A 288358-nucleotide genomic window follows, 5' to 3' on the forward strand; every position below is an offset into this window, starting at 1 on the left:
AGCCGCACATCCATGTAGTGTGGGGCGTGGTCTGATATCACAATTGCGGAGTATTCCACCTTGTCTATCTCTGGAAGCACCGTTTTCCCCACCACAAAGAAGTCAATTCTGGTGTACACGTTGTGTACTGGGGAGAAGAAAGAGAATTCTTTCTCCCCCGGGTGGGCGAATCTCCAGGGGTCTACTGCTCCCATCTGCTCCATATAGTGACTGAGTTCCCTTGCCATGTTTGAGGTTTTCCCCGTTCTGGGGTTTGATCTGTCCGTCGTTGGGTCCTGTACACAGTTGAAGTCCCCCCCCATGATTAGTCGGTGCGTCGCTATGTCCGGGATTTCTGCCATGGTCTTTTGGATGAAGCTCGTGTCGTCCCAGTTGGGCGCATACACGTTAACTAGGACTACCGGCGCCCCATCCAGGGCCCCGCTGACCATGACATACCGTCCCCCTGGGTCCGTAACCGTCTTTGTCGCCCTAAACATTGTCCTCTTGCCAATCAGGATCGCCACCCCCCCTGGCCCTTGCCCCATAACAGGAATGATAGGTTTGTCCCACCCAGCCCTTTCTTACCCGCAGTTGGTCCTGCTCCCTCAAGTGCGTCTCTTGGAGGAAGACTATGTCGGCCCTCATGTTTCTAAGGTGGGTGAGGACTCTAGATCTCTTCACTGGGCCATTAAGTCCCCTTACGTTCCAGGTGACTATTCTGGTGGGGGGCTTCTGCCCCCTTGCTCCTGTGGGGTTAACCATATTTGTCCGGTGGACGCGCCCCTGCCCTCTGGGGTTTCCCTTTGTTAGGGGGCCGTCCAGGATGTCCACTATCACTGCTCTCCCCATGCGGTCGGGTCCCTGCGCTCCGGGGTTCCCCCTTGTCCCGGGGACACCCGCCATGGCCGTCCACTGTGTGTCCGCCACGCGGGTAGCCCCCTGCACTCCGGGGGGCCCCTTCACCCACAGACCGTACTGGGTGGGTGTTTGCAGCAGTTCCCTGTTTCGAGCCCTTGTCTGTGGCACTTTGTGGCCCTATTCCCTTTCTGGCCTCTTTTGTCCCTTCGTCCCTGCATTTCCCCTCCCTGGTCTCTCGCCCCCCGAGTGCCCCCCCCCCCCCGCTCTATCCCTTTCGGGGATACCCCTGTGTACCCCTCCATTGCCCCTCTCTCCCCCATTCCTGTCCCCATTTGCTCTCCCACCTTTGATGGGTGATCCCCCCCCTCCCCTGCCTGGCGCCTTCCCCCCTGTTGGGGGTGCGCTGCGGCCCTGCTCTGTTGCGCGCCCCCTTCGCTAGCTTTCCTGCTAGCACGGTGGCTCCCCGCTCGGAGGTTGCTGTCCCCCTTCCCCTCTCCCCTCTCCAGTACTCCCGTTCCCTCGTGCCGGGGCCTGGCCTCCCACCTGGAGCGGGCCCTTGGGCATTGGGTTGTTTTTCCTGGGTGCTCCTGCCAGGGGGGAGGGGGCTGGCTTTGCCTCGCCCCTCCCCACCCCCCCGTCGGCATGACGTATCTCCTTGCCATGGGCCCCTCGTCCCTACTTCCCATGGCGTTTTTCCAGCCCGTGCTCCTCAACGAATCTATTCGCCTCGGCAGGGGCTGTAAAGAAATATTCCTTGTGTGGTATGTGACCCAGAGTTTTGCTGGGTACAGCATACCAAAACGTACTTTGTTCTTATAGAGAGCTGCTTTCGCTCTGTTGAACTCCGCCCGTCTCTTAGCTATGTCCGCTCCAAAATCCTCGTAGATTCTGATGGCGTGCCCGTCCCAATTGCAGGCTCTATTCTCCTTGGCCCAGCGCAGGATTGTCTCCCTATCCCGGTACCGGTGCAGTCTGGCTATAACTGCTCTCGGTTTTTCCCCTTCCTTGGGCTTCGGGCGCAGTGACCGATGAGCTCTGTCCATTTCCGGTGGGGTGGGAAAAGTTTCCCGCCCCACTAAGGAGCCCAGCATCGCAGCCACGAATGTTGTGGGATTTCTACCCTCTATCCCCTCTGGCAGGCCCACTATCTTAATGTTTTGCCTTCTCGAGTTGATCTCCTGGTCGTCTACCCTGCCCTTCAGGCTCCCCTGTGTTGCACTCAGTTTCGCCATTTCCCTCTCCAGGGACATAACCCGGTCGCTCACGTCAGTCGCTGCCTTCTCCAGCTCTTTAATGGTTGCCCCGTGGGCTTCCAGTATCTTCCCTTGGGCTTCCAGTATCTTCCCTTGGGCATCCACTTTCTCCTCTATTCTGGTCAGAGCCTGCTGCACCCCTGACATGGCCCTGGTCATTGCTGCCTGTGCTGCGGCCTCTGTGTCTGCTTTTAACTCTGCCTTGATTGCCTGCAGCTGCTCCCTCACCACCTCTGCAATGGCTTCCTTCCAATTCACGCCCCCCTCTAACCCCAGGGGAGAGGTTGCCCGCCCGTCCAGCCCTTTTGGATGCGGCGATACATTCTTCCCGCTGCTTCGCGTGTTGACTCGTTCGCCCAAGCTGGTTTGCCCTTTGCCCCGTCCACCTCCGGTGCCCCCTTTCTCTTGGGTCCCTTCTGGCATTTTTTTCTCCCCCTTCCCCTTCATCGTTTCTTCTCTCCTTGTTCTTCTTTTCCCCCTTTTCCGCACCCTATTTTACTTTTATTTATATATATATAAAAATATATGTATATATTTTTTTTTTTTTAAATGAAAAATTTATTTCCCCCCTTCTTTCCTTTACCCCTTTATTTCACCCCTTTTCTCTTTACCAGTTTTCTTTTGGGTTTTTATTTTAAAAAAAAGAACAGAAATATAAGTCTCTTTTTTCTTTTGTTTTCTCTCTCCACTCGCCCAGGAGAGAGAGAGAGAGAGTCCCCCTTTGTCCTTGCCACGTGGTGGTCACTGCAGTTGGGGGGAGGGGGAGGGGCGAGTGGGGCTGCTGGTTGGGGGGTTGGGGTTTGTGTCCCCGCTGCTGGTTGGGGGGGGGGGGGGGGGGGTTGGTGTCCTCGCTGCTGGTTGGGGGGGGGGGGGGGGGGTTGGTGTCCTCGCTGCTGGTTGGGGGGGGGGGGGGTTGGTGTCCTCGCTGCTGGTTGGGGGGGGGGGGGGTTGGTGTCCTCGCTGCTGGTTGGGGGGGGGGGAGTTGGTGTCCCCGCTGCTGATTGGGGGGGGGAAGGTGGTGTCCCGCTGCTGGTTTGGGGGGGGAAGAGGGCCCGCCGCTACCGCACCGTTCCCGGCCCGCGTCGTGGGGGGGGGGGGGGGGGGGGGGAGAGAGGGGTTGGACCTGCCGCTGCTGGGCCTCCCTGTCGCCGTCGCTCCTCGCCTCCGCCTTCCGCCGCCGCCCGCTCCTCCTCAGCTGCCGCCCGCTCCTCCTCCGCTTCTCCTCCGCTGCCGCCCGCCGCTGCCGCCCGCCGCTGCCGCCCGCCGCTCCTCCGTTGTCGCCCCGCTCCTCCGCCGTTGCCGCCCGCTCCTCCTCTGCCGTTGCCGCCCGCTCCTCCTCCGCCGTCCGGCCTGTCGGGGGGGTTCCTTCCTGGCGCTTGCGGGAGCCCCTCTCCCTGCGACCTCCTCCGGATTATTCATTTAAAATAAATTGATGATATATTATTTTCACCATATTGAATGCAATCTGTTTCATGTACCTATTTACTGACAAAAAACAATTGTAATTGAGGAATATTTCAATTCCTCAGGAAAAGATTTAAACGACTGCGCCCATTTAGGGAATGAGAATATTCCTCTGAAATATCCGCAGCATAGTCCAAAATGCAAGTTTACATTTTTTTGCGGTAAATGTTGCAATCAAAAGCATTCTCTTTTTTTTTTTAAATAATTTTTATTGAAAGAGTTTTTCCATACAGACATTTACCCCTACTAATTTTTAAATTATTTACAACACAATCCCTCTAGGCAAATGTCCCTCCCTCGCCCGCCCTCTCGCGCGCACCAGTCCTCCCCCCCCCCCCCCCCCAGGCAACCTTAACAAACAAGGCAGCCTACAGTTTCAGACATGAGCAGCGAGCAGACTTGCCCGCGTTACAGTCGTGCATGTCCCCCCACGACCCTTGCTGCCCCCCTCCCCCCCCCCCTCCCCCCCCCCCCTCCCCCCCCCCCCCCGGGTTGCTGCTGCCACGACCCCGAACGTCTATCTCTGATCTAAAAAGTCAAGGAAAGGTTGCCACCGCCTGGCGAATCCCTGTACCGACCCTCTCAGGGCAAATTTGATCCTTTCTAGCTGAATATAGCTAGCCATATCGTTAATCCAAGTTTCAACGCTTGGAGGCCTCGCGTCCTTCCATTGAATTAATATCCTTCGTCGAGCCACTAGGGACGCAAAGGCCAGTATTCCGGCCTCCCTAGCCTCCTGTACCCCCGGTTCTACCCCGACCCCAAAGATCGCAAGCCCCCATCCTGGTTTGACCCTGGACCCCACCACCTTCGACACCGTCCTTGCCACCCCCTTCCAGAACCCTTCCAGCGCCGGACATGCCCAGAACATATGCACATGGTTCGCTGGGCTTCCCAGACATCTGACACACCTGTCCTCACCCCCAAAGAACCGGCTCATCCTTGTCCCCGTCATGTGAGCTCTATGCAGCACCTTAAATTGAATGAGGCTCAGTCTCGCACACGAGGAGGAAGAGTTGACCTTCTCCAGTGCATCCGCCCACGTCCCGTCTTCTATCTGCTCTCCCAGCTCCCCTTCCCACTTGGCTTTCAGCTCCTCCCCTGATGCTGCTTCCGCCTCCTGCATTATCTTGTAGATGTCTGATATCTTCCCCCCTCCGACCCAGACCCCCGAGAGCACCCTATCACTCGCCCCCTTACTGGGGAGCAGGGGAAACCCCTCCACCTGCCGCCTAGCAAATGCCTTCACTTGTAAATATCTGAACATGTTTCCCGGGGGGAGCTCAAACTTCTCCTCCAGCCCTCCCAGGCTCGCAAACCTCCCCTCTATAAACAGGTCCTTCAGCTGCCGTATGCCCACCCTGTACCAGCTCTGAAATCCCCCGTCGATGTTCCCCGGGATGAATCTATGGTTCCCTCTTATTGGCGCCGCCAACAGACCTCCCATTTCCCCCCTATGTCGCCTCCACTGCCCCCATATCTTGAGGGTGGCCGCCACCACCGGGCTCGTGGTGTACCTCGTGGGGGGGAGCGGCCATGGTGCCGTTACTAGGGCCCCCAGGCTTGTGTTGCCACAGGACGCCCTCTCCATTCGTTTCCAAGCTGCCCCCTCCCCTTCCATCATCCACTTGCGCACCATTGACACATTTGCCGCCCAGTAGTACCCCGAGAGATTGGGCAGTGCCAGCCCTCCACTGTCCCTACTCCGCTCCAAAAAGACCCTCCTCACCCTTGGGGTGCCATGCGCCCACACGTAGCTCATGATGCTACTCGTCACCTTTTTGAAGAAGGCCCTAGGGAGGAAGATGGGCAAGCACTGAAATAAAAACAAGAACCTTGGGAGGACCGTCATTTTGATTGACTGCACCCTCCCCGCCAGCGACAACGGTACCATGTCCCACCTCTTAAATTCCTCCTCCATCTGTTCCACCAGCCTGGAAAAGTTCAACTTATGGAGGGTCCCCCAGTTCCTTGCCACCTGCACCCCTAAGTACCTAAAGCTCTTTCCTGCTCGCTTGAAGGGGAGTCTCCCAATACCCTCTCCCTGGTCCCCCGGGTGTATCACAAAAACCTCGCTTTTGCCCAAATTTAGTTTGTACCCCGAAAAGTCCCCAAACTCTGCTAATAGTTCCATTATCTCCGGCATTCCCCCTTCTGGGTCTGCCACGTACAGCAGTAGATCATCCGCATACAGCGATACTCGATGTTCCTCCCCTACCCTAGTCAGTCCTCTCCACCCCCCTGAACCCCTCAGTGCCATCGCCAACGGTTCAATCGCCAGTGCGAAAAGTAGGGGGGATAGGGGACATCCCTGCCTGGTCCCTCGGTGGAGCCCGAAATACTCCGACCTCCTCCCGTTTGTCACTACACTCGCCGTCGGGGCCGAGTAGAGCAACTTCACCCACTTAATAAACCCTTCCCCAAACCCAAACCGTTCCAACGTCTCCCACAGGTACTCCCACTCCACCCTATCGAATGCCTTCTCCGCGTCCAGCGCTACCACTATCTCAGCCTCCCCCTCCACTGCCGGCATCATAATTACATTCAGCAATCTCCGCACGTTCGTGTTGAGCTGCCGCCCCTTCACGAACCCCGTCTGGTCCTCATGGATTACCCCTGGCACACAATCCTCTATTCTAGCTGCCAGGATCTTTGCCAGCAACTTGGCATCCACGTTCAGAAGCGAGATAGGCCTGTAGGACCCGCACTGCACGGGGTCTTTATCCCGCTTCAATATCAGGGAGATCAGAGCCTGCGACATTGTCGGGGGCAGAACCCCCCCCTCTCGCGCCTCATTAAAGGCTCGTACCAGTACCGGTCCCACCAAGTCCACATTTTTCTTATAGAATTCCACCGGGAACCCATCTGGCCCCGGCGCCTTCCCCGCTTGCATCTGACCTATTCCCTTGACTAGCTCCTCTAGCCCTATTGGCGCCCCCAGCCCTTCTACCAGCCCCTCCTGGACCCTTGGGAACCTCAATTTGTTTAGGAAGTCCTCCATTCCCCCTCTCCTCGTCGGTGGCTCAGACCGATACAACTCCTTGTAAAAATCCCTGAAGACCCCGTTCACTTCTTGCCCCTTCTGCACTACCTTCCCGCCCCTCTCCTTCACTCCCCCAATCTCCCTAGCCGCATCTCGTTTGCGAAGCTGGTGTGCCAGCATCCTGCTCGCCTTTTCCCCATACTCATAGACCGCGCCCTGTGCCCTTCTCCACTGCGTCTCTGCCTTCCTGGTGGTCAGCAGGTCGAACTTGACCTGCAGGCTGCGCCGTTCTCCCAGCAGCCCCTCCTCTGGTGCCTCCGCATATCTCCTATCCACTTCCAATAGCTCCCCCACCAGCCTCTCCCTCTCCTGCCTCTCCTTTATTTCTCTGTGCGCCCTTATGGAGATCAGCTCTCCCCTGATCACTGCCTTCAGGGCCTCCCAGACCATCCCCACCTGCACCTCACCCGTGTCATTCAAGTCCAGATAGCTCTCAATGCTCTTCCGGACCCTTTTACACACCTCGTCGTCCGCTAACAGCCCCACATCCAGCCGCCACAGCGGGCGCTGGTCCCGCGCCTCCCCCATTTCCACATCCACCCAATGCGGTGCATGATCAGAGATCGCAATGGCCGAGTACTCAGCTTCCCGTACCCTCGGGATCAGCCCCCTGCTCAACACGAAGAAATCGATTCTGGAGTACCCTCTATGGACGTGGGAGAAAAAGGAATACTCCCTCGCCCTCGGCCTACCAAACCTCCATGGGTCTACTCCTCCCATCTGCTCCATGTACCCCCTCAGCACTTCTGCCGCTGCCGGCCTCCTATTGGTCCTTGACCTCGATCTGTCTAGCCCGGGGTCCAGCACTGTGTTAAAGTCCCCCCCCATGATCAAGCCCCCTGCCTCCAGTCCCGGAATGAGGCCCAATAGGCGCCTCATAAAACCCGCGTCATCCCAGTTCGGGGCATATACGTTGACCATCACCACTTTCTCCCCCTGCAGCTTACCCTTCACCATCACATACCTACCCTCCTTATCCGCCACCACCTCCTCCGCCACGAATGACACCCTCTTTCCCACCAGAATCGCCACCCCCCCGGTTCTTTGCGTCCAATCCAGAGTGGAACACCTGTCCCACCCACCCCCTTCTCAGGCGAACCTGGTCCACTACCTTCAAATGGGTCTCCTGTAACATTGCTACATCAGCCTTCAGTCCCTTCAGGTGTGAGAATACCCTTGATCTCTTGACCGGCCCATTCAACCCCCTCACGTTCCAAGTGATCAGCCGGGTCGCGGGACGACCCGCCCCCTTCCCCTGCCGATTAGCCATGCCCTGTTCCCTGCTCGCCCCGGGTCGACCCTCCCCTCCTGACCCGCTCCCCATGGCGATGTCCCCCTCCCCCCACCTCTCCAGTCCTCCACTTCCCGTTTCTGGTCTTTTCAGCAGCAACCCGGTGTCCCTCCCTAACCCCCCTCCCCCCCCCCAGGCTAGGACCCCTCCTAGCCGCGATGTACCCTCCATCGTACTCCCGTAAGTCAGCTGGTTCACGCTGACCCGGCTGCTCCTGCCACACTCCGACTCCCCCCGGCTCGGGGGGGGGAGCCTCCCCCCCCTTGCCACTCCTCCCTGGCCCCGCTCCAGCGCGGGAAAGGTCGCCATTGCTAGCCACGCCCCGCACTCCTCCCCTCCCCCCTCCTCTGCCCCACGCGCGGGAAAACAGAGGAAAGCCCGCGCTTTCGCCCTGCCACACCCCACCCCGCCATCTTCAGCTCCACCCCCGTCCCCGTCCATGCCTGTAAAAGAACCCCCCCTAGGGGCCCATATCCCCGATCTGCTCTCACCCCCCCGTCCCACCTCCCCAACCTAACATTATAAATAACAGATAAATAACAAATAACGATGTACTTAACAGTCGCCCTCTACCAAACAGCATAAATAACCATAAATAACCATGAATAACCACAATAACAATAACTAAGGGAAGTTGGCAAAGGGGGAAAAAACATCAGAAGAAAAACCACAGCAAGAGTTCAAAATCCAAACAGAGAATTCAGCTGAAAGTACCCGAGCGGCTACGGCCGCCAAGTATCCCCTGGGTCTAATTCGAGTCCAGTTTCTCTTCCTGTACAAAGGCCCACGCCTCCTCTGGGGACTCAAAATAGTGGTGTTGGTTCCTGTAGGTGACCCACAAGCGCGCTGGCTGCAGCATTCCGAACCTGATCCGTTTTGCATGTAGCACCGCCTTCGTCCGGTTGTACCGGGCCCGCCGCTTTGCCACCTCCGCACTCCAGTCCTGGTAGACCCTCACCGTCGAATTCTCCCACTTGCTGCTCCTTTCCCTCTTGGCCCACTCCAGCACTCTCTCACGGTCGCTGAGTCGCTGGAACCGCACCAGCACCGCCCTCGGGGGCTCATTTGCTCTTGGCCTCCTAGCCATGACCCTGTAGGCCTCTTCCAGCTCCAGGGGCGAGGGGACGGCCCCTGCCCCCATCAGGGAGCTCAGCATTTCTGCTACATATCCCGGGAGGTCTGACCCCTCCAGGCCTTCTGCCAGGCCCAGGATCCTCAGGTTCTTCCGCCTCATTCGGGTATCCAGCTCCTCAAAACGGCTCTGCCATTTCAGGTGGAGTGCCTCGTGCACCTCTACCTTTCCCACGAGGACCGTGGCCTCCTCCTCCCTCACAGTCATCTCCTGTTGCAGCTCCCGAATCGATGCCTCTTGGGTCGCCTGGGCTCCCATCAGCCTGGTGGTCGTCGCATTCATTGACTCCAAGAGCTCCATTTTCAGCTCCGTAAAGAAGCGCAGGAGAGCGGCCTGCTGCTCCTCCGCCCATTTCCTCCATTCCTCGGGTGCGCCACCGGCCGCCATTTTGGTCTTCTTCCCCCGCTTTTTTTTGGGAGCTGCTGTTGCTTTCTTTACCACCCCACTCCGGGTACCGACCATAAAGTTGGTCTGGTTCTCTTCAGGGAGCCTTCCCCCACCGGGATTTGTCCTTACAGCGCCGTTGGGGCCCTCCAATCGGCCCGAAAACACCTTTGTAGCAGGAGCAGCCAAACGTGCGACTTAGCTGGTCATAGCCGCAACCGGAAGTCATCAAAAGCATTCTCATTAGCACCATGCAGTGCCACTGTCTTTAGTCAAAGGTCAGTTAGTCTTTGAAAAGGGCAACCGGTGAGCTGGTTGGATAGGGTGCAAATTATGGTCCAGGCAGACTCCAAGTGTATCAAGTTGACTTTCCAGCCTTATAGCCAGGCTACCTGTTAATGTTAATGGACAGCAGCGCTTAGAGGTTGGGGTGTGTGGAAAAGTGGAAGATGTATACATCAGCCCCAAAATCAATGTGACGCTTCTGTTCAATGTTTTGCAGTTAAGGAAATAAGAGCACATCATAATGCTTTTTGGTGGCACAGTGGCTAGTTAGCACTGCTGCCTCAAAGCACCAAGGAAGTGGGTTTGATTCGGCTTTGAGTGACAGTCGTTAGCACAGTTGCCTCACAGCTCCAGTGTCCCAGGTTCGATTCCCAGCTTGGGTTACTGTCTGTGCGGAGTCTATACGTTCTCCCCATGTCTGTGTGGGTTTCCTCCAGGTGCTCCCGTTTCCTCACACAGTTCAAAGATGTGCAGGTTGGGTGGATTGGCCATGATAAAATTGCCCCTTATTTTCCAAAGATGCGCAGGTTAAATGGACATGCAGGGTTACGGGATGGGGCGCAGGAGTGCACCTAGTTGGGATGCTCTTCCGGAGGGCCAGTGCAGATTCAATGGGCCATATGGCCTCCTTCTGCACTGTAGGGATTCTATGGATCCTATGGATATTGTTTAGCGTGGAGACAACAAAAGAATCAAATAAAACACATAAACTGCTCAAAGCCCCTTGTCAAACATACATCCACGGAATTGATAACATATAAGATTCTAACCATTTGATACTGTCTCTGCTATATTCAGGTGCTGGACCTATGCTTCACTGTGTGAAGGGAGCCGGATCCAACATAGGTTCCATGGGGCTGTTTAGCACAGGGCTAAATCGCTGGCTTTGAAAGCAGACCAAAGCAGGTCAGCAGCACCGTTCAATTCCCATACCAGCCTCCCCGAACAGGCGCCGGAATGTGGCGACTAGGGGCTTTTCACAGTAACTTCATTTGAAGCCTACTTGTGACAATAAGCGATTTTCAATTTCCATTTCCATGTTGGAGACCATTACAGGCTGGAGCGGTCTTGTACTATTCTGCCGAAGTTGGTAGCATGGAGTGCCTGAGTCATTATCCAGACACTTTACAAATCAGTCCTAGTCAGAAACGGTGCAGACTTTGCATGCAGAAGAAAATGAGGTCAAGAAAAGCAAACATCAGCATTTCTCATTTCTAGTTCATAGTCACTTGATCCTTTCAATATTAAAATGAGATTGGCTAATTAGAAAGATTCACCTACAAACAGGTGATCAACAAAATGGATACGAAGTAAAGACTAAATCGATACATACCAGGAAAAAGGGGTGCAAGAGAGATTGATAGAGATGGACATAGGGAGAGATGGACACTGGAAGAGACAAATATTGGGAGATATGTACACTGTGAGAGATGGAAATAGAAAGAGAAGCATCCTGAGAGAGATGGACACTGGGAGAGATGGACACAAAGAGTTATGGACACTGGGAGAGATGGACACAGGAGAAAAGTTCACTGAGAAATAAGCACACTGGGAGAGACGGACACTGAGAGAAATGGACACAAAGAGTTATGGACACTGGGAGAGATGGACACTGGAGAAATCACACTGAGAAATAAGCACACTGGGAGAGATGGACACTGGGAGAGATTGACACTAAACGAGTTGCCTCTGGGAGAAATACATGCTAAGAGTGATGGGCGCCGGGAGAGATGGACACTGGGGAAGATGGGCACTGGGAGAGATGGACACTGGGGAAGATGGGCACTGGGAGAGATGGACACTGGGAGAGATTGACAGTGAGAGTAATGGACACTAGGAAAGATGGACAATGGGAGTGAAGCACACTGGGAGAGATGGACACTGGGAGAGATAGATACAAAGAGAAATGGACACAGGGATAGATGGACACAAGGATAGATGGACACTGGACTGGGAGAAATGGACGCTAAGAGAGATGGACACTGGGAGAGATGGGAACTGGGAGAAATACTCACTGAAAGAGATCGACACCAGGAGAGGTGGACACACAGAGCAATTAAATCTCGGAATATTTTCTGATATGATATGAAAAGGGATAGACACTGAGTGAGATGGAGTCTGGGAGATATGAACATTGGGAGAGATGGACACTGGGAGAGATGGATTCTGGGAGAGATGGAAACTGGGAAAGATGTGCATAGAGAGTGATTAACTTTGAGAGTTTGACAGTGGGAGATATAGAAATTGGAATAGATAGGCACGGAGTGAGATGGAGATGCAAGATGGACACTGGGAGAGATGGACTCTTGGAAAGATGATCACCAAGAGAGATTTGCACCGTGAGAGCTGGACACTGCAGGAAATGGACACTTGGAGAGATGGTCACTTGAGGAGATGGGCACAGGGAGAGGTGGACGCTGGAAGAAAACAGAAAATGCAGGATAAACATGACAGGTCTAGCAACATCTGTGGAGAAAGAATTACAATTAACTGTGTTTACCTGCCCACAAATATTGCCAGGCCTGCTGTGTTTATCGAGCATTTTCTGTTTGCATCCAAGTATCTGCAGTATTTTGTTTTTATTTGACACTTGAAGAGGTGCACAGAAGAGGAGATAGAAATTGGGAGAGATGGACTGGGAGAGATACACTGTGGGAGAGATGGACGCTGAGAGGTGGACACTCAGAGAGATGCACTCTGGGAGAGAAACACTCTGGGAGAGGTGCACGCTTGAAATGAAAATCGCTTATTGTCACGAGTAGGCTTCAAATGAAGTTACTGTGAAAAGCCCCTAGTCACCACATTCCGGCGCCTGTTCGGGGAGGCTGTTACTTGGAGAGATGGGCACTGGGAGAGAAGGACACAGAGAGATGGACGTTGAGAGAGATGGACACTGAGAGAGATGGACACAGAGAGATGGATGCTGAGAGAAATAGACACGGAGCGAGATGGCCACAGAGAGATGCATTCTGGGGGAGTTGCACACTGGGAAAGATGGGCACTGGGATTGATGGACACTGGGAGAGAAGGACACATAGAGATATGGACACTGAAAGATATGGACACTCCGAGAGAAGGACATTGAGAGAGATGGGCATTCAGAGAGATGCACTCTGGGAGAGATGCACACTGGGAGAGGTAGGCACAGAGAAGGACACAGAGGCAACACGGTAATATAGTGGCTAGCACAGTTACTTCACAACTCCCGGATCCCAGGTTCGATTCCCACTTGGGGCACTGTCTGTGCGGAGTTTGCAAGTTCGCCCTGTGTCTACGTGGGTTTCCTCTGGGTGCTCCGGTTTCCTCCCACAGTCCAAAGATGTGCAGGTTAGGTGGATTGGCCATGATAAATTGCCCTCCATGTCCAAAAACGTTAGGTGGGGTTACTGGGTTACAGGGATAGGGTGGAGTGTAGGGTTAGGTAGGATGCAATTTCCAAGGAACAGTACATACTCGATGCGAGAATGGTCTTCTTCTGCACTGTATGTTCTATGATATGGACACTAAGAGAGATGGACACTAAGAGAGATGGATCTTGGGAGAGATGGATACTGGGAGAGATGAAAATGAAAATCGCTTATTGTCACGAGTAGGCTTCAATGAAGTTACTGTGAAAAGCCCCTAGTCGCCACATTCCGGCGCCTGTCCAGGGTGGCTGGTACGGGAATTGAACCGTGCTGCTGGCCTGCTTGGTCTGCTTTAAAAGCCAGCGATTTAGCCCAGTGAGCTAAACCAGCCCCAGTGAGCTAAACCAGCCCCAGTGAGCTAAACCAGCCCCAACCAGATGGACACTGAGAATGAACACTAAGAGAGATGGACACTGAGAGAGATGGACACTGGGAGAGATGGACACTGAGAGAGATGGACACTGAGAGAGATGGACACTGGGAGAGATGGACACTAAGCGATGGACACTAAGAGAGATGGACACTGAGAGAGATGGACACTGGGAGAGATGGCACTAAGAGAGATGGACACTGAGAGAGATGGATACTGAGAGAGATGGACACTGGAAGAGATGGACACTGAGAGAGATGGACACTGAGAGAGATGGACACTGAGAGAGATGGACACTGGGAGAGATGGGCACTAAGAGAGATGGACACTGAGAGAGATGGACACTGGAAAAGATGGACACTGGGAGAGATGGACACTGAGAGAGATGGACACTGAGAGAGATGGATATTGGGAGAGATGGATACTGGGAGAGATGAACACAGAGAGATAGACACTAAGAGATGTGGATACTGGGAGGGATGGACACTAATCGAGATGGACACTGGGAGTGATGAGCACTGGGAGAGTTGGTCATTGGGAAAGAAGGACACAGAGTGATCAATTCTCAGGGTGTATGCACTCTGGGAGATGTGGACACCGAGAGAGATGGAAACTGGGAAAGAGGGTCACTGTGAGATTGACATTGGGAGAGATGGGCACTGAAAGATGTATTCTGGGAGAGACATTGGGGGGTGGACACTGAGAGATGTACTCTGGGATAAATGGACACTGGGGTAGGTGGACAATGGGATTGATGGACGCTACGGGAGATGGACACTGAGATGGGACTCTGAGAGAGAGAAACCTTAATCAATTAAATTACATATACTTGTCATATGTCACCATCTCGCAATGTCCAGAAGTGTAACTGTTCGCTCAGACTGTTGTGACGTTCGGTGCAGTCTGGGGAGAGAAAGCTAATTCTGGTCAATCCATCTCTGGGTTTGCTGGAGTCGGCGGTAGCTGGTTTCCTTTCGTACATTCCATTTGTTTTAGTGCCATGTGTCTAAGGAAAAATGTTAGTTGTCGGTTTCGGAACCTGTCCATTGGGGGCCCCTACCCTGACTCTGGGCCCTGTGTCCAGTCACTCTGGTGTCGCCTGGCAGTGACAGTGAAAGCTCTGCGCTCAGTGTGAGGAACACAACCCAGTGTTGCTGGTGTGTGTTGGGGATTGTAGACGCCGCCCCTCCCAAGCAATGCAAAGTATGACCTACCTGAATATGGTCGGTATTTATGAATTTTTGTGGCTAACTTTCAATGTCGAGCGAGCTTCTTTCTTCTCGCGCTGCTTCTTCAGTTTCTCCCTTACAGTATTCAACATTTCCTCAAAAAGTGGGAAAAGACTGAAATAAGACACCCTCCCATTGTTATTTTCCATCTTTCAGCCGTTTGCTTGCTGTGATGTTCGATCGTTTTTACATCTATATATTTATTTTTGACATTGAAATATTTTATAGATTTATGCGAAGATTTCCCTCTGCCAGGTACCTCAACATTTTCCCAGTGTTTGTGTATGTGTGGTTGACCATCCGAGTTTCTGCTTGAAGGCGTTCTTTTCAGCCATGCTAGTGTGTCAGTGAAGTTTGGGTCTGAATTTATCTGTAGTTGTGCTGACTTGGAATCCGAGTTGCTGAATCCGGGGCAGTCTGCTTTGAGCTGAATGCACATGAAATTCAATGTTAGTGTTACCCCGCAGCGGCACTTTGCACAAGGGTGCACGTTGTGGAAGCGGGAGAGCGAGAGGGGCGCTGGAGGTTGCCTGTCCATTTGGCAGAGGGGCTCCCAGATCAAGGGTTCCAGCTCCTGAGGGGGACTGAGAACCAGTTGAGGGCGGGCTGAGAGTGATGTAACAGGAAGCTGAAGGCTTTCCTGCTCATGATGATGCTCTTATCGTGATTGTTCACTCCCTGACAGGGTTTCCAGCACGAAACTTAAAGCAGACAGAGCCCGAGAGGAGCTTGCACACTCTGGAAGTGCACAGCACGGTGAGAGGCAGCCCTCGATCTGGATTAGTCCCTCACTTTACACATTCCCCTACAGAAGGTCGAACTTGGCGGGACGCACGAAGACCCCCCACAGCCCGCCCACCAACTCAATTCCTCAGGTCTATTCGGCTGGGACCCCCAGTCCAGCTCTGGTTGGTAAGTGCAGCACTTGTTTGTTTTGTCATCTCACACCAGATTTATCCGTTGCACAGAAATCCTCCCACGAAACCCACCTCTTGATATATTATCCAGATCTTGCTGGCTGATCTTCCCAGAACGGAATTAGAATCTGTAAAAATAACTGCAGACCCCGGTGTAACCATGTGAGTTGTGTTTTCCTACCTCACAGCCTGTCAGCAAACTGTTTCCCTTGTCACTGGAATTTAATCTGAGGGAAGGGGAATGAGATCTCCCACAGGGCATGCGTTCTTCGGCTGGGATTTGGTGAGGGAGGGCGGTATATGTACTGTTGGTTTTGTTTTGATGTGCTTGCTGTGTACTGTTAGGGTTAACTCTTGGACGCGGGAGTTGCGGCTGAGGTTGTAACATGCCTTTCTATATTAGACCCCAGACCTCATGTTCCTCTGTTCTGGCAGAATAAGAGTTTCGCAACATATCCCAAGCAGCATCTGACAGCCAAACTCTCAGGGCCATCAATCATTACACCAAAAAAAAACACTGTGGCACAGCTATAAATGGTTCATCTTTAAGATATTAACCAACTTAACCTTCTGATGAAGTATACATTCTAATATTTATAAATATATTGCAAGCACCTGCTTATAGATACAGGCGACACGGCTAAATGCCACCTTTTCGTTGTATCAAATAACAATGGATTTTTAAAAAATCACATTCAACTTTGCATTCTGCCCAAATTCTAAAGCATTTAACTCGCTGTCAAGAAGATGCGGATAGCTTGACCTATTTGTACACTGTCAGAGGCATCTCCTTCTAAATACACGAAATCCCTGGAATGGAAGGCGCCAAAAAGAGGGGGAGAGAAAGGGATCACAGAACAGGGATGGCACTCGGCGTGGGACGAGAGCACTTGTCCACAGTCGTTCAGCCCTGTTGATAATCTGGTTTGAACTTCTGCTCACTTGAATGTGTTGCACTTAAAATGAGAAGAACGGTTCGGAAAGTTTAATTTCGCTTAATTTCGTTGTTGTAAGTCTGGAGTGGCAAGGGAGATTCAACTCAGGTGAAGGGGGAAACAATGGCAGGTCAGTTAACGGATCCGAGATGTTCCCTGTGATCGAAGCCGCTACATATGACAGAAAGGAAATTGAGGTGGTTGAAAAGTGGGTGGGGGAAATGGCTAGAGGGGGGAATGCACAAAGGAAGAAAATAAATCATTAGATGCCTTGTAATTGAAGTAAAATGTTGACATCTTTTTCATGAGGTAAATCGGTGAGATTCTTGCTCGGGATATTGCCACCAGCCAGGTGATGTACTGGGAACTGCTGCCTCAAGGTGGCACCACACGGTTTGGTTTACAACAAATACCATTGAAATGCTGCTTTAAACTGGATTTCCCTCATTGACACAGCCTCTGAAGTGGCTGAGATCTCCCCGCGCGCGGAGAAACACCTGTCCATTATTGCATATCCATTTGGCAGCAGTGTCTTGGTAAGGCGCTGGCAGTTTGGAAATAGCGACTCAGTAATCCCTGCGAGTGGTGACGATACCCGCACTAAATCAGGCTTCATTCCCTGAAACAGACTGCGTCTTCAGCTGCGAAATGCAGTTTGCACATAGCGATACATGCAAGACGTGAATTCCTACCTTTTTAAAGTGAAAAGGTCATATTTTAGTATTGATTAAAATACATGTATCTCTTCTGATATTATTCATCTCAATGCCTTGGCAGTCTGCACTATGCTCATTAACCACATTAATAATTTGTCAGACCGATGCATATGTGTTTGCAGATAAATATATAAATGTTAATAAAGACGCAGAGATGTTGGATTGGATTTGTTTATTATCACGTGTACCGAGGTACAGTGAAAAGTATTTTTCTCAAAGGTGTTATAGTTCAGACATATAACCATTGACAATAATCTGCATTTATGTACCACCTTTCGAAGAGTGTCTCGAGACTCTTCACATGTAGATTTTATGAAAGAGATGGATGCCAAACCAAAAAGAATTATGAAGGATTACTAAAATTTCAGTTAAAGAGGTAGGTTTTTAAGCAAGCCCTTAAAGGAGGAATAGGGATTTAGGGCGGGAATGCCAGAGTATATAGGGCTTAGGTGGGTTGAAATCATGGTGAGGCTGGAGGGAAGAATGCACAGGAGGTCAGAATCAGAGGGGTGAAGCTTTCGGTTAGGATTGAGGAGGTGGTATTGTTGGACGAGGTTACAATACATGGATAGGCGAGGATATGAGAGGACTTCAACATGAAAATTAGAATTTTGAATTGGGGACCAGTACCCATGGTGTATTGAGAAGGACAACAGTAATGGATGGGTGAGACTTGATGTAGGATTGGGTACAAACCGCAAATTTTTAGAAGAATCTTAATTTCTGAGGGTGGGGAATGGGAAGCCAATCGGGAGGCAATTGGAATAGGATTCTGCCAAAAAGAAATGTGGGGGTGGGGATTCAGGCAAACAGTTGAAACAATTCATGAGTTAAAATCTCTCGCTAAGCTACTCAAACACACAAAACTGTGAATCGGTAAAATAGTTTGACAATAAATTAACCTGATGATCTGAAAATTAAAGTATGATGGGTTATACAAAGTTAATCCCTTTGTAACAACATTGTCGGGAGAAATTAGTGTTGAGAAACCAGGGAAAGAAGGCTTCCGACCTGAAATGTACATCCAAAGATGTTAGTCCAACATTTGATACAAGTAAGGCTCCAAGCCTTTATTCCCCCAAAACTAGGAGATGTAGGTGCTAATCGAACATCCCACAGTTAGCCCTGGGTGGGGTAGAGGTGGTGCATAGATGAATAGGAAAGTTGGGGGAGCCTTAGCCGGCAGTGACTTCATGTGGCATAGAACCATGAGATGTGCCTCCTGGCCCCACATCAAGGTAAGTTAAAGAAGGCTTCTTAGCAGTTCATCGGTGGCCTCCAGCAATCCATTTGCGTGGTGCCCATTCCATTAATTTCTGCCAAGTTTGGCAGCAGGATTCAAGGAGCCTAATAGGGGTCTATATGAGTGCCCTGGACTATTGGCAGTTGCAACTTTGGAGGTCAACTTCTTCCCCGATTATATATCTGCCTTGGTCGATGTTGGAAGAACTTTGCTGTTCCTAAAATCTAAAAATGCAGGAATCTTCAACTGGCCCGTCAACATTTGGGAGTTGAAGATGGGATTATGTTTTGGGTATTGTTTAATCGTTCACCCAAAATAGCTTTCCACTTCAAGAGATTTCCATTTCTATTTTGATTTGTAACATTTCTCTATATTTAGTTGCAAAGCCTCAGTCTGCATTCAGTCCCAGTCTTCTGGAGACTGTTACAAGTTGAGCATCGTATCATCCATATTCTTTTGGATTAGTGGTATCAACTGCTTTTGTAAGTGGGTCCCATGAGTCTCATGTGCAGGGATTGATAACATTGCCCAATATGTAATTATATTGTAGCATAACCCAGGGTTGTAACAATACTACAGCCACATGATCTAAACCAGATGTGCTTTCGCTTATGGCCGGAATACCTCTCTAATTTTTCTCAACTGTGGGCAAGGATAATACCTCATCTTAAGCCAAGGTTGAGTAGATATTATTAAGTTGCTTTATTTAATAGCTTGCATGGGTGCAAAAAATGACCAGCAATATTTATAATTCAACTCACTTCATTCAAACAGTTCGACAAGTTCTCGTTTAATAGTACAAAGTTCTCAACGTGCAACCTCATTGGGCCACCTTGCTTGACTTAAACAAAATAATTTAATAATTGTCCTGCATTGTAACCTTCTTGTAATCTCTCCTGGACCTGACTGCTTTCACTGCTTTCTATTTGAAAAACTTGGCTATTTCCTCATGCTCACTATCCAAAACGAAAGCCGATACCAAAGAATCCATGCTGAGCTCCTGGAAAGCAGAGACCTCCCAGCACAATGGGTGGCCGTTGTTTATCAAAGTTCAGAAGAAGTTAATCAAATTCTTGTCATTTACATGCTTTGGGGAATCAAGATCAAAACCAAGTTCATTATAACTTAACTAGTTTTAATTTAAATATAATTGTTTTTCAAGATATGTACAAGTACAATTTGCGACTTTCTTTTAAATCCATTCATTCAATGCAAATGTTACGGCATGGTAGCATGGTGGTTAGCTCTGTTGCTTCACAGCGTCAGGTTTGTAGGTTCGATTCCCGGCTTGGGTCACTATCTGTGCAGAGTCTGCACGTTCTCCCTGTGTCTGTATTGGTTTCCTCCGGGTGCTCTGGTTTCCTCCCACAAGTCCCGAAAGACGGGCTTGTTAGGTGAATTGGACATTTTGAATTCTCCCTCTCTGTGCCCGAACAGGCGCCGGAGTGTGGTGACTCGGGGTTTTTCACACTAACTTCATTGCAATGTTAATGTAAGCCTACTTGTGACATTAAAGATTATTATTATTTGTTAGTATTATTATATTCCAAGTATTTCACATGGGAAAAAATGATTTAAGAATTCCAAAATGTGATAAGATGCTTGCTGCTAAATTGTCACAATGCACTAAAATGATTTTGACGAGGTGCTAATTGCTGATTTTTTAGGTACAACATGGGATTGGGAAAACCGCGAGTAAGAACAGGCTTCCCTGTCAGCTATATTATCAGTGGGAATTGCATTCTTCAAATAAATATCACCTGAAAAAGTCAGATTAAACATGGCTAACAATAACTTTAAGATAGGTAAAATATGAGCTGGACACTGCAATGATCTGAAGACAAATTCAAGATTCAAGTGCCTGTTGTCGGTCAGGAATTCGCACAATGCTTTGATGCAGCTTATGACCCAAAGACATTTTCCATAAATAGATCAAGTCTCCTATGGAATGGAACCCACACCCTTACTCAGGGCAATGTCTGAAATGTCAATATTTTTCTTTTCCGTACAGATTCTGCCTGGCCTGCTGGGTGTTCTGACATTTTCGATTTTTGTCACCTGTAATCTCATTAATGATTTGGAAACTACGTAACAGGGTTAATGATTACTTATCTATAGAGCCAATAGAATGATCTTCAGTGTCCACACTGCTGCTGTGCATTGAACATATGCTGTTCACATTATGGGATACTGGGTATCCAGCACATAACAATAAGATCCAGATGTGCTTGTGCTCGGAACCCATGCATCTATTATATGCCAGGCACATTGAGGCCCTGACAAAAGATAAGTGAAGGTTAAGTCCCATAATACATTTGGAACCTGAACAATGGGCAGCATGGTGGCACAATGGTTAGCACTGCTGCCTCACAGCGACAGGGACCCAAGTTCAATTCTGACCACACTGACACTGTCTGTGTGGAGTTTGCACTTTCTCTCACTGTCTGTGGGAGTTTCCTCTGGGTGCTCTGGTTTCCTCCCACAGTCCAAAGATATGCAGGTTAGGTGGATTGGCCATGCTAAATTGCCCCATAGTGTCCAAAGATATGCCAGTTAGGTGAGTTTGTGGGAATGAAAATGAAATGAAAATCGCTTATTGTCACAAGTAGGCTTCAAATGAAGTTACTGTGAAAGCCCCTAGTCGGCACATTCCAGCACCTGTTTGGGGAGGCTGGTACGGGAATTGAACCATGCTGCTGGCCTGCCTTGGTCTGCTTTAAAAGCCAGCTATTTAGCCCTGTGCCAAACCAGCCCCTCGGGGTGCGGAATGGGGTACCCTTTCGATGGGTCGGTGCAGACTCGATGGGCCATATACCCTCCTTCTGTACAATAGGGATTTAAATTAATTAAACACTTCAGGCATTCAACTCCTGCATAAATCAGGTGCAACATTAGAGGCCTCTGTCCTCAAGTTCCGCCTTTGCTGTTAAACATGTTAATTTGCTGCAACTGCTTATAATTCACTGCCTCTCTGTTCTTGCTGTTTTGGAAAAATATGTTAGTTAAATTTATTGGAGCTGATCATTATCTGTTACCTTTTCCTGTTTCCCCCATGGACAGGCATTGTGTGCTTCTTTGGGGGTAGCATTGGGATTAATGAAAACGTATCTTAATGCTGAAAGTCTTGTTTACAATATCAGACCTTTGTACCTAGGCATGTTGGATAAGATGTGCATGCTAGATTGTCCAAAAAAGCCATCATTGATCTTTAAACGCTCCATTTTTAAGGAAAAAATGTTTAGTGTGGCGAATCCACCTGCCGTGCACATTTTCGGTTTGTATAGGTGAGACCCACGCAGACACGGAGAATGTGCAAACTCCATATGGACAGTGACCCGGGGCTGGGATCGAACCTGGGTCCTCAGCACTGTGAAGCATCTTTAGACACTCCCACCACTAGATTGACCAGATTTGCAAATGACAATCGAGACAAAAACAGCTTTGAACTACTATGCTTCAAACAACAGAGAAAATGTCTGCCAAATCCCCCAACCTTCCATGCGCACATGTATGATGCTGTTCACAAATGTTTTGCGTGTGCACAAAACCTCAGTTCATGATTGGAAGATATGGGGCAACATGACAGCAACCAGCTGTCTGCACACAATCCCAAATTCCAGGACAATATTGATGGCATGGCCTTTCCCCTGCCGGCTACCTTAATCTATTAAGTTTATCTGCAATCTTTGGGCTTGTCAAAAATTTGAAGGCCTTGAAGACTGGCTGCAAGGGGAATAAAGCTGTCTTCTGCAACCACAAATGCTTATCCTATGGGATATCTGAGGACCAGAGGTAAAGAATGATATGTAATAAGGCACACAGTGATCTCAGAATGTTTGTAAATTCATCCCTTAGGATTGTTAGTCTGTGGATTCTCTTCTCCAGTGAGCAGAGAAGACAGGGCCCGTGACTATATTTAATGCTGAGTTGGATAGATTCTTGATTGACAAGGCTCTAAGTGGGGCGACACAGTAGCACAGTTGTTAACACTGTTGCTTCACAGTGCCAGGGTCCGAGGTTCGATTCCCGGCTTGGGTCACTGTCTGTGTGGAGTTTGCACTTTCTCCCTGTGTCTGCATGGGTTTCCTCCGGGTGCTCCGGTTTCCTCACGCAATCCAAAGATATGCAGGTTAGGTGAATTGGCCATGTTAAACTGCCTTTACTGTCCAAAGAAGGTTGGGTGGGGTTACTGGGTTATGGGGATAGGGTGGAGGTATGAACTTAAGTAGGATCTTCTTTCGAAGGGCCGGTGCAGACTCGATGGGCCGAATGTAAATTCTGTAAATTCAATGATTCTATGAAGTGGGTAGACAGGAAAGTAGAATTGAGGCCAAAATCAGATCAGCCGTGATCTTACTGAATGGCAGAGTAGGCTCGAAGGGCCAAATGGCCTACTCCTGCTCCCAATTCATAAGATTGCCTTAAGCAAAAGGTCAGGGGCAGAATTCTCCGACCCCCCGCCGAGTCAGAGAATCGCCGGCGGGCCGTGCGAATCGCGCCATGGTGCCCTGATGCCGGGATGCTATACTCCGCAGAGCAGAGAATTGGCACCACTGTGGTCGGCGCGATGCCGGTCGGGGTATATGCCGACTCTCCCGGCCGGGGCTGGCGTGCTGATTCTCCGGCCCGCATGGGCCGAGCGGCCATCACTAAAAAGCTGAGTCCCGCCGGCGCCATTCCAGCATCCTCTGAGCCGCGGCACTTCGGCGTTGAAAGGTCCTGGGACGGCCTGTGGGTGGGGCGTCCGACCCTTGGGGGGGGGGGGGGCTCTGTAGTGGCCTGGCCCGCAATAGGGGCCCACCAATCGACAGGCCATCCTCTCTGTTGGGGGGCTTCCTTTCCTCCGTGCTGGCTCCTGTAGCCCTCCTGCGCCATTTGGCGTCAGGGCCGGCGCGGGAAAGAAGGCCACTGCGCATGTGCTAGTTAGCGCCGGGCCAACTGCCCATGCGCAGACCCCGCAGCGCCAGGTTCATGCTGGGATCGGCAGCTGGAGTGGCGTGGGCCATTCCAGCGCCATGCTACCCCACTGTCGCCTGGGGAATCGGGTCTCGGAACAGGCACCGACGCCTGAGTAAATCACTCCCATTTTTACGCCGGCGTCGGCACTTAGCCGCCCGATGGGAGAATCCCGCCCCAGGTACCTGCAGTGATTCAGGAAATGCTATCTTGCAACTCAGAAAAGGTTTCCAAATTATTGTTCCCTGTTTTAAACTATCTCACTGCACAGGGATCTGATTACAGGAGATGTGCTGTGTCAACCAGTGTCAGAAGCCTACCAGATGTGATGCCATACATGATGGATGCAATTCCTGGGTTGCCTTCACAGAGTTCAAGTTCACAATGAAGCTGATTAAAAGATGGGGCATATTGTTCTGAATGAAGAAACTTCATGTCACTATATTGAGGAGAGAAGCAGAAATATTTACGCTGGTAAACTTTGACTCGATTAACTTCTGAAGGCAAGCTGGACAGAAAATGGAAGGCTCCTTAAAAGAATGGAAGGACCCGATCACTTCACTTTATTGGTCGTCAACAAGCATAAAGATATTTTTTTTAAGATGTAGTACTCTGAATGCAATAACAGTTTAAACATAGAAATCTTTCAAATCCTTGCTGTGGTGTCCAATGGAAGAACTGGAAGGTGTTCATCACAAGCTTAAATTTCAAGTAATTTACTTATTTGTTCTTTTGTTCTGTTTCAAAGTTTTTCTTTTGCTGAAGGACATTAGTGGACATATGAGGAGTTAATAAATGGACATGGAATAAAAAGCTTACATTTGTTTGGGTATGGGAGTTTAATGCATTTGCATGTTCTATGTTCTGTGTTAATGCCTTTATTGTCTACAGAGTATTTATATTCCAGAAATGACTGCTCAGAAGTATGGTGTCAAATGCCTAACCTGGGAGAACAGGGGCGGGATTCTCCAACCCCCCGCCGGGTCGGAGAATCGCCGGGGGCCGGCATGAATCCCGCCCCCACCGCCTCCGGCACCAGAGGCTCCGGGGTCCTTGGGGGGTGGGGGGGGGGGCACGGCGATCTGGCCCCAGGGGGTGCCTCCACAGTGGCCTGGCCCGCGATCGGTGCCCACCGATCGGCGGGCGGGCCTGTGCCGTGGGGGCACTCTTTTCCTTCCGCGTTCGCCATAGTCTTCACGATGGCGGACGCGGAAGTGACCCCCTCCCCTGCGCATGCGCGGGGATGACGTCGGCAACCGCTGATGCTCCGGCGCATGCGCGGACTTCCACCGGTCGGCGAAGTCCCTTTGGCCCCGGCTGGCGTGGCGTCAATGGCCTTTCCTGCCAGCCGGTGGGATGCCAACCACTCCGGCGCGGGCCTAGCCCCTCAAGGTTAGGGCTTGGTTTCTCCGCACCTTTGGGGCGGCCCGATGCCGGAGTGGTTCACGGCACTCCATCGCGCCAGGATCCCCCGCTCCGCCGGGTAGGGGAGAATCCCGGCCCAGATTAGTAATCGGAAAATACGATGCAATGGATAAAATAAAATGAAAGGACATTTGTGTGGAACAATAGGCTGAAGGGCCTATTTCAGTGCTGTAAATTCAATGCAAGTTTATTTCACTTATTGACTTTTGTTTAGTTCCAGTCAGTCATTAGGATCCTTGTATTGTAACTATTTTATCCTCATGATCATTCTTTACTATTTTAATTACATAAAAGAACAAGTCTTCAATACTTTAATGGTTTAGAAGGCAGTAAATCTCGCCGATCTATTGGCAAAGGGCTGGAATTTGGAATGAAGATTAGACTTGACGGTTTTACTCCCCATTTAGTTTCTCCTCTAATAGATGTTTATCCCATGAAAATCTGAGGGCGAGGTAAAGAATGATTATAATAAAGCACACAGAGACCAAGCTTCTGAAGCATCATCACAAAAGAAAACATTTCTGTGGATGTTTAGCCATCAGAGAGGATAGACCCAGAAGTTCTTGTTTGAAGATATCTCCAGAGTTGTCTAAAAGGAGGTTGTGACTAAACTCTGCTCCATTCTACAGCAAACTCTGAAGGAACAGGGCAGCACTTACTGTAGCTCAGAAAATCATTACTGCACCCAGGTTGCCCATGTCATCCCAGGTGGCCAGAGGAAACTTCAGTCAGTTTTCTGACCAGTTTTGCAGAAGGCAGGTCATGAACCTGTCTTTTACCCGGACAAGTTAGCTCATTTGTATTTGACATGGGGGAAAGGCAATCAAGTGAGCAGGATTTCTAGGATTACATGAGTGCTCCCAGCTAAATGATATGTTTATGTGACCACAAAAGACCCTAACGGCAAGTCAAACTGTTGTGTAAAATGAAAGAGATTTCACTCCTCAAATGCTCACTATACACTACTGGGATGGGATTCTCTAATCCCGTGGCAGAGTCTCCACGCCGTCGTAAACGCCATCGCGTTTTATAACGGCGTGAACGGGCTGACACCACGACTAATTCTGGCCCTTCCAGGGGGCCAGCACAGCACTGGAGTGGTTCACGCCGCTCCAGCTGCTGGTCCTGGCATGAACTGGGTGCCGCGGGATCCGCGCATGCGCAGTGGCATCGGCGCCACGTGTGCATGCGTAGTGGCTTCCTTCAAAGCAGTGGCACTGATGCAACATGCCGCAGGGCTACAGGGGCCGGCGCGTAGGAAAGGAGGCCCCCAGCCAGAGAGGCCGGCCTGCCGATCGGTTGGCCCCGATCGCGGGCTAGGCCACATCGGAGCCCTCCCTCCCTCCCACAGGCTGCCCCCTGACCCTTCCACGCCGAGTTCCCGCCGGCTGAGAGCAGGTGTGGACGGCGCCGGAGGGACTCGGTGTTTTCACGACAGCTGCTCGGTCCATCTTGGGCCGCGAATCGGCGGGCCGGCCGCATAGAGCGACCCGCGACCGGCACCTTGCCAACCACGCTGGCGCCAAAGGCACCGATTGTCCGCTCTGCGGAGAGTCGCATGCCAGCGTCAGGGCAGTGTGGCGCAATTCGCACCGGTTGCGGGGATTCTCCGGCCCAGCCCCAGGCTGAGAGAATCCCGCCCCAGGTTTCTGCTTATCTGTGATCAGTATGCAGAAGAACTGCAATGATTTATATATCCTCAAGCAGACAGAGTGCCCTGCACTCTTTCAGAATAAACATGTCTTTCAGACAAGAGTTATCAAATACTAAGTGACTGTTAACATCCATTAAGAAGGAATATTGGTGAAGCAGTAAAATCTCACAAAAAGAACGCAGATTCGCACTCAAATTTAAATTGGGGCGGCCAGATAGCAGCTGGGTCTATCTTGGGTACGCTTCTGATATTGTTTTGTGGATTCTGGTGACATTCCTTTACAATTTTGCTACACAGACATTGAGATTCTTGAAGCGCAAACATATGCAGAAGCTAAGCCCTCAGGACAGAAAAACTTAGACCTGTGGAGGATGCAGCAGGTCACAGACAGTTGCTGAGAGTAAGCTCTCAGCCAAACTTATTGGAGAGGCTTTCAGCAACACATGTGGCGGGATTCTCCAATCGCGCGGCAGTGTGTCCAAGCCATCGTAAACGCCGTCGCGTTATACGACGGTGTGGACCAGCCGCTCCCAGGACTAATTCTGTCCCCTACAGGGGGCCAGCACGGCGCTGGAGTGGTTCACGCCACTCCAGCTGCCGATCCCGGCATGAACTGTGCACCGCAGGATCCATGTATGCACAGTTGTGCCGGTGCCAACGAGGACATGCGCAGTGGTACCGGCGCCAACGCGCCCATGCGCAGTGGCTTCCTTCAATGCGCTGGCCCCAACGCAACATTGCGCAGGATTACAGAGGCCGGCGCATAGGAAAGGAGGCCCCCAGCCACAGAGGCCGTCCCACCGATCGATGGGCCCCTATCACGGACCAGGCCACATCGGAGGCCCTCCCCAGGGTCGGACCCCCCTCCCCACCCCCACAGGCCGCCACCCGACCCTTCAATGCTGAGGTCCTGCCGGCTCAGAGCAGGTTAGAACGGCACTGGTGGTACTCAGCCTTTTCCTTACGGCTGCTCAGCCCATTCGGGCCGGAGAATCGGTGGGCTGCCCGTGGAGAGCGGCCCGCGATCGGCGCCACGCCAACCACGCGTGCCGGCGGTGGGGCAGCGTGCCCCGTTCGCAGGGTTTCTCCAGCCTGGCCCAGGGCTGGGAGAATCCCGCCCCTGATTACTCAACAATGACCAACACCCTCCACTTAATTTAACCAATGGCTAGGCAACAGGGAAAGCTGAAATCCTCTGTGGACTCCCCAAGTCCAAAAACTCCTACTTTGAGTGCAATGTCATATTGTCAACCGATAAATCATGAACACCGTGACAACAGTAATCATGCAAGAGCTGTCAAACTTGATAAGTAAGAAGTTATTTAGCACGACTGCGCGCAATCATTATGATATTTCCCTTCATTCACATGTCTAGTTTAACACTTCTACGTACAACTTGAATGTTTTGGGATTTGGTGTGAGGAATGTGGGAAATATATATATTATATAATATAATAATAATCTTGTCACAAGTAAGCTTACATTAACACTGCAACAAAGTTTCTGTGAAAAGTCCCTCGTCGCCACATTTCGGCGCCTGTTCGTGTACACGGAGGGAGAATTCAGAATGTCCAAATGACCTAATAGTGCGTCTTTCGGGACTTGTAGGTGAAGACCGGAGCACTCGGAGGAAACCCACGCAGACACAGAGAAAATGTGCAGACCCCGCATAGACAGTGGCCCAAGCGGCAAATCGAACCTGGGACCCTGGCACTGTGAAGCCATAGTGATATGCTACCGTGCAGCCCCACTGTGTCTGCTGCAGTCATGTTATTAAAATAACTTAGGTTAAGGTTACATGTCAGCTAAAGCTGTGATTAAGGAGTTAACAGTTTGGTAGGCTGTGATGTCACTCGTGGAAGGTGCTGGGTCTGTTTTTTGTTTAGTTTCCAGTCCTGACCGGTGTCTGTTGTTTTTATTTCCATGTTGAGAGCTCTGCTCTGCTTTCTGAGAAAAGGAGATGTGTTTCCCAGACTGACGTCTGAAAGCTTCTCTCCCAAGGACTTTGTGCATAAATCTGTAAGCCACTGAGTGTTAACTGGATTAATAAGTGGCATTAAATCTGTGTGTAAATTTTGCTGAATTGAAAGTTGTGAAGTAGAGGGGAAAGTTAGCTCAAAGACCTTTTTTTGAAGAACTGTTTAACTGTTGATTGAAAAGCTGTTTTTCGATGTTAATGGGATTAATCCTGCGTTAATTATAAAGTTTGTCTTAATGCAAAAGATCCCTAGGTTGTCAGTGGAATCACTCCTGGAGTGAAGTATCCTTTCCTCACAGTTTACAAATCAAAAATTATTGGGGTTTCTCATCTGGTTTCCTAATATAAATTGGGCTGTGGTCAGCGTACCGTAACACTGGGAAGCAGACAACTGCTTTATATGACCATGAGTATCTTGGGATATAGTTATCCTTCAGCTCAGGCCCATTGAGTCAAGGAATGAATCTGTACTGGTGGCCTTTACTCGGTTTGGACTCTCCACAGTCTTATCCTGGAAGCAGGAGGGGGCCACTAAGTAGAAAACCCCGGCATGCTTTTGGAATATACTGTCTGAATGATCTCCTGATCTCTAATATCCTGTGAGGATATTACATAAATACACAGATCTCACAGCAGGCGTACCGCCCATTTGAACCAACTAGTCCATGCCAGCATCCAATCTGCATAAGCGCCCCGCTCAACTTCATCTAATCCTTTTGGCATTCTGTTTCTTTCTCTTTCATGCATTTATTTAGCGTCTCCTTTCATGCACATGGGCCTTACAGAAAAACAGGACTGATGGAAATACAAATCCATAAGAAAGAATGGACCAATCTTTTGAAAACTCACATAAATAGTAACATGAAAATCTGATAGATCCCTTCATACTGTTGAGGGGGTGACTTGCCTTCTTGTATGTTCTGCGGCTGTAAGCAGAGATGCTTGAAGGTGTCATTTGTATTAGGCACTTTTGGAAAGCGTACTCTAAAGTTGTTAAAAAGAACATTCAGCTTGCCATTGATATTTTAATAGGATTCTTCTGAGACCTCTTCAATCATCTTCCAAAATGTTACTCAGCTACAGACTGATAGTTCCTTGTCCTCTGCTCTTGAACATTTATATTCACCTCTAGTACATCTTCCTCTGACTTATTTGTGTGCCATGCGACTCAGTACCTCCTCTTCATCTAAAACTCTCCCACCAGATTGAGTGCACAAAGAGGGTGATGATGGCATGGGTGAATTGCTATTGACTGTTCATGTTGTTGAGGGTTCTCCCAGTGGACCCAATTTTCTCTACCTTTTCTTTGCTTCCAGTTCCAGGGAAGAAAAGCACAGAAAAATGCAACAGGTTTCCTGCTGGTCACTGTTTCCTTATTGCTTTGCTCATGTAAGGATTCTCTCAATTATGGGTTTCAGAAAACTAACACTGTCCTGCACATAAAAATTGCCTTGTCTTATTCCCTGGTCACCTCAGCTGAGTGTGATCCCAGTTTCTCAATAATCTCCTCCCTCAATTGCATTAATGGATAAATATCTGCCGTTTGTCCCCTTGCTCCCAAAACCATGCACAGATAATTTTCCCTGTAAGAACTGTGTCAGAGAATAATAATTTGGAGCATTTATTTCATTTTTCTATTGACATCCAAAAGAGATTAATTTATTTTAACACATTATCATACTCTGGCAGGAAAAGACCAGCTTCAGTGTATTTTAGTGTACATAGAACAGTACTGCACAGATCAGGCCCTTCGGCCCTCGATGTTGTGCCGAGCAATGATCACCCTACTCAAACCCACGTATCCACCCTATACCCGTAACCCAACAACCCCCCCCCCCCCCCCCCCCCCCCCCCCCCCCCACCCCCAACCTTACTTTTTAAGACACTACGGGCAATTTAGCATTGCCAATCCACCTAATCCGCACATCTTTGGACTGTGGGAGGAAACCGGAGCACCCGGAGGAAACCCACGCACATACGGGGAGGACGTGCAGACTCCGCACAGACAGTGACCCAGCCGGGAACCGAACCTGGGACCCTGAAGCTGTGAAGCATTTATACTAACCACCATGCTACTGTGCTGCCCATAGAGCAGTATAGAGCAGTAGTGCGCAAGGAAAATGGAGGAACTGCAGAACCTAGGGCGGGATTCTGCGCAAATCGTCGGGGCAGGAAAAAAACGGCGCAAACCCTGGCTAGGACGGCGCCGGAGTGGTTTGCGCCGCGCCGGCCGGCGGAAAGGGGCTTGGCGCCATGCCAACCGGTGCTGAAGGGACTCCGCCGGCCGGCGTGACTTGGCGCATGAGCGGGAGCACCAGCGTCTGCTGGCGTCATCCCCGCGCATGTGCAGGGGGGGTTCATCTCCGCGTCCGGCATCGTGGATCGGTACAAGGCTGACGCGGAGGAATAGAGTGCCCCCACGTCACAGGCCCACCCGCGGATCGGTGGGCCCCGATTGCGGGTCAGGCTACCATGGGGGTACCCCCCAGGGCCAGATAGCCCCGCGTCCCCACGACGACCCCGGAGGCCGCCCACAGAGCTGGGTCCCGCCGGTAGGGACCAACCTTGATTTACGCCGGCGGGACCCTCGTTAAATGGGCGGGATTTCGGCCCATCGCCTCCCGGAGAATTGCGTCGCGTTGGTCCCCGCCATTCTCCGAAGTAGGCGGCGCGAATCACGCCGGGCAATTTTTGGGGGGCTGGAGAATTCGGAGGACAGCAGGGGCGGGATTCACGATGACCCCCGGCGATTCTCAGACCCAGTTGGAGGGTCGGAGAACCCTGCCCCTAATGTCAGACAAAGATAAGACAGGTTTCGGTGGTAGTTATAGAACGCTGATGAAAGTGATAGCCAGAAAAGTACTATATCAAGATACATTTGATATAAAAGTAAATTTTGAGAGCCTTGGTTTGGTTTTTAAGATACTTATGAGATTGACTTCTTTAGGTAAATAATGTAGAGGTTTCTCCTGCAGTATTGTTTAATGTCTACTGAATGAACCTAAGAAAAATGAATTCAATGAAAAACATCATGAGCGTGACATTTGGGTCCAAAAGTCTCCAGGAGATGGCTTGGCAAAAGCTTAGGACCTCCGTGTGGGGCACGTGGTGGAGTAGTGGTATTGTCACTGGACTAACACTCTGGAGTTGCAGGATAATGCTCTGGGGACCTGGGTTTGAATCCCACCATAGCAGATTGTGGAATTGGAATTCAATAAAAATGTGGAATTGAAAATCTAACGATGAGCACTTACCCATTGTCGGTTGTTGATAAAATCCTATCTGGTTCACTAATGTGGAGATCTGCCATCCTTACCTTGTCTGGCCTACATGTGACTCCAGATTCACAGCAATATGGTTGATTCTTAGAAATGTTACTCAGTTCAAGGGAAATTAAAGATGGGTAACAAATGCTGGTCCAGCCAATGATGCCCACATCCCATGTGTCACCATTTTGTGCAAGGGAGATGCAAGAATGCCAGTGATTGTGTTGTATTGCGTTGAAGAATTGAATCGGCAGAGGTACGTGGAAACAGTGGGGGCTTGCTGATATCATTGGAATGTATGTGGAGGTGGAATATCTGAATGGTAGGTGTGAGTCCTGAGTGCCAAAGAATGTTGCTTGGTGAATTGAGAAGTGTGAGAAGTTGATAATGTGGTGGGAAGGAGTTGTCATGTGAAGTTGCATTTACTGATCTTAATCATCCGTGTGACTTCATTAGATTGATTGTGTCACTGTTGCCAAACTGTCAAACGCAGCAGACACTGGGGATTGATCTCCCACTCACTTCAGGGGGTGGTCCTTGAGGGCATCCCCCCACATCATGCGGAACCATGGCATCACTCATCAAAAATGTCATATCCATGTCTAAGGCTTCAAGTGTTGCATTTATGCACTTAGGACCCCTCTCCCTTGGTGTTCCTTACATCTTCTTCCGAAATGTAGCAATAACATTCAGGAGCAGCCTCCTGTGATTCAGTGTGGGTCCCCTTGAAGCAGGGCAGACTGCCTTTGATGAGGACCAGGCTGGCTTCACTATCAGCAGATCCTGCTAGTACACTTGGTGAATATTCAGGTAGTCACAGTGTAGGTCCCATTACAATCAAGTAAATGAATGGACAGCACAAAAGTTTGAAGCTGCCTAACTCCATGGCAACACGCCTGGGCAGGTCATGAACTCTGCACCCAAAAGGTGGCACTGACCTAACCTCTGGTCTGATACATTTACTCCTCAACATAATTAAGGTCTCTTCTGGTTCTTTGTCTATAAGCTTATTAATTATTAAATATTAAATAAAGTGAATCAAATCAGGTGGCAGAGATTCATAACATGTTATTGATAGAAGATGAAACAAATTTGAGATATAGGCTGAATGGAAACCGTCAAAACATAAATAAAGCAGCAACTTGAATTGATTGCAATTAATTAAGATAGGAAAATAGCCAAAGACACTTCACAAAAGGCAAAAGGAAAACAAAGAAAGGTTTGGAAAAGTGGCCAAAAATATGGTTAAGGAGATTAATTTTAAAGAATCCCTTAGGGGGAGTGAGGGGGAGAATTTCCAATTGTGCAACCTACGTGGTTGAAAGCATATTTGGCAATAGTGGGAAAAGGGTGTTGGATAGAAGTGTTGGAATATACATTCAGGAGAGGGAGTTGTGGGGCAGGAGGATGTTACAGAGATGGGGAGAAGTGAGACTACGGAGGGAGTTAATCATATGAATGATACTTATAAATTTTAAAGCATTTGGAGACGGTGAGCCGGAAGAAATGAGTGTGAGTGGATGTGATGGGTAAGAATGGGATATTCTCTGGGCAGCACAGTTTTGGAAGTGTGAAAGTTTCGAGACTGAAGAATGACAGACTGGTCAGATGTGTTTTGGCACAATCAAGTTTGGAGGTGATGAAAACACGATTTAGGTTTTCCGCTGCAGATGAACTGTGATAGGGGCAGAATGTTACCAAAGAATCACTGGCCTGCAGGATGTTCTGGATCATGAATGTCACTCGGAAGACATTCAATTTAGAAACACAATGCAGTTTAATTCCCAAAGCACTGTGCCGACCAACAAACTTACACTATTAACAAACCTGGAAACAATACAATTAACAAAAAAAATAAATTGATCTTTACCAGGATTATGATGCAGTACGGACATCAACAAAGAGAACATTGCACCTTTCAGACAATCATGTATTTATCCACATGTAACGGGCAACTTTGGCTTCAACATAAACAGTGGCCTAAAACTGGCATTGTGTTACTGACCCATTTACCCCGGCACTGCAACAATTGTCATCTTGATAAGGTGCTAAGATGGGCAGTTAGAATCCCTACCTATTTCAATTCGGAGAATATTTCTGATATGGACATTTCTTATATGCAAATTAGAGTCTGACGACATAGTAATTTTGAGCTACAAACTGATGAAGCATAAACTTACTGCTCCATCCATTGTTAACAGGAATTGATGGGGCTAAAAATGATGCTTAAATGGACCACTCAGAAGTGGTTGAGGAAATTTGTTTAATCGTTTTGTTGGTGGGGTCAGCAGATTCATGGATGCCCCTCTAAGGCCGTCAAAAAAAAACTGACCTAAGGCTGGCCTTAACTGGGATTGTCTCAATGAAAAATCACCCAATCATATGACTGTCAGCAATGCGAGTTGATAAATATCTCACCCTCTCACAGTGGACAAGCTGTAGCAGGGTGCCTACAGATGCCTCTGTTCCATTGTTGACTTGCCCCTTGTTGAGAAAGTTGCATCCAGGTTTCTCCCTCTGGCTGACACAGCAATAAAGTGAACAACAACTGGCCCTTGTTTCTCTGCTCAACTCAGAGTGCCTTTTTTGGCAACTCTTCTGCCGTTTTGATATTGTCTCTGTAAGTACCTCCTCAGATCTCTTCACAGAGCTAATCAGTGCAGAATCTCACTGTCAACAGTGCACCAATCACCCTAGGGCAGCCTTCATTTCTATCAACTTCATATTCCTCTGCCTCTGCTAGTAGTCTTTCAGTATCCATTTTCTTGCTATATCTCTGTGACCTTCTCCTTAACAGTTAGACATTGGAGTATCCTTTTCTTTCGGGAAGACACATGCAAAGTACCAAAATATGCCCTTTGATTGCATTAGGCAGCATCTTCTAAACCCACAACCACTACATCCCTTGAATGAATAAAAAAAGAGTTGATACTGGACTCTTCCATGCTCCTTGATATTGTGCACAGGTTGTTTTGTCAAGTATTTGGTTATGTCAGGTTCCTTCTATAACATGGCCCATCAACATTTCCATCTGACTCCTCTGATTTGAGCCCTATCTGGTTCTGTGGCACCTATTCCATCCTTTCCCACCCTCTGACCCCTCTGCACTTATGGCTAGTGTCTCACCACAAGCAGATCCTTCCTCTGAGCCTCTAAACGTTACAAATTGTCAGACTCTGAGCTGGTCCCCACAAATGCAACATCAAGAGATGTCCCTTCATCTTCATTGTCTTCTTCTTGTTCCTCATCTAACTGGGAAGATCCCAGTTTCTGGGTCTCTGAAATGTAAAAATGAGAAGGGCAGGATGTGGTGAGGGACAGAAGGAAATAAGAAACGAGTACTTACACCATCTGCAATTTTAGAGTTACAGGAAATTATGGGATGAGGGTGGAATGAGAGAAGTTCGATTAGTTAGCAGATACCCTCATCATTAAATATTGAAACAATATCAGTGGCCATTGTCTCGCCAATGCCTCATCCCACGATGTCTCCGCCATGGGGCTAAAATGGGTCTTGTCCTGCTACCGTCATTTATCTGCCGCTTTCTCCTCCAAGTAAGAGCGATATGCATCACTGAATTTCACGTGATATATTTAGGTAATGTGAATAGCTGCCAGTATGTATACGCTGTGCATTGTTGTGAGGTTTGCATGGTGCTAAGTGTGTGAGGACGAGGTAAAGCTATGGATTGAAGGTTTAAGCACTGAGTGATAGAGATTATTGCTCGGTGGGTAATGGGGGTTTAGAGAATTGAGGGGTAGATGAGGTTAGTGGTGAATTGGTAGGTTATGTCTTTTGAAGATTGAACTCACTCACCTTGACAACTCATGTGAGATCATTGAATTTCTTCCTGCATTGCAGCCAGATTCTTGGAACCACACTCATGGCATTGACCTCTACTGCTATTTTTTTCCCACTGTTTCCTGAACATATGTCAGGTTCTTTTTTTGTTTCCCTGCTGATGGAGGGTGGTTCAATTTCTCTTTGTATCTTTGATGAAGAGCTCCAGTCCTTTGTCGTTAATCCTTGATGTTCACTCTCCACAATGTTCAGCCATTCTTCAAAACATCACTGCAGATTCAGTTTTCATGGTGCACCCATCACTTTGAGCAGCCACAATGCACCTCACCTTTAAGAGGAACAGGCTGCCTTTAAATAGCTCTAGCCACTCATTATATCAGGGCTCCAGCTAATGAGAAGTGTGGGTAATACTGGCTGCACACAGCAATCATTTTTAAAAGCAGGATGCATGCATTTAACATGTTGGCTGCATTACAGTGAACGGGTGGGATTAATTCTCATGTCTGTTTTTGGGAGTTATCCAATTTAACTCCCACAATGCTTATCAAATCATTTTGGGTTCCCTTTTATATTGCATGTCAATTTATTCTTGCTCTACTTGTCTCTCTTATTTCTCTTTACAATTCTCCCTTGTATACATCAAATCCAGCTCGGTTCTTTATTGGATTATGAATCCAATGGCTGGGAATTATCAGCAGTGAAGCAATATATTCTCTGACTGAACAATCTGCACATAGACTGCAACAAAAACTTCCTCTTCTTGCTGTGGCAGGTCCTTCTGTTGGGACAAACAGTGGGGCCTTCCAGCTGGGGAAACAATGATCCCAGCAATATCACAAGCTGAAGGCAGCCCCTTGGGGTCAGCCTTCAGCTCAATGGCCAGTGCGTTTTTGATATGGTTTGAAATATCTCAAAATAGTTATGGCACATTTTAAAACTGTTATCAACTTTTGAATACTTTTAACACTTTTGTAACAGTTTTTAAAAGTTTGTAAACTTTTGAATATTAGAACAGAGCAAGAAGAGGAGAGAAATTGAAGGTGACAGACAGACACAGAGGGCTGGTTTCTCCGTCCGGCCGCACCCGTTTTTTGGTGCGGTGCGCCCCTGCCGGCAGTGAAATTCTCCTTCCCATCAGCTAGCCAATGGGGTTTCCCATTGTGGCACCAAAGCACTGCCGGGTAATCCGCGGGTGTGAGTGCATTGCCGATGAAACGGAGGATCCCGCCGATGGAGAACCCAACCCAGAGAGATGTGACTACAGCAAAATTCTGTGAAGATTCCCCCTTGCTCCTGCCTTTACTCAAGCCTCCCATCTCTCGGGGTTTCTTGGTTATCAATGCCAGCTTGCTCTGCTCCCCATCCACAGAACCCCGGTGCACTGCACTCTGGCTCATCTGGATCCTCTCTCCTTTGGTCTGACCCCCAACCCATCACTCGCTTTGCTCTTTACCCATCCCACTCCTCTGATTATTCCCTGCCCATCCCCACCCCTAACCGCCCCACTTCACCCGCATTTCCCCCATCTCCTCAATCCCACCAATGTCAGAAATAGCAATGGATAGGAGGAGGTAAAACAGTGGAACAGCCTGAGGTTGCTCTTTCCATTAAGTGCTATTTCCAACATTGGCAGGACTGCAGAGCTGGAGTGGTGGAGGGAGGAAGAGTAGCAGGATCAACTGGGATTGGGAGGGGTTGGGGGGGGGGGGGGGGGAGAGGAACTGGGGCAACCAGACTTTACTTGTGACCTACTTTCACTCGTGGCAGTGAATCGTGAAGAACTGCAATCGTATTGCTGATATTTTCATCTCTACTACCCATTAGACAGATTTACTTTCCATTAATTCTGTTCTTCTTTGCTGACTTACCCTGCTGATCATGAGCTTTGTCTATTGTGGCACACTGGAATCTTCACATTTCAGCATAAGTAAGATGGTTGAAGTTGCAGTCTAATTGTTATTCCTCAATTGTGAAGAATAGCATTCACAGCAAATAGTAAAGGAAAACATGGGTTATCATGTGACTCATTTTTTCATTTAATTTTAATCTCCATGACTGCAGTCACCCAAGGAGCTCCAGTTTGGATACCCCTTTACCTTTCCCCCTCTTGGGAATGTGTCTCGTCTGTACCTCTTCACAGAAGGCTGATTTTTCAATCCCTCTGCTCCTCTTTCTCCTCTCCTGCTCCATTCCCAGACCTTGTGATACCTCCCTGACTCCTTTCCTTTCTCATGCTCTGCCACTCCCCGACCTTCTCTCCTTTTTCTTCTTTCCTACTCCATCCCATCTTCTCTGCCCCAACTTTTCTTCCACCTTCCGCCTTTTCCCATTCTGCTTGCCTCCTCTCCTGTGCCCTCCCCTCCTTTATCCCACCTCCATTCTGCCCTCTCTTATTTTCCTCTCTCCTTCTCACTCTTACTTCCATGTCCCTCTCCCACTATCCTTCATATCTACCCAACCCCCCCCCCCCATATTGGCTATATTATCCTCCAGCTTGGAATAATTCGTATTGGTCCTGACTACCCTTGCACAATGCCACAGGTATTAACTGTTATAGATTGAAACAGTCTTTTTTTCCTGTTGTGTTTTGCCTCAGGCACTGCACTTCAGCAATTGCACTTCAGCGAAGCTTGATTTATAACACAATAATATTTTTAAAGTTTGTAGTAAAATAACCTGATGCAGCCTTGGCAGCGTAAGCAGAAAATTATGGAACATCTCTATAAACCTACTGCACATTTTTGACACACTTCCATTGGTGATGGGATCATTTCCCTCACCAGGTTTACAAGGTTTGGCAACAGAACACGGAGGTCTTAAACCTACTATTTTGATTCAAATGTCCAACATGTATTGCAAGGTTCCGGTGCTGATGACATCGGCCTCTAATTATAAATAGTTCTCTGGTGCCCATTCAACGTGATGCAATGAAAGCAAAAATAAATAAGCCTTCCTTTATGTATATTCTTTAGGTGCATCAAAACATCTGTAAACATTTTGCTTCGTACACTTTTTAAGAGATAAATATAACATACATAAATTCAAGTGACTGCAATGCAAGACATTGTGTATGATATAATGGTCAACTACGGAGCCTCTACTATCCATACCTCCAGCCTACAACATGCAGCAGTTGGCTGTATGGACGGTATGGATCAAATTGGTGCCTACAGCATGACGTTCCATTCTGACTGGTATGGATTTGGGGCCTGCGTCCTCGTCCTATTTATGGAGGAGATTATGTATTTTGGGTTGGATCTGGCTTTGGACAGAGAGTTTAAGAAGTTACCAACATAAGAATGTAGACCCTTCGGCCCCTTGAGTCTTCTTTGCAATTTGGTAAGATCATTGCTGATCTGATTGTGGCCTGAACTCCACTTTCCTGTCAACACCTTTTATACCCTTTGACTCCTTTGTCAATCAAGAATCTATCTAACTCTGCCTTAAAAATATTAAAAGTCCCTGCCTTCACTTCTCCCTGAAGGAGAGAGTTCCACAGATTATTATGCTGCTATCAATGCACACTCAGCAATCTGAAGTTTACTATAAATCATAAATTGTATTTTCAAAGCAGAACTCAGAAGAAATATTGTGCTGGCTTTCTAGTGTTAGGTATTATATAGATAATTGTCTCATCAGCACAAAGCACTTCACACAATAATTTGTGGCAGATAGATTCCCCGATCGTAACCAGTTTCTTGGGCGGAAATGAAAGATTCATTGACTACAAGGGAAAAAACATCAATGTTCACTCATTTGCCTTGAGGCATGAATGTTGTCATTTTATGACTGGAGCCGATTATTACATATCAATCAAAATATAGGTTTAATGGGTGGCACGGCAGTACAGTCATTAGCACTGTTGCTTCACAGCTCCAGGGTCCCAGGTTCGATTCTTGGCTTGGGTCAATGTCTGTGCGGAGTCTGCATGCTCTACCTGTGTCTGCGTGGGATTCCTCCGGGTGCTCCGGTTTCCTCCCACAAGTCTCGAACGACATGCTTTGACATTCTGAATTCTCCCTCAGGGTACCCGAACAGGCGCTGGATGGTGGTGACTAGGGGCTTTTCACAGTAATTTCATTGCAGTATTAATGTAAGCTTACTTGTGACATTAACAAAGATTATTATCATAATGCTTTGAAGTTGGCTTGTGATGCAATGTTGTACCCACTATAATTCTCCATTCTCAGATATAGTATTGTTGTTCCTATAGGACAGTGATCCATCTGGCTGTCATTATTCATTTTGTCCACTGTGCCTTATATGAAATGGCTGTAAAACAATTCTGTTACCTTTTCCTCATAAATGTGCATAAATTTTATAATTTTACTGATCCTATGAGTTTATGCCAGGCTAGTTACTGTACAATTTAAGTGGTTGTTATGAATATCTGCTGAGAAAGCTTTTACTTCAAAGGGTTATTGCATATTGGAGTTTGTATTCATTTCAAAATATTGCACAAAATATTGATTTTAATACGTAGATATTCATCGTTCTTCACCGCGCCGAAATTCAAATCTTTTTATATTATCAGCTTCCAGGATAAACTTAGATGAGCAAAAGTATGCTGGTTAGAACCAGCAATAATCAGTGGGAGAACGCTGAAACCAGCATTTTTATAGCATTTCTCATGACTTCAGGATGTCTCAGAGCATTACACATCCAATGATGTACTTTCAACCTGTCGTCATTATTATAATGTGGGAAACGCTGGAACCGATTTCAAATATAGAAACATTGAAAATAAGAGCATGGGGAGGCCTTTCGGCCCTTGGAACCTGCTCCACCATTAATTGTGATCATGGCTGATCATCTAATTCAGTAACCTGTTCCCGCCAATAGCAGCAGAGAGATAGAGGAACAGGTTGTTCGGCAGATCTTGGAAAAATGCAGAAGTAACAGAGTTGTTGTCATGGGTGACTTCAACTTCCCTAATATTGACTGGAATCTCCTCAGTGCAAACGGTTTGGATGGAGCAGATTTTGTCAGGTGTGTACAAGAAGGATTCCTGACTCAATATGTAGATAGGCCGACTAGGGGGCAGGCCATATTGGACTTGGTGCTCGGCAACGAACCAGGCCAGGTGTCAGATGTCTTGGTGGGAGAGAATTTCGGTGACAGTGACCATAACTCCTTGACCTTTACCATAGTCATGGAGAGGGATAAGAACAGACTGTATGGGAAGGTATTTAACGGGAGGGGAAAATTATACTGCTATTAGACAGGAGCTGAGGAGCACAAAGTGGTAACAATTGTACTTGGGGAAATGCACAACAGTAATGTGGTGATTGTTTAAGGAGCGTGTGCTGAATAGTTTTGTTGCACTGAGACGAGGAAGGAATGGTAAGGTGAAGGAGCCTTGGATGACAAGAGAAATGGAGCTTCTCGTAAAGAGGAAGAAGGAAGCTTACTTAAGGTTGAGGAAGCAAGGATCTGACTCGGCTCTAGAGGGTTACAAGGTAGCCAGGAAGGAACTCAAAAATGGACTGAGGAGAGCTAGAAGGGGGCATGAAAAAGCCCTGATGGGAAGGATTAGGGAAAACCGCAAGGCGTTCTACAGCTATGTGAGAAATAAGAGGATGACCAGAGTGAGTAGGGCCGATAGGGATAGTGGAGGGAACTTGTGCCTAGAATGTGAGGAGATGGGGGAGGCCCTAAATGAATACTTTGTTTCAGTATTCACTAGAGAGAGAGGGACCTTGTTGCTCATGAGAACATGTGTGAACCAAGTTAATAGACTCGAACAGGTTGATATTAAGAAGGAGGATGTGCTGGAAATTTTGAAAAGCATCAAGATAGATAAGTCCCCTAGGCCTGACGGGATATACCCAAAGCTACTACGGGAAGCGAGGGAGGAGATTTCTGCGCAGTTGGCGATGATCTTTGTGTCCTCACTCTCTACTAGAGTAGTACCGGATGATTGGAGGATTCCCCTGTTCAAGAAAGGGAATAGGGAAATCCCTGGGAATTACAGACCCATCAGTAAAGGATTCTGAGAGATAGGATTTATGATTATTTAGAAAAACATAGCTTGATTAAAGATAGTCAGCATGGCTTTGTGAGGGACAGGTCATGCCTCACAAGCCTCATTGAATTCTTTGAGGATGTGACGAGACACATTGATGAAGGTCGGGCAGTGGATGTGGTGGTTATGATTTCAGTGAGGCATTTTGGTAAGGTTCTCCATGGTAGGCTCATTCAGAAAGTTAGGGGGCATGGAATACAGGGAAATTTGGCTGTCTGGATACAGAATTGGCTGGCCGAAAGAAGACAGCGAGTGGTAGTGGATGGAAAGTATTCTGCCTGGAGGTCAGTGACTAGTGGTGTCCCGTGTTCCGGGGCTTCTGCTCTTTGTGGTTTTTCTAAATGACTTGGATGGGGAAGTGGAAGGATGGGTTAGTAAGTTTGCCGATGACATGAAGGTTGGGGGAGTTGTAGATAATGTTGAGGGTTGTTGCAGGTTACAGCAGGACATTGACAGGATGCAGAGCTGGGCTGAGAAGTGGCAGATGGAGTTCAATCTTGATAAATGTGAAGTGATTCATTTTGAAAGGTCCAATTTGAATCCTGAATACAGGGTTAAAGGCAGGATTCGTGGCAGTGTGGAGGAACAGAGGGATCTTGGGGTCCATGTGCATAGATCCCTCAAAGTTGCCATTCAGGTTGATAGGGTTGTTAAGAAGGCGTATGGTATGTTGGCTGTCATTAACAGGGAGATTGAGTTTAAGAGCCGCAAGGTTTTGTTGCAACTTTATAAAACTCTAGTTAGACCACACTTGGAATATTGTGTCCAGTTCTGGTCGCCTCATTATAGAAAGGATGTGGATGCTTTGGGGAGGGTACAGAGGAGATTTACCAGGATGCTGCCTGGACTGGAGGGTATGTCTTAAGAAGAAAGGTTGAGGGAGCTAGGGCTTTTCTCACTGGAACGAAGAAGGCAGAGAGCTGACTTGATAGAGGTGTACAAGGTGATGAGGGGCATGGATAGAGTGGATTGCCAGAGACTTTTCCCCAGGGTGGAAATGGCTGTCACGAGGGGAAATAATTTTAAGGTGATTGGAAGAAGGTATAGGGGAGATGTCAGAGGTAGGTTCTTTACACAGAGAGTGGTGGGTGTGTGGAATGCACTGCCAGCAGAGGTGGTGAAGTCAGAGTCATTAGGGATATTTAAGCGACACACATGGACAGCAGTAAATTGAAGGGGTGTAGGTTAGGTTGATCTGAGATTAGGATAAATGGTCGGCACAACATCATGGGCTGAAGGACCTGTACTGTGCTGTATTGTTCTATGTGCTGTGTTCAATAGCATTGCTGCTCACTGTAGCAGGTCCACAAGCGACAGAAATATTCAATACGTTAATTTTTGATAGTGAGGTGGATAGCAAAAACTTTGATAAAGTTGTTAAGCAATTCGATAGGCACTGCACACCGAAAAAAAATGAAACATTCGAGCACTACATATTTTGCACATGCTCCCAGAAAGCAGGCGAATCGTTTGATTTCTGACCGATTTGTGATTGCAGGCGCAGTCGTGTAATTTTGATACCCTAAAAGCACGATGATCCACAATGAGATTGTGTTTGGGATTTGGAATGACAAGCTTCTGGAGAGGCTGCTGAAAGAAAATGAGCTTCAGCTTGATGATGCTACCAAAAGTTGTCATGCCAGCGAGCAAACTGCACAGCAGATTAGCACGTTGAATCTCAAGCATTTTGGGGGAAGATAGGAGAGGCAGCCAACGCCATTAGTGTAGTGACGCACTCGAGTAAAAAACGTGGTCCCAGCACTGGTGGCCATTTTAAGCGACCGACCGAAAACTCCATTTCATGTGGGAGATGCGGCAATCGACGTTTGCCACGACAATGTCCAGCATTTGGAAAGATATGCTCCAAATGTAAAGGCAAAAATCATTTTGATAAGCTATGCTACACCAGTAAAAAAGTGGAACAAACAAAATCACTCAACGTGGTTGATTAAGTATGCCTCGGAGACATGGGCCGGGATTCTCCCCTACCCGGCGGGGCGGGTGGTCCCGGCGGGATGGAGTGGCATGAATCACTCCGGTGTCGGGCTGTCCCAAAGGTGCGGATTTGTTCGCAACTTTAGGGGCCAAGCCCTAACCTTGAGGGGCTAGGCCCGCGCCAAAGTGGTTGGCGCCCCGCCGGCTGGCGTGAACGGCCTTTGGCGCCATGCCAGCCGGGGCCGAAGGGACTTCGCGGGCTAGCGGAAGTCCACGCATACGCCAGAGCGTCAGCGGCTGCTAACATCATCCTCGCACATGCACAGGGGAGGGGATCACTTCCGCGTCCGCCATCATGAAGGCTATGGCGAACGCGGAAGGAAAAGAGTGCCCCCATGGCACAGGCCTGCCCGCCGATCGGTGGGCCCCGATCGCGGGCCAGGCCACCATGCGGGCACCCCCCGGGACCAGATTGCCTCGCACACCCCCCAGGACCCTGGAGCCCGCTCGCGCCGCCTGGTCCCGCCGGTAAGGTAGGTAGTTTGATTCCCGCCAGCAGGACCGGCATGACAGCAGCGGGACTTCGGCCCATCATGGGCCGGAGAATCGCCGGGGGGGGGCCCGCCGACAGGCGTGGCGCGATTCCCGCCCCCGCTGAATCTCTGGTGCCGGAGACTTCGGGAGATGGCGGGGGCGGGATTCACGCCAGCTTCCAGCGATTCTCCAACCAGGCAGGGGGTCGGAGAATCCCACCCATGTTCATCGTCAACATGATTTCTAGTGAGGTACAGAGTCACATGGTAGATTTCCACTGCCACCTACTGGTCGGAGGTCGTTTACATCTATACATCCATCATAGCTTATGCATATCATCACACTGCACCTGCATGCTTATCTTCAGAGACTGATGCACGAGGATACCCAAGTCTCATTGCATATTCTCCTCTCTTAATTTGTAGCCATTCAGGTAATAATCTGCTTTCCTGGTTTTGCTACCAAAGTGGATACCCTCACATTTATCTGCATTATACTACACCTGCCATACATTTGTCCACTCACTTAACTTGTCCAAATCACGCTGAAGCATCTCTGCACCCTCCTCACTGTTCACCCTCCCACCAGCTTTGTGTCATCTGCAAATTTGTAGATATTACATTTTGTACCCTCATCTAAATCATTGATATGTATGGTAAATAGCTGGGGTCTTAGCACTGATCCCTTGTGGTACCCCATTAGTCACTGCCTGCCATTCGGAAAAAGACTCTTTTATTCCTGCTCTTTGTTTCCTGTCTGCCAATCAGTTATTTATCTCAATACACGATCCTCAATCCCAGGTGCTTTAATTTTAAATGCTAATCTCTCATGTCTGACTTTGTTGAAAGCCTTCTGAATGTCCACTGACTCCACCCCCCCGCCCCGCCCATCACTCTACTTGTTGCATCCTCAAAGAATTCCAGTAGATTTGTCAAGCCTGACTTTTCTTTCATAAATCCGTGCTGACTCTGTCTGATTCTGACACGATTTTCCAAGTGCTGTGCCATTACATTTTTTAAAATAGTCTTTAGAATTTTCCCCACTATTGACGTCAGGCTGACTGGTCTTAAATTCCCTATTTTCTCTCTACGTTCCTTTTGAAATAGTGGGGTTACAATAGCTACCCTCTAATCTGTAGGAACTGTTCCAGAGTCTATAGAAACTTGGAAAATGACCACCAATGCATCCACTGTTTCTAGGGTCACTTCCTTAAGTACTCTGGGATGCAGATTATTAGGCCCTGGGGATTTATTGGTCTTTAGTCCCATCAATTTCCCCAACACTATTTCTCTACTAATATTGATTTGCACCTAGCAAGTACTATAAATTGAAATGAGATCATTATCATGGATCTTTTGCAGCAATGTTAATTGAGGGATAAATATTCGTCAGGATACTGGGAGTAACATTTCTGTTTCTCTTTGAATAGGGCCATGGAATCTTTTAATTTCATTTGAGAGGGCAGATGGGACTTCAGTTAAATATCTCATCTGAAATATAGCACCTCTGTCAGCCACATTCCCTCAGTATTGCCCCAAATTTTCAAACTAGACCTAGATTATATGTGCAAGTCTTTGGGGTGGGACTTGAATGCAGAATAATTTGCTTCAGAAGTGAATCTGCTGCCATGGAGCCAAGGCTCGCACTTTGAAAATGCTGGTGAACATAGATGTCAACATGGACTTTTTAAGCTCAGATACACCAGATTTGGTTCTGCATTGCTTTTGCTTTTGTGGCCACTGCAGCATCAGTGGCTGAATTTATTCAATTGAAGGTTGCATTGATCTAGCTCCCAGACTTTGATAAGCTGGTGCCAGCAGGCAAAATCTCCAGTTCCAGCTGAATTCACCACCCATATACTTAAGCATTAATGCAGACTGCCTATCCTAGAGGAGACGATTCAGCTTATTGGGTGGTTTATTTTCATTAACTATCCGATTGAAAATGTTGTGCATGAGAAATTAAACATAAGTTGACTTTAGCACAGTGGGCTAAACAGCTGGCTGGTAATGCCGAACAAGGCAGCAGCGTGGATTCAATTCCCGTACCGGCCTCCCTGAACAGGCTCCGGAATGTGGTGACTAGGGGCTTTTCACAGTAACTTCATTGAAGCCTACTTATGACAATAAGTGTAAATAATTATATTATTATTATTTTGTCTTACAGCAGACTTGCAGATTCACAGACAGTCCAAAAACCTCCATTTTAAAACATTTTAACTCCAGCCCATGTCTTTAGCACATTAAAGCTCATTAATTATAAGCTACATGTATCATTATAATTGTGCATTAAAACATCATTAAATATCAGCTGTGATGACAAACAGATGTGTATATTTGTTAATCTCAGGGGTGAGAGCTGTAATACATATTTTCAATTGGAGTAAATACACAGACAGATAATGTATCTGAACAAAAATGGGTACATTTTGTGTGAATGATACATAAATATAAGATAGTGCTCATTTGAAATGATCTGTAGTTATATAAGTTGGAAATTAGTTTCCATGTGCCATTCAACTTTACAACACTTTTGACCTTCTGTGCACTCCAAATTGTTGATTCTGATTTTGGAAAATTCAAAGTGCGTCACAGATGTGTTTAAGTGAAGAAATAATCAAATTTCTATTCAGCTTCCTGTGGAGTTCAGCAGATATATTTATTGATTTGTGTTTTGCATGTGATGATCAAGGGAAAGGGAATAAGCCATGTTTCCGTTCTTCATTTAGGCTGAAGTTGACATTAATCAAAGGCAATCAGTCAGATCTTTTCCTATGTTTGTTGCACAATAAAATCTAGCCGCTCCACTTCGCACTAATTCCAGAAGATATTCATTGTGCTGTCTAATGTTTCACACATGCTGTGTTTATCCTCATGTGCCAAAGAGGGGGATTGAGTCAGTTGAAAAGAAATAAAGTTTGTGACGGGGTCCGACAACCATGGTTTAATTCTTCTTAATATATTGCTGGAGGCTGTTTTTGCACATCCAGTACAGGATGTCGGACAGATTATCTGACCATGCAAATAGTTGGGGCATCCGAAGGGTTGTAGGTGAGAGGGAGCCGGATGTTTTCAGTATACATGTGTTTTTGGACAAGGTCATCGAGGGGCAGCATGTAGGTGAGAAACAGGAAGATGCTAAAAATAAATCCTCAAAGGAAATCATAGGTTTTGGAGTGGGAAGAGGAGCCACTACAGGTGATTCACTGCATGTAACTGGACAGATAAGAAGAAAACAAGGAGATTGCAGTTACATCCAACTGGATGATGGTGGAGAAAGGTTGGAGCAGAATTTCAAGTAATGTTGATTTGACACCAGCTATGCAGTGCTCCAGCAGATGACTTCCCTCAAGCACCCACCAGCATTAGATAAAAGGATTATCAAGTACTCCCAGTCTAGTTGCTGATAGGTTTTTGCCGAGTTTCTAAAACTATTTGGGGAATTGCACTATTCGTAAAAGTCGCTGAAGCCTACAGGGACTGATTTGGTATGTGTTGAAGAACTTGGCCCGAACATCAAGGGCCCTGAACAATACGCTTGTTTCCAAATATGGGCAGAGTCATTTGCGTTCCCCTTGTTTTACATCATGCAATGGATAATGAGCAGGAATGGGTCAGAGTGGGATAAGCTACCAGCAGCTGAGAAAAAGATAGGAGGAGATGGAATGTGAAGTGTGTAGGCATATTTAGTACTGGGTGACTTGCTACTATAATTCAAAGTAGCACAGCGGTTGCATAAAATCATTGAGTGAGCAGGGAAGGTCATTCAGCCCATCGTGTCCAGGGCAGTTCTCTTTAAGAGCATCTCAGCTCGCCCCCTACACAACCTTTTCTCCATAGCCCTGCATTGCTTTCTTTTTTGGATACATATCCAGTTTCCTTTGAATGCCACACTGAATGCCCCTCTGCCACATTCTCTAGCAGTGTATGCTTTTGCATAACACCTTAAACTGTTCTCTTCTGGTTCTCAATTATTCTATCAATGGGAACAGCTCTCTTTCCACACAAAGATGAGCGACAGGTCAGATGATTGGTCAGGATATAAAAAACGGCAGAGAATGACAAAACACTAATCAGGAGACAGAAATTAGAGCATGAGTGGAAGTTGGCTAAAAATATAAAAGAGCTGTAGCACAAGTTTCTACAAGTATTTAAAAAGGAAAAGAGTAACTAAAGTGAATGCTGGTTTTCTGGAGAGTGAGAATGGGGAGTTAATAGTAGATAATAAGGAAATGGTGAATGAAATGAACAAATATTTTGCTTCTATTTTCATTGTAACATATCCAGTTTTCTAGCTGTAAATCAGTCGGTGGAAAGGAGAGGGGAAATTACAATCCCCAGGGAAGTGATACTGAAAAAACTGATGGAGCTGAAGGCTGACAGGTCTGCTAGTCCAGATAGACTTTATCCCAGGTTCTTAAAAGAGGTGGCTAATGGGGTTGGAGATGCATTGGTGTTAGTTTTCCCAAATTTCCTAGACCCTGGAAAGGGCCAATTGAATTGGAAAGTAAAATATATCACCCCTGAATTCACCAAGGAAGGGAGACAGAAAGCAGGAATCTATAAGCCAGTTAGCTTGTCATCTGTTGTAGGAAGTTGTTAAAATCAACCATTAGGAGGTTATATCTGGGATCTTAGAAAATCTCAAGGGAGTCGGAAAGAGTCAGCACGTTATGTGAAGCTAAAATCTTGTTTAACTAACTGATTAGAGTTCTTTGAATAACTAATATGTGATGTGGAGATGCCGGCGTTGGACTGGGGTGAGCACAGTAATAATTCTTACAACACCAGGTTAAAGTCCAACAGGATTTGAAACAAACCTGTTGGACTGTAACCTGGTGTTGCAAGACTTCTTACTGTAACTGATATGTGGTATGGCTAAAGGGGAGTCTGTCGATGTACTATACTTGGATTTCAAGGAGGCATTCTGATGAGGTGCCACATCAAAGGGTAGTGTGGAAAATAACAACTCATGGTGGAGGGGATAACGTATTAGCCTGGATTGAAGATTGGCTGGCTGGCAGAAAATAATAATCTTTAATAATAATCTTAATAATCATCTTTATTATCACAAGTAGACTTACATTAACACTGCAATGAAGTTGCTATGAAAAGCCCCAGTCGCTACATTCTGGCATCTGTTCGGGTGCACAGAGGGAGAATTCAGAATGTCCAAATTACCTAACAGCACATTTTTCGGGACTTGTGGGAGGAAACCGGAGCACCCGGAGGAAACCCACACAGACACGGGGAGAACGTGCAGACTCAGCACAGACAGCGACGCAAGCCGGGAATCGATCTTGGGACCCTGGCTCTGTGAAGCAACAGTGCTAACCACTATGCTACCGTGCTGAAAACAGAGAGTATGCATAAATGCGCCTTTGTCTGATTAGCAGGATGTCATCAGTGATGTCCCACAGGGATCTGAACTGTGGCCTCAACTTTTTACAATTTATATCAATGACTTAAATATGGGTTGCAAAGGCATGGCAGCCAAATTTGCAGGTGTTACAAAGATAGGTAGGAAAATGTTGTGAAGCAGACATTGGAGTTTACGGATGGATATGGACAGGTTAAGCGAGTGGGTAAGATCTGGCAGATAGAATATAATGAGGGAAAAAGTGAAGTTGTTCACTTTGGCAGGAAGAGTAAAAAAGCAGAGTACTACTTAAACAGAGAATAACTGTAGAATTTTGAGGCCTGGAGGGATCTAGGTGTTCCAGTCCACGTGTCACAAAAAAATTGTATGCAGATTCGGCATATAATCAAGAAGGCTAATGGAATGATGTGCTCAATTATGCGAGGAATTGAACATAAAAGTAAGGACACAATGCTTCAATTTTGCAGGGCATTGGTGAGGCTTTCAGGGCCTGTTTGCTGTGGGCACAAATCTCATTATGGGCGCTGGAGGGCCAAAACAGGATTTGTGTGGCGAGATTTCTGAAAGCAATGTTCCTGGGCCTCCCAAATGGCATGATCACACACAGATCATGAATCTGATTACAATAAATTAGAATACATTTAAATGCAATTACATGGCTTTGCGCCGTATCTTTGGGCACAGTGGCGCTTTGGTTAACACTGTGTGGATTTTGCACTTTCTCTCCGTGTGTGCGTGGGTTTCCTCCGGGTGCTCCTGTTTACTCCCACAGTCCAAAGATGTGCAGGTTAGGTGGATTGGCCATGTTAAATTGCCCCTTAATGTCAAAAAGGTTAGGTGGGGTTACTGAGTTGCGGGGATAGGGTTGAGGTGTGGGCTTTAGTAGGGTGCTCTTTCAAGGGCCGTTGCAGACTCAATGGGCCAAATTACCTCCTTCAGCACAGTAGGAATTCTATGAACATCAGATGGTTCTCCACCCCCCCCCCCCCCCCCCCCCCCCCCCTCCCAGTGTGAGATCGCACTGGCAGGAATCACTACTGCTTTCCAAAAACAGAAACCGATCATGGCAGTGCCAACCTGGACAGAATACATCCTGGGGTGTGGTTAGGGATGGGTCCAGGGAAAGGCTCCTAGGGAACCCCACTGGGGTTGGGGAAGGGTCCTCCATTATGTGGGTGGTGGGGGCACACAATATGGAAGGGAGAATTGTTCATGTATGGCAATGGTGGGGGAGGTGGTGGACACTTCGAGCATGGGGATGCCCCACTGTCGGAAAAATGTGCATGGGGGAGGGGAAGAGTGGGAGGGGGCCTTTAACTTTACATTGTAAAAATAGCGCGCTGGTCTGAATCCCATCTTTGCTGGTGAGTTTAGGCGTCGCCCACCCAGCTGGCTGTGTGCACCTTACCAGCACTTTGAAATTGCAGAGTTCCATTTGATCTGACTAGAAAAGACCGCTGTCAGACCAGTGAGTTTCACATAGTTTTTCTCGCCTGATCCAGCACTCTGCAACTTTTGGAAAATTCCACTCACATCTTGAATGCTATCTGTAGTTTGGCCTCCTTATTTAAGGAAGGATGTAAATGCATTCAGGGGCGGTTTAGTAGACTGATAGCAGGAATGAACAGGTTGTCTTAGGAAGACAAGTTTGACTGGCTGGGCTTGTTTCCATTGGAGTTTAGAAGAGTGAAGTGTGACTTGATTGAAGTTCTAAGATCCTGAACGGTCTTGACAAGGGGGCCATGGAAAGGATGTTTCCTCTTGTGGGTGAATTGAGAGGTAGAGAGCACTTTTGGAAATTAGGAGCTGCCCTTTTAGAGCAGAGAAGAGAAGAACATTTTTTCTGTCAGAAGGTTGTGCATCTTTGGAACTCTTTGCCTCAGAAGACAGGAGAGGCAGGGTCATTCAATATTTTTAAGGCCGAGGTAAATAGATTCTTGTTGGGCAGGGAATCCAAAGTTATCTGGGATAGATGGGGAGAATGTGGAATTCGAAGCCCTAGCAGATCAACCGTGATCTGATTAAATGGTGAAGCAGATTCGAGAGGCTGAACGGTCTACTACTGCTTCTATTTCATCTGTTCATACGTCTTTTCATACGTACTCTGTCCATACTCCTCATGGCTTTCAACACCTCCATCAAACCTCCTCGCAACCTTCTCTTCTCTACAGAAAACTGCTCCAGCTTCTCCAATCTATCTGCGTAATTGAAGCCTCTCATCCCTGGCATCATTCTTGTAAGTCTTTGCTGAACCCTTTCTGAAGTCTTCACATCCTCCTTAAAATGCAGCACCCAGAAATAATCAAAATATTCCATTCGAGGCAGAACCAGTGTTTTATAAAAGTTTATCATAGGTTCTCTGCTTTTGCACACTATGCTTCTATTTATAAAGCTCGGGTTCCTGTATGCTTTATTAACTGCCATCTCAAACCTCCCTGCCACCATCTGTGCAGATGTTCCCACAGGTCTCTTTTTTCCTGTGCCCCCTTCAGTTTTATATTATCTTTCCTCATCCTTCTTACCAAAATAAATAAATTTACACTTCTCTGCATTTAATTACATCTGCCATGTGCCCTGCCATTCCAACAGCCTATAAATTTATTTTGAAGTCTATCACTGTTCCCAAAGTTTGCATCCAAGTTCTGCAAGTAAATTAATGGTCCTAGCACCAACCCTTGGGGAACCCCAATGTAAATCGTCCTCCAGTCCAATAAAATGAAAACATTTACCACCACTCTCTTTCCTACGGCTGCTCAACGCTATTCTTTGCATTGGGTGAACAAGCATAGGTTAACAAATTAAACTCAGATGTTCCTCCTCTAGATTATTGTCATTGTTATAGTCATATAAAACATAGCAGCAAATATCAGCTGTTGTGGATTTTCATGTTTTAAATTTAGTTCACAACTTTAGACAATAATGAACTCAGATTTATAAGGATTGTGGGTGAACCGATTATTGTTTTTAACTGTTCAAACTGAAATTTGCAATTGCGTAGTTTCAAAAGAGAAATAGTGTGAAAAATTACTTAATTTGAACATGATTTTTCACTGAATGTACAGAATTACTTAATCAAATTGGTAAGTAACATGAATATCAATAAGGTGAAATTTCATGTCAACCAAACAGGTCTTCAGGTTAAAAAACAATGGTTTTTGAGAATTATCAAAAATATTAACATACTCCATTTAATAGCCACTTCTGTAAATCTGCCAGGAGATTTTTTACTCCAGCGGATAAACACAAGAGCACCCTTTTGAACTTCCTCTGCCGCACTAAAGAGGTTCAGGAAATGTTCTACTTTTTTTGGTGCGCTCGTCACTGACCCATGCAAGGTCCTTTCCTGGCTTTATCCCTCACCCCCTCTCCTTCCCCTCAAGGCTTCAGCTGCTGCCCAATTTCTGAGCAGCAGTTAAATGGTTCACTAGTTCTTCCCCAGTAGTGCTACAAAAGAGGTTGCATTGCTACCGTGATATTAACACAGAAACGTACCATGACAGCTAGATGCTTGTATGTCATCTAAATTTGCTGAGTGCATATTGGAAAATCAAAGCTTAAGAATAAACAATGGCAGCAGAAAAGCTTTCTTGCTGTATTGGAGACTCTGAATATTCACCCTAAAATGTTATCCTTACCTGTGATTCTTTCCTTCTCCCAGCTGTTTTTTTTCTGTTTAAATGAGCTAAAAACTTATAGAAGTTAGATTTTTAACAGATAAAACCCATGGATACTACCAGTTAAAATCAGTGAAAAAAAATTAAACTGACACTGCAAAATAATAAATTACTGGATTATATGTCTGAAATTAGAAGTGTTGTAGATTAAAGAGGGAAGGACTATATAGCAGACAACAACCTTTTTTTTCCGAGAACCATTAATGTTTGTGCTATCCAAATGCTCACTAATTCTCTGTCGTGACAAAAGCATCTAAAATTTTAAAGAGTTATAGAGGAAATTGGGTGGGATAGTGGTGCTGACATACTTTGTTGCTGGAAAACTTAGCTAAGATTTTTGAAATGGATGTTAATCAATTCAGTGTTCCATAAAGATTGTGGGCGGGATTCTCCGTTGCCCGACGCCAAAATCGTGCTCGGCGAAAGGGCAGAGAATGGGCTCTGACACCAAAATTGGGTCCGGCAGCAGTTTAACGCCAGTCAGACATGCTCCACCCGTCTCGGAAATGGTGTCGTCGTGCGCCGCACACCATTGCAACGCCGTTGGCACGTCATTGGCCTGCCCTCCCGCGATTCTCCGCCCCGATGGACTGCGTTCCTGACGGTGTGGGACACGTGTGGTCTCAGCCGTGCGAGAACCCGACATGGCAGCTGCCACTGCAACTGGGTGTCCAGTGCCACCACACTCTCTGGGATCAGTGCTTCTGGCAGGGGGGGCTTCCACGAGGGCTGGGGGGACTGGTGGGGGATGGTCAGGGTGTGGGCTGTGCGGTTACTGATGGCGGGTCCGCTCATGGCCGGCGCCATGTTGTACATCGTGACCGCTGCAGGTCGCCAGCCATGCGCATGTACGGCCGTGGACCCGGCCATACTCCGGCCGCTTTTGTAGCGGGAGACGGGAATTTCATCCGGCGCCGGTGCTAGCCACTTACCGGTCCCAGAAGTGATGATGGGTCGGTGGCAATTCTTGGTCGTAAAAGACCACACATGCTCCGAGGCTGGGATGGAATTTTCTTTCAGCATTCATTTGAAAAATTAAGGACAGACAAACTTGGTGAGATGTATTTGGAAATCCTAAAATTTATTTTCAGAAGATCTGAGCAATTTGAAAGATTGGTCCATGTGTACATCATAGTCAGGTACACAGTGAGTCAACATGGTAAGTAACAGAAAAAATCGTCACTAAAGGCATATTTGGGCTCTATGGGAGAATTAAAACTTAGCAGAGTGGACTGGTTTAATTATGATTTACACTTGTGCCTGAAATTAATAAAATAGGAGATGAGGGTAAAGTAAATGTTTTCCACGCCACTTTGGGCCTGGATGATTTTGAGGTGTTGTCGAAACAATTGACCACATGTCCCCAGTACGATGAGATTCTGAATTTATATTATGACACAACCAAGTATGAAATTACACTGAGTTGGATTATGTGAAAGAAAGCAATTGCCAAGTGAAACTGTTGCAGGTTACATTTTCGAATTGAAGAACTCTCTCATTTCTGTGTGTACAGCACAAACTTAGAAATCAACTTAGAAACACATTCATAGGAGGCCAAAAGAACAATAAAATCGAAGCCAAGCGTTGAGTAAAGAGTGGGACGAGGCCTGCAATGGGCCCACAGCCATGAAAATGGAAAAACAAGATGGCTACAAATTGCCAAGCAGTTCTTTTCCTGAGTGGACAGGGGAGGTCCACCAGATTTCAGTGAGAACTAGGCCATAGCAACCAAATTCACATTCTCAGAGTCAGAAATTAGATGCTACTGTGACCAAACATTTATATTTCCCCATTCCCAGTGCCTGTGGCAAAGCCGATCATATCCAGATGGCTCGCAGGAGTAGAAGGAATAGTAATGGTCCAGGTCATTATAAAGTTCCAGGTCATGTAACCTGCAACAATTTGGCAGCACGGTAGCATTGTGGATAGCACAATCGCTTCACAGCTCCAGGGTCCCAGGTTCGATTCCGGCTTGGGTCACTGTCTGTGCGGAGTCTGCACATCCTCCCCGTGTGTGCGTGGGTTTCCTCCGGGTGCTCCGGTTTCCTCCCACAGTCCAAAGATGTGCAAGTTAGGTGGATTGGACATGATAAATTGCCCTTAGTGTCCAAAATTGCCCTTAGTGTTGGGTGGGGTTATTGGGTTATGGGGACAGGGTGTAGGTGTTAACCATGGGTAGGGTGCTCTTTCCAGGAGCCGGTGCAGACTCGATGGGCCGAATGGCCTCCTTCTGTACTGTAAATTCTATGAAAATGTAGATCTCAAGCTAGCTCTGGAATCTGGAAAATCTTGAATGCACATCTAATAGATATAGAAACAGAAGTTGATATCATTAAGCAGGAAGATCAAGAGCTGCATTCAGTCATCGTGCAAGAAAAACAGCACCTGGAAGATCAGATTAAAGCATTGAAGGTATAATTCCAATGCCAACGGTAAACGTGAAAGTCAGTAATTCACAATTTAATTTTGTCAGTGACACAGCTGCAGACATGTCTGTTGTTTTGGAAGGAGAGTACAAGAAATTCCAAATTCACATTCCTTTACACAAAACAGGTATGACACTTGACTAGTTACTCCAATAACATTATTCCAGTACTAGGTCAAGTTAGCATCAGGTTGGAAAATAATGATGCATCCTATTACTTGCCATTGGAAGGGGTAGGAGGGAACAAAGTCTCCCTGATGAAAAGAAATTGGCTTAAGAAAATACAGTTATTCGCATTATTGATCAGGAAGAATATGTCAGATATTGAAGAATTGATTTTTAAACACGGAAGACCAAATGGTAAAATTAGGCATCACAAGGCAAAGTCAATATAAAAGACAATGTATAGCTGACATTTTGCAAGGAGAGGTCAATGCCTTATGTACCGTTAGAAGCAGTAAGCAAAGAGATGAATAGGTTGGAAAGAACAGGGCAGTTAAGGAGACGAAGAGCAGTGAAGGGTCTGCACCATTGTGACCATTCAAAAAGCCAGCAGGTCTATCTGGATTTGTGGAGATTATAAGCAAGCAGTGAAAAATGTGATCAAGAATAATTCTTAATCACTGCCTATCTAATTAAGCCAATGGAAAGGTGTCCCACAAGATAGTTTTGTCAAATGCATATTTGCAATTTTACTTAACTGTCAAGGGAACAAGCTACTTACCATTCATACACACAAAGAGTTGTACCAGTATGAAAGGTTACCATTTGGGGTTCCTACTGTTCCTGCAGTGCTCCAGAGCATCATGGGTCAGGTACTAACTGGGATGAAAGGATTGTGCTGCTCTTAGATGATATTCTAATTAGCAGTATGGCAGAGAACGAGCACATTGTTATATTGAACAAAATCCAAGATCAAGTTCAAGAGTATGGCATCAAAGCTCAAAAGCACAAGTGCTACTTCATGGGGTCAAGAGTAATATACCTGAGTCACTAAGTAGATGGTGAAGGTATCCACCTAATGCAGGAGAATGTTGAGAGGATTTTCAAAACAAAGAGATTAGAAAACAAGAACTTGAACAATTCACCGGAATTGTTGAGTATATTTTCACAGTAACATCATTGCAGTGTTAAGCCTACTAAAGATTATTTTTATTATTCTAAGTTCATCTTTGACTTAGTTAATACATTCACTCCACTGCATCAACTGCTCAAGGATGGACTAGATTGGGAGTGGTCTGTGGAGTATCAGAAAGCATTTGAAGAAGTGAAGAAAGGACTGACTAGTGATGCTTTTTGACCCACTATAATTCCAGGAAACAATTTTAATGGGGGATGATTCACCCCGGCGATAAGTGTGGTTCCACCTCACTTAATGGCAGATGGTGTGGAGAAACCTCACATAGCAAGTTCATTTTGTTGACTGACCACTAAGCCCGTACAATCATATTTGGTTTAAAGAAGGGATTACCATCCCAAGCCACATCACAGTTTCAGAGACGAACGTTGATTTTCATGACCTATCAACATTATACTAAATATTGTCAGTCAGCAGATCATGCAAATAAGGACAATCTTTTGGAGATTTCCCTCGACGTCTTCATTTTAATCCATTGAGTCACCCATAAATTAGTTTAAGTACTTAATAAGTGTTTTCCAGAGAAATTAGTGAAGAAACTCACTAGGATGTAGTGCTCAGTAAAGTGCTCAATTATATCACAAATGGCTGGTCTAAAGAGCGTGATGATGAGAAATTGCAGGTGTATTTTACACATTGAAATTAAGTGTGTCGGACAAGGCTGTTCGCTATGGGGTTTAAGAGTCATGGTTCTGCCGAGCTTCAGAGAGAGATTATTAGAGGAACTTCATGAAAAACACACAGGGATAATCCATGTGAGAGCAGTAGCAACAAGCTGTTTTAGTTGTCCAAAGGTAGACAGAGATTTTGAAAAGTTGGTGGAAAGTGTGTCTGAGAATGAAAAATGACCCCACCACATTCCTTTCTTTTCATAGTCAAACACAAGAAATCTGTGGGAACAAGTACATGTTGATTTAGAAACATAGAAAAAATAAGAGGAGGTGGCTATTCAGCCCTTCAAGCACGCTCCACCATTCATTATGATCATGGTTGATCATCCAACTCAATAACTTAATCCCACTGTGATCCCTTCACCCCAATTGCAATATCTAATTGCTTCTTGAAACCATACAATGTTTTGGACTTAACTACATCCTGTGGTAATGAATTCAACAGGCACATCACTCTCTGGGTGAAGAAATTTCTCCTCATCTCTGTCCTAAATGGTCTACCCCGTATCCTCAGACTGTGACCCCCTGGTTCTGAACTCTCCCACCATCGGGAACATTCTTCCTGCATCTACCCTGTCCATTTCTGTTAGAATTTTATAAGTTTCCATGAGATCCAGCATCATTCTTCTGAACTCCGGCGAATACAATCCTAACCGATTCAATCTCTCCTTGTACGTCAGTCCTGCCATCCCAGTCATCAGTCTAGTAAATCTTCGCTGCACTCCCTCTATAGCTAGAACATCCTTCCTCAGATAAGGAGACCAAAACTGCACACAATATTCCAAGTGTGGCCTCACCAAGGCCCTGTATAATTGCAGCAAGACACCCTGCTCCTGTACTCGAATACTCTCACAATGAAGGCCAACATACCATTTGCCTTGTATACCACCTGCTGCACCTGCATTCTTTGAAGTGGAAGGAAAGAATACCTTGTTTTGGTCAATAATGGATAAATGTTGAGTCCATGCAAAGCAAATATGAGTCATGATACATGTGGCATGAAACTCAGAGAATTCAGTGTTGATCAGAAGGTCTCGCTCACTTGGCTAGAAAACTGGTTCATGATACAGAGCAAGGCCCTGCCTTCTCAACCTTGGGTCCCTTGCCTGAGGTGTGGTGATCCTCAGGTTAAATCACCACAAGTCAGCTCTTCCCCTTAAAGAGGAAAGCAGCCTATGGCCATTTTGGACTAGTTTACCTCTTCTGGCACTTTTTGCTAAATCTATTTTTTTAAATAAATGTGACACCAGATTCTGATGAAATTCTATTGGTCCCAGTTTCAATACAGGTGCAAGTATCAGAATTATGCATTTTAGAGCCTCATTTTATTTAATTTAAAATTTAACCACAGCTCCAGGAAACATGCAAACAAGTGATTTCCAAGAAGTAAAGAAAGAAAATCAGCCTAGCATGTGGCAGAATACTTTAAACAATCCGTGTGAACTACAGCCTGTTTGGCAGCCGGCAGACTGAGCAGCTGTGGAACTGGTGTGCTTCTGACCGCAACATTTGAATTGAGATAAACAAGTTCTTGAATTAGCCATGAAGCAGGTAAAACCAGCACATGTGCTCCAATGCAGCTGATGCCTTTATTGAATCACAGTCAAAAATTTTCCTTATAGGTGCTGTATTGTGACAAAACATGGTCGTGAGTATGAAAGAAAACATGGGCCCGAATCTTTAGGAAGGCAGGAGTTCAGTCGTCTCTGAGTCCCAATGTCATATTACGCTCTAACGAGCACTTATTAGCATTAGGTGGGACTCCTGCCCTCACTTGGGCGATCTGGAGGTCACCCGGCTTTAAGGGAGGGTGCCAGTCAGAAGAGGCTTTCCGATGGAGGCACCTCCGACTGTTCCTGCCCGAGATCAAACTTTTTTTTCCGGTATTCCCTCGCAAACTGGCATCTGCCCGCCAGCCTAAAACTTGAGTCTGGGTTTGAAAAAAGGCCCATAAGTGACTACTAAGTGGCCACAAGGGCTTTAATTGGGGGCAAAGATGGCCTCAGAACGTGAGCTACAAGATCGGGGCATAAAACTCTGCCATGGTTTGTAACTGAAGCAAGATTTACCTTTGATGCCTTTCATTTAAACAAACTGACCAGAGTACTTGCCAATTAGACACAAGACAACAAGTGAAGCCAGGAAAGGAAAGGTTGAAAGCATCAATGAAAGTTTAATTTTTGAGAAGCTTTTTAAAGGTGACAAGATTGAGATGTTAGGAAGGGAATTCAAGAGAGTAGGAGCAGAGACAACCAGCTGGATAGAATTGTAAACATCGGGTGAGATGAGGCCTGAGGCTTTATTTGGAGAGGTTATTGGATGTATTTTTGCATATATCTAAATAAATTAGACCGAATGTAATTAACGTGAAGACACAGGTTTTTTTTAATGGCATTATTACAAAATTGTCCTTTCTCCAGTCATACAAGAATTACACGTAACACAGACAAAATGTATTTTACATTGTTACAAAAAAAAAATGGAAGGATTGGGTTTTCATTGATATTTCTTTGATAATTACTTACTTTCAGTAATTGGTTTTGAATTAGTTTGTTAGAGTTTTAGTTCATGGGAAATTCATGACGTTCTGCTAGTTCTTCAGTATATTCACATCAATCTTAGATTTACATCAATCAGCAGAATCAAGTTTACAAGACATTAATCTTCGATTGCACAGAATATTTTTTGCATGTACAGCTGGCACTCTCAAGGGAAAAACCTATAAAGGCTGTCGCGAAGAAAGTTTACAAGTGTCTGAAACACCTAATAAGGGAAATAATCAAACAATATTCAGTGGGTTGGAACACGATCAAGTTTGTCAAGGTGGAGTTTAAGGCTTAAGTTCTCACTCCTAGCTTGCTAAGACAAGGGCAGCATGGTGGTTCAGTGGTTAGCACTGCTGCCTCATGTCAGCAAGGACCCAGGTTCAATCTGGCCCCATGTCACTGTCCTTGTGGAGTTTACACATTCTCCCAGTGTCTGTGTGGGTCTCACCCTCACAAGCCAAAACAATGTGGAGAGTAGGTGAATTGGCCACACTAAATTGCCCCTTCATTGGAAAAAAAGAATTGGGTACTCTAAATTTTCTTTAAAAGTTTGCACAGACAGGACTTTTCCTCACTCTGCAAAGCCAACCCAGGAGAAACCTTGGCAGTTGCAATTTTCATTCCAGGAATGACTTTACCCACACTCACAGTGCAAATTACTCTCCATGCCCCATCCATGCCAATCCCTGGCATCTCATGCCTCCAACCACCCTCTTATGGTCCCACTACCACCTATGCTATCCAATGCCCCTCAATCTAGGCCCTATGGCCCCTCATACCCTTTACACAATTGGCTAATCTAAATTTATAAAATAAAATAACAGCTAAACAAATGTTCACTTTGTTGCTCCACCCACTTCTTGTGGCCCATCATACCTCATATGCCACCCTTTGATGCTCTTTCCCACTCATTATGGTCCCTCATACCATGTGTGTTAATCCATGACCCCACCCATCCCCTTGGCCGCTTATAGCCTCTATGCCAACTTGGTGCTAACTCATGCCAACCCATGGCCCCCACCCATCACCCGATGTCCTTTCTCCCTCCATTCCAATTCACCTAGTACCTACACTCAATCTACTCAATTGCATAATCAGTCAGGCACAACAATCCATTTGTTTGACAGGTCCAACTGATTATAGAATAGAAATGTTTGTTGTCATAAGAGATTAGTTGAGGGAATTCAATATATTGAATCTTTTAATCAATGAGCGTGTTTTTTAATGTAGTGACATAATCAATAGCTGAATAACTCTCTTATCTCAGCATGGCTCCTGAGGTTGGCCCATGGTAACTACTAGGTGAGTTGGAATGTAGTGGTAAGGGAACAGTTGGGGATCAAAGGTTGACTGACATGACTTGTCACTCAGGTGGCATGGGGCTATAAAGGGCTATGGGGATGAGTTGGGGCATGGATTAGCGTCAAGGGTATGATGTAGCTATGAGAGGAGTAGCAGGGCATAGGGTGGCTTTGGGAATAGGAGGTCAATAGGGGTGGGCAGAGGGGCATAAAGTGACAGAGTGAGCATTAGGGATCATGGGGTGATAGGAGGAAGAGCAAATATCAAAAGGGGTCTTAGAGCGTGGGTGAGGGTCATGAGGTTGTATGGATGGGACCTGGGGTGTGTCTGTTGAGGTTTGGAGGGGTGAGGGCCATTTTCTGCTTTGTTCATCTTTTGAATAAACTCAAAATGCCAGTTCACAAGAGCAGCCATTCCCGCCACCATTCCCCCCCTCCCCCCTTTTCTACCAGCCCCCAACACATTTTCCAAGGTGAAGTTCATGGAGCCAGGAATGTCTTGCCTCAGCATTCCTGGAGCAGGAACTGAAATCCATGCCTTCATGTATGGCGAGACTTTATCAGTTAATTCACAAACAGAGAAATGCCGAAGCTGCTGGAACAAGGAGGGGATCAGAATAAAAATAAAGGGATTGGTATATTAATGAGCAGCTATGAAATCCGCAATGCTTAATAATGTCCGGTGGAAAGGAAGGGTCGGGGCAGCATGGTGGCGCAGTGGTTAGCATTGCTGCCTCACGGCGTCGAGGTCCCAGTGTTATGGGAGAGGTGTTTTCAGAACCCCAAAATGTATCATGGAAGTCAACCAACCCCCACCTTTAATGGATTGTTGCTTTTGAAGCACACGGCTTGTTCCCCAGGTGTAGTATTACAATGATGGACATGTGGCTTTTAAAAATCAAACAATGTTTGTTCCATGAACTCAAATTAACCTTTTAAATAAACATTGGATCTCTTAACACCCCTTACTTTAAAGATAACCCCAAAAATAATACAACACTACCCAATCCTGCAAACTGTTCCCTTACACATCCAAAAGACTTAACAAATCCTTCAAACAGAAGCACATTAGATTTATATTCAATACTGAGACCTTTTTACAATTCCGATTTCACCAAAGGATTAAGAGATTGTCCTTCGTGGCAGAGATCACCAGCAATGCAGCTCACACCCACACCCAAGCTTTCTTCAAACTGAAAACTAAAACTCCCAAAAAGCAGAAGTGAGCTCAGCTCCCCCCCCCCCCCCGTGACATCACTTCAGTAATATGATCCGCTTCATTTCTTAAAGGTATATTTCTTAAACATCCAATTCTGAAAGGCACTCTCACATGACACCTACCCCCAAGAAAGAAAACCCCATCAACTTCAAGATGGTTTCATTTTTCACTTTTCACCATCCACTAAGAAATGCACACAGTAAATATACATTTTTGTTTCAGAAAAAAAACAACACACGCAAACAGGCATAATAATAAAGTCCATTTTTCCCGTTCTTCTTCCACCAACCGAAATCCTTCTCGATTAACTGTCTCTGAACAAGGAAGTCTCTGCACGATCCATCCATTCCTCTACTCCTCGGGATTTCTCTTTAGAATCAGATACTTTAGTTTAATCTGACCACAGAGCCCCTTGCAATTCCCCAATAGAGGAGCATTGATGATCACAGCTTTCAGGTAGTCAAAGGCCTGTTGAAAGTCCCCTGTCCATTGAAATTGTTCACGTTTCTTCAGCAATTCCATCAGTAGGGTAACCATGCTACAAATCTTTTGCACAAAGGTTCGATCAAATTTATTCATGCTAAGAGATCGCATTATTTCCCTTCGTCTTGAGGGTATTGGAAACTCCTCAAGGAAAGTGATTTGGGCATCTCCAAATTCACTTTCGGCTAGATTCATCACCAAACCCGCCTCCTGAAGTCAATCCAAGAACTCATACGATGTTTAAAATGTTCTTTCCATGTCTGAAAGTTTGAAATAGAAGCAGATTGTCCCACTTTCTCAATGCAATCCTTCAAACGTGGGATAGGGTAAGAGTCCGTTCTTTTAACTGCATTCACCTTTTGATAGTCCACACACAACCATTGGGTACCGTCTCGTTTAGGTACCATCACGAGGGTGAGCCCCACTGGCTGCAACCCAATTATGCCATTTTTAAGCAGACTCTCAATCTCTTTGTTAACCTGTGCCAATTTTAAAGGGTTAGGTCTATATGGATGTTGTTTGATAGGAACAGCATTTCCTACATCTACATCATGTATAGCCATTTTAGTACTTCCCAATTTATCTCTACAAACTTGCCCATGTGATATCAATAACTCGTTCAGGTCAGTTCGCTTTTTCTCTGGAAGGTAACTTAACAATTCATCCCAATTTTTAAGAACATCCTCATTTTCCAATTTAATTTGAGGTAAGTCAAACTCACAGTCATCTGGATTTGGTTCGTCACTTTGAGTTAGAATCATTAAAACCTCCTTTTTCTCTCCTTCCCTTTCAAAGTACCTTTTAAGTATATTCACATGACACACTCGGTGAGTCTTCCTTCTATCTGGTGTTTTTACCACATAATTCACCTTACTTAATTTCCTTTCAATCTGATACGGTCCACAAAACCTAGCTTTTAAAGGCTCCCCTACCACTGATAACAACACTAAGGGCGAAATTCTACCCCCCCACGACGGGTGGGAGAATAGGGGGAGGGCCTTCCCGACTTTTTTGACGCCCTCCCGCTATTCTCCCCCCCCCCCCCGCCGAAATCCCGACAAGAATCGCTGCCGCCGTTTTTTTACGGCCGGCAGCGATTCTCAGCTGTTAGAAGGGCCGAAGTCCCAGCCCTTTACGACCTTTTTACGAACGGCAAACACACCTGGTCCTGCCGTTCGTAAAAACGTCGTGACAAACTCGCAAAAAATAACCATGGCACCGATTGGCACGGCAGTACCACGGCGAAGCCAAGGGTGCCATGGGCCCGCGATCGGTGGGCACCGATCGCGGGCAGCGGGCCCGATGCCCGCGCACTATTTGTCCTTCCGCCGCCCCGCAGTATCAATACGCGGGGCGGCTGAGGGGCAACCCGGCCCGCGCATGCGCGGGTTTCGCGCAAAAACACGATGACGTCACCCACGCATGCGCGGGTGGAGTCTTCCCACCTGCGCATGCGCGGCTGACATCATATGACGCGTCAGCCGGCGCTAACTCCGGCAAGCGGGCTTAACGATTTTCGTTAAGCCCGACTTGTCGGAGCCTCCGACGTCGGGCTGCTAGCCCCGACGGGGGACCAGAATCGGTCCCCCGTCGGGAAGGGGCGCGCTGCCGTAAAACCCGCCCGGGTTTTACGGCAGTTTTACGATTTCTCCCGTTTTGGGAGAATTTCGCCCTAAAACTTTATCCCCACAGGCAAAACTACTAACTTTGGATTTCTTTCCCGCTACTCGTTTCATCACATTTTGTGCAACTTTCAAATGTTGTCTAGCCAATTCACCTGCTCTATTTAATCATTACCTAAAATTTGACACGTAATCCAATAGTGTAATTTCCGATTTCTCGCCCACCAATTTTTCTTTGATCAATTTAAGTGGTCCTCTTACCTCATGACCAAAAATTAGTTCAAAAGGACTAAATTTGGTTGACTCATTAGGTGCATCCCTAATTGCAAACAGTACAAATGGAATTCCTTTATCCCAATCCTCTGGATAATCCTGACAATAAGCCCTCAACATTGTCTTTAATGCCTGATGCCACCTTTCTAACGCTCCCTGCGATTCTGGATGGTACGCAGTTGATTTAAATTGTTTTATTCCTAAGCTATCCATAACTTCTTTGAATAACTCTGAGGTAAAAGTTGATCCTTGATCCGATTGTGTTTCTGTGGGTAGTCCATATCTAGTAAAGAATTTAAGTAACTCCTCCAAAATCTTTTTAGCTGTAATATTACGTACTGGAATGGCCTCTGGAAACCTAGTAGACACATCCATTATAGTCAAAAGATATTGATTCCCACTTTTTGTTTCAGGAAGCGGTCCTACACAATCAATTAGGACCCTCATAAAAGGTTCCTCAAATGCTGGAATGGGTATTAAGGGCGCTGGTTTTTATCACTGCTTGAGGTTTCCCTATCACTTGACATGTGTGACAAGATTGACAAAATTTAACCACATCTTTATGTAGTCCAGGCCAATAAAAATGTTTCTGGATTTTAGCTTGAGTTTTCCTTATTCCCAAATGACCTCCCACTGGTACCTCATGTGCAACTCGCAACACCTCCTTTCTATACCCTACCGACAATACTACTTGATGAACTTCTGCCCATTTTTCATCCGCCTGCATATATACAGGTCTCCATTTTCTCATTAATAAAACACTTTTACAGTAATAACACTCTGGTTTACTCTCAGATTCCTCTTCCGTATATGGTTTCTGATACATCTGTTTTATTTCTACATCTTTCTGTTTTAACTCCGCCAATTTTCCTGAACTAAAAAATATCCGCCTCATCTTCCATCTGTTCTTGTTCTTTTTCAACCATCTGATCAAAAATAGTTTCTGATAATTGCACTTCAACTTCATCTTCACTCTTTGACTTCTCCTCTTGTCTTAACCTGTGACTTTGCGATCTTGTGACTACACAATCCGGAAAAATCCCAGGATATTCGTCCTTCAACACTTCAGTTGCCTGATTTTCCACTGGCTTATCAACCACAGTAGGCATCACTCCCACCTGCGATCCACCTATATCATTACCCAAGATAAACTGTATTCCTGGACAAGATAGTGTATCTATTACTCCGACTACCACTTCACCACTCTTCACTGGACTTTCCAACCTTACCTTATATAATGGAACGCTATTCCTCTCACCCTGAATTCCACATATCACCACTTTTTCTGGCAATATTCTTCCTAAACTACATAATTCCTCATCTCTTACCATTAAAGATTGACTAGCCCCTGTATCTGTTAAAATTGTGACTTCTTTACCTGCTCCTCCTGATACACGAGTAAACTTTACCCACACAAATAAATTCTTTAATGACATCTGGTACCTTCTTAACAATTACTTCTTGAACAGGCAGTACAATCGTTTGCACCTCCTTAGCTTCCCTTGGGCTTTCCTTTACCACTCTAACAAATCCCACTGTCTTATCCTGTTTTACCACATCAGCCTTTCCAGTGCTTTTCTTCAACCACCAACACTGTGACTTTACATGGCCTAGTTTATTACAGTGAAAACATTTGAAACTCTTCATTTCTTTTACACCCTCCTGGATTTCCTTTTTAATCGGAGGTACACTCTCTTTATTGTCTCCCATCAGACCACTTGAGTATTTCTCATGTCCCCAGTTTCTATCCTTCACCGGCTGAAACTGATGTCGGAAACCAATCTTTGATTTATGAACTAATTCATAATCATCTGCCATTTCTGCTGCTAACCTCACAGTTTTAACCCTCTGTTCTTCCACATGAGTTCTCACTGCATCAGGAATTGAATTTTTATACTCCTCCAAAAGTATAATTTCTCTGAGAGCTTCATACATTTGGTCTATTTTCAAAGCCCTTATCCACCTATCAAAATTACTCTGTTTGAGCCTTTCAAACTCCATTTATGTTTGACCAAATTCTTCCCTTAAATTTCTAAACCTTTGTCTGTAAGCTTCAGGCACTAGCTCATATGCACTTAAGATGGATTTCTTCACCTCCTCATACGTTCCAGATACCTCCTTCGGTGGTGATGCAAACACTTCACTAGCTCTACCGACCAGCTTTGTTTGAATTAGTAACACCCACATGTCCTGTGGCCACTTCATTTGTTTAGCTGCCTTCTCAAATGAAATGAAAAAGACTTCCACTTCCTTCTCGTCAAACCTTGGCAATGCTTGGACATATTTAAATAGATCCCCACCATGCCTTAGACTTTGACACTCTTTCTCACTATCCTCATCACTATCATCCAACTGTACGTTTCTCCTTACATCTGCCAATTTTAACCGACTGTCTTGTTTCATGGCCATTTTCTGAAGTTCAAACTCTCTCTCTTTATCTTTTTCCCTGATCTGTATCTCCCTTTCTCTTTCTTTTTGTTCTGCTAGGGCTATTCTTTCTTTTCTCCTTTCTTCTCTCTCCTTTTCTTTTTCCTCTCTCTCTCTTTCGTATTAAAGCCACTTTAATTCTTTCTCATGTTCCATTTGTTTAATTTGCAATTGAATTTTTGCCATTTCTAATGAGTCAAACTGTATCTCAGGCAACTTTGAATGCTTCGCCATCGCCATAATTACCTCATCTTTTCTCATTTTGTCAGGTGATGTTAACTGCAATGTGTTTGCCAAATCTAACAGTCTGCTTTTAGTCTCTGTCCGTAAGGTACTGCGTGTGACAGTCTCCACCCCCAAAACTTCTGAGCCTCTGAAAGAGCCATTGTCCACAACACACTTAAACTAAAATACCACACCGGAAAAGCAACAATCCTTCACTGTCTTTAAGTTCACAAAAGCCAATCCAATAGATAGACTTTTATCCCGAAACCCAAAATGTATCATGGAGTTCAAGCAACCCCCGCCTTTAATGGATTGTTGCTTTTGAAGCACACGCTTGTTCCCCAGGTGTAGTAATACAATTATGGACACGTGGTTTTTAAAACAAAGCAATGTTTATTCCATGAACTCAAATTAACCTTTTAAATAAACATTGGATCTCTTAACACCTCTTACTTCAAAGATAACCCCAAAAATAATACAACACTACCCAATCCTGCAAACTGTTCCTTTTCACATCCAAAAGACTTAACAAATCCTTCAAACAGAAGCACATTAGATTTATATCCAATACTGAGACCTTTTTACAATTCCGATTTCACCAAAGGATTAAGAGATAGTCCTTCATGGCAGAGATCACCAGCCATGCAGCTCACAGCCACACCCAAGCTTTCTTCAACTGAAAACTAAAACTCCCAAAAAGCAGAAGTGAGCTCAGCTCTCCCCCCCCCCCCCCCCCCTGTGACATCACATCAGTAATATGATCCGCTTCATTTCTTAAAGGTACATTTCTTAAACATCCAATTCTGAAAGGCACTCTCACATGACACAGGTTTGATCCTGGCTCTGGGCCACTGTCTGTGTGGAGTTTGCACATTCTCCCATGTTTGCATAGGTTTCGCCCCCACAACCCAAAGATGTGCAGGGTAGGTGGATTGGCCACGCTAAATTGCCCCTTAATTGGAAAAAAATAATAATTTGGTACTCAAAGTTTCAAAAAGGAAAGGAGTCAATCATTAAACTATCCTTACAGGCCAGGATCATTGTATTGGGACTGTAATGTTCATTCTAAAAACAGGAGTTTGTTTTCAAAGATCTGTAGAAGGAGGTGTAAGCTGTTTAATTGGCAGCCCCACTCCTAGACAGGGAAAGGTTTGAGGTTGAGATCCCCACCATTTCCTGCGGAAACCAAAAACAAAAGAAAGGAAAACACTTGTTTAAGGTCAGTTCCAGCAGTGGTTGCTGAGTGTGGCAAGAAGGAAGTATGTCTCTTTTAAGAGGAAAGCTGGCTGAAGCTTAAATAGATAGTCACATTTCAGAAACAAAAGCTGCCTAAGAAAAATTAATACGTTTTTAGCCTAATCGTGGCGTCAGCGTCGACCAACCGACGTGGCTGGGATGATGAAAAGACAATTGGGTCCTGCTTTGTCATTAAAATTGTTCATTATTCTGGGATTATCCTGCAATGCCAAGATAACCCTGACTTCTTTGCTCTGCTGCAAACAGTCTTCTTCAACCCCTCTCCCCAGCTCCTGTGCCACATCCATCCAAACCTCCAGAAGCAGTGTAAGGATCGCCTGGGTTTCTTTGGGATGAAGTGAGGGAACCAACATGAAGGAAAAGCGTACTTGACCTCATCCTCGCCAGTCTACCTCTTGCAGATGGATCTGTACATGACAGTGCCAGAGTGACCATGGCACAGTCCTTGTGGAGACAAAGTCCAGTCATCTCATGAAGGATATCCTCCATTGTGTGGTACTACTGCCGTGCTAAATGGCAGAGATTTTGAACAGATCGAGCAACTCAAAGCTGGTCATCCATGAGGCGCTGTGGGCCATCAACAGCAGCAGAATTCTATGTGGTCTCGATCTGTACCTCTTGGCTTGGCATTTCCCCTACTCTGCCATTACCACCAGGTGAAGAGATCAATCCTTGTTCAATGAAGAGTGCAGGACGAAATGCCAGAAGCAGCACCAGGGATACTGAGGGCGGGATTCTCTGACCCCCCGCCTGGGTCGGAGAATCACCAGGGGTCGGCGTGAATCCCACCCCACCGTCCTCCAAATTCTCCGGCCCCTCCAAAAATTGGCCCGGTGTGCCTGGTGCCGCCAGCGGGACCTGGCGGTGGCCTCAGGGGTTCTTCGGGGGGGGTTCCTTGGGATGTGCCCCCACGGTGTTATGGCCCGCGGTCCGGGCCCACCAACCCACCGGCGGGTCTGTGCCGTGGGAGCACTCCATTGTCCCGCACCAGCGGCTGTAGCAGCCCGCCATTGCCGGTGCAGAAACAAAGCCCTCTGCGCATGCGTGGGGATGACGCCAGCACACGCTGGCGCTCCCGCGCATGGGCCAATCCGTGCCGGCCGGCGGGGGCCCTTCAGCACCGGCTGGCGTGGCACCAAGCCCCTTTCCCGCCGGCCGGCAGGGCGCAAACCACTCCAGGGCGGGCCTAGCCCCTGAAGGTGCGGAGAATTCCCATCGGAGTTGCCCATCCCGCCGATTAAGGCAGAATCCCAAGTGTCAACCTAGTGAAGCTACAACGCAGGACTACTTGCATGCCAAGTGAAAGCAGCATATGTAGACAGAGCTAAGCCATCCCATACAACCAGAGGATTAGACCTAAGCTCTGCAGTCCTGCAACACCCAGGCGAACATGGTGGTGAACAGCTAAACAATTAACAGCAGGTGAAAGCTTCGCAAATATCCCCATTCAAAGATGGATGAACCCAGCATATCAGTGCAAAAGACAAGGCTGAAGCAATTGCAACACCTTCAGCAAGAGGTACTAATTGGATGATCCATCTCGGCCTCCTCTAGAGGTCCTGAACATCAGAGACACCATTCTTTAGCCAATTCGATTTACTCCACCTGATATAAAGAAGGAGGCACTGGATACTGCCCAGGAAAAGTATGGGCCCTGACAATATTCTTGCAACAGTACTGAAGACGTGCGCTCCATAACTAACTACACTCCCACCCAAGTTATTCCAGTACAGCTACAATACTAGCATCTACCTAGCAATGTGAAAAGGTGCCCAGCTTTTTCCTGTCCCCAAAACAGGACAAATTCAACCTGGCCAATTACCGCCCCATCTACTTTCAATCATGAATTAAGTGATTCAAGGGGTCATCAATAGTGTTATCTACTGGCACTTACTCAGCAATAACCTGCTCACTGACACTCCTCATCTTATTACAGCCTTGGTTCTAGGAGCCCAAAGAAAACTGGAGTCAACGGGAATCAGGGAGTCTAACCTGGCACAAAGGAAGATTGTTGTGCTTGTTGTAGGTCAATCATTTCAGTCCCACGTTATTACTTCGAGAGTTCCTCAAGGTAGTGTCCTACGCCCAACAATCTTCAGCTGCTTCTTTCTATAATTAGGTCAGAAGTGGGGATCTTCACCAATGATTGTACAACTTTCAGCACCATTCGCTACTCCTCAGATACTGAAACAGTCTGTGCCCATGTGCAGAAAGACCTGGGCAACATTCAGGCTTGGGCTGATAGGTGGCAAGTAATATTTGTGCCACACAAATACCAGGCAATGGCCATTTGAAACTAGAGAGAATCCAACATAGGAGCCCCATGTTCTCCCCATGACATTCAATGGCATAACTATAGCTGAATCCCCCACTATGAACATCCTGACCAGAAACTGAACTGGAATAGCCATACAATCTGCATTGCACAAATCAGTGTGATAGGACAGTCTCCCTTGCCTGGATGAGATTAGTTCCAAAACATTTAAGAAGTTCAATACTAAGGGCAAAGCAGCCTGGTCTGGTTGATTGACACCATATTCACAATCTTCAACATCCACTTCTTCCACTACTCATGCATGATATCATTAGCATATACCATCAACAAGATGTACTGCAGCAACTCATCAAGGTTCCTTCGACAGAATCTTCCAAACCCATGACCTCTATCACCACAAATATGGGGAGAGCAGATGCATTGAAATATCACCACCTGCAAGTTCACCTCCAAGTCACACATTATCCTGAGCTGTGACAATAGCGATTTTCATTTTTTTTCATTTTCTTCATTCTCACCACTCTGTGTAAACTGCTTGAAAGGTATCAGCAAACAATAGTCTGGGCGGAGAGAGAAGGGAGCTAACGTTTCAGAGCTTTGAGAAAGAGTCATCCAGGCTTAAAACATTAGCCCCCTTCTCTCTGCAAATGGTGTCAGACCTGCTGAGATAGTCCAGTGTTTTCTGTTTTTGTTTCAGAATCCAGCATCTGCAGTAGTTTGTTTTTATTGACAATAGCATGGGACACATTTGATAACATTTTTGCAGCAAAAGTACGGCATTAGTGGCTATAAGGAGCTATCTCTACAATTTTGCAGATTTTGCAGAGCCTTAAGTGTTCGTCCAATGTTTATATACGCTGTGTCAACGATAATCTCATTTCTGGTATGAGCTGATGCCAAAAGCATTATTTTGAGTGGGTTCACAGGGATATGGCTTTAGATTATTCTGTCACTGGTCCACATGTATCACTCATTATTCCCGAGCTGTTTTCGTGGGCAGGCAATCTGCATCAAGGTCTCTGCTAATGTCACTCCTGAGTCAGCTGTCAGGGGTTGTATGAATCTCATCCAATACGATCCATCTTGTAATTATCCCTCCCTTCCTGTGGGAAGCAACAAGCCTCTCCTTAATGCATTCCCTGCGTCACAGCAGGAATGAAGAGCTCATTCTCATGACCCAAGAAGGAGTAACCTGTTACACCAAATGAACCAACGCTGTAATTTCATTCTAATCCCACATTAACAAAAAACTGCTCAATAATAAAGAGTTCTCTATTTTGATAATTACAACAAAAGCTTCTGGGCAAATGGGCCTGCCTGCAAAATACTCTTTGCTTACCACATCATTCACTTAATTCTGCTTAATTTATCATGCTATTTTTCAGTCAGTGATCATAAAAGAACAATTCCTGTTGACTAATGACGGGATTTTCCCAGCCCTTCCCACGGGCGGGATTTTGTGGCGTGCAACGAGCGAGCTATTCAAACGTTGTAGACTTTGACGGGACTGGAAGATCCCACCAACGGCCAATTGTGAGCAGTCTCTGCCTTGGGAAAACCTGCCATGTTGGGAGACTGGAAAATTCCAGCCCAAGTGTCTGTTTATTAAGTTCCGTTCCCGTGACTGTTTTATTAATAAAATCAAAAGGCACATAATAATTTCTATTATTTTATATAATATCCTTCTAATTTAATGTGATTGGCGCTGTACTTATTAAAAATGGTAAAAAGCCAAAGTTATTCTTGGTAGAGCATACAAACAACCATAACCTTCGGCCAAGGAAACATGTATACTCTGTGATGTGGAGATTGAACCACACCAAAATAAGCAGGATAATGCCACAAAACTGTTCGTAGCCTGGAAGATTTGGAACGTTTGAGAAACCAGCCAAGGAGACAAAAAGAACAAAGAAGGAGAAATTGGAGGATGAGAGAAAACTAGCACAAAATAAATGACTGATAATGAAGCTGTTACAGGTACATAAAAAGGAAAAGAGTAGCTAAAATGAATGTTGATCCCTTGAGATTGGGGAATTAATAATGGGAAATAAGAACCTGCAGAAACTTTGAACAAGTTTAACAATTTATTTTCATCGTAGAAGACACAGAAAACATGCCCAAAAAGGTAGAAAATCAAGACGTAATAGGGAGGGAGGAGTTAAAACAATCACGATCCCCAGATGAAAAATGGAAAACCTAATGGAATTAAAGGCTAACAGGTCCCCTGGATGACATAGTCTATGTCCAAACGTCTTAAAAGAATTGGCTTCAGAAATAGTGGATGCATTGGTTATAACCTTCCAAAATTCCTCAGATTCTGGAAAGGTTCCAACGATTGGATAACGATACATGTAACGGGCTGGATTCTCTGCCCCGCCGCGTCACATTTCTGTTTCAGCACACCAGCGGGATGCTCCGTTACGCCAGCTGGTCAATGGGGTTTCCCATTGTGGGGCAGCCCCACGCAGTCGGGAAACCCCCGGGCTGCCGGAAAAATGGAGAATCCCGCCGGCGGAGAATCCAGTCCAATATCTCTGTTGAAGAGAGGAAGGTGACAGAAAGCAGCAAACTATTGACCAGTTAGCCCAACAACTGTTACTTGGAAAATGGTAGAATCTACTGTTGAGGAAGTAGTTTTTCCTCGGATGGTGATGACCAACACGAGGGGACATAGCTTTAAATTGAGGGGTGATAGATATAGGACAGATATCAGAGGCAGTTTCTTTACTCAGAGAGTAGTAGGGGTGTGGAATGCCCTGCCTGCAACAGTAGTAGATTCGCCAACTTTAAGGGCATATAAGTGGACACTGGATAGACATATGGATGAAAATGGAATAGTGTAGGTCAGATAGGCTTCAGATGGTTTCACAGGTCGGCGCAACATCGAGGGCCGAAGGGCCCGTACTGCGCTGTAGTGTTCTATGTTCTATGTTCTAGTTGCAGGACATTTAGAAAATCATTATATAATCGAGTAGACTCAAAATGATTTTGTGAAATGGAAATTTATTTTCAAGTTTATGAAATGTATTAGAGTCTTTGGAAGGTATAATAAGCAAGGTGGATAAAGGGGTACCAATAAATTTCCAAAAGGCACTTGATAAAGTGCCACCTAAAAGGTTACTACTCAAGATTAGAGCTCATGATCAGAGATATTAATATGGTTAGAGGATCAGCTAACTGACAGGAAACAGAGACAAAATTTTCCTAAGCCCCCGCTGGCTGATTCAATGGCGGGAGGGGTGAGGGTGGAATTCCGTGGGCGGCCCTAAATTAGTTTTGCTACGGCACAAATTTATAATGACATGTTCTGTGGCTGCCCGCCATGGTGGATCGGAAAACCCTCTGGAGGCCAGCCTGAACCTCGTTTGCACCCCGCTACTGCCCAACTACTCACGCCAATTCTCCACAGTTCTAGTAGGAAAACACACTGGTGCAAAGCAAGTTTTGAACAACGTGGCATGCAGATGTCAGGACTCATCTAAACAATGAGCAAAATTCTCTGTTTAGGAGACTAAGCCTGGACTGAATTGTGTATGGTTCGCGTTTCCAGTGGGAGCATTAATTCTGGAAAAATTCAGGACATGCTAACACTGCCCATGTGAATCTAGAGCGATTATCATTCTCGCTGGTGCGGGAGTCGCTGGGACCGAAATTGGCACTGGAAAGCTTGACAAGCTGGAGCTGTTTAAAGCAGTGTTCTTCAAACTTTTTTTCCGGGCACCCATTTTTACCAACCGGCCAACCTTCGGGACCCAAGCCGGCCGACCTACATGACCCACCATTTTCTCTTACCTTGTTTGCTGCTGACAAAAATGGAGAAATGGTTTTGGGTCCCTTTGGCCCTCGTACAAGCTCCTCCAATGGAACCTGTTGGATGAAAATGAAGCCTTCCGGTGTCGGAAAGTATGGAGTCTCCATCTGTCCAAAATTCTGAATTTTTTTCCTGTAAAATTTTATCAAATTAAACCCCCCCCCAAACTTGTAAAAAAATAAATAAAATGAGTAAAATAAATGGAAAAAATGAATAAAAACCACTACAGAACTTGTAAAACAAAAAGCTGCAAACGTTTAAAAAAAATAGCTGCCGCACTGTGCATGTGTGCCCGCTAATCAGCGCGCATGCGCAATGCGGCCAAATGTTCTTTGTTAACATGTTCGCGGCCGCTTGCAGCCGGCGTTATGAAAAGCCAGCTGCTGCGCGGGGATTTGCGCGATCGGACAACGCGATCGGACAACGGCTCCGCAACCCTCCCGACACCCGCCCGCGACCCACCCGCGGGTGGACTTTGAAGAACACTGGATTAAATTACTCCACTCGCCCACACTCTCATTCTCATTCCAGCCAAAAAGATGGCCCAGAGGAGAGCAACACCATGCTTTACCGATGCAGAGCTCGATGAAATGTTGAATGCTGTGGAGGAGAGGCAGGACACCCTCTTCCCCTGAGTGGGCAGAAGTCTACTGCACGTGATCATCAACAGGGCCTGGGCAGAGGTGCTCAGTGCAGTGAGCCAGACCAGGTGTACTGGCATGTAGTGCTGCAAGAAGATGAAGAACAACCTCCTTAGGGCAGCTTGAGTGAGTCACCACCTCTAGTCCATTGGCATCACTCCCGTCCCTCACTCTTCACATCACACCCCAACACCCATAGAGGCCAATTAAAACCCACCTGCCCACATCTCCCTCACATCCCACCCTGCATTAAACCTCACCACCTGTCTTGTCCTCTTTGGCCAGGGGCCTTGCACACACATGTCCACCAGCTGCAGACCACCACCCCCCACTCCTGCTCCCCCCCCCCCCCCCCTCCACCTGTTAACCCACCTCCATGTGTCTCACCATTTCCTTTATGTGACCCCTAGGAAAAGACGGTCCATAACAGAGGAGAATGGGAGAAGACAGGAGGGGGAGGCCCGGACCTCTAGGCTCTCACCTCCGTCGCACAACCTTCTAGCGCCTGCAGGTACAACTGGAGCAGTCCCACCGCCTTTAGGTGCAAGAGATCATGTTGACAATGCGTGATACCCAGACCAACACTGAACACGTGGCATCCATGGTGGAAGACTTGGGTCAAAAAGTCACAGCCATGTGTCAAGACGTCCAAGGCTTGGGGTACACTGTGCGTTCGAAGGCTGAGATTCAGGACAGGGGAGCCCAGTCACAGGCAACCATGTACCAGACCCACATGAACATTGCTGCGGCGCTGAAGGCATCGAGAGCTTTGGCCAGGCGTTGACTGACCTTAGCCAGTCACAGAGAGACATGACCGAAGCATAGAGGGACATGATTTATTCGCTGAGGCACATGGCCCAGTCTCTGTGCTCCATGGTTGAGGGCATCGAGACCCAGATTGAAACAAGAGCGGGACTCCAAGACTGGCTGAGCTAGGTGACAGTGGAGTCTCTGGAGCTCACTCCAGCCTCACCTCTGTCCCATAGAGTAGCCTAGGAACCATCGGGCACCCTGAGGGAGGAGGAGGGGAGGAGGTGATGGGGCCCACACTGGTACCTCCCACGCCTAGAAGGAATGGTAGGCCACATAAAATAAAGACGTTAGACACCAGTTACATTTGCACGGGTGCAGAATATAGGTTAGAGGTAGGGACCAGGGCTCAAGAATTGTATATAGTCATTACTAAACACCATTCGCCAACATTCCGAGCTGCTTCAATCCTCTGTCTGAAGGGTTGGGCTAGGTGTAGAGGGCTGGCCAGGTGGGGGGTGTGGAAGGTTGGTGGTGTGGGATCTGGGCATTGGAGGATGGCACGGGCAGGGAACCCAGGACAATTCAACGTTCCACCTGCGGTCACCCACAGAGGTGACAGGGAATGAGGCCAGGATGTGTGAGTTTCTCTTGTAGGACTTCCGACCCAGTGAGTGACCCATCACCACTCACCATCTCCTTAACCGACCCCATCTGAATAAGCCCAAAGAGTATATGGGCCCGTGAGATGGAATGACCATCACACATGCAGGTATCACCTAGGCAGACAGTGGAATGTGATCCTGAAGGCAGGAGTCAGACTTTGCCAAAAGATGAGGAGCGCCAGAGCTCAACACACGGTGAGTCATCATCATCCACTGTTCTGTGGACAAGACCCACTGATACTACCAACCCAGGGTGTGGTGAATGTATGATACCAATAATCCACCATTGTATTGTATCTGTGCTGTTGCCCTTGTGTTTGTATCTGTGCTGTGCTGTTGCCTTTGTGGGCTCCTCCTATGGGCCATTGTATGGCATTATCCATAGGGGAACATGTTGGGGCATGTATGGGCTCCGCCCATGGCTCCTCCCCATGAAGGGAGGTATAAAGAGCAGTCGACCTGTCGGCAGTTCTCAGTATTGGTTCAGTCACAGACAGGCAGTGTTCTAAGTTGATTAAAGCCACGGTTTACTTCTACTCATGTCTCGAGTGAATTGATGGTTGCATCAATTTAATCAACTTAAACGCCCTCAATCAGCCCTCAAACCCGACCGACTGGAACTCAATCCGCAGGCCGTGGAGGCGAATAAATGTTTTCGCACTGGCTCCGCTGCTTCAAGGCCTATCTCGCAGCCTTCTCCACGCCTTCCGTCACAAACGAACAGAAGCTGAGCCTCCTCCACGCACGGGTGAGTCATCGAATCTCTGTTCAACTCGACGGGTGTCCTCCTACGCAGACGCCCTCGCGATGCTCGAACGCCTCTATGTACGGCCCGTGAATGAGGTCTACGTGCAACACATCCTCACCACTCGCCACCAGCATCCCGGGGAATCACTAGAAGACTACCTACGCGACCATCAAAGTCCTCGCACGCAGCTGCAACTACCAGGCTGTTACGGCCACTCAACATATGGAACTCGCCATCCGAGATGTCTGCGTGGCGGGAGTTCGGTCCAACTATTTAAGACAGAGTCTACTCAAAAAGGGGGCCCTGGACCTGGATCAGACAGTAAAGTTAACCTCCTCTCTGGAAGTAGCGTTCCAGAGCCTTAACACATTCCCGGCTGACCACGAGACCCCCTCGTGGACCCCTGACCAAAGACTACCCAAGGACTGTGCCGCGCGGCCGCCCGCCCATCATGGGGGCTACCCTGCTATTTCTGCGGCCAGTCCCAACACCCCCGGCAGCACTGCCAAGCCCGTAATGCGAACTGCAGCAGCTGCGGGAGAAAAGGACATTTCGCCAAAGTTTGCCTGGCCAGGTCCAAGAACTCTAACTCACAGGCCCGATCCTCAGACTCATAGGCCCACATACCCCGCAGTGTGGCAACGTGTCTATTCCGTGGGGGCAGCCAGGTTCCAGCCCTCACAGCACGTGCGACTCACCCACCTGGCCATCCTCCCCACGCGGCCGGCCACTTGTGATCCATGGGGCCCGCCATCTTGACGCCATCTTCCTCAACCGCCTGCCATGCTCGACCAACGGGGCCGCATCTGCTACGCCGCTCGATGCGTACGATCAACGAGGGCAGCCATCTTGGAGCTGCCCCCAGCACCTCCGACCATGCCGACTACCCCGCAACTCAGCGCGGTCACCCTGGACCAGTTGCGACCCAAGCACCTCCGAAGCTCTATGATGACCGTCCGGGTAAACGGGCACGAGACGCCTTGCCTTTCGACCTCCGGGAGCACAGAGAGCTTCATTCAACCCGGACATGGTAAGACGCTGCTCGCTCACAATTTTCACGGCACACCAAACCATCTCCCTTGCCTCTGGGTCGCACTCGCTGCAAAACCAAGGGTGCACTACCGCAACCCTAGCAATACAGGGCGCCGAGTGCGCCAATTTTAAATTGTATGTGCTCCCAGACCTCTGCGCTCCTCTCCGATTGGGACTAGATTTCCAATGCAACCTCAGAGCCTAACCCTGAAGTTCGGGGGGCCCCTACCCCCACTCACCATATGCATCTCGCGACCTTAAAAGTCAACCCTCCCCACTCTTCGCAAACCTCACTACTGACTGCAAACCAGTCGCCACCAGAAGCAGGCGGTATAGCATACAGGACAGGACTTTTATCAGGTCCGAGGTCCAGCGACTCTTGCGGGAGGGAGTCATCGAGGCCAGCAAAAAGCCCTGGAGAGCTCAGGTGGGTGGTCGTCAAGACCGGGGGAAAGAACTGGATGGTTGTAGATTACAGCCAAACCATAACCGGTACACGCAACTCGATGAGTACCCCCTTCCCCGGATTGCAGACATGGTAAACCAGATCGCACACTACCGGGTGTTCTCCACGGTGGATCTGAAGTCTGCATACCACCAGCTCCCAATCCGCCCGAGGACTGCCACTACACAGCTTTTGAGGCAGACGGCCTCCTTTTCCACTTCCTCCGGGTCCCCTTTGGCATCACGAACGGGGTTTCGGTGTTCCAAAGACCAATGGACCAAATGGTGGGCCAGTACGGGCTGCGAGCCACATTTCCTTACTTGGACAATGTCACCATCTACGGCCATATCAGCAGGACCACGACGCCAACCTCCACAGATTTCTCCAAACTGCCCAAACCCTAAACCTCACGTACAACAAGGAGAAATGCATTTTCTGCACAACCAGACTAGCCATTCTTCGCTACGTTGTGGAAAATGGTGTTCTAGGACCCGGCCCTGACCGTATGCACCCCCTCCTGCAACTTCCCCTCCCCCACTGTCCCAAGGCCCTGAAGAGGTGCCTCGAGTTATTTTCATATTATGTCCAGTGGGTCCCCAACTATGTGGACAAAGCCCGCCCACTATTCAAGGCCATCATCTTCCCACTGGCAACTGAGGCCTGCCAGGCCTTCAGCTGCATCAAGGCGGACATCACCAAAGCCGCGATGCACGCGATGGTCGAGTCCGTCCCCTTCCAGGTGGAGAGCGACGCATCAGAGGTCGCTCTCGCCGCTTCCCTCAACCAAGCAGGCAGATCGGTAGCATTTTCTTCGTGCACCCTCACGACCTCCGAAATTCGGCACTCCTCAGTCAAGAAGGAGGCCCAAGCCATCATGGAAGCCATACGGCACTGGAGGCACTACCTCGCTGGTAGGAAGTTTACCCTCGTCACCTACCAACGATCTGTAGCCTTCATGTTCAACAATAGCACCAGGACAAAATCAAGAATGATAAGATCTTGAGGTGGAGGATCGAACTCTCTACCTATAATTACGATATAGCATATCGTCCTGGGAAGCTCAATGAGCCCCCAGATGCCCTGTCCCGAGGCACATGCGCCAGCGCGCAAAATGACTGACTACGGTCTATCCACGATGACCTCTGCCACCCGGGGGTCACCCGGCTTATCCACTATATCAAGGCCCGCAACCTGCCCTACTCCACCGAGGAGGTCAGAGCAATGACCAGGGACTGCCAGATCTCTGCGGAGTGTAAACCGCACTTCTATCGACCAGCTAAGGCCCATCTGGTAAAGGCATCCCGGTCCTTTGAGCGCCTCAGTATCGATTTCAAAGGGCCCCTCCCTTCCAATAACCGCAATACATATTTCCTCAATATTATTGATGAGTTCTCCTGCTTCCTCCTTGCAATCCCTTGCCCCGACATGACCACGTCCACCGTCATTAAAGCCCTACATAGTGTCTTCACCCTGTTTGGTTTCCCAAATTATGTCCACAGTGACCGGGGCTCGTCGTTCATGAGCGACGAACTGCGTCAGTACCTGCTCAGTAAGGGCATCGCCTCGAGCAGGACTACCAGTTATACCCCCAGGGGAAACGGGCAGGTGGAGAGGGAGAACGCGACGGTTTGGAAGACCGTCCTACTGACCCTGCGGTCCAGGAATCCCCAATTTCTCACTGGCAGTAGGATGCGCTCCACTCTATTAGGTCCCTATTTTGCACAGCCACTAACGAGACCCCTCATGACCGCATATTTGTTTTCGCTAGGAGATCCACCTCAGGGCCCTCGCTTCCGTCCTGGCTGAAGACACCGGGGCCAGTCCTACTCAGAAAGCACGTCAGGAGCCATAAGTCCGATCCTCTGGTAGAGAGGGTCCAGCTCCTACACTCCAACCCCCAGTACACTTATATCGAACACCCCGATGGCCGACAGGATAAGGTCTCCCTCCGGGACCTGGCGCCCGCCGGTTCCACCACCACCACCGCCGCCCCTCCACCATATCCCGCCCAACCTACCATGATCAGCGCCCCCACCCCTATATGGCTCCCGCGCTCCCTCCCGCCCCCCCATCCCCCCTTCACCGATCCACAGGAATGAAGCTCCAGAAGAGACGCTCCCAGAGTCCACATCTGTACCTGGACCGGTGCCCTCACTACCGATGCCAGCATGGATGAGTTTGACACCTGGGTAAGCAACAACGCCACAGCTTCGGCGATCACAGCACACAATCCGTGCGCCAGACCTGCTGAACTTATGAACCCGTCACCCCCGCCGGACTTCATTTTTTTAACAGGGGGTGAATGTGGTGAATGTATGATACCAATAATCCACCAGTGTATTTGTATCTGTGCTGTTGCCCTTATATTTGTATCTGTCTCCTCCCCTTGAAGAGAGGTATAAAGAGCAGTCGATCTGTAGGCGGTTCTCAGTATTGGTTCAGTCGCAGGCAGGCACTGTTCTAAGTTGATTAAAGCCACAGTTTACTTCTACTCATGTCTAGAGTGATTGATGGTCGCATCACAGGGCCAACACACTCTGGTGATGCTGGTAGGATCCTCAGAACGGAATGGGGAGCTCGGGTGGCAGGATGGTATGAAGGGAAGAGAGACAGTGGTGGTGCAGTGAAGAGAGGAGGACAGCGGAGGATGTGAGCTGCTAACGAGATGGGGGACCACTTGGAAGGTGTTGGGGGGGGGGGGGAGAGAGTATGGAGAAAATGGACAGGTTGGTTGAGCAGCCGCTGTCCTGGCCTCTTAGTATGCAAATCTGGAGGTGATGAGGTTGTCCCTGCGATCCTGGGGCCTACGTCAGGTGGCTTGCCATGCTCGCCTGGGCTCCATGCCTAGTACTTCCTGGCCCTTCTCCTCATCCTCCTCGTCAGATGAGACTTGGCATTGTCCCTTCTCCTCTTCCAGTATGTCCTCCCTCTGCTGCGCGATGTTGTGCAGGATGGAGCAGGCCAACACCATGTTAGAGAACGCGTGGGTCTATTTTGGAGCACCCGACTGGAGCAGTCCAGGCATCAGAAGCACATTGTGAAGCCTAATGTACCGTTCAATGATGATCCTGGTTGCTGCATGGGTGTCGTTGTAGCATTTTTCCGAATCAATCTGGGACCTGCAGACAGGCATCATTAGCCAAGACCTCAGCAGGTAACCTTTTTCATCCAAGAGCCAACCATTCACCCAAGGGAGCTCCCCGAAGGTGCTGGGAAGCGACGGATGCACCAGGATGTATGGTCCTGCTCGCTGCCAAGGTCCCGGAAGCAGACATACATGATGTGCAGCTGGTGATCACACACCAATTTCATATTCAAGGAGTGGAAGCCCTTCTTATTGATGAAGGGCACACCCTGATGAGCCAGTGCTCGTAGGGGGATATGTGTGTCATTGACCACCCCCTGGACCTGGGACATGCCAGCGATGGCAGCAAATACTGCTGCCTGGGCTCCTGGTGTGCCTGGTCCAGACTTAAGTTTATATAGTCCGTTGCACGGGCGCATAGGGCATCCGTAACAGTGCGGTTGCACCTGTGTACGGAGGTCTGCGAGATCCCAGACAGGTCCCCACCCAGCCCCTGGAAAGACCCAGAGGCATAAAAGAACAGGGAGGGCAGCATGGTGGCACAGTGGTTAGCACTGCTGCCTCACGGCGCCGAGGTCCCAAGTTCAATCCAGGCCCTGTGTCACTATCTGTGTGGAGTTTGCACATTCTCCCCGTGCAGGGGAGGTGGATTGGCCATGCAAAATTGCCCCTTAATTGGAAAAAATGATTGGGTATTCTAAATTTTTTTTTAAAGTTCAGGGCGACTGACACCTTGATGGTAACCGAGTGGTATCTTCCTCCATACCTCTGCGGTTCCAGGTGCGCCACCATCACTAGTTGTGAATATATATATTTATATAACTATATTTATATAGTACATGTGGATTACATAATATTTACTGCAGGTGCTTTTGTCTTAGGAAACTCACTTCAACAGTGCAGAACGCTGCATTGAGGAAATCCAGCATTTTACTCTCCATTTTTATCTTTTTGTCTATTTGGCGGCACAGTGGTTAGCACTGCTGCCTCCCAGCACCAGGGACCTGGGTACAATTCTGGCCATGCAGTGTGGAGTTTGCACATTCTTCCCGTGTCTGCGTGGGTTTCCTCCAGGTCCTCCAGTTTCCTCCCACAGACCAAAGGTGTGCAGGTTAGGTGGATTAGCCATGATAAATTGCCCCTTAGTGTTCAAAAGGTTCGGTGGGATTACTGGGTCACGGGGGTAGGATAGGGACGTGAGCCTAGGTAGGGGTCTCTTTCAAAGGGTTAGTGCAGGCTACTGGGCCGAATGGTCTCCCGCTGCACTGCAGGGATTCTATGATAACCCTTGCTCTTCTGAATGGTTGGCTGTGTGGGCAACACTAAAGGTGCTACACTTATGCCACCTTGAGTGTTGAGACTGACTAGATGGGGGATATCAGATTAGATTCTTCCTCACCCTGCATTGCACCTGGCAATGTTCCAACCTCCCACTCTTAAGTACTATTCCAGCTTTGCTTTTCATGTCCCTGCCTGCTCTTACAGCAGCAAGTAGCAATGATACCAGTCCCTTCTAGCTAACTCAGCCCAGGTGAGAGACTGAACCTGAGACCACTTGCTCCGAAGGTTTCACCTAATCACTGTTCAGGCACAACTGACTCACACCGTTGAGTGGCATCCCAGGAGATCCAAAATATTTTTCTGAATTTAAAGTTAGACTTTGCTTGTGAGTGGGGAAATATTTCATCTGTCTGTGAACACATGAAGGAAACATTAATGGGACATGGGTAATGCAAAATCTGCCGTGTTGTTTGCAATTGTGTAGTAAATGGTTTGCAGCCTCAAAAACAAGTTTCCAGATAAGACCGGAAAATAATTGTCTCCAGTTGTTGTTCCAAAGTCATTTGTATATGTTTTCCAAACATGAGATGCTAAAAGACTGATAATTAACATGCATTTGCAAGCAAAACCATAAACAATCAATTAAATTCCAAAATATTTAACTGGTCAAATGTACCTTGTTCATCATAGTTTTGGGGGCTGGGCTCTGTGGCTAACAAAATCCACAGGATAATAATTGATTTCAAGACATACGCTTGTGAGCATGTGATCTTCGTTTCTGAGTTCCTATTCAGCTCTGACTCGAAAGTTGGGTTGACAGTGATTTGTGGAATTGGTGATGATGCAATGGCTTGCTGAACACTTGACCATCTATTCTACCTCCTGAAATCCTGCCTCTCGCACCTGACCTTGAAGCTATTGTAATTAAAAGCTGTCTTTTTGACCAAAGTTTTGACCATCTAGTTTGACGTCTTCTTTGGTTTGGGGTCAGGTTTTGTAAGTTAGCAACGTTGGAATGTTTTACAGTAGTTAAAGGTGTTTTATCAATGATTGTTGCTTTTTGTATCAAATGAAGTAGCAGTAAGTGTGAAATCTGATTGTTCTTTTTCTAAAATGGGATATTTGATTGGAGTGAATTTCATGCTCACGATTACTGGAGGAACTGGGAGCGGCCATCCAAGAATAAAGGCTGCAGTATAATTTCCCTATCTCTGACCCAGCATTCCTTGGAGAATGGCATCCCTCGTGGGAGCATGGGTTCATGGAAATTTACCCTAGTCGGAATAACATTGCAAACAAGAGCCAATCCTCACATCTGACAAGGAACTGAAATTCAGACTAGATTTCAAGCCACTGAATGGAAATGTATTGGAAACTCTCCATTATGCTTCTTGCGGCTTATAGTCGGGTCAATAGAGTTTGAACAGCGTGCCCAAATTCATGGCAGCGGCACACTTAAAACAAAAATCAGAATCGCAATATATGCATGGTCGTAAAGGAAGAACTTCTTCAAAATATCCTATAGTCAACAATGCAGTGCTTCTTCCTCAGCACTGCACTGGGTATGTGCTCAGGTCCTGGAATGGAGGGAGAGAAAGAGGTTGAACCCAAAAACTTCTAATTCAGAGGCAGGCATGCTACAAATGCAACAAAGCAGAGAAACACTAGGTAGTTCCTTAAGAAGTCTTATGAAGAGCATCATTTTCTTTGCAGCAGACTTGCTTGGGAAGAGGATTGGCTCTTGGTGCATCGGTCGCACATTATAAAGTATGTTTATGATGGTAGCTCTGATAAAAAATACATGCTGTCTTTTGCAAGATATTTTTAAAAATAATGTCAATTTTGGGAACCTGTGTAAAATAAGCACATGCAGCTATAAATGCTTCAAATGTTCTTCTTTAGATATGTAAATGTTTTTTGGCAAGCAGCCGGCATGTGTGTATGCATTCAGCATGTAACTTAAATTGATGTTTGCTTTTTTGCTGCTAAGGAACAAAGAGACTGGCAAACTGGTGTATACATTACAAGCTTGGTCTTAAAAGAATATGTGTACATTAAGTTAACGTTTGTGAGTATTTGGGATTCAGCTTCACAAATACAAAACAGATATATATGTCAACAGGGGACAACCACAATTAGATTACCATATTGACAACACAGATTGAATCTGTTTTATTCTGCATACTTCCCAAGCTACCAAGAAAAGTTATATCCAAAATAGCTATATTTAACAGTAATCTACCATGAGAATGTATGCATGCCTTGCTGCTGTATTATGATTCACTATGAGTGTATTTATACAAACTCAAGAACAATAATTGTGTCCAGGTTCCTGTTAGTCGTAAAGTGTTGATACAGCTTTCCCTGTTGGATCCTTACATGTTGGACTGTACAATTTTAAAATTTTGGGACTGCAGATGTGAATGCTTGAATTTTCAAAAATTATGAATGAGTATTAAAAATACCAAGGGATCCAAGGGTGTAACTTTAAATCAGATTGACTCAGTCTGCGGGCAATTATACACTCCATCAAGTGTCAAAACCGGGTGGTGTGAGATCTGTTCCTGTCTGGAGTCAGATTGGGGCTGAATATTGAGTTATACTGTCACATTTATACTATCACATTAGTAAAAATGGAACCTTAAATAGACAAGTGGCAACACGCTTAAAGTTACCGAAATTTGAAAGAGATTTAGTTATTTAGGTACTTTCAAAGTTTAAACTGCACACTGTAGCTCATGGTACTTGCATGGGCATCATGATATTATGCAGGAACAATGTAGTATTCCTGTGATATATGATATTAAACAGGCACCATGCAGAATCCGTATGTTATATGATATTAAACAGGAAAATGTAGAATCTTTATGATATGTGATATCAAACAGGAAAAGTGTACAATCCTATTCTGAGATGAGTGTTATTTTAATGTGTTCCAGTTGCTGTTTGTCACTCAGGCTATTTTTTTCTATCACTTCTACAGGCTGTCATATTCAATAGTGAACTATTCTGGACAATGTTTTCGATGCAAGGGAATCGGATGTTTCACTTTTTGTTCTTTCTTGCCTTTTCAAAGGTAGGGCCTTTGCAACTTTGCAAATATATTGAAACCTATTTTGGCCTTTCTCATTTGAGCTTCATTAATTCTACTGTGCTGCGCAACTTTTGAATATAGCTAGTGTTCTTTTTTTTAAAGAGAGAGATATGGCAGGTTTGCATGAATTTTAAGGATGGTGAACATTGCTTGCATTGGTGGCGGACACTGTTTCTGTGCCTGTTTTATTTTGATAACATGAAAAGAACCCTTTCACCTCCATCGTGAGCATTGCTTAATCTGTCTGCAAATATCAGCACCTTTGTTCTAATAAATGTTTAGCTTCACACATACCCCGCTTCACGAAAGGCCAGCCAGTAATTCAGTTTGAGTGGTCATGTTTGAGTCAGTGGATGCTGCATATCTGAAGTAATGATATGACATGTTAAATTTCCTCAGGTTTGCACAGTAACCTGTAAATTACAACAATACTGACTCCTGGGAGGAATTTGGCACAGTTGGGGAGGTGAAGGAGGTGGTGATACGGGCGACAGTCTGGTGTCTGGAATCAATAAGCTCATTTCCTGGCACTTATGGAAATGCTTCTTAAAACAATGTAAATGATCGAGCATAATATAAATGTTGCTGGCAAAGAGATGCATGAAAGCTTGATGGGAGTACAATTTACTTTCATCTCACCTCCACTATCTGTACACATTTATGTCAATATGTTTGTTTTGCAGCAGTTTTCAGCAGCCGACACTGAGAACAGTACAGAGAGTTCACCAGTGGAACTGTACCATGGACTTGGCTTCACCAGGCAAAAGATAATGACTGCACAATATGAGTGTTACCAAAAGATTATGCAGGCTCCCATGCTCAAAGTAAATGGTAAAGTAAAAGTGACTGTTTTACATACAATGCTCATGTGTCAGCGATTGCATTTCTAGTCAAGGTTCTGTTTCATTGCCAGCAGTACAGTCTAACGAACCCATTGCTCAATTGACACTATTTGCTTTTACATTGGCGGCAAAACAGTCCATTTTTTGGTAACAAATTAAAGGCACGTGACTGCAATTTAAAGCAATCAGTTGGCATTGTTTTTGACAGTTACAGGGTGAGGCATGGTTGAAGAGGAAATATTAATATAAGTCATTCCTACTAAGCAATCAGCATCAATATGACGTGCTTTCAGCTATGTTATGTAACGCCTAAGTGGAGCTGCCCAAGTCAGATCTCGGGAACAGGTGTGAGGCCAGATTAGGGAGGTAGTCTCACATAGTTTAGGCTTTGCAGCAGCGGCTGTACAGTTATCATTGGCAGATGGGGAACCTTTTAACCTTCATTTTTATTTTTAGTAAGGAGTCATTAAAACTGGCATGAGGATGCCATTGAATGGAGCACTGCCCATGCTCCCACAGACCTCTGATTTCCCTGATTAGAGACTGACTGAGAAGTCGACAGTACAGCAAAGCTATTGGTTTCAAACTGGAAATTCTTATATAGCAATGCTTCCTTTCCATGTATCTCTCAGTTCTGGTTACTGTCACTTTCAAAAGCTGCAGAAAGTGTGCGAGTGCGAAAGGATGCTGCGCAGTGGTGGATTCAAGGGTGCAGGGTGCCCCACCCCACCCCCGCCTCATCAGATTGTTGGCGCAAATGCCAAATCTGTTTTGACAGAAATCAGAGTGGAGTTGTGAGGATATTTGGCACTTTGGCAGTGTTATTGCAATCTAAGGACTCTAGCTGAGAACTTCCTGGGAGCTGTTTCCCTTTCACTGATGTGAATTCAACCAAATTGTGTCAGAGATCACGTTTACCCATGATGTGGAGATGCCGGCATTGGAGTGGGGTGGGCACAGTAAGAAGTCTTACAGCACCAGGTTAAAGTCAAACAGTTTTGTTTGGAGTCACTAGCTTTCAGAGCACAGCTCCTTCATCAGGTGACTCACCTGAGGAAGGAGCTGCGCTCCGAAAGCTAGTGACTCCAAACAAACCTGTTAAACTTTAACCTGGTGTTGTAAGACTTCTTAAGTGTATACCCATGGAAACATGGTTTCCACTCTTACTTCTGGTGACACCGACCGCTCCTACTCCACACACACACCATCCTTGCCTTGCTGTTACTTCACCGCCTTGGAATGCCCTGCCTAACAGCAGCATGGGTAATCTTTGCCACAACTACAGCAGGTGTTCAAGGAGACCTTCACCACCAATATCTTAAGGATGGTGAGTGATGGGCAGTAAATGCCTGACTACCAAGTAGCAAATCCCAACAACAAATCATTTTTTAAAAAAGCTCATTCATTTTTAAACATCAAAATTCCGCCACAACATTGATTTTACTTTTCAGTTGTAAACAAAAATAAGAATTACAATCTCCAAAATGTCATCTTCTGCTGAGCCAGATTGCATCATCTTATTTGGAAATCCCAAAATAAACAAGAAGATAGATCATGTAAATGTGGAATTCTTCCACTCTGACCCCGAAAATTGGAGCCACTTGTTAGCTCCGAAGTTAAAGAAGCTAAATGGAGTTGATCAACTAAGATCTGACTCCATAATGGAGCAAGCTGAGCAACCTTCCTCTGCTCCTGAGTTCTCAAATAGGGAGAAAAAACTGCAAATGCCAGAATCCAGAAATATCAGCAGAAATTGCTGGAAATGCAGAATAGGTCAATCAGCAGATGTAAAGAGAAAAGATGTGCTCTTGTTGTGGCTATGAACTCTCCATCAGAACTCAGAAAAAAGTTTTGTTTTAAAGGACAAGTGCCATTTATAATTATTCCAATGAACTCATTAAAATATTTGTCCTTTTATTGGTTAGGTAATATTGTATCCATTGTCTTTACTTAGTGTTATCATAGAATCATAGAATTTACAGTGCAGAAGGAGGCCACTCGGCCCATCGAGGCTGCACCAGCCCTTGGAAAGGGCACCCTACTTAAGCCCACATCTCCACCCGACCCCCATAACCCAGTAACCCCACCTAAACGTTTGGATACTAAGGACAATTTAGCATTGCCAATCAACCTAACCTGCACATCTTTGGACTATGGGAGGAAATCGGAACACCTGGAGGAAACCCACGCAAACACTAGGAAGATGTGCAATCTCAAACAGTCACCCGAGGCTCATGCTGCACAGAAACATCAACACAGACTGCGGGAATGACATATTCCTGTAAATTCTGATTCTCTGTAAACCAGCAAAGTTTTACCAGACTTATAGTCATAAGTGCGGGAATGGAATTATACTTGCCACAATACTACATTTGGAGAAATGTAACAGCAAATGATCTCAATGCATTACAAACATGCTCTAGTATTTTTTATAGCATTTTAAACATTCTTGATTTTCCATCAGATACAAGTGCTGCCTGTGACAGGACCTGGGATGGGTGGCTGTGCTGGGAAGATACTCCTCCAGGGACAGTGGCTGTCCAGCATTGCCCAGACTATTTCCAAGACTTTGATCCATCAGGTATGGGCAATATTGCCATGTCATTACCAGCTGCAGTAATTCTAACTCAAACATTAAGCAATCTTCCGGTTCAAAGACTCCTCACGTCTACTTTGTTGATATCAGCAATAGTGCATCTTATATTTCTCTTTCTAACTCATCCTTACATGCATGACAAACACAGATGTCGGAAATTTGATGCCACGACGTATTTGCTCTGATTTAAATATTTTCATATCACTGAGTGGTTCATGGAAAGGACCAAATCATGTTTAGCAATCCAGGTGGATCCATTTTGAATTGACAAATTGATGGAAGACATCATGGGCAGGATTCTCCACCCCCCCCCCCCCCCCCCCCCCCCGGCCGGGTCGGAGAATCCCGGGGGGGGCGGCGTGAATCCCGCCCCGCTGCTGCAACGTGGCTGCTGTATTCTCTGGCGCCGGTTTTCGGGCGGAGATCACGCCATATTGGTCGGGGGCCGTTGGCAGCAGCCCCCCCCGGATATTCTCCGGGCCCCGATGGCCGAGCGGCCATCGGTTTCTGCCCAGTCCCACTGGCGTGGATTGAATATGGTCCCACACGGCGGGACCTGGCTGGTAGGCTAGCTGGTACGGTCCTCCGGGAGGGGCAGGGGGGATACGGCCCCAGGGGGACCCCCACAATGGCCTGGCCTGTGATCGGGGCCCACCGATCTGCGGGCGGGTCTGGGCCATGGGGGCACTCCTTCCTTCCACGCCGGCCTCTGTAGGGCTCCACCATGGCCGGCGCAGAGAAAACACTGCCCTGCACATGCGCTAGAATACGTCGGCCAATCTGTTCATGTGCGGAACCATGCCTGCGGTTCTGTGCAGGCGCTAACTCGCGCCGGTTGGCGCGGGGCCAACCCCTCTGGCACCGGCCTAGCCCTCGGAAGTGCGGAGGATTTCGCAACTTCCGGTTGGCCCAATGCCGAGTGGTTTGCGCCGCTTTTACGCCGGCGTCGGGCCATCGCGGGGATTCGGAGAATCCCGCTGCAGTTGTTTCATCAGGTCAATCAGGTACTTCAGTGCTTACAGGTTTGAAATAGTTCTTGATGGCAATACTGACCGCTGGAATATCTCACTACTCCTCAAGTGATCCACATGCTTATGAATGATCTGTCCCTCCATGTCTCCTTGGTACAACAGAGGTCCGGTCTCAGAGACAATAATTCCGGAGATTGAACTTGATCCACTACTGAAGTTTCATATGATGACACCATGTCAAATTTTGTACTTAATATGTTTTATTTAGTGTTGTAGAGTGATGGCTCATTGATGTGATCTTGAGGCTTGTATATTTAAACAAAAACAGTCTCAAATATGTTCTTGCATGGAGCTCTTCCATGCAGGCTTGCTGCTTACTGACTTCTGTCTTGGACTGTTCTCTGACCATGTGACTACATACATCACTCCAGTTGCACTTTACATTATGAAATAAAATGAAAATGTAAATCGCTTATTGTCACAAGTAGGCTTCAATGAAGTTACTGTGAAAAGCCCCTAGTCACCACATTCCGGCACCTGTTCGGGGAGGCTGGTACGGGAATTGAACCGTACTGCTGGCCTGCTTTGGTCTGCTTTAAAGCCAGCGATTTAGCCCAGTGTGCTAAAGTAGCCCCTAATTATAATGCATGCAGGCACATACCATCAGAATATAACAGTGTCTGATGTCTTGACAGTTCTTTCATAATCTTGATTGATCACATGTGAAGGAATGGTCATAGAACACTGTTTCTGGTACTTAGGTCGTGTAATAAGGTTTCTTGTCTTTCCAGCATGTCAATTTCAACAATCTTGTTCTGGCACGTAATCTTAGTTTCTTTCTCTGTCTGTATTGCTGATTCTGCTTCAATGTTTTTACCTTTTCAGTTAATTTCTCATTGCCAAGCTTCCCTCTTAAAGCTCTATTCTCCTGATTCAATTTATCACTGGATTTGTTCTTATTTTCCAGTTGCTCTTCATGGAGTTCAGCTTGTTCCCCGTTATCTCCATAAGTTCTCCTTCTTAACTTCATTTTGTAATTTTTTACAATTTTCCTTTAAGGTTTTCTGTCAACTGCTGGGTTGTTGCATTATGGTCTTCTCTGAAGCTTTAATTCCTTTTGTTGATTCCCTTTAATGTTTAATAGTTTCTAGTTTCTGTTTAAGTCTTTAATTGTACGGATTCTCCGCCCCCCGCTAGGTCGGAGAATCGCCGGGGGGGGGGGGGGGGGGGTGGGGCGCGGAGTGAATTCCGTCCCCGCCAGCCGCCAAATTCTCAGGCACCGGAGATTCGGCAGGGGCGGGAATCATGCCGCGGCGGTCGGCGGCCGCTCGCAGCAGCCTCCCCGTCGATTCTCCGACCCGCGATGGGCCGAAGTCCCGCTGGTTCTTTGCCAGTCCTGCCGACGTAGATTAGACTAGGTCCCTTACCGGCGGGACCTGGCCGCGCGGGCGGCCTCCGGAGTCCTGGGGAGGGCACGGGGCGATCTGGCCTCGGGGAGTGCCCACACGGTGGCCTGGCCCGCGATCGGGGCCCACCGATCCGTGGGCGGGCCTGTGCCATGGGAGCACTCTTTTCGTACGCGTCGGCTGTGTCAGCCTCCGCGATGGCCGCGCGTAGGTGAACCCTCCCCGCGCATGCGCGGGGATGACATCAGCAGCCGCTGACGCTCCCGCGCATGCGCGGACCCGCGCCGGCCGGCGTAGTCCCTTCGGCCCCAGCTTGCGTGGCGCCAAAGGCCTTCCACGCTGGCCGGCGGGGCGCGAACCTCTCCGGCGCCAGCCTAGCCCCTGAAGGTGCGGAGGATTCAGGCTACTCCGTCCTGCCAGGTACGGGAGAATCCTGCCCCTAGTTTGCAAATTCAGCAAACAACACTCAATCTATAAGTTTTATAGTTCCCCAACTCACATTGCTAGCATTGTGGGGCGGGATCCTCCCGCACCCGGCGGGACGGGGAGTCCTGGCGGGACGGAGTGGGGTGAACCACTATGAGCGGCCGGCGACTGGCGCGGCGCGATTCCCGCCCCCGACAAATCTCGGTGGCCCGTGGGGGTGGGATTCACGCACCCGCCCCCAGCGTTTCTCCGACCTGGCGGGTGGGTCGGAGAATCCCGCCCCAGGTCTCTGCTACTTGGAGAGAACTTTGTCAAAATCGTAACACACCTGGCCATAGCACAACTAATTTGAGTAAATGTTTCTCTCTGTTACAAGTGAACATTCAAATACTGTGCAATCAAATTGAACTCTTTGGTGAGAAAATATCTTTTAGAGCTGTGCGGGTGCTGAATGTTAGCACTCTGAGTTCTTGCCCATTCCCAGTTGCTAAACTCTGCTCCAGCCCACAGTCCTCTGTGATCTTAGCACTCCTCCAATTCTAGCCTCTTGCACAAATCCAATTTTCATTATTCTCCTTTACTTCTTCAGTAGCCTCGGGCCCTCAACTCAGGAATTCCCTCCCTAAATCTCTCTGGCTTTCTACCTCATTTTCCTCCTTTAAGTCATTCCAGTTGTCATGTTTTTAGGATGTGTAAATGCACCAATCACTCATAGGGATGGTGTAAACGCATTGTGGACTCATTTATTAAGACAAGACACATGAAAACATTTACACATGGATAGAAAGCTTGAAGAAATCAGCAGCAGGGCTTTGTCTGCTGTGCCCTGCTCACAGGCCAAAGTGAAACTGAGGCTAGATCACATCATACTTTCCCTCTCATGATGGCAAGCTACTATCACTTAAATGCATATGTTAGAACATTATATTTGACCCCTATTATCAAGCTTTTCGTCAGCTGTTCTAACACTTTTATATGACCTGGTGCCATATTTTGTTTGGTGAAGATGTTCCTGTGAAGTGCCTTAAGGTCTCTTTACTATGTTGAACATATTGATAGAAATGCAAGTTGTTATTCTTCACCCTTATTTCACCTAAATTATCTGAAATTAGATGCATTTTCCTGTTTTTAAATACCTCTAAGGTGGACCTGAATGGTTTACATGTACTTATATCCAAGGTCATACCACTGAGGTCAGCGACGATGTAGTTTGCACGATACATTGAAACTAGAGGAGCAAAGAAGCGTGCACCAGAGGAAGTGATCCAATTTCCTGAACGTTTCAGTCATAGTTATTTGCTGACAAATGTTGTTCTGAATACCTAGATTCATAGTTATCGTAGCAATGACTGAAGTTGAACCCATGACTGTAAAGCTGGTGCGTTGCCACCTTATTGTCATGGGGCGAGTGTATTCTAATAATATTACGTAAGGTAACATTTATGAATTCTCAATACAATTCCAATTCATACTCCTAAAAGATAAATAGGAGCAGGATTAGCCATTCAGACCTATTATTTCATTCAATAAGATGATGGTTGTCCTTCAAACTTAACTCCATTTGCCAACTAACCCCATTATCCATTGAGTTACATTGTAGCCAAACTTCAATTAACTTATTTATTATATAAATGTGATGACTGGGCATTCAGAGTCCTCTGGAGTTGAAAAATTCCATTGATTCACAGTCCTTTTAACTGGAAAGATTATTTTTGTCGCAATCCCAAATGGCTGACGTCTTATTCTGAAATTGCTTCACCTTGGTTGATTAGGTCAGATAAAGGTAAAGTCGCCATAGTCCAGTGTGGTAAGCCACTGTTGCACCTGTATTAGGTGATGTACGGTAGGACTTGTACTACAGGTTCGCCGGTAGTCTCTGCCTGTCGTATAAATATGCGTGTCCTCCAGCTAGCAGCCATTTCGCCAGCTGCTGTGGGAGGCCACACATCTTATAGCAATAAAGCCTCAGTTGGATTCAACTATCATCTTTGTTCAATTGATCGTGCCTCATCAAGATGATCATAGGCTGCTTTCACCTTTGAGGGGGAGGGCTCACCAGATGATCGCCACATCTCAGGCGAAGGGAACAGCACTTTCTGAAACGCAAGGGGAGCTGTCGCCCTGAAGTTTTTCCTGTACATGTAACATAATACCACAGTTTAAAATAAACAGCAGGGTCCCTTGCACTCCATCACAGGACCAGCATTTCCGTACGAAATGCCCAGCCAATGCAACGGCAACGGGGGTTCACCATCGTACACACCCGCACACCTCACTGAGTCCGCAGAGTACAACCCATAAGTGTTACTTGTCATCAACTACCAGCCCCAGGCACCGTCCACTTTCAGTTGAATCACTTTAGCACAACTCTCTGACCAACCGGTCACTCAACAGTCTAGGCAACACAACGCCGCTCCCACAACCCAAATGAAGTTCCAACAGGGTGGCATCAAACTCGAGGACGGACTCCCCAGTGGACCATTCTGCCGCAGCAAGTCACATTGTGAAACGATGGCAGATGGAAACTGAAATGGACAGGAACATTGTGCGACCCTCTGCGGAGGTCAATCAGACGATACAGCATCCGGTACCATCAGGCCCTGGACCTCTCCAGGCATACTCGCTCCACAAGCTGGCAGAAAAACGTCAGCCCAGCACACATGTCTGTATAGGCTTTGAAAAAGCACTGCATCAAGGAACTCCGTACCGTAGTCCATTCAAAATAGATTTGGGGGAATGTGACTCAGCCAAACAGGATACATGCCAACAGAAACCTCGTTACCACTTTATTAAAGCAAGGGGAGTCCGATGAGTTTCTTGGCCGGGATTCTCCCCTACCTGGCGGGCGGGGGGTCGCGTCGTGTCGGAGTGGCATGAACCACTCCGGCGCCGGGCCGCCCCAAAGGTGTGGAATTCTCCGCACCTTTAGGGGCCAAGCCCTCACATTGAGGGGCTAGTCCCACACTGGAGTGGTTCCCACTCCGCCGGCTGGCGTGAACGGCCTTTGGCACCATGCCAGCTGGGGCCAAAAGAACTTCGCCGGCCGATGTAAGTCTGTGCATACGCCGGAGCGTCAGCGGCTGCTGACGACATACTGCCGCATGCGCAGGGGAGGGGGTCTCTTCCGCCTCCGCCATGGTGAAGGCCATGGCGGAGGCGGAAGAAAAAGAGTGCCCCCACGGCACAGGCCCGCCCGCTGATCGGTGGGCCCCGATCGCGGGCCAGGTCACCATGGGGTCACCCCCTGGGGTCAGATCGCCCCGCGCCCCCCCCCAGGACCCCAGAGCCCCGCCCGCGCCACCAATCCCGCCAGTCAGGTAGGTGGTTTAAACCATGCCGGCGGGAGAGGCCTGTCAGCGGTGGGACTTTGGCCCATTGCGGGCTGGAGAATCGCTGCGGGGGGCCCGCCGACCGGCGCAGCAAGATTCCCGCCCCCGCCGAATCTCGGGGGGGAGGAGAATTCCGCCCCTTAAGTTTTTTTATTCAGCAAACATCATTACCTATACGAGGCCTGGTACACCTCACGGGGTCCTCGTTCCTTTCTATTCAGCTCCACACTGGCTTAACTTTTATATCAGTGCTAATAAGCCATCCTGCCCATAGAGTGGGTTGGTTTAGCTCAGTTAGCCAAACAGCTGGTTTGTAATGTAGAGCAAGGCCAGCAGCACAGATTCAATTCTTGTACCAGCTGAGGTTATTTTTTTTTCCCAATTAAGGAGCAATTTAGCATGGGCAATCCACCTACCCTGCACATGTTTGGGCTGTGGACCCACACAGGCATGGAGAGAATGTGCAAACTTCACATAGTCTGTGACCTAGATCTGGAATTGAACTTGGTTCCTCAGCGGCGTGAGGCAGCAGCGCTAACCACTGCACCACCGGGACGCCCCACCAGGTGAGGTTAATCATGAAGGCCCGCCTTCCCAACTTTGCCCCTTACCTGAGGTAACCCTCAGGTTAAATCACCACCAGTCAGCTTCCCCCTCAAAGGGGAAAGCAGCCTATGGTCATCTGGGACGATAGCGACTTCACCTTACCTTACCATAGTGGGGGACGTTGCAGCACCAATGAGCACAGGAAAACAATCACCCCAGATGGATGCGTGCCATGCAAGTTACTTTAATACCACTATTAGGAAATGAACAAGAATATGGGAAGAAGGAAATAATGGCTGGAATGTTCCAGTTCCCCTGTGGTGTTGTTTTCCTCAACGGAGCCAGCTCACCATTGACTGTTGGTGGGATCTTCTGGCCTTTTGCATGGTTTGCCTGCCCTGCCATGCAGGGGAATGGGTCGCCTTCAGCAGGACAGGAAGATCCCATGAGTGGGAAGGGCTGGAAATTGCTGGCCATTGTCTATCATTTGCATCAAAGTAACTCCTAGCTCTTTGCATTCAATACTGGTCACTCTTTCCTTCAGTATAGTTATAAATTCAGTTTGAATGTATGATTAATATCAAATTCTAGTTAACTAAATAATTCTGATGCCTGTTTTTTTGTTGAGTTTCGCATATTTTCAGTGTTAGATTCTCAAAGACTTATCGAAAGGAAGAAAATCCTACAATTGATCATGGCTCTTTTATTTAAACCCACCTTGCTGATCATAGGCATTGTTGGACCTCACCTTGATTATTACACAGTTCTTTTAAAAGTTGTAAAAGGCTGAACATTCTGCACTGTGGCAGAAAATGTAACGTGATAACAATTGAAAGTCAAGGTTGAATTACCGCTGCGTTTAACAAGCCTGTAATCTAAACCTATTGATTTCAATTCGAACTACGAACATTTGATCGATCCTAAAAGAGAAAGTAATGCAACTCAGAATTATCAGGTAACATAAGATGAACTTGTAGTAGTCCAGGGCAGGCAAACTTGCATGAAATTGAACAAACCTGATTATACTAGCCCTGATTATGTATGTGCATAATTTGGGTTTGAAAATAATTTGTACAGGAATAATGTTAGTTTCCTTATACTTGTGTTCTCCTTGGTTATAATTGTACTGTAAGAAGTCTTACAACACCAGATTAAAGTCCAACAGGTTTGTTTCAAACACGAGCTTTCGGAGCACTGCCCCTTCCTCAGGTGAAACATTCACCTGAGGAAGGAGCAGTGCTCCGAAAGCTCGTATTTGAAACAAACCTATTGGACATTAACCTGGTGTTGTAAGACTTCTTACTGTGCTCACCCCAGTCCAACGCCAGCATCTCCACATCATAATTGTACTGTGTTATTGATGCCCCATCTGTTCACAGTAAATTTCAGTTGCCAACAAATCATTCTGATTGGAAATTCACCTTTTGGGCTCCTGCTTTTAAATGTAGAATGAAATGCTCTTTTAGAGAGTGGAACAGTTGAGTGGAACTGTTAATTGGAATCACTTTTAAAATCAATACACATAAACTCAGTTCTTTAAATATGTTTATAACACCAGTTTCCAATTAAGCAACAGTTCCTACATTTAAATATAGATAATGTAGTGAAATGTTTTAATGTGCTTAAACGTGAGAAGGTGCTAAAGAATGCAAATATTACAACATTATTCATTATTAGGTGAAAATTGGGAGAATCATAGCCGTTTAGATTATGATCTGTTCATTTTCACTTTTTGTGAATAGGCCCTTGAACATTGCAAAGACATTGTGACTTCTGGCCATTGTTGAATGATTAATAGAAGTGGGGCGGGAATATCCTGCATCTGGGTAGATGTAACCTCTTTTTCCAAGGTATAGATTAATTTTAGCAAACTGAACATCCTCATTTTGGCTGTAAACAGGCCTTATGAAGATTAGATCCCAACTCTTCACCCTGGTTAAATTATTTTTATGTTCAATGTAATCCTGCGAAAGGTTTTGGAATGACCTTTCTTACTTTATTGAAGGGTATTTATTCTGTTTCTTTCACAAATAGAAAAAGCTATAAAGATTTGCAATGAAAATGGGAAATGGTTTCGACATCCAGTGAGTGACAGGACATGGACAAATTACACTCAGTGTAATGCATATACAAAGGAAAAACTGAAGGTATAATTTCTGGCTGCAAGTTATTAACAATGCTACAACAAAATACCTATCTGCTGATCTTCGACCTAATTAATAAACAATAATTTCAAATTCCTGTTTTCTCCCTAAAACAGACAGCATTGAACTTATTGTACTTGGCTGTGATCGGACACGGATTGTCAGTGGCTTCATTGCTGATTTCTCTTGGCATATTCTTTTATTTCAAGTAAGTATTGTACAATTATTACCTCCACCACTGAAGGTGGGCAGGGTAAAGTTTTCACTCATTTCTTAGTCTTTTTGTAACCAATAGATGGGACTCTCCATCCCCGGGACGCCCGGAATGTGTTCCCTGATGGGCTGAAGAATAGGCTCTGGGACAAAGTCAGGGTCGGCTCCCATGGTCCAAGCCTCCGTTGGCGGTGTGAACGAGTTCCACGCTGCACGCCAGCTGGCGCATATTAATAAATAAATAAATGACAATTTGCATCTATTTAGATCCACCCTCCCATGATTCTCTGGTCCCTGCTGCTGGGAATTACGTGGGTTAGGCTCACTTGTCGTCTCTACAATCGTGGTCCTCGCTTGGTGGACCTAAGGTGGGTCAAGAGGGTACCCGTTTTTCCCTTGTTCATTGTGAGGACCGCGATGGTAGATACCATCCGAAGCTCAACCCCCTCAGCCACCCCTCCCACACCACACATTAGCCCCAACCCCTCCACTAACTACATCGCACAGCAGCCCCCAAACCCCGGATTGCCTGGGTGCCCCTCCCCACTCCCAAGTATGAAGGTGACCTGCCCCCCCCCCCCCCCCCCCACCAGTGACCCCTGTAATAGGAGGACCCTCCCACAGGGATCCTGTGCCAAAGAGACCCATCCGCTGACCCCCCCCCCACGCACAGACAGACTCCGCCCCCCCCACCCCAGAAAATAGATCCCTCTCTGGAAGCTAGAGAGCAGTCCAGACAGGGCAGTGGGAAGCATTACCTTGCAGCTCCACGTGTCCATTCCTGGGCAGGCTATGCAGAGCTTTCAGTAGTGGTCTGTGATTGACAACTCATGAAAACCATTTGCAGCAGCTTTAATCCATTCATATCCTTTCACACTTCAGTGGCCTAAGTAGGTTAGGGGCAGCAGGGTAGCATGGTGGTCAGCATAAATGCTTCACAGCTCCAGGGTCCCAGGTTCGATTCCCGGCTGGGTCACTGTCTGTGTGGAGTCTGCACGTCCTCCCCGTGTGTGCGTGGGTTTCCTCCGGGTGCTCCGGTTTCCTCCCACAGTCCAAAGATGTGCGGGTTAGGTGGATTGGCCATGCTAAATTGCCCGTAGTGTCCTAATAAAAGTAAGGTTAAGGGGGGGGGGGGTTGTTGGGTTACGGGTATAGTGTGGATACGTGGGTTTGAGTAGGGTGATCATGGCTCGGCACAACATTGAGGGCCGAAGGGCCTGTTCTGTGCTGTACTGTTCTATGTAAGTAGTGAAACCTTAAGGTTGTAAACATTGACCACATCAAAGAGATGTAACTGCACTAAGTGCATTGCAGTCACTGAAGCGTGTGATTTCACTGCACTTACCTATTTTCCACCAATACTCAAGCTCTGGTCTCCACCTGCTTTGGGAAATATTGTGGTGGGTGGGAAGAAGCCTGAAAGCAGGCATTAATTGGCCAGTTAAGGGCCTAAATTGACCCACAAGTGGGTAGGCCACAATGCACCTCCCCTTTCAAACATAAAATTACGTTGGGCAGGTGGATAGACAATAGGCTTTGGGCAGGTGGATGGGCAATAGGATTTGGGCAGGTGGATGGGCAATAGGATTTAGGTAGGTGGATGGGCAATAGGATTTCGGCAGGTGGATGGGCAATAGGATTTGGGCAGGTGGATAGGCAATAGGATTTGGGCAGGTGGATGGGCAATAGGATTTGGGCAGGTGGATGGGCAATAGGATTTGGGCAGGTGGATAGGCAATAGGATTTGGGCAGGTGGATAGGCAATAGGATTTGGGCAGGTGGATGGGCAATAGGATTTCGGCAGGTGGATGGGCAATAGGATTTGGGCAGGTGGGTAGGCAATAGGATTTGGGCAGGTGGATGGGCAATAGGATTTGGGCAGGTGGATAGGCAATAGGATTTGGGCAGGTGGATGGGCAATAGGCTTTGGGCAGGTGGCTGGGCAATAGGATTTGGGCAGGTGGATGGGCAATAGGATTTGGGCAGGTGGATGGGCAATAGGATTTGGGCAGGTGGATGGGCAATAGGATTTGGGCAGGTGGATGGGCAATAGGATTTGGGCAGGTGGATAGGCAATAGGCTTTGGGCAGGTGGATGGGCAATAGGATTTGGGCAGGTGGATGGGCAATAGGATTTGGGCAGGTGGATGGGAAATAGGATTTGGGCAGGTGGATGGGCAATAGGATTTGGGCAGGTGGATAGGCAATAGGCTTTGGGCAGGTGGATGGGCAATAGGATTTGGGCAGGTGGATGGGCAATAGGATTTCGGCAGGTGGATGGGAAATAGGATTTGGGCAGGTGGATGGGCAATAGGATTGGTAATTTTTGCTTCCTGCTCGCTTGCCAACCACCTCTGATGGAACTTTAAGTTCTGCCCAGTATTCCAGTTAGTCCTGCAGAGGAAATGGGGATATACGTTAAAATATAAAACATCTGGCTGAGTTTACATCCATATTATTAAGGATAGGCATTGACAAGTGCTGGACCTCTGCACTTGTCACTAATTTAAAAAGAATGGGAAATGCTGACAGGCCAAGCCCCACATTTATTTTTTTTCAATAATCACATCTCAATTAAGGGTCAGAAGTCACCATTCACTCCCATTGAAAACAATGATGTTATTTATCTTAGATTTATCTGGGGACACCATTTCCTTAAACTTGATTTTCAGAGGCAGCGAAGCAAAAAATCATTTGTAAAATTCTGACAGACTTATGAAACTGATTGTTTTTCTGTTGCCTGCTGAGTTGAAACAAAAGATGTTTTCAGATGATGACTTAGATCCTATTGTGGGCCCCAGCATTGAAGGAAAGAAACATTTTATCTCAGCACGATAAATGTTTGCTTCTACAAATTTCTGAGGCTGAATTCTCCCAAAATGGGACGATGTCTCCAGGCCAGCGTAAAAACACTGGCGTTCACTACGGAGATTCCTCAAAAAAAGATCAGCCAATTCACTTAACTGCAGGGGGCTAGCAGGAACCCAGAGTGATTCACGCAACTTTAGCTGCGGATACAGGCCCCCGCACTTCCGGTTTTGAGTCCACGCATGAGTATGGCGGTGGCCTCCAGCGGCCGCGCCGAGCGCCATGGCGGACTTGGATCGCGGAGGCAGCTGGAAAATGTCGCCCCCCCCCCCCCCGATCGGCTGAGCACCGGAATATCCGACCGCCCCAATCTGTCACCCGGCCGCCCATAAGGCTCCATCCCCCCCCCGGAGCCCGTTCCCCCCGCCCCCCCACCAACCAGGGCAGCTGCGGACTGAGGATCCCGAATGGCAATAGGTAGTTCGAACCACGTCATCGGGAACTCGGCTGGTTGGGAGCGGAGGATCGCTGGGTGGGCCTCTGGCAAAGGGCCCCCAGGCCGCGCGGAGTACTCCGTGAACACGCCGATTCTCGGGTCCCAGAGAATCGATGGACCGGTGCCAGGCCGATTTTGCCGTGAAAGTTGATTCTCCGCCCCCGCGCCAAACGCTATTTTGGTGCGGGGCTGCGGAGAATCCAGCCCCTGATCTGTATTGCAAACTCCATTAGTGCAAATAGTGATTCTCGGACATTTCACTCTGGTCCAAGGTGGCTTTCTTACAACCAATAAACGAGCTTCACCCTCAACAAGAGGTTGTGAGGTTAACTGATGGGGCTTGACTTAATTCTTTTACCATTAATTTTGGTCCAGTCCTTAAACAGTGTTTTATGCATGTTTAACAGAGTGCCACATGGATAAAACCGTAGGGTAGAGATAATTTTTGGGATAGGAAGAGACAAGGGGGGGGCGATTTCATGCCCGCACTGGCCATGCGTGAAATCGACAACATGGACCGAAAGTCCTGCGAGAATCGGGAAACATGATTGGTAATGCCAACCTGGCTGTGCCAATCTGTGTTGGCTAGTACTAGGGGCAGACCCTATTGGAAGTCTCATGAGAGGAGGGGTACATTTATTTGTGGGAGAGTGACGGTGATACTTCCACGATGTTCATGAGGGGGTGGACTCTGGTGCGGATTGTCAGAGGTGAGGGGAAAGCCCCCAATAACTCCGTGATGAGGGTTAGTGGTGTTTGGCAGCAGTGCTGATCGGGCCGCCATCTTTAAAGATTTCTGTGGAGCCTGTTGCCTGTTCTATCAGGCGTCGCCCCACCAGAGTGACAATATAAATCCCTCCCACTTATTTTTTTGTCTCCAAGAGGTTCAATATTTGGAGAGGAAACTGATCTGTGCAACTGGAGAGCTACACGCTAGTTTTAAGTCTGAGCCTGACACTTTACCGAATTCTGGTAAGGTTCCGCCCAAGGTCAGTGACAGATGAGGACACAGATTTTTAATTCAGTGCATGGGCAAGGAACTAATCAAGATTGATGAAAGGAGTAACAGGGAAATCTTCATTTTGTGTGGACTAGGACATAGTGTGGGGTTTCAAATGAGTTGTTGTTTATAGATGGTGGAGTCGGGGTTGGGTAACAGAGGAATGGATATATGTTTTGGCAACTTTGGGGAGAGATTAGGCCAGAGGCAGGAGTTATTGAGGAAATGTCAGTAAGTGAACAGGCTCATGGACAGAATACATGGTGTGACCTTTACGGCTGGGTAGAATACAATAAAATTGGCTGCTCACCAATAGATTCAGCATGAGCAATCACTATGCAGGAGATGCGTTCAGAGGTTAGGATGTGGTGTTCTTCGTAGAATTGAGAAGTATAGATAAGTCCTTTAGATGTTAAAATAAACTTGGACAGAATCATCAGAGCTTTCATATATTAGTAGGCTGCTGCTAGCCTGAGTGCAATATGAACAATTAAATTTTAATGCTAGCATTCATGGAACAACATTATTTGAAATGTATTATTCATCATCTAGGAAAGTAATTTATTATTTTTTTCTTTTATAGGAGTTTAAGTTGCCAGCGGATAACGCTTCATAAAAATCTATTCTTCTCATTTGTTTGTAACTCTATCATCACAATCATCTGGCTAACAGCCATTGCAAATAACCAGAAACTTGTTGCAAATGATCCAGTGAGTATTCATTTTATTATTGCTGTGAATTACAGTAATTCCTGGTATACATATAAATTTAGTACCTGGGTGAAGGGGGCACCCTGCACAATGCTTCTAGAAGTCATAGAATCCCCATAAAGCAAAAGGAGGCCATTCGACCGCCGACCTTCAGAAAGCCTACTACCCCACCCTACCCCATAACTCCGCAACCTAACATGCGCACCCCTGGACAACATGGGGCAATTAGTGTAGGCAATCCACCTAATTTGTACATCTTGGAGGAAACCGGAGCACCCAGATGAAACCCACGCTGACACGAGGTGAACATCCAAACACCACACAGCCAGTCACCCAAGGCTGTAATTGAAACCCCTTGGTCCCATGTGATGTGAGTTATCAGCGCTAACCACTGTATCACCATGCCACCATTTGGCTTTATAGGGCAACCATGTAGAGCATTCAATTCCTTTAGCTTTTCAGTGAGGCACTAGTGCCTCAGGGGAAGATTAAAGGGTGGATTTCCATGAGATTGATGTTATTAAGTGGATGGTAGGTGGTAAAGTTATCATGGCTCGGCCACATGTTCAAACAAAGGTGAGCTGCTCACATATTTGAACCTGCACATTGGCCGGTGAGACACCAAGGCCCAGCAGCTCCCATTGTGAAATCCAGCAGCTACAATGGTATAATTTTTAAAAAAAAATCTTTATTGTCACAAGTAGGCTTACATTAACACGCAATGATGTTACTGTGAAAAGCCCCGAGTCGCCACAGTTCTGCGCCTGTTCGGGTACACAGAATGTCCCTTACATTTCACCCTATTATATACCACCCCCCCACCTCCCACAGCACCTTTGGGTGGAGGTCGGTGGAGCATTGAAGTCCAACAATCAAAATTTAAACACTGAATGAGGCCATTCAGCACATTGCGCCCATGCTGGAACTTTGAAAAGACAGTAAGAAGTCTTACAACACCAGGTTAAAGTCCAACATGTTTGTTTCAAACACTAGCTTTCGGAGCACTGCTCCTTCCTCAGGTGAAACATTCACCTGAGGAAGGAGCAGTGCTCCGAAAGCTAGTGTTTGAAACTAACCTGTTGGACTTTAACCTGGTGTTGTAAGACTTCTTACTGTGCTCACCCCAGTCCAACGCCGGCATCTCCACATCATGGCTACCTTTGAAAAGACAATTATGCTTAGTCCCACATCCCATAGAAATCCTGCAATTTCATCATCCTCAAGTACCTTTTAAAATTATTTAGGGAAGCAGCTTCCACCATCTTTTCAGACAGAGCCTTTGAGATTCCACCAGCTCTGAATTAAAAACATTCCTCCTCATCTACCCTCTGCAACATTTTCCAGTGGTTTTAATCAATGATCTCTTGTTATTGACCCAATCACCAAGGGCTAGATAAATATTTTTTGCACTATTAACTCCATCAGAACCTCTCATCATCTTAAAAATCTCAACTTGGTCAACTCTTTAAGGAGTAGATTCCACAAACTTCAGCATCTTCTCATAATTGGCATTCCTTGTCACTGGTAACATTCTTGCAAACATCCTTGTGTGCTGTTTCTAAGGCCTTGCCATCTTTTCTGAAGTGTAGTGCCAAAGTTTCTCCACAACATTCCAGCTAAGGCCGAACCTATGATTTGTAAAGTTCCACCATGACGAGCCTGCTCCACTGCTGTGTGATTCTGGCATTCAATGCAATTCAGTTTGCCAACATGTTTATCTGTTTGAAAGTTACTAATTTCATTTTGGAGCAAGACTGACATCACCTAAAAGAACTTAAAGCACATTTACTTATGGAGAGAATATTTATTTTCGAAAGGAATCATGACTGCCAGTGAAGATGAAGATCAGCTTTTATTGATATGCTGGGACCAGCTACCGATAAAACGGTTTTTGAATAGTTACTGATAAACTGAGCAAAAATAAACAATAATATACATACTACAGTTAAAAAAATTTGTTGATGAAAAACTGTAGACCAAGTGATCGATGATTTGACGTTGGTAGCTGCACTCGTCCTTATTATTTTTCGTTGCTTTTAGTCCAGATGAAGGACTGAATTAATACACCACTAACTACGAACTACCTTAGATACAATTCTCGATTCACTCCACTGAGTCAAAAACTGTTTTAACATCTAGCCTCTTTTGTACATGGATTAATAAAAATTTATTCAAATACATTTACAACCAACTAAAACTATTTTAGCTGCAGTATGAAAATTATTTCAGATTTTACTCATGCTTGTCAGCAATTTTTCATGGAAATATTTTTTTTAACAGTGACCGCACTTTGCATGGAAGTGCATAATGATCTCAATCTTGCTGATGGACATTGACTGGGGACTATTAGCTATGCCATAATATATTTTACTTTATTGACAACTCAACAATACAAAAAAGAGTCAGCAACATGCAAAAACAACGTAGTCACGAAAAACAGTAATATGCCAAAAGCATTTACAAGATACAAAAACCACCAGCTTCAAGGCAGCACACACACGAACACCCCCTGTCCCCAACGGTAGCCCCACATCGGCAGAAAGGCGGCCAACGAGCAGCACAGACCGCTGGGAAAGGACGCACCGTGTAGGGCATGCTGTGGGAGAGAGAGAGAGATCACCCCTCCACTCCCAAGAAAGGGACACAGCTCAATCCAAACCAGTTCCTTTAAACAAGCCACCAGCTGCAAAGCGAGCATCCGGCCATTTCTCTCACCAACACCGCCCACCCCCCCCAACCCCAGCCCTCCACAATGGTAGCCCCAAATCAGTGGTAAGGCACCCAAATGAGCAGCGCTGACTACCAGAAAAGGACACACTGATGGCCTGCCTTAGCGGCAGCCACCCATCGGTGGAAAGGCATCCAAACGAGCAGCGCAGGTCACCGGAAAAGCACACACCGATACGGGGCATGGCAGAGGAGAGTGAGAGAGGGATCTCCTTTTACAAAAACAAATACAGAGCAACGCAAGAAACTCAACAAATAATTAAATACAAGTTAAAGCCGTCAGTTCTCAAGCCGTCAGCACTCAAGCCGTCAACACTCAAGCCAGCGCACGCTCCCCTCTCCCACCCTCCCCCGGCTACAGCAACAGCCCACGTCGGTGACAAGGCGTCAACAAGCAGCTTAGTTCACCAGAAAGGGACAGGTAGCATATGGTTGAGGAAAGAGAGAGAGAACCCCTCTCTCTCACTGGCACAGAAGCAGGAGGGCCACAACTGGCAAACACCCAGCCGCTAAGCCCAAAATAACAATACACAACAGAAATACAATAATAACCATACAATCTCCCAACAATAAAACAGTACAAACTACACATAGTCAATTGGGCCACCACCCTACAGCACCCAGTCTCCAGACACTATCCACTCCAAAACATCAAAAGTGAGTCCATTCCACTCCACTTATAGCCTGGCAACAGGCCAACCAAGATCCACTCCTCGCTCCACTCCAAGTTGATAAGCAGAAAGGCAGTCAGTGACAAGTATGAGTCCCAGGTGTGGCAACTGCAGGCAAGCACTCTCCTCTCTCTCCCCTGCAAGCAACTGGCAGCAGCAACAGGCTCCCCTTTCCCTCCATGCAACCGGCCGTAGCTCCGTTCCTACTTGCCATAGTCCAGGCTTCAAAATCCAGAAAAGACAGCCAGCATACAGAATAACACACCAGGTCAGGGAGCAGGGTTAGAGACAGAGGCAGCAGGAGCACAGAGACAGATTCCTCTTCTGCACCTCACAGCATGAGCTACTCAGGTGGAGTACGAGCTCCCCCAATGAGGGGGGCAGGGAAATCATTAGCACATGCATCAGTATAAATAGAGCTGGCCAGTGTGGCATCGGCTCGACTAAGAAGCAATGGGATACTAATGCTGCTGAGTATATATATTTGTAAATAAAGTTCCTTTCTGTTTGAATCTACAAAGCCGTGCTGGATTCTTCGTGGCCCTCACAAAAGATATGAAGCGGGATTCTCCGTTGGCTGACATCGAAATCGGGAAAGGTGATTGGGCGGAGATTCAGTTCTGAATCCAAATACGCAGCGGGTGCCGATTTGAAGCCAAATCGCAATTCCCCATTACCACGACAGCGCCATCAATGCATCCCAGAACGCATGTACAGTAGAGATCATTTGCATGTCATTAGCGGGCCCGATTCGGTAGTCTCCAGGGCCTCTGCGATTCTCCGCCTCCGATGGGCCGGGTTCCCAACTGCGCGGTTCACTTGTGCTTTTAAAAATTGTGAAACCAGCGTTATGGCTGATGAAGGAGAGAGAGAGGAGGTAGGACCCGGAGAGGAGCAACTGTGGGCCGTGCTGGCTGGTGTGGGTGGTGCCCTGCCAGGGTATGCAGCTGCATGCAACAGCAGAGCAGGCAGTACTCTTCCTGTCCATTGGGTGATCATGCATGCTAGCTGCCCAATCCATCACACAGTCCCAACAGATCCCTGGGATGGCAATCATGGGGACAGTTTGTGGGGGGAGATGGGGGGGGGGAGGAGTGGGAGGAGCATGGGCCACCGACAGGGTCCGCCCATGTCCCCCATACCGCAACGTTTGCTTATTTCCACCACCAACCTCCACTCTCCCCTCGGCCAGTGCAGACCAGCCCACCCCTCACACCCATCGGACAGAGCACCGAGGCAGGTTGTAACATTGATAATAATAGCCTTTTATTCTCACAGGTGTGAAGTTACTGTGAAAAGTCGCCGATGAGGGACTATCTGTTCCAGAAGCCTGAAAACTGTCTGGGCAGTAGCTAGTTCTTGGGGTCGGCCTGCCCTCTGACCGTCCGCACCCTCGGGTGTTCCTACCTTACCTGTTGTACCAGAGCAGCTGTGTGGTGTGCACCAGAGAGTGTCCTTAAAGTGCCCTACCGTGGTGATAGTCTCTGGGATGGTGGAGAGTGTTAGAAAGAGCTGTGATGATGTCCGGTGGCAGCCATGGAGAAGAAGGTAGCACATTTGTTAGCTCCCACTTGTGACAAAACATTTGGACCTTTTCTCACAGTTTTTTCAGAATTCTACTGGATAAATCGGTGGAGAATGAGGCTGTGAGGAGAAATCCCCCACCAGTGTATGGCGCAGTCGACTAGAAGTGGCCGTGTAAAGACACAGTCAAGCAAGAAAGATGCGTGCAGAGCTGGCAGCGCAGGAAAACATGGTGGAGGTGCAGGACCTTGGGGTGGTGGCGCAGTGGTCGACAGTACAGCCAGTGAACTTCTTTGAGGTGAGCTTCGCCAAGCTAAAGAAAGATACTCTGGACCCGATTAAGGCATCGATTGATCAGATGAATCAGAGTCTAGAAACCCACGGACAGGCGATTCAGAAGGTGGAGGAAAAGGTGTCCGAGCACGAGGACTATCTAACCGCTTTGGAGGCTGAGGTGGGGCTGATGAAGGACCACCAGAAAAGGTTGCAGGTCCAGGAGACAGAACCTGAGGATCGTCGGCCTCCCTGAGGGGAGTGAGGGATCAGATGTGAGGGCATATGAGGCAAGTATGCTGGAAAAGTTGATGGGAAATGGGGCGTTTACGCGATGCTTGGAAGTGGACAGAGCGCATAAAGCTGTTGCAAGGAGCGAATGAACCACCGAGGGCGATGGCGGTGCGAATGTATCAGTTCCTGGACAAGGAACAGATTTTGCAGTGGGCTAAGCAGGTTCGGAGCTGCAAGTGGGAGAACTGTGAGTTGTGCATCTACCAGGACCTGGACGCGGAACTGGCCAAAAGGCGAGCCGGATTCAATAGGGCAAAATCGGCCCTCTTCAAGAAGGGGTGAAGTTCGGGATGTTATATCCAGCACGTCTTTGGGCCATGTTTGAGGGCCAGGAACTTTATTTTCAATCACCGGACGAAGTGATTAACTTTCTCAAGGACAAAAAGCTGGCAGGAGATTAAGGTCACTGAACCTTGCGGGAGGGCATTGCGGTGGCAATTTGGTCAAAATCACCTCTGTGTTGTTTTGAATATGCAGTGCTCTCTTTAACAAAGGGTTATTTTTGCTTCTTGTTCTTTTTTTTGTTTGATTGCTTTTGCCCCTTCCTTTTTTATTTGGTTTTCATTGTGATAAGATGTTTGTGCAGCTGCTCAGAAATGTAAAGTTAACTCTGTTCCATTGGAAGTTGGATGGAGGGGTTTTTTCTATTGTTTGTTTACTGGGGACTGGGATGCTTTGAATATGTATGTCCAAGTGGGGGGAGGAGAGAGACCCATGGGGAGATAGGAGGTCTGGTGCCATGGGCGGGAGCTCCAGACTAGCTAGCTGAGCTAGCTCATGGAAGCGCAGTGGGGGGTGAGAAGGTGATAAGTTTGATATGGGGGGTTGGGTTTCTGGTGCTGTTACTAGGGGGGGAGGGAGGGGTGGAGGGGGCTGCTCTGTTGACAGGGGAGGAACTGTTGCTAGGGAACAAAGGGGAGGTCGAGCACGGTGGATGCCCGCGGGCGGGCCCGAGGAGGCGAGGGACGCCAGCTGGTGACTGGTCTAAGAAGGGTGATGGCTAATCGGCATGGGGGGGGGGGGGTGAAGGGGGTGTGGGGGGTGGGGGGGGGGGAGCCCCCCAACTAGGCTCTGAGAGTCTGGGGGCAGTGGAGGAAATATAGGAGAGCGGAGGGAGTATCGGTCTGGGCCCCGATTTACAACAACCATAGGCTTGTGCCGGGAAGACTGGATGGAGGGTTTCGGAGATGGCAGAGAGTAGGAATTGAGAGGATGGGAGATCTATTTATAGACAGTAGCTTTCCTAGCTTGAATGATTTGGAGGAGAAATTTGAACTGCCAGCAGGGAATGAGTTTGGATATCTGTAGGTACGAGATTTTCTGAGAAGGCAGGTTCCAACCTTCCCGTTCCTGCCACCACAGGGGATACAGGACAGGGTAGTTTACAGAACATTGGTGGGAGAGGGGAAGGTATCAAATATCTACAAATAACTTATGGAGGCGGCGGAATCTCTGATAGAGGAACTAAACGGCAAGTCGGAAGATGAGCTAGGAGGAGAGATAGAGGCGGGTATGTGGGCAGATGCCTTAAGCAGGGTTAATACATCCTCATCATGTGCCAGGCTTAGCCTGGATGAGCAAGTTTTTTGGGGTCGAGAACAGGTGTGTGAGGTGCGCGGGAAGTCCAGCAAATCATGCTACATGTTTTGGGCATGCCCGAAGCTTAGAGGGTTTTGGCAGGGTTTTGTTAAGGGTATGTCCACGATACTTAAAACATGGGTGGTGGCGATCTTTGGAGTGTTGGAAGAGCTGAGAGTCCAGGGGGCGAGAGCGGCTGACGTTTAGGCCTTTGCCTCCCTGGTAGCCCGGAGACGCATTCTGTTAATGTTGAGGGACTCGAAGCCCCAGAAATTGAGACCTGGGTTAGTGACATGGCTGGGTTTCTCAGTCTCGAGAAAGTAAAGTTCGCCCTGAGAGGGTCAATGTTAGGGTTCGTCCGTAGGTGGCAGCCGTTTGTCGACTTTCTCGGAGAAAATTAAAATATCAGCAGAGGAAGAAATCTGGGTGGGGGGAGGGAGTGGGGGTGGGGGTGGGGGTGGTGGTGGTGGTTAGGCTATTGTTTCATTGTGATAGGGATGGAAATGTTTTATGTACCATCTTTATATTGCTGTTATTATTATAAAAAACAACAAATATCCTAATAAAATGTTTAAAAAAAAGAAAGAGCAGTGATGGGACATCTGTCATCCACCGACCCGTGCTCTGGGGTCTCCAGAATCTCCGGTGGAGGGCTGGTGTCCAAGCTGCTCATCGTCAGTGCTGGGCTCACAGGGGGGTTCCGTCTGCGGCACTGGCTGGGGGCAGGGGACATCAGATGGACCCGCTGCATCTCCAGAAGGTCCTGCAAGACACAATACAAGACACATGATTAGACCGCGTGCCAGGGGGGGGTGTATGGTGAGTGTATGGGTGGGGGTTAGGGTTGTGTTGGCGTGGCAGTAATGTGGGGTGGTGTTGGGGCGGAGGTTGACACAACTCAGCAGGGTCTCACTTCCTCATCCGTGACCGAGCTCCACCTCAGCGACCTCCCATTCCTCTGGCCGCCAACCACATCCAGGGCCCTCTCTGCTTCCATAGTGAAGGGCTTCAGACCAGGCGACCTCCCTCCTGTCTTCTCCCACTCCCGGCGGTTATCAGCAGCCTTCTCCTAGCGGGTGGGGATGATACAAAACAACAGTGATAGACAACCAACGCATGCAGCCCTGGAGGTGGGTAGGTGATGGCCTCAGTTGCCAAGGCACCCAGCTGTGGTGGCCGCTATGGATACCCCGCATGTGGTGCAGGTTGGGGTTCGGCCGCCCTCCAGGGGGGGCGTTTAGGGTTACAGGTGTGTGGGACAGGGTTAGTGTCTGAAGCACGCTGCTGCCTACTCACCTTGGCCACCTTGAGGAGATTGTGCAGTTTTCCCCAGCACTGCTGGCCCTTCTAGATGCTGTTGCCCACAGCACTCATGGCCTCTACCACCTGCTTCCAGGCACGGTGAACGGCGCCGGCTGGCAGCCTCCTTCCCAGACCGGGGGCAGGGTCTTCCCCCTCTCCTCCACCGCGTCCAAGAGGGTCTCCAGCTTGGCGTCTGTCAATCTCAGGGCTGCTCTCCTCGCTGCCATTTTGTTGGTTGAGATGATGTGTGTGGGGAGAATTGTTTATATCCTTCTGCAGCTTGTCAGCCTTTGGATTTCAGTCGTGAAACCAGCGAATCTGGCACCGTTTCTCATTGGAATCGATTCTGTTCCACGTGGCGCCGGTGCTAGCCCCTCAACAGTAGCGGAACCGGGGCAGCACGGTGGCGCAGTGGGTTAGCCCTGTTGCCTCACGGCACCGAGGTCCCAGGTTCGATCCCGGCTCTGGGTCACTGTTCGTATGGAGTTTGCACATTCTCCCTGTGTTTGCGTGGGTTTCGCCCCCACAACCCAAAGATGTGCAAGGTAGTTGGATTGAACGTGCTAAATTGCCCCTTAATTGGAAAAAAAATTAATTGGGTACACAAAATTTATTTTAAAAAACAGTAGCGGAATCGGTCCAGGTGCAGCGCTGGCTTTTCTGGCGTGAAAGTCCAGGAATTCTGCGTTGACTTCAACACTTAGTCTCAGATCTGGAGATGCCCGCCCATGATTCCTTTCTAAGTGTTGAATCTGCTAAAGTAGCACACATTGACCAAGCAGGTAGAAAACAAAGGTGAAGTTTATTTACAATATACAGGATCTCCACTACCCAAAGGGTCTCCCTGCCAGGTTGGGTTTTTTATCCTCGTACTCTAACCCCTCACCCAAGTCCACAGATAAATCCATGTCCGCAGACGGGTCAACTTAACCCGGAAACGGCCATCGGGGATCTGACCGTGTGGCATCCAGAAGCATGCACCGAACTGAGGAGTGGCATTTCCATGCGGAGCTCCTTTGTGTGGTCATCGGAACAGAGGCAGATGTGGGCGCCGACCCAAAGGGCTCCAATGGTGGCAATACGTCCCTGTCGGTCTCAAAATCGGAAGTCAACAGGACCTGGTCCTCGATGTCCGAAATCGGCTTTTCCATGGCAGATGCGGCCAGGGCCGACGTTGACAGCTAACGTCAGGGATCCATGTGATACCTTCCCCAAAGTTGTGCATGTACACTGGATCTCCTACAGCGAAGGTACGCAAAGGCATATTGGGCCTGCGCCGGCCTCGGTTCCAACCTGGCAAGTAGTGGATTTTCCCACCAATGTCCAGGAGATCTTGTATATCGTAACTAAACCTACAAGCTGTATCACATCAATTGACATTCATAGGCCACAGTGGGTGCCCATTCAGCCCACTAGACCTCTTAAAAAGAACAAACAAATTATTCCCAGCCCCTTTCTCTTTCCCAGAAACCCTGCAAACCTTTCCTTTTCAGGAACATGTCCAAATCTCCTTTAAAAGTTATTACAAGCAGAGAATGTTTAAAATTCCTCACACAACCCTCAAGGCTAATAGCACCGTTTGAACCTGGGTAATTCCAGGCACTGCTTAGAGTCAATGAAAGGTCATCCTATGATTGACAGCAGACCCAAGGAAATCTTGTTTAGCGTTTACCAGTCAACTGAAGAAAAGCAGGACTTAGCGGGTTGGGACTCTTTTTTTCTGGAGCACAGCAAAGACTGAAGATTGACCTTGACGTGAGACTTTAAAATTACATGGGACCCAGAGTACAAGTAGAGAAGATGATGATGGGTCAAATTTAATTCTGGGTAAATGTATGGGTTGGGGAGGCCAAAACTTGAAACCATAAAAAGAAGATAGTCATTGATAAATCCAATAAAGGGTTCCTCAGAAACCTTTTTATATGGAGAGTGGTGAGAATATTCCATCTTATTTTCCATCTTATGGGAGGGGTGAAGCAAATAACATAGATGAATTTAAGGAGAATCTCGATAAATACATGATGAAGGAAATAATAGAATGGAATGTTGATGAATAGAAATAAGGTGGGAGGAGGCTCGTATGGAGCATAAACAACAGCACAGACCTGTTGGGCTAAATGGCCTAATTCTGTGTTGAAAAATTCTATGTAATATTGAACCTATTTCCAACACCATTGCAGGCAATGCATTCCAGATCATAATAACTTACTGAGTAAAAATAGTTTTCCTCGTCTTCTCTATGGTTGTTTCACCAGTTTTCTCATTACCAATTGTTTGAGAGATTTCACTTTATTCCTTTAAATTTAGGATTGTAAGCTATGTCTGAATGAATCTAAAGGGCCTGGAATTTTGCTTCCTTGATGCATGCGCAGAAACGGGAAATCTGACGGCTCCTTACACCTGCCTTGGTGAAAGGTGCCCCAATATTGAGACCTTCATTCCCAGGGATGGTGTTGTGGGTGGTGATTGGGGGGTAGGTGATAATGGGGGGAGGTGCATGATGCAGTTGGCCTCTAGACACATATTGGAGGAGGCTCAAGGGCTGCCATGTGGGGGCAGACTGGCTTAAATGCCCACTTTGGTTATTTGAGACTTTGTCCATGTCATTGATAAATATTAGACCCTCTATCCCTCACACCCACCTCCCCCCCCCCCCCACCCCCACCCCCACCCATCCACCATACCTATACATTCAAACTCATGCCAACCCACAATCCCACTCAGTGTCAAGGTCTCTTATAGCCCCATGCCAATTTAATGCTAACTCATGCCCCACACACCACCTTAAGCCCTTACACCCGCCATGCCATTATCCACAATTGGCAGACCTCAGGAGCCATACTGTGCTGAAATAAAACAAAGTTCTTAATATATTCACTATAGTAACAAAAAATCATTCATGAAAGCCCATTCAATACATTTGAATCTCCTCAAGTACTTAATCCTTTATAAAAATAAGCATTTGTATTCCTAACCCCATGTCAAGGACAACTATTCCCTTAATAACCTTGTGAAGCTGTCAGTCACACTGTGAACTTAAAGACCCCCACCCCTACTGTGATAATGATAGCTTGTGGAAAGCAATCAAGCAGAATGAATGCTTTAATCATAGTCTTTAGGGTTATGTCAACATGCATCTGTTAAACTTGCCAGCACAGATTTTCTAAACTCATAGACACAAGGCAGGAATATATTTGAATTTCAAAGGGCAGGCTATTTAAATAGCTCCACAGCTTGACAGTTCGACAGACCTTTGTTGTCCTTCATGGGCATTTATTACTCTAACAATTCAGAACTCACAAAGTGCAGAATAGTGTGCTCGCTGTGGCAAAATGGGGTCTCTTTGAACTCAGACTGGGTTAAAATAGCCCTGCCGAGTTCAGGATTCCCACATGTGGGAGTCAATCCTGCTCTCTTTCTCCTACCAGGAAAAATAGGATCTGGTGGAAATGGTGGTCAGACTTCTGGGTCTGGGTCCAGTCTGCTACCTTTAAAGTTTTTCAGAGTCCCCATGAAAATCCCGGCCCAGATGACCCAAGGGGCTATCCTGCTGAACATATTATGTTCTTTTTTTCATTAAAACCAGCACCAACAGTTTTGTGATGTGTTATTAAAGGGTTAATATTGAATCAGCAATTTTGGTACAATGGAGGACAAAGATAGGAAGGCAATAAATTCATATCCAGTCAAGAAATGACTGATTTTGATGGAAACATTTGATTTAAAATGCTTTCATGGTATTATTGTTCAAACAATATTTCCTCTCTCAAAAAAAATCCCTGTGCTTGTGCAATGTTCTCTTGTGTATAGAAAGAGTTCATTTCATAGGAACATGAACTTTCGCATCATTGGCGTGGGCCTGCTTTCTGTCGTCATTGACACTCTACTATTTAATGTGGTCATGGACTGATAATGCTATTTCCTCTCTTTATAGTATATATCATTTGCAGTTCTTTTAATACCACATATTTTTCTTTCTTGCTAAAATTGCTAAATATAAAATTCTGTGTAATTTTGGTAAAACATTATTTTAAGTGTGCTCAAGCCATATTTATAAATGCTATTACCGGATGCTATGGTACTGTATTTTCTACAATCCATGGTTAATTTCATTCAACCTAATCAAAAATTGCTTTGACATGTTTCTAGGCCATATGGTAATGCAGAGAAGCAGCGGGGTACATTTGCTTGCTGTTTGCTCAGGTTGTCCTCTTCATCTAATTGAGCTGTTCAGTTAATTACATAACATTTTCCAGTTTTGGCACCACATAATTAACTATGCCCACTGCATTATATTTGCTAATTATAAATCAAGAATTATTGCCTGAATAGCACTGGCTGGTTTCTATCTTCACAGCTTTCTCTGAAAAAAATGACCGACTGCAAATTTTTATATTTAGAGCTGGACTAAAACTTGACTTTAGCCCTCAAAGTTCTCTTAATTTCAGCTTGTGTACACTGAGATACCCCTGCACAGTCTCACAGAAAGTTTTATCCCTTGTTCTTTGCAGATCAGCTGTAAAGTGTTGCAGTTTCTTCATCTGTACTTAATGGGCTGCAATTACTTCTGGATGTTGTGCGAAGGCATTTACCTTCATACGCTTATTGTTGTTGCTGTGTTTGCTGAGAAACAACACTTACTGTGGTATTATCTTCTCGGATGGGGTATGTACTTTCTAAGCCACAGTACTGTGTTGAAATGACTCATTCAGTGTTGGCTACTTATTATATTTCAAATGCAGCATGCATTTATGTCTTGATTTTTGCATTCCAGGATGTTTGAGGAATGGTATCTGAACATTTTGATTGAGCACAAGTACTATTAAGAAAAGTCCTGAAATTATCATACTGAACTGAAATTAGATACCGACTCACGGAATGCTAGCAATAAACAGATTGTGAAGCAACAATTAAGAGGGGATGTGGCACTTCAAAAGATATGTTTTTGTTGAAGAAGCTAACATTTCTATATATGGGAAGGAGTACAGATTTTTCCAGAGAAAAGATAAAGAAGATAAACAGCATAACATGTCATGCTTACAGTAGAGAGTGATTTTGTGATTGTTTCAACTCATGAATTCATTCTTGTATCTGGCTGCCAAATCATTTAAACTCAGTGTAAAGGTTGAGTTGAAAAAGTTAGCAGCCGGTCACAGCAAGGTAAACTTTCACCCTGGATGGATTTGGATTGGCAAAGTGTCCTGGCCAGATGTCCCATGTTCCCATTCCATTTTCTTGGCCAGGCTACAGGTGGAAAACAGGCATTCAGCGCAAGCCTTTAGCTTTGGGCAGCAATTTTCGGCAGTTGAGCTAGCCCCCTTGCTGGTAAAAGCTGGTTAATGAGAGGAATTGCCCTCAGAGTGGGATCCTTTGGGATTGTGGAGGAGTGGAAGAGGTTAGGGTGTGGGGAGAAGGGCATCATGGGAGAGGGAAGGCCATGCTTGTAGATCCTAGAGTGGCAGTGCCCAGATTGGATGAACTGGTGGGTACCAGAGGAGATCACCTGGGCATTGGTGTGAGGAGCAGAAAGCTGCCCCACTTTGGGCTGGAATACCACCTAATATTGAACCATGTTCTGACTAATATTCTTGTAAAGCGACAAATAGGGCTAAATGTACCTCATAGGATCTGCAGGCAGTGGCGTAGTGGTCTGGTCGCTGGACTAGTAATCCAGACATCCAGAATAATGCTCTGGAGACCCGGGTTCAATCCCACCATGACAGATGGTGAAATTTGTATTAGCTAAATCTAATGATGATCATGAAACCATTGTTGATTGCCGTAAATAAAAAACAACTGATTCACTGATGTCCTTTAGGGAAGGAAATCTGTCATCCTTACCTAGTCTGGCTACTTACAACTCCAGATCCATAGCATTGCGGTTGACTCTTAATTGTCCTCAGGGATGGGCAATAAATGCTGGTCCAGCCAGCAACGCCCACATCCCATATACGAATAAAAAAGAATGAACATTTTAAAGGGGCCTAATTGAACAAAACGTCATTAATCACCATTTCCTGGTGAATACTGCCCTTTCTCCAATGGGCATAAACCCACTTAGTGCCTGTCATTACATCACCAGAACCAGTTGCCACTATGCCTAGGTTTGTTAGCTGTACCTGGAATCAAAGCTCACTGAAATCCTAAGGAACAAAGCAGTAACGTCTATTTAAGCAGTCTGCATATCAAAATGTTCACTTTTCTTATTGATGTCCATTCCACATTTGAGGAAATAGGTCATGAGCTGTTTCTATGGAAACTTTATCATTGTATCCAGTGGCATTTCTGAAGGTTAATGAGTTAGACAGTGCTCTATTAACTTTACATTACGCATAGGAAATAGCAGTCTGCCAACTACAACTTGCACAGAACAGTATCAGCAAAAACAATCTGCATGCAGCTAAATATCTACAATGTGAGAAGCAATGATCACTTATCCTAATTAATGTTCCATTTTACAGGATTCCCACTTATTCCGGCCACAATACATGCAGTAGCAAGAAGTTTATATTACAATGATAAGTAAGTGGTTTGTCTGTGTGTATCTTTCTCTTTTTATAAATATTTGAAGTATGAAGATAATTGAAGTATTTGTATTTCAACAAAATTGTCATTCTTTATTATTCTTTAAAATAATGGTGTACTTACACTTTAAATATTGTATTTTCCACACAGTTGCTGGATTAGTTCTGAAACACATCTGCTGTACATAATACATGGCCCGATTTGTGCTGCCTTACTGGTAAGTTTACATGACATTTAAGTAGATTCAGCCAAAAAAATGGAGCTTGACTTTCACATATATTAAAAAAACTGTTAAGTTGTCAGCCTAACAAGGGAACACGTTTACATCAGAAAAAGCCGAACTGACACCTAATTTTGTTTCCATAGGTGAACTTATTTTTCTTGCTGAACATTGTCCGTGTCCTTATAACAAAGTTAAAAGTCACACACAGAACGGAGTCAAACCTTTACATGAAGGCGGTCAGGGCTACCCTGATACTAGTTCCATTGCTTGGGATCCAGTTTGTACTGTTCCCATGGAAGCCAGAAGGCCGAATAGCTGAAGAAGTCTATGACTATGTGATGCATATTTTAATGCATTATCAGGTAAAGTTCATCTTTAACTTGTGTCACACACAAGCAGATTGTGGAATGGATGTATTTCAGATTGAATCATTCAACCGTTTGAGGAACATGGCAAGATTAGAGCACAGTGCAAACATTGCCTTTTTTCCTTTAATGTTGCTGTTTGCAGAGGTAGTTTCCTCTTTTACATTAAACTCTAACCATCTTCATTTACAATGGAAATATAAGCCGTTCATCAATGCCGATTACATTTACCAAAGGAAACGAATGATCAAACATAGAAACATAGACAATAGAAGCAGGAGAAGGCACTTGAAGCCTGCTCCGCCATTCATTATGAACATGGCTGATCATCAAGTTCAATACCCTGATCCCGTCTTCCCCCTTGATCCCTTTAGCCCCAAGAGCTATATCTAATTCCTTCTTGAAATTACACAACGTTTTGGCATCATGTTCTTTCTGTGGTAGTGAATTCCACAGATTCACCACTCTCTGGTGAAGAACTTTCTGTTCACCTAAGTCCTGAAAGGTTTAACCCTTATCCTCAACTATGAGGTGGGGTCCGTGGGATGGGGGGGAGCTCGAGGACCCCCGAACATTTGAGTTGGGGTATTGTTGGAGGTCTGGGGGTCACAAGTGGCGCCCCAATCTTTTCATGTACTAAGAAGCGGAGCTTCTATAATGTACTATAATTAACAGATTATTTCAACTCTGGTTACCATTACGTTACCTTTCAGTAAATTCAGAGTTATGGGCAGTTGAGCTCGCACTTCCTCCTTTTGAATCCAATTCCATAGATCCCCTAACCTTGGCTGAAATATTGGCTTTATCTGAGAAGCGGAGCTCCTTAGTGCAGGAAATGCGGCTGAGGGTGGCCTCGGTGAGGCATTCCCCACTGAGGCCCTGAAAGAAACCAGAGTGCCGTTTGATAGCGGTGTCATTCCAGCTGCTACGAGTGCCAGGAACGACCCTGCTAATCCCGCAGAGAACAGATCTCTGTTGTTTTTTTTGTCAGACTGTGTCCTTAAAATTAAACTATCACAGAATAATACAGTGCAAAAATGGCCCTTTGGCCCAGCGTTTCTGCACCGCCGCATGAAAGGCACCTGATCTGCCAATCCTAGTGCCATTTTACAACACTTGGCCCACGGTCTTGAATGTTAAGACGTGCCAAGTGCTCATCCAGATACATTTTAAAGGATGGGAAGCACCCCGCCTCTACCACCCACCCAGGCAATGTGTTCCAGACCATCATCAAGCTCTAGGTAAAAACGTTTTTCGTCAAATCCCTCCTGAACCTCCCACCCCTCACCTTGAACTTGTGTCCCCTCGTAACAGACTCTTCAACTAAGGGTGACAGCTGTTCTCTATCCACCCTGTCCATGCCCTTCATAATTTTGTACATCTCAATCAGATCGCCCCTCAGTCTTCACTGCTCCAGCAAAAACAACCCAGGCTTATCCAACCTCTGTTCATAACTTAAATTTTCCATCTCAGGCTATATTCTGGTGAAACGCCTCTGCACCCTCTCCAGTGCATTCACATCCTTCCTATAATGTGGCGACCAGAACTGCACATAGTACTCTAGCTGTGGCCTCACCAAAATTCTATACAACTCCAACATGACCTCCCTGCTTTTGTGATCTATGCCTATAATTGATAAAGGCAAGTGTACCATATGCCTTTATCACCACCCTAATAACCTGCCCTTCTGCCTTGAGAGATCTATTTACAAACAGGTAAGGCCTCTTTGTTCCTCAGGACTTCCCAGTGTGGTGCCATTCATCGAATATTTCCTTGTCAAATTGCTCCTTCCAAAGTGTATCATCTCACACTTTTTAGGATTAAATTCCGTCTGCCATTTTTCTGCCCATTTGACAATCTTCCTGTAACCCAGATTCTCAACCTCACTGTTAACCACCTGGCCGATCTTTGTGACATCCGCAAACTTACTGATCCGACCCCTCATATAGTCATCTAAGTCACTTATATAAATGATGAATAATAGGGGACCCAGCACAGATACCTGTGGTACGCTCCTGGACACTGGCTTCCAGTCATTAAGGCAGCTGTCTGTCATCACCCTCTGTTTCCTACAGCTCAGCAAGATTTGAATCCACCTTATCAAGTTCCCCTGTATCCGATGCGCATTTGCATTCATCATAAGTCTCCCATTTGGGACCTTGTCAAATGCTTTGCTGAAATCCATGTCGACTACATTAACTGCACTACCCTCATGTACACTCTTAGTCACGTGCTCAAAAAATTCAATCACGAGGTGTTAAACATCGATCCTTCACCATTTCTTCCGAGCAGACTCCATCTGCTGGTACATGTGTGTATGGTAGCTGCAAGTGGGCAAAATGCCCAGTGCAATTTTCAGTACAGTACAGTGACTGTTCTGCGGAACATAGATGGCCACACAGATAAACTCCTAGCAATACCAGCCGCCTGTGCGGCTACAGCACTGCTATTGAAAGGTGACTCCCCTCCCTCACTCTTTGGGCAACATTTTCTGCTCCCTCTCGTTGACGGGGTTTGTTGGTCCTACTAAAGTCAACAGGGATTTGAATGACTTGACGCTTCCACCGTGGTGGAACCCGCCATGCCACGGCCAGAAAATACCAGCCTTAGGCTCAACAATTGTACTATTTGCCTTTTGATTAGACTTCAGGCTATGTTTTACTTCTATGTTTGTCTTTCTTTTGTAGGGTCTGTTGGTGGCAACTATATTCTGCTTCTTCAATGGAGAGGTAATAGTGTTTTTCATGTTGCGATGCTGCTACCTGTCATACTCCTTCAAAAACTATTTTGGGAACATAATTAGGTAAAGACATTGGGACTGTCAAGTTCTCTCATTCCACAGACCTTGGATACCTGTTCCATTATAATTCCATCCAATCCACTTATTCTTTGGAAGAAAATATCTGCAAAGATTAAGCTCCTCTGTCAAAAATATTTGTTAGAATGCCATTCTCCAGAAGAAACGCATTATCCATGACATCATCAACCTGGTGGATCGTCTGGATTGGTCAGGTGGAATTGAACTAGTTTTATCTAAACAGCATTGTTGTGATCTTCGTTTGTGATCCACTTGATCCAGTAGAGCGAGCATAAATTTACATCTAATGCATACTGTAGCTGGCCTGTGAGTGTTCTACATTTGTCGTTGGATGTGTTTGAATATCCATTACTTGGAGGAGTACAGATACTAGGGAAAAATATTAAATGGACATTATTCTCCTTACAAATTTCAGTGAGAACCCACTCAATATTATTAGATGAACCAATCCCAACAGACGTTTATAGGGATAAAGAGATTGTAAAAAGGATCAAGCCCATTTTCTTTACAGAAGAACTATAATTTTGTCAGCGAGAATTTTATTTTTCCTTTTAATTGTTTTCGCATTTGGCTTCCTTATTAACATGAGGGCAGCACGGTAGCATTGTGGATAGCACAATTGCTTCACAGCTCCACAGTCCCAGGTTCTATTCCGGCTTGGGTCGCTGTCTGTGCAGAGTCTGCACATCCTCCCCGTGTGTGCGTGGGTTTCCTCTGGGTGCTCCGGTTTCCTCCCACAGGCCAAAGATGTGCAGGTTAGGTGGATTGGCCATGATAAATTGCCCTTAGTGTCCAAAATTGCCCTTAGTGTTGGGTGGGGTTACTGGGTTATGTGGATAGGGTGGAGGTGTTGACCTTGGGTAGGGTGCTCTTTCCAAGAGCCGGTGCAGACTCGATGGGCCGAATGGCCTCCTTCTGCACTGCAAATTCCATGATAATCTATGATAATCTATGATTGATGACTATATTTGGCTATGTAATTCTGGAAGTTTTGAAATGTGGAAGTAATCTTGCTAACAATTGTTAACGGAAATTCAAAGTCCACTGCTCATGGGGCAATAACATGGGAACTCATGGGAACTCATCTTGAAATAAAATCGTTAGCTGTTACTGTGGATTGAATTCAAGGTCTGAACTGGTCTGTTCCAGTATGAAACCAAATGGACCCACCAATTTTTATGGAGTTTATCCTGCAAAAACGGCAGTGACATGACCAAACAAAAGTTAATGTGACAGACTCTCTTCTGATAGGTTTAGCACATTGGGCTAAATCGCTGGCTTTTAAAACAGACCAAGGCAGGCCAGCAGCACGGTTCAATCCCCGTACCAGCCTCCACGAGCAGGCGCCGGAATGTGGCGACTAGGGGCTTTTCACAGTAACTTCATTGAAGCCTACTCGTGACAATAAGCGATTTTCATTTTCATTTCAGGTTCAAGCTATTTTAAGGCGTCACTATATGCAGTACAACATTCAGTTTGGAAACAGTCTGACTCACTCAGAGGGCCTGCGCTCTACCTCTTGCACCGGAACGTCTATTACAGAGGTTCACGGAGGTCTGTATAACCATGAATCCAATAATGAATATGTAAACGGAAAAAGTTTTCATGACATTGAAGCCATCAGTCTGAAAGCAGGGGACATATGCACTTAGAGAACAACTGGGAGAACCTGCTATTGTTGAAGATTTCAATGACAGTAAACTTCCTCCTTTCATTTCAATGGAAGAGTTCAGCTGAGTCTCAACGAAAGATATTTTCATCGTCAAACGCCACTTCTGTTACTTCCCAATCACTTATTTCACATGAGATGAAGTGAAGGACATGACAAATATATCCGTGGCCTGTGACACAGTTGGATGAAAGTAAGCTGCAATGAAACAGGAGACTTGGAAATAGTGTTGTATTTCTGTTCTTCAGATCACAGTCTCACAAACTGTCAGGCAGTGAAGGTAGGTGCAATAGTAGATTCTAATTCCACAGGACGATCGTCTTTGTCATGTTGATAAATTAATATCCTGGCTACTGTACAATGACTCACTTGTACCAATAGAAGTCGAATATCCTTTATCCGCAATCCTCGGGACCGAACGCGTTTCGAATTTCAGATCATTTTGGTTTTCGGATACCACACATAGGACGAGGCCTACATACATTACAACAGCCTAAGCCTCAGCGAGCAATAGTCTAAAGACATTAAAATGAGTAGAAAAGTAAATATCACTGACCATTAAATAGAAGTAATCTGCAGTAAGATTAGCACTGTGGTTAGCACTGTTTCCTCATGTGTCCGAGGATCCGGGTTCAATCCCGGTCCCACTGCCCGTGTACTGTTTGCACATTCTCCCTGTGTCTGCGTGGGTCTTACCCCCACATATCAAAACAATGTGCAGGGTAGGTCAATTGGCCATGCTAAATTGCCCCTTAATTTGGAAAAAAAGAATTGGGTATTCTAAATTTATTTTTAAAAATGTTCTTCTGCAAAATTTGTGTCCTGCGCAGGCTAACAACTAGATTTCCCACGCTAAAGGTCGGCAAGATTCGGTCAGTGAGATCGTATCAGCTCGAGTAATGTCAATTCGGGCCAGGGGCTACCAGCGCTAAAGGTCAATGAGGTTCAAAAACATGCAGGTTTTGGTCGTAAAACAGAGAATGCTGACAAAACTCAGCAGACCTGGCAACATTCATTCATAGAGAGAGAAAATAGCATTAACATTTCGAGTCCACGTGACCCTTCTTCAGAACTGTTTCAGATTCCAGAATCCGCAGTATTTTGTTTTGTTTTCAGGTTCTAGATGTGTTTGCTTCTCGGATTTCCAGATAGAGGATACTCAACCTGTGTTGTTATGTAGCTTACTGATTCAAATCTCAGTAACTTTCACTGGTGAAGAGAAAATAAACCTTCTCAACATTCCCTCAGGGTTCAAATTCACTGCCCTAATGATATATTAGTTTTACATTTTCTATATTTTATATAAAGCAAGCTCTTTTAATTAACGTATCAGAACACACTTACATAGCTATCTTGCAGTGTTGAATTTCTGAATGACATCATGCTGGCAAATAAAATCGTAATCAATTATTGTAACATTGTTTTCTCTGTAAATATGATTTGTGAAGTTTTGGTGTATTTATTGCTTTGGTAGTAAAAATAGAAATAAAGCAGGAAAAGTATTTTATTTACTCCATTGGCTGTAAAGCGCTTTGAGATGCCCAGTGGTCATGAAAAGCGTTGTATAAATGCACATCTTTCTTTTGCATTCTGCTGCTTTCTGGTAGTGAATCAATATTAGAGTTTTGATTTGTGTATTGTATGGTTGACAATAACTATTACAAATGGAGCTAACTTCTGCTGTACATGTGCCATGCTTTTCAAAAATTTTAAACAGGACTTAAAAAATAGATTGAATGTCAAGCTTCCCTACATTTACAGGATGAGGAAGAGAAGAAGATAGTCTCGGAAATTCTTTAAGGAAAAGCTGGCATGAAACTTTTTGAAGGCTGGCCTGTTCCAAAACATGTATCAAAATACATCTTGATTACCTCAATTTAACTGTTGACAAAACGGAATTTGAACCTATTCATAGAATCCCTACAGCGCAGAAGGAGGCCGTTCGGCACATCAGGTCTGCACCAACCACGGTAGCATAGTGGTTAGCCCTGTTTCTTCACAGCTCCAGGGTCCCAGGTTCGCTTCCCGGCTTGGGTCACTATCTGTGTGGAGTCTGCACGTTCTCCCCGTGTCTGCGTGGGTTTCCTCCGGGTGATCCGATTTCCTCCTACAGTCCAAAGATGTGCAGTTTAGATGGATTTGCCATGCTAAATTGTCCTTAGTTTCCAAAAAAGATTAGGTGGGGTTACTGGGTTACGGGGCTAGGGTGGAGGTATGGGCTAAAGGAGGGTGCTCCTTCCAAGGGCCAATGCAGACTCGATGGGGCAAATGGGCCTCCTTCTGCACTGTAAATTCTATGATTCTATGCTTCTACGATCCTACGAAAGGGCACCCTACCTAGGTCCACTCCCCAGACTCCCCATAACCCCAATTTAGCATGGCCAATCCACCTAACCTGAACATTTTTGGATTGTGGGAGGAAATGCACGCAGTCATGGGGAGAATGTGCAAAATCTACACATTTGGCAGTCACCCAAAGCCGGAATTCAACCTGGTCCCTGGTGCTCTGAGGCAGCAGTGCTAACTACTGTGCCACCGTGTCAGCCTTTGTGACACCGTGCAATCAAGCAACAATACAGCACCGATTAGTTCCCTTGGCCGATTGGGCCTGCGGTGTTTTTCTGCACCTATTGTCTAATTCCAATCAATTTTTCATAACCTAGCAACATTCTTCTACATTAAACAATTATCCAAATTAATTCAGTGGCTTTATCAATGTTTGTAACAGAATGTTCTTACCCTATGAATGCCACAACATTTATCATGTATCGTTATCAGAATAGACTTCAAGAAAGAAAAACTACATAAAAATGATTTTAAGTTGAAACGGAAATCAGGCAACATTTAACGTTTAAAAAATAAATTTCAATAACTTGGGGAGCAGATATTTCTTAACGATGGAGAAGATTTTAACTTTTTTTAAGTTATAATAAAATGTTAAAGTACGTTCCAGATGTAATAATGGAAAAAAATCTTCTAATTTCTATTTTCAAAATGGCACAGGCAAAGATCATAATCTAACCTCTGATAGTTGGCATACCACGTTTACAACACACTTTATGCAACTAAAGCAGCACAAACAGTACTAAAATGTACACTGTTATGGGGTGGATTGCATGTGTTGTAGGGATTAACTATCTTTTGTCAATATAGAATTGAAAGGATTTACAGGACAGATCATAGATCCTCCACAAGGTTTCAGTAAATAAAAAATATAAGCTTTATTTCTGAAAAATTAAAATACAGCTTTCATCCAAACTAAGGAGGATTTATTCTCTTCAAGCCTATTACCTACTGTATGAATCTCAAAGCTTACTTATAGCTGTTGTTGTGGTTTTCATGTTTATTATTGCCTTCACTGAGATGGTCATGGCCACAGCTGCTGAGTATTTTATTTTCTCATTGAGAGAGTCATTGCTGAGCTTGCGTGATGATGATTACAAGGTGACAGTCAAGGGCTCAATGAAAGTGTATTGTTGCACAATATTAGCACAAGGAACTAAATAAGGTCCTTTTGTCTCAAAATGTGACGAGTCTATGTTTTTGCAGAATGGTGTGACCATAACAGTTTAAAATAATTACAGTGTTTTTAAATATTTGGAAAAATGAAAATAAAAAATATCCATGTTACATCATATGTATATCTGTTTTATTTTTGCAAGTCATATTCACATATAGCAAATTGAAACATAGGCCTGAAAACTCCCTCACTATCCACAAAGTCAGCAGTGAATGTATTCCTACCGACTCCGACTACCCAGCTGCTATTTTATGGGTTAATTATAGATTGACATTAGGTGGGATTTCCACCCCTCACTCGAGAGGAAGTCCCAACTTTGAGGGCTGCTAGCCAGTCTGATTGGCTGGCAGCTCTCCAGTCCCTCTACTAACAGCACAGCAGTGGCTGGAAGAGGAACTGTATTGAGGTTAGGTGCTGGGAACCGGAGATCCAGGTAAATGTAAGGGGTGTCGATGAGGGTAGGTATGCCTGGATGGTTTGCAAGTGGGTGGTTGGCATCTCAGGGGTTAATAAACTTGCTGCATGGTTGGGGAAGGAACACGGAGGGAATTATATCCCTGAAATTTTCTGCTCCACCCCACCTAAAAACCCATCAAGGAGGTAGGGGAGGAAGCATAAAATTCTGGCCATAAAACAAAACCTTTACATCAACATTTAAGGGGATTTTTAGATAATGCTCTTCACTGTGGAGTGAAGATGTTTGCTATTTTTAATATTTTTGGGTCTACTGTTGTATTCTGTGAAGCAGGCTTGTGGCTATGAGTGTGAGTCTGTGAGTGAACATAGCTTAATTAACCTGGGGACTGAGAGTTTACAAGGTTGTGGACATCAAAAGAGTATATGTGTGAAAGTCATGAATTACATATGGCCAAGTTAAATCTTCTATAAATAAAGAAGCCGTGGTTAGAAATTTGCATTAGGAGATAATGAAGTCTCTGTTGTTAAATTACAAAGGAATATAAAAACAGTTTACAACTTGGAAAATACCATAAATAAAAAAGGCTAAGTTATGAATTTTGATTTGACCCAAAAGTGGCCATAATAGAGGAACATGAAAAGTTTTATGTTCTAGGAAAGATAAGTTTCATAGGAAGCTAAAGACACTGGGTGGGATTCCCTGTCGGCTGACGCTGGAATCGGGAAACACAATTCGGCAGCAAATAGGTTTTGACGCCAAACTCATGGCAGGCGCCTGTTCCACACCCAATCGCAATTATTCAGTGCCTCAATAGCTGTGTCAATGCATTCCACTCTGCACATACAGTAAACACTGTTGGCATATCATTAGTGGGCCCGACCCAGTATTCTCCGGGGCCTTCGTGATTCTCCGCCTCCACCGTGGTAAATTCCCAACGGCCGGTTCACTTGTGCTTTTAAAAATCAAGAAATGGCACAATGGTTGATGAGGGAGAGAGAGGAGGTAAGACATGGACAGGTGTGACTGTGGGTTGCTGAGCTGGACACTGGCCGGATTGGGTGGTGTGGAGGGGTGGGCACTGCCAGGGCTTTGGAGGGGCACACCAGTGGATGGACGTGGTGCCGGGGTGATCCCCACAAGAACAGGTGCGGTGTCCAGGCAGCCACCTTGCTGCACACCCCACTTACCACCCACCTTGGTCCCTGGTTCTGCAGAGTGACACCGGCAGTATGGGTGCCCCCATTCCTGCACCCCAGCCTCCACTCACCCGTCCCACCACCCCTGCACCCCACTCTCCGCCTTACCCCCACCCAACCAGCCGACACCCATTAACGGGCCTTCATGCGGCTCGACCAAGGGCAATGCCCACAGTAGCCCACACAGGGGGCATGGGACAGGGAGTGCAGTGTTGCGCTGGCAAGGGCAGTTCCAGCCGATGGTACCCCTGTCGTGAGGAATGGCACTAGGGGCAGTGGCTCTCATGGTGCTGGCGACCCATGGGGCTCAGGGTGCAGCGATGGGGAAAGAGTGACATACGGGGCAGAGTCCGCAGTACCAACCGGGGCCACTATGCAGCCTGTTGGACCTGGTTCGGATTTGCACCATGCTAACATGTTGGCCCTTCACCCCCTGCAGACAATGGACATTTGAATTCAACCAGCATTGGTAACCTTCCTCCTACTCACCACAGCCCTGGAGGATGCACTGCAGCTGTATGAGCTGGAGATTCTTGTGGAGGAGGAAAGTGCAGCAGCGGAGCGTGCCCAAGAGGAACAAGAAGCAGCTGCTGTGGATGGAGAGCCGGCCGCCCAACAGGCCGAGGGAGTGGGTCTTTGGTGGCCAGGGCATCTGGCCATGGTGGCCGGCGTGGGTGGCGGCATGTGGTGCAGGGTGGGGGATCGGCAGCCCTCCGGGTGGGGGACGGTAGGGGAGTGTAGGGTTGCGGATGTGTGGGGCAGGGTTTCTTGCCAGGGACACAGTGCTGCCTACTCACCCTGGCCACCCTGAGGAGGTCATGCAGTTTTTTATTGCATTCCATGCTGGTCTGGATGATGTTACTCGTGGCACTTACTGACTATGTCACCTGCTCCCAGGAACGGCGAACGGTGGCTGCTGGCAGCCTCCTTCCTGGGTTGGATTTGTTTATTGTCACATGTACCAAGGTACAGTGAAAAGTATTTTTCTGTGAGCAGCTCAACAGATCATTAAGTACATGAAAAAAAAAGGAAATAAAAGAAAAAAACAATTGTAAGCTAAGTAAAAAGTGGATCTGTTCGGGAGAACTTGCAAGAGTCGCCATGTTCTGGTGCCGTTCCTAGGCCAGGGTACAGGGTGGCCTGCCTCTCCTCCATGGCATCCAGAAAGGTCCTTGCTGCCACCTTGTTGGCTGGGATGGTGTACGTTGGGAGTGAAGTCGGTAGATGCGGCTGCAGCTTGTCAGCATCCTGAGTAATCGCAAATCCAGCACTGTTTCTCATTGGAATACGTTGCGTATTGGCTGAGGGGAAAGACGGCCACCTATTGCTCGTTCTGGGTGAGTGTGCTTTACACTCAAATGGCTCTGTTTTATTCCTCAGCTCTAGAGTCGCCAGGTATCCTTATGATACCGCCACAAGATTCAAGTTCAAGTTCAGATCAATGACTCATTACACCAGTTAGTAAGTTCAAACAAGACACGTTTGGGCTGTTTAGGGGCTGGTTTAGCTCACTGGGCTAAATCGCTGGCTTTTAAAGCAGACCAAGCAGGCCAGCAGCACGGTTCGATTCCCGTACCAGCCTCCCCGGACAGGCGCCGGAATGTGGCGACTAGGGGCTTTTCACAGTAACTTCATTGAAGCCTACTCGTGACAATAAGCGATTTTCATTTCATTTCATTTATTATTACACAGTTATTTACTACTCATGCATATAACACTAAACGACTAGGCTATTCCTACCACTAACAGGCCAATACTTATCTGGAATAAGGGAACTGCCGGATCAGGGAGCAATGGCCTCTTGCTTTGTCCTGGATCCGCAGGCTTCCAGTTGGTGTGGACTAAAGGGGTCAGGAGTGTCTACTCTCGTAGCGTGCGTTGTATGACACTTACTTGTCAGTGTAGCAATTGGCCTGGCCTCTCTGTCTCACGTTCACGGTCCTGGAGAGTTGCTGCACAGGTGTTCTGCTGGGAGGGCTGGCTGAGAGAGCGGAGTGCTGGCTGAGAGAAGCTGGCTAAGAGAGTGAGCTGGGTTCGGGGTCTCTGTCTTATACTGTTTTGGGTTTCGCGCCCATCTGGGCGGACCCTCTATAAACTTGCAATCGATTGGGTCTCTTCCCAATCGATTGATTTGAATTTCCCCAATAACGGGGCTGTTCCTCGATCACTGGGCGGTTCTTTCCACCTTATTTGTGTCCTTTGTTTCAGACTCCACTGACACCGGGATGTCTGACCTTCTATAGAATGTTTCAATCTCTTCTAATTGTTGTGTCCATTGTGCCTGGGAATCACTGGGAATCGCTCACTTAATATGCGCAGCTCGTTAGTTTCTATGCTGTCTGGTTTCTTTAGCAGCTAGAATACACAGGGGATTCTGCAAACTGCTTGTCTCTTTGCAACTATCCATTTTTCCCTATTACCTTTGCGTTCTTCCATTTTGTGTGAGGAAGTGGCCAACCCAGGTGGCTACACACCGCGCATGCGCGGGTTCGTGCCGTCAGCGTCATGACGTCAGCCGCGCATGCACTGATTGGAGCTGGCCAACCTGCGCATGCACAGCTAACATCAGTAGGCGCGCTGGCCGCGTCATTCTTGGCGCGACGCCCCCGCAGCCGAGATTTATGGAGCGCCGCTCCTAGCCCTACCGGGAGGGGAGAATAGGGGGCGAGGAGGGGGTGAAAGAGCAAAAAAAATACTTAAGTAGAAGTTGGAAGTGTGTCATGGAGTGGCTTGATGAGACCTCCTGAGGTGCTTCTATGTGCTGGAAAAAAGCTGTGAAATGGCAAAGAATGGCACCTTTCCAGCTAACCCAGAAACTCTTTATTTTTCAGAAAGCAGGCATTTGTTTTAAAGGTTCTCGAATTTGCACAGCAGAGTGGGAGTCATTGAGAAGGCCTGTGATATATCGGCCTACAGCAACAGTGGATTTGCCTTGTTGTAATATTACTTAATTTTATAGATTAAACATCCATTTGAAATGAAATGAAATGAAAATCGCTTATTGTCACGAGTAGGCTTCAATGAAGTTACTGTGAAAAGCCCCTAGGCGCCACATTCCGGCGCCTGTCCGGGGAGGCTGGTACGGGTATTGGATTGTTGCTGAAGGGTGCTTATTTATGAGTCTAGCCAGTAAGAAGTCATTTGGGACAATGCGTTGTCAGACTAATTATCACTGTGGAAATGTGATCTTGCATGTTTAAGTTTTCTTTTGTCAATAAATTTTTTAATTTAATGTTTAAAATCCCAAAAGTGTTACTGGAATTTGTGGCATCTGAATTCACTGAACTAATCTTCTCATTATCAAAGTACAAATAAAAGTGTTGTGATACGGAGGCTAAGATTCCCTTTTGGATTTGGTTTGCGTGGCAATTAACATCTATCAGATCATAATAGTGATGAACAGTAAAGGCAGTGTGCTCTCAATACACATTGTGGAAAGATAATTCTGTTCTTTTTCTGTGACATAGCCAGTTGATGATAAAATCTTCAACTTGGCATTATCAATAGCAGAATTAAGTTGTACTCGACCAATGGCAAAAAGTAAATCTTACCATTCCAATGTGAACAATTTTGTTTTCTCCAGACATACTACAAATTGTGCCATGTTCAAACTGGGCACTCAGACTTGTACTGGAGAGGGCCATGTTTAACCCTCTGATTAGATTTGGTCAATATAGTCTAACTGGCAGAGGTGAAATTATGAAATCCATCCATTTAAATGAGAGGAGGCATTGGCATATTGGTATTGTCACTGGACTAGTAAACCAGAAACCTAGCGTAATTATCTGAGGACCCAGGTTTGAATCTTGCCACTGCAAATGGTGAAACTTGAATTCAATAAAAGTCTAATGATGACATTGAAACTATTGTCGATTGTTGTGAAAACCCACCCGGTTCACAAATATCCTTTCAGGAAGGAAATCTGCCATCCTTACCTAGTGTGGCCAAATGACTCCACACCCACAGCGATGTGGTTCACTCTTCACTGTCCCCTCAAGAGCAATTAGGGATGGGTGATAAATGCTGGCTCAGCCAGCAATGCCCATATCCAGGAACGAATTTTAAAAAATTGATTGTGATATACAGAACAATGAGGTACAATCTTCAAATTGGAACCAAGCCATTCAATTGTTTTTTTAAAATCATTCATAGAATGTGGGTGCCACTGTCTGATTCATAAAATCCCGTGAGAAGGCGATCCTGAGCAATTTTCTTGAACCACTGCAAACTGTGCTGTGAAGGTACTCATAACGTGCAGTTAGGCAGAGAGTTTCAGGATTTTGACACAGTAATGATTAAGGAACAGCAATGTATTTCCAAGTCAGAGTGGTGAGGGATTTGAAGCAGAATTCTGTGCTGATTCCATGACTTGTTACCATTGTATTTCCAGCTGGTAGAACTGACAGGTTTTGAAGGTGTTGTCGAAGTAGCCTCGTGTGTTGCTACAGTGCATCTTGTAGATTGTGCATACTCCAAAACATGCACCAGGAAAGGATGAAGTGAATGTTTAAGGCAGTGAATGTGGTACCGATCAAGCAGACTGCTTTGTTCTAAATGGTGTCAAACTCCTTGAGTGTTGTTGTAGCTCCCTGCACTCATTTCCCTGAAAATGTTTTGGGGAATCAGGAATTGAGTCACTCACTGCAGATTACGCAGATTTGACCTGCTCTTGTAGCCACAATATTTATTTGGCTGATCCAGTTAAGTTTCTGGACAATTGTGATCCTCCAGTCTGTTGAAATCAACAATGGAAATGTCAGTGAGTGTCAAGGGACAGTACTCAGCTTCTCTCTTGTTGAAGAAAGTCATTGGTGTGGCACGAATATGACTGGCTACTTATCAGCTCAAGCATGGATTTTCCAGCTTCATGCTACATGTGGACATGGACTGTCTCATTGTGTGACGAATTGAGAATGGCACTGAAGACTTCACAGCCATTAGTAAACACCCACACTTCTAACGTCATGGGCAAATTAAGATCAGGTGTGAAATAAGATAACACTTTTGCACAAAGGGTAGTGTAGGCAGAATCATAGAATCCTTACAGTGCAGAAGCAGGCCATTCAGTCCATCGAGCCTGCACTAACCCTTTGAAAGATCATCTTACCTAGACCCAATCCCCCACCACACCTTATCCCTGTAACCTCATCCAACCTTTAGACAAGTAGGCGCAATTTAGCATGACCTAGCTTGCACATCTTTGTACTGTGGGAGGAAGCCCAAGTACCCAGAGGAAACCCACGCAGACATGGGGAGGATGTACAAACTTCAGACAGACAGTAACCCGAGGTCGGAATCGAACCTGGGTCCCTGGGGTTGTGAGGCAGCAGTGCTAACCACTGTGCCACACTGCCACCCACTCTGGCACACTCTCCCAAAAGGCAATGGGTGCTGTGTTGGTTGTAATTTTCATGATTGAGAGCAATACATTTTTACCACATGTGGGTATGGATCAGAGTTGGATAAATGTAGCTGAGGTATTGATGAGAAATTGATTGAATAATGGAACAGAGTCCATTGGCTGACTGGTCTGCATCTGTGCTAAAATTATTAAATGCCTCATTAATGTAAATGGAAAATTCAAAAGCCGAGCCGATGTTACAGTGAAGTACAGGTCTGAAGCATACGCTGAGAATGATGCAAAAATCTTAACTATTGTCTCTCCTGAGTAATCCCTTCATAACAGAGAGAGAAATAACTTTCCTTTGGTTACAGCTTTCCATTATCTTCTACTACAATAAGGGGTAAAATGCTGGGGTACTGGATCCTTAAGAAGAGTTTTTTTTCCCAATAAATTCCTGAGCCATTATTATCTGAAAGCTTTTTTTACTGAGAACCTTTTGTAAGATAATAAAGGCACAAGATACACAGTGAAACACGACTGCCTTCATGCAGTAATGAAAATGATTTCTGAATGCACTTCATGATAATTAGGCCATCAGCACCAGATGTGTTCATAATGTCTCCGCTATCTCAACAATAATAAAAAGTGCACAAATTAAATTTGAGCCTTTGCAACATCACGCTTATATTTCACCTTGAAATCTCACATAATTCAATCTTCGATGACTGCACTTACTCTGTGGCAGTGACCTTGACACTTACAAATACCAAGTCTAAGCTCAAATGTTCAGCATTATGAATGTGAAAATATAAAGAAAAATAACAATGGGATATAAGATTCAAGATATTTAAGCCCAATAAATGGCAAACGGTCCTGTCCATGAGTTTCTGTACACTTAACTGCCGAGATATTCTCGGAAACAATTTAAAATATGATTGCATTATTATTCAAATAAGCCTGGGGTGGCTAGTGAATTGCATGTCCTTTTACAATCATGGTAAACCATTTATGTGCTCTGGGTCTTTAAGTTCCCTAATTTTAGTTTCAAAAGCCAAGTGTGAGCTAAATCTATCATTAGAATGTTTATCTTCAGCTCTTTTTTTAAAATATAAATTTCGAGTACCCAATAATTTTTTCCAATTAAGGGGCAATTTAGAGTGGCCAATCTACCTAACCTGCACATCTTTGGGTTGTGGGGGTGAAACCCACGCAGACACGGGGAGAATATGCAAACTCCACACGGACAGTGACCCAGGGCCGGGATTCGAACCCGGGTCCTCAGCGCCATAGGCAGCAATGCTAACCACTGTGCCACCGTGCTGCCCATCTTCAGCTCTTTACATTGCACCATTCATTTTCTTTCCAGCAATTCTATAAAAAATCACTGCAAAAAAAGTTTTGTTCACTTCTTATGGTGCATTATTTAAATGCATGATGGGATGGTTAATATTTGGAAATCCGATTCCATAACAATGAACCTGGCAATGTTAAGAAGGCAGCAGCTCTATGAAATTGGTTTCTTAATGATGAACAGGCGTAAGCAGAAACATTTCAACATTGATAGGTCTGACGGGGTCTGAAGGAAATGAATGTTAAATGGTGGTGGTTCAATACCTCCCAGCAGAATGATCACATTAGTGCTTCAAAAGCTTGGTACCCAATTGATATCACCCCCATGAGACCCATTGGGACTGCCCAATTAATCTTCCCATGAATCTCAGCAGGCTGGTCAACACAGTTCCCTAAAAGCCGGCCCAGGTAGGAGCTGTGCTGCACAGTAATCCTGACTGGGACTATTACTTGTAAATATTTTACTTTTCGTAATAAACCATTCTTCTGACTCTCCTTTCAACACTGCTCCTTGACTACGAAACCAATATTGAAACAACACACCATGAAAGCGAATAGAGACCTCTATTGGGTGCAACACTACTTTTACACCATTCCCAGTTGGACTCTCCACTGAAGACAATGGTAAGTAATGTCCGTAGCTAGGACTGGAAAAACAGTATTCAAGATAGCTTCCGTAAGTTTCACACAAAAGAGTTATGTTTAAATTACCCCTTTGTCTCATCTTACATTTTTCATTTTTTTTCACCTGCTGGCCAGGTCAAAATTTTTCTTGCTCATGCCTAATTATCTTTGAGAAGATGGTGGTGAGCCATTGGGCCTTCAATGTTGAGCAATAATAAAGCCTCTGACTTTTAATCAGTTAATTTTCTTCAAATGAGAGAGTGAATTTCTCGATTGGCAATAAGGATGAACCCATTCAAATGAGATAAGAGTATGAATGCAGAAAGCAGAATATTTCTGATTCCTGTTGCAACACAGGTGGTCTATCTGTCATGCATCAGTCCAAGAGCAGGATTGCAGAATCTATTCACTGAAAATTCCTAATATTACTTTCAGGCTAAAGTTCAGCCTTTGTTAAGTGTACCTGCTGGGATAGGGAAACTACATTTCACAAGTACTCTGATTGAGCGCAAAGGTACAAGCCAATGACCGTATTGAGTGCTCTTGTTGCAAACACTATCACAGTCAAATTGCATTCTGGGGGAGACATCACAGCAGATAACAATTTCCATTTGGTAGGGTCATAAAGCATAACCCCAATCTACTAACCTCAAATGATAATTGTTTGACAGGGCTGTTAGTGCAATTCTCTGGTAATAACAATACTAACAATAAGCTATTAATAAACAAAGTAGCACCCAATTAAAAAACTATCAAAGACAGAATACATAATGGCGAACTCATTTCACATTGTCGTATCTGTGATTTCCTGGCCATGGATCATGACAAACTGTTCTAATCTTATGGTATCACTTTCTCATATGGGATAAATCCTCAATCATAGCAAAGTACTAGTACATTAATGTGTATTCCTGGAAGAAATCCAAATATTTAATTGATATTTCTTGTACTTCTCTTCTGTGACTGCAGCCAATGTAATTTTTAAAAACTGCCATCTAAAAGCTTGATGTTTTTCAAATGTTTGCAAGATTTGCTATTTCCACAAAGCAACGAATGAAAAAATAATTCTCTGCAATACATTACAGTTAGAAATTAATAAGCACCAAAATTAACACGGGAAAAATAGTGGTTTTGCAAGAGTTGCCCAAAAAAGTATGGTTCAAATTGTGAAAACTGAGGCTGTTTAGTACCTGAGTGCTGGTAAATGTCCACGATATTCCCTCTTCCCAACAGGGTGAGGTTTCTGGTCAACTAATGTTTATTATCACACAATGCACCATAGCCTATGGTTGTCAAATCCATTTGTCTATGGTTGTCAATTCCATTTCCCTGACTAAGCAGAGAGCTACAGACAGGCCATACGAAAGTGTAAGACTATAAGACATAGGAGCAGAAGCAGACCATTCAGCCCATCAAGTGTTCTCTGCCATTAAATGAGATCATGGCTGATTTGAAATGATAATTCTCAACTCCACTTTCCTGCCCTGACTGATTAAAAATCTGTCTATCGCAGCCTTGAACATACTCAATGACCCAAGTGTTACAGCTCTCTCTGTTAAAGAATTCTACAGATTCACAACCCTCAGAGAGAAGAAATTCCCTCACTCTGAGATTATGCCCTCTGTTCCTAGACTCTTCCACAAGGCGGCAACACGGTTAGCACTGCTGCCTCACACACGAAGGACCTGAATTCAATTCTGGCCTTGGATTACAAGTGAATTTTTCACGTTATCGCTGTGTCTGCGTGAGCTTCCTCCGGATGCTGCGATTTCCTCTCACAGTCCAAAGATGTGCAGGTTAGGTGGAATGGCCACTCTAAAATTGCCTCTCAGTGTCCAAAAATGTGTATGTTAGGTGGTGTTACAGGATTACGGGGATAAGGCAGGGGAGTGGGCCTAGGTAGAATGCTCTTTCGGAGGGTCGGTGCAGACTCAATGGGCCGAATGGCTTCCTTCTGCACTTTCAGGGTTCTATGGAATGGTAGTTCAATCATGCATGAAAAAAATGGAAAATGCAATGCTACATGGACAATGCCATGCACAGAATCTGTTATGATATGCATTATTGATTGGAAATTCTAACTTAAAAATAACTGGAGGTTCAATGTATTTTTAAAATTCAGTTTGTCATTCTAGATTAGATTAATCTGCTCCAAGAACATTTGAGCTCCAGGATTTAGATTCTGATTTATAAGATACCTGTCTTTAGCTGCCATAGATTAGCATTTTCCTATTAGCAGGAGAACTCTGTCTAGCCTGGAAGTGCTCAAGATAACTGCACTGTCGGTGGAAAAACGTTGGAACACAATCATGTCCAGATGTATGAAATTTTGAACGACGCAGCAGAATACTTTCACCAACATTGATCCATTGATATTTTGACATGCTGCTTCCTCTTGTCACATTATCTAAACAATCAGCCTACTTTGATTTTATGTTTTGTCATAAAGGTTGAGACCATCCTTCAGTTGTCTGTCATTTCCCTCCCGCTCTGACCATTCACCAGGCTCACCACCCTCTAATGTAACCTGCTATCCTAGTCCTGAAATCAGATCATTCTCTAGTTTCTATCCCATCTCCTGCTGTGCTCTCTCTGAGCTCATCTTATTCATGTGACCCACCTTCCGTTCTCACAATCCTATTCTCACTGCACTACAGACGATCAAATTTGCTTTCCAGACTCCAATATTAACTGATGTACTTAATGGTTCTCTTTCCTATGGACCTCACCCCTCCCATTCAAATCTTCCATCATCACTCCTCTCCTCAAAAAAGCCTGCCTGCCATTGATCCCGCTGGACTGCCTTTTCCTTTTCCTCTTCACAACTTCCTTTTCCTCTTCAAAGCTCTTGCATGTGTTGTTGACTCCCACATCCGTGACCACCTTTCCTACAATTGCATGTTTGATTTCTTCCAATCAAGTTTCTGCCTCTGCCAGAATACTGAAAGAGTTGTTATGAATATCACAAATCACATTCTGTCTGACTGTGGCTGTGGTTAACTATCCCTCTCATCTTTCTCAAACTGTCAGCAGTCTTCAACACAGCTGACCACACCATCCTCCTCCAATGTGTCCCACCAATCTCCATTTCCCCCAATGTGGATGGAACAATATTGTTCCTTGGTTTTATTCTTATCTATCGAATTGCAGGCAGAGAATCACTTGATTCATTCATAATGCCCTTCAAGGAAGGAACTGTGCCATTCAAATTCATTCTGGCCTCCACGTGTCCAAATTCACAGCAGTGTTTTTGACTCTGCTCTCTGAAGACCAAGGAAGCCATTTAGTATCAAACTGCTATAAGAAAGAATAAAACGATAAGACGTAGGATCAGAAATCGATTGTCCTGCCCATTGGGTCTTTTCCACTGTTCAGTGAGATTATGACTGATTTTAGATGATAATTCTCAACACTTTTCTGCCTTATCCCTTTGATTCCCTTACTGATCTGAGCCTTGAACATACTTGACAACCCAGCTTCTACAGCTCTCTGCCATAAAGAACTCTACAGATTCACAGCCCTCTGAGAGAAGAAATTCCTCCTCATCTCTGTATTAAATGGGAGATCCCTTACTCTGTGATTAAGCCCTCTGGTCCGAGAGCCTCACACAAGGGAAACAACCTCTCAGCATCTACCCTGTCAAGCCTCCTGAGAATCCTATTTGTCTCAAAAAGATTGCCTCTCATTGTTCTAACTCCAATGAGTACTAGCCCAAACTACTCATCTCTCCTCTTAAGAGTGCACTAAAAATAAAATTGGATGGAACCCAAAGCATTAGCCTGGCACTGTATACAACAAAAGCATACTCAGCTCTGTCAACCCTGTGAAGTCGTTTTGACTAACAACTCAGAGAGCTGTCCCACAGACTACTCGAGTAACAGCCTGACATAATCATATTTGCAGAATTATTCTTTTCAGACAACACCACAGACTTTGCCAACCCCATATTTGGTTATACCCAGTCCCACTGACTAGACAGACCCACCAGAGATAAGGGTACTATGGTAAACAATCAGGAGGTGGAGGCCCTGAGAGTCCTCAATGCTGCCTCCAAATCCCATTAAGCCTCATGGCATCAGGTCAAACATGAGAAAGGAAAGATCTGCAAGTTACCACCTACCACTCTCAGCTGATCAATCAGTGCTTCTCCGTGGTGACCATCAGTTGGAAGAAGCATTGAGGGCGGCAAAGGCACAGTATGTGTTCTGGGTGGGGTCCTGCTTTTGTCAGGAATAGTGGGAGTAATCCTAATTTTGTGCAATATTGTAAATAGCTGAGTTGACAGCTCGATTTACATCCCTGAGTTGAATGGAAATAAAATTTGTGAGATGTAAAACAGCCTGTTGAAGCAGTGTCACCCATTTTACACTATCATACAAATTCATAGTAACCTCCATGTCTCCATGAAATATAACTTTTCTTAATATCTTTATGATAGAAACCAAACTCAATCAACTGTCGTTGATATTCAACACATTCCAAACTACTTTTCAGGGTTGCTTTATGTAAGCTCTTTTGATTTAAAAGTGGAGCAACTGCCAGGTGTTGTACACCAAAAGATGAAAATATCAAACAAATCCATGGTTATCAAGCTATGGATAGGATTAATTAATGATCTTTTAGTGAAGGCACCCCTAGGTAACAGTGATCATAACATGTTGAATTTTACATTCATTTTAAGGGAGAGAACAGTGCATCCAAAACTAATATTTTCAACTTAAATAGGTGCATTATGAGGGCATGAAAGCAGAGCTAGCCAAAGTGACCTGACATATGTGCTTCAAGGATAGATCAACAGATGTTCAGTGGCAGATATTTAAAGCATATTTCAAAATACATAGAATGGGCATATGCAATAAGAAAGAAAAATTCCAAGGAGAGGGTCCGTCACCCGTGGCAAATTAAAAAGCTTAAAGTCAGTCGGCTGGTTTCTCCACTGCCCACAGCCAGCAGCGATGTTCCCTATGTGGCAGGGAATTCAGTGTCGGCCAAAGTTCCAGTGCACCGGTCCCCCACTGGTGGCGACATTGAGGTTTGCACCCCACATCAGTGGGGATATGCAAATGGGTCAAATTGATTCCCTAAGCCTGCGTGAATCTTGGGTCCTCTGGGACGGGATTCATGTGGGTGAGAATTGGTGCAGGTATTTCCCAGTGTGTCCCTGACGAGGTGAACATTATGGTGGACCAAGGGAGTAACTCTTTAAAGGCCACCCTGCACACACACCAGACTCCCCCCCTCCCATCAGAGACCCCCCATAAGAGAGACCCCCACCAGAGATCCCCAGAAGAGACTCTCACCAAAAGCCCCCCATTAAAGAGCACCCCATCAGAGACTCCTGAGAAGAGAGAGCCCACCAGAGACCCTGATAAGAGAGCGCTCCCCCACAGATCCCTCGTAAGAGAGACCTCCACCAGAAACACCCCCAGAAGAGAGACCCCCACCAGAGACACCCCATAAGGTAGATCCCCACCAGCAACCCCACCATTACAGAGACCTCCACTAGAGACTCCTCAAAGAGAGACCCCCATTACAAAGACCACTGCCACAAAACCTCCCATTAGAAAGAGGTCTGTCTGGAAGCTAGCGAGCAGTTCAGAAAGAGGCAGTGAAAATAATCACTGCTTTAGAACTCACCTGTGCAATACAGCTGCTGCTCAGGCAGAGGAAGCATCACCTGTAAATTCCTAGAAAGAGAAAAGCACATCGCTGGGTATAAACTCCCCATATATTTGATCTGCAATGCTTTCATTCATACCTGTGTGAAATTGATTTTACTAGACTGTAATTGACAGCTTCCACACACAGCCAGCTGTTTTGATTCTTTAATCTAATTTCTCTTCATGCTTCCTCTTTTTCTTTGCAGAAAGCACTTAACTGTTTCTGATGTGATCCAAGAACTGTCAATCATGGTTAGAGATTGATAAACATTGTGGTTAGTTTCATAGCTGAACACTTGAAATCCACTCAAGGGTGCCCCCAAATCATCAGAATCTGCCCCCCCCCCCCCCCATCCATGCATAAATTTACCTGGCAAGGGATAGGGAATCGCATCTAGATTTGGGCTCCCAGAACAAGTGCCAATAGGTGGCAATGTATTATCATTGGGAGAACATAGGGCTGGTTTCTCTATTTTAGCGGCTAAGTGCCAGGACCAGCAGACCATGTGTGGTCTTTTACGACATAATATCGGTGTGAAATCCACACCGATTCCGGGCCTGGTGAGGGGCTAGCACCAGAGCTGAGTGAAATTCCTGCCTCCTGCGCCGTAAACAACCAGAGAATGGCTGGGTCCTGGGCTATGCATCTGCACGGCTGACGACCTGCAGCAGACGCGCCGTACAACATGGCGCAGGCCATGCGCGGACCCAACGTGCCATCCGTGACACCACAGTCCACCCTCTTGCTACCTCCTTGCCACCCCTCACCAGTCCCCCCAGCTCTTGCAGAAGCCCCCTCCCCACCCCCGGCCAGCGGCACGGATCCCTGCCGACTGTGGCGGCGCTGGACACAGTCTGCAGCCGCCACACCGGATAGCCGGACTGCTGAGACCACACGTGTCCCACGCCGGACACTTGGCCCACCGGAGGTGGCGCATCGAGGGTGGGCCGGCTGGTGATGCACCAATGCCGTTGCAATGGCGTGCAGCGTGATGACACCATTTCCAATAGGACAGAGCATGGCTGACCGGTGCCGGCTCCGATTTCGGCATCGGAGCCCATTCCCTGCCCGATTGCCGAACATAATTTTGATGCGGGCAACAGAGAATCCAGCCCATAGTCTCCCAAATGGAGAATTCTAGTCTGTTTTAAACCTAAAGAATTTGTGCAAAGACAAGTGACAGGTTAGAATTTTGGAAAGAATGTAAAGAGCATCAAAGTAGGACAAAAAGATTGATAAGGAGGGACTAACTTGAGAGTGAGAGAAAGCTAACCAGTAATGTAAGGATGGATAGTAAGAGTTTCTATAAATATTTAAATAATCATAGATCATAGAATTTACAGTGCAGAAGGAGGCCATTCAGCCCATTGAGTCTGCACCAGCCCTTAGAAAGAGCACCCCACCCAAACCCACACTTCCTCCCCATCCCCGTAACCCAATAATCCCATCTAACCTTTTTTGGACACTAAGGGCAATTTAGCATGGCCAATCCACCTAACCTGCACATCTTTGGACTGTGGGAGGAAACTGGAGCACCCGGAGGAAACCCACACAGACACTGGGAGAACGTGCAGACTCCGCACAGACAGTGACCCAAGCTGGGAATCCAACCTGGGACCCTGAAGCTGTGAAGGAACTGTGCTAACCACTGTACTACCATGCTGCCCCACTTGTCCTCACTTGTTGTTGTCCTCATTTATCTTTTATTTCAACCTTTTTAGTAATCCTTTGCGTCATGCACTAATTAGATGAACCTCTTTCAAGGATCTAGCATATTGGCCACTCGATTACGTAGAGTGCTGCTGCCATAGCTTATATTGGTATTTAATCTTTCAATCGCTGCTGCCTTATATACTTTGTCACATAGGTTGTTCCTTGTATAATAAATTCTTCCCTTTTAATTACAGGCCGGTTCCGCCAGATTAAAGTTCTCACCACAGTGGCTAACGTATTCTCCTCGCTGTATTCCCAAGTTTCTGGTGCTCCTATAAAAAAGATCGGTAGCTCATCTGATGACACAGCTGCAGGTGAAGCTGGAAACCACGCAGCTGGTAGATTAAAGAAGACCGTTTCAAAACTCGATTTACTTGCGCCTCAGCACATAAAAGGAACAGAAACAAGAAATCAAGCAGAATCACCAGATACAGAAAATTCTAAAGCATCCCAGTCTTCCCGAACTAATGAAAGTAATACTGACAATGAGAAGAAAGAGGAGGTAAAGCAAAAGAAAGAAGCAAGGTTGCAGAAATGGCGTAAATTGACCGACTCTTCGCTGCGAACAGTGACTGAAGAAGTGATAGGTGGAAGTGATTGCCCTTTTAGCCCCTCTGAATCTATTCCTCCGGAAAATACCTGCAACATAACAATTGGTCAAACCGAATCCACGCAGAATGGGGCCATTTCCTCAAAAGAAGGACCAGGGAACCGCTTGCATGACAAGAATGGAATCTCTGATTCTGATACTAATACCGAAGACTTGAATACATCCACAGACATGGAGCTGGAAGCAATCAGTGAGCAGACATCTGTCCCCTCAAGCGAAGATGCCGAGATTGGGAGTACCAGACCAGTGTGCTCAACTCCTGACAAAGGGCTTGCTGCAACTATTCAGCACCCACTGGTCAAAACGCTGATGGAGGAGCAGAAGGAATTCTCATTTGATTTGGAAGAGGCAATTTGTTCCCTTCAGTTTTGTGTTAACTTTGTAAAGGGATTTTGAATCTTATTATTTGCAATATTGACCTGCAGCACCCCCCCCCCTCCCCCCCCCACACACACACGCACACAACATTTTAAGGGGGGGGGGGGGGGCGGTGAAAGGGATGGTGATGACCTGCAGGGATTTGGGGCTGTTCATTTCTGTTCACCAGGAACTGGGCCCCTTTCTTAGTAATAACATTAACCTGTTAGACTTGTAGCTGCGTCTGTCATTCAAGCTGATCTAGAGTTGGAGTTGGGTTACAGTAAAACAACCCACCTTGGGACTGTCTTTTTGTAACCTGGCATTTTGAATTTGAATGTTGGCCAGTTTGATTGGGAGTAACCTGTTGCAGCTGGCTGAGCAAGTTTCCGTGTACATTCCTGTAAGTGATGCATTAATTCTGACACATCCTTATGATTTATTTTGTAACTTTTTATTTATCTTGTCTAAGGCTCCGTTTCTGGTTTCAATAAGATGCTAGGAAGCATTTGAGTTTTGGATCCAGTTCCGGTTTATGTTTACAAATATTTATGGTCTATGATTATGCTCATGTTCCGAGCACAGATATGCTGAAAAAGAGCTCAAATGGAAGTGATTTTTTTTCAATAGCTCTGCATAATTCAGTTTCATATTAGTGGTATTCCAAACAAAAAAATGTAAAAGTGGTGACAGTATACTTAAGGCACAATTACATATTTTTTGTTCAATGCAACATTTCATGGGTTCTGCATTTTGCATGTTCAAATAAAGATTTGGGAGTTGGCATTCCCAGCTTTATCAAAAAGGTGGATGCATATGTTGAGAGAATTACTGAAGAAATTCGCAGTGGATTAATCATTTCCTGTGAGCATTCGTGCGTCTTATAAGCAGGCTTCCGAAAAGCAGAACAAAGGCCATCTAAAAGTCTCAAGATTTTTGTCTGAACTCCTGCAACATTCAATACAAATATACAAATTGGGAGCAAGAGTAGGCCACTCGGCCCATCGAGCCTGCTGCGCCATTTAATACGGTCATGGCTGATCTGATTGTAACCTCAATTCCACGTTACCACTTACCCCCGATAACCTTTCAGATACTTGCTTATCAAGAACCTATCTAGCTCTGTCTTTAAAAATCTTCAAAAGATGGTGGAAGCAGAGTTCCAAAGACTCACGACCTCCTGAGGGAAAGTATTCCTCCTCATCTCTGTCTTAAATGAGTGACCTACCTATTTTTGAATGTGACCACTAGTTCTAGATTGGAAGAGGAAACATCCTGTCTGCATCCATCCTGTCAAGACCCCACAAGATCTTATGTTTCAATCATGTCACCTCTTACTCTTCTAAACTCCAGCGGATACCAGTCTAGTCTGTCCAACCTTTCCTCATAAGACAATCACCCATTCCAGGTATCAGTCCAGTAAACCTTCTCTGAACTGCTTCAAACACATTAAAACCAATGCATCAATTATCTCACTGGACATTTCTTCAAAGACCCTAGGATGAAGTCCATCAGAACCAAAGGACTTGTCCACTCGCAGTTCGAGCAACTTGCTCACTACCACTTCCCTGATTTACAGCTATTTCTGGGGTGTTACTTGTATCGTTTACAGTGAAAACTGATGCAAAATACCCAGTTCACCTGCCTTCTACTTAGTTTCCCTTATTAATTCACGTTTGATTGGACTAATGTTTACTTACTATAGAAACTCTTACTATCTGGTTTTGTGGGCCGCAACTTCCTGACTCCCCAGCGCCACATTTTGGGGGGCTACTCCAAATTGCACTGGGGAGTCCCTCTAGGATGTTCTCACGTAAAGGGTTTACCCAGCATTTGTCCAGAAGGGCTAGCTGGACAATTGTGCTGGGCTGGGGACCATCTGAAAAAGCGATTTTAAGTTGCTAACTTTGAATGGTTCTGCCAGTTTTACACTGCTATGCTGTCAAACTGCCAACATTGAATTTTGTCCAACTGCCATTCCATCAAATTTCAGTCATTGCATTTTCCCACTAAACCGAGAGGAATACAGATTCATTTCACAACTTTCACCAGATTCTTAATTTTAAACACTACTTGATCTTGTATCTTAAAATTAATAATTTCTAGAATTATTTAAAGACCAGAAGAATAATATGACAAGAGTTAATAAAATAAGTGTTGGTCTGATGGAAAGTATGTCTGGGAATTGAGAATCGAAAGTAGGCCTGTGGCGGATAAAGTAAACAAGTATAGTGATCATGGCCAATCCAGCTCACTTGCACATAGAAACATAGAAACATAAAAAATAGGAGTAGGAGGAGGCCATTTGGACCTTCTAGGCTGCTCCACAATTCATTATGATCATGGCTGATCATCCAACTCAATAGCCGAGCATCCGCTTTCCCCTATATTCTTTGATCACCTATGCTCTAAGTGTGACATCTAACTGCAATATTTTGGCCTCAACTACCTACTGCAGTAATGAATTCCACAGGCCGACCACTCTTTGGGTGAAGACATTTCTCTTTATCTCTGTCCTAAATGGTCCACCCCGTAGATTCAGTCAGTGACTACTGGTTTTGGACACACCCACCATCGGGAACTTCCTTCCAATATCTACCCTGTCTAGTTCTGTTAGAATTTTATAGGTTTTCATGAGATTCCCCCTCAATATTCTGAATTACAGCAAATACAATCTTAACCAATTCAATCTCTCCTCATACGTCAGTCCCGCCATCTCAGTAATCAGTCTGGTGAACCCTTTGGTGCACTCAGATCATTCCTCAGATAAGGAGACCAAAACTGTACACAATATTCCAGGTGTGCCCCCCCCCCCCCCCCCCCCAAGGCCCTATATAATTGCAGCAAGACATCCCTGCTCCTGTACTCTAATTCTCTCACTATGAAGGCCAACATACCATTTGCTTTCTTTCCCACCTGCTCCACCTGCATGCTTACCTTCAGTGACTGGTTACGAGAACACTCGTACAGCATCTGCCATTTGTTTGCCCATTCACTCAACTTGTCCAAATCACACTGAAGGATCTCGGCATCCTCCTCACAGCTCGCCTTCCCACCCAGCTTGGTGCCATCTGCAAATTTGGATACATTACATTTTGTTCCCTCGTCTAAATCATTAATATATATTGTGAATAGCTGGGGTCTGAACACTGATCCCTGTGGTATCCCACTAGTCACTGTCTGACAATTTGAAAAAAAACATTGATTCTTACTCTTTGGGCGGAATTCTCCGCTCCCGGGAAAAATCGGGAGGGCCGTCGTGAACTCGGCCGAGTTTCACGACGGCCTCGGAGGCCGCTCCTCGCCCCTAATTCTCTCCTCCCGGCAGGGCTAGGAGCGGCGCTCCATAACCCTCGGCCACAGGGGCGTCGCGCCAAGAATGACGCGGCCGGCACACCTAATGATATCTGCCGCGCATGCGTAGGTTGGCCGGCTCCAACTCGTGCATGCGCGGCTGACGTCATGACGCTGACGGCACGAACCCGCGCATACGCGGTGGCTGTTTTTCCCCTCAGCCGCCCCGCAAGACGTGGCAGTTTGATCTTGCGGGGCGGCGGAGGGGAAATAGTGCATCCGATTTGGACGCCGGCCCGACGTTCGGTGGGCACCGATCGCGGGCCTGTCCCCTACCGAGCAAAGTCGTGGTGCTCTTTCCCCTGTACTCCCTCCACAAGCCCCAAACGGGCATATCTCACCCGTTTCACGACAGCAGCGAACAGGTGTGTTTGCCGCCGTCGTGAAACGGCCGCGAACGGCAGGCTGCTCGGCCCATCCGGCTGCTGTTGTTACTTATTGTAGATGCAAACTGATAAAGGATTTAGGGACAGCTTCCATGTAATTGGAGAAAACTTTCAATAATTTTTTTAAGTGTTGGTTCCGGTGAGAAAACTGGGGAGAATCTCTCCAGGGCTGATAGTGGGAAAACTCATCCTATATTCAGGCTCTTTATCAAAATTGTCTTTTTCCAGGCCTCGCGCAAACTTGGTGTTTATCCTCTCTGTGCAGTGTGAGAATGGAAGCTCAATGTCTCTCCCATCTCCCGCACTGACGATGCAGTAATGTCATATCGCCCTGTTGCAGGCCCCCCAACCCCACACCCTAACTCCCCATCAATGGAGGATTTCCACCCCCCACTACACCAATGCTCAGGCCTCTCATGTGTGCCAGCATTCACTAGTTATGTGAATTCCATCGGCTGAAAACGTGAGAGAGGCTATCCACCTCATGGACAGGTGGTGAAACACACCGTGATCCCTGACCTCGGGGGAGGCAGTAGGCAGCTGAGATGTGTCATTCAGCCTCTATGGGCCCCTGGATCACCCGGTTTCGTGGGAGATTGCATTCAGCTCTTTGTCAGGCAGGAGTCAGCTATTTTGCACAGGTTAAGGAGAGCATCGCTCTGTTCTCACTGCAAATAATGACTATTCTCCTGCAGCATCCGGTCAGTGGCTTTAATGCCCTGTCCATGAATGGAGCGACCATGTGGCTGTCCTCCCTCTGGTCCCACAGTAGTGAGACTCCATGTAGGGAGAGGCCTTCACACCTTAATCCTGATCATTACCAAACTGAGGGTCAACGAGGGTCAATGAGGGTGTCTCTAACCCAGTGGCCCATGCAGGCTCTGGCGATTGGCCAGGACCCTTCCTCCTCCTCCCACACAGGTTGCACCTCTCTTCCCTCCTTGACATCCTCCTCATCCATGGTATTGTGGCTCTCCTCCATCACCTCCTGGTCCAGATGCTCATCTCACGGCTGTGCCAGGTTGTGCAGAGAGTAGCAGATCACTTTGACGTGGGACACCCACTGAGGAATCTATTGGAGAGATCATCCCAACTGGTCCAGGCACCGAAACAGTATTGCGCAGTCCAATTGCCTGCTCGATCAGCACATATGTTAATACATGAGCCTCATTATAGCGAGTCTCAGAGAGTATTTGTGGCCTTCGGGACAGACGCAGTTTTCTCCGACCTGGACCTCTGAGATCTGGGGCTAGGAAGTTTTATGTTGGAACACACGTGACCGGTGGTGTCTCCTCTGAGGCTCCGCCACCTGTTGCCTTGTCTCCACCCCATCCCCCTCTCTGCTGGGTGTTAGTTCTGGCCGCTGTAGCTTCACATTGCTGCTACTGATTGTCTTTAATCAAAAGAATTGCCATCTCTACTGGCCCCATAATTCTCCAGAATCAAAAATGAAAAGGAAGAGAGCATCAAAATGAGTAAGGAGGAGTCTTGACTAAGCCCTGATCCTCAGCGCTCTCCTGATCTGGGACTTCCACCCATGAGCATCCCCCAATGTTAATGCCTTTCCACTGAGCCTCACCCCCCTCCCCTGTCACACAATAGCCACTTCCCCACAGTTGCCCCCTCACCTCCAACTGAATGGATACTTTGCGCCTTGAGAGCCTCACCGGTATGTGTGCCATCCCCCAATGGGTGAAGAGTGGGGGCAGTAGAACGCATTCAATGGAACTGCTTTCTAACCTCACAGGGAACAAGATGTTCCCCACTGTCATCCCTTGAACAGGTTGACTGGTGAGCGAATTCACCATAATACCTTGCATTGGGAGCCACATTTGTGTCACCTCTCAGTTTTGTAGTCATGCGTATGAGCTTTGGCGTTCAATACTTGGGAGTTAGGCTTCCGACGGGTTAAACATTTTGCACCAATCAGTAGTATACTCATGCATTGCAATGCTGACAAAATAGGCTCAAAATAGGCTCATCAATGAAGGGTCAGAAAGCTCATTCGGAAACTAGGTTCCCCTTGCGGCAGATAAGCAAACAGGGGGCGGCATTCTCCCCTACCCGGTGTGACAGAGGGTGCCGGCGTAGGGGAGTAGCGCCAACCACTCAGGGGTCGGGCCTCCCCAAAGGTGGGGAATTCTCCCCACCTTTGGGGGCCAGCCCCGCGCCGGAGCGGTTTGCACCAGAAGACTGGCGCAGAAAACCGGCGCCCCCGGCAGCGGGGCTGGCCGAAAGGCTTTCGCCGGTCGGCGCATGCGCCGGCAGTGACGTCAGCGGCAGCTGGCCGCTGACATCACTGCCGGCACATGCGCGATGTCGGGTTCTCTTCCGCTTCCGCCATGGCGAACGCGGAAGGAGAAAGAGTGCCGCCAGGGAACTGGCCTGGAGTCTGAGCGGGGGGCCCCGATCGCGGGACAGGCCACCGTGGGGGCATCCCCCGGGGTTCGATCGCCCCCCGCCCCCCCCAGGACTCCGGGGGCCCGCTCGCGCCGCTGATCCCGCCGTTCCAGAGGTGGTTTAAACCTTGGCGGCGGGAGAGGCCTCCCAGCGACGGGACTTCGGCCCATCCGGGCCGGAGAATCACCGCAGGGGCCTCTCCGATCGGAGTGACGAGATTCCTGCCGCCGCCACTTCCCGGGTGGCGGAGAATCTCTGCCACGGCGGGGGCGGGATTTTAGGCCCCCCCAGGCGATTCTCCGACCCTGCTGGGGGTCGGAGAATTTTGCCCAGGATACGTGTGATGATGAATTAGCATGTCAACTTAATTCTTAGAAGTCAGCCTCATTCCCGAGCTCTCATGGGCTGTAGAATAAATAAGCCTTCCGACTTGACAAGCCAGCCATCCAGACACTAATCCCTGACAACCTGGCCTCCATAACCAGTGGCCTTGAACTTCCAGACAGCTCATGCCATCTGACTTCACAGTGCTGCCTGAATGTGGGGGTTCATTCTCACTGCAGTCGCCCTCCCCGCTGTGTGAGAATTTTCAGGCTTAATGAGGCTGGAAAACGCCCCTTGTCAGTGTTCCCCACTCTGGCCATGCAGCCTGGCATCTAATGTGACCCCACCCAGGGACGTCACAGTCGCCCCTTATACTGAACCTGTGGATTCAGCACTTCCTACCCATATTCCAACTGCCACTCTGGAAGGACAATCCCTCAGCAGTTATATCACCACAAGCCCAACATGGAGGACACGGGAAGTGCTGCCTACAAACCAGCTGCCAGGCTCCTTTAAACCCAGAGACTCACAACCATGAAGGGCCACTAAGGCCTGTGAGTGACTCCACCGCTGAGATGCTGGTACTGAACACCACCCCCTTAGCCCGAATTGAAATTCTCTGGGTACCCTATGTCCTCTCTGCTGCTCCCTCTGCAAATGGCATGATGGAGAGTGATGGAGACCTGAGCATTCACCTCTAATATTTCCTTTGGAGGTTAAGTTGGCAGGTTCTCATTTTTGTACAGCTGATGTAAATTATGTCGGTGTGATATCACCCCAGCCTGCAATGAATATTTAGTGAGGCGGGGGGAGGGGGGAAAGGGGGGCGGGGGGGGGGGGGGAGGGGGAGGTGGGGAGGGGGGTCCCTCTAATGATATGCTAAAACATTTAAATGCAGTTGTGTCCTTCCGTTGCGGATTTCTCATTACGCTGCCGCCGAGGGACCTGGAAAATCGGAAAACAATCTTGCTAGTGAGAAACAGGTTTCCCGATTCTGGTAGTATTATTCTCCATCGCCATTTTTGCTGCTGGCTAATGCAGGCTTAAAATGGTAGCATAGTGGGTAGCACTGTTGCGTCACAGCTCCAGGGTCCCAGGTTCGATTTCCGGCTTGGGTCACTGTCCGTGCGGAGTCTGGACGTTCTCTCTGTCACTGCATGGGTTTCCTCTGGGTGCTCCGGTTTCTCCCACAAGTCCCGAAAGACATGTTGTTAGGTGAATTGGACATTCTGATGTCCCTCTGTGTACCCGAACATGCGCCGGAATGTGGCGACTAGAGGCTTTTCATAGTAGCTTCATTGCAGGGTTAATGTCAGCCTACTTGTGACAATAAAGATTATTATTATAAAATTCCTCCATTATACTTCATTTCTTATCAAAGTATTCGCACACAGTAAGGAGTGCAGAAATCTGATGATGTTGTCCAACTCCAAATTCTTTGTCTTTTTTTAAATTTCCGATGGCTTATATTCTGCTCATACCGGAACACTAAAGGAATTTTCAGCTATGTTCACCCTGAGGTGAAACCTGTAAACTGCACACTAATGACTATCACAGATGGTGGTACAAGAATATTTCACCCTACCCCCATTAGTTTATTTTGTTTACGAAATTAAAATGCCATTGTGTCAAATCCCTCGGGTCAAAATATACAATCCTTCAGCCCAGTAAATGTGGTAAACATTACCAGGCAGCATGGTAGCATAGTGGTTAGCACAATTGCTTCACAGCTCCAGGGTCCCAGGTTCAATTCCTGGCTTGGGTCACTGTCTGTGTGGAGTCTGCACGTTCTCCCCGTGTCTGTGTGGGTTTCTTCCGGGTGCTCCGGTTTCCCCCCACAGTCCAAAGATGTGCAGGTTAGGTGGATTGGCCAAGCTAAATTGCCCTTCGTGTCCAAAATTGCCCTTAGTGTTGGGTGGGGTTACTGGGTAATGGGTATATGGTGGAGGTGTGGGTTCGGGTAGGGTGCTCTTTCTAAGAGGCGGTGCAGACATGATGGGCCGAATAGCCTCCTTTTGCAGTGTAAATTCTGTAAATGATTAAATCAAAATGGCAAAATTAAAGATTACAGTTTCACTGAGATTTCAGATAAGCATTTGCTGTATTTCCCACTGGATTCTTTGCCAGGCACACTATTGGTATTGACCAGATGCAAAGCCATCATCATTATTTACATCAGATTCACTTGAATTGTCTTCAAAAATAGGATATTTCCACAATACGCACAGGCAGTTCATTCCAGTATTGATTTTCCCTTTCTGATTTCAATCTCAGCTCGGTGTCTGTGGCAAAATTGATTTACTTAAATAAAACAGATATTGTAATGTTTTTCAAAATCCTTTTTATTCCAATCAGAACAGCTTCCTAGAATATAACAGACATGGACTGAGACTTGATGGCTACAGAAGGCATTTCAATTGGACAACATCATCAGACTGCAGCACTATTTAAAATATTTTGGAAGAATGGCCGCTGTCCTTCCACTTTGTTTTGCTTTTTCTATTAACATTGAAATTGCTTTAAAAGAAAAAAATTCTCACTCATTATGACTAAAAATCATAGATGACATGCCAGTAAATCTTTTGCTTGTGATGCCTATCCTGAATATCACAGGAAGACAGCCTCAGGTTTGGTTGTGATGCCACCCAAAGTTCAATAGCTACTAACGCAGACTGTCTCGGCTCAGTTGAAAAATGGGGAATTTCTTAGTTATCATCAATCCACAGTCTAACAAGAGTCAGTGCTGTCAGGAGAAGATGGGAAGAAAGACCACATATCCTGCTGGCTTTCGCATATTCTGTGACCTAAAACCCTGTGGTTTTCAGAGTGTGGGTCGCGACCGGCGGGTGGGTTACAGAGGGGTGTCGGGAGTATCGTGGAGCGATCGGTTGCAGCTTTCCTGGGAGAAGCACAAAAGAGCCACGGCCAGCATTTTTATTTTGAATGGTCGATGCTGCCGCCTTTTAAATGAGACGTAAATGAGACTGTGCAGTCTTCCAACCATAAGCGGCAGCAGTGAGCAAGTCACGTGCCCTGCATGTATGCTTGATGTCAAGCCCCCTCTATATAGATGCCTTTGCCACCAAATCATGGAGGAGAGCTTCTTCCATTTTCTGGCTGCTGGTAAGCAATGCCAGAGGACAGTGAAGATTAATCATTTTCTTACAAGTTAGGAATGGCCAGAGACACAAATAAGCAGTGTACCTACTGGCCAGGATCACACATCTGATTCTTCTAGTATTATGTGCCAGGGTTTAGAGAACCCCAAAGTATATTATGGTGTTCACCTGGCCCACAACTTGAATAGATTTTGTTTATGGGAGCACAAGGGCCTACTTTACAGGTGTGATGCAACATATAACTAAACGTATTTTTAAACAAAAACAATGTTTATTGTATGAATCCAGTTAACATTTTATAAACATACAGTAAACAGTTTATCAACTATCAACCCTCACAACCCCCAAAATATACAGTACTCTATAGATAACCCTTAATATCTTTTTCAGCAACATCCATCAGTTAAATCCATTTTAAACAAAGACAGCAGGTTTACTTCTCTACCGAAGACATTCTTCAGCTTGTAGAGAGAAAGCTCTTTTTACATATTGGCTTGCTTTGAATACAGCTCTCCAACTCTGAAAACGAACCTAACCACACTGCAGCTGCCATCTCAAAACAAAAGTAAAAGCAGAGCCAGAGCTCAGCTCCACCCACAATGTCATCACTGCAGCCATTTGGTGAAACACACTTTTCTTAAGGGGACTCTCACCTGACACTAGAGAGAGCTGCTCAAGAAAGAGCAGTACAGAGAAGTGCTAATGTTATCTCTGTACAGAGCTCGAGGGCCTCTGGCAAACATCCACCAGAGAAGAAAATTAACTTGGGAACAAAGCAGTATATAGATGATTTCTTGATGTATGGTTTTGTCAATTGTGCCAATGCAGATAAAGATGCAAAGCCCATGGGCGTGATTCTCCGCACCCGGGAGAAATCGTGAGGCTGGCGTCAAAAATGGGCGGGTTTGACGCCAGCCTCCGCCCCCCCGACCGGGAACCGATTCTGGTCCCCGGTCGGGGCTAGCATCGCGCGGCCGTGAACTCCGGCATCGCGGACTTAACAAATTTCGTTAAGCCAGCTAGCCAGAGTTTACGATGGCTGACGCATCACATGACGTCAGCCACGCATGCGCGGATTGGAAGATGCCAACCCGCGCATGCGCGGATGACGTCATCGCGCATTTGCGTGAAACCCGCGCATGCGCGGGCCTGTATGCCCCTCAGCCGCCCCGCGAATGGATACAGCGGGGCGGCGGAAGAATAAAGAGTGCGCGGGGTAAGTACCCGCTGCCCGATCGCGGGCCCATGGCACCCTTGGCACGGCCGTGGTACTGCCGTGCCAATCGGTGCCATGGTTCACCAGATCGGGACTTTGCGGCCGTTTTTACGAACGGTCAGACCAGGTGTGTTTGACGTTCATAAAAACGGTCGTAAAGGGCTTGGAATTCGGCCCATCGGCCAGCTGAGAATCGCTGCTCGCCGTAAAAAAACGGCGGGCAGCGATTCGTGTCGGTAGGCGGGCGTGGGGGGGGGAGAATAGCGGGAGGACGTCAGACCAGCGTGGCCATAAAAATTTACGCCGCCCGCTATTCTCCGCACCGTCGTGAGTGCGGAGAATTGCGCCCCATGTGTGTTATATGCAGAGAAGTACTGGAAAATTATTAGTGCAGTTTCAGATTTTGAAAGAGAAGTGGTGGGTGAAAAATTATTTTTGAGGTTGAGACCCTAGTCAGTTATTAACTTACAGCTGATTGCAAAGGAAAAGACTATGCTGCTGTACCTGGCCTGTGATAGCACATTAAAAACACTTCAAAAGCCCATGGGGCTGTCATCATTCTGGAGTAGCATCTCCCAGGAGTATCCAGTGCTGAGTAAAACAAGCATTTTGTTGCTATTGCCCTTCACAACCACCTACATGTGCGTAGTTAGATTTCCTGCTCTCACAAAGATAAAGACAGAACAAAAGAACTGGATGATGTCTGAATCTGAAAAATACATTGCCCTCTCCTCCTGTGAACCTGATTGGAGTGAGATCATGAGGACCAAGCAGGCTTCCCTTTTGCATTAAATATAAGCAAACATGGCATGTGGCGTTAAGGATGACTGGTGTGGGTCCTGAAGGTCGGCCAGTCGGCAAAAGTAGTTCCCAGGAAAAAAAATTAAAAACACTGACTGAATATATATGCTTGTTTTACTCAGCACTGGATACTCCTGGGAGATGCTACTCCAGAATGCTGACAGCCCTATGTGCTTTTGAAGTGTTTTTAATGTGCTATCACAGGCCAGGTACAGCAGCATAGTCTTTTCCTTTGCAGTCAGCTGTAAGTTAATAACTGACTCTAGGGTCTCAACCTCAAAAATAATTTTTCACCCACCACTTTTGCTATTGACTGCTTCACATTCTGCTGCATATGGGTCTTTACTGAAGCCTCATTACAATTAGCATGATGATACTGGAAACTCTTTTGCCTTGTGTTGCTGTGCTGGACTGTTGACAACTAGATCCTTAGGGAGGATTCATTAATAAAGCAAACATAGCACAAATACTAGCTCTGCTAATCAAACTATTGTGTTTATGAAATGTTGAAAATGGAGGAATTTAAAACTCATTTGTGCTGGAGTTGTTTGATCAACTATCTGCACATTTAGTCAGTTCGACACATTTTTAAAAAGCCATCATAAGCAACATTTTCCCCAGATCTTAATTGATTTCTGAAAAACATTGGCAATGCCCAGGAGGTGGTTTGACCTTTTTGTCTGAATTAAGTCTGCTGAAAATTGTCCAGAGCCAATGATGGGCAACATTTTTATTTATTTGAGTCATTCTGTGCTCCTCCACCAAGCTTAATGCCAAAAATAAGGAATGTCATTCCTATAAGAGGACTGGACACTTCCAAAGCTTTCTGCCACTGCAAAAAAAGCTTTCAACTCAAAACTATTATGGGGAAATAATTAAAGCATGTCGTATTTAAGGAGTTGCAGATGTAAAAGATAATCATAGAATCCCTACAGTGTAGAAGGAGGCCATTCTGTCCATTGAATCTGCAATGGCCCTTTGAAAGATTGTACCTAGGGTTAGGCTCCCACCCTATCCCCATAACCTAGTAACCCTACAAGGGGGGACCTGATTGAGGTCTACAAAATTATGAGAGGTATGGACAGGGTGGATAGCAACAAGCTTTTTCCAAGAGTGGGGGTGTCAGTTACAAGGGGTAACGATTTCAAGGTCAGAGGGGGAAAGTTTAAGGGAGATCTGCGTGGAAAGTTTTTTACGCAGAGGGTGGTGGGTGCCTGGAACGCTTTGCCAGCGGAGGTGGTAGAGGCGGGCACGATAGCATCATTTAAGATGCATCTAGACAGATATATGAACGGGCAGGGAACAGAGGGAAGTAGATCCTTGGAAAGTAGACGACAGGTTTAGATAAAGGATCTGGATCGGCGCAGGCTGGGAGGGCCGAAGGGCCTGTTCCTGTGCTGTAATTTTCTTTGTTCTTTGTTCTTAATCTTTTGAGCACTAAGGGGCAATTTAGCTTGGCCAATCCACCTAACCTGCCTATCTTTGGACTGTGGGATGAAACCGGAGCATCCAGAGGAAACCACGCAGACACGGGGTGAAACTGTCACCCAAGGCTGGAATTGAACCCAGGTGCCGAGCACTGTGAGGCAGCAGTGCTCACCACTGTGCCACCGTGCCGCCCATTAGGGCAACTGGAGAAACAGTATCTGCTTTTGTAGCCAGGCTTTGACAAATGGCTGAACTCCATCAAAACCTCTTCTTAAAATATTTTTATTGAACTTTTAATTTTTTCATACATTAATGATTTACATGCAATATCTCCAAATTTGCAGATAGCACCAAGCTGGGTGGCAATGTGTGCTGTGAGGAGGATACAAAGAGGCTGCAGGGTGACTTGGAGAGGTTGGCTGAGTGGGCAAATACTTGGCAAATACAATATAATGTGGGTAATTGTATGGTTATCAACTAAGGTGGAAAAAACAGGAAGGCAGATTTATATCTTATTATAGGAAAAGGGGAAGTGCAACGAGACCTGGGTTTCGTGGTGGAGCAGTCACTGAAGGTTATCATGCAGGTACAGCAGGCGGTGAGGAAAGCTAATGGCATGCTGGCCTTCACAGCGAGAGGAATTGAGTATTGGAGTAGGGATGGGTTGCTGCAGTTATCCAGGGCCTTGGTGAGGCCACATCTTGAGTATTGTGTACAGATTTGGTGTCCTAGTTTGAGAAAAGCCATTCTTGCTATTGATGGTGTCCAGCGAAGGTTCATCAGACTAATTCCTGGGTTGGCAAGACTGGCATATGAAGAAAGACTGGATCGACTGGGCTTATACTCATTGACGTTTTGAAGAATGAGTGGGGACCTCATAGAAACATATAAAATCCTGATGGGACTGGACAGCTTGATGTGGGAAGAATGTTCTCACTGTTGGGGACATCCAGAACTAGGTGTCACAGCCGAAGAATAAGGGGTAAGCCATTCAGGATCTCTCAGAGAGTTTTGAACTCTACCACAGAAAGGTGTCGGAGCCAGGTCGTTGGACATATTCAAAATGGAAGCTGGACGTGGCCCTTGCGACTAAAGGGATCAAGGAACATGGGGAGAAAGCGGGAGTGGGAAGGGCCGAATGGCATATTCCTGCACCTATTTTCTATGTTTTTATGTTTATATCGAAACATATACAAACAAAACAATCTCAACCCCAATATCAAAAATTACAAACAACAGCAGCAACAGTAACTGCCCCAAACCACCCCCCCCCCCTACTAACAGCTAACAGTGACCAATTCTTTAAAGTGCAAAATGAAGGGCCGCCATCTATGGTACAACCCTTCAATTGACCCCATCTCTGTAAATTTGACCTTATCGAGTTGGAGAACGCCATCAAGTCACCTAGTCAAGCTGAGGCACACCCTGCTCCTCCCCCAAGGTCCATCTTATATCCCAAATGTACTGCCCTCCTCCTCCGACCCTGCGCAGGTAAAATCTTCTCCAGTAAAGTGGACCACCAACAATGTCGGGAATGTCCTACAAACAATGTCCTGTACCTGGAAGTACAGAAATGCATCTTGTCCGACCAGCTCTGCTTTCTCCCTCAGCTCCTCCAAGGTGGCAAACTACCCATTCAGAAACAAATCCTTTATAACCCCTTCCCTTTCTTCCCCTTAAATGTGAGATCTTACCTCGTCGGCTCAAAGAAATGGGGGCTGGATTCTCCGTTGTCGGGATTCTCCGTTGTGCCAGCAGCACACCCAAGGCCCGGGGATTTCCCGATGACGTGGGGCTGCCCATTGGCCGGCTGGTGGGACGGAGAATCCCTCTACCAGCGGGGGCACATGGCACTAGCTTTCTGGTACAGTGGGATGGAGAATCCCATCCATGATTTCTGCAGATAAGGGCCCACCTTAACACTGCTCTCAGCTTAAAATGAAGATGGATTTGCCACCGGAGCTAACCACCGGCTTTGAAGAATACTTCACTAGCATGACCGGCAAACACGCCATCAGCAGCACCTCGAAGCTAGGCCCTCTGCGTAATCCAACTCCATCTGCACCATCCCAATACCTTCTCCGCATTGGCCGCCCAGTAATAAAACAAGATATTCGGCAAAGCCAACTGCCCTGCCTGCCTTTCCCTCTGCAAGAACCTTCTATGAATTTGAGGCGTTCTACTAGCCCATATAAAGCCGTTTATGAGCCACTCCCACCCCTGAACAAACAACGATGGCAGAAAAACTGGGAAACATTGAAACAAAACCAACATTGCGGCAAAACGGCCCGCCAACGGCAATGGAAGGCTGTCTCACCTCTTCCCTGACCCTGCTAGCCAGACTGGAATAATTTAATTTACGAAGCTGTGCCCAATTCAGCGATATCTGGACTCCCCAGGTACCAGAAACTAATCCTGGAAAAATGGAATGGAAGCCGCCCCCCCCCCCCCCACCACCACCACAATGCCCCCCCCCTCAATCCAACTCCTCCTTCTGGTGGGCTAACCACAAAATACTCACTCTTCCTGAAATTTAACTTATACCCCAAGAAAGAGCCGAACCTCTTCAATATATCCATAATGTCTCCCATCACAGCCCCTGGATCCCTAACATACAACAAAATGTCATCTGCATACAGGTGCTCTACCCCACCCCTCATAATTCCTCTCCACTGGTCCAGGACACATAATGCAATAGCAAATGGCTCGATTGCCAACACAAACAGGAGAGGAAATATAGGATACGCTTACCTCACTCCCCTATGCACCTGGAACGACCTAGAACTCATGTTGTTAGTTCACACATTGGCAGACAGGTCCTGGTACAACAGCTGCACCCACGAAGCAAACCCAGGACCCAGCCCAAACTTCTCTCACCCTGCAAAAACATAGCTCCATTCAACTCTATCAAATGCCTTCTCTGCATCCAGTGAGATGATTATCTCGATCCAGGCCCCACCACTGGAGTGAGAACTACAACAAGTAGCCACCTCACATTGGACAACAATTTCCTGCCCTTCACAAAACCCGTCTGATGCTCCCCTATTACCTCTGGAAGACAGGGTTCCAAGCTCAACGCTAAGACCTTAGCCAAAAGCTACACATCTATGTTGAGCAACAAAATCGGGTGATTTGACCTACACTCTGTGGGGTCCTTATCCTTCTTCAGAAGGAGGAAAATGGATGCCTGCTCCAGAATATCCAGTAGAGAACCTCATGTCAATGAATCATTGAACATCCCCAACACCAATGGGGCCAGCTGATCCGAAAACTTCTTGGATGGGCCGATCCCGGTGCCTTCCCTGTTTTCATCGTCCCTAAAACGGTTCGAACTTACCACAGCCCCAACTGCACTTCCAGCTCCTCCCGTAGATCCTCCCACACCTGTGGGAAGTCCAAACCCTCCAGAAACTCTATCATCTTTCACTTGTCCTCAGGTGGCCCCTCATCAAAGTGCAAAATGCTCCAATTCATTTCTCTGGGGTGGAAACCAACCCAGCCCCGGTCCCTTCTCCGCATTGTAATAAAACAAGATATTCGGCAGTGCCTACTGCCCTGCCTGCCCATCCCTCTGCAAGAACCCCCTCTGAATTTGAGGAGTCCTCCCCGCCCATATAAAGCCTTTTATGAGCCACTCCCACCCCTGAAAAAACGGCAGAAAAACTGGGAAACATTGAAACAAAACTAACATCGCGGCAAAACGGCCTGCCAACGGCAATGGAACAATTTCCCTAGCTGCTTCCTGTCACCTTAACTGGTAAGCCAGAAGGCTAGCCTTCTCCCCATATTCATACACTACACCCTTCAATCACCTCAGCCCAGTCGTGGACAGCAAGTCAAGCTGCAATTGCAGCTTCTTCCATAACTCTGGCATTGGATCACTCACAAAATCCTGGTCCATTCCCTACACACCTAGAAGATGTGTAACCATCTTTGCTCACAATGAGGCCGGGGGCACTGGGCATGCTGGGAGGGGGGGGGGGGGGTGGGGGGGGGGGGGTGGCAACTGGGAGGGGAGGTTACAGCCCTGCTTGGGGCTGGGGAGCCAATGGGGGCTGTGGGTATTGCAACTGGGGGGCGCGGGTAAGGGCTGGGGGCTCTGCTGGGGGGAGGGGGGGTGCAACAGTGCGGGTCCCCCATGCCAACCACTGGATTGTGTGTTCCTGTTCTGGGTAACCCTTGTCCGTGCCTATCTGCCCCTACCGAACACCCATAACCCACTGACCACAGAGGCCTCTGGGCACACGGCTGAAGGCTATTTCAGATAGGGAATTGGCAATCGTGGCTGAGTGAGCACTTCACACATCCCAAGTGGATTCCCATGGGTGGGCGTACAAGGTAGTATGTGGGGCCCATTGCCTAACACAATCATATCTTGATGCATGGACACTGTCTCTGAACTCTGCAGCAGCCAACATCTGAACACCCAAGGGATGGACCCCAGCCCTGGGCACATGTCCGTTGCCGGGGTTTGGCGATGTTCTGTTTGGTTGCCTGGGATGCAGGATATGCAGTCCAATGAGCAGGGTCCCTCCCCAGGGGGGGACAGAACCCCATGTCGGGGGGGGGGGGGGGGGGGGGGGGGTCAGGGCATGGGATTGGTGGTTGGCTTGCTTCACAGATCAAAGAGCCAGAGGCATCATACTGGTTGTGATGAGGGTGTTTTTATGTTTCTCGTACAAGTGTACCCCACTGCTTCACTCTCCCGATGGTGCTGTCCCACTCTCCCCACGTTCCCCCCCTCCCCTCAACCCCAAAAAGTCCCTCAATGCTTCCTCCCTCACCCCCTTCCCCCTCATGCACACTCCTCTCCTTACCCACAGTTATTATCTCTGGGTTGTCACCTGTGCCACGTGCTAGCGAGTCGAGGAATAGGGAGAGAGAGCAGTTGAACACGTGGCTGCAGGGATGGTGCAGGAGGGAGGGTTTCAGATTCCTGGACAATTGGGGCTCATTCTGGGGTAGGTGGGACCTCTATAAACGGGATGGTCCACACCTGGACCAGAGGGGTACTAATATCCTCGGGGGGAGGTTTGCTAATCCTCTTCGGGAGGGTTTAAACTAGTTCAGCAGGAGATTGGGAACCTGAATTGTAGCTCCAGTACACAAGAAGCTGAGAGTAGTGAGGTCATGAGTAAGGTTTCAAAGTTGCAGGAGTGTACCGGCAGGAAGGAAGGTGGCATAAAGTGCGTCTACTTCAATGCCAGGAGCATCCGGAATAAGGTGGGTGAGTTGCGGTATGGGTTGGTACCTGGGACTTCAATGTTGTGGCCATTTCGGAGACATGGATAGAGCAGGGCGAGGAATGGTTGTTGCAGGTGCCGGGGTTTAGATATTTCAGTAAGCTCAGGGAAGGTGGTAAGAGAGGGAGAGGGGTGGCATTGTTAGTCAAGGACAGTATTACGGTGGCTGAGAGGACATTTGATGAGGACTCGAATACTGAGGTAGTATGGGCTGAGTTAAGAAACAGGAAAGGAGAGGTCATCCTGTTAGGGATTGTCTATAGGCCTCCGAAAAGTTCCAGAGATGTAGAGGAAAGGGTTGCAAAGATGATTTTGATAGGAGCGAAAGTAACAGGGGAGTTGTTATGGGGGACTTTAACTTTCCAAATATTGACTGGAAACACTATAGTTCGAGTACTTTAGATGGGTCCGCTTTTGTCCAATGTGTGCAGGAGGGTTTCCTGACGCAGTATGTAGATAGGCCAACGAGAGGCGAGGCCGGGTAATGAACCAGGACAAGTATTAGATTTGGAGGTAGGTGAGCACTTTGGTGATAGTGACCACAATTCGATTACGTTTACTTTAGTGATGGAAAGGGATAGGTATATACCGCAGGGCAAGAGTTATTTCTGGGGGAAAGACAATTATGATGCAATGAGGCAAGACTTAGGATGCATTGGCTGGAGAGGAAAACTGCAGGGGATGGGCAAAATGGAAATGTGGAGCATGTTCAGGGAACAGCTACTGCGTGTCCTTGATAAGTATGTACCTGTTAAGCAGGGAGGAAGTGGTCGAGCGAGGGAACCATGGTTTACTAAAGCAGTTGAAATACTTGTCAAAAGGAAGAAGGAGGCTTATGTAAAGATGCGACGTGATGGTTCAGTTAGGGCGCTTGAGAGTTACAAGTTAGCTAGGAAGGCTCTAAAGAGAGAGCTAAGAAGAGCCAGGAGAGGACATGAGAAGTCTTTGGCAGGCAGGATCAAGGATAACCCTAAAGCTTTCTATAGATATGTCAGGAATAAAAGAATGATTAGGGTAAGAGTAGGGCCAGTCAAGGACAGTAGTGGGAAGTTGTGCGTGGAGTCCGAGGAGGTAGGAGAGGTGCTAAATGAGTATTTATTGTCCGTATTCACACAGGAAAAAGACAATGTTGTTGAGGAGAACACTGAGATACAGACTACTAGACTAGAAGAGCTTGAGCTACATAAGGAGGTGGTGTTAGCAATTCTGGAAAGTGTTAAAATAGATAAGTCCCCTGGGCCGGATGGGATTTATCCTAGGATTCTCTGTCTCTGGGAAGCTAGGGAGGAGATTGCTGAGCCTTTGGCTTTGATCTTTGTCATCTTTGTCTACAGGAATAGTGCCAGAAGACTGGAGGATATCAAATGTTGTCCCCTTGTTCAAGAAGGGGAGTAGAGGTAACCTCGGTAACTATAGAGCAGTGAGCCTTACATCTGTTGTGGGAAAAGTCTTGGAAAGGTTTCTAAGAGATAGGATGTATAATCATCTGGAAAGGAATAATTTGATTAGCGATAGTCAACATGGTTTTGTGAAGGGTAGGTCGTGCCTCACAAACCTTATTGAGTTCTTCGAGAAGGTGACCAAACAGGTGGATGAGGGTAAAGCAGTTGATGTGGTGTATATGGATTTCAGTAAAGCGTTTGATAAGGTTTCCCACGGTAGGCTATTGCAGAAAATACGGAGGCATGGGATTCAGGGTGATTTAGCAGTTTGGATCAGAAATTGGCTAGCTGATAGAAGACAAAGGTTGGTGGTTGATGGGAAATGTTCAGACTGGTGTCCAGTTACTAGAGGTGTGCCACAAGGATCTGTTTTGGGGCCGCTGCTGTTTGTCATTTTTATAAATGACCTGGATGAGGGCGTAGAATCATGGGTGAGTAAATTTGCAGATGGCACAAAAGTCGGTGGAGTTGTGGACAGTGCAGAAGGATGTTACAAGTTACAGAGGGACATAGATAAGCTGCAGAGCTGGGCTGACAGGTGGCAAATGGAGTTTAATGCAGAAAAGTGTGAGGTGATTCATTTTGGAAGGAATAACAGGAAGACAGAGTACTGGGCTAATGGTAAGATTCTTGGTAGTGTGGATGAGCAGAGAGATCTCGGTGTCCATGTACATAGATCCCTGAAAGTTGCCACCCAGGTTGAGAGGGTTGTTAAGAAGACGTACGGTGTGTTAGCTTTTATTGGTAGAGGAATTGAGTTTCGGAGCCATGAGGTCATGTTGCAGTTGTACAAAACTCTGGTGCGGCCGCATTTGGAATATTGCGTGCAGTTCTGGTCGCCGCATTATAGGAAGGATGTGGAAGCATTGGAAAGGGTACAGAGGAGATTTACCAGGATGTTGCCTGGTATGGAGGGAAGATCTTACGAGGAAAGGCTGAGGGACTTGAGGCTGTTTTCGTTAGAGAGAAGCAGGTTAAGAGGTGACTTAATTGAGACATACAAGATGATTAGATAGGGTGGACATTGAGAGCTTTTTTCCTTGGATGGTGATGTCTAGCACGAGGGGACGTAGCTTTAAATTGAGGGAAGATAGATATAGGACAGATGTCAGAGGTAGGTTCTTTACTCAGAGTAGTAAGAGTGTGGAATGCCCTGCCTGAAACAGTAGTGGACTCACCAACACTAAACGCATTCAAATGGTCATTGGATAGACATATGGACGATAAGGGAATAGTGTAGATGGGCTTTAGAGGGGTATCACAGGTCGGCACAACATCGAGGGCCGAAGGGCCTGTACTGCGCTGTAATGTTCTATGTTCTATGTAACCTCTACCTATCCCTGTCTCCTCCGACTGCTGTCTTGCCTGGGAGTCCCTGCCTCCAACTGATGTATATCATCAACTGTGTGGTGCTCATCACAATGTGCCGCAGAAGCCTCACCACTAATGTTGCCAACTGAGGTGTGTGTCTCTGTGCCGGTGGAGGGTGGGGATGACAGCTGTGACGCATCGACGATGGCATCCTCGGAACTCTGCACTGAGGCAGTCTCATAGTGGGGGGGCGACCTCCCTGGATGGGCTGGCGCCATCGGCTGGAGGTCCAGTGACAGAATGAACATGTGGTCAGTGGGAGGGATGGGTCATTCTGTTTGGCATTAACAACTCACGTTTCACAGGTCATCTGGATGGGGCCTATTTGATCCTCACCTCTGCAGCGTGCGCCGACCTCCGTGTTTGTGACTGCTCTGTCCTCGGCCACCCTGTCACCTCCAACGGCCGTTCCTCGAAGGTCATGAGGATTCTTATGTCCGGCACCCCGTTGCCAATCTGGACTCTCCCACGGCGATTATTGGAGAGCTTCTCCTGCGGAGACACAGAGAGGGCATTGTTAGCTGCATGTGTGCTTCACAGTGGTGGGCCGGGGGAGGGTGGGAGGGTGGTGAAGGAAGGATTGGTGGGTGAAAGGAGGGGTAGTGAAGAGAAGGTTGGGGGGGGGAGCTAGTTGAGGTTTGGTGGGGGCTGGTCGCATGGGCCTGAGAAGGTTTTGGGGGGGGGGGGTTGTCAACTCACGTGTGCGGCGCTGTGTATGTCGTTGACCTTGCGATACCGGAGGCCAGTCCACCTAGTCACGCTGCCTGAGCTGACGGCCGTTACCACTTCATCCTCGGTGGCACTGGCTGTTCTGTGGTTCATCCTCTGGGACCCTTGGTGGAACAAGAGATCCCTCCCGGCCTTTGTACTCTGGTACAAAAGGTGAAGTGACACGGGATCAGAGGTGAGCTGCCAAGATGGATACAGAACTGGCTAGGTCATAGAAGGCAGAGAGTAGCAATGGAAGGGTGCTTTTCTGATTGGAAGGCTATGACGAGTGTTGTTCCGCAGGGATTAGTACTGGGACCTTTGCTGTTCATATTATATATAAATGATTTGGAGGAAAATGTAACTGGCCTGATTAGTAAGTTTGCAGACGACACAAAGGTTGGTGGAATTGCGGATGGCGATGAGGACTGTCAGAGGATACAGCAGGATTTAGATTGTTTGGAGACTTGGGCAGAGAGATGGCAGATGGAGTTTAATCTGGACAAATGTGAGGTAATGCATTTTGGAAGGTCTAATGCAGGCAGGGAATATACAGTGAATGGTAGAACCTCAAGAATATTGACAGTCAGAGAGATCTAGGTGTACAGGTCCACAGGTCACTGAAAGGGGTAACACAGGTGGAGAAGGTAGTCATGAAGGCATATGGCATGCTTGCCTTAATTGGTCGGGGCATTGAGTCTAAAAATTGGCAAGTCATGTTGCAGCTGTATAGAACCTTAGTTAGGCCACACTTGGAGTATAGTGTTCAATTCTGGTCATCACACTACCAGAAGGATGTGGAGGTGTTAGAGAGGGTGCAGAAGAGATTTACCAGGATGTTGCCTAGTATGGAGGGCATTAGCTATGAGGAGCGGTTGAATAAACTCAATTTGTTCTCACAGCAGCGACGGAGGTTGAGGGGCGACCTGATAGAGGTCTACAAAATTATGAGAGGCATAGACAGAGTGGATAGTCAGAGGCTTTGTCCCCAGGGTAGAGGGGTCAATTACTAGGGGGCATAGGTTTAAGGTGCGAGGGGCAACGTTTAGAGGAGATGTATGAGGCAAGTTTTTTACACAGAGGGAAGTGGGTGCCTGGAACTCGCTGCCGGAGGAGGTGGTGGAAGCAAGGACGATAGTGACATTTAAGGGACATCTTGACAAATACATGAATAAGATGGGAATAGAGGGATAAGGACCCCGGAAGTGCAGAAGATTTTAGTTTAGACGGGCAGCATAGTTGGCACAGGGTTGGAGGGCTGAAGGGCCTGTTCCTGTGCTGCACATTTCTTTGTTCTTTATTCTTTTTTGACCGCACTCTGAGCCTCCCCAGATCAGCATCTCCAAATCATGGAGCTGGTCGTCTCGGCACCATGGCTGCGAACTGAGTGGGGGTGACTGTGCAAGAGCTACGCTGACTTTGATAGCGGGTGGCTGGTGAGCGAGGATCTTCATTTGCAGAATGAAGCCCGTGGGGCCTTGTTAAGTGGGCTAATTAACATTGTATTCCATTGCTGGCCTCGCCGTGCTGAGAGTCGGAAAGCCCGCGGCAGTTACCACTTGCTCCAACATTTAGAAATATCTCTGGATAATCGCGCCCAACATCAGCCAACAGTCCTACATCGAGTCTCCATCCCGTGCGCTGCGCCCGAGCTGCCTCCATCAAGTGCGGCGTGTGGTCGCAAATGACCACTGCCAGGTATTATGCATTCTTCACCCCAGGGAGCAGAGTCCGACCCACAACAAAAAGGTCCATCCTCGAGTACATCTTGTGTACTGGGAAATAAGTGAAAACCACTTGCTCCTCGGGTACGTAAACCGCCATGGGTCAGCACCTCCTGTCTCCTCCATGAATGTGGCCACCACCCTTGCCATCCCCGAAGGGGCCCATGACCTTGACCAGGAGGGATTCAGCTTCGGATCCAACACAAAGTTAAAATCCCCCCTCCCCTAAAATTAACTGGTCGGTATCTAACTCTGGTATTGCAGCTAGCAACCGTCTCATAAACTTGACGTAATCCCAATTTAGGGCATACACATTTACTAACACCACATCCTTCCCGTCAAGTGTATCAGTTACCATCACATACCTATCCCCCTAATCAGCTAAAACCGGGGTGGTGGGGGGAGCGTGAACCCCCAAGCTGATGGAGTTCGAGAGTAAATCCCGATGAAGATGTTGATGAGGGGGGGGAGTGAACCCCGATGCTGATGGTGGTGATGGGGGGCTGTGAACTCCAATGCTGATGTTGGTGTGGGGGGGGGGAGTGAACCCCGATGCGGTTGGTGGGGGGAGTGTGAACCCCCTAGCTGATGGAGTTGGAGAGTAAATCCTGATGCTGATGTTGATGAGGGGGGGGGGAGTGAACCCCAATGCTGATGCTGGGGGGGGGAGTGAACCCCAATGCTGATGCTGGGGGGGGAGTGAACCCCGATGCTGATGGTGGTGATGGGGGTCTGTGAACCCCAATGCTGATGCTGGGGGGGTGGGGGAGAGTGAATCCCAATGCTGATGGTGGTGATGGGGGTCTGTGAACCCCAATGCTGAGGCTGAGGGGGGAGTGAACCCCAATTCTGATGGTGGGGGGGGGAGAGTGAACCCCAATGCTGATGTTGGTGATGGGGGTCTGTGAACCCCAATGCTGATGGTGGGGGGGGAGAGTGAATCCCAATGCTGATGGTGGTGATGGGGGTCTGTGAACCCCAATGCTGATGCTGGGGGGGGAGTGAACCCCAATGCTGATGCTGGGGGGGGGGAGAGTGAACCCCAATGCTGATGGTGGTGATGGGGGGTTGTGAACCCCAATCCTGGGGGAGGGGGGAGTGAACCCCAATCCTGGGGGAGGGGGGAGTGAACCCCAATGCTGATGGTGGGGGGGGGGGGAGAGTGAACCCCAATGCTGATGGTGGTGATGGGGGGTTGTGAACCCCAATGCTGAGGCTGAGGGGGGAGTGAACCCCAATGCTGATGGTGGTGATGGGGGGGGGGTGAACCCCAATGCTGATGGTGGTGGTGGGGGAGTGAACCCCAATGCTGATGGTGGGGGGGGAGAGTGAACCCCAATGCTGATGGTGGTGATGGGGGGGGGGGGGGTGAACCCCAATGCTGATGGTGGTGGTGGGGGAGTGAACCCCAATGCTGATGGTGGTGATGGGGGGGGGTGTGAACCCCAATGCTGATGGTGATGATGGGGGGTGAACCCCAATGCTGATGCTGGGGGGGAGTGAACCCCAATGCTGATGGCGGTGGTGGGGGAGTGAACCCCGATGCTGATGGTGGTGATGGGGGGTGAACCCCAATGCTGATGCTAGTGATGGGGGGGTGTGAACCCCGATGCTGATGGTGGTGATGGGGGGTGAACCCCAATGCTGATGGTGGGGGGAGGGGTGTGTGAACCCCGATGCTGATGGTGGGGGGAGGGGTGTGTGAACCCCGATGCTGATGGTGGTGATGGGGGGTGAACCCCAATGCTGATGGTGGGGGGAGGGGTGTGTGAACCCCGATGCTGATGGTGGGGGGAGGGGTGTGTGAACCCCGATGCTGATGCTAGTGATGGGGGGGTGTGAACCCCGATGCTGATGGTGGTGGGGGGGGCAGTGAACCCCAATGCTGATGGTGGTGATGGGGGGTGTGAACCCCAATGCTGATGGTGGTGGGGGGGGGGAGTGATCCCCGATGCTGATGGTGGTGGGGGGGGCAGTGAACCCCGATGCTGATGGTGGTGATGGGGGGTGTGAACCCCAATGCTGATGGTGGTGATGGGGGGTGTGAACCCCAATGCTGATGCTGGGGGGGAGAGTGAACCCCAATGCTGATGGTGGTGATGGGGGTCTGTGAACCCCAATGCTGATGCTGGGGGGGGGAGTGAACCCCAATGCTGAAGGTGGTGATAGGGGTCTGTGAACCCCAATGCTGATGCTGGTGATGGGGGTCTGTGAACCCCAATGCTGATGGTGGTGATAGGGGTGTGTGAACCCCAATGTTGATGGTGGTGATGGGGGGGGTGAACCCCAATGCTGATGGTGGTGAGGGGGGGGGGCATTGAACCCCGATGCTGATGGTGGTGGGGGGGGGGCAGTGAACCCCAATGCTGATGGTGGTGATGGGGGGGTGGGGTGAACCCCAATGCTGATGGTGGTGATAGGGGTCTGTGAACCCCAATGCTGATGGTGGTGATAGGGGTGTGTGAACCCCGAGGCTGATGGTGGTGAGGGGGGGGCATTGAACCCCGATGCTGATGGTGGTGGGGGGGGCAGTGAACCCCGATGCTGATGGTGGTGATAGGGGTGTGTGAACCCCAATGCTGATGGTGGTGATAGGGGTGTGTGAACCCCGATGCTGATGCTGGTGAGGGGGTGGGAGTGAACCCCAATGCTGATGCTGGTGAGGGGGGGTGTGAACCCCGATGCTGATGGTGGTGATGGGGATCTGTGAACCCCAATGCTGATGGTGGTGATAGGGGTGTGTGAACCCCGATGCTGATGGTGGTGAGGGGGGGGGGCATTGAACCCGATGCTGATGGTGGTGGGGGGGGCACTGAACCCCGATGCTGATGGTGGTGAGGGGGTGGGAGTGAACCCCGATGCTGATGCTGGTGAGGGGGTGGGAGTGAACCCCAATGCTGATGGTGGTGATAGAGTGTGTGAACCCCAATGCTGATGGTGGTGGTGGGGGAGTGAACCTCGATGCTGATGGTGATGGTGGGTGCGGGGAGGGTGTGCTGATCCTAGATGTCATGGCGGCAGTGTTGAGCGCCCCGATGCTGATGGTGATGGCGTCGCGATGGCCCTTGATGCTTATTGGAGTGTTCTTCCTTGTCCATGGATGGAGGCTGAGGAGATTTATTTCCTGTGTTGTGTGGAACCAGCTTCACCAGGTCTATCCACAGTGAGAGCTTCGCCACAGCGACAGTGTAAAACACAGACACTGAATTCTTTTCCAGAGAGGCTCAAAATCTGGACTGAAAATGGGTTGGGAAGCGACAGGCCGAGTTTCAGTCAGAGCTTGACACTCTCATAAAATGTGGAAAAATTCCACCTGTTCATTGGTTTTAATGGGATGGGAAGATCCCACTGGTGGGAGGGACCAGAAAATTACTACCTTAATCACCAGAATGGTAAAATCTGCCCTCAGAATCCAGAATGGTCAAGAGTCGGGAAAGATTTAGCGTCGAATTTTCTGACATTTGTTTCGAAGGGTGGAATTTTCCAATTTTTTCCATAGTGTCAAGCTCTGACTGAAAATTTCTGGATAGGGTTGTACTGGGGCGGGAATCGCTTTACCCACGAATAGACAGAAATCCTGCCAGCAACGTGAACAACCCTGCCTGGGAGGCTATGCCTGCAACTGTCTGTGGCAGCTCACTGCATAAAAGGGCAGGGCTGCAGTGCCGAAAGAAGAAGAAAGACCTTTTTTTCCTGCAGCCAAGGGAATTCAAGCTCTGGCTGAAAACCGGGGTGTTTCTGTCCAGATAAACTGCTGAGCTCTCAGGTCACATCTTCAGCCACTCAGATGAAAAAACATTCGGGGGCATGGTTTACATTGCCAACCTGATGGAGCGGGGCCTGATAGAGTCAGCAAGGCCGGCTCCACAGCAGATAGCTTGAAAGGGTGCACCGATCATCAGAGATTCAAAACTTTCTTCAGCACCACAGCCTCCCAACCTCACCACGAAGGCATCAGGTATTACAACAGGAATATGAAGGCATGAATCAGTCGAGGTGATTCCGCACCTTGGGGGCGCAAACGTTAATGTAGCCCACGGGTGGGGGAGAGGGACATGGCCATGTCAGTGTCCCTGGCACAGGTTGGCACTGGCCCTGCCAATTTGGCAGGGCCAACCTTGGCTAGGGCAGTGTCAAGGAAGTGCCCTCTGGGGTGCCCAATTGGTGTTGTGGGTTTCCACTTATGTGGTCCACGGACTCTCATGTTTTCAGCCCTTGGGGAATGCAGAACCAAAATGCTGCGATGCGACCCCTTCTGCACCCCCCCTCCGCCACTTATCTGGGTCCCCCGTGTCCTCCCCGATGCCCCCTCTCCAATTTGCACCCTGGAATGAGATGGTGACCTGAGCGTTCACCTCCGATAGCCCCCTCAGAGGTGGGGCCACCAGGTTCTCATTTTTATACAGCTGTTGTAAATTGCACAGTCATGTCGGCACAAAAAGAATATTTGATGATGGGGACGTCCTGGTGGGAGGGCCCACTAATGATATTATAATGCATTGAAATGAGGTTACCAACCTTCTTGGGCGGGAATCCCATTACGCCATAGGTGAGGGGTATGGAAAATCAGGAAACCTAATCTTACCAGCGAGAATTGTAATTCCTGACTCTCGTGGGATTTTGTGCCCCCCGTCGCCGTCCTCACTTACGGCTAACACGGGCTCAAAATTCCACCCTTCGAAGGGTTTAAACAAAGGGGAAACACACAAAACATCATTTTCAACCTGTGTGAAATAGAAGATGGTCTTATCTTCTTTTACTTTTGAAATATGAGGCAATAGTGTGAAATACATTTGTTCTTGCAACAGACAGCTATTGTGCAAAACCTTTAAGTGACTATTTTTGTTCATAAAAGGAAAACATCTGAGGTGTTATTCAAATTACATCAAGTAATGTTAGGAAGTAGCACCAAGCTTTCAAAACTTTAGAATTGACTTGCTGTGTGTGGGAAGTGTTGAGTAACAAATACATCCGCAAAGGGTGACAAAATTGGAAGTTGAATCATCTTTTCCATTTTATTATGTGGTGCACTGGTATGGATATTTTCAGTACAAACTGTGGCACATGTTATTCATTAATAAAATTGTGTCTACTAAATTCCAGCTTTCAAATTCTTTAATTGATATTTACTTTTTTCTAGAAATGTCAGTAATTCACACATCTAACAATAGGAACAATAAGAAACAAAGTTCAATTATTTGTAATCTTGGGGTGCAGTTCAGCAAATCACAAAAAGTAGTGACATGGAAGTCTATAATACAAGCAAACTAAGCACGGTGGTTCATTTCTGGAAAAATATTAGAATTAAAAAGCTGAGAATTTATATTAAACTTGTATTACTTGGCTCAACCACACTTTAGGATTCAGTGCTCAGTTTTGCTCCCAGTATTACACGAACGATGCAGAGACACTAGAGAAGGTGTAAAAAGGTTTGATATAAATGATATCAGGAACTGAGAGGATATACCTATCAGAAAAGGCTGATAAGACTGAAGTTCTTTGTCAAGACTGGGGGTAGAGGACTTCCACTTTAAAGGATTTAATAAGGAAGTAGAAAGATATTTCCATTTGCAGGTGAGACCGAAACTATTTGCTATAGCCAGTCACTAATAAATCCGGTGAGATATTCGGGGGAAAGCTTTTATGTGCTGTAATTGGGTTTTTGCTATCACAACAAGTACATAAGGTGAATACCAGAGACGTTTTTAAGCAGAAGCTAGATAAGCACGAAGGAAAAAGAAACAGAATCATCTGCTGTGAGGGCTAGCTAAAGAGGTACAAGAGGAAATTAGTATGGGGCATAAATGCATAGATCTGCTGGGCCGAATGGCCTGTCTCTCTGCTGTCAACACTTCGTGAACTGCGCAACTTAGATTGGAATTTGGAGGATGTACTGTTCTAACGAACTTCCAGGACATCACAACTGTCCATCAATCTGTTCACCAACAGATCAGTAGGATTGCTGAGGTACCAAGGTGCCACAAGATAGTGTCAGTCGCTTGATGAAAACCTGCAGTTCTCTCCGGGTTGGCAGCATGCCTGCTTCCACTTTCACTGCACAGCTTATGCCCTTTCTGTTGCCTGTCAGAATCAGAAATATACAGTGCATAAAAAGGCCATTTGGCCCATTGTGTCTGTGCTGCCTCTTTGAAGGACCAAGCCGTGGTGCTGTTTCATTTTCCTTTTCAAGTATTGATCCAATTCTCTTTTGAATATTACCACCAAATGCTGCGTCCACTATCATTTCAGGTCATGTAGTCCAAATCACAGAAATTTGGTGTGTGACAATAAACCTCCTCATGCTGCCTTTGGTTATTGACCCTTTGATAATGGAAGCAGCTTCTCCTTATTTACTCTATGAAAATCACGCACAACTCCAAATACCACTTAAAAATCTCCTTGTTCTCTGCTCCAAAAAGAAACACAGCTTCTTCAGTCTCTCCACCTAACAGAAGTTCCTCATTCCCATTCAGTAAATCTCGTCGGCACCATCTCTAAGTACTTGGATCTTCTTCCTATACATTTGAACCCAATACTCCAGCTAAGGTCTAACATCAGGCAGCAGGTTATTGTTGAGCAAGTGTTGCTTGGTGACCCCTCCCATCACTTTACTGATGTTTATGAGTAGACTGATGGAGCGATAATTAGTCGTGTTGGATTTGTCCTGTTTCTTGTGTAGAGGACACACCTGGGCAATTTTCCACATTGCCGGGTGGATGTCAGTGTAGCAGCTGTAATGGAACAACTTGGTTGGGGCTGTGGCATAAGCCTTCAAATCTCTTGCTGGAATATTGCAAAACACATAGCCTTTGTGGTATCCAGTGCGTTCAACTGACTCTTGATATCACATGGAGTGAATCGACTTGGCTGAAGCCTGACATCTGTGAAGTTGGGGACCTCCGGAGGATGCAGTGATAAATCATCCACTCAGCACTTTTGGCTGAAGATGATTGCAAATGCTTCAGCCGTGTCTTTTGCACTGATGTGCTGGGCACCCCTATTATTGAGGATGGGGATATTTGTGGAGCCATCTCCTCTTGTTAGTTGTTTAATTGCCCACCAACATTCATGAATGGATGTGGAAGGACTGCAGAGCTTAAATGTGATGTGTCGGTTGTTGGGATCACTTAGCTCTGTTTGTTGCGTGCTGCTTCCGTTGCTAAGCATGCAGGTAGTCCCGTGTTGTAACTTCATCAGATTGACATCTCTGTTTTAGGTATGCCTGGTGTTGCCATTGGCATGTTCTACTACAATCCTCAGGGCACTGGGATGCTTTCACACCTTGACGTTAATGATAGAGTGGGAGATATGTCAGGCCATGAGATTACTGATTGTGATTGAATAGAATTCTGCTGCTGCTGACGGCTCACAGCACCTAACGGGTGTCCAGTTTTGAGTTGCTAGATCTGTCTGAGGCCTTGTGAGGTATGATTTGGTGAGAATGACTAAATAGGCTGTTGTCTGACTAGCCTATGACAAAGCTCTCCCAATTTCGTGACAAGCGCCCTGGCATTATTAAGGAGGACTGTTCAGGGTCGACAGGGCTGGGTTTACCATTGTCGTTTCTGGCACGTAGGTCGATGCCAGGTGGTCTGTCCCATTTTATTCAGTTTAGACTTTGTGATGGTTTGATAGGTCATTTCAAAGTCAACCACATTGTAGGAGCAATTTTGCTTCCAAATCAGCCGTCAACACAGCTTGTGTGTATTTGCAAACAACAACCCAGACCTGTACAGAAATTCGCACTTGCTGGAGGCCTCCCCAGGTCTCCCCAGGACAATGGGCTTCAGATTGAAACTTAACACTAGTAGCACTCAGGGGCCCCTATTCACCTCATTTGGAAGTGCCGACGTGCCTTGGACAATAACAACTAGTTCTCGCCCAGCTATCATGTTATCCGCCCCTAATTGGCCAGAATTGATCAGGGTGATTGAAAGCCTATCGATCCATTGGATCCCTACCTGGGACCACACAACAGAGCGTGAAAGATCAGAGAATAAGAAGAACTGTGCGACCAACATTCTGCCTCTTTTGGGGCCTGCTTCTGTGTACCAACTGCAGCAAATCGACTAGCCAAGTTCAAGGACCCGCGATCTCCATCTGAAAGACAATACTCACCTTAGATGCACCAGACGACCTCCGACCGCCACACGTGGGGAATCAGATAAAGGCCTTATCTAACCTGCACAGAGCCAGTCATTTGGAAGTTAAGTAAAGGTCATTTAAACTGTTAGATATAGTTGTGGTGAATGTGTAACCACTATAATTCACACTGTACATTACTGTGTCCCTGTGGGCTCCATCTGTGAGCCTTTGCGTGGCTCTGCCCACAGGGGGAGATGAGGAGCATGTATAGGGCTCCGCCCTCGGCTCCACCCCCTTCAGGAAGTATAAGTGCTGCGTTCCTGCGAGTCCGCCTTCAGTTCAGCATAGTCGCAGGCAGGCTCAGTTGTAAGCCGATTAAAGCCACAGTTTACTCCAACTCGTGTCTCTGGTTGAATTGATGGTCGCATCAATAGTCTAATGTGTAGTAGCATGTAACTTATTAAGTATAGAACCAATCCTATGTTTGATAATAAACTATAATTGTACTAAAATACTGGTTGTGCGGTCATCTGTCCAATACACAAAACGTACTTGCATATTGTGGTTATTAAGAGCAACAGATCCCAGCCTTGGGTGACTCTGTGTGGAGTTTGCACATTAGCCCCGTGTCTGCATGGGTTTCCTCCAGGTGCTATGGTTTCCTCCCACAGTTCAAAGATATGCAGGTTAGGTGGATTGGACATGTTAAATTGCCCTGTAGTATCCAAAAATGTGCAGGTTAGGTGAGGTTACGGTGTAGGCGGGGGAGTGGGACTCGGTGTGTGCTTTCGGAGGGTTGGTGCAGACTCGATGGACCGAATGGCCTCCTTATGCAATGTAGGGGTTCCATGTAGGGATTCTCTGTAATGCTGTCCTTTTACAGGTAGATCCAGCACAATAATCCACATGAGTGGCACTCATAAGACGTGCAGTTGTGGCACGTTGGGAATTTTCACTCATGATGACTTAACCATTGGTCCTCGTTGAAGCTGAAATAAGAGAATTGGTCCCTGAATTTCTTGATGGATGTGGTTTCCTGCCCTTCTCCTTATTCTCCTTCTTCTAACAGCTTGTTGTGTTTCTCAGGCCTCTCTTCATCTTCCCAGTTATGCTCAATTTCTTTTTTAAAAATAAATTTAGAGTACCCAATTCATTTTTTTTTCAATTGAGGGGCAATTTAGCATGGCCAATTCACCTACTCTGCACATCTTTTGGGTTGTGGGGACGAAACTCACGCAAACACGGGGAGAATGTGCAAACTCCACACAGACAGTGACCCAGAGCCGGGATCGAACCTGGGATCGGCGCCGTGAGGCAACCGTGAGGCCACCGTGTTGCCCATGCTCAATTCCTTGAGGAGTGCCTGCAAGGTCACCCATGTCAGACAGACTATTCCTTGCAGACTATTCAAACTTTAACCAAACACAGGGAAATCACCATAAACAAGTTCAATTGCACCAGCCAGCAGGTCAGGAGAAATAATCCAGGAACTAACTGATGTTTCTCCATGGTCCCTTTAAATAGCACTGCTCAGGGTTTTGAGTGAGAGGGGTGGGGGTTGGGGATAGGGTGTCTTCATTCTTTTTAATGTTGTGTCCGGCTGTGTGACGTTAAGGTGGGCATTGGCTGGGATGTGAAGGGCCAAAATAGCAATCCAGGCTTCAAATCAGCTTTCCAAACTGATTCATATCATTATTTCTCTACTCCACATAATACCAGTGGTCATTAGGTATGCACACATGTAATTTACCAAAATGGTGTCTTGGGCATTTCCCATTTAAAGTATGCACGCTCACCTGGATCCCAAATTTTGGCCCATGCTGCACCTAAAACATAGGTGTTACATGGCTCAAGCCTTGTGCTGGAGGTCACTCTCTCAATGAAAATCCTAAATCTGTGCCCACTTTTCCTGAAACTCCATGTCTGAATCCTTCCAATCAGATGTCTGTTATGCCACAGTACTGAAATGGCTCTTAACAAAGGCATGAGTGACATCTTACATGGCTGTGACAAAGGTAAAATTCCCCTCCTCTTCCTTTGCTATTAATCTGCAACCTTTGACATGGTTGGCCATCCCATCCTCCTGTCCTGGCTTTCCACTGTTATCCAGCTGGCCAGGACAGCATTCACCTGGTTGCATTCTTATCCAACCAGACATAATCAGAAAATAACCTGCAATGGATTCCTGCTCCTAAACCATTACCGATGGCGATGGTGGGAAACTGCTGCCCGAGGTCCATTCGCGACCCATTAGTTCTGAATCCGACCCACAAAATATTTTGTTGACGCATGCACTCCTGCAGAGTTGCTCCATTCTGCTGATTTCCATCAACACAGCTTTTTTCCTGCCAGTATAACTCAAAAGATAATCATGTTAAGCAAGGGCAGGTTGTGCTGATGATGCGCAAGACTCACTGTGAGAGCTGTGTGTTCCCACTGCATCCAATCAAGTGTAAATATTTCTTTTGTTTTTACCACTTGAAGGTGATGACAGTTCTATGAATATATGAATGATTGAACCGTTTCTGTAACTTGTTATGAAATATTCAGCATATCATAAATCTATTTAATCTATTTCTTGGGGTCATGGTTCATGAACAAGCTCAATTTCAATCTTGCAGCCCACTGAGATGAAGGAGGTCCACAATTGCGGCCCACTCACTACCCTAGGCTGCCCATCACTGAGATATGGGGCGGGATTCTCCGGGGATCGGGGCTATGGCCCGATGCCGGTGCCAAAAAAGGCGCAAAACACTCCCGCGTTGGGCCCCCTGGAACATCACGAATTCTCCGGCCGGGAATGGGCTAACAGCGGCATGACGCCATTCGTGACGGCGTCACTATTCACGGATGCGCGCGGCGTCACAGCACAAAAGAACCCTACCCCGGATTTCCGGCAAAATGGCTGCCCGCCTCGCAGCGCCGACGTTCCAGGAGCGGGACATCGAGGCGCTCCTGGACGCAATGGAGCAGAGGAGGGAGGCCCTGTACCCCAGACATGGCCGCAGGGCTGCACCACGCCTCAGCCGGCGCCTGTGGAGGGAGGTGGCAGAGGCCTTCAGCGCCGTGGCTGTAACAGCAAGGACAGGCACCCAGTGCCACAAGAAGGTCAGTGTCCTTGTCAGGGCAGCCAGGGTGAGTACTCCCCCACCCCCGATGGGCGGCACAGCCCTAGGTGCAACCGACATGGCTGCGCCCACCCATGCAGGCTGCATTGGCAGAATGGGTTGTTAACCTCTGCCAACACACACACAACCACTGGTCCGCATGTATATGTCTGCCTAACGCTGTTGCCCTTTAGCCCTGACAACCTCCCTCCCCCCACAGGAGAAGCGCGCTCACAACAACCGGGAGAGGGAGAGGACCGGAGGGGGCCCACCCGAACTGCGACCACTCACCATTCATGAAGAGAGGGCCGTGGACCTTGCAGGTGGACCCGAGGACCGGCTGGTTGAGGATGCAGAGGCTGGGGCGTAACACCAAGTGAGACCACCCACTGCCTGCCCCCTATCCCCCATATCCCCCCTTTCCTTATATCCCCCCTTCCACCATACTCCCTTCGCCCATATCCCCCCTTCCCCCATACCCCATTCCCCATATCCCCCTTCCCCCAAATCCCCCCCTTCCCCATATCCCCCTTTCCCCCATACCCCCCTTTCCCCCATTCCCCTTCCCCCATATCCCCACTTCCCCCATATTCCCCTTTCCCCCATATTCCCCTTCCCCTATATCTCCCTTTCCCCCATGCCCCCTTTCCCCCATATCCCCATATCCTCTCTTCCCCTATCCCCCTTTCCCTCATGTCCCCCTTCCCCCAACTCCCCTGTTCCCCCATGTCCCCCTTCCCCCATAACCTCCATCCCCCATATCCCCCTTTCCCCATTCCCCCTTCCCCCATATCCCCCATATCCCCCCTTCCTCCATATTCCTCCTTCCCCCATATCCCCCCTTCCCTCTATCCCCGTCTGCGTGTCTCATCATGCATGCTGTATTGTGTATCACAGGACCAAACGTCGACCCACCCGCCCCTGCAGATGCCGCCCACCCCCAGTACATTCCAAGGCGGCCACGAGACTGGCACAGACCCGGCCCATCAGGCATACGGCGCCCCCAGGACGTTCCAGAGCGGCCGTGAGACAGGTTCAGAAGTGGCCCATCAGGAGACGCCCCCAGGACGTGCACGGGCACACTCGAGCCAGGGACAGACCCGGAGCACCAGGCGGACGCCGCCCCATCTAGTGTGAGTACGGTGGCGACAGCGGGCCACAGCCAGCAACGAGTAGAGCAGCTACAACAACAGGCCCCCATCACAATCGACCGAGGACACAAACACCCAGGAGACCCATATACAGGATAAACGCAGCAAGGACACACCCACCCAGAACACCGAAACCAAGGACACCGACACCCAGGACACCGACACCCAGGACCCTAACACACAGGACACTGACGCTCAGGACACCGACACACAGGCCACCGACACACAGGACCCTTACACACAGGCCACCGACACACAGGACACCGACACACAGGACCCTAACACACAGGACACCGACACCCAGGAGACCCATATACAGGATAAACGCAGCAAGGACACACCCACCCAGAACACCGAAACCAAGGACACCGACACCCAGGACACCGACACCCAGGACACTGACGCTCAGGACACCGACACCCAGGACCCTAACACACAGGACACCGACACCCAGGACACCGACACCCAGGACACCGATGCCCAGGACACCGACGCCCAGGACACCGACGCCCAGGACACAGCCACACAGGACACCGACGCCCAGCACACTGACGCCCAGCACACCGACGCCCAGGACACCGACGCCCAGGACACAGCCACACAGGACACCGACGCACAGGACACCGACACCCAGGACACCGACGCCTAGGACACCGACGCACAGGACACCGACGCCCAGGACACCGACGCCCAGGACACTGATGCCCAGGATACTGACGCCCAGGACACCGACACCCAGGACACTGATGCCCAGGATACTGACGCCCAGGACACTGACGCCCAGGACACCGACGCCCAGGACACTGACGCCCAGGACACCGACGCACAGGACACAGCCACCCAGGACACAGCCACCCAGGACACAGCCACCCAGGACACCGACGCCCAGGACACCGACGCACAGGACACAGCCACCCAGGACACAGCCACCCAGGACACCGACACCCAGGACACCGACGCACAGGACACCGACACCCAGGACACCGACGCCCAGGACACAGCCACACAGGACACTGACGCCTAGGACACCGACGCCCAGGACACAGCCACACAGGACACCGACGCCCAGGACACCGACACCCAGGACACAGCCACACAGGACACTGACGCCTAGGACACCGACGCCCAGGACACCGACGCCCAGGACACTGACGCACAGGACACCGACGCCCAGGACACCGACGCCTAGGACACCGACGCCCAGGACACCGACGCCTAGGACACCGACGCCTAGGACACCGACGCCCAGGACACCGACGCCCAGGACACCGACGCCCAGGACACCGACGCCTAGGACACCGACGCCCAGGACACCGACGCCCAGGACACCGACGCCCAGGACACCGACACCCAGGATACTGATGCCCAGGACACCGACGCCCAGGACACCGACGCCCAGGACACCGACGCCCAGGACACTGACGCCTAGGACACCGACGCCCAGGACACAGCCACCCAGGACACCGACGCCCAGGACACCGACGCCCAGGACACAGCCACACAGGACACCGACGCCCAGGACACCGATGCCCAGGACACCGACACCCAGGACACTGACGCCCAGGACACTGACGCCCAGGACACCGACGCCGAGGACACAGCCACCCAGGACACTGATGCCCAGGACACTGATGCCCAGGACACTGATGCCCAGGACACCGACGCCCAGGACACTGACACCCAGGACACTGATGCCCAGGACACTGATGCCCAGGACACTGACGCCCAGGATACTGACGCCCAGGATACTGACGCCCAGGACACTGACGCCCAGGATACTGACACCCAGGACACTGACGCCCAGGACACAGCCACCCAGGACACCGACGCCCAGGACACTGATGCCCAGGACACTGACGCCCAGGATACTGACGCCCAGGATACTGACGCCCAGGACACTGATGCCCAGGACACCGACGCCCAGGACACCGACGCCCAGGACACCGACGCCCAGGACACCGACGTCCAGGACACCGACACCCAGGACACCGACACCCAGGACACTGACGCCCAGGACACCGACGCCCAGGACACTGACGCCCAGGACACTGACGCCCAAGACACTGACGCACAGGACACCGACGCCCAGGACACCGACACCCAGGACACTGACGCCCAGGACACCGACGCCCAGGACACCAACGCCCAGGACACCGACGCCCAGGACACTGACGCCCAGGACACTGACGCCCAGGACACCGACGCCCAGGACACTGACGCCCAGGACACTGACACCCAGGACACTGATGCCCAGGACACAGCCACCCAGGATACTGACGCCCAGGACACTGACACCCAGGACACTGATGCCCAGGACACTGATGCCCAGGATACTGACGCCCAGGATACTGACGCCCAGGACACAGCCACCCAGGACACCGACGCCCAGGACACTGATGCCCAGGACACTGACGCCCAGGACACTGATGCCCAGGACACTGACACCCAGGACACTGACACCCAGGACACTGATGCCCAGGACACTGACGCCCAGGATACTGACGCCCAGGATACTGACGCCCAGGACACTGATGCCCAGGACACTGACGCCCAGGATACTGACGCCCAGGATACTGACGCCCAGGACACTGACGCCCAGGACACTGATGCCCAGGACACTGATGCCCAGGACACTGATGCCCAGGGCACTGACGCCCAGGATACTGACACCCAGGACACTGACGCCCAGGACACTGACGCCCAGGACACTGACACCCAGGACACTGATGCCCAGGACACTGATGCCCAGGACACTGACGCCCAGGATACTGACGCCCAGGATACTGACGCCCAGGATACTGACGCCCAGGACACTGACGCCCAGGATACTGACGCCCAGGATACTGATGCCCAGGACACTGATGCCCAGGACACTGACGCCCAGGACACCGACGCCCAGGACACCGATGCCCAGGACACTGACGCCCAGGACACCGACGCCCAGGACACTGACGCCCAGGATACTGACGCCCAGGACACCGACACCCAGGACACTGACGCCCAGGACACCGACGCCCAGGACACCGACACCCAGGACACCGACGCCCAGGACCCTAACACACAGGACACTGACGCCCAGGACACTGACGCCCAGGATACTGACGCCCAGGACCCTGACGCCCAGGATACTGATGCCCAGGACACTGACGCCCAGGACACTGACACCCAGGATACTGACGCCCAGGATACTGACGCCCAGGACACCGACGCCCAGGACCCTAACACACAGGACACTGACGCCCAGGATACTGACGCCCAGGATACTGACGCCCAGGACACCGACGCCCAGGACCCTAACACACAGGACACTGACGCCCAGGATACTGACGCCCAGGATACTGACACCCAGGACACTGACGCTCAGGACACTGACGCTCAGGACATGGACACACAGGACCTATCACACAGGACACGAACACATAGGACACTGACGCCGAGGACACTGATGCACACGACACCCACACACAGAGGACGAATGAGTAAATTGATGGTCACATCAATTTAATAGACTTAAGAAAACCACTATGGAATCAGCCCTCAAACCTGATTGACTAGAACTTGACCTGCAGGCTGCAGAAGCGAAGGAAATCTTTCTACACAGGCTTTGGTGCTTCAAGGCCTACCTCACTGCGTCGACTACCTCCGCTACTACTGAAGAGCAGAAACTCAGTCTACTGCACGCACGGGTGAGCCATCGCATCTCTACACAACTCAACAGTACCAACTCATACTCCGAGGCTCTCGCTATGCTCGACCGAATATACGTGCGGCCTGTAAACGAAGTCTAAGCGCGGCATATTTTTGCTACCCGCCGCCAGCGCCCCGCAGAGTTTGCTAGAGGACTAACTGCGCGATCTAAAAGCCCTTGCACGGGAATGTAACTTTCTGGCAGTAACTGCCTCCCAGCATATGGAACTCGCTGTCCGGGATGTGTACATTGCAGGGGTCCGGTCTAATTATGTGCGCCAAGCCTCCTCGAAAAAGGGGCCCAGAACTTGGAGGACACGGTAGCGCTAGCAACCTCAATGAAAGTCGCGTTTCAAAGTCTTAACTTATTCCCCGCAGACCACGCAACCCCATCGTGGATGCCCAACCAGTGACTGCCCCAGGCCTGCGCCACGCGGCCACCCACCCACTATGGAGCGCCAGCGTGCCATTTTTGCGGCCAGCTCCGGCCCGCAACACGACCTGCAGCAGCTGCGGTCGAAAAGGACATTATGCTAAGGTATGCCTGTCTAAATCAAAACCCTCAAACTCCCCCGCTGTCCAGAGAAATCGCTCCCCCAACTCGCAGACCCCATAATGTTGCAGCGTGTCTGCCGACTCCGCCTCCTTCCAACATGTGCGACTCATGGGGGCCGCCATCTTGGCAACCCTCCCCCACACGGCCGACAATATGCGAGTCATGGGGGCCACCATCTTGGGCCGCCATCCTGGGCGCCATCTTCCTCGCCGCCCGCCACGTGCGATCCACGGGGGCAGCCATCTTGGACGCCATCTTCTTCATCGCTCGCCACATGCGATCAACGGGGGCCACCATCTTGGCCATCACCCGATGTTCATCTCGACGACTACGACCTCCGCGGACAGTCATCACGGGGCCACTCCAGCACTGCTGATCGAGCCACCGACTACCCGCAACTCAACGCAGTCACTTTGGACCAGTCGCGGCCAAAGCACCTCAGGAGATCGATGATGTTCGTTCAGGTCAACGGATACAAGACACCGTGCCTCTTCGACTCTGGGAGCACCGTGAGCTTCATGGATCCAGACCTGGTAAGACGATGTTCGCTCCCTATCTTCCCTGCACGGCAAACTATCTCCCTCGCCTCGGGTTCGCACTCAGTCCAAATACAAGGGCGCACCGTTGCGACCCTAACAATACAGGGCACCAGATACTCTAATTTCCAGCTGTACGTACTCCCAGACCTCTGCGCCCCACTCGTACTCGGGCTCGATTTTCAATGCAATCTTAGAAGCCTCACACTCAGCTTCGGCGGACCCCTACCTCCTCTCACGATATGCAGCTTAGTGACTCTAAAAATCGACCCCCCTCCACTCTTCGCTAATCTCACAGCTAACTGCAAACCCGTAGCCACTCGAAGCAGGCGGTATAGCCTGCAGGACAGGGTATTTATTAGAGCCAAAGTCCAGCGGCTCCTACGTGAGGGAGTCATAGAGGCCAGTAATAGCCCCTGGAGAGCTCAAGTGGTGGTCGTCAAGACCGGGGAAAAGTTCCGGATGGTGGTTGATTACAGCCAGACCATTAACCGGTTCATGCACCTCGATGCGTACCCCCTCCCCAGAATTGCAGACATGGTCAATCAGATCGCCCAGTACCGCATATTCTCCACGGTGGATCTGAAGTCTGTCTACCACCAGCTCCCAATCCGCCCGGAGGACCGCCGCTACACGGCGTTCGAGGCAGATGACCGCCTCTTCCATTTCCTCCGGGATCCCTTTGGCGTCAAGAATGGGGTTTCGGTGTTCCAACGAGCGATGGGCTGAATGGTGGACCAGTACGGGCTGCGGGCCACGTTTCTGTACCTGGATAACGACACCATCTGCGGCCATGACCAGCAGGATCACGATGCCAACCTCCACCGATTTCTCCAAATCGCCCAAAAACTCAACCTCACATACAATAAGAAGAAATGCGTTTTCCGCACAACCAGACTAGCCATCCTCGACTATGTCATGGGCACGCACCCACCACACCCTCCCCTCCCTCTGCCCCCCTTACACGCCCCTCCCCCAAACCCCTCCCCAGCCCCTCCCCCCCGGCACGCACACTCCAATGGCTCCTGACTCGGACCATATGCGCCCCCTCTTACAGTTCCCTCTCCCTCATTGTTCCAGGGCCCTCAAGAGGTGCCTGGGATTCTTCTCCTATTACGCCCAGTGGGTCCCCCAGTATGCGGACAAAGCCCGCCCACTATTTAAGATCACACTCTTCCCATTGTCAGCAGAGGCCCGCCAGGCCTTCAACTGCATCAAGGAGGACATCGCCAACCGCCGCCACTCTGAACCAGGCTATCCACAATGACCTCTGCCACCCGGGGGTCACCCGGCTCGCCCACTACATCAAGACCCGCAATCTGCCTTTCTCCACCGAGGAGGTAAAAGCCATCACCAGGGATTGCTCGATCTGCGCAGAGTGCAAACCGCACTTCTATAGACCAGACAAGGCCCACTTGGTAAAGGCCTCCCGGCCCTTTGAACGCCTGAGCATCGATTTCAAAGGGCCACTCCCCTCGACCAATCGAAATGTGTACTTCCTCAACGTCATAGACGAATTCTCCCGTTTCCCGTTTGCTATCCCATGCCCCGATATGACCTCCCATACAGTCATCAGAGCCCTGCACAGTGTCTTCACCCTGTTCGGCTTCCCCAGCTACGTACACAGCGACAGGGGTTCGTCCTTCATGAGCGACGAGCTGCGTCAGTACCTGCTCGACAAGGGCATCGCCTCGAGCAGGACTACCAGCTATAACCCCAGGGGGAACGGGCAGGTGGAGAGGGAGAACGCAACGGTCTGGAAGGCCATCCTACTGACCCTACGGTCCAGGAATCTCCCGACCTCTCACTGGCAGGCGGTCCTCCCCGACGCGCTCCATGCAATTAGGTCCCTCCTGTGCACTGCCACTAACCCGACCCCTCACGAGCGATTATTTGTTTTCCCTAGGGGCACTACCACGGGGTCTTCGCTCCCATCTTGGTTAAGGACACCAGGCCTGGTTCTCCTCCAGAAGCACGACCGGACGCATAAAATGGACCCACTAGTAGAAAGGGTACTACTGCTACACTCAAACCCACACTACGCTTTTATAGAATATCCCGACGGCCGTCAGGACACTGTTTCCCTCCGGGACCTGGCACCTGCAGGATCCACTACCACCGCTGAGGTACCCTTCACACTACACCCCTCCCGACCCCCTATGCCCTGCGTCCCCACACCCACAGGGTTCCTGCGCCCCCCTTTGTCCGTCGCACCAGTCAGGAACGAAGCTCTGCACGAACCACCCCCCGAGTGCACGCTCAGACCGTCAGCACACAGCCATCCGAAGAGGCTGCAACCCCAGTGCTCCTCCGATCCCAACGGACGACTCGGCCACCGGACCTGCTCAACCTGGTTTAGCTCACTCAGCTAAATCGCTGGCTTTTAAAGCAGACCAAGCAGGCCAGCAGCACGATTCGATTCCCGTACCAGCCTCCCCGGACAGGCGCCGAAATGTGGCGACTAGGGGCTTTTCACAGTAACTTCATTGAAGCCTACTCGTGACAATAAGCGATTTTCATTTCATTTTCATTTCACCTGTAGACCAGTCACCCCTGCTGGACTTGATGTTTTTTACAGGGGGTGAATGTGGTGAATGTACATTGCTTAATTCACTCTGTATAGCATTGTGTCCTTGTGGGCTTTGTCTGTGAGCCGTTGCGCGGCTCTGCCCACAGGGGGAGATGAGGAGCTTCTACAGGGCTCCACCCTTGGCTCTGCCCATGGCTCCGCCCATGGCCCCTCCCACTATCAGAAGTATAACGTGCTGCAGCCTTGCAAGCCTTCCCTCAGTTCTTCTGGTCACAGGCAGGCTCAGTTGTAAGTCTATTAAAGCCACAGTTTACTTCCTCTCGTGTCTCGAGTAAATTGAGATGGTCACATGAATTACACTGCGCCACTTCTATCTCCCACATCCTCCACCATCGCAGAGACGCTCACCTCGGTTGGGCAGTTTAGAGATGAGGCATCTGGTACACTAACTGGTGCGCACAACACAGCCGTCCCGGTGCAGCAGGTCGGGGTAGGAACAGCCGAGGGGCCAGGCGGTCGGAGGGCAACCCGGCACAAGCAACTATCTGCCGCCCAGACGGGTCCCGGGCTTCTGGAGTTACCACAGTCACCCATAGACCTGATGCAGTCACGGACCAAGGCACGACCGAAAGGGGTGACGGCCGGCTTGCGGCAGCTGCAGACGCAGGTGGAGGAGTCCACCCGGTGCAGGAGCAGGGAGTGGTGCCGGTCATGCGCGCCAGCCAGGCCGAATCCGCACGGGTGGCGTCCGCAGTGGAGGCAATGGGTGCGATCAGAGCAACATGTAGAATTGCGACTCCTGCCACGGCGGCCAACATCGCTGGGTGATAATCGAACATAACAGCCTGCAGGGGGTGGGGGTTAGACGACATGTCATCATTGCCCATACCCTCCTCCCCCCCACAGCCAGGTGCCATGGGCCGCATGGTCGCGACTGTTGCCAGCTGGCAACTGGCCAGGCGGGCACCCTCCCCAACACCGCCGCGCTCCCCCCCCTCCCCTCCCTGGCACGCACCCTCCCTGGCGCCCCTCCCATACCCGGCACGCACCCTAACCTCGCTCGCCCTTCCCAGCATCACCCTCTCCTCCCTGACACACACCCTCCCCAAACCCCCTCCTCTCTCCTCCTTGGCACGCACCCTCCCCATCACTTGCCCTCTTCTCCCTTCCCTCTCTCCTCCCCGGAACGCACCCTCCCCATCACTTGCCCTCCCCGCCCCCCTCCCCCTTCCCCGGCATGCACCCTCCACAACCTGTCCCCCCTCTCTTCTCCGGCACGCACTCTCCCCAGCACCCTTCCCTCTCCTCCCTGGCACGCACCCACCACACCCTCCCCTCCCTCTACCCCCCTTACACGCCCCTCCCCCAAACCCTCCCCAGCCCCTCCCCCCCGGCACGCACACTCCAATGGCTCCTGCAACCCCCCCCCCCCACCAACTGCGGCCGCGCCGTCACTTCTCCGGTACCGCCCCACACTTGCCCCTACTTCTGCGTTGGCCATTAAATAAGTGGTTCGATTTACACCGGCGTGACCCCTGGTCACATCGGCAGGACTTTGGCTTATCCGGCCGGAGAATTGGGGCGGCCCCGGAGACTATTGCGTCGCACCGGTCCTTGCCATTCTGCGAAGTGGGCGGCGCGATTAACGTCGAGGGGATTTTTGGGGCCGGAGAATATCGCGGGCGGCATCGGCACGGCGGGGCGGGATTCTTCAATTTGCAGACTAATTGCTGAAGTCAGCGTGGGAACAGTGGCGTTTTACGCCAGAACAAATGGCACAAAAGTTGAACCGATCCTCCGTCTGGATGGGGGGGGGGGGGGGGGGGGGGGGTGGAGGGCTAGCAGCAGCGCAGCGTAAAGTCCCCAGATAATGCCGGAGAATTGCTGGCTCAGTGGACGGGCATGCGCATGGTAGCGACCTGCGCCGTGCAACATGGCGCCAGCCGCGCCCGCCCCGGCCTGGCAAAATCTGCACCCCTGTAATCAGTCTCACCACCCCCGAGCCAACCCCCACCAGTCCCCCCAGCCCACGAAGAAGGCCATCTGCCAGCGGAATGGCTCCCGCCTCCCCCCCCCCTGGACTGGGGCGGCACTGGACTCCATCTGCAACCATCACGTGGGGTCCACGAAAAAAAACATATGAGGGGCAGCACAGTGGTTAGCGCTGCTGCCTCATGGCGCTGAGTTTCGATCCTGGCTGCTGGGTCACTGACCGTGTGGGTTTGCACATTCTCCCCGTGTCTGCGTGGGTTTCGCCCCCAAAAACCCAAAGATGTGCAGGGTAGGCGGATTGACCACGCTAAATTGCCCCTTAATTGGAAAATCTGAATTGGGTACTGTAAATTTATTAAAAAGAAGAAACAAATCATGGGCGTGATTCTCCGACCCTCTGCGCCTGAATTGCGACCGGCGCGGAGGCGGAGAATAGCCATTCACGCCGTAAAGCTGGCGCGACAACGCTTCCACGATTCTCAGTGGACCCACCAGTTGCACGCGTGCGGTCGACACGGTGTCGGTCGGGGGCCGTCGGAACAGGTCCACTTCGGCGATTCTCCGCGGTCGACCGGCCAAACTCCTGCTGGCGTGGTTTGCATCTGGGTACCAACTGGGGGTGCTGGGACTCATGGCCACGGTGGCGGTCCTGGTGGGGGGACGGGGAGAATCTGACTCCGGGGGGCCCTCACGGTGGCTAGTCCCGCGATCGGGGGCCACCGATCGGTGGTCCATCGCGATCTGGGGGGGACCTACCTTACTTCGCGCGGGCCCGCCGTGTGGCTCCACCATGTCGGTGGGGCCCATGCCGAGGTGGGCTGCTGCGCGCATGTGCAGGCCCGCTTGCGGCCGCCGTCTGCATGCACGGCCACACAGGACAGCAGGGCCCCACCGGCAGCCAGAGCTGTGGGACGCACACCAGGGCCCTGCTAGCCCCCTGGAAAACAGAGAATCACCCTGTACTTCCGAGACAAATGTCCAGATTGACTCTCGCCCTTTTTTCTGCGGGCTAGGGGACATAGTCCCAAAAGGGGAGTAGCCCGGCCCATAAATGTTCCAAGCCGTCGGGAATTCGGCCCATCGGTGACATTCTGAGGCTGTCCATCCAGGACAGTGCGGCATAGTTTTGAAAGGGGCAGAACATTGCAAAAGAGACGCCGCCCCCGATTTTGGCACACAAGGGGATTCTCCGGCCGAACAACGGACGTGATTTTGACATCGGCGACTGGAGAATCCCACCCACATGTATGACAACGAGACCGAGCTCTCTGCTTCACCACAATATTTCCTGATTCTCCCCAAGTTGTCAGATTGCTTGATAAGAAGAAACTTCATGCAACTAATGGTTGCAAAGACCAATTGTATATTTATTATATATTGTATAACATACATATTGGCCGGAATTCTCTGCCTTCGTCCGCGGCTGGATTCACCGGTCCCAAGTGAATGAAGTTTTGGCTGAGCACCAAATTCTCCATTCTCACTGGCAGCGGCGGCAGGGCGAACCCAGATTGGAGAATCCTGGCCATTATATATGTATATAATATATTTGAAATTAATCTTGAATATGATTGATAAGATCACTAAAAAAAGTTCATCTTTGTTTTTGAAATAAACATCAATAAAAATTTTCAGCTTTTATTGATTCTTTATGGAGCTCAGTGCTTCATATTAAATTTGATTCCTTCAACATTTGACATACATATTACGTGCAGTCGGACTAATTTTAGTAGAATAGCACAATATCTTTATTTCGTTTAACAACGGGACAGGAATCTTTGGGCAGAATCTTGAGGAGGTGATGGGAGTCTCGGATGCTGGAGAGATAGTTGGATCACCTCGTTTCAAGAAGGATCGCTGCAACGTATACCACTCATGTACTTAACAGGGCGGCAGTGGGTCTTGCCCTGGGTTCAAGTATTCCAGGGGCTGAGGTTCCTCTCTGATCTCCTCCCCCCAAGAATCCAGACACAGGTGAGTGATGGTGGAAAGGGTGTTATGGTGGCAGGGGGGTGAGGATAGTTTTTTTTTAATTCATTTACAGGATGTGGGCATCTCTGGTTAAGCCAGCATGTATTGCCCATCCCTAGTTGCCTTCTTGAACTGCTGCAATCCTTGAAGGGCAGGTACACCCACTGTGCTGTTAGGGAGGGAGTTCCAGGATGCTGCCCCAGTGACTATGAAGGAGCAGAGATATATTTCTAAGTCAGGATGGTGAGACACTTGGATGGGAACCTCCAGATGGTGGGGTTCCCAGGTATCTGTTGCTCTTGTCTTTCTAGATGGTAGTGGTCGTGGTTTTGGAAGATTCTGTCGAAGGAACCTTGGGTGAGTTACTGCAGTGCATCTTGTAGATGGTACACATGGCTGCCACTGTTCATTGGTGGTGCAGGGTTTCAATGTTTATAGAAGAAGGAGCAATCAAGTGGGCAACTTTGTCCTGGATGGTGCTGAGCTTCTTGAGTGTTGTTGGAGCTGGACTCATCCAGGCAAGTGGAGAGTATTCCATTAAAATTCTGATTTGTGACTTGTAGATAGTGGACAGGCTTTGGGGGGGTAAGGAGGTGAGTTACTTGCCGTAGGATTCCTAGCCTTTGACCTGTCCTGGTAACCATAGTATTAATGTGGCTAGTCCAGTTCAGTTTCTGATCAATGGTAACCACCAGGATGCTGATTGTGGGGGATTGCCATTGAATTTCAAGAGATCCTCTCTTGTAGGAGATGATCATTGCCTGGCACTTGTGTGGCGCGATTGTAACTTTCCATTTGTCAGCCCAAGTCTGGATATTGTCCTGGTCTTGCTGCATTTAGACTTCTTCATTATCTGAGGAGTCGCAAATGGTGCTGAACATTGTGCAGTCATCTACAAACATCCCCACTCCTTGGAAGGGAGGTCATTGATGAAGCAGCTGAAGATGGTTGAGCCTAGGACAATACCCTGAGGAACTCCTGCAGGAATGTCTTGCAGTTGAGATTATTGATCTCCAACCACCACAACAATCTTCCTTTGTGCCAGGTATGACTGCAACCAGCACAGAGTTCCCATTGACTCCAGTTTAGCTAGGGCTCCTGAATTCCACACTCGGTCAAATGTTGCCTTGCAGTCAAGGGCGGTCACTCTCACCTCACCTCTGGCATTCAGCTCTTTTGTCCATCTTTGGGAACAAGGGAAGAACAGTAAACATCAGCAACCCCCCCCCCCCCCCCCCCCCCCCCACCCCCACACCCCCTCCACAAGCTCCATTACCGATCAGGCACTGGATGATTTTGAAGGAGGGGCCTTCTCCACCCCATCCCCCAGGAGCCCACAAGGAAACATAGCCGGGTTTGCTTATCACGTTTCCCCTCATGGTGAGTCTCCCCACCTGCTGCTGAGTTAAGGCTAGCGGCAGCAGTGTTGCAAGTCACTGGAAATGTGAGATGGAAATGGTGCAGCAGCCGCTATAGAACATTGGAGAGTTGAGTGAAGAGGACATGCAACTGTGTATTCCCTTATCCAAGCAATTTGAAGGATTGTAACATGACCAGCACAAGGTCTGAGCAAGGATTTGGAATTACAGTGTGCAAAGTTAATGTAAAGTCAGGCCCAGAGAGACAAATTCAGAGGGAAAGCAAAATTGAATTATGAGAGGGGGGATAAAAAACAAAAAAGAAAATAAAAATATTAATTTTTCTTTTAAATCTCTAACAACTCATGACGCCGAGGTCTCAGGTTCAATCCCAGCCCTGGGTCATTGCCTGTGTGGAGTTTTCACATTCTCCCCGTGTTTGCTTGGGTTACGCCCCCACAACCCAAAGATGTGCAGGGTAGGTGGATTGGCCACGCTAAATTGGCCCTTAATTGGAAAAAATGAATTGGGTAATATATATTTTTTTTAAAAATCTCCAACATCAATTAAAAGCTGAAGGAATGAAATGGTTCATTTTCAGTGTCAAGAGTGGTTGACTGGCAATGCTTAACACTTATCATATTGTCAAAAGAATACTTTGACGCAAATAACTTAACCTGCTGTGACAGGTTTCTGTTATGTCTGCAGTGCAAGTGCAGGAACTTGAGGCCATTCAATTAAATTGACTGGACAGCCAGACATTGAGTTGCTGTCTTTTGAAAGCTCATGGCAGAGTAATTCATCTCAGGTAACATCTTTTCAATTTCTGCATTTAACTGTATATCTATCCTCATCTGAAGTTGCTGCGATATTTGTACCAAAATAAGGAGAACCATTCTTAACCTCACCATTATTTTAGTTTTATGCCGTTTTTCTGCTATGAAAGACGGAATTTGTATAGTTCAGGTCGAAAGAGCTAAAAATCAATGACAAAAATTGGACAAAAGTCTATTTCCATCATTTTTCTAGTATGGAACTCATGTTATCAAGTAGACAGCTCACAATGAATAGGAAATGAATGGTCCTGCCAGTATTAAGTCATCATCAACAGTAAGCTTTAATCCTGTAGATTTAATGCACTGTGTTGTCTGATGTTAGACATTTCCAGTAATAATCTGCCCCTTTCTCAAACAGGTTGTGCATAATCTTCATGAAGGTGGTTAGTTCAAAACTGAAAGATAATTTGCTTTGAAAATGTTATTGAGATCCACATCTATACTTATAGTGCTTCAATCAGTATATTGAACTTTGACATTTAGGTCTTTATTTATTTTCCTTTGAAACTATCTGTTCAGTCTCAAGTTACTGATCTCAATTGGGTGAAACTGAGCAGCATTTCAATGGATTTCCTGGACTGAGGGAGGGGGCATACTTTAGCTTACATCAGTCTGACCTTCAGGAAAGAGAGGGGAGGCAACATTCTGACATGTCAAGCCCTCAGCTTTCCTGAGAATAACTACTGCTCCCTCCCTTGGCGTTTGTACTTGCCTCCCTGAAAAGAAAATATTAATCTCCCTGAGGAGCTGACACTCACCTTAAACTTTGTTCAAACCCTTTTCTATCAAGTTGCTCTGGAAACCGACTCATTTCCAACTCACAATTTGTTCTCCTCGAGGGTTAAGACATCTTTACAGTAGGATGTGGATTGCTATAGATATCTTGATGGACTATCTATGTTTTCTTCAATAGTCTTACTCATCAATATTTAGTTCCCTTGAGATAAAAACACCTTCAGGCACCTTAATGAATCTTCTCAAACCTTTAAGGATTTGATATGTTTAATACTTTGCTTCAAAAACATAATTCTTCCTATTTTTTAAAACTCATTTCACAAAAATAGTGTGGGGGGGCAGTGGGGGGAGTCATTTTATGGAGCTCACAAGAGCAATGCTTCAAGGAGCATCCGGAATAAGGTAGGTGAATTTGGAGCGTGGATTGGTACTTGGGACTACGATGTTGTGGCCATTACGGAGACATGGTTAGAACAGGGACAGGAATAGTTGATGGAAGTTCCCGGGTATAGATGTTTCAGTAAATGTAGGGAAGTGGTAAAAGAGGTGGAGCAGTAGCATTGTTAATCAAGGATAGTTTAACGGCTGCAGAAAGGCAGTTCGAAGGGGATCTGCTTACTGAGGTAATATGAGCCGAAGTTAGAAATAGGAAAGGAGCGGTTACATTGTTAGGAGTTTTCTGCAGGCCCCCAAATAGTAATAGAGATGTGGAGGAAGAAATTGCAAAACAGATTATGGATTGGTGTGGAGGTCTCAGGGTAGTTGTCATGGGTGACTTTAACTTTCCAAATATTGATTGGAACCTCTATAAGAACAAAGAACAAAGAAAATTACAGCACAGGAACAGGCCCTTCGGCCCTCCCAGCCTGCGCCGATCCAGATCCTTTATCTAAACCTGTCTCCTATTTTACAAGGTCTACTTCCCTCTGTTGCCGCCCGTTCATATACCTGTCTAGATGCCTCTTAAATGATGCTATTGTGCCCGCCTCTACCACCTCCGCTGGTAAAGCGTTCCAGGCACCCACCACCCTCTGCGTAAAATACTTTCAACGCACATCTCCCTTAAACTTTCCCCCTCTCACCTTGAAATCGCGACCCCTTGTAACTGACACCCTCACTCTTGGAAAAAGCTTGTTGCTATCTACCCTGTCCATACCTCTCAAAATTTTGTATACCTCAATCATGTCCCCCCTCAACCTCCGTCTTTCCAATGAAAACAATCCTAATCTACTCAACCTTTCTTCATAGCTAGCACCCTCCATACCAGGCAACATCCTGGTGAACCTCCTATGCACCCTCTCCAAAGCATCCACATCCTTCCGGTAATGTGGCGACCAGAACTGTACGCAGTATTCCAAATGTGGCCTAACCAAAGTCCTATACAACTGTAACATGACCTGCCTACTCTTGTACTATAGGTCGAACAGTTTGGATGGGGCAGTTTTTGTACAGTGTGTGCAGGAGGGTTTCCTGACACAATATGTGGATAGGCTGACAAGAGGTGGGGGCCACATTGGATTTAGAACATAGAACATTACAGCGCAGTACAGGACCTTTGGCCCACAATGTTGCGCCGTCCTGTGAAACCCCTCTAAAGTCCCTCTAAACTATTCCCTTATCGTCCATATGCCTATCCAATGACCATTTCAATGCGTTTAGTGTTGGCGAGTCCACTACTGTTGCAGGCAGGGCATTTCACGCCCTTACTACTCTCTGAGTAAAGAACCTACCTCTGACATCTGTCCTATATCTATCTCCCCTCAATTTAAAGCTATGTCCCCTCGTGCTGGACATCACCATCCAAGGAAAAAGGCTCTCACTGTCCACCCTACCTAATCCTCTGATCATCTTGTATGCCTCAATTAAGTCACCTCTTAACCTTCTTCTCTCTAACGAAAACAGCCTCAAGTCCTTCAGCCTTTCCTCATATGATCTTCCCTCCATACCAGGCAACATTCTTGTAAATCTCCTCTGTACCCTTTCCAATGCTTCCACATCCTTCCTATAATGTGGCGACCAGAACTGCACACAATACTCCAAATGCGGCCGCACCAGAGTTTTGTACAACTGCAACATGACCTCATGGCTCCGAAACTCAATTCCTCTACCAATAAAAGCTAACACACCTTACGCCTTCTTAACAACCCTCTCAACCTGGGTGGCAACTTTCAGTGATCTATGGACATGGACACCGAGATCTCTCTGCTCGTCCACACTACCAAGAATCTTACCATTAGCCCAGTACTCTGCCTTTCTGTTATTCCTTCCAAAATGAATCACCTCACACTTTTCTGCATTAAACTCCATTTGCCACCTGTCAGCCCAGCTCTGCAGCTTATCTATGTCCCTCTGTAACTTGTAACATCCTTCTGCACTGTCCACAACTCCACCGACTTTAGTGTCATCTGCAAATTTACTCACCCATCCTTCTACGCCCTCCTCCAGGTCATTTATAAAATGACAAACAGCAACGGCCCCAAAACAGATCCTTGTGGCACACCACTAGTAACTGGACACCAGTCAGAGCATTTCCCATCAACCACCACTCTTTGTCTTCTATCAGCTAGCCAATTTCTGATCCAAACTGCTAAATCACCCTGAATCCCAAGCCTCTGTATTTTCTGCAATAGCCTACTGTGGGGAACCTTATCAAATGCTTTACTGAAATCCATATACACCACATCAACTGCTTTACCCTCATCCACCTGTTTGGTCACCTTCTCGAAGAACTCAATGAGGTTTGTGAGGCACGACCTACCCTTCACAAAACCATGTTGACTATCTCTAATCAAATAATTCCTTTCCAGATGATTATACATCCTATCTCTTATAAACCTTTCCAAGACTTTTCCTACAACAGAAGTAAGGCTCACTGGCCTATAGTTACCGGGGTTATCTCTACTCCCCTTCTTGTACAAGGGGACAACATTTGCTATCCTCCAGTCCTCTGGCACTATTCCTGTAGACAAAGATGACTTAAAGATCAAAGCCAAAGGCTCAGCAATCTCCTCCCTAGCTTCCCAGAGAATCCTAGGATAAATCCCATCCGGCCCAGGGGACTTATCTATTTTCACACTTTCCAGAATCGCTAACACCTCCTCCTTATGAACCTCAAGCCCTTCTAGTCTAGTAGCCTGTATCTCAGTATTCTCCTCGACAACTTTGTCTTTTTCCTGTGTGAATACTGATGAAAAATACTCATTTAGCACCTCTCCTATCTCCTCGGACTCTACGCACAACTTCCCACTACTGTCCTTGACTGGCCCTACTCTTACCTTAGTCATTCTTTTATTCCTGACATACCTATAGAAAGCTTTAGGGTTATCCTTGATCCTACCTGCCAAGGACTTCTCATGTCCTCGCTTGGCTCTTCTTAGCTCTCTCTTTAGAGCCTTCCTAGCTAACTTGTAACTCTCAAGCGACCCAACTGAACCATCACGTCTCATCTTCACATAAGCCTCCTTCTTCCTCTTGACAAGTGATTCAACTGCTTTAGTAACCCATGGTTCCCTCACTCGGATTTGGCACTGGGTAATGAACCAGGCTAAGTGTTAGATTTGTTTGTGGGAGAGCACTTTGGAGATAGTGACCACAATTCGGTGTCTTTCACTATTGCAATGGAGAGGGTTAGGGCCATATGGCAGGGCAATGTTTATAATTTGGGGAGGGGTAATTATGATGCGATTGGGCAAGAATTAGGGAGCATAAGATGGGAACAGAAACTGTCAGTGAAAGGCATAAATGAAAAGTGGAGCTTGTTCAAAGAACAAATACTGTGTGTTCTTGATAGGTATGTCCCTGTCAGGCAGGGAGGAAATAGCCGTGTGAGGGAACCATGGTTCACAAAAGAGGTTGAATGTCTTGTCAAGAGGAAAAAGGAAGAGGCTGTAAGGATGAGAAAACAAGGTTCAGTTGAGTCGCTTGAAGATTACAAGGTAGCAAGGAATGAGCTAATAAAAAGGGCTTAGGAGAGCTAGGAGGGGGCGTGAGAAGTCTTTGGTGGGTCGGATCAAGGAAAACCCCAAGGCTTTTTACTCTTATGTGAGAAATAAAAGAATGACCAGGGTGAGGGTAGGGCCGGTCAAGGACAGTAGTGGGAACTTGTGCATGGAGTCAGAAGAAATAGGAGAGGCGTTGAATGAATACTTTTCTTCAGTGTTTACCAAGGAGAGGGGCCATTGTTTTGAGGATGAGAGTGCGATACAGGTGGGTAGGCTGGAGGAGGTAGATGTTCTGAGGAAGGATGTAGCAATTTTGAAAAACCTGAGGGTCGACAAGTCCCCTGGCCCAGATGGGATATATCCAAGGATTCTTTGGGAGGCAAGGGATGAGATTGCAGAGCCTTTGGCTTTGTTCTTTGGGTCCTCACTGTCCACGGGGATAATGCCAGAGGACTGGAGAGTGGCGAATGTTGTTCCTCTGTTCAAGAAGGGGAATAGGAATGACCCTGGTAATTATAGGCCGGTTAGTCTTACTTTGGTGGTCGGTAAGTTAATGGAAAAGGTCCTGAAGGATAGGATTTATGACCATTTGGAAAGATGCCGCTTAATCCGTGATAGTCAACACAGATTCTTGAAGGGTAAGTTTTGCCTCACAAAAATGATTGAATTATGTAGATGAAGGTAGAGCAGTTGATGTTGTATACATGGATTTTAGTAAGACGTTTGATAAGGTTCCCCATGGTCGGCTCATGAAGAAAGTATGGAGGTGTGGGATAGGGGGAAATTTGGCCAATTGAATAAGTAACTGGCTATCACATAAAAGACAGAGGGTGGTGGTGGATGGAAAATTTTCAGACTGGAGACCAGTTACCAGCGGTGCACCACAGGGATCAGTGCTGGGTCCTCTGCTATTTGTGATTTTTATTAATTATTTGGAGGAGGGGGCTGAAGGGTGGGTCAGTAAATTTGCTGATGACACCAAGATTGATGGAGTAGTGGATGAGGTGGAGGGCTGTTGTAGGCTGCAAAGATACATTGATAGGATGCAGAGCTGGGCCAAAAAATGGCAGATGGAGTTTAACCCTGATAAGTGCGAGGTGATTCATTTTGGTAGAAAAAATTTGAATGCGGATTACAGGGTCAACGGCAGGATTCTGAGGAATGTGGAGGAACAGAGAGAACTTGGGGTTTATGTCCACAGATCTCTGAAGGTTGCCACTCAAGTGGTTAGAGCCGTGAAAAAGGCTTATAGTGTGTTAGCATTTATTAACAGTGGGCTTGAGTTTAAGAGCCGCGGGGTTATGCTGCAACTATACATGACCATGGTGAGACCACATTTGGAGTATTGTGTGCAGTTCTGGTCACCTTATTGTAGGAAGGATGTAGAAGCATTGGAAAGGGTGCAAAGGAGATTTACCAGGTCGCTGCTTGGTTTGCAGGATAGGTCTTATGAGGAACGGTTGAGGGAGCTAGGGCTTTTCTCTTTGGAGCGGAGGAGGATGAGAGGCGACTTAATAAAGGTTTATAAGACGATGATGGGGATAAATAGAGTGGATGTTCAGAGACTATTTCCTTGGGTGGATGTAGCTGCTACAAGGGAGCATAATGAAATGCAAATGCAATGAAATGCAAATCACTTATTGTCACAAGTAGGCTTCGAATGAAGTTACTGTGAAAAGCCCCTAGTCGCCACATTCCGGCGCCTGTTCGGGGAGGCTGTTACGGGAACTGTAAGGTTCAGGGCGGGAGATATAGGAGGGAAGTCTGAGGTAGGTTCTTTACTCAGAAAGTGGTTAGGGTGGGGAATGGACTGCTTGTTGTGATAGTGGAGTTGGACACTTGAGGAACTTTCAAGCGATTATTGGATAGGCACATGGAGCACACCAGAATGACAGAGAGTGAGATAGCTTGATCTTGGTTTCGGACAATGCTCGGCACAAAATCGAGGGCCGAAGGGCCTGTTCTATGCTGTACTGTTCTATGTTCCATGTTCTATGTAAGAGCAGAAAGAGTGGCATGTGGATCATCTTAATTAGGCAGGGTGCAACATTTCTATTTCCCAATAGTGGTTTGAGAGATAAAGCCAACAATACGTTTATGGAATTACAAGCATTGCACCAGCCTGTGACAGATTCCTAATTGTAATACGTTTGCACCCCATGAATATTCATTAGCGTAGAACAGTTTACAGAAAGTCCTACCCTTGGGATAAAGCTAGCGGTGCACGAGAATCTCATTGCGCCTGGTTCAATGTCACTTAAAGATGTCGTGCACCAGTCACCTTTGTGAAGTTGTGTGTAAAGTCAGTGGTTTTCCTTATTTGGCACTATGGCACAAGGCAGAGGAGCAGGAGAATGGCAGCTTGGGTGGAGGCTCGGGACTAGTCAGGATGATTCAATGGTAAGGGATTATGGAATGGGGTCGGGCATTGGTGGAGTGGAGGAGGAAAGGGCCTGGTACACTGGATGTGGGGGGTGGGTGTGGGTGGGTGGAGGGTTTCTGCGAACAGTTAGTCAAAGTAAGAACATGGGGGGCCAAAAGGGCAGTGTCCATGCTACCCAAACATGTGCCCATCCGAGGGTGCTGTCTGGCAAACTCCTCACAGGGCTTTGAGTTCACCTACAACATTTCAATTATTCCCGCTGGGCGTAATCTGGGGCAATATACAAATTTTGCAATTCGTACAAGGAAAGGCCAGCTGAACCTACAAGTTCAGCTCTGTTCCACAGAGTGATGAGCATAACACTGGACACTAACATGAACATTCCATGATGAGTGGTCAAAAAAACAAATTATAGTAATCTTTATTGTTACAAGTAGGGTTACATTAACATTGCGATGAAGTTACGAAGAAAAGCCCCTAGTCACCACATTCCGGCGCCTGTTCGGGTACACGGAGGGAGAATTCAGAATATCGAAATTGTTTCCTCCAAGATAAAGGAAATGTCGCTAATTCCCTGAAAATCACCAATGCCTGACAACCATTTTCTGATTAAGAGATCCTCAGTGATGTTTTGTTATGCTCTTGACGTAGCATAAGCTGCTTCCTTGATGTGCACTCTGACAAAGGAAGGTTCAGACTTGGAGATAGCTTTAACACATTTATTAAGCTATTAACAATTCTCCTACTTGGATTCGACTCTACTGTTAATCTTTCTATAGCTACTCAGACTGATGAACCAGTCTGCTGCAATCCACGTGGTGGGTGTGATGCTCAATCAACCCTGTGTCTGTGTGGTGAATGTGATTCACACCGGCTTATAATCTGTTTATACATGTGTCTGTATTGTAAGTGCATTGTTGGTTCCAACAGTCTGTACTCACAGAGTGTCTCCACTGGAAGGAGAAAGATCATGTGTGCTGTGTCCTTTATATATGGGTTGGTGTAATGCCCCCCTGTGGTAGTGTCACCTCTGTATGTGTTGTGAATGCCCATTGGTCGTGTCCTATCTTACTGACCTATTGGTTGAATGTCTGTGTGTCATGTCTCTGGTGCTCCCTCTAGTGTCTATCTAGTCTACGTGTATCCATTAACCCCTTGTGTATTTACAGTGATGGATATCACCACAAGTGATGCACACATTAATAAAATGAAGTTGAAGTAACCTGAAATTTAATTTTGAATAACACCCGTGCCATGTGCTGTCAAGTCTTTCATTAACGGCAATGTAGGTGGACAGGTTGGTTGTGGCTGTCATGCAGAGCCTCCCTGTTTGACCAGGTGGCTCTTTCATATTCCATCTGTACCTATTGCGCTGTCATGTAATTTCACCAATGAAAAACTTTCCTTCCACTGAATTGTATGTGTTTTCCATGCACGCTGCCAACACTTAGAACTTTAATTGTAATCAGGTTGGAAATGGAAAAGAGAGAAATGGTGGAAGTGGCACACAGTCCTGGTTACAACATTAGGTGTGACACTCTGACCTATGTATAGTAAAGATTGTCTGGATTGAACGGTTAATGGGGCTGGTTTAGCTCACAAGGCTAAATCGCTGGCTTTTAAAGCAGACCAAGCAGGCCAGCAGCACGGTTCGATTCCCGTACCAGCCTCCCCGGACAGGCGCCGGAATGTGGCGACTAGGGGCTTTTCACAGTAACTTCATTGAAGCCTACTCGTGACAATAAGCGATTTTCATTTCATTTCATAATTCTGAGGTCCATTATCTTCCCCTTCTGTAAATTCTCAGTAATGTTCTTTTGGAAGTCACAGCACAGTTGCAGTTAGCCCTCAGATGTGAACACATTTTCCCAGAAAAGAGCAGGGTTCTAAAATCATCTGTGCCTTTAATGCTTAAGCGCAAAGACTTTCATTGACTCGCACATATCACAGTGAACCTTGTGTTCAAATCCATGAAATGAGCATCACCCAAAGGTTTCACCACTTCCAGTATAATGATTCTTGATAGCCTATAAAAACAGGAGATTACATTTAATGCCTGTCCACCACAACTGGAGGTGAGCAAGGAAGAACTCTCATTAAAACAGGGAGCAAGCTCTTTGGTTTTGAGTCAGATCAAAATTAATTGCCATGCAGCTACAGAACAAAGGAAGTTCTCACACAAAAAACCCACACCTTACGTGAACTGATATCATGACATAAAATAAAAACCATGAAGCTCAGTTTGTATCATACAGGGGTCTGTAAATGTGCAGGAGAAAATAATGACGAGGTGACACAATTATTTTACAATTACTCCAATACATCACATTCCAACATTACACTTACTATTACGAAGAGTAACTAGACTTCAGTCAGCTTAATAAGGTCAACTCAGATTGAATAATGGAAAGAAAAAGCTAAATATAATTTCAGACTCTTAGATACTGCCTGTTGTATATTCATGTTTTTTTCTGGTATATAAGATGGTAAAAGGTATTGACAAAGTAGGCGTGGAGCAGATTGTGGGGAAATCTAGAATGAGAGGTCATTGTTTTAGAATAAGGGGTAGAAAATTTAAAACACAGATGAGGAGAAATTGCTTATCTCAAAGTGTAGTGAATCTGTGAAATTCACTATCTCAGAGTGCGGTGGATGCTGGTTCATTGAGTAAATTTAAGGAGGAGATAGACAGATTTTTAATTAGCAATGGGTTTAAGGATATTGGAGAACAGGCAGGAAAAGTGGAGTTGAGGTCGGGATGATATCAGCCATGATTGTATTGAATGGTGGAGCAGGCTCGGGGAGCTGAATTGCCTAATCCTGCTCTGAGTTCTTTAGTTATGTTCTTATGCTAATTGGAACAAGGTCACTTTAAGAGTTTGACCACATAACATATTAATGACCTCATTGATTGTTTGTGCAGGCAAGCGGGCAGTCTATCAAAACAGCTTGCAGAGTAAACATCTTTCCAATAAAGCTCTTGTTTCTTTGTAATTTAAATAAAGACAAATCCCTATGAAACTTAAAACATCAAACTAAAATGTTATTAAAAGGGTCAATAAGGCACCCTAGTCCCTGCAGTGCCCAGCAGGCACACCACTGAGCTTTATTGTCACTGTGTCAAAATCCTGGAATGCCCTACATAACAGCACTGTGAGAATCGCTTTACCGCATGGACTTCAGTTCTTCAAAACAAAACAGTTCATCACTACCATCTTGACTACTGTGGACGGCGCAGATTACACAGTGGTTAGCACTAGTGCGTCACGGCGGCAGGGTCCCAGGTTTGATGTCCGGCTTGGGTCACTGTCTGTGCGGAGTCTGCACGTTCTCCCCTTGTCTGCATTAGTTTCCTTTGAGTGCTTCGGTTTCCTCCTGCAAGTTCTGAAAGACGTGCTGTTAGGTGAATTGGACATTCTGAATTCTCCCTCTGTGTACCCAAACAGGCGCTGGAGTGTGGCGACCAGGGGATTTTTACAGTAACTTCATTGCAGTGTTAATGTAAGTCTACTTGTGATGATAATAAAGATTATTATTATCATTATTATATCATCCCAGGGTACTTAGGGCTGGTTAATGAATGGTTCCCTACCAATGGTGCCAGTTGTGGCCGAAGGAAAAGGTTTAATGGAATGCTCAGTAGGCTAGATAAGAACAAGGTTTATTTACAAAATACACAATAACTACTAGTACTACAACTCATTGCCCAGAATGAACACCCTCTGATCTGCTCCCAGGCCATGGTTTATATACTGTAAAGTTCCTCCCAGTCAGGAGGGAGGCCCCTCAATTATCGGAGAGTTGATAGACCCTGGTGTGGGAGAGGAATCGATAACAACATAGTGCTTTGGCCTCTGAGGGGGTCGTAACAGCGCCCACATCCTGAGAATGAACTTTTAAAAATGTATCGAGGTGATCTTGTTGGTAGAATGTTGATAACTCATTAGTACGACCCCTGTAAGAGCCAGTGACAGAGGGAGAACCAGGAATTATGCTCTGCTAAGACAGTTAGGATCAAAATTAAGAAGCAGAACCTCAGGTGTAAGAATCTCAGGATTGCTACCTGAACCACGCACCATTTGACATATGGATAGGCAGATTCGAATGAAATACATGGCTGAAGGGGTAGGGTGGATGGTAAGCATTTTACTATATGGGCCATTAACACAAGGGCTGGAGAAAGTGGCAGATGTTCTGTTGGAATGGACTCCACTAAACTAGACTAGCACCAATGAGCTGGTGAATTGAATGGCTAGCGTGGTAGACAGGGTTTTAAACTATTAAAGGTGGGGTGTGGGGAGGGAAATGTAAAGGCTCTCCAGCAGAGCAGCATTTTGGGTAATAAAAAGCAGAGTCGATCAGGAAGGGGTAGTTAAGCATCACAAAGATAAAAGGGCCATGAGTGACTAAAGTGATGTCAGGGAAAATTAGATCAAAAAAGTCAAAGCTAAAGGCATCAAATGCAAGAAACATTCACAAAAAATTAGGTAAATTAATAGCACAGATAGAAAGTAGAAGGCTTGATGTGACAGCCATTATTTTTACAAAGTAACCAATGTTGGGAACCAAATGTTCCAGGATACTTAAATTCTGGAAGAGATAGACAAAATAAAAAAGGCGAGAAGGGCGTGGCCTGGATAACAAAGGAAGCATGAAGATAATAGAGAGAAAGGGTCTTAACTCAGCAAATCAAGAAGCCAAATCAGTTTTGGGGGAGCTTAGGCATAAAAAAGGAGTAGACAGCATTTGTGGGCATTGTCCACAGACCCTCTAACAGTAGTTGTAGTAAAGGGCAGGGTTTACATCAGGAAATTAGAGGTGCTGCAATCAGGGGGTGACAGTAATCATGATGGACTTTAAGCTTCATGTGGACTGGACAAACCAAATTTGGAGGAATAGTGTGGAAGACAAGTTTATGAAACGCATACAAGATACATGGGGCGCGATTCTCCGATGCCGCGCCACATCGGGAAAGCCGTCGTGAACTCGGCCGAGTTCCATGACAGTGCGAAACGGCCCCGTTTGCGATCGATTCTGGCCCCGGAAATGGGCTAGGAGCGGGACCGCGGAAAACACGGGGGGTGGGTGACGTCTGAAGCCCGCGACGCCCGACTGATGCCCGAATGACGCCACTCCGCGTTGTAAAAGTGCGCGAGCGGCGACAACAAGGGAGGGGGTGAAAATGTCGGAGCCACGGAGGGCCGGCCCGAGGTTCCGTGATACGGACCTCGAGACCCTCCTCGATGAGGTGGAGCAGAGCAGGGGCATCATCTGCCCAAGACAAGGTCATCGCCACCCTTCCAGCGTTGTGCGACGGGCCTGGCGTGAGGTGGGCACAGCAGTCAGTGCTGTGGGGCAGACCCCTCGGTCTGGGGAGCAATGCCGCAAGAAGCTCCACGACCTCACCAGGGCTGCCAGGGTAAGTGCCACGAGGGTGCCCCCTGGTCACAACAATCCCCCCCCCCCCCATGTCCCTCATCACTCACCTCCCCCCCGGGCACGTGGGGGAGGGGGAGGGTGGGCGAGAGTGAGTGGAGGGTGGTTAACAAAGTTGTCACAACCTACATGAGCGCTGCGACCCCCTGGAGAGATGCCATGGTGTAGCTGCAACTCTCCTCCCAACCTGTGCCAATATCTGAACGCCCTGATGATACCTGGCGAATTGTGATGCCCTATCTATGCCCCCCCAACAGGACAAGACTGCTCACAACAGCCGGGAGCGCAACAGGACCAGAGGGGGTTCACCCGTTATGTACCCCCTGACAGTGTTCGAGCAGAGGGCACTGGACCTTGCTGGGGGATCTGCCAGCCGGGAGGTCGCGCAATGTGAGGTTGGAGGTGCAGAACCAAGTGAGACAACCTTGCATGACAACCCCCCTCCCCAGCCCATCCTCTGTGCCCTCACACTCCACCCACTGGACCCCCCATCCTCTGTACCCTCACACTCTACCCACTGGATCCCCCATTCTCTGTGCCCTCAGACTCTACCCACTGGACCATCCTACACCCGGCCTAGCGTGTCTAACTAAACCCGTATTATTCTGTTCCCTAGGGCGTGCTGACGAATGTCCAGGGCCGTCTGGTGCCACACACAGACGCCCATCCACGATGCCCACCGCATCCAGGGTCGCACAGCAGAGGGTGGCAGGAGGTCAGCCAGGAGTGCCATCTCCAAATTGGGGACTCTCGAGCAGGAGGTACAGAGGACGGCAACGCAGTCAACGGACTCACCTGACGCTGAACCATACATGGGCCGCGTGCGCCCTGCGCTGGGACATGACTGGGACCAGGACACTCCTGAATGTCTGATGGACGAGGACCTAGAGCTTGCGGCACTGCTGTCTCCCACACCATCCACCATCCCAGAGACACTCACCTCGGTTGGGCAATTAAGTGATGAGGCTCCTGGGTCACGGTCTGGTGTGCACCACACAGCTGAGCCGGTACAGCAGGTGGAGGTCAGAGCAGCCGAGGGGCTGGACGGTCGGAGGGCAGCCCAGGCCCAGCATCCAGCTGCCGTCCAGACGTTTCCCGGGTTCCTGGATTTACTCGACCTACCTGGACAGCCGATGCATTTTGAAACCCAGGAACACAATGACGGGATGAGGGCCGTCTTCCAGCAGCTGCAGACACAGTTAGAGGAGTCAAACCGCGTCCAGGAGCAGGGAGTGGTGCCGCTCATGGCAGCCACCCAGGCCAACACCGCACGGGTGGCGTCTGCGGTGGAGGCAATGGGTGAAACGGTTTTGGCCATGGGTCAGGTTATGCAAGGCGTTGGGCTTAATGTGCACGCGTCATCCACGGCCCAGGAGAGGGTTGCCCTCTCACAGGCAGCAATGCGCCAGAGCCAACATGACATTGCCGGCGCGCTACAGGCCCTGGCCGAGTCTCAGCAGGTCATGGCGCAGTCCCAGCAGGCCATGGCACAGTCGCAGCAGTCAGTCGCGGAGAGCAACGACCGCCTGACGCACGTGCTGGATGGCGTCACGCACTCACAGGTTGAGGTCGCACAGTCCCTGGCGAGAATGTCTCACTCCCTGGACTCCATCTCACGAACCTTCGGACCCTGGTCGATACGGTTGCAGGCCTCTAGGACTGGCAGCGCCAGGTGTCGGTGGGGCGACGGGGCACCTCCCCGCTCGCACCTCCGTCCCACAGTGTGGTCCGGGGGCCACCGGGATCCCCAAGGGAGGAGGAGGTTCTGGGGCCCGTCCCATTAACTCCATCACGGGACGTCCCTGAATGCTCATCGGGTGGGCAGCGGGCAGAGCAGGGTGGCACCACGTCATCCGAAACGCCCGCGGAGCAGCCTGGCCCACCAGGGCCGGGTCGCCCCAAGAAACGAGTGCCGACGGGGAGACATGTCGCGGGGCGTGATTCTCAGCAGTCTGCCTCCACTCCTGCTGTACCATCTGGGGATTCACTTAGCCATAGTGGTAGGGCCCGTAAGGCAATGAAGAGGGACACATAGTAATTTGGCACGGGTGAAGGGCACAGGGGCTAGGGCATCTGTAATATTTACCATTAAACTCACTGTTGCACTTAACTTGTAAGACTGTGTGATTTTTCCGTTGACACGGGGATCGTGATGGTGACCGTGTGTCGCTGGGGTTGATGAGCGGTGAAACTTTGATGCAGGGTGTGAAGTCCCTTCCCCCCCACCCCCTCCCACAGCTACCCCACGCGGGCACGTGATGGAGTGTCCCTGACGAACTCAGCGACCACCGAGATGGATGGTTCAGCTATTGCCATGAGTTGGACTTTGTCTAACGATTCTGAGCTCACAGCTCATCGCAGGGCGGGCTGTCATCATTCAACATGGCACTGATCACACCCGCTGACACAGCCATCAATGTCGTGCCATACCGCCTGGCCCCAGTGGTAAGGGTGATCTCGAAGTGGAGCAGTGTACATGGAGTGGGGGTGCGGGTGGTGATGGTGGTGGGGGAGGGGGGGTGGTGGTTGTGGTGATGGGAGTTGTGTGTTGACCGTCTGCACGACTGGCGATACAGGTGGTAGTGGTAGAGTTCAGCGATGCCATCACGCGCGACGCGTGAATCTTGCAGCCACCAACGCGTCGCGTGCCCACTGTCCTCGCCGGTGCCGTCGTGCAGCCTCCTGGACATTACCAGCTCCCAGGTCGTGTCTGTATGCTGCGCCCGACGCATCACCAACCTCCTCCACCTCCTCCTCCTCCGTATTGGCACCACTGCCACTGGCTTCTCCCTCCGCCTCTTGCAGCAGGTCATCTCCCCTCTGCATTGCAATGTTGTGAAGCGCACAGCAGACCACAACAATGCGAGTGACCCTGTTGGGCTGGTACTGCAGGGCCCCTCCGGAGTGGTCCAGGCATCTGAATCGCATCTTCAGAAGACCAAAGCAGCGCTCCACCACACTCCTGGTTGCTGCATGGGCCTCATTGTAAAGGGTCTCCGTGTTGGTCTGAGGCCTCCGTTTAGGCGTCATCAGCCAAGACCTCAGTGGATAACCCCTGTCGCCCAGCAACCAGCCCCTCAGTCGGGGGGGCCATCCCTCAAACATAGCAGGGATGAATGACTGTGCAAGAATGTACGCACCATGCACACTCCCAGGGAACCTTGCACACACGTGCATGATCTTCATGTGGGGGTCGCATACCACCTGGATGTTCATGGAGTATGGCCCCCTCCTGTTTGTGAACACTTCCCAGGCGGGCGCAAGGGGACGTAAACACAATCAATCACTCCCTGGACCATCGGTATCCTGGCCATGTTGGCAAATCCACAGGCTCGTGTTTCTTGATTTACTCGGTCCTCGGGAAAGGTGATGTAGCGGTCGGCGATGGCAAGCAGGGCGTCGGTCACATCCCGGATACACCTGTGGGCCGATGCCTGCGATATCCCGGATAGGTCCCCGCTCGGAGACTGGAAGGAGCCGGTAGCATAAAAGTTAAGTGCCACCGTCACCTTGACGCCAACCAGGATCACGTGTCCTCCTCCCGTTCCACGTGGGGAGAGGTGCGCCACGAGGTGGCAGATATGTGCGACCGTCTCTCTACTCAACCGGAGTCTCCTCCTGCAGGTGATGTCCGGCAGTGTCTCGAAAGAGATCCGGGCACGGTAGACCCTCGGCCTTGATCGTCACCTCTGGCGCCCTGGCTCCACCATCAATGTCTCCTCCTCCTTCTCCTTCTCCTGCTCCCCCCCCCCCATGCTGCTCGACAACAGGCCACTCTGCGGCCATTCCCTCTGCTGCTGCAGCTGCCCCTGCATCCACTGTGGGATGTGGCTGTGGATGCTGCTGGATGTCCAACTGCAGTGCAGCGACCCCAACCACTGTGCTGAACATAGCCGTTCGGTTCGAATACAATATGGTCACCTACAGAAGGGTGGTGGGGGGCAGAGAAACGGGACATGTTAGACGGAGGTTAGTCGACACCTCGGCAGCCGCCTGCCACGGGATACCTGTGTGTCCCGGTGGCCTGGTCGCGCCTGCTGACACGCGGCCAGCCTAACCCCTGGTCACTTTCTGCATCCAACGGGCAGTTAACAACGTCCTCCTCACCGGTGCGTCAGTGGCCTGTGCCCATCAGCCACAGGGCAACCAGCGGCCGTGTCCGCCTCACCGTCCTGCCATGGCAGGGCGGCTGAGATGTTGCAGCCGGGGGTGGACGACCCACTCCACTCACTCCCTCTCCCCCCTCCCACCTCCACTCACTCCCTCTCCCCCTCCACTCACTCCCTCTCCCCCCCCTCCACTCACTCTCTCTCCCCCTCCACTCCCTCCCTCTCCCCCCTCCCACCTCCACTCACTCACTCTCCCCCTATCTCCCACTACTCAATCTCCCCCCTCCACTACTCCCTCTCTCCCCTCCCCCCCACCTCCACTCACTCCCTCTCCCCTCCACTCCCTCCCTCTCCCCCCTCCCACCTCCACTCACTCCCTCTCCCCCTCCACTCACTCCCTCTTCCCCCGCCACTCACTCTCTCTCCCCCTCCACTCCCTCCCTCTCCCCCCTCCCACCTCCACTCACTCACTCTCCCCCCTATCTCCCACTACTCAATCTCCCCCTCCACTACTCCCTCTCTCCCCTCCCCCCACCTCCACTCCCTCCCTCTCCCCCCTCCCACCTCCACTCGCTCACTCTCCCCCTCACTCCCTCTACTCAATCTCCCCCCTCCACTACTCCCTCTCTCCCCTCCCCCCTCCCACTACTCGCTCTCTCCCCCCCTCCCACTTCTACCTCTCCCCCCCACTTCTCCCTCTCCCCCCCACTTCTCCCTCTCCCCCCCACTTCTCCCTCTCCCCCCCCCACTTCTCTCTCTCCCCCCCCCCACTTCTCCCTCTCCTCCCCCACCCCCCCCACTACTCGCTCTCTCCCCCCCCCCCCCCACCCACATTTGGCTGTTTGGGAGAATAGCGGGAACGCGTCGGACTGGCGTCACGTGAAAACTGGCGCGGCCCGCTATTCTCCCAACCAGCGCGGCATCGGAGAATCGCGCCCATAGTTGTATGGCAAAAAACAAGCTAGGGAGCAGGCTATTTTGGGTGTAATCTGAGCAATGAGAACAGGTTAATTAATGATCTGGCAGTATAGTGGCCTCCAGGGAAGAGTGTCCATAATATGCTAGAATTTTATATTGAGTTTGAAGTATGGTAGCACAGTGGATAGCACTGTTGCTTCACAGCACCAGGGTCCAAGGTTCGATTCTCGGCTTGGGTCACTGTCTATGTGGAGTCTGCACGTTCTCCCTGTGTCTTCTTGGGTTTCTTCCTGGTGCTACAGTTTCCTCCCACAAGTCCCAAAAGACATGCTATTAGGTCATTTGCCATTGTGAATTCTCTCTCTGTGTACCTGAACAGGCGCCGGAATGTGGCGACCAGGGGCTTTTTTAGTAACTTCATTGCAGTGTCAATGTAAGCCTACTTGTAACAATTACGATTATTTAAAAAAATTAAGTGACCAAATGTGTGTTAAATCAAAAGAAATCGTAAATATAAAGAAAGCAAACTATTTGGTTATGAGGGCTGAGTTGACCAAGGCCACCTGAGAAACGACACTTATGACAGCACATGGGCAATGCTAACATTTGAAGAATTAATACCTATTTTGCAACAAATATAAAAATAAGGCACAAATAATCCAACTTCAGTTAACAAGAGGAGTTGATGATAATAGCTCAAAGAAAAAGACAGAATGTTGCTGTAGGACTGGCACAGCGGCGCAGTGGTTAGCACTGCTGCCTCACTGGCCCGGGTCACTGGCCGTGTGCAGTTTGCACATTCTCCCCGTGTCTGCGTGGGTCTCACCCCCACAACCCAAAGATGTGCAGGGTAAGTGGATTGGCCATGCTAGATTGCCCTTTAATTGAAAAAAAAAACGGAATTGGGTACTCTAAGCTTAAAAAAAATAATATTGCTGTAAAGAGGAATAAGCCTGAGAATTGGGAAGATTTTAAAATTCAGCAAAGGTGGTCTAAGGAATTGTTAAGAGGAAATAAAATATGAGAGTAGACTAGTGAGAGACTTAAACACAGATCATATACAGGTATATAAATAGAAGAGATTAGAGAAAATAACCATGGACACATTTGAGACTCAAGCAGGTGAAATTATTATGGGGAAGTAGGAGATGGCTGAAACATTAAACAAATACTTTGGGGAGCATTTGGGTGGGATTGCGACAGGAATGGAAAATCTCACAACCTGTCCAAATCATGTTTCAGTCTGACATAAAACCATGATGCGATTACCCACGCCCCCTGCCAGTGAAGTAACGGATTCCAGACACTCAACATTGGGAACATCATTTCCATACATTTACATATCATTATCAGGCATCTACACCTGAATCATCCGCACACCATAAAAAGGTCCATGCATGTCGATGTGAGGGTAGACAGATGTGAATTACAATTGGTCTCCCAAAACATGCAACTGGTGGGCAGACCGCCTCGAGGAACTCAGTATCGCTCTGGATGGGGGGGGGGGGGGGATCATGCCTCGGCACTGCCCCCCTGGCACTGCCCCCTGGTACTGCCCCCTGGTTCTGCTCATTGGTACTGTCCCCAGGCACAACCCTTGGGGACAGCCCCCTGGAACAGCAAAGGTCCTGCAGTGCTCGGGCAGTGTCAGAGATCAGTGTCAGGGAAGCACTCAGACGGTGCCAGGTTTCTGCAGCTTGTATGGGAGCGTTGGGAAGGATTCCAAATGAACCTTTATGTCAGCCTTTAAAAATGATCACCCCAATCCTCAATAGACCGTCGCTTTACGTTTTTGGCAATATGTCCAGAACTATATGGCGGAGAATGCCGCCATAAGGGGCTGGTTTAGCTCACAAGTCTAAATCGCTGGCTTTTACAGCAGACCAAGCAGGCCAGCAGCACGGTTCAATTCCCGTACCAGCCTCCCCGGACAGGCGCCGGAATGTGGCGACTAGGGGCTTTTCACAGTAACTTCATTGAAGCCTACTCGTGACAATAAGCGATTTTCATTTCATTTTTCATTTTCATTGGTGCCGACGGCTTCAATGCCACTTTTGTCACCTGCTATCGGCCCTTGCTGATGTTTGAGGATATTCTGCCCTTTGTATCTATCTTCATGACAGAAAACTAGATAATGGGAGTTACGAGCCCAGACTGAGGAATCAAATGGAATCAGTAAAAATCAAGTAGTTCTTGTGAAATTAATAGGCCTAAGTGGTGAAAAAGCCCCCTGTACCTGACAAAGATGTAGTTGTAGAGATAGTGGATGTTTTGGTATTGAACTTCTAACATTTCTTAGATTGTAACATATTTCTCAATGGATTGGAAGGTAGCAAACATAATATAAGGAAGAGAACAGAGGACTATAAACCGTTTAGACGATTGTCAATAGTCGACAAAATGCTGGAACCTACAATTTAGTTAGAAAATCATGACATGAGTAAACAGAGTCAACGTTGATTTATGAAAAGGAAATCATGTTTGACAAATCGGTTCCAGTATTTTGAGGACATAAGCAGTAATGCAGAAAAGCAGGAACCAGTAGATGCACTGTATTTAGGTTTTCAATAAGCATTTAATAAGGTACTTGTTACACAAAATTAAGACTCATGGGATTGGAGTTAACATATCAGCATCGATGGATGATTGGCTAATAGAGACAGAAAACAGAGCGTGGGGTTATTGTCTGTTGACGGGCTGAATCTAGCCTAAGGATCAGTACTTGGGCCTCAGCTATTTACATTCGGAGGGCGTGATTCTCAGGCCTTGTTATGCTCTTGCTCAAGCGAAACGAGGCCATAAAATAGCGGGAGAGACTGAAAACGAGAAGTGCACCAGGCGCCAGACAGTTTGCAATGCAACCGGTCCAGCATGCGAAATCGGGATCTCACCATAGCGTGGCCAGAACCAATTATCACCACTTAAGCAAACCAATTGTCACCACTGAAGCCCCATTTCCATACAATTAACAGGAGCTATCCCATATCCTGTGGCGTCCCATCATTCATTGGCCTCCCCAGCAAGTGGTCACGCTGTTGCCGATTGGTACTCCTTTTGAAAATCATGAACCTGGCAGAAGGGCTTTTGTGGGGAGCCAAGTAGGTGTTTAGCAATCTTTGCTCACAGACAAAGAGCCAGTGGCGTTGGCATTGCCATCCTAGTGTTTGGCAGGCATTGGGGGACCCTTGGCTGGGAATGGGGGACCCTCCCCAGGGATTGGCCACCATGGGAGTGTGGGGGGGCACCGGGGGGAGGCAACCGTTCCCAGCACCACCATGCCAACCCCTGGATCATGTTTACAAGTTCCGGGTGTGATGTTCTATGTTTTTTTTTAAAAATTATTTTTATAAATTTAGATTAGCCAATTATTTTTTCCAATTAAGGGGCAATTTAGCATGGCCAATCCACCTACTCTGCACATTTTTGGGTTGTGGGGGCGAAACGCACGCAGACACGGGGAGAATGTGCAAACTCCACACAGACAGTGACCCAGAGCCGGGATCGAACCTGGGACCTCAGAGCCGTGAGGCGGTTGTGCTAACCACTAGGCCACCGTGCTGCCCCGTGATGTTCTACGTTGTGGCCGTAGTACAGATGCACTCAGACCATCTAGTTTCTTCTCCAGTGATATACTTTATTAACATAATGAACACGTGGAAAGATAACGAATAAACTATGATACAAATGGTAACAAGTATACTAATTCAATGAATTCTTCTGGAGCTACGTCTAGTGCAACTATCCTCCAATACAACTTGCTACCAACTAGGGCTATTTCGAGTCACTGTCGAGGGAGAGGGGTGATGATAACCCGCAGAGAGCTGAGCGCCAGTGCTCCCCAACCTTTGCCATAGTCTCACCTCTGCCCGCCTGCTGAGTGCTCGCTCACATCCATCACCTGCATGCTGTGTGCCCGGTGGGAGGGGGGGAATGCCTGGCGAGATGGGCCAAACATTCAGAGGTCGACCCGCAATGTAGAAGAAAGTGACAGAGTTATCATACTGGTTGTGCACAAGGGTGTTTATCGTGTAATACAATTCCAGTCTTCCAATGGTGCCGACTCCCACCCCTCCACCCCACTCACCCCTACCTACCCCTCCACCTTATCCACTCTGCCCCAGTGCCTTCAGTGATCTTCAATGTGTTTGGCCTTCCCAGCTCCACCACTACGTCTAGGTACCCCCCCCCCCCCCCAGGATGCACATCAGAGGTGGAGGCAGCCAACTGCTTACCACATCCCATGGCCTTCGATGCCCTTGGTGGGTCCTCTGGGGGGCTCTGGGGCCAGAAGGGCCCAGTGCAGTTGTCGAAGGCACATTCATAGCCATGCTGTCCTGTCCCGCTGTGAGATGCGGCCTCATCAGAGGGGTGGAACTTGGGGAAGCTAATGGCCACCATTGCCGCCACATGGGATGGATCCGGGTTGGCACACAGCGCCCACTCCTCCTGGTTGGTGCCCAAAAGGCCCTGGGGTTCACCTTAGGATGGAGGAGCAGCTGGTTCGAGCCCCGGCTTCCCCTGCATCATGTGACTCTGCCAGCCCTGGCGGTTCCCCATGGTCCGCATCATTGTGTCAACGCCCTCAGTGATGCTCCTCAGTGATTGAGACATGCTCTGCAGTGCCTTGGCAATGCCAATCTGCAACTGGGACAAGCTCCGAAGTGTCTTGTCATTGTTTTGCAGTGTGCTGTGGCATTGTCCTTCATGTGCAGAGTTGTACCATGTTGTACAGGTTGTTTGTTTCATTGTTGTTGTTTCTGTCGTTTCTGTGTTTGTTGTTTTCATTGTCATTCTTGTTGTTGCCGTTGTTGTTGTTGTTTTTGTTGTGTTTGTTGTTTCTGTTTTTGTTGATTTCGCTACTGTTCTTGTTGTTTTTCTTGTCATGCTTGTTGTTTCTGTTATTGTTGTTTTCGTCGCTGTTCTTGTCGTTATTCTTGTTGTGTTTGTTGTTTCTGTTATGCTTCTTGTCTTTGTTGTTCTTGTTGCGCTGCATGTTGTTTTTATTGTTTCTGTTGTTGTTCTTGATTCTGCTGTGCGTCTTGCGGTGTTTGTTTTGTTCTTGTTGCGCTCAATGAGTGTTCCGTGTGGATGATTTGAGTAATTGTCACAGTTATTCAGTGTCCTTTGTGGTGTCTATTACATTGAGCGTTTCATCTTGAGAATTGTGAGAATGATCTGATGTTGCGTTGATGTTGGTGACATCAGTCATTTGTGGTGGATTTGATTCCTCTTCTTTACTTCGTTGATACTCCTCTTCTAGAGTCATTTCTGGTTCACTTGAATCATCATTGATTTCTTTGTGCTCCTCTTCTGGAGTTATTTCTGGTTCATTTGAATCACCTTTGGTTTCTTGGTGCTCCTCTTCTGGAGGCAAAATCTTCATGATTTCATTTTCTTGTGGGTCTTGGTGCTCCTCTTCTGGACTCGCCTTCTTCTTGGGTATTGCTGTCATCCATGGCATCATGGTATTGGAATCATCTACCATGAGTAGTTGTGTTGACATTTGCAACCATGTTGCTGATGCTGTGATCAGCATATCCGAATAACTCAGCCATGCCTGAGTAGTATTGTATGTATTTTTCGGTAGACAAATCATCTCTTTTTGTTTTGGAGTTGTTATTGTTCTCTTCATGTTCAATGAACAAGTCATCTTCTTGGGTTTCGGATTTGTCATTGTGCTCTTCATTTTGGGTGGTGCAGACTGCTTGTTCCAGGGTGTTGTCAAAGTTATTTTCAACTGCTGGTGTAAGTTCAGGCATTGTTTTGTCTTTTGAGGTAAGAAAATTGGGTTTTGTAGCTTTATATTTCTTTTTGTTCATTTCTGTGCATTTTCCTTTTATGTGGGCGTGGTCCGGGTCCTCTGACATCATGATGCTCGTGACATCATGCGTAGGAATCGATTGCACATGCGCAATTCGAGTTTCCTTTACTGTGCGTTCTTTTCGCAACTGCGCATGCATGGCTTCTCGAGTATATTTTGCCGTTTTCCGTCTTTTTGATAAGTCCGCATGTACGTACTGGCCGGAACGCTCTCGCTCAAGATGGCTGCCAATCAAAAAGTGCTGTTGCATCGAGTGAGATCCTGCCTCTGCCTCGTGGTGAGTGTTCGCGCTATTTTTACCGATTTTGTTGTCTAGATACTGATTCTGTGTTTGTCAAGGCTCACAGTATTGATTTTGTTTTTGTTCATAAGAAAGGCATTTTTGTATAGCAGTTTCTAGAATTAGATCTCTATCTTGTGAAAATTCTTCCTTCAACTTTTTGTCAGATAGCCCATAAATTAATTGATCCATTATTATAATGTCTCTGAAATCAGCCTAATCACAGCCTTGTGGTATTAACTTGAGATTTGTAATAAAATCAGCGATGGGTCCTCCATTTCTCTGGCATTTATGACAAGAGTTAAATCTTTCCAGCATATCACCAGACTGACTCTTACAGTGTTCATAAAATTTTTTGAGTAACACTTCTAATTTGGTGTTGTCATCACCTTCTAAGTAATTAAAGCAATGATAGATTTCTCTGGCTTCATGCCCTCCTAGTGAGAGTAGTACTGCTATTTTCGTTGTGTCAGAGCACGTGCTTAAATCATTAGCTGCGATAAATATTTGGAATATCTGTTCAAATCTTTTCCAGTCATAACTTAAATTACCGGTTGTTTCCAGCTGCCCTAGAGGTCCAATGAGTCCCATAGTTAGACATCGAGGATCCATTTGCTGCGAAGTCTTCCACAGTTGAATATCCGGTCTGAATTTTCTTCTCTTTTTGTCCAACCTAATCTAACTAGTTCTGTTAAAGCCAAAATGCCTGGTATCATGTTTTGTTATCTGTGTGGTCGGTAACATGTGCTACTCAAACCTTGGTTAGTGATGAGGTCTTCTGAACCTCGATGAAGAAGACTTAAACTCGTCCAGTAGTAACAAAAGGTTTATTGAGTAACTATAACAATAATTGCATGAGTTCTTTACTTTAACTTTGATACTAGTGATGAGGTTAACAAGATCTAACTACGGTAACTATACATAACTCTACTGGCCATCTGAACTAGTTTGCTATTGCCCTGGTCACAGTGCACCCAAGAGAGAGAGAGACCCAATGTGATTGCCTTTTATACCCCTGTTGGTCCGTCCCTCTAGTGACCATTTGGTTCTACTGATTACACATTAACTCCTTGTGTACATGCACATTTTCAGATCACTACATAGAGTAGTGCCACCCTTCAGGGATGCTGAGCTGGAGATCCTCATGGACGCCGTGGAGGAGAGAAGGATGACCCTATACCCCAGCCCGGGAGGAAGGCCGCTAGGCGCTGCCTTTCACCTTTCCTGGCACAGGTGGCAGAGACGGTCAGCTCTGTGGGCGACGTCGCCCGGACTGGCATGCAGTGATTGAAGAAACTCCACAACCTCCTCAGGGCAGCCAGGGTGAATTGGCTGCTCCGTGCCCCGGCACTAACCCCACCCTCCACCCACCAACAACCTGGCCCCTCCCCCCGGGGGACGGACCAACCCCCATCCTGCCGCCCATGCCAGCACCCATTCCATCAGCCATGGCTGGATGCCCTGACCCCTGTCAGCATCAACGGGGCCGAGATGGAGATGGTTGACAGCTTCAAATTCCTAGGGATGCACATCACCAAAAATCTGCCCTGGTTCACCCACGTCGATACCACCAGCAAGAAAGCACAACAGTGTCCATACTTCCTCAGGAAACTAAGGAAATTCAGCATGGCTTCATTAACTCTGACCAACTTTTACAGATGCACCACAGAAAACATCCTATCGGGCTGCATCCCAGCCTGGTATGGCAACTGCTCGGCCCAAGACCGCAAGAAACTTCAGAGAGTTGTGAACACAGCCCAGTCCATCACACAAACCTGCCTCCCGTCTATCGACTCCATCTACACCTCCCGCTGCCTGGGGAAAGCGGGCAGCATAAGACCCCTCCCACCCGGCTTACTCACTCTTCCAACTTTTTCCATCGGGCAGGAGATAAAAAAAGTCTGAGAACACGCACAAACAGACTCAAAAGCAGCTTCTTCCCTGCTGTTACCAGACTCCTAAACGATCCTCCAATGGACTGACCTGATTAATACTACACCTCTGTATGCTTCATCCAATGCCGGTGTCTATGTATTTACATTGCGTACCTTGTGTTGCCCTATTATGTATTTTCTTTTTATATTATTTTATTTTCATGTACCTAAAGATCTGTTTGAGTTGCTCGCAGAAACATAATTTTCACTGTACCTCGGTACACGTGATAATAAACAAATCCAATCCAATCTAATCCAGCCCTCACTGGAGGATGCCGTGGGTGTTGCCCTGAATGGTCCCCCGGTGGGTGGTGGCAAGGTGGCCGCAGTGATGGCAGTAGGCCCCTGGGCAGCGCCCCACCACCACCTCGGCTTCTCAGCCTTCCCCCCCCCATGCCTCCTCTCCCCCCATCCAGGCAGGCCCCCCCCCCTCCCCCACCGCAGCCAGCACGGCCGGTGTCAGGCCGGCAGCCCGCAGTCACTCCACGCCATTTCCTACCTCCTCTCTCTCGCTCAGTAACCAGGTTCAGGACTTTTGAGAGCACAAGTGAATCACGCTGTTGGGAACTTGGCCTATCAGAGATGGTGAATCTCGAAGGCTGGAGAATAGGGTGTACGTCCTGCTAATGATATGCCTTCTGTACCTTAGCCCCATGCGACGAGCGATGCATTTACGCCATATTCGGGGTGCTGGAGCATCCCAATTCGGCGCAAACCGGCGCCTACCGCGATTTCCGCATCGGCCAACGGAGTATCCCGCCCTAAGTCTCAGGAACAGGGGGCGTGATTCTCCGGGAATCGGTGCGATGGCCCGACGTCGGCGCCTAAAACGGCATGAACCATTCCGGCGTCGGGCCCCCTGGAACGCGCGAATTCTCCAGCCAGGAATGGGCTAGCGCGCGACATCGCAGCAGAAAAGACATGTCCCCCCCCCCCCAACCCCCCCACCCCCCCCCCCCCCGGTGACCCGGCAGAATGGCGTCCCGCCACGCAGCGCCGAGGTTCCAGAAGCGGGACGTCGAGGCACTCCTGGACGCAATGGAGCAGAGAAGGAAGGCCCTGTACCCCGGACACAGCTGCAGGGTCGCACCACGCCTCAGCCGGTGCCTGTGGAGGGAGTGGCAGAGGCCGTCAGTGTCATAATATACACCAGTATATCATGGTGCAGACACATACTGATTGACATACAGCAAGACCAATCAACATGCACAACACCTGCAGCCAATCACCAGTTAGAGCACACTTACTATAAAGACAGAGGGCATGAGTTTTCCCGCTCATTCAGGATGCGGTCTCTCAGGACAGAGCACTCAGCTTGCAGCACAGATCTTCACCATGTGCTGAGTGCATAGACTGGTTAGGATAGGCACAGGTCTTTAGTTTAATCTAACATAGTGTTAACCCACAGTGAAAGTACGTTCAACAGTTTCTAGCTTAATAAAATAGTGTTGTACTATTTCAAGTGTTGGTAGCCTGTATGTGTTACTGCTGAGGTAGACGCAGTCTCCACGGATCCAGAGTACCCTACACATCATCGTACCAGTAGCTGATGTTAGAACTTCTTAGACCTACCTGCAAGTGATCTGCCTTCCACCAGCATACAGCCATCCTGCAAAATGGACAGTGTCCGCCTGCCGTCGCCGCTCCGCATCACCGGTAACCTGGGGGCCAACTGGATGATCTTCAAACAACGCTTCCAGCTCTACCTTGAAGCCACAGACCTGGAAGCTGCTCCAGACGCCAGGAAGATCGCTCTCTTCCTCTCCACGGCTGGGGACCACGCCATCCACATCTTCAATTCTCTCACCTTTGCTGATGGTGAAGACAAATCAAAATTCAAGACGGTCCTCCTCAAATTTGACAGTCACTGCGACATCGAGGTGAATGAAAGTTTCGAGCGCTATGTCTTCCAACAGCATTTGCAGGGTAAAGACGAACCTTTCCAATCCTTTCTCACCCAGCTCCGCATCCTTGCGCAGTCCTGTAACTACGGGTCCACCTCCGACTCCATGATACGCGACCAGATCGTTTTCGGTGTTCAGTCGGACCCCCTACGCCAGCAGCTCCTCAAGGTAAAGCAGCTCACCCTAGCGATTGCCATCAAGGCCTGTGTGGTACATGAACACGCCACTAGTTGGCATTCCCACATCCAAGCGACTGAAACGGCGCGGCAAGGTCCCCACGAGGCAGAACGGGTCCAAGCAATCAAGCAACTCCAGGGCCTCAGCCTGGATGCGGGCGGCCATTTTGAGCGCTTTTTGCGGACCCCCATGCTTGTGCGCACTGACCGAGGGGACGGCGACATCGATGAACGCACTGCGCAGGCGCGCACCACGTACGACCGCACCGCGCATGCGTGGTGGCGCTGCGAGCATACTGACGCTACAATGTGCGGCAACTGTGGCTCCGCCCACTTAAAGCAGCAATGTCTTGCCAAATCATGACGATGCCCGCAATGTGGCAAACTTGGCCACTATGCTGCTTTATGCAGGTCAGCTTAGCCTGCCAACTCTCACCGCTCCAGCCAGCCCCACAGGGATGTCCGCGCCATCCAACCCACGGTCACTGAACCCGATTCAGACCCTGCTGCCCGATATTGACACCAAGGACCCAAAGGCGCCTTTTCGAGTCGGTATCATTTCCAAAAACAGGGTGTCCCCGAAGCAAAGAATCCAGCCTTTACCGGTACACAGCATTGATCGGACGATGAGTGGTGTGCCACCCTTGCGGTCAACCGGTCCCAAATCCGATTCCGTCTGGACACCGGTGCCTCCGCCGCAATCTCATTGTGTCATTTCCTGCTCAGCAAGGGCATCGCATGCAGCAGGACGACCAGTTACAACCCCTGGGGTAACGGACAGGTCGAGAGGGAGAACGGTACGGTCTGGAAGACCGTCCTACTGGCCCTACGGTCCAGAAATCTCCCAGTCTCCCGCTGGCAAGAGGTCCTCCCAGATGCCCTCCACTCAATCCGGTCACTTCTTTGCACATCCAGTAATCAAATGCCTCACGAACGCCTTCTTGTTTTTCCCAGGAAGTCTTCCTCAGGGACCCCGCTCCTGACCTGGCTGGCTACCCCCGGGCCCATCCTGCTCCAGAAACACGTGCGGGTGCACAAGTATGACCCGTTGGTCGAGAGGGTCCAGCTACTCCATGCGAACCCACAGTACGCGTATGTGGAGTATCCCGACGGCCGACAGGACACAGTCTCCCTACGGGACCTGGCACCTGCCGGATCACAACCATCGCCCCCCACCAGCCCCCCCAACCACCCCCGAACTGCAACTGCTCCCGGCAGGCGCTACCCTCCCTGCCATGCCGACACCCTTACACGCGCTGCCTAGAGGACTGGACGACCCTCCCCCGGCCCGGCCCTCGCCAGCTCCGACTAGGGGTACGGACGCAGCCACATGGACCGAATCATTGCTCCCGGAGTCACGGACAACTCCAACGTCTCCAGCGAAGCTCCGCAGGTCGAACAGGACGTCCAAGGCCCCTGATCGGCTGATCGAGTCTATGTGAACTGTTGATGGACGCTTGTTCTTGCTTGTTCTCTCGTTTTTTTTCTCTCAAATCTGTATATAGTTACTGTGTTCTGACTCGACCCTGTACATAGTTGCGGGCCAGTGGGCAGACACCGTTGAAGAGGTACGATCCGACATCACTAGTCATACTTCCAGTCTCTTACCCACTCGCACGGGACACCCCCTCTCTCTCTCCATGTCCACATTCCCCGTACACCCCCCCCTCCCCCTCCCCCCCGGTTCCTTTCTCAACAAGGGGTGAATGTGGTAGTATGACGAGGGGTATTACGGTACCTGGGAGTGTGAGCTGCCATTGGTGCAGAGGGCTCGCTGCCCATTGGCCCAAGTATAATGTTCTCCATATTCCTATTGACTAAGAGGAAGGTAGCTCCGCCTATGAGGTGGGGTAGAAGAACCCGTGTCCCCCAGCAGCCAGGCTATTTCTGTACGTCTGCTGCTGGGTCACTTCTTGCTGATTAAAGCCTTTCATTTCAGACTTCACCTACGTTTCGTGTCCATTGATTGTGCATCAAATGGCTTTTTGAAAAGTCAATGTTGTCTCGGGTAACAACTTTCTCTGGGTGGCCGCATTGTTAATACCACAAACAAAAATGTTACAGTCGCGTAACATTTCTGACAAGGTCTCACCATAGTCACAGTACTCCGCAATCCTGCGTAGCCTAGATAGAAAGTCGGCAAGGGATTCTCCTGGGGTCCTTTCAGCGGTATTAAACCGGTAACGTTGGACTATCGTGGATGGGGTTGGGTTAAAATGTTGCCCCACTATGTTCACAAGTTCATCAAACGTTCTGGTGTCTGGCGCAGCCGGGTATGTAAGGCTCCTAATCACCCCAAATGTATGCGGGCCGCAGGCGGTGAACAATATGACCACCTGCCGCTCGTTTTTGGTGATGTTCTTTGCCCGGAAATAGTAACGCATCCGTTTTGCGTACTGGTTCCAGCTTTCCAGCGCAGCATCAAAAACATCCAAACATCCATACAGAGGCATGGTGTAATAGAAAACAACTTCCAACCTGAATCCAACAAAAATCCAGGGAGGTGGCTTCAGCAGTGTAGACAGCTATTCACTTTAACCCTCGTCGCCAGTTTTGTGAGGGCCACGAAGAATCCAGCACGAGTCTTCAGGATACAAAGAAATAACATGTATTTACAATAACATATATATACAACAGCAGCAGCAACTTCCCTTGCTGCTCACTCCTCTCTCCCTCTGCTGGTTCCAAACTGGCCAGCTCTATTTATGCAGGGAGTCTGCTAATGATTCCTCCCTCATTGGGGAAGCTCATACTCCCATAGGATTGTGGGATTGTCATTAGTCCCCAGCCAGTGGTAAGCTGGCAGGTTATAACAAACTCCAAATTATCCAATTTAACCCCCTTCTTCAGCCAGACACCTACATTGACATCTTCACAGGCTCAACTGACCTCGTTGCACCCGACTTAATGTAGAATGCTCATCATGCATCGCGAGATCGACCGAGATCTTGTATAATTTGGATCTCGCCCTCACTTGGCATGATCTAAATTTGCATCTTCAAGTGAATAGTGAGTCTCACTTGAATATATCTAAGCTGGAGTTACCCCAGGTGCGGGACTGAATGGCCTCTCCTCGGAGACCATGTCGTTTAGTACTGGTTTCCACAAATGTGGACCAGGCATAATGACACTTATGGGAGGGCCTTCCTGGTGATTGGGGGCCCCCAGGTGGTCGGGTTCTGGGCAGTGTGTTACCCTGGCATCCTGTGCTAACTGGGCACGTGGCACTTCCAGCCTGGTTCCCTGGTAGTGCCACTTGGCACCATGTTGGTGCAATCCTGGCAATGCCAGGGTGCCTAGGTGGAACTGCCACATTGGCACGGGCACTGTCAATGTGCCAGGCAGGCAGTACCAAAATGCCCAGGTGGCATCTTTTCCATGCCAGGGGTCAGGACTGGGTGTGCCCTGCCCTAATGAGGTTGGGTGGGTCGGTCTCTAGAACTCCCTAATTGGTCAGTTGGAGCATTGGTGTGTTCTGAGGTGGTTGAGCAGAGGGAGGGTGGAAGGGTCGAGAAATAAGCGCACCATTTGCATTGGCAAGCTGAGCAGGAAATGAGTCTAAGGGCAGCCTCGGCAGGGCGTTCCTCGTTCAGGTCCGATAAAGAAGCAGAGTCCCATTTAATAGCGGATCGTTATTGGTGTTGCAAGCACCAGGAAACACCCCGCTAAACGTGTCCAAAATGGGAATCTTTTTTTCCCATTACATTACGCCCTCCATCTCTCTTTCATGGTACTCACTGCATTGGAAAATATAGAAAAAGTTAACATTGAGGAATTGCCTCAATCATAGAATCATAGAACACTACAGCGCAGTACGGGCCCTTCGGCCCTTGATGTTGCGCCGACCTGTGAAACCATCTGAAGCCTATCTGACCTACACTATTCCATTTTCATCCATATGTCTATCCAGTGACCACTTAAATGCCCTTAAAGTTGGCGAGTCTACTACTATTGCAGGCAGGGCGTTCCACACCCCTACTACTCTCTGAGTAAAGAAACTGCCTCTGACATCTGTCCTATATCTATCACCCCTCAATTTAAAGCTATGTCCCCTCGTGTTGGTCATCACCATCCGAGGAAAGAGACTCTCACTGCCCACCCTATCTAACCCTCTGACTATCTTATATGACTCTATAAAGTCACCTCTCAGCCTTCTCCTCTCTAACGAAAACAACCTCAATTCCCTGAGCCTTTCCTCTTAAGACCTTCCCTCCATACCAGGCAACATCCTAGTAAATCTCCTCTGAACCCTTTCCAAAGCTTCCACATCCTTCCTATAATGTGGTGACCAGAACTGCACGCAGTACTCCAGGTGCGGCCGCACCAGAGTTATGTACAGCTGCAGCATGACCTTGTGGTTCCGAAACTCAATCCCCCTGCTTATAAAGGCTAGCACACCATATGCCTTCTTAACAGCCCTATTAACCTGGGTGGCAACTTTCAGGGATTTATGTACCTGGATGCCGAGATCTCTCTGTTCATCTACACTACCAAGAATCTTGCCATTAGCCCAGTACTCTGCATTCCTTTTACTCCTTCCAAAATGAACCACCTCACACTTTTCCGCATTAAACTCCATCTGCCACCTTTCAGCCCAGCTCTGCAGCTTATCTATGTCCCTCTGTATCCTATAACATCCTTCAGCACTATCCACAACTCCACCGACCTTCATGTCATCTGCAAATTTACTAACCCATCCTTCTACACCCTCTTCCAGGTCATTTATAAAAATGACAAACAGCAGTGGCCCCAAAACAGATCCTTGCGGTACACCACTAGTAACTGAACTCCAGGATGAACATTTGCCATCAACCACCACCCTCTGTCTTCTTTCAGCTAGCCAATTGCTGATCCAAACCGCTAAATCACCTTCAATTCCATACTTCCTTATTTTCTGCAATAGCCTACCGTGGGGAACCTTATCAAATGCCTTACTGAAATCCATATACACCACATCAACAGCTTTACCCTGATCCACCTGTTTGGTCACCTTCTCAAAAAACTCAATAAGGTTTGTGAGACATGACCTACCCTTCACAAAACCGTGTTGAGTATCGCTAATCAACTTGTTCTTTTCAAGATGATTATAAACCCTATCTCTTATAACCTTTTCCAACATTTTACCCACAACCGAAGTAAGGCTCACAGGTCTATAATTACCGGGGTTGTCTCTACTCCCCTTCTTGAACAAGGGGACAACATTTGCTGTCCTCCAGTCTTCCGGCACTATTCCTGTCGACAAAGACGACATAAAGATCAAGGACAAAGGCTCTGCAATCTCCTCCCTGGCTTCCCAGAGAATCCTAGGATATATCCCATCTGGCCCAGGGGACTTATCTATTTTGACATTTTCTAAAATTGCTAACACCTCCTCCTTTTGAACCTCAATTCCATCTAGCCTGGTCGACTGAACCCGAGTGTTCTCCTCGACAACATTGTCTTTCTCCAGCGTAAACACTGACGAAAAATATCCATTTAATGCTTCCCCTATCTCCTCTGATTCCACACACAACTTTCCACTACTATCCTTGATTGGCCCAAATCTTACTCTAGTCATTCTTTTGTTCCTGATATACCTACAGAAAGCCTTAGGGTTTTCCTTGATCCTATCCGCCAACGACTTTTCGTGCCCTCTCCTCGCTCTTCTTAACTCTCCCTTTAGGTCCTTCCTGGCTAACATGTAACTCTCAAGTGCCCTAATTGAGCCTTCATGTCTCATCCTAACATAAGCCTTCTTCTTCCTCTTGACAAGTGCTTCAACTTCCTTAGTAAACCACGGTTCCCTTGCTCGACAACTTCCTCCCTGCCTGACAGGTACATACTTATCAAGGACACGCAGTAGCTGTTCCTTGAAAAAGCTCCACATTTCGATTGTACCCATCCCCTGCAGTTTCCTTCCCCATCCTATACATCCTAAATCTTGCCGAATAGCATCATAATTGCCTTTCCCCCAGCTATAATTCTTGCCTTGCAGTATATACCTATCCCTGCCCATTGCTAAAGTAAACATAACCGAGTTGTGATCACTATCACCAAAGTGCTCACCTACATCTAAATCTAACACCTGGCCGGGTTCATTACCCAGTACCAAATCCAATGTGGCCTCGCCCCTTGTTGGCCTGTCTACATACTGTGTCAGAAAACCCTCCTGCACACACTGCACAAAAACTGACCCATCTATAGTACTCGAACTATAGTATTTCCAGTCAATATTTGGAAAGTTAAAGTCCCCCATAACAACTACCCTGTTACTCTCGCTCCTGTCAAGAATCATCTTTGCAATCCTTTCCTCTACATCTCTGGAACTATTCGGAGGTCTATAGACAACTCCCAACAGGGTGACCTCTCCTCTACTGTTCCTAACCTCGGCCCATACTGCCTCAGTAGACGAGTCCTCAAGCGTCCTTTCTACCGCCGTAATACTTTCCTTGATTAACAATGCCACACCCCCCCCTCTTTTACCATCTTCTCTGTTCTTACAGAAACATCTAAATCCTGGAACCTGCAACAACCATTCCTGTCCCTGCTCTACCCATGTCTCCGAAATCGCCACAACATCGAGATCCCAGGTACCAACCCATGCTGCAAGCTCACCCACCTTATTCCGGATGCTCCTGGCGTTGAAGTAGACACACTTCAAACCAGCGTCCTGCTTGCCGGTGCCCTCTTTCGAACTTTTAACCCTATCCCTGACCTCACTACTCTCAACATCCTGTACACTGGGACTACAATTTAGGTTCCCATCCCCCTGCTGAATTAGTTTAAACCCCCCCGAAGAGCTCTAGCAAATCTTCCCCCCAGGATATTGGTACCCCTCTGGTTCAGGTGAAGACCATCCTGTTTGTAGAGGTCCCACCTCCCCCAGAATGAGCCCCAATTATCCAGGAAACCAAAACCCTCCCTCCTGCACCATCCCTTGCCCATTTACCACCGATAGCCTTGTGTCAACGGACACCAACTCCAGTGCTGTCGAATTTATTGCGAACCTTTCCCTCACCATCTCCCAGAATGGACAAGAATGGACAAGACCTCACACAAGCTTTACCCCACTCAACTTGACTGAGTGGCCACAACTTTGGCAGCCCTCCTGTCTCCTGAGCTCCCATGTAAGGGGCAGGTATTTTTACATAGATTATATAGAACATACAGTGCAGAAGGCGGCCATTCAGCCCATCGAGTCTGCATCGACCCACTTAAGTGTTCACTTCCACCCTATCCTTGTAACCCAATAACCCCTCCTAACCTTTTTGGACACTAAGGGCAATTTAGCATGGCCAATCCACCTAACCTGCACATCTTTGGACTGTGGGAGGAAACCGGAGCACCCGGAGGAAACCCACGCAGACACGGGGAGAATGTGCAGACTTCTCACAGGCAACCACCCAAAGGGGAATCGAACCTGGGACCCTGGCGCTTTGAAGCGACCGTGCTAACCATTTGTGCGACCGTGCTGCCCCAAGTTACAGTCAAAGGCTCTGTTGTGACCCAGTCAAAAGGTGGTGGGCCCTGCAAAGATTCACCGACACCCACGCCTGATAGATCTGGGTGCTCTGCTTTGCCTGTGTGCGCTTGCTCACTGTCGAGGGGGGTGTATGTGCTCAAGCTTTTGGAGAATCGTGAAGAGAAACCATAGCACTCACAGGATGAGGAGGCCAGCGTGCCAAGGGTTAGCTGCTGAGTGGCAATCAGTGATGAGTCAGTTGGCATAACTGGCTTAGCTGTCAGACTGAGATAATGTTAATTGACTAGTGGCTGATTGATCTCAACTGCAAAGGGATGATCATTTCTCTCATGCATTTCATTAGAGTTCACATAGACAGCCATGAACTCGCAGACAGCTGCGACCACCCCTCCCACCCACATCTGAGTAGGTCCTTCAGCTTATGTATACTGGACATCAACCCAATTCACTAGCTGAGGTTCCTTATCACAGTGTAAGGGCGCTCTAAGAAGGCAGAGGCCCAGTAGCTGAATAATGGAGCCTTAGGGTGGGACAGTATAAAATTTGGCTTTTTTTCCTTTCTAGCGCAGTCACCCCCATTCAGGGCCCAAACCTTTCCCCCGTCTGGCACTGAGGCTAGACCCCTTGGTCCAATTCCATTACCCCTGCATCTTCAACCCCTGGGCCCACAGATTTCTGGCCCAGTGCACTGACCCCTGCTGTTGCTGGGCTGTCCCCTCTCTGCCTTGCTAGCTGAATGCCCCACCCCACCACGACCTCACCAGAGCTGCCTTGCCGGTTGGCCCCCCTCAGCACTTCACTGCTCTCATCTCTGGTCCAGTTGCCGATTCGCCCCCCCCCTCATTTCCCACCAACTTGCCGGTTCAGCCCCTGCACCCTGAGTTCCTTTGTAGGTTCACCGTCCCCGTACCCTGAGGTCCTTTGCCAGTTCACTATCTCGGCACCCGAGGCCGTTTGCCAGTTCACCACCCCCGCACCCTGGGGCCCTATTATGAAAGCAGGAAGCAACAAGATCCTTCTGCAGCCTGAGTGAACCTCGATATTAAGAAGTGCAGGCTGGCAGGATTTAAATAGAAGAATTTGGACCTCCTGGTGAGGCATATTGTCACCCACATGCACATTTAATGCTGGCCACCTTATCATTCAAATTAGTAAGCAGCATACACATATTCCAGGATCATGCAATATTTCCTCCAGCATTGTCTGGACTCCACTTCCAAAATACTGGTCAATACAGGAAACATGCAAAAAGGTCAAATGGCGCTCTGCTACTGTGTCAATCTGATGTCAAGTATTGTGCCTTGGAATTCTGATTCTGCTTATGGATGTAGAAAACCGCAGTGAAATTCTGTCACAATTAAACAAAAAGAGTTGGGAATTAGACCTCACTTCCTGCTGTTTTAAGGGTGCATAATGGGCAGCACAGGAATCGATTTCAGGAGCCGATGCTACTCAAAAGACAAGCATGTGATATTAATTTTTTCTTATAGGTAAACTTTCTGTGGCAGCATGAAAGGAGTTGCCAACTCACCTGAATAATAGTAATGAAGCCTGTGGGTTCGGTTTCAGGCTGACGCTGGGTTGCCTGGTTTGAGATGTGTGATACGGTCAGTCACTGCCCTCATGCCAGAAACTGGCCGCTGAAAAATTTGCTGACAAAATGGGGAAAATTTACAATGTCCTGGTTGTGCATTGGTATCAGTACAGTAGGTGACGTGATAGATTACCACTACATTTAGATTGTACCAACTGTTAAATCAAGCTGTCAGCGAGCTTTGGGTTTTTAAATCAAAACCACTGCAACTTATTTTATTTTGAATCATCTGTCCCAGTTTTTCTGACGAGCAAAAGATTCCAGTTTTCTAAATATTGTTTCCTACTTTTGGTTTCACGAACAGCTGCACAACCGGATGTGTTGTTTCAGAATTCTGCAAGATTTGATCCATCTGGCAGTCACTGGGTCACAGCTCAGTACAGTGTCATGTGAGAAATTCCTGATTCCTTTTTGTCATTTGTTTATGTTAGCATGCGGGCTAATGTTTGGGGTTTGGTGGGAGGATGGGATCGTTGTTATTGATATGGGGTTTGACATATTTGTTACTGATTAAAGTTTATTGTTGGTGGGTGTAAATTTGTGAGAAAATGTGAAAAAATAGGAGACTAAAGAAATATTTTAAAAATAAATAAGTGTTTAAGAAATGTAACTTTAAGAAATATGTGTTTATCAGTGATGTGTGGGTGGAGCTGGGCTGTCTGTCTGCTTTTTACTTTCATTTTAGGCTGTTTGCTGCAGGGTATGTTTTAGTTTCGTTTTCAGAGCTGGATAGCTGCAGTCACAGACAGGAGGGGTATTAGTCTCTCTCTCTGTAACCTAAAGACTGTAAATCAATCTGTTGGTGATTTAAAACTAATAACTGCTCTCAGTAGTGACTTTAGCCTAATGTGCTTCTGTTAAAAGTTCTTTTTTTAAGTCTTATGGATGTTAAAAGTACAGCTTAAGGATTACTTAGTGTTGTATTCTTTGGAGGTTGTATTTGAATTAATGGTTGCTAAGATGTTCACTGTATGTTTTAAAAAGATTAACTTGAGTCCATAGAATAAACATTGTTTTGCTTTAAAAAATACTTTTAGATTTCTGCTGTACCACACCTGTAGAGTGGGCCGTGTGCTCCCCATACCACAATCTATTAAAAGTTGTGGGTCAGGTGAACTCCATGATATACTTTGGGGTTCTCTAAACGCTGGCCCATAACAAATACTAATGCAAAATTCTGCAGGTGATATTTACTTCAGTAAAGAATAGCAGCAAAAAAAAAAAAAATTTGTTACTATGTGAAACCTCAGCGTACAACCCTGAATGCTGAAAGGACAAGTATATCCTTGCAACTGCTGAGAGATGCTCACTGCAATTTTTTAATACTCAAATTTCACCCTCCCCCCCACCCCCCCTCTACCATTTATGCTTCCCCTTTGCTCTTCCCTTAATTAGGAGGGTGGGGTGGTTTGACTCATTGACATGTCCCGAGTTACTATCGAAATCCACTCTATCATCAGTTGACAGGAAGTTCCATTTTCTGGGTGGATCAGGGTTTCCTCTTCCTCCATCCTAATGGATGGACTCAATTGCAGTTTTGCAATAAACTATGAAGTAGCCTGCACTAGAATGACTGAAAAGCATCCACTGAGGATAACTCAGTGGGATGGTAGGCAAATGTGATGTTTAACTTTTCAACCTTCGGCTTTGAACTCACTTCCTCAGGTCCTTGGCTTCTCAGACACCTTCCACTCCTTTTGAAATATGGCTTGCTAGATAAAGGCAATGATTTTCTATTAGCCTACACAATTCCCCCTTTATGTATGTTGAAAGTATGGTTTGAGTATTGGAGCAAACTTACATCAGTGCGAATGGGATTGTTCAGATCTGAAGCTTAAATCGGTGCAGATCTGTCCCAGTTACAGACTTAAATTCTTACTATGCACTTACACAGAGACAATCTATTTAACAGCTGTTTTTATTGAATTCACGCCAATAGCTGCCCATTCAGCATGAGTTTTGTAAGTGATCGCTGAGTAAATACTGGCAGCTGGAATGAATGGAAAAGTTTTGAGATGACGGAGTAATAGAGATTATTGGTGTGGTAATGTGGTGTAAATCAGTAGTTAGAAGAGCGTTGGTTTTACACTCACGTTAACCTTCTATTGTGACCCTGCTATGCTGTTCCAGGTTAAGCCCTCCTGTGTATAGGGGAATAAATTACAAAGACACTTGAGGAGAGAAGCGAGAGCCAGATTTCACAATGGAGCAGATTTTTGTTTTCACTGTCTGAGCAATAACTTGACAAAGTCATTACAACACTCTGGGATAGTGTACAGTCAATTCCAGCCTGACAATCCCTGGAGTCCCAAAAAAAGTGAATTAACCAACAATTTATATGACATTACTGAGATCCTTTGCCCTTGACTGCTTCAGTGATTTACAGACACTAGATTTGTAAGTGAAAGACAACAATTGTTTATTTATAACAGAAAATAGAGAAAAACTTGCAATACTTATAATAGAATAATGGCTAGCTAATCTACTACTCCCCCCTTTTACCGTCCCACCCTCTACACAAACACACAAGACAGACACTCACAGAGGGAGAAGGAGGGGTAAAAATAATCAGAGGATTAATATGAAATGCAAGTCGAGTGTCTTGGCTTCAGATATTGAAGTTGTTGGAGCAGCAGGCTGACTTCCCAGTACACGGAGCAATTGGAACCACCTGTTGAATCGTGAACAAAGATATTCTGGCAGTAGCATTCAGTCAGAACTCCCAGCTGTAGGATTCCCTCATAGCCTCAGACCTGAGTAATTCTTATTTGTTTCCAACTCCACCAGAATGACCACCCGCCTTTCTGAGACAAAACAGAGTTCCTAACATAAGACTTTAAAATCGTTTCTAAACTATTGACCCTGCTTTGAGCTGGTGGCTTGTCTGGACATTCACATCTTCCTTCACATTATCTTTGTTTCTCCTCAACCCAGTTCTCATCTTGGGCTTTACTCTTACTTTATTTTTAAACTCACTGGAATTTACTGAGGAGAAAACCGAGTCTCCAACCCAGTGTTTGAGAGAGGTTTACCATTTCAGCGAGGGCGAAAATGAAAAGAGTCGCCTTCAGCTGAGTACAAATTGAAACTAAAACTGGATACAATCTCAAAGAGGATGGAACATTCCAGAGAAATAGACCAATCAACACGATAAATAATAATAATAAATAAATAAATAACCTTTATTGTCACAAGTAGGCTTACATTAACACTGCAACAAAGTTACTGTGAAAAGCCCTGAGTTGCCACATTCCGGCACCTGTTCAGGTACACAGAAATAAGGCCCGGCATTTGAAAAGTCTCTTGGCCGACAACCAAGTTCAGCAAGATGTACCGTTATTGATGTCAGATCAAATCGAACATCCTGCTGGAGGTTCTTTGTTTTTACAATTAAAGGTGTAGTCCATCTTAAAGGCATAAGTCCTACTAATTGTCCGGGTATAGAAATTGAAATAGCAGAATAATAGAAATTAAAAGGAAAAAGCAAAGTACAGACATTGATCAACACGAGGATCTTTACAGAGTGTAGACTCTTTATAAAACTCACCCATTTTTTATTAATTTGATCTCCATTCTTTTGTCTGCTCCACAAAGCAACACCTAGATCTGGTGATCTGTCAACCAGGTGATATGCAGAATGGGCTGACCTGTTAAATCCGCAGAACTGACTTCAAGCACTGTCAAACAAATGGCATATCCTCTTTCATGACTGTCTTACTCCTGCTTGGCAAAACCTTCAAATACATATGCCAAAGTTTTCCGGCCCTTACCGGTGGTGGCAGAGGGTTTGGGACACACAAAACCCTGTAGACATCGGCGGAACCAGAAGATCCTCCCATCAGCCAATGGCGGGCCAGCTCTGCAGCTTGAAAATACACCAAGCGGGGAGGCGGGAAATCCCAGCTATTGAATTACATGTAGAACATGGCACAGAAACAGGTCATTCAACCCAACCAGTCCAAGCTACCATTTATGCTCTACTCAGGATTTCCTCATCTTTCCACATCTAACTCTAATAGCAGACTAATTTATTTGCATCTCCCTCGCATGCTTATCTAACATCCTCTTAAACACATCTTTATACTATTCACTTGTCCCCTTTAATTGTTTAGCACAGGGCTAAATAGCTGGCTTTTAAAGCAGACCAAGGCAGGCCAGCAGAACTGTTCAATTCCCATGCCAGCCTCCCCGAAGAGGTGCCGGAATGTGGCGACTGGGGGCTTTTCACAGTAACTTCATTTGAATACATGTGACAATAAGCGATTTTCATTTCATTTAATTTTTCATTTTAACTCAAAAGTATATGCACTATTCACCTCAACTGTTCTCTGTGCTCACCAGTTTCACATCCTCAGCCACTCTTTGTCGCGAATTTTCTTCTGAATTCCATTTTATTTTTGGAAACTATCTTATATTGATGGAATCTAGTTCCCACAAGTCAAAACACTCTCGGCGGAATCTTCTGAAATCCACTCTAAGTGCTGGCTCTGCCGAGAAGGCCGGCGAGCAGCTCCCTAGCTGCACACCTATCTTTTCACACCAGATATTCCGGCACTTAGAGTAAAAAAGAACCCTTCTGACGTCTCTGATGTCATCACGCTGGCAGAGCGCGGCTTCAGAGATCAAGGGTGCCCTAATCAGCGAGTGACAAAAAACATCTCCTGCCCCCACGGAAACAGGGAATCCCCCACCCCTACAAGAGCAACCCCACCCCTCACATGTACGGGGAACCACCCACACTACACACGGATAAGAACAAAGAACAAAGAAAAGCACTGCACAGGATCAGACCCTTTGGCCTCCAGCCTGCGCCGATCATGATGCCCTGACTAAAAAAAACCTCCTGCCCTTACTCGGTCCGAATCCTGCTATTTCCTCCGTATTCATGTACCCATCCAGATGCCTCTTTAATGTTTCTAATGTGCCTTTTTTCACCACATCCACTGGCAGCGCGTTCCAGGCACCCACCACTCTCTGCATGAAAAACATACCCCGCGCATCTCCTTTAATATCCCTCTTGAGTTCCTCTTGAGTCTGCTAGCCTTTTGCTTACATGTTCTGGTAATCCTGCATGGTGCATGGTCATCCTGCATGGTCTCATGTGGACAGGCGGGTTGGAGAGTGTGATATGAGTGTGCTGGACTGGAGTTTACAAATGCCGAGTGCACCTTCAAACCTGCGAGCTGACACTGGCAGGACAAATCAGTTGCCAGCCAGCCAAGTAATCCAGGGGAGAACTCGTCTGTGCACAACTAATGAAGTTCCAAGTGCAGAATCTAGTGTGGGATCCTGCCATTCTGACCAATGGGAACGCTACTGCACGAGCCGCAAGGCACTGTAATTAAGTCTCAAAATGGAGACTTCCGTCCTCTCTCTGTCTATTCTAACTTTTATCAGTTTAAATACCTCTTATTCATCATCCATCAGCCCTCTCCCTTCAAGAGAAGATGCTCAGTCTGTTCATCCTTTTGCGTAGTCACTGAATTAGGAATCCAGAGACCCAGGGTAATGGGGGTACGGGTTTGAATCCCACCAGGGCAGATGGTGGAATTTGAATTCAATGAAAAATCTGGAATTAAAAGTCTAATGACTACAATGAAACCATTGTCAATTGTTGTAAAAACCCATCTGGCTCACTAATATCCTTTCGGGGAAGGAAATCTGCAGTCCCTATCCGGCCTGGCCTACATGCAATAAATGCTGGCCTGGCCAGCGACGCCCACATCCCATGAACGAATAAAGAAAAAAAAATCCCAATGCAATTTTCAGGCACCTGTGGACAGAATATGGCAGATAAACTCTGCCTATTGGTTATTACATTGATCAGGACGGTAGCATAGTGGTGAGCACAATTGCTTCACAGCTCCAGGGTCCAAGGTTCGATTCCCAGCTTGGGTCACTGTCTGTGCACAGTCTGCACGTTTTCTTCGGTTTCCTCCCACAGTCCAAAGATGTGCAGGTTTGGTGGATTGGCCATGATAAATTGCCCTTAGTGTCCAAAGTTGCCCTTAGTGTTGGGTGGGGTTATTGGGTTATGGGGATAGGGTGGAGGTGTGGGCCTGGGTAGGGTGCTCTTTCCAAGAGCCGGTGCAGACTCGATGGGCCGAATGGGCTCCTTCTGCACTGTAACTTCTATGATATTCAACTTTGAAGGAGGACAGAGTGGATGGTAAGGGAGGTGGTGTAGCTCTGTTATTTAAGGATGACATCTGGGCAATAGTAAGGGATGACATTGGTGCTATGGAGGATAAGGTTGCATCCATTTGGGTGGAAATCAGGAATAGTAAGACGCAAAACTCACTGATAGGAGTAGTCTATCGGCCACCAAATAGTAACATTATGGTGGGACAGGTAATAAACAAAGAAATAACTGATGCATGTAGAAATGGTACAGCAGTTATCATGGGGGATTTTAATCTGCATGTCGATTGGTTTAACCAGGTCGGTCAAGGCAGCTTTGAGGAGGAGTTTATAGAATGTATCCGCGATAGTTTCCTAGAACAGTATGTTATAGAACCTACGAGGGAACAAGCGGTCCTAGATATAGTCCTGTGTAATGAGACAAGATTGATTCATGATCTCATAGTTAGGGATCCTCTCGGAAGGAGTGATCACAATATGGTGGAATTTAAAGTACAGATGGAGGGTGAGAAGGTAAAATCAAATACTAGTGTTTTGTGCTTAAACAAAGGAGATTACAATGGGATTAGAGAAGAACTAGCTAAAATAGACTGGGAGCAAAGACTTTATGGTGGAACAGTTGAGGAACAGTGGAGAACCTTCCAAGCAATTTTTCACAGTGCTCAGCAAAGGTTTATACCAACAAAAAGGAAGAACGGTAGAAAGAAGGAATATCAACTGTGGATATCTGAGGAAATAAGGGAGAGTATCAAATTGAAGGAAAAAGCATACAAAGTGGCAAAGATTGGTGGGAGACTAGAGGACTGGGAAATCTTTAAGGGGCAACAGAAAGCTACTAAAAAAGCTATAAAGAAGAGTAAGATAGATTATGAGAGTAAACGTGCTCAGAATATAAAAACAGATAGTATAAGTTTCTACAAATATATAAAACAAAAAAGAGTGGCTAAGGTAAATATTGGTCCTTTAGAGGATGAGAAGGGAGTTTTAATAATGGGAGATGAGGAAATGGCTGAGGAACTGAACAGGTTTTTTGAGTCGGTCTTCACAGTGGAAGACACAAATAACATGCCAGTGACTGATAGAAATGAGGCTATGACAGGTGAGGACCTTGAGGTGATTGTTATCACTAAGGAGGTAGTGATGGGCAAGCTAATGGGGCTAAAGGTAGACACGTCTCCTGGCCCTGATGGAATACATCCCAGAGTGCTAAAAGAGATGGCTAGGGAAATTGCAAATGCGCTAGTGATAATTTACCAAAATTCACTAGACTCTGGGGTGGTCCCGGTGGATTGGAAATTAGCAAATGTGGCACCACTGTTTAAAAAAGGAGGTAGGCAGAGAACGGGTAATTATAGGCCAGTGAGCTTAACTTCAGTAGTAGGGAAGATGCTGGAATCTATCATCAAGGAAGAAATAGGGAGACATCTGGATAGAAATTGTCCCATTGGGCAGACGCAGCATGGGTTCATAAAGGGAAGGTTGTGCCAAACTAATTTGGTGGAATTTTTTGAGGACATTACCAGTTGCGGTAGATAACAGGGAGCCAATGGATGTGGTATATCTGGATTTCCAGAAAGCCTTTGACAAGGTGCCACACAAAAGGTTGTTGCATAAGATAAAGATGTATGGCATTAAGGGTAAAGTAGTAGAATGGATAGAGGATTGGTTAATTAATAGAAAGCAAACCGTGGGGATTAATGGGTGTTTCTCTGGTTGGCAATCAGTATCTAGTGGTGTCCCTCAGGAATCAGTGTTGGGCCCACAATTGTTCACAATTTACATAGATGATTTGGAGTTGGGGAGCAATGGCAATGTGTCCAAGTTTGCAGATGACACTAAGCTGAGTGGTAAAGCGAAAGATGCAGAGGATACTGGATGTCTGCAGAGGGATTTGGATAGGTTAAGTGAATGGGCTCGGGTCTGGCAGATGGAATACAATGTTGACAAATGTGAGGTTATCCATTTTGGTAGGAATAACAGCAAACGGGATTATTATTTAAATGATAAAATATTAAAGCATGCTGCTGTGCAGAGCGACCTGGGTGTGCTAGTGCATGAGTCGCAAAAAGATGGTTTACAGGTGCAACAGGTGATTAAGAAGGCGAATGGAATTTTGTCCTTCATTGCTAGAGGGTTGGAGTTTAAGACTAGGGAGGTTATGCTGCAATTGTGTAAGGTGTTAGTGGGGCCACACCTGGAGTATTGTGTTCAGTTTTGGTCTCCATACTTGAGAAAGGACGTACTGGCACTGGAGGGTGTGCAGAGGAGATTCACTAGGTTAATCCCAGAGCTGAAAGGGTTGGATTACGAGGAGAGGTTGAGTAGAATGGGACTGTACTCATTGGAATTTAGAAGGATGAGGGGGGAATCTTATAGAAACATATAAAATTATGAAGGGAATAGACAGGATAGATGCAGGCAGGTTGTTTCCACTGGCGGGTGAAAGCAGAACTTGGGGGCATAGCCTCAAAATAGGGGAAGTAGATTTAGGACTTAGTTTAGGAGGAACTTCTTAACCCAAAGGGTTGTGAATCTATGGAATTCCTTGCCCAGTGAAGCAGTTCAGGCTCCTTCATTTAAAGTTTTTAAGATAAAGATAGATAGTTTTTTGAAGAATAGAGGGATTAAGGGTTATGGTGTTTGGGCCGGAAAGTGGAGCAGAGTCCACAAAAGATCAGCCATGATCTCATTGAATGGCGGAGCAGGCACGAGGGGCCAGATGGCCTACTCCTGGTTCTTATGTTCTTATGCTCCCAGTGAGAATATCTTAAAGGGACCACGATCACTCAAAGACAGGTAAGTTAAGTGCTTCCATTGATTTTTGTGGCTTAGATGTGCTGACAGGTACAGTTAAAAGTAGAAATGAATAGTTTTAGCATGTGATTTGATCAATCCTATGAAATATTCAAATTGCTCCATTGGATCTTTTTTATTTTCATTATTGAATTGGAAGTTATTTTTATTTCAAATATGCCTAATGCAAGTGTGCATTCAGTTGCATGTACAAACACATAAATAACTGAAGTAATGAGTTTCAGAAAGACCTTGAAATATCCAAGAATTTCCAGGTATTGATACATTTATATCTAACATGCTTTCCACTCCACCCACCTTGGAATTAGCAATCTCATTACTATTTGAACATTAGTAGATTGCAGTCTGTTTCAACCCACTCAACACATTACACTTTGGAGCATGAGGTCAAGATGTTGCCAATTTCTCCCTACTATATTATTACCGCATTGGACAGCCAGACTTGCACTTGAGTCTCCCACCTGTATCTTTTGGTGAAAAACAGTAAAAGTAGATTTAGAAATAATTCACGGGACAATCTGATGTTTCATATACAGATGATCCAAAGTTTGCTAAATGTGCCAAATGCAAATGGAAAAATTAACTTCCTATTTAACATTTTACTTCCCACAAGGTTATTGAGTCGGAAGTGAAATAAATAACTGCAGGATTCTTTTTACTGGATTTTATTCCCCAGAGAAAAAAATCTAAAAGGGGATGTAATCTGATGCCATTAGTGCCATTAACCTATTTTTATTAAAGCCATTTTCCAATTCCTTGCTGTAAAATATTATTGGATTGCTGATTTTCTTTTGTTTCTCATAGTCTTCATTATGGTGGCAAGGAATTGGCAAAGAACATTGTATTCCTTGTTTCAATTGTTAAATTTTATTTTTCACTGAAGTTTTATTTAGTTCAGAAATTGAGAGCCATTAATTCTGGACAATCAAACATTTTAGCTCTCAGCATTGATATTAGCCAACACCTGGATCTGAACATTCCAAGTTGAGGCCAAGGCTCCATCTACTTTGCAACAGTGTCATGATAGGGAGACATTAGGAACTTGGGTCCAGAAATGGGGTCCAAGATGTAGCAGGCTATTTAGTGGTTAGCAGACTGAGGGAAAAGACTGCTAGCAGCAGAGTCAGAGGGATACACACACAGCCTAAGTTACCTTGTCTCATTCAGACTTAACCTCACTAGTGGGAATGCACAGGATGCCTCGGTTCAGCCAGGATGGTCTACTCAAGATCTATTGTCATTCGGGACAACGTTGTTTGATCAGCCATCAGCCCATCACAGTCTGATGACTTAATTGTCGTCAATGGAAGGTTAGTTGCATATGAATGGCATAGCTCTGTTCTTTTGTATAAACAAGAGTGGCAATTAGCCAAGATAACGTGACAGCTATGGTTGAGCACCTCGACAGCATGTCCCAGTCACTGGAGGACATGACCCAATACCAAGCGGACTTTGCTGACGTGCTGCAGGACATATCCTGGGCTCATGTGGACATTGGCGACGCCCTCCAGTGCAGATCCCGTTCGCTAGAGGAGGTCACCCAGTCCCATGTGGGCATGGTCGAGGCACTGCGGGACATGACTCAGTCTCAGGTGCGCATGGCTGAGGTGCTGCAGAGCATGTCCTAGACACTGGGGGACATGTCCCAGTCACAGGTGGGCATTGCAGGGGTGCTTCAGAGCATGTCCCAGTCACTGAGGAGCATCGCTGAGGACGTCAACACTGTGCTGCTGACATTCAGGAGCCACCCGGGCTGGCAAAGTCAGATGGCGCAGGGACAACCGGGGCTCTATCCAGCTGCCCCTTCATCATGACGTGAAACCCTGGGGCCTACGGGCAATGTCCGTGAGGAGAGGGTTTTAAGTGCCAAATGGAGCCACCTTAGGAAGTGCGACAGCGGCCACCCACTCCCACGAGACCCATCCCCTGACAACGACACATCGCGGAGCTAGCACTTGGAACAGGGCAGACCGGCAAGGCATGTGCCGCTGCCAAGTGACCCTATGTCGTCCGGCCCCAGAGCTCCCAGAGGTCGCCCGCCATGAGTACCGAAGGCTATGGGACGTGGTGAACAGCAGGCTGCCTCCACCTCTGATGTGCATTCTGAGGACACACCTAGATGTAGCAGCAGAGCACGGAAGGCTAAGCAGGTCAAGGATCACTGAGAAGGCATTGGGAGGGAGGGGGAGGGGGTGGGGGCCATTGTGGGGATGGGGGGAGGATCTGAGAATGGTGGGGAAAGGGGGGTTTCACCATTGAGGGATTTGAGCAGTTGGGATACATGTGTTAATTAATAAAATCATTGACCTCAAGCAATATGACACCTCTGACACATTCTTGTGGGCGACACGATAGCAGTGGTTAGCACAGTTGCTTCACAGCTTCAGGTACCCAGGTTCGATTCCTGGCTTGGGTCACTGTCTGTGCTTAGTTTGCACGTTCTCCCCATCTCTGCGTGGGCTTCTGCCGGGTGCTCCGGTTTCCACCCACAGTCCAAAGAAGTGTAAGTTACGTGGATTGGCTATGATAAATTGCCCTTAGTGACCAAAAAAGGTTAGCTGGGGTTACTAGGTTACAGGGATAGGGTGGAGGTGTGGGCTCAGGTAGGGTGCTCTTTCCAAGAGCCGGTGCAGACTCGATGAGCCGAGTGGCCTTATTCTGCACTGTAAATTCTATGATTCTATGATTCTTCCGCAATGTTGGTCGAGCACCAATCCCATGCCCCACCTCCCCAAACATGGAGGTCCTGGATGCCTCTTCCCCCTCTCCCATCCCAGCACACCACGCACAGGTGATGGTGTGAGCAAACACACAGCAGACAGGCAGGGATTGAGGAGCATAGCCTCTCACCTGTCAGTGGGTTATCATTAACAATGACTTGGTGATAGTGCTGACAGAGTCCTATCACCCTGGAGTTATATTATACATATCCTGGGAGGGTGGAAAATAGTAGGGAGAGGGTGGACCAGGCAAGAAGGGTGAAGGGGAGTGGTGAATTGGGGGGATGGAGAAGGCTAAGTGATGGGGGGGCTGGGAAGGGGGTTGGGGAGAGGGGGAATGACGGACAAGGCCACATCCTATGTAAAGCGGATGAGGACGTTGGCCTCACTGGCCCTCCAGGCTTGCCAGATCCTCGCCGCTGCCGCCTGTCCTCCGTGCTACGCTGGTCCTGCAGGTCCTCCCGGGCTCGTCCCCCAACCCCTCCTGGCCCAGCGCCTCCTTGTCGGATGTGAACACATGTTCCTCCCTCTCAACATCCAGCATGTCACCCCGCTGCCGTGCCAGGTTGTGGAGGACACAGCAGGCCACCACAAAGTGGGCAATCTTCTCGGGGATGCACTGTAAGACATCACCAGAGCAGTCGAGGTGTCAGAACTGCATTTTGAGGAATCCGATGCACCGCTCAATGACAGCCTAGGTGACTGCATGAACCTCGTAATATCTGGTCTCCACATTGGATACCGGCCTCCGTGCTGGCTTCATTAGCCAGGTCCTCAGTGGGTATATCCCTTATCCCCCAAAAGAAAAACTGGACATCCTGGGGTGGCCCATGAAGAGGCCGGGGTGTCCGACTGCCCCAGGATGTAGCTGTCGTGCACACTTCCTGGTAGGTGTGCCCACCCATGTGCATGATCTTCATGTGGTCGTCGCACATGAGCTGGACATTCAGCGAGTGGAACCCCTTCCAGCTGATGAAGGGCACATGTGTGCCATCTATTAGCCCCTGAACCTGGAGCATCCCATCGATAGCAGAGAATCCTACTGTTGGCCATCCTGTTGGGTTTGGTCCATACAAAGTTCATAGTTAGCTGCCTGGGAAAACAGGGCATCCAGCACCCCATGGATGCTCTTGTGGACTGAAGCTTGTCAGATGCTGCACAAGTCCCCGCAAAAGCCCTGGAATGATCTTAAGGTTTAGAAGTTCAGTGCTGCGGTATCCTTGACGGCCACTGGGAGCGGGTATCCTCCTCCTCCATGTGTACCAAGTCACATGTGCCACACCATCCCCTTGTTAAGGCAGAGCCTCCTGCGGTATGTGCTGTCTGTCATCTGTTTGAAAGACCGCAACGCCTGTACACCTTGGGATGTCGCGGGCCTCCCCCTCTGGGTCCCTCCCTGGTCAACCGGGTGCTCAGGGTGTGGGGCAGGGCCCTGCACATCGGCCGGCGCATTTTACGGTGTCTGGCCGCCTGACCTGCCAGCAGCACCACTAGGGCAGCTTCCGCAGGGTCCAAGATGTTATCCCTACCGTGTCATATCTGTGAAGAATTGGGAAAGGGTATGAGACTGACAACTAGGGGTGTCTTCCACATCGGGACCCTCCATTCCCCCATTGCTCCCTCCCCCCTTCCCGCCCATTCCCCCATTGCTCCACCCTCCACCGACATGCCTGCTCACGCCTCCACGACCACAGCGGGAGCGCCTGGTCACCGGACACCAGACGCTGTACCTCAGACACCTACATGTAATGTTACCTTGACAAGGCATTGGTCCCTTCCCGGTGCACACGGCCACCCTCTGGTCACGGAAATGTCCTCGGTGATGGAGCCCAGTCCCTGGCTGATCGGATGTTGGCTGTTGCGTCTGTGGTATTTCCTCCTGCAGTGCTCAGGCAGAATGGCCAGGTCTGATTTGGATGTCAGGCAATAACCCCAACATGCTACATGGCACGCCTACCCACGGGGATTCACTTATGATGTGTGAAGTACAAGAGCAAAGAACAATACAGCACGGAAACAGGCCCTTCGGCCCTCCAAGCCTGCGCCGACAATGGTACCTGCCAAAACTAAAACAATCTGCACTCACGGAGTCCATTTCCTTCCATTCCCACCCTATTCATATATTTGTCTAGATGTCCCTTAAATGCCACTATCGTACCTGCCCAGGCAATGCGTTCCATATATTTACCACCCTCTGTGTAAAAGATTTGCCTCGCACATCTGGTCTAAACTTTTTCCCATGCACTTTAAACCTATGTCCCCTAGTACTTGACTCTCCTACCCGAGGAAAGAGCATCTGACTGTCCACTCTGTCCATGCCAATCACAATCTTGTAGACCTCTATCAGGTCGCTTGTCAACCTCCGTCGTTCCTGTGAGAACAGACCAAGTTTATCTAACCTCTCCTCATAGCTAATGCCCTTTATATCAGGCAACAGTAAACCGCTTCCGTACCCTCTCCAAAGCATCCACATCCTTCTGGTAGTGTGGTGACCAGAATTGTACACAATATTCCAAGTATAACTGCAACATGACTTGCCAATTTTTATATTCAATGCCCGGACTGACGAAGGCCAACATGCCGTATGTCTTCTTGACCACCTTATCCACATGCGCTGCCACTTTCAGTGATCGGTAGGCATGCACGCCCAAATCTCTCTGCCTGAAAGTGCTCACTTAATTACGATTGCCAATTCCCAATTAGCAAGAGCCTTCAGCCGCATGACCAGTGGGAGCTATGGGTGGTCGTGGCGCAGGCAGGTTGGGTTTGCCTCTGGAATGGGACCTCATGAACCAGGTGGTGGAATGGCGGGAGCCGCAGGTGTTGAGACACACGTCTCCCCGTGCCCTCCCAGCCTAGCCCAGGCCATGGGCAGTCACCCCCCTGCTCCGTGCCATCCCCCCAACCAACCCAGCCCGACTGAAGCTGGCCGCCCAAGGATTACTCCCCCCCCCCCCCCCACCCCGCTGCCCACAATGTGTAGCCCTTTCTGCTTTGTTCCTCACTTGAAAAAGGTGTAGAAAACCAGAGTAACACATAGCCATGCCAATGGGCCATATATTCCCAGTTCTGTGGTGATGGCGAAGAAATCATCTTTTAATAAAATAATTCCTGTAGTTCCAATGCAGCACAGGATTGGAGAATATGCAGGGGCAGTTATGTCAGGATCGTCTGCACCTCCTTACAGGTATGCAGCAATACTGATTTATTAACCTGTAAGGGTACAACAGTAATACCTCTCTCATGCTCTCCATATGGCAATACCTTGACTTCCGCAACCAGCCATAGATGGTTGGTTGTTGCTGCAGCTCCTTTACTTGCCTGGAGAGCTGTGGCTGCCTGGAGGGATGTGTAGCTGCCCAGAGGGATGCTTTGCCTTCAACTTTGCCTGACAATGCTTAATAGTCAGCATTGGCTGCTAAAGAATTGAGAAACCTTTGAGGCTTGCCAAAGACACTTTGAATATTTGTCCTCCCTATTATGACACTCTTAATTTGTCCAATCTGTTTGAATTTGACTTACATGCAATTTTCCTGTCCATCACTGATTTGCAAACTATCAGAGTCTGCATCTGGTGTGTTAAATAATTATGCAAATTTGGAAATTACAAATATTCTTACAGCAGGGAATTGTGTGTAATTAGTGCTTGGCACTTTCAGCTGGGAATTTCACCCATTCTTTGCCATTCAACTGACCTATATTTGTATCTCAGAATTAACCTCTGCATTTTCTCTTTTTCAAAGAGTCCTTGTACCTTACATAAATAAGGAAGGCACATTCTCACAGGAATTCTCCAGCTTGAGCATTATAACTTTGATAGAAAATTATTTGGAAATGTATTTAAAATTATGCCCCTTTCACCAAAAATGCTATGGATGTGCAGGACAGTCGCCACAGGCTTTTGTCATTCAGCAATTAATGTATTTTTGGCTGCTAATGTAAAATAAGTGAAAGTCACAAAACCATCTTAAAATCCCTCCCCATTTTTGTATCCATTGACTGTAGGTTAGTCTCCAGTTTGTAGAAAGGTCTGAAGACAGGAACTGCCTTCGTTGATTTAATCTATTCTGATGACACTGCAGGCACACAGGCATTCTGCAGAAAAGCTCCAAAATCTTATACTGTGTGAAAACTCTGCAACAATTAACTCCATGATCAGCAACTGACTGTTCCCAGTGCAACTCGGAGATCAAAACTACCACCCAACATAACCAACATGAGACTCCCACAGGGATCTCACACCAGCTCTTTTCAACATATCTTCACAAGTGACCATCCTCTCACAAATTGCCCCTGACATTCCAGGCTAAAGAACTCCAGGCACTGAGAAAACACGTGTAGCTTGATAGGTATTGGTACAGACACCAGAAAAGCCTGATGGTTTAGAAGAGCTAATTCAGGATTGTGGGAGCAGCAAGGCTGCGGGAGTCTGGAGTGAAGAACATGATGCGCAGCCAGGGAGTGAGCAACAGAGCTGATTGGACAGTGGCTGTGGCTATGCCTTGAACCGACGGTGATTGAAAACAGATCCCTGTGAATCCCTGTGAGTTGTGCTCCAGAGAGAATTACAATCCCTGGATGAGTCATGGCTTTTGAGCATTCATGACCAGAAAAGTCATTGATTGATTAGGGCTGTTCTGTGAGTACGTGACTGGAAACATGAAGAAGATCTGTCTAAGAAGGAGAGATAAAGAAACTTCTGAAGATATAACCTGCAGGAATAATCATTGTAAGAAACCGTGCCTTTGGTTCGGGATGCAGAGAGGACACTGGGATCCACCAAGAGGGAGTCTGATCACCACTCCTCTTAACTGATTGTATTTAGGTCTAAGCCATGAGTTTTGATACCTTTTGTTGAACAACGCTTTGACACTGTGTGTAATAGAGTTTCTGCTACCCTTTATAGTGGTGTTTTGATACTTCTGTGGTAACGTGGTAAAGTATAAGGGAAATTGTTGTGCGATAATTTAAGAGGTTATTTTGGCCGTAATGTTAGTTGAACGAAGTTTGAGGTGCAACCCACTCAAAAGAACACAAGGGCGGGGTTCTCTGTTGGCTGACATGGAAATTGGGAAATGCGATTGGGCGGAGGATCGAATCCGACGCCGAAATCGCAGCGGGAGCCAATTTTACACCAAATCGCAATTCTCCGTCACCTCGACAGTGATGTCAATGCATGCCAGAACGCACGTACAGTAAACGATGTTGGCATATCAGCATCAGTGGGAGAGAGGAGGTAGGACACGGAGAGGTATGATCGTGGGCTTCCAGGCCAGACACTGGCTGGCTGGGGTATGGTGGGCCCTGCTAGGGCTGGTGGGAGGTGGGGGGGGGGGGGGGGGGGGGGGGGGGGTGTGATGGTGGAACAGGCCATGTGTCCGGGATGATCCCCGATAGGACTGGGGTGATGTGCAGGCATGGACCACGGTCTGCAAGGCAGCCATCTTACAACGCACCCCACTGACCACCCAACTTGGCCTTGGTTTTGCAGAGTGACACTGTCAAATGTGTGCCTCCAACCCCCAACGGTGGCCTTCCTGCTGATTGCCGCAGCCCTGGGGGATGCCCAGCGGCTCTACAAGCTGGTGCTGCTCAAGGAGGAGCAAGAGCATGCAGCAGCAGATCCAGTCCCAGAGGAACAGGAGGCAGTCACCAGAGTGGAGAGCTGGCTGCCCTACAGGCCGTGGAGGAGGAGGTGCCCAGGAGGTGCCACATGAGGCCTCATGTGCACCGCCAGCGCCTGTCATTCGAGGACCTGCCAGACCGGGGCATGCCATCAAAGATACCGGCTGAGCAGGGAGACAGTGCAACATATCTGCCAGATCATGGCATACTTTGGGGAATGAGCGAGAACACTCGCTTCCAGAGGCCGTCAAGGTGACGGTCACCCTGAAACTTTATGCCATTGGGTCCTTCCAGGCACCATTGGGGACCTATTTGGGATCTCACAGAGCTCGGGGCACAGGTGCATTTGTGTCGTCACAGCGGCTCTATATGCTCAGTCGGCACAATACATCCATTTTAATGTGGGCCGAGCCCACCAGGATGCCTGGGTAGTGGGGTTGCAGCCATTGCCGGGATGCCCTGGGTCCAAGAGCTGATCGACAGGATGCATGCCCCCCACAAGCACCTGCAGATGACAGGCCACGATACACAAACCGAGAGTGGTTCCACTTGATGAATGTGCAGCTCATATGTGACTATGAGTTGCATACCATGCACGTCTGTGCCCAATACCCAGCAAATGTGTACGCCACTTTCATCCTGGCGCATTTGACAATTCCTGACATGTTTGAGACACCCCCTTGGCTGGGGGGTTGGCTCCTGGGCGACAGGAATTATCCCCTGCGGTCGTGGCTGATGACGCCATGCAGCGACCAGGGTGATCGTGTGTGGTACTATCTCTTATTTATCTTCAAATAAGAGCCAAGGTCCAGTTGATTGGAGGTGTCCAAAAATACAACTTTATTTGTTAATCATTTATCTTGATTTACTTCCATAAAAAACAGTTGATTAGAATAACACATAAACTGGTCAAAACACAATAAAAGAGTTCAATGAAAGCATAAGAAAATATCAGAAGATCAATAGTGTGAGCGGCACAGTAGCACAGTGGTTATCACTGTTGCTTCACAGCTATAGGGTCCCAGGTTCGATTCCCGGCTTGGGTCACTGTCTTTGTGGAGTCTGCACATTCTCCCTGTGTCTGCATGGGTTTCCTCCCACAGGTCTTGAAAGATGTACTTTAGGTCATATGGACTGTAGCCACCTGGGGTGACCACTGCCCAACACAAAATGGAAGATTGCAAGGAATGCAGGGAAAATGGACATGTTGCAAAAGCAAGCAGCCTGCAGAGCGCTTGTATATTTGGACTGCTGCAGAAACCAGTTTTGGCTGTTGCTGAAACCAGACAGCACTATGAAAAGAAAACAGTTAGCATATTAATGAGGCGATACCGGGCGATCCCCAGGCACAAAAGACACAAGTTAACACTAATCGATACATTGAATGGAAGGCCAGACCTTTCGGCGCCAAAGAAGCCCAAAACAATGAGTCCCAAGAACCGCCCCAGTGATCGAGATACTGTCCCTTTATTGGGGAATTCAAATCAATCGATTGGGAAGAGACCCAATCGATTACAAGAGTATAGAGGGTCCACCCAGGTGGGTGCAAGACCCTGAGAGGAGTATAAAACAGAGACCCCGACCCCAGCTCGCTCTCTCTGTCAGCCTCTCCTTGACCAGCTAGCCCTCCCAGCAGAACACCGTTGCAGCAGAAGAACCTTGTGCAGGAGAGGTCTGTACAGAAGCTGCCAGCAAGTAAGTCACAACGCACGCTACGGGAATAGACACTCCTGACCCCTTTAGACCATAACCACTGGAAGCCTGCGGACCCTGGACAAAGCTAGAAGCCGTTGTTCCCTGATCCGGCAGTCCCCTTATCCAGATAATTATTTGGCCTAGTAGTGGTAGGATTAGCCTAGTCTTATAGTTTATATGAATGATTAGTAGATCACTGTAATGTAATAAACGTGTCTTGTTTGAACTTACTAATTGGTGTATGGTTTTATTGCTTTGAACTTGACCTTGAAACTTGTGGCGGTATCTTAATGATACCTGGCGACTCCAAAGCTAATGAACGAAACAGAGCCAAATTGAGTGTTAAGCACACTCACCCAGAACGAGCAACAGGACATTCCACATTCTCCCTGTGTGTACCGGAACAGGGGCTTCAATGTGGCGACTAGGGATTTTTCACAGTAACGTCATTTCAGTGTTAATGTATGCCTACTTGTGACAATAAAGATTATTATTGTTATTATTAGACAGTTCAGAATTTCTTGAAGCAAAGATTCAGAACAGAACTTAATCATAAAGCCTTATGCTTAAAGAAATTCTTATCAATGGCCTAATCCTTCATTTATTCTCATTGGTTTCTAATTCTCAGCTGAGGCTTCCTGATTTATTCAAATAACTGTCTGTCACTTAGAACATGATTTATTTTCCAGACATTTGTTATTACTTAAGATTTACAAATGTCCATCAATATTAATTAAATGTCTCCATACACTCACCATGTTCGCCACTCCTACAAACACAAGGGGCAGGATTCTCCATTTCTGAGACTAAGGGCTGGATTCTCCGAATGCTGACTGGTCGGCTGGGGCCAGAGGGCACCCAGGTGGGTGCACTAGGGGGACACCAAATGACCCGTGGCACAAAGTTCAAAGTGGGATGTTAGCGGTGTGCATGGCTGCCTTGCCACATGTGGCAATGGTGTTCCATGCCTGTCCACCCCAACCCCACAGCCCACCTCCTGGCCATCCCACGCTAGTTCCCCTGGCACTGGCAGAAGTCCCCTGCCAGAGGCACAACTGTCAGCAAATTATGGCAATGTTGGACACTTTCCCTACCCCTCTCTCTCCCTCAGCAGCCGCCATGTCGGTTTCATGATTTTTAAAAGCACGAGTGAACTGCGCCATCGGGAACTTGGCCCACCGGAGGTGGAGAATCGCAGAGGCCCCGCAGAAAACCAGGTCGGGCCCGCTAATGAAATGCAAACGGTGTGTACTGTACGTGTATTCCGAATGCATTGACGCCGCTGTCGAGGTGCTGGATCTGCCGTCAAATCGGCACCTGCCACGATTTTGGCATCGGAACCGGTTCTCCGCCCAATCGCCTTCCCCGATTTCGACGTTGGCTGACGGAGAATCCTGCCCGAGGTGCTTGCATTAACCTCGCTCTGGTTAAGGCTTTGATACATTTTTATTACTAAATGTTGCCGTTGCTAGGGCTGTTGTTAAGGCTGTGATACATTTTCATTACTAGATATATTGAAAAACAATGGCTCATTCATTATAACGGACTTTTATGCAACTTTTCATGAAACAATGTTAGATTCCTGCATATGTTAAATTCCTTCAAAGCAATTCTTATATTTTATTTGAAACAATGACTACCTTTCCACATTAGCCTTGTGGATATTCCATTTTCTGTCTATGAACTGAATTAATGAATGGACTACATCAATTCTTAAAGGCACCAAATAAATCAGATAAGCAATAAATCAGTGAATTAATACATCTGTAATCTATCAGAGAGGTGCTTTGGCCTCCTGAAGATGTGGTTCAGGTGCATGGACCACTCTTGAAGTGCCCTCCAGTATGGAGCTGAGAGGGTTGCCCACATCGTGGAAGCCTGCTGCATCCTCCACAACATCGTTCAGCACAGCGGCAATGTGCTGGAGGGGGAAGATGACGGTCAGGCCTCGTCCGACGAGGAGAATGCGAGGGAGGGAGAGAATGGGCAGGACATGGGCCCGGACAGGCACGGGAGGCTGCACGATGTGTACAACCAGTGCCAATGCGCACGGGACACTCTGATCACCTCCAGGTTCACCGACTTGGGGGGAGGGGGCACTGGTCAGGGCCACGGACTTCAAATCCCACACCCCTCCCCCCGCCACCCCTCCCACCCCTCCCACCTCCGTCGGTCGCCCCCCCCTGCCTGCAACTCCCTCCGTGGTGCATACCTACCATGCAACAGGGTGCGGGCCCTGCGTTGGCAGTAGCAGCGGGCCTGGTCAATCGGATGGAGGATGATGCCAACCCGCTCTGCAATGAGCCCTGGTGCTCCGCATCGTATGAGAACGTTTGACTCCTGCCCACGGTAGCACTTTCTATTGTCTACCTGGGTGATCCTTGCATGCGAGCTGGCCATTCGATCACCCAATTCCATCGGATCTCTGGGGTGACGGTGGTGGGGACAGTTGGGGGGGGGGGGGGGGGGGAGGGTGAGGAGCCCAGGCCATCCATAACATCCGTCCATTCCTCCCCCGTGCGCCTCCTCTTTTCCCAGTCCAGACCAGCCCACACTTCACATCCATCTGTCAAAGTACCAAGGCAGGTTTTAACAGTGTTAACAGGTGTTTAATGTGCACAAATATTTACAGATACGTGCCATAGCCCCTGCCACCAAACTGCACCCGTGCCAACTTAACTGCTGCCTAACCTACTGACCTTATGAGCCCTAAAACTACCTCTAGGTCCAGACAGTACATCAGGAGTGGGGGTGGCCTGCTGTGATTCACAACCTGTGACCTGGGTATCCGTTGATAGCCATCTTCTGGGACTAGCTCGGGTGTCCCGGGTGGCGTGGTGCCACTATGTCCTGCCCTCTGCCCAACAGATGCACCAGGGACAGGAGGGGGCGGGTGAATCCGAGGTGCTACGGTGTTCTGGCACCTCCCCTACAGGAGTCACTGGCACCGGCCCTGTCACCTCCTCCTCCCTCTGGATGCCCGATGGGCTGCAGGCTACTCAATGGGATGGGGGTAGGGGGAGCCAGGCGAACACCCGAGGCTTCCCCGCCACTTGGCACTGCAAGTCCTGTCGGTCCGTTCTGGTCTTGGCCAGGGTCTGCGTACTCGTGACCATGGAGCACAGGGAGTGGACAATCGCTGTCTGGGACTGTGCCACATCGCCCAGTGACTGTTCCACCACCTTTTGGGTCTGTGTAAGATCAGCCAGTGACTGCGTCATCTCCCTCTGGGACTGGGCCACCTCCCTATGCGTCTGTGCCACATCGACCAGTGCCTGGGCAATGCTGCTGTCATTCTCAGTCATGGCCTGCTGCAACTGGGCCACGTTCAGAAGCACCTCTGCAATTTCCAGGTGGCTCTGACACATGGCTGCCTATGGGTCGGCAACCCTGTCCTGGGTCTCGGCCAGCACCTGCACAGAATGCCCCAGGCCTTGGACATGCTGATCCATAGCCAAACCCTCGCTCCCAATGCCTCCACCGTAGACGCCATCCATGCGGTGTTGGCCTGGGTGGCACGCATGGTTGGCACCACCTCCAGCTCCTGCATGCGGTTGGAATCCTCCAAAACACCTACAGGCACTGGATATTCTCTGACAACCCTTCATGTAGTCCCTGACTCTGTGACTGCATTTCCACAATCAATGGGACTGTCCATTCTAGAAGCCCGAAATCCATCTGGACTACAGCTAGTTCCTCGGGTTGAGCTGATCTCCGACCGTCCACCACATCAAGAGTTCCTAGCCTCAACTGCTGTACCAGATCAGCGGTGTGGTGCACACCAGATAGCGTCCCAGGAGCCTCTTCACTGAAATGCTCAACCGAGGGAGGGAGGAGGAGGTGACAGGGCCGGTGCCAGTGACTCCTGTAGGGGAGGTGCCAGAACACCGTAGCACCTCGGATTCACCCGCCCCCTCCTGTCCCTGGTGCATCTGTTGGGCAGAGGGCAGGACATAGTGGCACCATGCCACCCGGGACACCCGAGCTAGTCCCAGAAGATGGCTATCAACGGATACCCAGGTCACAGGTTGTGAATCACAGCAGGCCACCCCCACTCCTGGGATGGTGGAGGGTGTTGGAGACAGCTGTGACGGGAAATCTGTGTCAACATCGGACTCGAGCTCCAGCGTGCCGTGAGACTTCTGTTGAGGTCTGCCATCTGGGCCTCCTCATCGCTGCTTGGTTCATGGGGGGGGGGGGGGGGGTGGGGGGTGGGGGGGGTGGGGTGGGGGGTGGGGGGGGGGGGGGGGGGGGCGCGGCGGGGACCCCATCACCAGGAAGGTCCTGCAAGACAAGACAAGATTTTAAAGCGCGGGAGAGGAACCAGAGATTTAAAAGCGAAAGAGGAGTCGGAGGTTTAAAAGTGCGGGAGGGGAGCAGGATCATTAAAAGTGCGGGAGAGGAGCCGGATCTTTAAAAGTGCAGGAGAGGAGCCGGATCTTTAAAAGTGCAGGAGAGGAACCGGAGATTTAAATGGCTAAGAGGGGACCTTTAAATTTGAATCCACCTGGTAAGTAGTGGTGATTGGTCAGTAGTTTTTCGTTTCTCTCCATTTATCTATCTTCTTTCGGCATTATAGTTGTACAAGTTAACCTAAAGGTTGAGACATGGCAGGAGATTGCAGAGCCATGTCATGCTCCTGGTGTGCAATGAGGGAGTTCAGGGACACTGTCCCTGGCTCCTTCACGTGCAAGAAGTGTGTCCAGCTACAGCTCCTGTTTGACCGCTTGACGGCTCTGGAGCTGTGGATGGACTCACTTTGGGGCATCCACAATGCTGAGGAATTCATGGATAACACATTTAGTGAGTTGGTCACAATGCAGATAAAGAGTACTGAGAGAGATAGGAAATGGGTGACCAACAGACAGAGGAAGAGTAGGAAGGCAGTGCAGGGGCCCCCTGTGATCATCTCCCTCCAAAACGGATATACCCTTTTGGATATGTTGAGGGAGTTGGCTCACCAGGGAAGGCACCAGTAGCCAGGTTCATGGCACTGTGGCTGGCTCTGCTACGCAGGAGGGCAGGAACAAGAGTGGTGGAGCTATAGTGATCGGGGATTCGATTGCAAGGGGAGAAGACAGGCATTTCCACGGACGCAAAGGAGACTCCAGGAAGGTATGTTGCCTCCCAGGTGCAAGGTTCCTGGATGCCTCAGAGCGGCTACAGGACATTCTAAAGGGGGTGGGTGAACAGCCAGCTGTCGTGGTGCATATAATACCAACGATATAGGTAAAAAACAGGATGAGGTCCTACATGCTGAATTTGGGGAGTCAGGAGCTAAATTAAAAAGTAGGACCTCAATGGTAGTAATCTCGGGATTACTACCAGTGCCACATGCTAATCAGAGTAGGAATGACAGGATAGACAGGATGAATGCGTGGCTTGAGAGATGGTGCAAGAGGGAAGGTTTCAGATTTTTGGGACATTCGAATGGGTTCTGGGAGAGCTGGGGACCATTACTAATCGGATGGTCTATACCTGGGCAGGACTGGAACAAATGTCCTTAGGGAGGGTTGTTTGTTCACACTGTTGGGGAGGGTTTAAACTAATGTGGCAGAGGGGTGGGAACCAATGCAGGAAGTCAGAGGGTAGTAAAGAAGGAATAGAAACAAAAGCCAGTAAGGAGAAAAGTGGAACGCAGAGAACAGATTGAACTGCATTTATTTCAATGCAAGAGGCCTAAAGGGCAAGGCAGATGAACTCAGGGCATGGGATATTATAACTATTACTGAAACATGGCTAAAGAAGGGGCAGGACTGGCAGCTCAATGTTCCGGGGTACAGATGCTGCAGGAAAGATAATCCAGGAGATAGGAGAGGAGGGGGAGTTGCGTTTTTGTTTCGGGACAACATCACAGCAGTACAGAGAGAGGATATATCCAAGGGTTCGTCCACTGAGTCTATCTGGGTAGAACTAAAAAAGAAGAGTGGGATCACTTTGTTGGACTGTACTATAGGCTCCCAAAAAGTCAGCGGGAAATCAAGAAGCAAATATGTAAGGAGATTACAGATAGCTGCTGGAAAAATAGGGTGGTAATAGTAGCGGACTTTAACTTTCCCAACATTGACTGGGACAGCCATAGCCCTGGGGGTTTGGATGCAGAGAAATTTGTCGATTGTATTCAGGAAGAATTCCTCATTCAATATGTGGATGGCCCAACTAGAGGGGGCGGCAAAGCTTGACCTCCTCTTGGGGAATAAGGAAGGGCAGGTCACTTTGCGCCCAGTGACCATAATCCCATTAGTTTGAAGATAGCTATGGAGAATGATAGTTCTGGCCCAAAAGTTAAAATTCTAAATTGGGGCAAGGCCAATTCCGATGGTATTAGGTGGGAACTTTCAAAATTTGATTGGGGAGCCTGTTTACAGGCAAGGGGACAGCTGGTAAGTGGGAGTCTTTCAAAAGTGTGTCAACTAGGGTGAGCACATTCCTCTTAGTGTGAAGGTAAGGCTGGTAGAAGTAGGGAACCCTGGATGACCCCCGAACAGGCGCCGGAATGTGGCGACTAGGGGCTTTTCACAGTAACTTCATTTGAAGCCTACTCGTGACAATAAGCGATTTTCATTTCATTCATTTCATGACTCGGGATATTGAGGCCATGATCAAAAGGAAGAAGGAGGCATATGACATGCCCAGGCAGCTGGGATCAAGTGGATCCCTTGAAGAGTATAGGGCTAATCGGAGTTGAGTTAAGAGAGAAATCAGGAGGGCAAAAAGGGGACATGAGATTGTCTTGGCAGATAAGGAAAATTCAAAGAGCTTTTACAGATACATAAAGGGCAGAAGAGTGACCAGGGAGGGGGTAGGGCCTCTTAAGGATAAACAGGGTCATCTATGTGCAGATCCACAAGGGATGAAAGAGGTCCTAAATGAATATTTCTCGTCAGTATTTACTGTTGGGAAAGGCATAAATGTTAGGGAAATTGGGGAAATAAATAGTGATGTCTTGAGGAGTGTACATTTTACAGAGAAGGAGGTGCTGGAGATATTAAAGCGCATCAAGATAGACAAATCCCCGGAACCTGATGAAATGTATCCCAGGACGTTGTGGGAGGCTAGGGAGGAAATTGTCAGCCCCCTAGCTGAGATATTTGAATCATCGACAGCCATAGGAGAGGTGCCTGAAGATTGGAGGGTAGCAAATATTGTGCCCCTGTTTAAGAAGGGCTGTAGAGACAAACCCGGGAACTATCGACCGGTGAGCCTTACTTCTGTGGTGGGTAAGTTTTGAGAAGGTATTCCGAGGGACAGGATCTACAGGCATTTAGACAGGCAAGGGCTAATTAGGGAAAGTCAGCATGGCTTTGAAAGGGGAAAGTCATGTCTCACCAATTTGATTGAGTTTTTTTGAAGGGGTAACCAAGAAGATAGATGAGGGCAGCGCTGTCTACATGGACTTTAGTAATGCCTTTGACAATGTACAGCATGGTAGGTTGTTGCAAAAGACTAAATCTCACCGAATCCAGGGGGAGGTAGCCAATTGGATACAAAATTAGCTTGCCGACCGAAGCCAAAGGGTGGGTGTGGCAGGTTGTTTTTCAAACTGGAAGCTATTGGCCAGAGGTGTGCCTCAGGGATCAGTGCTGGGTCCACTGTTATTTGTGATATATATTAATGATTTGGATGAGAATGTAGGAGGCATGGTTAGTAAGTTTGAAGATGACACCAAGATTGGTGGAATAGTGGCATTCACCTGAGGAAGGAGCAGTGCTCCGAAAGAACATAAGAACATAAGAACTAGGAGCAGGAGTAGGCCATCTGGCCCCTCGAGCCTGCTCCGCCATTCAATGAGATCATGGCTAATCTTTTGTGGACTCAGCTCCACTTTCCGGCCCAAACACCATAACCCTTTATCCCATTATTCTTCAAAAAACTATCTATCTTTACCTGAAAAACATGTAATGAAGGAGCCTCAACTGCTTCACTGGGCAAGGAATTCCATAGATTCACAACCCTTTGGGTGAAGAAGTTCCTCCTAAACTCAGTCCTAAATCTACTTCCCCTTATTTTGAGGCTATGTCCCCTAGTTCTGCTTTCACCTGCCAGTGGAAACAACCTGCCCGCATCTATCCTATCTATTCCCTTCATAATTTTAAATGTTTCTATAAGAACCCCCTCATCCTTCTAAATTCCAACGAGTACAGTCCCAGTCTACTCAACTTCTCCTCATAATCCAACCCCTTCAGCTCTGGGATTAATTTAGTGAATCTCCTCTGCACACCCTCCAGTGCCAGTATCTCACTGTTCCTCAACTGTTCCATCATAAAGTCTTTGCTCCCAGTCTATCTTAGCTAGTTCTTCTCTCATCCCATTGTAATCTCCTTTGTTTAAACACAAAACACTAGTATTTGATTTTACTTTCTCACCCTCCATCTGTATTTTAAATTCCACCATATTGTGATCGCTCCTTCTGAGAGGATCCCTAACTATGAGATCATGAATCAATCCTGTCTCATTACACAGGACCATATCTAGGACCGCTTGTTCCCTCGTAGGTTCTATAACATACTGTTCTAGGAAACTATCGTGGATACATTCTATAAACTCCTCCTCAAGGTTGCCTTGACCGACCTGGTTAAACCAATTGACATGTAGATTAAAATCCCCCATGATAACTGCTGTACCATTTCTACATGCATCAGTTATTTCTTTGTTTATTGCCTGCCCCACCATAACGTTACTATTTGGTGGCCGATAGACTACTCCTATCAGTGACTTTTTCGCCTTACTATTCCTGAATTCCACCCAAATGGATTCAACATTATCCTCCATAGCACCGATGTCATCCCTTACTATTGCTCGGATGTCATCCTTAAATAACAGAGCAACACCACCTCCCTTACCATCCACTCTGTCCTTCCGAATAGTTTGATACCCTTGGATATTTAACTCCCAGTCGTGACCATCCTTTAACCATGTTTCAGTAATGGCCACTAAATCATAGTCATTCACGATGATTTGTGCCATCAACTCATTTACTTTATTCCGAATACTACGAGCATTCAGGTAAAGTACACTTATGTTGGTTAAACAAACCTGTTGGACTTTAACCTGGTGTTGATAGACTTCTTACGGTGGAATAGTGGATAGTGAAGAAGGTTATATAAGATTGCAGCAAGATCTTGACCAATTGGGCCAGTGGGCCAATGAATGGCAGATGGAGTTTAATTTGGATAAATGTGAGGTGATGCATTTTGGTAGATCAAATCAGGGCAGAACCTACTCTGTTAATGGTAGGGAGGTGGGGACAGTTACAGAACAAAGGGATCTGGGAATACAGGTTCATACTCCTTGAAGGTGGAGTCACAGGTGGACAGTGTGTTGAAGAAGACATTCAGCATTCTGGGTTTTATTGGTCAGAATATTGAATACAGGAGTTGGGACGTCTTGTTGAAGTTGTACAAGACATTGGTAAGACCACACATGGAATACTGTGTTCAGTTCTGGTCACCCTATTATAGGAAGAAGAGATTTACGAGGATGCCACCAGGACTTGATGGTCTGAGTTATAAGGAGAGGCTGGAACTTTTTTCCCTGGTGCGCAGGAGGCTTAGGGGTGATCTTATAGAGGTCTATAAAATAATGATAAGGTCGATAGTCAACATCTTTTCCCAAAAGTAGAGGCATCTAGAACTAGAGGGCATAGGTTTAAGGTGAGAGGAGAGAGATACAAAAGAGACCAGAGGGGAAATTTCTTCACACAGAGGGTGGTGAGCATCTGGAACGGGCTGCCAGAGGCAGTGGTAGAGGCGGGAACAATTTTGTCCTTTAAAAAGCCGTTAGACAGTTACACGGGCAGGGTGGGTATAGAGGGATATGGGTAAAATGCAGGCAAGTGGGACTAGCTTAGTGATAGAAACTGGGCGGCATGGACCAGCTGGGCCAAAGGGCCTGTTTCCATGGAGTAAATATCTATGACGTGATTAGCCGGGGGAGGAGTGGCGGTGGTATGGGGATGTGGGTTGGAATGAAGGTGTGGGTGTAAGTGAGGGTGGTATGGGGTGTGGGTGGGAATGAGGGTGAGTGTGCTGTGGGGGTGTTGGCAAGGGTGTGGATTAAGGTAGGGGAGGGTGGTGGTGAGTGTGGTATGGTGATGGGTTAACACATGTGTCATGGTGATCGCAGCTCAGCGGGAACTCATTTTTTCGTCCACGGCTGATCAGCAGCACAGCAACCTCCCTTTCTTCGGGCCCATCAACCACGTCCAGGGCAATCTGCTCAGCCACTGTGAGGATGCACAGGTCCAGTGGTTACGGGTGGCCTTCCCCTTGTGGGCGGGGAAACAGAAAATGACAGTGTTAGACAGTCTGACGCATGCAGCCCAGGCGGTTGGTAGGTGGTGGCTTCAATGGCTCGGGTATCTGACCATGGCGGCCGGTATGTTTGCCGGCATGTGGTGCAGGGTGGGGGTTCGGCTGGCGTCCGGGTGCGGTGGGGTCGCCGGTGTGTGGGATGGGGTTGGTGCCAAGGAGTGGTGCATACTCACCCTGGCCACCCTGAGGAGGTCATGCAGTTTATTTCTCCACTGCTGGCCGGTCCAGATGGTGTTGCCCACAGCGCTAACAGCCTCTGCCACCTGCGGCCAGGCATGTTGAATGGCAACTGCTGGTAGCCTCCTTCCGGGCCCGCCTCTCCTCCATGGCACCAGGAGAGTCTCCATCTCAACGTCTGTAAATCGTGGAGCCGCTCTCCTCGATGCCATCTTGGTGGCTGGGATGGTGTTTGAGAGGAGTGAATTGTTTATCTGCTGCTGCAGCTTGTCAGCCTCCTGCGTGTCAATCTCAGACCTGGCAAATCCGGCATTATTTCTCGTGGAATCAGTTGTGTTCCACATGGCTCTGGTGCTAGCCTCTTGACAGTCGCTGAATCGGTCCATGTGCGCCACCAGTGTTTGCTGTTGTGGTAGTTCCCGAATCCTGCCCTGGCATCAACATTTAGTCTTAGGAACGGAGAATCCAGCTTTATATTCTCTGGAAATCTATCACAGAAAACTAACCTATTCTTGTATCTTGAAATCAACCTGTGCATTTTATTTCCTTTTCAAAGAAGCATCTCATCCTTTGATAAATGTCTCTGGTGACTCCTGCAAATTTGCAACATTTTTGATGGAAGGAGGATGGAAATCCAACAAAATGGAAAAATGCCTCTAACAATGTTTTAAGTACATTTTCAGAAATGTTCTATTGAAGTTATATAATGCAGGAGAATCCCTGTGAGACTGTGACCAAACATTGCCAAAACTGTAATTTTGGCCTTCAACATGAACAACTCAAAGGCCAGGAAAGAACTTCATGTCCAGTTCTGTGGCCAACCACTCAGCCATGATCCAATGCCAAAGTACCTTGGCATCACTCTTGACCTACTGGTAATACCTCCAGGACACGAGAGCCAAATGAGAGAGCGTTTCAAAGTGAAACTGATGGGTACCGACTGGGGCAGCAGGGCCAACATGTGATGCACTGCTTCACATATAGTACTGCTGTTCAGCCAGCTTCAGGAGCCACTACTTGAATGTGGCAGCTATCCACTTTCAGGATGTAATGAAGATTATTTCTGAAATGCTGAGACTAACACAGCTCAATTGGCTTCCTGTGTCTGTACACGTTGAACGTTCTGATGTCTGCAAGGAGAATATCATCCTCAAAGCACTCCACCAGCAGACAGCAAACACAGGGGGCACGGTAGCACAGTGGTTAGCACAGTTACTTCACAGCTCCAGGCTCGATTCCCGGCTTGGGTCACTGTCTGTGCGGAGTTTGCACTTTCTCCCCGTGTCTGAGTGGGTTTCCTCCGGGTGCTCCGGTTTTCTCCCACAGTCCAAAGATGTGCATGTTAGGTGGTTTGGCCATGCTAAATTTCCCTTAGTGTCCAAAAAAGGTTGGGTTGGGTAGGGTTACTGGGTTACGGGGTGGAGGTGTGGGCTTAGATAGGGTGCTCTTTCCAAGGGCCGGTGCTGACTCGATGGACCGAATGGCCTCCTTCTGTACTGTAAATTCTATGATTCCATCCATGATTCTATGAAAGCACCCCCACAGTACCTCAGAACAGAAAACCCACACCCTCATCTGAAATCACATAGTCCCAACTGGGAACTGCTCCATCCCCTAAAAACTGACAACAGCCCCACCTTTCGATGGCATATCCGGGTTGACTACAAACATCACGAACTACAACCTGGTAATTGACACAAGTGGTGAAATCACAGCTTTCAACTGTGCTCAGAAAATTTGGACAGCCCTCATCCACTTGAGGACAGACGAGGGTAGATGTGGCCATTTGCTCCACCAATGGAACCCGAGGAACAGATCAAATTGTGACTGAGGTCATCCAAGTCAGATCATTGCCCACATAATGAACTCCTGCTTTCAGAGATACGTTCCCGTTGACATCAAAACCATTCAAACTGTGTCAGCTGAAGTCATTGAATGGATTGTTAACCTCAACACTAAGTCACAGCTGCTTCCCCAGCTACGCAAAATGTTAAAAATGTACCAGGTGAACAAAGTCACTTTGGCTGATTCTTGTATTTGATTAAGTCTTATGTCTTAATAACGGATCCAACAAAGTCAAACATGAGACAAAATGCAGGATTGATCACTGCTGAACTTGATCCAAAATGGCTGTCATTAACAAGATTAAAGAAGCATCAATCAAAGAAAAGTATACCTAAAGAATAACATTTGTATTTTAAGCATGCTTAAATTTGAAGAGTTTACATTTTTTTTTCTTAAATGCAGCCTTTTCTTTAATTGCTGCAAAATCAATGGTGGGACATTAAATCAACTGAAACTCAACATTATGGTCACACATAGAAAATTGGTGCCCCTAATAGGTGTGCATTTGGTTCACAACAGGAATTTACTAAAATTTGATTTAATGGGCTTTATAGTAAAGTGCATTCCCATTTCATGCTTCCACCATTACTGTAAAAGTGATAGATAAGGTGAAATTATGATTAAGGAGAGAGATCTTCAATTGAACAATTACTGTTACTGAAGTGGAAAACAGTAGCACCACACGGCCCTCTGCATTTCTCTCATCGGTGATTGCAATCAGCCGCACTGCTACCTACATCGAGAGAATGTATTTAAAGATTGAGGACGTATCACTGAGTGAGTTCCAGATAGAGCACAAGTGAGGACAAGTTAATAGGCAAGCCAAAGAAGGAGCAGGAGCCTGATTGCCAATTACTCACAGTGTGTGGCGCTAACAATTACACACAAAAGACTCGATAAGGTACAAGAGAGGCTTTATTACAGTGAGATGCTATTCCTCTGGCTGCAGCTGTAGAATGGCGTCTCAGGGAAACTTATGAATATTTATACAGCTCCCTGTGGGTGGAGCTAGCCGGCAGAGGCTTACCAGCAAACCTGTAATACAGGTACTGTCATACATCCCCTAATGCAAGCACACACATATGTGGTAGAGACCACCACACAGTGGCTGCCTTTCTCAAAAGCAGTAGGTTGCGCTCATGCTGTTCATTTGTAGGAGTAGAAATGAAAATGCCGTCCATGCTGACTGATGCAGAGTTACCTCTTTACTGCATGCGTGGCCAGAGCATAGCCAAAACAAAACTGTTCGTCTGAGATGAACCTGCGACACGAAACTTAAGAACTACTATAACGAAATTTACTGCAACTGGCATTGGTGTGTTGGAAGTACCAAATGAGGAATGCTTTAATTTGTTCTTTGTTAAGACAAACAACCATGTGTGATATGCTGTTATGTGTTATTACCTGCATACATCCTACTGGATAGAGACAATTGGTTACCCCGTAGATTTTGGGAAAGTGGACTTGGATTCTCTGATCCTGAGGCTATGTCTTCATGCCGGCATGGGAACAGTGGCGTTTTATGACTGAAAACTTGGCGCAAACCGGCCACAGATCCTCCGTTTGGTTGGTGGTTAGCATGCTGGCAGCATAGAGCATTTGGATCTCACGGCCAATATGACCTGGAGAATTGCCGGGTCTGTGGCCACGCATGCACATGGCAGCGGGCTGCAGCGGTCACGCCGTGCAACATGGCGCTGGCTGTGCGTGGACCTGGAAAATAGTTCCCTCCCTTTGGCTGGCTGATAAACCCCGGACCACTCCTCAACAGTGCCTCCAGCCGCTGCCAAAGTCCCCCCTGCCCGCAGATTGGCCCTCCGTCGACAGTGGCGGCGTTGGACTGAGTCCGCAGCCACCACTCCAAGTTCCCAACGGATGATAGCACATGCGCCTGACGCTGTCGGGAACTCAGCTGGTCGGGGGCAGAGCTTTGGAGTGGGCCTCAGGGAACTTTGGAGTACGCCGCTTTGGAGGGGGTGGAGCATCGCAAAAGCGGCACCACCCCTGATTTTATCAGAAACGGGTACCCCGCCCATGATCTCCCTTGATAAGGGGATGGGTCAATCGTTAACCTTTTCTGTTGTATAAATAGAGGCGGCCAGTTAGGTAGCGGCTAGAGAAAAGACCAATAGGGAAATACTGGTGCTGGGTAAATATTACTCTAAAAAAATAGCATTTTGTTGATTCATGAACTCATGTTGGACTCTTCATGGCCCTTACAAAAATATGAAACCATATTGAGTAATTGATTCATATGAATAAATGGATTTTGGCCACTCCTGTTCATATCCATTAAATTTGATATGCAAATCTCCAAAGCTTTATGAAAATGAAAGAACGCCAACCTTTAAAAATATAAACATCTGAAAAAGCTACAACATTTTGCAATTGCATTTACATATATTTATCTGACACTCGTGCATCTTGTGACTGATCAGCAGCGAATTCACATTAGCAAGAGTCACCCCACATTTTGATCCTGAGCATGGAGGAAGCAATATGAACTAAATGCATCAACGATCACAGAGAATTGAAGAAGACAAATGAGAAGTTCTACAAAGCCTGCTTTTTATTTTTTTAGCTATTGCACGAACAAATCACCTTCGGATGTATTAATGCACCCGTCTTCAAATTAAATTTGTTAACTGGCCAACGAGGAAGAAAAAGTTGAATGATTTGGTTAGCAATTTTCTCAAAATAAAAAATATTGTTTGGTTTATCTCTTGTAATTATTTTATTTATTTTAGACCTTTCCGTACTTTGATTGTCATTGTTCATTATGAGATATCGTGCTAAATCATTGTGTGTATCAGGTCAGGGTACGTCAAAACAATTTCCTGGAAAAAACAAGATCAGCATTTCATTTTACAGAAAATGGATAACGGTATGATTTGTAACTGTTTTTGTACTGTTCTATTCCGAAACGTGAATAAAGTGAGACAAATTATCGTATTCGTATATTTAATGTTGAGAAGCAGAGAACTGTATGAGAATGATGTGTGTATTTATGAAATGGATCAAGTTGATTTTTGAAAACACTTACGAACCCCATGTTTTGAAAGAGGTAAATTGGGTCAAAGTAAACAAAAGAACTTAAATCAGTGGATAGCCTCATAACAGCCCAACAGAGTTTGGCCAATCACTGGGCTTATTGTGTGATATATGATGAGGAATTGTGATTGTGCTGTAGTGGAACAATGAGATAAGAGAGAGAGATTACACAAAGTCCTAATTATAATTTACGATGAAGTAATAACTCAACTATAACCAAGTCAAGCAGCCATCAGGTTGCAGGAAGTAGGTGAACCAAATATCAACAAGTTGAAGAAACGGGAATAGAAAAAAAAAATCCGCCAAAGAATGCTCTTATACGGAACATCAGAAGGTAAGAGCAGGAGTAGGTCATTCAGCCTCTCAATTCTGCTCCACCATTACTTACATTGTGGCATCTACCTCAATGTCATTTTCCAAAGCTATCTCCATATCCCTTAATGTCAATCTTATCCAGAAATCTATTGGGTTCTGACTTGAACATGCTCAATGACTGAGCTTCCACAGCCCTTTGCGGTAGAGTATTCCAAAGATTCACCACCCTTTGACTGAAGAAATTCCTCCTCATCTCTGTTCAAAATGGCTTACTTCTTGTTCGGCATCTGTGTCCTCTGGTCTTTTCTACATCTACCCAGTCATGGCCCTGCAAGAATTTTATACATTTCAATGAGATCACCACTCATTCTTCTAAACACTGTAGAGAATGCAGGTCTAATTTCCTCAATCTCTCATAATGAGGCAATCCTGCCAACCCAAGGATTAGTAGGGTCAATCTCTATCTCAGCCCCTCGATGGTAAGTATATCTCTCTTTAGATAAGGAGACAAAAACTGTGCTCAATACTCCAGGTGTGGTCTCACCAAGACGTTATACAATGGCATCAAGATATCTTTCCTTCCGAACGCAAGTCCCCTTGCAATGAAGGCCGACATGTTTATTCCTACTCCATTTTCTGTCTGTTCATCAATTCAAAATTCATACCATTATTTGTTAACATCGTGAACATTCATTCTGTTTTTCTCTCTTTACAGATACTACCAGACCTGTTGGGGTTTCCCAGCACTTACTGTTTTTATTCCATGTGCACCAATTTTGTTTATTAACTTCCTGTGTGGAGCAAAGACTTTTGAAAATGAAAGTACATTACATCTGTCAATCACCCTGGGCAAGTGCCTGGTCAATTCCAGTCCCACTTGACCCAGAGTCACAACACAAGTCAAATTAGATTTTATTTAAAATGCCCGAGGTCCTTGGCTGAGTCCAATAAACTGCAGTCATCAGGTTTGTAACTTTAACACAATTAACCTTTTATTGGGGCAGCACGGTGGCGCTGTGGTTAGCACTGCTGCCTCAAAGCACCGAGGTCCCAGGTTTGATCCCGGCTCTGGGTCACTGTCCATGTGGAGTTTGCACATTCTCCCCATGTTTGCGTGGGTTTCGCCCCACAACCCAAAGATGTGCAGGCTAGGTTGATTGGCCTCGACAAGTTGCCCCATAATTGGCAAAAATGAATTGGGTACTCTAAATTTATAAAAAAAAGAAATGCTTTTGGAGCCAGGTTTATTTCACGCCATGGGATCTGAAGAAGTTGGCAAGGCCCTATCCTCAAAGATCAGCGTGCCATTTTAAAAAGGCTCTCCAATCTCAGAATAACCCTACTGCAGCCCCACCCCTCAAAATTGTTGGCAAGGACCCCCTCCAATCGCCGGCAGAGATCCCCCCCACCCCCCCCCCTCCCAAGTGAGGGACATCCCATTTTGTTAAAGGCTCCCTCCTTTTCAGGGCCCCCCTTCAAGCCCCAAATTTAGGGGGCCCCCTTCAGGCCCCCTCCTTCTGGGATCCTCCTCAGTCCCTCTCAGCCCCGCCTTTTGGCAATGCCAACCTGACAATGTTCCCTGGCACCTTGGCACTGCCAGGTTGACAGTTAGTACTGTTAGGGTTCCAGCGGATAGTGCCAGGCCCCTGTCCATGATCGTCTGACAGCTACAAAAGCCTACCAGCCCCCCAGCGTGATCATTGCATCTATTCAGAGAATTCAATAGTGGCTGCGAATGGTCTTCATTAAGGAACTCTTGCACTTCATTGTCTGCATAGTGCCAGCTGTTTCTATGGTGGAAAGGTTTCTGCTGTGCATCCAGGCTGTTCAGGCATCAGAGATTGAAAAAGATCCAGTCTAAAACAAATACTCTCAGATTGCACACATGCTCTTTCAAGGAAGCACTTGAAAGCACATCAAAGGGGATAAAAACAGGCATCCTGATACACTGGAACCATATAGTCTATTGAAACTTCAAGGGAGTGAAATGCTTCTCCACAAAACAAGCTGCAGAATGGATCCGTCCTGTGAGAGGAATTTAGTACAGATAGGTTGCAGCTGTGCTTTGCCCTGTTATTGGGTGTTAAACATGAAATAAAGCAGGCTTCAAAGCTTCACAGATCTAATGCGACTCCCATCCCGGGGAGTCCTGCAATCCCTGGGCTTCCTTGAAGGCCCCCCGCACCCCCATGGCTTCAGACCAGTGGCTGCTGGGCTTTGTGCTCTCACGAGTAAGTGGAGAGGGGTAATGACCTCTTTGCTCCTCCTCGGAGTCCATGGTGCCTGGTCCCAGTTTTAAGGACCAGTAGTGATTCATGCCCAGGTGACTTTGTGCCAGGGAGAGGGGGGTGCAGAATAATAGGAGGGCATTTTATTCGACTTCAATCTCACTAGTGAGATTGACATGAATGTAAATTAGCTGTGATCAAACTTTTGCACTTTTAAGGTGATATCCTGGAGCAGACTGGGAGAATGGGAAACTGATTTGCACCCGGCACACATCCCGTTTTGGGGCTATTCCGCAATTCTCCCAACATAGCGGGATTTGCCCCAGGTGCAATGCGGCCCGTGAATCCCCCCCCCGCCCCCCCCCCCCGAGTCTCGACTTCTAGGACTCGTTTTGAGTGAGTTTTCCTTGCTTCACAGGTGATTTCAAATTTTTGGAATTCGACACACTAATGACCTTTTGAAAGAAAACAAATTCCCATCATGTCCATCTTAAACAGAAGGCTTTAAACTGTGTTCCCAGGTCCCAGTCGATCCTACAGGTAGAAATATGCTCCTCGTATCTACCCTGTGGAATCTACTCAGAGTCTTATATATTTCAATACAATTGCCTCTCATTCTCTTAAACTCCAATGAGTATGTGCCTAACATATTCATATTTTTGGAAGTTATTTCACCTATTTGTTAACTTTGATCTACATTTTCTGGATATTAGTCTTCACTGCTGCATGGGAGCAGCTTATACAGCAATACCATGGACCTCTGATGAAGAATACAAAAATCAGAAACATCAACAGCACCTGGAACATCAAGGGCAGAAACAAGAGCAACAGGACCAGGAACAGCGACAGATGCTGTCTTCTTTGCGGCCATTTGCTGCTCCATAGGACCGCTTGAATGGACACCGAGATCCAACTCAAAGGATGCACCAATACCTTGGACTGCAGGCAAAAGGATGAGCTCTCTCAAAATGACTGAGCAACAGTGCGTCAGCATGCTCAGACTTTGATGGCAGGTTATTGCTGACATTTGAAGGTACAGGAGCATGACCTTCCAAGTGGGCCTGATAGGGTGGAGACGTGCGCTTAAGTAGAGTGCTCTTTCCAAGGGCTGGTGCAGACCCGATGGGCTGAATGGTCTCCTTCTGCACTGTAAATTCTAAGAGATGGGCACACATTAGAGGATAGCAAATGTGGTCCCTTTGTTCAAGAAGGGGAGTAGAGATAACCCCGGTAACTATAGGCCGGTGAGCCTCACGTCTGTGGTGGGTAAAGTCTTGGAGAGGATTATAAAAGATACGATTTATAATCATCTAGATAGGAATAATATGATTAGGGATAGTCAGCATGGTTTTGTGAAGGGTAGGTCATGCCTCACAAACCTTATCGAGTTCTTTGAGAAGGTGACTGAACAGGTAGACGAGGGTAGAGCAGTTGATGTGGTGTATATGGATTTCAGTAAAGCGTTTGATAAGGTTCCCCATGGTCGGCTATTGCAGAAAATACGGAGGCTGGGGATTGAGGGTGATTTAGAGATGTGGATCAGAAATTGGCTAGTTGGAAGAAGACAGAGAGTGGTAGTTGATGGGAAATGTTCAGAATGGAGTTCAGTTACGAGTGGTGTACCACAAGGATCTGTTCTGGGGCCGTTGCTGTTTGTCATTTTTATAAATGACCTAGAGGAGGGCGCAGAAGGATGGGTGAGTAAATTTGCAGACGACACTAAAGTCGGTGGAGTTGTAGACAGTGCGGAAGGATGTTGCAGGTTACAGAGGGACATAGATAAGCTGCAGAGCTGGGCTGAGAGGTGGCAAATGGAGTTTAATGTGGAGAAGTGTGAGGTGATTCACTTTGGAAAGAATAACAGGAATGCGGAATATTTGGCTAATGGTAAAACTCTTGGTAGTGTGGATGAGCAGAGGGATCTCGGTGTCCATGTACATAGATCCCTGAAAGTTGCCACCCAGGTTGATAGGGTTGTGAAGAAGGCCTATGGTGTGTTGGCCTTTATTGGTAGAGGGATTGAGTTCCGGAGCCATGAGGTCATGATGCAGCTGTACCAAACTCTGGTACGGCCGCATTTGGAGTATTGCGTACAGTTCTGGTCGCCTCATTATAGGAAGGACGTGGAAGCTTTGGAACGGGTGCAGAGGAGATTTACCAGGATGTTGCCTGGTATGGAGGGAAAATCTTATGAGGAAAGGCTGATGGACTTGAGGTTGTTTTCGTTAGAGAGAAGAAGGTTAAGAGGTGACTTAATAGAGGCATACAAAATGATCAGAGGGTTAGATAGGGTGGACAGCGAGAGCCTTCTCCGGCGGATGGAGGTGGCTAGCACGAGGGGACATAGCCTTAAATTGAGGGGTAATAGATATAGGACAGAGGTCAGAGGTGGGTTTTTTACGCAAAGAGTGGTGAGGCCGTGGAATGCCCTACCTGCAACAGTAGTGAACTCGCCAACATTGAGGGCATTTAAAAATTTATTGGATAAGCATATGGATGATAAGGGCATAGTGTAGGTTAGATGGCCTTTAGTTTTTTTTTCTCCATGTCGGTGCAACATCGAGGGCCGAAGGGCCTGTACTGCGCTGTATCGTTCTATGTTCTATTCCAGTGGCTATCAAGGTCACCACAGCCCAAAACATCTTCTGGTTCCTTTCATGGAACTTCTGATGTTGTCAACAGAATTTTGCAATCTGCTGCACACAAGTGTATCTCCCAGGTGAACCCAGTTATGCTAATTGCAACTGATGAGGCCAGTCACACACAAATGGTTCGTGCAATTATACTGTAACTGGATTCTCACAGGCTGAGGGCATCGTAGTCTGCATATATGACAATCAAGGTACCTTCAGATCAATGATAAATACTTATCAATCAAAAGGGGTTTGCACTCCACCAACCAGAAGTACTTATCAATGGAAAGGAATTTCACTTAGAACATAGAACAGCACACAACAGAACAGGCCCTTCAGCCCTCGATGTTGTGCCGAGCAATGATCACCCTACTCAAACCCACGTATCCACCCTATACCCGTAACCCAACAACCCCCCCCCTTAACCTTACTTTTTAGGACACTACGGCCAATTTAGCATGGCAATCCACCTAACCCACACATCTTTGGACTGTGGGAGGAAACCGGAGCACCCGGAGGAAACCCACGCACACACGGGGAGGACGTGCAGACTCCACACAGACAGTGACCCAGCCGGGAATCGAACCTGGGACCCTGGAGCTGTGAAGCATTTGTGCTAACCACCATGCTACCGTGCTGCCCCTATTCAGTGGTCAGCTGCTATGTGACCATCAGAAGGTGTAAGGTATCCTGCCTTTATTCTGCCACATCTTCCACGGGTGATCGCACCTCCAAACCGAGTGACTGTGTGGTTCCTTGAAGACAAGAGCTACCCTCTGAAGACATGACTGACGATTCCTGTGTGCATGCCCACCACTGATGTACAGGAAAGATGCAATCAGAGATGGATAAGCAGAAGAGTGTTAATAGACCAAGCTGTTGGGTTGCTAAAGTATTAGGTGTAAGGAGAGATCTCAGGCACCCTTCATAGACATAGAACATACAGTGCAGAAGGAGGCCATTTGGCCCATTAAGTCTGCACCGACCCACTTAAGCCCTCACTTTCACCCTATCCCCGTAACCCAATAACCCCTCTTGAACTTTTTGGTCACTAAGTGGCCAATTTTTACACTAAATTTTGGCCAATTTATCATGGCCAATCCACCTAACCTGCACGTCTTTGGACTGTGGTTGGAAACTGGAGCACCCAGAGGAAACCCACGCAGACACGGGGAGAACGTGAAGACTCCGCACAGGCAGTGACCCAGCAGGGAATCAAATCTGGGACCCTGGCGCTGTGAAGCCACAGTGCTATCCACTTATGCTACCATGCAGCTTTCAATATTTAAGAGTGAGGGTCTCCAGAATGGTAGTGGTGTGCTGTGCTTTCCACAGCCTTGTGCTGCAGAGAGGAATGAGATTGCAGGAGGAGAAAGGTTATGTGCACTCTGTACCTGCAGGGGAAGAGGAGGTTGAAGTAAGGTCAGGGTCTTAGCTGCCAGAGAATCCTGTCGTAGACTCATCCAGGAATTTTATTTATATTGTTATTGGGTGGCAGCTCTCGGTGGGTGGAGACTGCACTCTTGGGCCCTTGATCCTGGTGAAGCCCACCACTGACCTTTTAAGTGCCTGAGTGGCACAAGATGAGGCAGGCCTTCCCCAAAAAGGGATGACACGGTGGTGTCGTCACTCTTCAGGTGAGACGACCCAAACATTGCCGACACAAGATTCCACCCAAAGAGCCTGCAAAAGGATATAGATAGGTTTAAGTGAGTGGGCAGAAATTTTGCAGATAGAGCATATAGTGCTGGAAATGTATAGTTGCCCATCTTCTGTGGGAAGAATAGAAAAGTGGAATATTATTTTCATGGTGAGAGACTGCAGACTGCTGCAGCACAGATGGATCTGTGTGTCCATATACATGAATCACAAAAAGTTAGCATGGAGGTACAGCAAGCAAGTTGTAAGGTCATGTAATGTTGGCCTTTATTGCAAGGGGAATGGAGTATAAAAGTAGGGAAGTTTGGCTGCAACTGTACATGACATTGCTGAGATCACACCTAGAGTACTGTGTATAGTTTTACTTTTCTTAATTAAGGAAGGATCTTCTTGCATTGGAAACAGTTCAGAGCAGGTTCACTTGGTTGATCCCTGGGATAAAGGAGTCATCCTATGAAGAAAGGTTGAGCAGGTTGGCCACTGGAGTTCAGAAGAATGAGAGGTGACCTTACTGAAAACTATAATACTCTGAGGGGACTTGGCAGGTAAATGGGCTGGATTTTACAGTTGTAAACCACAGAAGCACAAGGCAGGGGTTCTGTGTACCTAAAATACGGTGTGATGAGGTCAGATTGACATCATGATATTCTCACACCCATCTCAAATATTGTGCAAAAAAAGGACACACAAATCAGTGGCCCACCCACCATTTTGAAATGAGCAATTAACAAACTATTGAATTTGTGGAAAAGCCATTGTGTAGTAAGGGTTGTTCAGTATGTTGCACAAACAGGTTCATAGGCTTGTATGGTTGAACATGAAGTGTTTATTACTAACTCATAACTATATACATATGTGCAAGATATAGCCCAGAGTATAAGTTATCTCCATGCCAATTTATACTAGATTCTCTCCACTCTGTCTACGATCATGTGACTCTCTACATAATAATGTGGACGGTACTGTTTCTCCAGTCCCACAGTGACCAATTCTATGCCAAACAGGGGGCAGCACGGTAGCATTGTGGATGGCACAACTGCTTGACAGCTCCAGGGTCCCAGGTTCGATTCCGGCTTGGGTCACTGTCTGTGCGGAGTCTGCACATCCTCCCCGTGTGTGCGTGGGTTTCCTCCGGGTGCTCCGGTTTCCTCCCACAGTCCAAAGATGTGCAGGTTAGGTGGATTGGCCCTGATAAATTGCCCTTAGTGTTGGGTGGGGTTACTGGGTTTGGGGATAGGGTGGCGGTGTTGACCTTGGGTAGGGTGCTCTTTCCAAGAGCCGGCGTAGACTCGATGGGTCTAATGGCCTCCTTCTGCACTGTAAATTCTATTCTATTCTATGAAACACTTTATACTACACCTCCCCGCAAGTAAGTTCACAGATGACACAAAAATTGGTGGTGTAGTCAATAGTCAGGAGCCTTAGATTACAGAATGATATAGATGGGCAAGTTTGATGGGCAATTAGAACTTAACCCTGAAAAGTACAAGGTGATTTTGGGAGGACTGACAAGGCAAAGAAAACAGAATTAATCTTAGGAACCGAGAAAGTACGGTGGACCAGAGGGACCTTGGGTCGAACGGCATCTCCTATTGTAAGTGGAAGTTTGTCACTGCCTATAGGATTGTTCTCGGTCCTGAACCTTGTGTTAGTCCCTGACTGTCAATACTGATGTTAATTTCTTTGGCAACAAGGGGGGTTAAGTGCAAAGGTTTCTGTCCATCAGGATCTCTGCTGGGGCAAATTCACAATGTAGTTGGGAGGATCTACATGTCAAAAGCACAATTGGGAAGTTCTCATTTTTCCTCAGAAGGGTTTTAGTAATGCAGCTTTCCACCTCATCAGTAGAGTGTGGGTGCCTTGGGGGACTGGCAAGCTGTTGATATCCATAACTTCTTGAAAATCGAGCAAAGTACTCATTCGTGAATTATGAGCCATTATTGAACACCAGCTGATCAGGATGCCACGGTTCACAAAAAATGATTTGAATTTGCTAATGACTGACTCTGTCCTCATTGTGTGCAATGGCTTCACTTCAATTCTCTTTGACGATTGCGATTTACGATTTTTCAGGTCCCTCGCCAGTGGCTTGATGGGAAATCTGCTGTGAAAAGCCAGGAATCCTATTTTAATGCATTATAAGATCATTCACGAGCCCTCCTTCTGGGACTTCCCCACTCATGGAATATTCATTGGCCATTGGCGTGACGTCACGTTGGTGCGATTTACAACAGTTGTGTAAAAATGAGAACCTGCTAACTTCAACTTCGAAGGGGATAACGGAGGTGAGCGCTCAGATCACCATTAACATCCAGGGTGTCAGTCTTAGAGGGGGCAGTGGAGAGGGCATGGGGGAACCAGCTAGGTTTAACTCGGACCAGTGTGGGGGGGATGGGGGGGAGGTTCAGTCTCAGCATCTCGGGGATGAGGTCACCTGCAGGCCTTAGCCGCCCTTCATGTCCCTGAGCCTTCGGGTGTAAATGGGTCTGGCTGTTGGTAAGCAGGCAGCGTTTCCTGTGTCCTCCTTTCTGGGCATGTGGCAATATAACTGCTGAGGTATTGTCCAGCCAATGTGCAGCTAGAAAGTGGCTGTGAGCAGGTGATTCCATAGCGTCAGCACTGGAGGCGACTGTGAGGTTCTTGGCTGGGGTCCCATTAAATGCCAGGCTGAATGGGCAGTGTGTACAGTTTCCCAAACCCCTTTGTAATCAAATGGACCAAAAGATTCAAATAGATAAGCTGCAATTATTCCAATCAGCAGTAAGTTAAAAAAGACCCCAAAATATTGTTAAATTCTAAAGTACTTCTTCTGCCTGATCAGATTGTTGGTACAGAAATTGTGATAATCAAGAACCCTGGGACTAAGAAAAATGTTACACTTAATCAGTGTTCAGCAATTTAATACATGCTGGAAGCTGTGCATGCCACATATTTTAATATGATGGTTAAGGTACATTATGGCACAGAGGGTTTATTGCCACTTAATAGGAGATTGCAAAACATTGATGTATCAGACTTGCCAAGTCTGCACTAAGAAAATAATGACTCAGAATTGGATGGAAAGCTATCTTTAATGCTATCATTTAAAAGATGTTGCCATTCAATTGCTTTGATTTCTTGTCAAAATATAATGTAAAATATTTGCATCTCATTCCTGCACGTGTTTCCAAATGTATTTGCCTCTATTATGCTAATTGTTCCCCACTCTCCAACCACCTCCCCCATTGCTACATTTTGGAATAGGAATAAAGCACAAACGCTCAAATGAGTTTAACAACAGGGACACTTAAAAAGCCAATTCAGGATAGATATAAAAATGTTATTCATTAGAGTATTGTATGCAATCTGAATTACATTAACTGTTTTTCAATAGTGCATTGGCTGTAAATAAAATGTCACAATTGGTCCCTGATTAAAGGATGGTGGATGCACTTTGCCACAATCACCACTCTAGGTGGTCTGGTCGGTGCTACAATTCATTTGAAAAGATGGTAGAAACAGTGATCAAGATAAAATGCAACCATTATTTCTGAAAGGAAAATGCAGCTGGAGTCCTGCACACAATCTCTTCCTTTCAGAATTAATAGCCTAACCTGCTGGAAAGCGGAAACAAATTTGCTATTTGTTCATAAATCCAGCCGGCTTTCCGGTGTTTTTAAAAAAAAATAGGCAGTTTTTTGCCATCTCCATAAACAGTGTTGCCCAAGGCAATGGCCTAGATCGTCTATAGGACACACCGGCCCTGGGATGTCATTCACTTGCTCTGCGCCATGAGGTATTTTATTCTCCTGGTGCACTGTTTCACGGTTTGAGGCACCACACTCCTGCTGCCGACTGTAGAATAATTGGGAACCTGGATTTCAATTTCCGATTAGGTGTTATCCGTGACCTTACAGGAAACTCAGGATGTAAACGCCTTTCAAACCTGGCTGAGACCACTGTGAGAAACTCGACCAATGAAACCTAAAAGCAGATGACAGCTTAACGTGTCATTGAACAAGTGAAATGAAAATGAAATGAAAATCACTTATTGTCACGAGTAGGCTTCAGTGAAGTTACTGTGAAAAGCCCCTAGTCGCCACATTCCGGCGCCTGTCCGGGGAGGCTGGTACGGGAATCGAACCGTGCTGCTGGCCTGCTTGGTCTGCTTTAAAAGCCAGAGATTAGCCCAGTGAGCTAAAGTGCTTGGCATGCTAAAGATGCACAACGTGCCTCAATACATCTGGAACCACCCAGGGTACTCACCGCCCAGGGTCTTCAGACTGATATTTTGATATGATATGACACAATAATATTGCACAGCAACAAGCTGTGGACCTGCAGGAGGAAGAAGATGTGGAGCATATATTGTCTGCAGGCAAAACTGAGGAGGTGGAGAACAAGAGTAAAAGGAGGAAGATGAGGAAAAGGAAGGCGAGCACACAAATGCAAAACCAACTGTTCACATTGCTGCCCTTAGTAATGCAAGGCTCAGCTGGCAGCACGACTGGATTGTTACGATCTCAGTGATGCTATAACTGGACTCGAAGATTGCAGACTGGAACCCTGGCTCAAAAGACTAAATATTTATTTTATAAAACATGGAGCAACAGAGTCACAGGACCCCTATTTAGTTTTAACAAGAGAAAAACATTTATTAAACATGAAAAAATTGGATTATAATACAATACTCCTTTACTCCCCCCTTACCGTAACAATTATTACACAGGTTTCGGAATAACAAGGATACAAAGTACATCCTAATCTACAATGGTCAACACAAAATCTCTTTTAAGCACAAAAGATGACTGTGGTCAAATACATTCTCCACTCTGAACCACAAGTGAATGTTTGTGGATGCCTCCTCAGAATCCTCCCAGATGATTGTCACGAGAGAGTTTCCAAATTCCACTCCCAAAAACACACTTTACAATCTCTTCTCTCATAATTATGCATTCCTTCAGCAGTTTTGTTATATTTCTTTGACACCACAAAGAGAAAAGGTATGGAGATGTCCACAATCTGGATTCTTGTAAACTACAATGCGAAGTGTATAAGGTTGTTGTTCATACAATCAGGAGACTGATCTGCCCAAAAGCAGCGGAAACACTCTGCTAACGTCACCACACGTTGTATGATGCAGAAACAGCAAGAATATGTTCACAGATACGTAACATCACCACCCCACCTTTATTTCAATAGTGTAACAACTAAAACTAACATTAATACAACAGATCCCCTGAAATGTTGGGTGAGATTCAATGGCCTCCTCGCATCTGACTTGGTGTCGGGTTAAGGCCGTCGAATTTTGCGAGAGGCCTCTTGCGAGATTCACGAGACATAGTGATCTGGATCTCTCCCTGGCTGGACATGAACCAGATATCCATAATTAAATGATCCATTAAGCTAATTTAAATATGCATCTGCCAGATTCTCATGGGGCATAGGATTCACCGGCTGTGCCTGAGAGACCTTGCCAGGGTGCCATTTAGTACTGGTTCACACAAACATGGACCAGTTGTAACGGTACCTGGGGGGATATTCCAAGCCATTGGTGACCCAGGGTGATCGGGCATTGGACAGGATGGTACCCTCCCGCTGGCACCTAGGCATCTTGGAATGCCAGCATGGCACCTTGCCACTGTGACCCGGGCACCCTGGCACTGCCTCTCTGGCCAAGGTACCGAGTTGCCTATGCCAGGGGCCAAGCCTGGGCGTGTCTTGCCCATAAGAAGTGGGGTAAGAGGAGGACCACAAAAGAGGTAAGTCGGGTGCCTTGGTTGGGGGTTTGCAGGCCGCGGTGCAGGTCACAGATCAGGGCCACCTTTGGAAATTGCGCCCTGGTCCATGAGTAGTCTTCCTGCACTGGCGAGCTGAACTCACCAGTGCAGGAAATGATGTAAGTGCGACTTCAAGGAGGCATTCCTCACTGAGGCCAAAAGTATAGCTCTCCAAAGAAAGTAGAGGAGAAGTTTCTGGAAACACACTTTGTGCAGCAAGTTCAGCATGACATCACCAAACTCTTTCAACTTGTACAGCGTATGATATTGTACCTGCATTTTCTATGTTCATAGCTGGTACCCATTTTCTGCTGGTGGCATAACTCCAAGATAACACTCTCTCTCACTGGTTGAATACTCGCCTTTTGGAGATGGTTTCCCTCCTGGCAATTCATGCTTGTTGTTGTTATTAGACAATCTCTGAAGTATCAGGTGGTATTAACAAATCAAACTGTGCTCGTAGTTTCCTCTTAAATAACAGCAATTCTGGCGAACTTCGTGTGGTAGCATATACTGTGTTTCGATAAGATATTAGAAATTGGTTTATTCTTCTTGATAATGTCTCCTTGTCTTTCGATACTTTGATAGAATGTTTTAATGATTGCATGGAATGTTCAGCCAGTCCATTCGTTGCTGGATGATATGGAGCTGATTTGATATGGTGTATACCGTTTCCCTTCAAGTTGTCCTCAAACTCCTTCAAAGTAAACTGTGTACCATTATCACTGACAATCTGCTCTGGTGTTCCAAATTTTGTGAATATTTCATCTAGTTTTTCAGTGGTCTGCCAAGTCGTCGTTTACTGTATTATCGTAACTTTTGGCCACTTAGAGTGTGTCCACAGTCACCAAGAACATGGGTCCCTCCAGTGGACTAGCATAATCGATGCCTGTTCTCTGCCAAGGCTGTGTCCGCAATTCCCACAGGTGTAATGGTTATAATGGTGGACTGTTCCTTAGTTTTGCGCAAGATTGTCATTGCTCAACTTTCTCTTCACTTTGAGCATCTAATCCTAGCCACCAAGACTAACTGTGTGCCAATTCCTTTATACGTACCATACCAGAATGCCCCTCATGCAGTTGACCAAGGAGGAATAATCACATGATTCCCCATAATAATACCCCAAGGTAATTTATGGGTGATTTTAAATGGTCACAATTTTCCTTCTTAACTTGCAGGTTGTGGCTCTGTAACAACTTCAGTTGTAGCTTCACCTCTGCAGCCCTGTTGCTTGACATATCCATTTTGTGGATAACTCCATTCTGCACTGTCAAATCAAATCTTTGTGTGGTGTAGGCCTTGAGGTCTGGATTTTTCCGATGAAGGCCTGATAGCGTTCCTTTTTGGATCAAGTCCATCATCTTCCCCGTCACTGGATTAGTTCTTGTGTATCTTTGAACTTTAGATGAAGTCACAGGTACACTATCTATGAGCGAGAATCACAAAATATTGGTAACATTTTGGGTCATGTTTGATTCCGAACAACAAACATGATAAAGCATCAGCATTTGCATATTGCTCTGACTTGCAATACTGGATATCGTAAGTGCATGCCGACAATATTAATGACCATCTTTATAATCCACTAGCTGTCAAAAAAGGTATACATTTATACGACACAAAGATTGTAGTCAAGGGTAACTGATCCGTCAAATGGGTAAAATGGCTTCCGTAAAGGTAATGATGGAATCTTCTTACACGGAAATTGATGCTCAAAGCTTTTTTTCCTCTCTGAGCGTAATTCATTTTTACACGAGAAAGTTTGTGTGAAGCAAATTCTATCGGTCGTTCCTCTCTTAAAGGCACAATGTGTGGGACAACTGCACCAATCCCATAATTTACCAGAATAATTGATCAATATTGAAAATGACCCTAACTGTGACATTTTGAGAGCGTGGATCTTCTAAAATAGCTGACATTTTCTTTGGTTCTTTGCAATAACCACCTTTGTCGATAATATGACCAAGGGAATTTATGGGTGATTTTAAATGGTCACAATTTTCCTTCTTAACTTGCAGGTTGTGGCTCTGTAACCACTTCAGTTGTAGCTTCACCTCTGCAGGCCTGTTGCTGGACATATCCATTTTGTGGATAACTCAAATCCTTATCTCTGAAGCTTCTCTCACAGAAAGCTCCATAAATGTGGTATCTTCCACAGCAGCTTTTAGAGTTAAATCACTTACCTTAAGCAGCTTCTTCCAAAGAGTTTCACTGCATAATCCATGAACCAGCCTGTGCCTAGAGCATCATCAAATTCTGTACCAAATTCACAATATCTAACTAATCTTCTTAAAAACTGTGAAATAGTGGCACCTTCTTCCTGATGACAGGGTTGGAATCAGAATCTTTCTGCAATCAGTAAGAGTTTCGGGGAGAAATGTCCTTCTAAAATTGTCATCAATTCACTGAACGGCTTGTCTCGTGGTTCTATTGAGTCAATAAGGTTCTGTAGTGGCATAAACATTTTATGGACAACTGAGCTGAGAAAGTTTGCGAACTTTAGATCGTCCAGTATCTGATTAGCTGATCAAAATAATTGGAATCTTTCTTCATATGAATTCCATGTTTCTTAATCTTCATTAAACACATCCATGGTGCCCGTTTTTCCCGCCAAATTCGGGTCCCAGCTCCTAGGGTCTACACTTCCGCACTTACGACTGTGTTGGAAAATAAGACATTAAAATTCCTTTAAACAAGCAACTAGGAACTCTTTCTGTTAGATGTAATAATTTTGGATAAGACAGGAAGTCGTCCAGCTATAATCTAATTTGTTTTTATTCTGAATGTCACTAGCAATGGCAGCATTTGTCGTCCATTGTCACTTCAGAGGGTAGTAAAGAGGACTGTGGGTCTGGAATTATATGTAGACCAGGCCAGGCAAGGTTGGCAGATTTCCTTCCCGAAAGGACATTAGTGAACCAGATGGGTTTTTACAACAATCGACAATGGTTTCCTGGTCATCATTAGACTTTTACTTCTAGTTATTTATTAAATTCAAATTAAACCAACTGCCATGGCGTAATTTGAACATGGGTCACAAGGGACTACTGGTCTCTAGATTACTAGTCCAGTGGCACTATGCTACTGCCTCTCCCCATATCTAAATGATAGGTCTGCTTTGTCAGATTCAAGTTTTTGGGAGATCAATCACTCGTTCACCCCCACCTCCTGAAAGTTTTCTGCTCTCTTCTCTTGCAACAAAGGAAAGAAGAGACTGATGACAGAATTTAAAGGTATATATTCACCTGCTAAATGGAGGGAATTTGGTGGGGGCGAGTATGCAGCAGCTTGAAGTGCAGCCAAAATCTCAGAAGAAACTCCCTCCGATAATTAAAAAAAGGGTTGCAATCTCACCCAATCTATGAACGCATGGAACATGGACTCCTCCAGAGCACAGAAAACACAGGTGGCCAGTAAGTCCATGAACCATTGTAACCTAAGACCACTGACTTCTATTGAGCTTCAAAGAAATATTCAGTTTATCCTCCCACTGTGGAAGTGGCAGTGCCCAGTTTTCCAGGTGCAAAGGGAATGCCAGGGTGCCGCACTGCCCTCTCGATGACCAACCGGCAGTCTCTAATGGCCTGGAAGACACCCCCAGGTGCCATTACGATTAGTCCATGTTTGAGGAAACCAGTACTAAAAGGCATTCTGACGAGGTCACCCAAGCATAGTCATTAAGTCCTGGACACTGGGAGAATCCATTAGGCTCATTTAAATATGCAGATCTGGATCATGCCCAGTGAGGGAGAGATCCAGATGGTGATGTCTCGCGAGACTCCATTAAATCTCGCGAGCCTTGCAAGTCTCGTGAGAGACCTCTCAAGAGATTCAACGGCCGCGTTGCGACACAAAGGCAGGTGCATTGAGGCTGTTGCATTTTTCCCAAAATCTCAGGGAAGAATATTCCAGCAACCCTATGCGACATTTTCCGGTAGTGGAGGAAACTTGCCGTTGGCCGCCAGCCGGATGTCTATGGCATTTTGTGGCTCACCTGTCTCGCACCCATTGAATCCACCACAAGGGGTTACCTTGGGAAGGTAAAAATGCTGCAACTTATTATGAAGATTTTGAAATCAAGGTGACATGGCTAAATGTAGCATGACATGTGTATATTATATTTCAAACTCTTACCAGCTGGTTGGGAGGTCCCCATCGCCCTGTCGCTGATGGCCAGAGAAGGGAAATTAGGGATGGGCAATAAATGCTGGCCTTGCCAGGGAGCCCAAATGAAATGAATTTTGAAAAAAAATGCTGTGATGCTATTGGCCCCCCTACACTTTCTGCTTTGTCAGATTCAAGTTTTAGGGAGGTCAATCTCTCGTTCACCCCCACCTCCTGCGAGTTTTGTACTCTCTTCTCCTGCAACAAAAGGAAAGAAGAGACCAATGACAGAATCTAAAGGTATATATTCACCTGCTAAATGGAGGGAATTTGGTGGGGGCGAGTATGCAGCAGTTAAGGATGAAAGTGAATGACAGGACTGAGTGCGCATATGTGATGTCAACAAGTGCACAGAGAGAATAGGACTGGGTGCGCTTGCAAGGTAATGGGGCATGAGTGTGATGTGATGGAGCAAGCACGCCCAGGCAGAATGAAACAGGAGGAGTAATGTGGACAACAGGAAAAGATACAGGGTGGCTTCTCAGCACCAGGGTCCCAGGTTCGATTGCCGGCTGGGTCACTGTCTGTGCAGAGTCTGCACATTCTTTTCGTGTCTGCGTGCTTTTCTCCGGGTCCTCCAGTTTCCTCCCACCAGTCCCAAAAGACGTGCTGTTAGATAATTTGGACATTCTGAATTCTCCCTCTGTGACCCAAACAGGAGCCGGAATGTAGCGACTAGGGGCTTTTCACAGTACCTTCATTGCAATTTAAGACTACTTGTGACAATAAAAATGATTAAAATTGAGATGAATGTATTCACCTTTCTAAATCTGACTAGGTCATTAAACTGCTTCTTGCACTCAGTCTAGGAGTATGGGACAATCCCCCTGCTGTTGATCCCCAAGACCACCTCCAGAAATGCCGTCATCACGGCAGCAGCAATTTACATCCTCATGTTGCTGAGGAAGAGGATCTCCCTGTCACTCTTCACTGACCCCATCAGTACATCAAGGAAAATATCATTAGACTGGAGCATAATCTCTGTCCACCTTGAATCTATTGTCAAAGTCCTTCCTCTCTCGCTTCAATATTAGGGTGGCATGATGGCATGGTTGTTAGCACTACTGTCTCAGTGCCAGGGGCCTGGGTTCAATTCCGACCTTGGGTCACTGTCTGTGTGCAGTTTGCATGTTCTTCCTGTGTCAGTGAGGTTTTCCCGGGTGCTCCGGTTTCCTCCCACAGTTTAAAGCTCGTGGGTTAGGTGGATTGACCGTGCTACATTGCCCCCTAATGTCCAGGGATGTGCAGGTTATGGGGTTACAGGAATAGGGCAGGGTGGACAGGGGAGTGGACATAGATAGAGTGCTCATTCGAAGGACCGGTGTGGACTTGATGAGTTGAATGGCCATCTTCTACACTGTAGGGCGTCCGTTCCCAATTCCTCCAAATTCCATAATTGGAAGCTGAGATTGCATCATACGAGTCTTCATGTCGATTGCCATCCACAGAGGCCAAGAAGTAAAATGCTGAGGTGTCTGAATTAAAATGCTACAGATAGGCATTGGGCTTACTTTTGGATTTCCCACCTGATAACAGACTCTTCCACTCCTCACCTTGCTCACTGTTCATGTTGAGGAACTGGGCTTAATGCTGGTGATGGGGGTCTGGTTGGAGAACTGGTGGGAATCCTGCCTCACTTCTGAGGGTTAAGACTCAACAAAATTAAGAACCTGTCAGGCACTTAATTGGCCAGTGAGAGGCTTTCCCTGCCATTTAGGACATCAGGATGGAAATACCACCACTGCACAAGAGATGCGGGCTGGAAACGCTGGAGGAAGGATACAGAGATGTACCCTTACTCCAGCTCATTATAAACACTCAACTAAGCTGCTTGAACAGAAAATCACCCCGACAATCGATTTACCCGTATAATTAATGTCTGGTTAGCTTTGCTATTTTATTGTTCACCTCCCAAGCAACCTGATGACATGATTATTTTCTGGAACCCAACTGTTGTTTTTAACTAGAACTCAGATCCTCTTTATTAAAGTGACCTCCACCCCAATTTCTGCAAAAGCAAGGGGCTAGCACAATCAGCAAAAAAAGCCCCTTAAAATGAAAACAAAATGAGCTCTTTCTAATATTCTGCATGTTCAAGAAGCTGCTCAAGACCCTCAGCATTAAGAAACCGACAATTTTCCTCTTTAGATGCAATCACTCAGAGAATCTGTGATCTAACGGGATGACCTTGCCAGGAGTAAACAGAATACCCCAAAAATCTCAACCTGGATGTGAACCATTGACACAGTACTCAGATCAAGGGTTAATCTCCCAAGTTTTGATAAGTATCTGACTTGAAGGTTTTGGAGGGCAAGTCTAATGGGTGCATAAGAAATGTGGATTTAAAACGTTTGATTGGGAGTCTAAGTAGTTGTGTCCATTGTTGGAGGTTCAGGGGTGTTTATTAGGTGATGGGACTAGTCAGGTTGGGTTGGGAGTTGGGGGTTGGGTGGGGAGTTGGGGGGGTCGGTGGTGGAGCTGGGGATGGTCACTGTGAGTGATGGAGGGGCCAGTTATATGGTCACCCAGTTGTTAACAGAGGTTAAATCTGATGTGTTGGGTATGCTGGGTCTGTGAGGACTGCGTTTACCAGAGCAGTAATATAGACAGGGTACCAACCCTTGTAGAAGTACAACTCTATTTTATTTAACTATGAGCTGTTAAACATATTTGCACTGTGGGTCGACACTATGTTAGATTGCCTGAAGACCTATGCCTAACCTGACCAGCCTATACTGCTAGCACATGGTAGATGTTTGTGCTACTGACTGTGGGCTCTGTCTGTCTCAGAGGCTGCATCCCAAATGAGCGGGAAAACTAGTGCCCTCTGGCTTAATAGTGACCGTGCGCTAACTGGTGATTGGCTGCTGTGTTGCGTGTGTTGATTGGTCTTGCAGTGTGTCAGTCAGTGTGCGTCTATGCACCATCATATACCTATGTGTATATTATGACAAAATCTGTCTAACATTTCCTGGATAACTATCCAGGAAGGCACGCTGGAACTGTCTGAAGCTTCTGACTTGGAGTTGGAGACATTTACGGAGATCCTGGGAAGCAGGAGAATTAAACTTCCCAGGCAAATACCATGGAGTCTTTGCATTGGGATTTACAAGGGGACTCCGACTATCCCGAGACTTGAAGATGTGGGCCTCTATACGAGTGGAAATATTATTTTGTTTAAACCATGAGCCTTGCGGCTTCATTCTTTCAGTAAAAACTTGGGTGTTTGGATTCGAAAAAGAAATTAAGAACGTTACTACTGTTCTCTCTCAAGATCATAGGATTATCAATTTAAATATGATGGTTCAATGAGTGTCAGTGTGAATTATTCGGAGGTTATGTGTAACACAGATTACATGTAACTTCAAGCTTCCTGTATCTCTTTCAATAATGTGCTTTAATCCCAAGCATCCTGTCAAAAGTAGCTTTTTCAGTTTTCACAAAGCCACCTCTGAACCCTTTTTGAGCCTGATCATCATTCGGACACCAATTAATGTTATATTACAAGCAGCATTTTGCAGTGATCTTCTATCAAACCGAGAATTATGTTGAGGCTGTTGAATCCCATACTAATTAGCATCCTTACAGAGAGCAATCTTCTAACTTGCAACCCACTGGTTAAGGTACCATAGATGAAAGAACAGTATGCTAATCCATTGCAGCTTGCATTGATACAGATCAGATAAAAATAATATCAGTCAAAATAAGAGCATCCAGATCATACAAGTCATAGAGTCCTACAACTCAGAAAAGTTCCTTCAGCCCATCCTGTTTGCGCCGGTCAAAATCAACCGCCTAACTATACAAATCCCATTTTCCAGCACTTGGCCCATAGCCTTGTATGCCTTGGGATAACAAGTGCACCGCTAAATACTTCTTAAATGAGGGTCTCTGCCTGCACCACCCTTTCAGGATGTGAGTTCCAAGCATCCCCCACCCCGGGTGAAAAAACTTTTCCTCACATCCCCTCTAAACCTCCTGCCCCTTAACTTAAATCTATGCCCCTGGACGTTGATCCCTCCATCTAGGGGAAAAGGCTCTTCCTGTCTACTCTATCTATTCCCCTCACAATCACATCTTCCCCAGCACTGATTTGACACAGTATGCCCAGGGGGTCTATGATGGGGGCAGTGGTGGGGGTCAGGTGGGGTGAGTGAGAAGGTTTTGCATTGGGGGTGAAGGGTTGCCCTCCGATGGACTTTGGGGGAAACTCCCTCAAAGAGTTGTGACCTTGGCCACCATGTCAGGACCACGTTTGTTAAGACCTGCACCAATTGTCGCCCACGTGATTCCCAACCCAGAGGACCGGAGACTCACGAGGCCCTGGAGAATATGGGCTGCCATGGGCAGATGGGAGGACCATCTGCTGCCATTCCGGAGGTACAGGACCTTGCTCTTTTGCTGGCAGTATGGAAGAGAATCTCTAGGGAGGCCTCGCTGAACTGTGGGGTCACATGTTGTTTGGTCCGGGAGGAGTAATCCAGAACTCTTGGCCGACAGGTCGCCAGTTAAAAATATCCATTCCTGGAATGTGATTTGACAAGCTCCTTGCGGATGCCTAGGTACTGAACAGAACAGCGCAGGATTGTGGGTGGTCAGACATCTCACCTCACAGTGGACATCATTCTGACTTCTGCGCCTGACACCAAAATAGACTTAAGAGTGGAAGGGCAGCATGGTGGCGCAGTGGATTAGACCTCTTGCCTCATGGTGCCGAGGTCCCAGGTTCAATCCCGGCTCTGGTCACTGTCCCTGTGGAGTTTGCATATTCTCCCCATATTTGCGTGGGGTTCACCCCCACAGCCCAAAGATGTGCAGACTAGGTGGATGTACAGACATGCTAAATTGCTCCTTAATACAAAAAAATGAATTGGGTACTCCTCTGGGAACCCATCAGGTCCCGGGGCTTTACCCGATTGCATAGCCCCCAGTCCCTCTATCACCTCCCCAAGCCCAATCGGGTCCCCCAGGGCCTCCACCAGCTCCTCATTTACCTTCGGGAACTCTAGCCTCCCCAGGAATTGATTGGTGCCCTCCTCCCCAGGAATTGATTCATGCCCTCCTCCCCAACCGGAGGTTCCGACTCGTATAGCTGCCTATAAAATTCCCGGAACATTTCATTCACCGCCCCCGGGTCTGTCACCGTCTTCTCCTTCAAATCCTTTATTTTCCCTATTTCTCTCACTGTCTCTGACGCTCCTTCAGCAGCTCCTCATTTGGAGACTCCGACTATCTCCTGCCCACCTGTAAGATTTCTCCTACCAACCTGTCCAGCCCCGACCGCTCACTTTTATCCCTGTGGGCTTGAATCGAAATACATTCCCCTCTGATGATCTCTTGCAGTGCCTCCCAGACCACCCCAGCTGCAGTCTCTGACATGTCATTGATTTTATGTATCCCCGAATGGCCGCTCTCACTTGCTCACAGATCTCCTCATCCACTAACAGCCTTGTATCTAGTCTCCACTGTGGGCGCTGGGGCATTCCCGTGTCTGCCCGTAGATCTATCCAGTGTGGTGTATGATCTGAGACCACAATTGCTGAGTACTCAGTGTCCTCAACCCCTGCTAACAGTGTTTTATCTAGCACGAAGAAATCCATCCTGGAGTATGCCTTATGTACATGGGAGTAGAATGAATAGTCCCTGCTCCTTGGTCTCTCAAATCTCCACGGATCCACCCCTCCCATGCAGCGGCGTGCAGAGGTCTGGTGATGCCCGGGGCAAATCTTGATTATATGCCCCAAAGACTCAAGTATAAGGCCTAATATACTGAGAAATATTATGAGAAAGGAAAACATTTTGAATATATAAACACAGATGAAACATGAAATAAACGCTTTATTCGATTTTAATATTAATCAATCAAATTTATTAAGTTCTTTTCCCCAAATGATACCTCCTGTCACAAAACACCTGAACTACTTCACTTTTTACATCAGCTGTGAGAAATTCTTTTTCAATGCTTATTAAAGTCAGGTTGGTCAGTCGCTCCTGTGACATAGAAGACCTCAGATATGTTTTTATTAATTTCAGTTTTGAAAATGACCTTTCACTGCTTGCGACTGAAAATGCAATTGTAAGCAGTAATCTGTATGAAACACACAGCGTCGGAAAGACATCCCTCCCACACTGCAGTAAAGACTCCAGAGCATCTTTAGGATCAGGGGGTACTCTATTCCCTCCAGCTCGAAGGAGCATCACAAAATCAATAATTATGTCATATAACTGAATTGCAACCACATCATTGTCATAATAATTTGCAAAGTCTGAACATTCCTTTTTTAATTTCTCTCTTTCTTGTTCATCTTCAATCACTACTGAATTCAAGTTCAGAAGAAAAGAAAATCGGTCACTGAGTCTTTGAAGACGGACACTGCGGTCTTCAATTTCAGTTTTTAATCT

The 288358-nt window shown here is 47.5% G+C and overlaps 1 protein-coding gene across 2 annotated transcripts; it reads left to right on the plus strand.

Annotated features, from left to right (window-relative positions):
• The first annotated feature begins 15197 nt into the window (after positions 1-15197).
• Positions 15198-125522, plus strand: LOC119961827 (calcitonin gene-related peptide type 1 receptor-like). 2 transcript variants are annotated; one of them, XM_038789207.1, is made up of 13 exons: positions 15198-15610; positions 86441-86533; positions 87238-87382; positions 89858-89974; positions 98702-98814; positions 98928-99019; positions 103911-104037; positions 116918-117071; positions 118868-118928; positions 119082-119148; positions 119298-119516; positions 122207-122248; positions 123768-125522. In XM_038789207.1, the coding sequence occupies exons 2-13, from the start codon at positions 86474-86476 to the stop codon at positions 123987-123989; spliced, it is 1419 nt and encodes a 472-aa protein (XP_038645135.1). In that variant the 5' UTR covers positions 15198-15610; positions 86441-86473; the 3' UTR covers positions 123990-125522. The 2 variants fall into 2 exon arrangements, with proteins under 2 accessions (XP_038645135.1, XP_038645134.1); XM_038789206.1 differs by having other exon boundaries at positions 15200-15610; positions 87235-87382.
• The last annotated feature ends 162836 nt before the right edge of the window (positions 125523-288358 follow it).

This window comes from Scyliorhinus canicula, chromosome 2 (genome assembly GCF_902713615.1).
Source record: "Scyliorhinus canicula chromosome 2, sScyCan1.1, whole genome shotgun sequence".
NCBI classification, from domain to species: Eukaryota; Metazoa; Chordata; class Chondrichthyes; order Carcharhiniformes; family Scyliorhinidae; genus Scyliorhinus; species Scyliorhinus canicula.

Bases quoted from the DNA above. Each gene is read 5' to 3' on its own strand.
- LOC119961827 (XM_038789206.1), top strand. From the start codon at position 86,474: ATGTTTTCGATGCAAGGGAATCGGATGTTTCACTTTTTGTTCTTTCTT. The intron at 104,038-116,917 runs GTGAGTATTCAT...TGTTCTTTGCAG, and splicing joins AACTTGTTGCAAATGATCCA to ATCAGCTGTAAAGTGTTGCA. The intron at 118,929-119,081 runs GTAAGTGGTTTG...TTTTCCACACAG, and splicing joins AGTTTATATTACAATGATAA to TTGCTGGATTAGTTCTGAAA.